This window comes from Chlorocebus sabaeus, chromosome X, assembly GCF_047675955.1.
Source record: "Chlorocebus sabaeus isolate Y175 chromosome X, mChlSab1.0.hap1, whole genome shotgun sequence".
Classification (NCBI taxonomy): domain Eukaryota; kingdom Metazoa; phylum Chordata; class Mammalia; order Primates; family Cercopithecidae; genus Chlorocebus; species Chlorocebus sabaeus.
The window spans coordinates 128,159,340-128,447,697 of record NC_132933.1 but is presented as its reverse complement, the minus strand read 5'-3'; the positions used below and the strand labels follow the sequence as shown (position 1 = coordinate 128,447,697).

Below are 288,358 nucleotides of genomic sequence, written 5' to 3'. Positions count from 1 at the left end.
GGTGGGTTGTGCTTGATGATCCAGAAAGTTTCCCTAAATGAAGAAGCAAGGACGCAGCCAGCAAAACTCCAGGAGCTTCCAGTATTCTCTGAAACCCAGTGGGGTTGGGGAAGAGATTACCTTCATCTCCATCCTCCAGCCCACATCCTAGGCAGCATATTAGCATTCTTTATTTTATTTTATTTTATTTTATTTTATTTTATTTTATTTTATTTTTGAGACAGAGTCTTACTCTGTTGCCCAGGCTGGAGTGCAGTGGCACAATCTGGGCTCACTGCAACCTCCGCCTCCCGGGTTCAAGCGATTCTTGTGCCTCAGCCTCCCAAGTAGCTGGGATTACAGGTGTGCGCCACCATGCCCGGCTAACTTTTTGTATTTTTAGTAGAGACAGGGTTTTGCCATGTTGGCCAGGCTGGTCTCGAACTCCTGGCTTCAGGTGATCTGCCCACCTCGGCCTCCCAAAGTGTTGAGATTACAGGCGTGAGCCACTGTGCCCGGCCAGCATTCTTGTATATTAGGGCAGACATGAATGTGATTTTAGCAGTAGTGTATAGGAGTCTATAGAAGCTGGAAAGAAAGAAATAACTTTTAGTCTTCAAGAGAAAAATCATCTGTGCCAGCCTCCGAAGTCACATTGTCTGAGGACTTTCTGCAATGATGGCCATGTTCTGTGTCTGTGTTGTCCCCTGTGGTAATCAGCAACTATTGAACACTTGAAATGTGGCTAGTGGGGCTGAGGAACTGAATTTTTAATTTAATTTAATTTAATTTTGATAAATGTAAACTTAAATAGCCACATGTGGTTAGTGGCTACCAAATTGGACAACACAGAAAAGTATGCAAAATATATCTTAATTTGGGAAGAGGACTAGAGGATTTATATAGGTTTACATTTTACTAATATGCATGATATTGGGCCTGTGTACACACAATGTGATCGTATAGTATCTGAGATTTAGACAACCTGCTGGTCATTGTCTGTGATGGTGGTGGATGAGGAGGAAGAAGAGGAAGTCTGGGCCTGTAGTCAAAGCAGGTGATTAAAGGACCAAGGACAGGGCAGGAGGAAATTGATGAAGAATATGATCAATCACTATACGGGTACATATAGGGCATGTTCTGTCCTAGGGAGAAGCTACAAGTGGTATGAAAAGTTGGATCCACTCCCAAAGGGCTTACTATGTCTGAGATGAGACAAGATATAGTTACATGAAGTACATGGTAAACAAGATACGCCATAATGTCACAGTTATGCCAAATGCCATAATTTCAAAGTTATGCCAAATGTCATAATGTCAGTTATGCCAAACACCATTATATCAAAGTTATGCCAAACAAATAAATACAATGTGTCTCCAAGAAGGGAGAGATGCGCCTTGGCCAAGACATCAGAACCAGACTGCCTGGATTGCTGGCTCTGCCACTTACTGGTTGCATGACCTTGGGCAAGTCACTTGCTATCTATATGCTCAGTTTCCTCATCATAAAATGAAATGATAAATGTGCCAATATTATAGGGTTGCCATGAGCCTTAAATGACATATGTGAGAGTGCTTAGAACAGTGCCTGGAATACGTAAGTGCTACTTAAATATTAGCTGTCATTGAAGGGGAGAAGGAAACGGTAGAGTAGGAAAAAGGGCATTAGCTTTCATGACCTACATCCACTCAGGCACTTTCTTTAAATATAACTTAAACTCCTTGTGATCAACTTGATACTGAGTAGAACTGTTATTTATGGTGTAATTAGCTACTTTCAAGTTCACTTATGTAGCAGAAGTCAGGAAAAAGTAAGGAAAATAGGTTCTTAGGTAAATGTCCCCAGAGGTAGACCTTGAGATGAGGATTCACATGCAAGTGATTTATTAAGGACATGCTCCCAGGGGAGGCAGGGAGGGAATGGAGGACAGGACAGAGAAGGGGAGGAAGCTAAGCAAATGGATGATCTTAAGTGAAGTCCCTGCCCCAGACTGATCCCACAGCGGAGCTCTTGAGGGTAAGTTACACCCCAGGAGTGTGTCATAAATCCAAACAAAGCAGCTGGACTTTGAGATGCTCACGCCTGCTGGTCATTAGCTAAATTCCACCCCAGGGAGCCTAAACCTCCAGGCACAATGAATAAAGCAGTGTCAGAAGTCCACGCGGGCAGGAAAAGCATACAGAATTTTGGGGAAGGTCACTCAGAAATAGGAAAAGGATGGCGCCACTTGAATGAAGCAGCTGCTATTGTCCACTGAATATTATGGGTTTTGCTGAAGAAGGCTGGGCAAAGAACTTATTGGGGCAAATTGATGCTGCTAATTGGTGACCACCCGAGCTTCCAAACAGTGGATCTCAAACTTCAGGCTGTGTAAGATCCCCTGGAAGTTGTTTAAAATGTAGATTCCTGGACTTCATCTCCAGAAATTGTAATTTAGTGGGTGGGACTCAGGAAACTTCATTTTCAACATGCTCCCTGGGTAATTCGGATGTGGGGATCCTTGGACCATGCCCTGAGAATCACTGCCTTAGGGGACTGGCAGGAAGGTGATGAGGTTGAGTGGTCAGGCTGGCTTACAGGCAGGGTTCCCACTGTGCGTAGTGTTATCAGCAGTGCACTGGTGAACAGACATGGAAAAGTGTGGAAACTGCTTCATGACTACCTTCCTGGGGAGGCACAAAACAAGATGGCTCATCTCAGGTAGGATGCAGAAGAACAATTTCCCTGGAGTGGCCATTGTGTGAGCCCTGAGGGAAAGGGGAGCAAGGGATGTAATCTAAAGAACTACAATCAGGGAGTGTCTTCAGCTGATTCCCCTAGAAAGCCTGAGACTAGGATCTGAGTTCAAGTAGTTTACTAGGAAGAGATCCCAGGAAGCACCAGTAGGGAAGTGGGGAATGGAGGGACAGGGCAGAGAAGGCAGCCACTCAGTACAGGATATGTTACTGGGCTGAGCACGGTGGCTCACGCCTGTAATCCCAGCACTTTGGGAAGCTGAGGTGGGTGGATCACGAGGTCAGGAGTTTGAGACCAGCCTGACCAACATGGTGAAACCCTGTCTGTACTAAAAAATACAAAACTTAGCCGAGCATGGTGGCGTGCGCCTGTAGTACCAGCTACTCAGAAGGCTGAGGCAGGAGAATTGCTTGAACCAGGGAGGCGGAGGTTGCAGTGAGCAGAGATTGCGCCACTGCACTCCAGCCTGGGTGACGGAACGAGACTCCGTCTCAAAAAAAAAAAAAAAAAAAAAAAAAGGGTATGTTACCAGTGTCAGCAGCTGACCACTGTGGGCAACTGGGGTTTGATCCTGCTGGGCACATCTGAGAGACCCCAGCTTCTCAGACCATGCACATCTGAGAGACCCCAGCTTCTCAGACCATGCACATCTGAGAAGCTGGGGCGTTTTGCCATTGCTGCTTCCTGAAACTTCTGGCATACCCTGGGTATTTGCTGAGCACCCCTCTGCAGCTGGAGAAAGCCCCAGGCAGAGTTGCAGATGCTTGCAATAGAAAGCTGTCAGCATGTACAAGGCTGGTGAGTGCTGAGCGGATACTGGCAGGACTCCTATAGCGTCTGCCAGGGGGAGTGGAAATTGTTCATTTCACAAACAAGGATGATTTCTCACATGAAATTGCCTGCTGCCTACAGGGCTTATGTTAGGTGGATCTGCTTGTCTACAATGGTCCTCAGTCCCTCAGCTTCACGTTCTGATGCTTTCAGTTTGGCCAGATTTCTGGGAAAATCCCAGCCAAAGGATTGTAAGAGGTCCAGGTCCTCTAGTTCATGAGATTCTGAAGATGTCTGCTGTTGGTGGCCCAGGAATTAGCTTCTACCCACCCTGGCCTTGCACATTTTCTGTTCACTGCGTTGCTAGCTATTGGAGCCACGTCTGATCTCTAAAAATCCATGCCTGCCACCATTGTACCAGGCCGAGCCCAAGAAGAGAACTGCAAGACAGTCAGCATTTGTAGAGTTTCTTCTTGAGCTGTCTTTCCTATCCATTTCTTTCTAGTTTCATCACCAGCCTTGATCATTTGTCACTGTCCCTTTTGTTTACCTGTCATTACCTTACAGTGCTGATGAAGCCATGAGGAGAACTGATGTACCAGTGCTAATGATCATCAATGAGGTGATGGTGGAGGTGACAGGAAACAGGAGAAAATGACAAGGACAATTTGACATAGCCAAGACAGGGATCCCCAGGCATGTCCCCAGAGTTTGGGAAAGAACATGTCAAAACATTTACCAAAAAAATATGGTCATGAGCTCATGGCTGGAGAGTCCAAAAACCAGAGAAAATGACTGCTGAAGAACTGTTCATAATATATAACCACAGAGGAAGCTGGAGAGGAGAGGAATGGGGTGGATCTAAAGAAGCCGTCAAGGCTTCAGCTCTTCAATAGCTTTGATTTTGAAGGGATATGTACAAAAACAGAAACCAGACATCAGTAAAGGATCAACACATATCATGTCAAAAATTTATTAGACTGGAAATCAAAAGATTAGAATGGCCCAGATTTTCAGAAAGTCTAATGTCAGCAATACAAAAATCATTTATGCTATATTTAGACCAGAAATAAAATAAGGAAAAAATAGGTCTGCTTGGGGTGAGTGAAGTGATACAAGCAAAAGACCAGGAGAAAGAATTGTACAACCCCTAGTTTGTTTCCCCCTTTTTCTTATTGTTTATTAAAGAGAATGCTCTTTAAACTGGAAATGGTGAGAGACTCTTGGTTAAAGTAGAGAGAGAGGCAGAAATAGAAAAGAGTGTGAGTGTTTTGAACAAGTTCAAGTAAGGCAATCTGTAGGTGGAAGGGGCTGTCATTGGGGGTAGTGCATTCAGTTTTGTATGTCAAGTTTTCAAAGAATCATTGTCTCTTATAAAAAAAGGACAAGATACCTGGGAAATGAGGGCTCTGAAAGTCATGGCAAATGCAAGCTATAGGTGCTGGGTAGGTATAGTCTGGCAAGGGGGAGACATGGAGGAAGGACATCAAGCTAGCACAAAAGATGCAAAGGGATGACATTTGGAAAAGGTCTGGACCAGGCTGTGGTAGGGTAGAGAGTAGAACTAAGCCCAGTGGGTTGACATTCCATTGACAGTCCAATGCAGTATGAAACTTCTGAATGCTTAGAAGCAATTAGCATTAAACAACTGCTTTCAGGTAGTGGTGTCTCTACAACAGTAAAGTTTAAACTGAGAGTAACTGAATCTGTCAAGGCTGTTGTAGACAGAATTTTTGTACAGGATAGGAGGCTAGGATCTCAAGCATTCATTCTTTTTTTTTGAGATGGAGTCTCACTGTCGCCCAGGCTGGAGTACAGTGGCGTAATCTTGGCTCACTGCAACCTCTGCCTCCCAGGTTCAGGTAATTATCCTGCCTCAGCTGCCCGAGTAGCTGGGATTACAGGTGCCTATGACCATGCCTGGCTAATTTTTGTATTTTTAGTAGAGACGGGGTTTCCCCATGGTCATGGGGTTTCCCCCTGACCATGTTGCCCAGGTTGGTCTTGAACTCCTGGCCTTAAGTGATCTGCCCACCTTGGCCTTCCAAAGTGCTGGGATTATGGGTATGAGCCTCCACGCCTGGCCCCAAGCATTAGTTCTTAATCTTCTTTAGGCCACGGACTCTTTTGATAATCTGATAAAAATGATAGATTCTGTATGTATTAAAATGCCGGTATGTGCCAACACACTACTCTTTATGTTCAATTTCAGGGAGTTCATTTTTCCTAAAGCAGGATTATGGTCCCCAGCCAGCTTAAGCCCACCTCTAAAGGAATTCTTCTATCTCTAAAATGCAGTGATTCTAAGTCCTTTCTGTAGGACTTAAGTAAGTCCTTTCTAAGTCCTTTTTCATGATTCTTTCCTCGGTGACCCTTTGTAAACTTTTTGTTTTTTTTGAGACAGAGTTTCGCTCTTGTTGCCCAGGCTGGAGTGCAATGGCGCGATCTCGGCTCACTGCAACCTCTGCTTCCCAGGTTCAACCAGTTCTCCTTCCTCAGCCTCCCGAGTAGCTGGGATTACAGGCATGTGCTACCACGCCCAGCTAATTTTGTATTTTTAGTAGAGATGGGGGTTTCTCTATGTTGGTCAGGCTGGTCTCAAACTCGTGACCGCAGGTGATCTGCCCACCTTGGCCTCCTGAAGTGCTGGGATTACAAGCGTGAGCCACTGTGCCCGGCCTGTAAACATTTTTATGTCTTGATACAAAAAAAGGGGGATGCTGAGTGTGCTATTTTATGAAACTAGCTGAATGTTCAGGCCGACCAAACATTCCATCTCCTAATGTATGACTTCCACATTATGGCAGCACTTAAAAATTTTAAACCATCTCTCAGCACCTGTGCGTTTGACACCCACCACACACTATCTAATGCCAAGTCGCAAAGGTTCAGCTTTGTAAATGAAAGGACTGATTCAACTTTGTAAATCAAAGGACTGATGATTCCCAGTTATTTGCCTCTTGTTTCCAGCTGTGGTCTGTTTAGCAGGTCGAAGCAATGTTGTAATACACAGAAGCACCACAAGATGACACCCTTGGGAAAGTCTTGCTTTGCAGGTTGGTTTCCCAGCTCTGGTCTGTTCTAAACATAGCCTTACAAAATGCTTGTGGAAGAGGGAGGAGAATCTATTACCAGGGAGGAAAAACACCAATGACAAAACAGCCCTGGCACTTTCCTGAGTTTTGGGATACAGAGTCAAGTCTTGATTACTTTCTTCTGCTTCTTAATTATCAGCTTTTGCAGGCAGACACATGGATTTATGTAACACATAAGCATATCTTTCATACACATCTATTTTCTGCCGATGCTGATGCTCTATGTGATTCAGAAGCTGCTCATAACTTGGGAGAAGAGCCCTTTCTTCTTTTGTATTGTAAGCTTGCACATCCACTTTTTTTATTGCCTCTGTCCCCTACTTCACTGTCAGTAAGAATATTGGGTGTGCATGGAAACATCACAAAATGCCTTTATGGAAAGAGGAAAGTGAGGTTAGACCAGCTTTTTCTGCTATAAATATCAGGCCAACTGGAAAAAAGATCAAAGCGAAAGGTGAGGGCAGAGTGGGCTAGGATGGAAAGCGGGATTACCCACTGAAATGGACATGTCTGTTCAATCTTCTTGCTTCCTCCGAATTTTTCTTAAAAAAGCAATTTAAAAAACCCCATGTTCATGCTACATTAAGCCTCATGTTTCCATTTCTCATTTTACTGCCTGGGTAGCACTTGCTATCACTTGGTAAGCTTACTTAAGAGAGGGAACAATGTCGATTAGAATGGTTATCTGTGTTGAGTAAGAGCCCTCCGTTGGTTTGTGGTCTTTGGCAGGCAGCTAGTGAAAATAATAAGCTCTGAACAGATGCCATGTTTCTTTGGGGAATGGTTTTGGCTAGTCTTCTTTTCATTTTTGTACCTGCAAGTGGAAAATCACTGCTTTAATGAGCTATGTTATCCAGTGGTAAAAATGTTTGAAATTACCCAATAGAGGAAAGCAGTCTTTTGAAAGATTTGTGAGAAGAGGTAATACAAAACCCCAACAAATTCCACTGGGAAATTCTTTTCTTACATTTTATTTCAAGGATAGTTCTGCTAGAAACCTGTATTTCTGAGCAAAGGGCTGTGAAACTGAATTCCAAACTAGTTACAACTGCGGGGAACAAGGCATATAGTCATTTAGAGAGCATCTTTCCTGGCCTGGCTCTGTGCTGGGCATTACTGGCAATGCAGAGATTAAAACGACACTGTTTCTCTCCTCTGGGAGCTTCCAGCCTAGTGGGAAAGACAAACATACAGAGACCCCATGTTATGCCTGGAATTATAGTTGAGTGCCAAGAGCAAAATAAAATCAAAGTACAGCTCTGCTTGGCTGGGCCTGGCTGCAGCAATTCAAAATCTACTAAAATGCAGACTGTTCGCAAAGTCAAATTATCTTTTGTCCTTGAAATCTAAGTAGCCGGCTGGATGTGGGTTATTTTTTTCCTTCTTTTTAATATTTTTCTGTTCTTTGTTGAATTTGTAAAATAAGCATTTTTAGTTTGTTGGGATTTTTTTTTTTTTGCCCTCTTTATAAAAGCAAGTTGAGTCTGAAGAGGAAAATGTACACTTTTTTTGGGTAATAGTCATAATAATGTTACAAAAGCAAACATTTCCTTAGTGGTTACTATGGTGCCAGGTACTGTTTAAGTGCTTTTATATATCAACTTATTTTAGTCCTCACAACCACCCTATGAGAGAGGTGCTGTTATTACATCATTTTATAGAGGAAGATATCGAGGCAAGGTAACTTGCCCAAGGTTACGCAAAGAGTTAAGTGTCTGAGCAGGCTGGCTCCAGAGTCCAAGCTTCGTAATTTACATTTGGAAGGAAGAGTTTTTTCCCCTAAATTAATTTCCCAGGTAACTGAAGCTTGTCGTCTGTCTTGGGATTGGGCTGGGAGAGAAATGATTTTTGAGAGCAGGATTGGGTTGGCAGGGAGATGCTGGGATTGGAAAGACAGACCCAAATATGGTTCAGGCACTCAGAGAAGCCTCCAAGTGTTGACCAAAGAGTTTCCAGCCGGTTGGCCTAGACTGGCCTAAAGGGCACGGGGAAATAGAGTCCTTCTCTAGAAAAGGACTCCCTGTAAGGGAGTGTGGAAAAGTGGTTGTAGCGGTGGGAAGGCGGGCAGAGGATCCTGGAGAAAGAGATTAGGGGTTAGGGGTGAGGTTAGGGATAGGAGTTAGGGTTAGGGTTGGGGATTAAGGTTAGGCATTGGAGTTACTTGTTAGGGTTGGGTTTTGGGGGTTAGGGTTAGGGAGTAGGGATTGGAGTTATGTGATAGAATTTGGGGTTAGTGTTGGGGTGGAGTTTGGTGTTTGGGTTAGGGTTAAGGGTTTGAGCAACCATTAGGGCTAGGATTTAGGGTGAGTTTTAGGAGTTTAGATTGGGGTTAGCATTAGGATTTCAAGTTTGGTGTAGGGTTAGAGGATAGGGATTAGGGTTAGGAGTTATGATTAATGTTTGGGTCAGGGCACGCAGTCAACATACAGCTCTTTTGAGTGGCTGAAAGTGCTGGTCACTTGGCTAGGGTTTGGCAGAAGATATTAGAATCTGGGAGAGTGATTTTCAAGAGTAAAGCAAGAGTCAAACCTACAAGGAGCTCTGAGTTACAGCCCAAATCAGATCCCCCGAAAAGAAAGACAACAGGACCAAATAAGACTCCTTATGACAGGAGCTGGGCTTGGACTTGGGGGAGGAGCTATGACGAGGCAGTGCCTGGGCGCAAGGGAAAAGTTCAGGAATCATAACTGGGACACAGCCACAGTCACGTGACCTGCTACTATAGCCACCTTACAGGATGGGCCCTGGGAACTGAGGGCAGAGTTGAGCTGCAGGGTGAGGTCTAGTGTATGTTTATGTAATTTAATTTTTAATAATGACTGTGTTTAACAACTGGCTTGCAAAATTCCTGGTGATTTAACAGTCAGCTCTTGCAAGTTGGTGCAAGTCTGTTATAGCACACCACTGGTCTGAAACCCATAGCTAATCCTTTCCATGCCTACCACAGCTGTGTGTCTACATCATTGAGGCTTCTAGTTACACATGAATACCCAGGAGGGAATTGGTTTATCAGGTGTTACCCACTGAAAAGGGAAACTTTAGAAGCATCCCAGTCACAACATTCGAATTATGGGCTTTGTAGAAACAGCTGTCCTACAGTTTAGTTAAAAAAAAAAAAAAAAGTGAAAGAAATTCCCTTGGTATTGGTATGCATGTAGAGGCATGGTCCTTTTGGCTGTGTGAGGATGATGCTGTGGAAGAAGTGTTGCATCTCATCATGGTGAAAGATGCATGCTGAAACCCCCTTCAAGGTGCACACACACACACACACACACACACACACCATTAGATACTTATTGTCAGGTGCTGCTTATGCTTGTATGTCCTTATGTATCAGTCAGCTACTGCGACAATTATGATGTATGAAAACCACCCCAAAACACATTCATTATGTTAAAACAGCAATCATTTATTCTTGCTCATGCATCTGTGGATTGGCTTATCTAGGCTAGCCCTGACTGGGCTTGGTTCTAAGGAGCAGGATGGGCCTAGGTATACTCTAAGTGCCTCTCATCCTCTTTGCACTAGTAGGATGTGTAGGCCATGCTCTGCTCACAAAAATGGCACAGACGTAAGTGAACAAGCCCAACTGCAAAGTACATTTCAAGCCTCTGCCAACATCCCACTGGCCAAAGGATGTCACATGGCCAAGCCCAATATCATCAATGAGATGGGGAAATACACTCTGCTTCTAGTGAGAGGAATTATAAAGCCACAAGACAAAGGGTATGATGTGGGGAAGGGCAAAGAATTGAGGACAACAATGCAATCTGCTATGCCACATGTTTACCAAACTGAATCACACAGGAATCAGCTTTTGACCCTGAACTCATGGTTTAAACTTCCGAACAAGTTCTGGACTATATAGGCAAAGAACAGACAGAATTGCTACTCTGGTATATAATACCACAGAAGACACAGCTTCTCCGATCTAGTATTTGAAGTAAACTTTTCCCAGGTCTTTTAGGCTGTACAATACCTGGGAATGTGTTCCTCACTTCTCCATCATTACTCAGTTATTCACTTGTCTGGCCATTTTTTTTTTCTGCCCATTTTCTCTGCCATGCTTAGACACACACCTGCCATCCGTCTTTCTTCATCCATTATGGCTGCCACCACCTCCATCCCAAAGGGTGAAGGGAGAAAGCTGGAACTTCTAGGTACTGCAGTGTCGTGGTATAGTGGGCACATACAGGCTAAGCAGGCAGCCTGATGTGGGTTTGAAATTCCTACTTTTCACTAACAAGCCATGTGAATTTGGGGAGGCTTCTCTGACATTCAGCTCCCCGACTCACAAAGTGGAGATAATTGCACATATTTCATAAGATGTTGTCTGGTTAAAATAATAGAGGTTATTCACAATTAGCATGATGCCTACCACGCAGAAGGGACCTGATACATATTTTTGGTTGGAAGACAATATCACCAAATATAAGTCTATCTTGGATGGAATTTAGAATCTAGATCATAACCTTAAAACCTGTGGAGATGCATTAGACTGTAAGCTATTTTCTTGGGAAAATTTCCACTGTCTTCCAGGAAGGTATGAGGTATCAACCAGTGTCGAGATGACCTTCATAGAGAAGTAAGCTCAGCGCTTAGGAAAAAAAAAAAAAAAAAAAAAAAAGATGACTTTGAACTGCCCTGTGGAAAACTCAGAACTGGTTCCTCTGCACCTGGAGGCCATCCAAGGGTCATTCTATTCCTAACCTGGTTCTCAGACTTTGCATCATTTCTCCTGCCGATAGCTGGTTTTGTGATTCTGCCCACAACACATACACACACACACACACACACACACACACCCCTCTTCTGCAGATGTCTACCTCTCAAGGCCCAGGCAAGGAATTCTGGGGGTGATGACCTTTAAAGCTTAATGTGAATCTTCATTGCCAAACCCAGAACGAACCCACCTTCCGCTGCCTTTAGGGGTAATTGTGCCTTATTAAAATATATTGACAGTTGATCTGAAGCCAAGGGAGTGTGCCTGTTTGAAATAACCCTTGTCTCTCTACCTCACACACAATTCAACTCAATGAACACTTATAGGAAGTCGTCAAAGACAGAATTAAAGATCCAAAGAGAAACGTAGGGGTGAGAAAGATTGGAGTATTAAAAGGTCATTGGGCTTTTCAGAGTTGAATTCACTGGCTGGTGGTAAAAAGCTGTAGTGAAGAATATTCTCCAAGTCCTTCCACCTTGACATTTCTAACTGACCCTACCTCCATCCCACTCATCCATTTAAAAAATATAGAAGGGTTGTAATTTTGTACCTGGTAAGTTTTTCTCCTTCTATTCCTCCTTCAGCAAATTTATGATATACAGAATTTGAAGGTTGCTGGCAGGGGGATGGGAAAATTTGTATAAGAAGGCCAAGGGCCTTCTGGAAGGAAAGGCACTGTCAGCACCAAGCCTTCTCACTGAGATCCAGTATGAAATCTGTTGATGTGGACCTGGACGACAGAAGCAAACACAGGGGTTAGAAAATGGCACCAAGGACCCTGCAATGCAGTTGCTATGGGGTTGGGGGAGATTGGAGCAGTGGTCTGGCTGCAGTTTGAATCAGAACTGGTATTCCTAGGCCTGGAGTGTAGGGCACCAATGAACTTGTCCCAGTGCAGTCCTCCTGGGGACAGGCTTAGCCTGGCCATGTAGATGGGTCCAAAGAGTCCTAGCCACTGGATTTGTTGTTTCACACACCACATGGCTTCTTAGTCTACATCCCTTCTTCTTTTTCTTTTCTCTCTCTCTCTTTTTTTTTTTTTTGAGATGGAGTCTCGCTCTGTCATCCAGGCTGGAGTGCAGTGGCACCACCTCGGCTCACTGCAACCTCTGCCCCCCAGGTTCAAACGATTCTCGTGCCTCAGCCTCCCAAGTAGCTGGGATTATAGGCGTCTACCACCAAACCTGGCTAATTTCTTGTATTTTTAATAGAGGCAGGGTTTCACCATGTTGGCCAGGTTGATCTCAAACTCCTGACCTCAAGTGATCCGCCCACCTCGGCCTCCCAAAGTGCTGAGATTACAGGTGTGAGTCACCACAACTGGCTACATCCCTTCTTTGGCAGCTCTAGGTGGGGACAAGTGGTCCCATCAGCTGCAATGTTCCCCTGGCCTGGTGGTCTGCAGCCAGCTGGTGATGATTGTGGTGTTATCCAATGTCAAGAGGGTGCTATGAGTTCTGATTCTCACAAAGAGAAGTGGGAATTTTCAGGCTAGGATGCTAAAAATCCCAAGGGGCTCTCAGCACGTAAGAGGACATCGAGAGAGGGAATAAATGGATTTCTACTAGTCTGGGCAGGTAAGGGCCTAAGCATTGCATTCTGGACAACACTGGGGAGCAGCCTTCACTTGAACTGGAAATCAAAGTCTGACATCCCAGTTGTACAGTAATATGGGACAAGAAAAAAAATCAATATGGAAAACGTTGATATGCTCTCAAATGCTAATGGAGTACATGCTTATGGCAGAGGTCTCTGGATTTGACGTGCACCTTCATGTTATATTTTTTGAAGTACAGAGATTTTTGTTTTTTTTTTTTCTTATTGTAGTAAGAAACACATAACACAAAACTTACCATCTTAATTTTTTTTAATTCTTTTTTTTATTTTATGTTAAGTTCTGGGATACATGTACAGGAGGTACAGGTTTGTTATATAGGTAAATGTGTGCCATGGTTGATTGCTGCACCTATCAACCCATCACGTAGGTATTAAGCCCAGCATACACTAGCTATTTTACCTGATACTCTCCCTCCCCCTGTCCCCTCCCTATAGACCCGAGTGTGTGATGTTCCCCTCCCTGTGTCCATGTATTCTCATTGTTCAGCTCCCACTTATAAGTGAGAACATGCGATGTTTGGTTTTCTGTTCCTGCATTTGTTTGCTGAGGATAATGGTTTCCAGCTCCATCCATATCCCTGCCAAGGACATGGTCTCGTTCCTTTTTATGGCTGCATAGTATTCCATGGTGTATATGTGCCACATTTTCTTTATCCAGTCTATCATTGATGGGCATTTAGTTTGAGTCCATGTCTTTGCTATTGTGAATAGTGCTGCAGTGAGCATACATGTGCATGTATCTTTATAATAGAATGATTTATATTCCTTTGGCTATATACCCAGTAATGGAATTGCTGGGTCAGATGGTATTTCTGGTTCTAGGTCTTTGAGGAATTGCCACACTGTCTTTCACAATGGTTGAACTAATTTATATTCCCACCAGCACTGTAAAAACGTTCCTATTTCTCCACAGCCTTGCCAGAATCTGTTGTTTCTTGACTTTTTAATAAGTGCCATTCTGACTGGCATGAGATACCATCTTAATTTTTAAGTGTACAGTTTAGCAGTATTGAATATATTCACATTGTTGTGAAACAGATCTCTAGAACTTTCTAATCTTGCAAAACTGAAACACTATACAAATTAGACAATTCTCCTCTCCCACTTCCTCCCAGTGCCTGGCAACCATCATTCTACTTTGTTTCTATGAATTTGACTACTTGTAGATACTCCGTGTAAATAAAATCATACATTATTTGTCTTTTTGTGAAGGACTTATTTCACTATCTTCAAGGCTCATCTATGTCGTACCATTTGACAGGATGTCCTTCCTTTTTAAGGCAGAATAATATCTATTGTATGTAGATACCACATTCATCCATCGATGGACAGTTAGGCTGTTTCCACCTCTTGGCTATTGTGAAAAGTGTTTCTTTGAACAAGGATGTGCAAACATCTCTTTGAGACCCAGCTTTCTATTCTTTTGGGTATATACCTAGAAGTGGGATTGGTGGGTCATATGGTAGTTCTATTTTTAAGTTTTTGAGGAACTGCCATACTGTTTGCCATAGTGGTCATACCATTTTGCAATCCTATCAACAGTGCACAAGGATTCCTATTTCTCCATATTCTCACCAACACTTATTTTCTGTTTTTGTTTTTTGATAGTGGCCATCCTAATGGGTAAGAGGTGATATCTCATTGTGGTTTTGATTTGCATTTCTCTGATGATTCATGACGTTGAGCATCTTTTCATATAGCTTGTTGGCCATTTGTATATGATCTTTGGAGAAATGTCTATTCGAGTCTTTTGTGCACTTTTTAGTCAGGTTATTTGATTTTTTGTTGTTGTCGAGTTGTAGTTCTGTATGTGTTCTGGATATTAACCCTTATTAGATATATGATTTGAAGTACTTTCATTTCATGGATTGCTTTTTCATTCTGTTGATCATTTCCCTTTATGTGCAGAAGTTATGTTTGATGTAGTCCCATTTGTCTATTTTTCTTTTGCTGTCTGTGCTTTTAGTGTCATATCCAAGAAATCTTTGCCAAATTCAATGTCACGGAGATTTTCCCCTGTTTTCTTGTAGGAATTTTATAGTTTTTGGTGTTAAGTTTGGGTCTTTAATCCATTTTTAGTTAATTTTTGTATGGTGTAACATAAATGTTCAGCTTTGTTCTTCTGTATGTGGATATTCAGTTTTTCCAACCCTATTTGTTAAGAGACTGCCATTTCTTAATTGAGTGGTTTGGCACTCTTGCCAAAGATCATTTGACCATATATGAATGCATTTATTACTGGGCTCTCTATTCTATTCCATTGGTCTATAGGTCTGTCTTTATGTTAGTACCACACTGTTTTGATTAGTGTAGCTTTGTAATGTTCTGAAATTAGGAAGTATGAGTCATCCATATTTGTTCTTTTTCAAAATTGTTTTGGCTATTCAGAGTTCTTTGAGCTTCCATGTGAATTTTAGGATTTTTTTTTCTATTTCTGCAAAAAAATTATTGGGATTTTGATTTTGATAGGGTTTGCATTGAATCTGTAGATCACTTTGTGTAGTATTGGCATCTTAACAATATTAAGTTTTCCAATACGTGAACATGGGATGTCTTTCCATTTATTCATGTCTTCTTTAATTTCTTTCATCAATGTTTTGTAGTTTTCAGTGTATATGTCTTTCCTTGGTTGCGTTTGTTCCCAAATATTTTATTGTTTTGGTGTTATTGTAAATAGAATTGTTTTTTAAATTTCCCTTTCAGATTCTTCATTGTTAGTATGAGAAACACAACCAATTTTTGTGAGTTGATTTTGTATCCTGCAAATTTGCTGAATTCATTATTTCTAACAGGCTTTTTGTGTGTAGAATCATTGGAGTTTTGGAGTACAGAATTTTTTTAAAGGTAATCTTTTTTTTTTTTTTTTTTTTGAGATGGAGTCTCGCTCTCTCACCAGGCTGGAGTGCAGTGGTGTGATCTTGGCTCACTGCAACCTCTGCCTCTCAGGTTCAAGCGATTCTCCTGCCTCACCCTCCCGGGTAGCTGGGACCACAGGCATGTGCCACCACGCCCAGCTAATTTTTGTATTTTTAGTAGAGACAGCGTTTCATCATGTTGGCCAGGATGGTCTCAATCTCCTGACCTCATGATCCGCCCGCCTTGGCCTCCCAAAGTGCTGGGATTACAGGCGTGAGCCACCGTACCCAGCCTTTAAAGGCTATCTTAATGTAAGAATAAAATATTAATGTATGACTGGAATTATGAGTCTCTAGATAGTTCTTGTAAAGGGAAGTTGAAACTTCACTAGAGAGAAAGCTTTTTGCAAATTCCAGTAACCCTGAAATTCATGGCACCATCTATATTCCCCTTTCAGATAAAAAAAAAAAGAGTGGATTAATTGTATAACAGTTACCATTGTCCATTATATAATGGAGGGAAGTGGGCTGACTTTGTTAGTTAAGTCTGTTATCATATTCATGCATGTGACATTTTTGTTTTCAATGACATTTCTATTCCCTTACCCTTCTAGGGAGATTTCTGATAACCATAAATAGTTTTCACCATGCCGGTGAAGGATATAAAACACTGCCTCTGTTTTATATCCTCCCCAGGGCTTCTGGAGATTTCTGATTACAGTAAGTGGATCATACGTGGTGTTTCAGTATCATAATTACAAGAGTAAGGGATGGTGGTACTAGTAAAGGAAAAGGTACAACTTTGAGGATCCTCTTATAGGTCAGCATTTGCTAATGAGGCTGTTAGACCATGGAAGAAACATCCAAAATATCGTCGCAAAGTAGGAATTTCTGTTTCAACAGATTCCTTGCCTATGAACATTCTTCTGCTTGGTGATTGCTGACATTAGTGGAGGTAAATGCCCATGTAGAAGAATCAAAAGCATTCTTATTTTGCTACAGTTTGAAAGAGGTACTTTTACTTTGGAAAAAAATCTGAGATACTGATTCTCAACCATTTGGGAATTGTGGCAACATTACTGGGTTAATTTAATTTTGTTTTTTGAGAAAGGATCTTGCTCTGTTGCTCAGGCTGGAGTGCAGTGGCACAATCACTGCTCACTGCAGCCTCAAACTCCTGAGCTCAAGCAATCCTCCCACCTCAGCCTCCTCAGTAGCTGGGACTACAGGTGCACACCCCCATGACTGCCTAATTTTTTGAATTTTTTTTTAGAGATGGGGTCTCACTATATTGACCAGGCTGGTCTGCAACTCTTGACTTCAAGTGATCCTCCTGCCTCACCTCCTAAGTAGTTGGGATTACAGGCATGAACCATCGCACCTGGCTTGGGTTAATCTTAAACATATGATCTTCTGAATCCAGCTGAGTTCTTAGTTGCCAACATTAGAATCCACTCCCACTAGTTTAAGGAGTTTATTAAAAATACTAGGTAGCTTTCAGAGCCTCAGGAGGGCCAGAGAGCCAGGCTTAGAAGCTACACAGCCAGGCACAGCACAGTTAGAGAAATAGGCAAAGCTCCTAACTACTTCATGTTCAGGTCCAGAGGAACTTCCATGCTTCAGTACTTATGGCTCTAGATACACTACCCAGCTCTGAGTCCCTGGCACTCAGCGCCATTTATCAACTTTATTTATTTATTTATTTATTTATTTATTTATTTATTTAAGACAGAATCTCACTCTGTCGCCCAGGCTGGAGTGTAGTGGTGCGATCTGGGCTCACTGCAATCTCCGCGTTCTGTCCGGGTTCAAGTGATTCTCCTGCCTCAGCCTCCCGAGTAGATGGGACTACAGGCATATACCATCGCGCCCGGCTGATTTTTGTATTTTTAGTAGAGGTGGGGTTTCACCATGTTGGCCAGGCTGGTCTTAACCTCCTGACCTCAAGTGATCAACTCACCTGGGCCTCCCAAAGTCCTGGGATTACAGGCGTGAGCCACTGCACCCAGCCTACTATTTATCAATATTAAAAAAATAAATTTGTATTTGAAACTTTACAATAGTTTTTGATATATAATGAGCTAAGAAATGTTCTTATAATTGAGTCAGTTTGAATCAGGGCTTTCTGTTACTTACAGCCAAAATTATCCTAACTGGCGGGCATTCTGGCTCCTATCAGTCTCCCTGGCAGGAGCCAGAGTTGAACTCCACCCTAAAAACTCCCTCATGGAAGTTTTGAGGGCAAAGAGGGGTAACAAGGAGCTCCCCAGAGGGACTGTGCCTGAGAGCTGATGAGATTCATCTTATAGGTTAGTGCCAGACATCCCTAACTGGTTTGAGCTTGGAGCTGGTTTTGACCACTCCCAGACAGAGGCTGCCCTGATGGGCTGCTCTCTGAGGAAAATAGACTCAAGACTGGAACCCAAGCTGCCCAAGGAAAGAGCAAAGGATTACAAATCACCTTGAGCCATTCCAAAGACAAATTAGGGGGATCCCTTCCAGAGAGGACACAGCTACACAACCTATTCATTTTCTCTCTATTTCTTCAGGTAGTCACAGAAACAATCACTTACATAATTTAAAACATAAGTACCACGTTCATCTGTTCATCTTACTATGGAAACATGAAATCTAACACCACTTCCCACCTTGGAAAGAGAAAAAGAATTATACTCCAAACTTCAGACTTCCAAATCAGATATCCGTGCCCTATAGTGTGTCCGTGGAAATTGACTTTGGGTTAAGAGTAGTCTGGTTATCCATCCGTGATGTTTGCAGAGGTTTCACAAATGGATATGCATCCCTTATCAAGGACTTGCTGGCCAGTCAAATAATAGACCTTTGCAGGGGAGTCCCTGGTACCTGGCAACAAACTACTCCAATAAGTGATGACATTTTCTGCTGACATTTGACCAAACAACCCTTGTTTCCACTGGGATCAGAGATGATTGCCTTTCATTTGCTTCCCCAAAGTACAGGGAATGAATTAAATTTGAGTGGTGGTCATTGAGATGCACTGTGTAGATATCCCTCCAAGAATGAACTTCTCATTCAGCTGTAAAGAGCGCAGTTAGTTGTTAGCCCCTTCAGCCAACAACTGGGCATGGTGCGTGGTGCTGGTGGGGGGCACTAGGGCACGGATATTTCTGCCCAACACAAAACAACTCTCATGGGTTGGCCAAGACTTTGCCAGAGCTACATGGTGCTCCGAAGCTTTCTGTGTCCACTTATGCTTTCCATGCTTTGCATGCACGTTCATTTTGCAGATGTCAGAGCTGCATCAGGGTCTGAAGATTTTTCCTGCCCAGTCTGGCTTCTTTCCCTTTTATTTTTCACTCTCCCCGCTCCCCAAATCAATCGCTCACACTCCTAACTCTGACTCATCCTCTGTTTTCTCAAGATCCTCACTGACATAATTAATATTATCCATTTTCTGCTCATTTCCAGAAAAAAGATGAAATTGTTTTTTCCCTTCCCCTCACATCATGATAGAAAACTAGATTTTTTTTTTTTTTTTTTTTTTTAGATGAAGTCTCACTGTGATGCCCAGGCTGGAGTGCAATGGTGTGATCTCGGCTCACTGCAACCTCCGCCTCCCAGGTTCAAGTGATTCTCCTGCCTCAGCTTCCTGAGTAGCTGGGATTACAGGCGCCCGCCACCATGCCTGGCTGATTTTTGTATTTTTAGTAGAGAGGGGTTTCACCATATTGTCCAGGCTGGTCTCGAACTCCTGACCTGGAGTGATCTGCCCACCTCGGCCTCCCAAAGTGCTGGCGTTACAGGCATGAGCCACCACACCCGGCTGGAAAACTAAATTTTTTTATTCCTTAAAGCCTCACTATTCCTTTATGTTACTTCTTTTCTCTGTATCTCAAGTTCTATAAAGTGGTGCCCAAATGCCCACCTTGGGTTTTGCTGTGAAATATTATGTGATACTGCTTTGACAAGGTCCAACACAAAAACGAGTTGTTGCTCAGGAAGCAGGTGTGTTCAATCAGTTAAGATGGCCCAGCTGGGCCATTGTCCACCCTTAGAGTCACAGAATTTTACAGAGATCTGAGCATCTTTCTTAGTGGTTTTTATTAGGTAGGTGCAAAAGTCACTGCGGTTTTTGCCATTACTTTCGATGGCAAAAAGCGCAGTGACTTTTGCACCTACCTAATACTTTCTATGGGTCTCAGAGCCCATAATGAAAGCCACTGACCCTCTTCAGTCAAGCTTCAGTACAGTCACCTTCAGAGCATCATCCATGGACCCTAGGTGAGCACTCTGCATTTTGAAGAAGAGAAACAGAGACGTAAAAAGATGAGATGACCTCGCTGGGCATGGTGGCTCACACCTGTAATCCCAGCACGTTGGGAGGTCAAGGCAGGCGGATCACCTGAGGTTGGGAGTTCGAGACCAGCTTGACCCACATGGAGAAACTCTGTCTCTACTAAAAATACGAAATTAGCCCAGTGTGGTGGTACATGCCTGTAATCCCAGCTACTCAGGAGGCTGAGGCAGCCAGAGGTTGTGGTGAGCTGAGATCGTGCCATTGTACTCCAGCATGGGCAACAAGAGCAAAACTCCATCTCAAAAAAAAAAAAAAAAAAAAAAAAGAAGAGAGAGATGACTTGTGTGAGGTCTTCCCTGTGTAAAGGGGTGGGACGGGGAGGCAGTGAGTCTGCTCCGGTCTGTCCAGCAGGGTTAAATTTAAATGAACTTGCACAGCTCTGGGACTTTGGGCACAACCTCTCTGGCTTCAGTAGCCTCGCCTCTAAAATCTCTGAGAATTTGAGCTTGACCATAATAATATTAAACTACACTTTTCTGAGTGTTAAGTGCTTCATGTGCATGATCTCACAACCACAGTATGAAGCAGATACTTTCACTAGTTTTATTTTATTGATGAGGAAACTGAGCCTAATGGGGTTCAGAAACTTGCCAAAGCAGGTAAAAATCAGAGCTTCCATTTGAGAGGAGCACTAGGTAATTCCAGGGCACTTGCTCTTAAACCCTGCCTCTCCATCTTTACAGAAAATTCCAGCTTTAATACTTTATCATTCTGTGATTCAACCTTGATACTTTAGTGGAAATTGAGTGCCCTGTTTGTTCCTGTAAGACCTATAATTGCCCACTGAACTGCACTCTTTCTGGTCTTGGCCCAGTGTGGTGTAATGGCACTTGTCCCCATTTAACAGGGAAAAGTGTGAAGATTAATGAGGTGATGATTGGTAAATGTTTTAAATCTGTTTAACAAAAGCTTGGTCTTGTGGGCTTCCATATGGGAAAAGAATGATTTTTAGTAGGAGTGAGAAACTGATGAGCACTCAATAGCAAGAAGCATTTTGTTTTTAGATGTCAGTCTCCTAAACCAAGAGCTATCATTTTGTTTAATGATTTCCAACCTGAATAAGTAATATAACAAGTGAGCCTCAAAATCAGTCAACCAAAAGGCAAACATTTTTGTAACCAGGAGAGAGGGGAGCTTTACAACCTTTAAGCAATATAATCGAAGAGCACTCCCTGCTATTTTACCAACCGCCAGCATAAAATATGTGGGTTTTAATCATTATATGCATGATAGTTCAAACAGCCAGCTGATCAATCTAGTTTATTCCCAGGAAAAAAAAATAAGCTTAGAACCATGTGGTGTGTTTATTTTATTTATATGTTTCCAAATCAACTGCAAGGGATTAAGAATTCAAACACTGTAAACATCGCAGTCAAGTAACACCCTCTTCTAAAAATGATGTGCTAAGCCCACTGGAAGATACAAACAGGGCCTGTGGAAGAGAAGTCAAGTGCAGGGGTTTGGCCTCCAGCAGTTCTCATGCTCGGAGGAGCCAACAATGCACTCCTTGGGCTAGACCCTGGTCTGTTGACACCAACCCCGTTCCTCCCTGGAGCATCCATTGCTTAGACGTTTTGACACTCCCCATTCCCCCATCTCCACCGGGTCTCTCCTGCTTTCTCTCTCAGGGCACCTTGAACTTTCCCACAGAACATAAATAAAGTGCACATTACCCAGATAGATTTTGGTGTTAGAAATCTGTGCTGCAGGAGTCTGCATGGCTTTTTGAAATGATCTGAGAAAGTTCCAAACACGTTCCCAGTGGCACTTCTTATCAACACTGCACTTTATGGCATCAGGAAAGCCTTTAGCATGACTGGGAAGTTTGTAAAGTCTGTCTTCCCAAGACCATAGGTATAGGATGTCATGGCAAAAAAAGTGGGATTTTCAGTCAGACAGGTCTCAGCTCAAATCCTAGTCCCATTATTTATTATTTATTTACTGGTCATGTGGTTTTAGGCTATTGCAGTGGCCATGAAAGTGGGCCACTCAGACCTCCTGCTTTGGAAGCACAATTGACTGACGGTCTAGCTCTTGCCTCTCCAGACCCTGACCATCCAGATCATTGCATTTGAACCCAGGCCGTGCTCCCTGGCCAATAACTAAGCACAGTCACTTGCACAGGCTATTTCTGGGAGATGTGGGATTCTTCCAACAGGCCACTTTGGCTCAAGACCTGGCTGAGGCTTTCCTAGGGCTGACTGCGACCCCAGACACTTCCTTCATTTCTGCTTCCTTCCTTCTCTCCTCCACAGGGATCAGACTGGCATCTGACATCAGATGGTATCACCATCTGAAAATCCTCCTTCTTCATTCCCCTGCTCTTTTTCCTTGAGCTTCACAGATGTTTCCCCCACCGACATCTCTCACACACCTAATCCCGTCTTGGCCTCTGCTTCCCAGAGGACCTGATGAATTAACACAGCTACTCACCTAGCCTTTCTATGACTCAGTTTCCTAATCTGTTATACAGAGAGACTATAACCTACCTTGTCTTGTGATTATGTGACCTAAATACAGATGGAGGAGAGTGGCATCATCATTCCATATACTACCTGCTAGTTGAGATTATTTCGTTATTCTTTGGATCAAAAAGAAATACAACAGAAGTTATCTTTTCCTACCCTGCTCCAGTGAGACATCTTGACCCCCTCCTTGAGTTATGCACCCCCTACTTTGAAGGCCACTAGTTTGCTTGCATTCAGTCCCCATATCTCCACCTATCCTTCAAGAGCCTCTCTGCCCTGCACCCACCTCCCTGTACCTGCCCAATCTCTCCAAGGCACTCTGCTGCAGTCAGCCCAGCCTCTTACTTCCCCTAGCCCCTTGTTCCTGGTCCTAATGTATGTCCTCCTGCCTCCTGTCATCCATGTTTTGTTCGTCCTTCCTTCCCCAACGGCCTTCTCCAAACCTTTTCAGCCTAGCATGATCTCACTCTACTCCAAATGCCTGGAACACATCTAGCCCTCACCAAGCTTAAAAATCAAAAACAAAGAAACCTCACCACCTACTTATTTGTCTCTACAGCTGAGCTGTAAAAGTTGCCCACAGGCCAAAGCTACTTGAGTGCAAAGAAGACAGAGAGCTAATTGGAGATGACATGGTTTTTATTAGGTGGCACCAGGTTCTACATCCCAAGACCAGCCCACGGGCCTGAGGAGCCTCCTGGATTCTTAGCACAGACAGTGCTCTTTGACTCTCTCAGCATCTGTCTTCTCCTGGTGACTGGCTGGGGAGTGAAAACCTTAATTAGTCTATTGCACAGAGGCAGTAAGGAAGGAAGCCATGGGGAATCGCTCTAACTTCTAGCTGAGAGTACAAAACTGTGCCACGCTTAGGGTGAGTTAACTCACATTTTGCATGTATTACAGTTTCTGTTCTGACTTCCCAGGCTGAGTAAACACGTTCATAATAACACACTTTTTTTTAAAAAAAGAAGCCCAATTAATTTTTAAAAATTAGACCTCCCAAAGTATGAAATTAACCCACTTTTTAACAGCTTTATTAAGATATACTTCACATACCACATCACTTACCTATTTAAAGTGTACAGTGATTTTTAGTATATTCACAGAGTTACCAACCTAATCCTGTGATGGTCAGTTTGAGGTGTCAACATGGGCTACAGTCCCCAGTTATTCAACTAAACACGAATTCCAGTGCTTCTGTAATGGTATTTTGTAGATGTGATTAAAGTCCATAATCAGTTGACTTGTAGTTAATGGAGATTATTTGAGTAATCTGGGCAGGCCTGACTCAATCAGGTGAAAGGTCTTAAAAGCAGAGCTGAGGTTTCCTAGAAGAAGAACTTCTGCCTGCAGACTGCAGCTTCAGCTCTTGCTAGAGAATTCCTCCCTGCCCTTTCTGACAGGCTGCCCCATGAATTTCAAACTTGCCTCACCAGCCTTCACAACTGTATAAGACCACTCCTTGCAACAAATCCTTTTATATTTCCTATTGGTTATATTTCTGTGCTTGAACCCTGACTGATACAAACTCACTTTAAAAATATTGTAAAAACAAAGCTCCATTTTCTATAGAAGTCTGTTTTTCTTTCTTAGGGTTTCTTGCAATCTTCTCTCCCTTTTCGCTATGTGTTCTTAGAGGAATTTCTACTTCCCTTCTTCTTCTAGAGACTTAAGTCCTGGATTCCATCTTGATTATAGACAGGTGAAATAAAAAAATTTCACTACCACCAGAACAATTTGTTGGGAGTTTATTTGTAATTTTTCCTATTGTAATTTTCACTAGAATGTAAATAACACAAGGGTTAGGATCTTAGTTTTTTTTTCTGCTTACTGAGATACACCCAGGGCCCAGAACTATGCTTGACATATAGTAGATATTTGCTACAGTTTGAATGTTTGTCCCCTCCCAAACTCATGTTAAAATTTAATCACCATGATGACCGTGTAAGAAGTGGGGCCTTCAAGAGGTGATTAGGCCATGAGGGCTCTGCCCTCATTAGTGGATTAATGCCGTTATCTTGAAAGTGGGTTTGTTATTGTGGGAGTGAGTTCATTATAAAAGGATAAGTTCAACCCCCTTTTCTCTCCCTCTCACTTTCTGCCATGGGATGACACAGCAAGAAGGCCATTGCAACATGCTAGTTCCTTGATCTTGGACTTTCCAACCTCCAGAACTGTGAGAAATACATTTCTTTTCATTATAAATTACCCAGTCTATGGTATTCTGTTATAGCAGCACAAAACAGAAGAAGACAGAATATTGGTAACAGAGAAGTGAGGTGTTGCTATAACAAGTACCTGAAATTGTGAAAGCAGCTTTGGAACTAGGTAATGGGTAGAGGCTAAAAGAATCTAGAGGAGCCTGGTGTGGTGGTACGCTGTCTGTGGCCCCTGCTACTTGGGAGACTGGGTGGGGAGGATCACTTGAGCACAGGAGTTCAAGGATACGATGCACAATAATCACACCTGTGAATAGCCACTGCACTCCAGCCTAGGTAGCATAGTAAGACCCCACTAACAAATTTAAATAAATAGATAAATAAAAATAATTTGGAGGAGCAGGCTAGAAAATGCCTGTATTGCTATGAATGGAATGTTAAGGGCAATTCTAATGAGGGCTTAGAAGAAGACAAGAGCTGTAGGGAAAGTCTGAAATTTCTTTTCTTTCTTTTCTTGTTTTTTTTTTTTTTTAAAGCTTCAGAATTATGCTCCAAATATGAAATTTCTTGAGAGATTACTTAAATGGTTGTGATTAGAATGTTAGTGGAAATATGGATGTAAGGCCATTCTGATGAGGTCTCAGATGGTAAGGAGGAACAAGATACTGGAAACTAGAGTAAAGGTCATCCTTGTTATAAAGTGCCAAATAACTTGGAAAAATTGTGTCAACACCTAAGGGCTTTATGGAAGGCAGAATTTAAGAAGAATGAGCTAAGATATCTGGCAGAAGAAATTTCTAAGCAAAATATTGAAGGAACTGCACGTCTTTTTTAAACTGCGTTTAGTACAATGAGAGAAGAGGGAAATAATTTAAAGATGGAATTTATAATTAAAAGGAAAGCAGAACATTTGGAAGATTTGCAGCCTGGACATATAAAGAACAAAGAGTGTGCAAGAGTACAGCCAAGCAACCCTCTGATTAGGGATTAGCATGGATCCAAGGAAGCTAGGTGCTATTCATCAAGACACAGGTGAAAACCTGAATCCATTTTGGAGATTTTTGGGGCTGCCCCTCCCATCACAGGCCCAGGGTTCTAGGAGGGCAGAGTGGTCCCTGCATTCCAGTGTAGTGCTACTTAGCTATCCCAGCTGTGGCTCAAGTGGTCCCAGGTTTAGCTCATACTGCCACTCCAGAAGGAGCAAGCAATAAGCTTTAGTGGCATTCACATGGTGCTGATTCTGAGGTGCGCAGAGTTTCAGAGCCATTGAGGCATGGCTACCTCCATCTAGATTTCAAAGGATGTATCAGACAGCCTGGGGGCCCAGCCAGAGACTTATCATAGGGGCAGAGCCATGGCAGGGAACCCCCTCTAGGACAATGTCTAGTGGAGCTGCAGGGTCAGAGCCACTGCAGAGTTCCCACTAGACCTAGTGAAACCCCTGAGATCCCAGAATGTAGAGCCACCAACATGCAACAGCAACCATCCTGGAAGAACGGCAGGCATGAGACTTCAACCCATGAGAGCTGCTGCTTGGGAGGAGCCCATCAAAGCCATACGGGCAAAGCTGCCTGAGGCCTTGGGGGCTCAACCCCAATCCCAGTGTGTCTAGAAGGCAGCAGATGGAGTCAAAGATTATTCTGGAGTATTAAGATTTAACGGGCCAGGTGCAGTGGCTCATGCCTATAATCCCAACATTTTGGGAGAGACTGAGGCGGGAGGATTGCTTGAGGCCAGGAGTTCCAGACCAGCCTGGGCAACATAGCAAGACTCCACCTCTACAATATAAAAAGATTAGCCAGGTAAGGTGGTCCATGCCTGGTAGTCCTAGCTGCTTGAGAGGCTGAGGTGGGAGGATTGCTTGAGCCTAAGAGGTCAAGCTGCAGTGAGCTATGATTGCACCGCTGCTCTTCAGCTTGGGTAACAGAACAAGACTGACTTTTTTTTTTTTTTGAGACGGAGTTTCGCTCTTGTCACCCAGGCTAGTGTGCAATGGCGCGATGATCTCGGCTCACTGCAACCTCTGCCTCCTGGGTTCAAGCGATTCTTCTGCCTTAGCCTCCCGAGTAGCTGGGATTACAGGTGCCCACCACCATGCCTGGCTAATTTTTGTATTTTTAGTAGAGACGGGGTTTCACCACGTTGGCCAAGCTGGTCTCAAACTCCTGACCTCAAGTGACCCGCCTGCCTCGGCCTCCCAAAGTGCTGGGATTATAGGAGTGAGCCACCAAAGACTGACTCTTTAAAAAATGATTTAATGTTGTTCATCCTGTTGGCTTTTGAACTTTTGTCCTGTTACCCCTTTCTTTTTGTCTATTTCTTTTCTCTCTTTTGGAATGAGAATGTCTATCCTATGCCTGTATCACCATAGTACTTTGGAAGTAGATAACTTGTTTTGATTTCATAGGCTCAGAGCTGGAGGGAAATTTGCCTCAGGATGCATTGTGCCTTGAATCAGTTTGAATGTTTGTCTCCTCTCAAACTCATGTTGAAATTTACTTGCTATTGTAACAGTATTAAGAAGTGAGACTAAGAGGTGATTAGGCCATGACAGCTCCATCCTCATGAATGGATTAATGCTATTATCTGGGGAGTAGGTTTGTTATTTGAGGAGTGGGTTCCTTATAAAAGGACAAGTTTGGCTCCCTTTCTTTTCTTTTGCCCTCTTGTCTTCTGCTATGGGATGATGCAGCAAAAAGTCCCTCACCAGATGCCAGATCCTCAACCTTGGCCTTCCCAGACTCAAGAACTGTGAGAAACAAAATTCTGTTTATTATAAATTATCCAGTCTATGGTATTTTACTATAGCAGCAAAAAATGGACTAAGACAATATTAAATATTTGTTGAATGATTGAATACCTGCAGTAGCGTTGTAAACTAAAAGGAGGAGAGAGTCTCCTTTTATTTCCCCCATAAAAGCCTAACAGTGCTAGGAGTACAGAAGGTGCTTATGGTAGATCATAGAAAATGGCCACAAATTCTTCCCTTGTCACAGGAGCTGGGGTCTACTTCTCCATCGCTTAAATTTGAGCTTGGCTATGTGAATTGCTTTGGTCAATAGGACATGAGCAAATGTGATACCAGAAGAAGCTTAAAAAGTGCTTGGATATTGGAGCTTGGACTTGGAACTTGAAGACCACCAGGTGAACAAGCCTGAGGTAGCCTAAACTGGAGGGTTAAAAGCTACATGGGGAAGAACCAAGGCATCCCATCCAACCGTCTGCCAAACATCAGACATATGCGTGAGGTCATTCTAGATCATCCAACCACCTGCCAACTTGCAAGCTGAATAGAGACACATCAGCCAGCACAGACCAGAAGAACTGCCTAAACAACCCACTGAATCATTAGCGAAAGAAAATGTTTCTGGTTTCAAGCCACTCAGTTGAGGTCATCTGTTGTAAAATGATAGCTAATTGATACAGTGCTCAATGAATTCCTAAGTTCAGATAAAGAAAAATATGTCATTTCAGTTCTCAATTGTTGTGTGTCTGCTATATGCTAGGCTCTGTGCTTGGCACCAAAAATATGACAATTAAAAGATCTGGTTCCACAAACCTCCTTAGACATGATACAAAAAGCATAAGCAACAAAGAAAAAAATATAAATTGGATTTCATCAAAATTAAAAACTTTTGTGCTTCAAAGGACACCATCAAGAAAGTAAATGACAACTCACTCACAGAGTGGGAGAAAATATTTACAAATCATATAAGGAACTTGTATCCAGAATATGTAAAGAACTCTTATAACTCAGTAATAAGATATAAATAACCCAATTAAAAAATGGGCAAAAGGTCTGAATAGACATTTCTCCAAAGAAGATATGCAAATGAGCAATAAGCACATGAAAAACTGCTCAACATCCTTAGTTATCAGGGAAGTACAAATCAAAACAGCAAGAGGGCTATAATATTGCTTGAGTTATAATATTGTATACTAGAAATATGCTGAGAGTAGATTTTAGGTACTTTTAACACACACTAACTATAACTATGAGAGATGATGGATAAGTTAATTTACCTGACTGTAGAAATCACTTCACTATGTATATACGTATCAAAACATCATGTTGTACATCTTAAATGTGGACAGTAAAAAGAACACATGAATAAAAAAGAGAAAAAAGAAAAATTATTCTAAAAAATACCCATAATGAGATAACACTTTATACCTACTAGGATGACTATAATAAAAAAGACAGACAATAACAAGTATTGGTGAGGATGTAGAGAAATTGAAATCCTTACACACTGCTGAGAGAACTGTAAAATGGTGTGGCTGATTTGGAAAACAGTCTGGCAGTTCTTCAAAGGGTTAAACATAATTACTGTGTAACCTAGCAAATTCCTAGGTATGAATCCAAGAGAAATGAAAACATATATCCACACAAAACTTTGCACACGAATGCTCATACTGGCATTATTTTTAATAACCCCAAAGTGAAAACAATCCAAATGTTTGTCAACTGACGAATGGATAAGCAAAATGTGGTATATCCATACAATAGTATATTATTTGACAATAAAAAGGAATGAAGTACTGAGACATGCTACAACATGGACGACCTTGGAAACATGCTAAGTGAAAGACACCAAACACACACATAAAAACCGTACATTGTATGATTCCCTTTATGTGAAATGTTCAGAATAGGCAACTGTAAATAGACAAAAAGTAGATTACTGGTCACCAGGGGCTGGGAGGGTTTGTGGGTATGGGGAGCAACTGCTAATGGGCACGGGGTTTCTCCTTGGAATGATGAAACTGTTCTAAAATGGGATTGTGGTGATAGTCGCACAACTCTGTGAATATACTAAAAATTGAATTTAAATGGGTGAACTGTATGGTATGTGAATTATATCTCAATAAAACTGGTTTTTATGAAGTTCAGCAACTTATCCAAGGGCAAATGATTATTAGTAAATAGCTGGAGTAGGACTTGAATCCAGGTCCCATCTGCACACTTTGTGTCTGTTGGACTTTCTATCTCAAATATGCCTAATATATTTCTTTATTTCAAAAAACAGTGTACATAGAAAAATGCATAGTAATATGTAATACACATATAACAATATTCCATCTTTTTTTCTTTTTAACCAACAGAGTCTTGCTCTGTCACCCAGACTGGAGTGCAATGGTATGATCATAGCTCAATGCAGCCTTGAACTCATGGGCTCAAGCAGTCCTCCTGCCTCAGCCTTCAGAGTAGTTGGGGCTACAGGTGTGGACAACCATGCCTGACTAATTTTACATTTTTTTTGTAAAGATGGGTCTCATTATGTTGCCCACTCCTGGAGCTTCAAGCAGTCCTCCCATCTTGGCCTTCCAAAGTACTGGGATTACAGCTGTGAACCACCATGCTTAGTCTGGTTTTTTAACTTTAAAATAGATTGTGAGCCATTTTCCATGTCATGACATAATCTTTTAAATGTAATTTTTTTAACTTTAATTTTAGGTTCAGGGAAACGTGTGCAGGTTTGTTATATAGGTAAATCGTGTGTCCTGGGGGCTTGGTGTACAGATTGCTCATCACCCAGGTAATAAGCATAGTACCTGATAGGTAGTTTTTTTATCCTTGCCCTCCTCTCACTCTCCACCCTCAAGTAGGCCTCAGTGTCTTTTGTTCCCTTCTTTGTGTCTATATGGACTCAATGTTTAACTCCCACTTATGTGAGAACATGGGGTTTTTGGTTTTCTGTTCTTGTGTTAGTTTGCTTAGGATGGTGGCCTCCAGTTTCATCCATGTTGCTGCAAAGGACATGATCTTGTTCTTTTTTATGGCTACGTCATATTCCATAGTGTACATGTACCACATTTTCTCTATCCAGTCTACCATTGGCATTTAGGTTGATTCCATGTCTTTGCTGTTGTGAATAGTGCTGCAATGAACACACGTGTGCATGTGTCTTTATGGTAGAATTCTTTATATTCCTTTGGATATGTACCGAGTATTGAGATTGCTGGGTCAAATGGTAATTCTACATTAAGTTCTTTGAGAAATTACCAAACTGCTTTCCACCCTGGCTGAAGTAATTTACATTCCCATCAGGAGTGTATACACATTCCCTTTTCTCTGCAACCTTGCCAACATCTGTTATTTTTTGACTTTTTAATAATAGCCATTCTGACTGGTATGAGATGGTATCTCATTGTGGTCTTGATTTGCATTTCTCTAATGATTAGTGATGTTGAGCATTTTTTCCTATGCTTATTGGCTGCATGCATGTCTTCTTTTGAAAAGTGTCTGTTCATGTCCCTTGCCTACTTTTTAATGAGGTTGTTTGTTTTTATCTTATAAATTTGTTTAAGTTCCTTGTAGATGCTGGATATTAGACCTTTGTCAGATGCGTAGTTTACAATATTTTCTCCCATTCTGTAGGTTGTCTGTTTACTCTGTTGATAGTTTCTTTTGCTGTGCAGAAGCTCTTTAGTTTAATTAGGTCCCATTTGTCAATTTTTGTTTTTGGTGCAATTGCTTTTGGCATCTTTGTCATGAAACTTTTGCCAGGGCCTGTGTCCAGAATGGTATTTCTTAGGTTTTCTCTAAGTGTTTCTATAGTTTTAGGTTTTACACTTAAGTGTTTAATCCATCTTGAGTTGATTTTTGTATATGTTGAAAGGTAAGTGTATCAGTCCATTTTCAAACTGCTGATAAAGACATACTCAAGACTGGGCAATTTACAAAAGAAAGAGGTTTAATTGGACTTACAAGGAGGAGCAAGTCACGTCTTACATGGATGGCAGCAGGCAAAAAGATAGAGCTTGTGCAGGGAGACTCCTGTTTTTCAAAACCGTCAGACCTTGTGAGACTTATTCACTATCACGAGAACAGCATGGGAAAGACCTGCCCCCATGATTCAATTACCTCCCACTGGATCCCTCCTACAACACGTGGGAATTCAAGATGAGATTTGGGTGGGGACACAGCCAAACCATTTCAGTAGGACCCAGTTTCAATCTTCTGCATATGGCTAGCCAGTTATTCTAGCACAATTTATTGAATAGGGAATTCTTTCCCCATTGCTTGTTTTTGTTGATTTTGTGGAAGATCAGATGTTTGTAGCTGCACAGCATTATTTCTGCACTCTCTATTTTGTTCCATTGGTCTATGTGTCTGAAAAGTACCATGCTTTGGTTACTGCAGCCTTGCAGTATAGCTTGAAGTCAGGTAATGGGATGCCTATAGCTTTGTTCTTTTTGCTTAGGATTGCCTTGACTATTAGGGCTCTTTTTTGGTTTCATATGAATTTAAAACTTTTTTTTTTTAATTCTGTGAAGAATGTCATTGGTAGTTTGACAGTAATAGCATTGAATCTGTAAATTACTTTGGCTGGTATGGTCGTTTTAACAATATTGATTATTTTTATCCATGAGCATGGAATGTTTTCTTATTTGAGTCACCTCTGATCTTATTCAGCAGTGTTTTGTAGTTCTCCTTGTAGAGGTCTTTCACCTCCCTGGTTAGCTGTACTCCTAGGTATTTTATTATTTTTGTGGCTATTGTGAATGAGATTGCGTTCTTGATTTGGCTCTCGGCTTGGATGTTGCTGGTACATAGAAATGCTACTGATTTTTGTACATTGATTTTGTATCCTGAAACTTTGCTGAAGTTGTTTATCAGATAAAGGAGCTTGTGGGGAGAGACTATGGGTTTTCGAGGTGTAGAATCATGTCATCTGCAGACAGGGATAATTTGACTTCCTCTCTTCCTATTTAGATGCCTTTTATTTCTTTCTCTTGCCTGATTGCTCTGGCCAGGACTTCTAATACTATGTTGAATAAGAATGGTGAGAGAGAGCATCCTTGTCTTAGGCCAGTTTTCAAGGGGAATGGTTCCAGCTTTTGCCCATTTACTATGATGTTGACTGGGGGTTTGTCATAGGTGGCTCTATTTTGAGGTATGTTTATTGAGAATTTTTAACATGAAGAGGTGTTGAATTTTATCTAAAGCCTTTTCTGCATCTATGAGATGATCATGTAGTTTTTGTTTTTGGTGCTGTTTACATGGTGAATCACATTTATACAGTGTAGAATTCTAATAGCTACACAGTATTCCATTGTATGGCAGAACCTTAATTTATTTAGCCAGGTACTTTTTATTTGGATGGTTTCTAACATGGGGGTATCAATCTCACTCCTATAAACAAGCTTGTGAGTAAATTTTTGACAGCATCTATGACCTTTTTTCAATGGTCAATGTAGGGTTTCTCTTCCTTTTTAACTTTTTACTAATGCAGAACATGTATAGACAAAAGTGCACGTATCATAAGTGTAGAAGTAGATACATTTTCACAAACTGAACCCACCTGTGTAACCAGCACCCAGCTGAAGAAACAACATGACCAGAACTTCAGAAGAAGCCCCCTTTGCACACCCTGTCCACTGGGTCTTTTTTCTTTTTCAACTGAATATCATTGTATCAATTGCTATCAATAGAATATCATTTCAACTGGTTATCAATTTAATACATCAAATTGGCAAATCCAATATACCACTTTGGAGTAGGGCCAGTAAGGACGTCACAGAGTGCCACTGCATGTGCACTGGTGTCTATCTGCTCTCTGTGCCTTGACCCTCCTACTTAATATAACTTCCCTGGTCAGTCTGATTGGCCTGACCAGGCATGTGTTGCCCTTTCCCCAGCCCCACACACCTACCTGCCTAAGCAGCTGTGAGCAAGGGCCAGGTATTCTAAACTAATAGATCTCAAACTTGGCTATATGTTGGAATTGCTGGGAACCTTGAAATGTAATGATGCCTGGGGCCCACCCCCAGAGATTCTGATTTAATTGGCCAGGAGTATGGCTTGGGCATGGAGATTTAAAACAAACAAACAAACAAACAAACACCCAATTGATTCCAATCTGCAGTCAAGGCTGAGAACTACTGCTGTCAACTTTTTGGCATTTGTGGGTGTGCTGCTCTGTGTCAACATTAGCTAAGGATTAACTGCCACGTCTCATTGACTCCATAATATGTTTGTAACTTGCACCAACTTTTTTTTTGTTTGTTTCGCTTTCTTTAAAGGGTTTGTGCAACACTGTTTTGACAACATCCCACTCTCTTCATAGATTGAACTGACAGTCTCTAAGATGGTTGTAGATATACTGGGTCATTTAACCAGAACGGGAATTAAGATGTTTTAAAACAATAGTGAGTTACAAAAGTCACTCCTTAAGCATATTTAATGAGCTTTCTACCTCTCCTGCAGATGATGTGCTTTGATGAAATAGTGTGCTTGCTGAAAGAAATGATGGTTTCAGATGTGTAAATTACACAAGAGAGGTTTACAAGGCCATCATGCCTGACCCATCTGAATTGTTTCCTGCAGAGGACACAAGCCTTTGGAAGGACACTTCATGGGCAGGGAGGACTTTCCTAAACAGGGACCTAGACAGCATACTTGAAAGGTGATTAAAGAAGGTTTCTTTTGTAAGTTACCTTCAAGAAGGAAAAGGAAATGCCTGGCTTATGAGCCCAAATAAATGGGCTAACCAGAAATCAGACACTTGAAGCACAAAAGGAAAAGAAAGGAGATTAAGCAAGGCAAGAAGAGATGAGTCTGGGGTAAATTGGCACTTCTGGGGTGTACAAGGAGTGTGGCTGACACCCAGTAGAGGGAATGATCAGCTAGCTTACCTGGTAAGGCTGTTGGTGAGTTTCAGTGTGCTGAGGCACAGGAAACACGGGCAAATGTCATCTGTGTTAGACAGACTGGGTAATAAACAACGAAGGCAAAGGCATAGATATGGAAACACCTTCTGAGTCTCGCGAAGTTGTCAAACTATTCCCAATTTCACTCTCCTAAGTGTTCACATGAGAATGCTGATGTGTGGGCTGGAGTTCCCAGGAACGTCATCTTTTCCTGAGGCATGCTCAGTGGATCCTGGCCAGGAGGTCTGCTCCACAGAGCTTGGAGCAGATGATACACTTTCCCACGTGATTGCAAAGCAGTGGTGGCTTCTGTCTCATATTTATACAACCAACAGGAATAACCTATTTTAGAGAAAACAGGCAAAGAAGTGAGCTGAGGGTAGTAATTTTGTAACCTGCTCTGTAATTTAGTCTGGTACTCTTTGCCGAAAGAGAAAATAGTTCCTGTGTTAACAGACAGTGGAGGATGAGAGAAGGAAGGATCAAATAATTTGGGCCCTGGTCCTAGAATTTCCAATGTGGTGGGAACGGAGGGAAAATGTTGACTTCCCCCCTCCCATTTTAATATCATAGAAAACCAATGGTTATTCATGGAGATGACAGGCACACAGATTAAGATATAGATTAGATTGATGGATAGAGAGAGAGAGAGTGAAGTGGAGAGGAGAGAGATAGAGAAAGAGAAAGAGAGAGAGAGAGAGATTGAGAGAGAGAGATTGTGGCAGGGTGAGCAGCACAATAATAGGATGAGAGGAAACAAGACTATCCATCAAGAGCATAGACTCTGAAGCCAGACGGCTGCCTAGGATTGAGTTGCAGCCTGCACTGACTAGTAGGTGACCTTGGGCGGATTATGTAACCTCTCTATGTCCCAGTGTTCCCATCTATAAAATGGGTTAGTAAGAGTATGTACTTTGTGGGGCCTGGCAAAGAGTAAGCTGAAAAAGGTTAGCTTTTATTTTGTTCTTATTAGTATAACTTCCCAGGATATTACAAGAAAACAGATGAGAATTCTCTATCCCAGCCTGAGAGAATCACCCCTCAGTCCGGGGGAGGTGGTGGCCTGAAACGAGTCTTACCTGATGAACGGGAATTAGCAAGTGAGGAGGGAGATGACATTTACATTCTAGGCAGGGAAGAGGGGTTTGTGGGTGAGAAACAGAGTGCTCGTAAAGAAGAAGGCTTTCAAGTTATTTGGGGGAGAGAAAGAGAGAGAGAGAGATAATTTTTTGAATTCCAATTATTTCCATGTTTCAAAAATAAACACATATGGAAGTCACGATGTTTTTTTCAGTCCACAGAAAATGAAATACAAGGAGATTCAAGAACATTTTGTCTCCCCAGGGATCTATAGACCACAGTTTGGAAATCACTGTTAGTGTGTGCTGTATCTTAGACCCAGGTCCTGCGTCCCTTTAACAGCACCATTTAGAAGGAGAGTCACTGAAGGTTTTCAAACAGAGGAACCATGATGGAAATGACTCTTCCAGCTCTATTTCGATCTCTTTCCAGTGTGTCTTTATGTATAGTAGAGAAATGGAAAAACTACATTTCCCAGACTCCCTTGCAGCTGTGTAATTTAAGTTCCACCAATCAGATGTGGTCATGTTAGACAAATGTTAGAACTCATTTAAGTGGGGGAAAGAGGCATGGTAGGTGGTCTCTGTTTTGCAGATATGGGTTGCAACAGGTCCGGGGTGATTCTGAAACCAAGGATTCCAGCAGTGGTTTCCTGATCCCCAGATTACATCTGAGGGCAGCCATCCTGGAGACAGCTGCTGAGAGGGCAACTTCCTGATTTGCCCACACAACTCCTTCCCAAGAGTGGTGGCTTGCCGGCAGCAAACCCAGCTGTCACATGTCTGGTGTCTGCAGTATTCTGGACCCAGATCCTGTTAACAGCGCTATCCAGTTCAGGGGCCAGCCTCACTGTCCGCCTCCTTTTCCCCTGCCTGCCGCCCTCCATTAGAGTCCTGTAATCCCAGCTACTCGGAAGGCTGAGGCACTAAAACCTGGGAGTCGGAGGTTTCAGTGAGCTGAGACCGTGCCACTACACTCCAGCCTGGGTGACAGAGACAGACTCCATCTCAGGAAAAAAAAAAAAAAAAAAAAGTGAACTGTAGCCTTGGACTTGAGGTGGGTGGCCTATGACAGGCCAGGGGTGGAAGGAGTTTCCTCTAGTCCTAGACAGAGTCCCCATGTGCAATGTGTGGGCTGTGTCCTGTACACAGGCACCTGGCAGACGGAATGAGTGGGAGCTGAAATCCAGCCCACATTCCCCTTGTGAAGCTGTGGGCCCCAGCGTGGGGCTGCATGCTCCTGGAGGAGGGGTTGCCTTTAAAAATCCACATTAAGGAGTCGTAGGTGCAGCCCTAGTTCCAGGTGATCAGACAGAGGGGAGAGGCCCCAGTGCTGCCCGTGTCAATGCCTTCTGACACCCAGAAGGGTGTGCCCTTCCCCACCCTCCAGCCACCGAAGGATGCAGAGCTGTTGGCCCAGCCCTCTCACCGCTCTGCAGTTTGATCTTTTATTACAAAACCGCACAGAAGGGGCAAGGTGGCATTGGATTTGTTATTGCTTCCTCTGCCAAGTGTTTTAATGCCATAAACTGCATGTTATAAACTCTACAATCATTCTTTGGACTTGGCAAATTGCTTAGGAAAAAATAGTTCATCTCAAGAGAGGATGTGGGGAGAGGAGAGGAGGAGGAAAAGAGGAGGAGACAAAGTCCTTTTGGAACACAAACCACCAGTTTCCCTTCAAGAGTGACTAACTGCATTTGATCTTTGTTCCTTGCCCAGGGAACATGTTCAACAAGTATAAAACTGGATCAAGTTGTTTATAGAAATGCTTTGAAGGCTCCAGGCCCTTCTGCTGTAATAGCAGCCTAGGCCATGTTTTCTACTGTCCTAAACCACATATACTAAGAACAGATAACAGGTCAAACCAGAAGAAGCTGCTTGGGCACCGAGGCCTTTGTTCTGCTGTTAACCAGGCACAACCTCCAGGAAGAGGGGCACAGAGAAGAAGCCTGTGTTGGCAACAGCCTGGGCACAGGCCTGTGCATTTTGGGGCAAGAAAAACAAGCATGCACACAAGAGAATATGGCAGGTAGAAAGTTAGCTTTAAGGAATTTTGACCATAAATGTAAATCACCAAAACCACTTAAAGAAAAGTGTCAAAGCAAAGTAAAACACCATGCTGGAGTTTGTTTCTTCCAGCAGTTTGTTTCTTTGTTTCTTGTAGCAGATGCTTTGGTACCCCACTCATAATCCTCAGTATCTACCATTTTTATGCATATGGGCCCAACTTTTTTTTTCTTTTTCTTTTTCTTTTTTCTTCTTTTTTTTTGAGATGGAGTCTCACTCTGTCACCCAGTCTGGAGTACAGTGGTGCAATCTCGGCTTACCACAACCTCCGCCTCCCAGGTTCAAGCGATTCTGCTGCCTCAGCCTCCCAAGTAGCTGGGATTACAGGCGCCTGCCACCACACGGGCTAATTTTTGTATTTTCAGTAGAGCTGGGGTTTCACCATGTTAGCCAGGTTGGTCTCGAACTCCTGACCTCAGGTGATCCACCTGCCTTGGCCTCCCAAAGTGCTTGGATTACAGGTGTGAGCCACTGTGCCCAGCCATGGGTCCAACTTCTAACAGTCAGCAACAACTACTCTTTGCCCTGAGACTGTCTCTGAACACCAGAGCAACTCTCAAACAGTGCTCTTGCTTTTCAGGTGGGGTTCTACCTTGTCACCCAGAGTATCAGCAGGATTAAGTTCCAGTTGCCCACAATGGTAATTCACTTGATGACACACCATTAATGGCTTCTTCCTTTCCTTCTTTGTTTCACTTCCCCACTGCCCTACTGGTATTTCCTGAAATCTCCTTCCAAGTAAACTACGGATGCTCCTTGACTTATGGAGGGGTTACATCCTGATAAACCTATTGCAAGTTGAAAATACTGTAAGTCAAAAGCACATTGAATACACCTAACCTCCCAAACATCATGGCTTTGCATAGTATACCTTAAACATGCTCAGAACACTTACATTAGCCCACAGTTGGGCAGAATCATCATGAAGCCTATTTTATAACAGTGTTGAATAATTCATGTAATTTATTGAATACTGTACCAAAAGTGAAAAATAGAATGGTTTTGCAGCATTGTAAAGCTGAGAAATCCAAAGTTGAACCATCTTAAGTCAATGACTTATGTAGATGATTTTGCATTGGAATCCTTATGTCAGCACCTATCTTTGGGAGAACGTGATAGAGTTTGGAAGTGTGTCCCCGCCCAAATCTCGTGTTGAAATGTAATCCCCAATGTTGGAGGTGGGGCCTGGTGGGAGGTGTTTGGGTCATGGTTGTAGATCCCTCATGGGTTGGTGCTGTCTTCACCAGAGTGAATGAGTTCTCACCAGATCTGGTCATTTAAAAGTGGGTGACACTTCCCTCCACCTTCCCCCCCCACCTTGCCCCCTTTTTCACCATGTGACATGCCTGCTACCTCTTTGCCTTCTGCCATGATTGTGAACTTCCTGAGGCTGCACCAGAAGCCAAGCATACACCAGCACCATGCTTCCTATATGGCCTGCAGAACTGTGAGCCAGTTAAACCTCTTTTCTTTATAGCAGGTATTTCTTTATAGCAATGCAAGAACAGCTTAACCCAGAACTCAAACTAAAACATCCTCCACCCTTCATCCGTTTTATTAAAATTTGCCTTTTCCCTTATATGACAGGTATCATTTTCCTCTAAATTGTTCACTCTAAAAGTTGACACAAAGTTGGCGTAGCTCCTCCATCCAAACAATGAGTTTGATATAAGGCATATCTAAGTTTTAAAAAATCCTAGTGATTCTAAGGAACTTTTCCAATTCTTTGGTAGATTGGAATTTATTGTATGAGATATTTGTCCTGTTATCTGAATTATAACTGGGTCTCAGCATTGTATTATCTGTTACGTTATATGAGTAGGGCCATATTTTAAATATTTTAGGGGAATTTAGAACTCAAACTATTTCTCTTGTGACCCTTTTATAAAGCAAGCCCACATTTATGAATTCTTTTTTTTCCTTCAAATGAACTATATCCACCTTGATATTTCATTGTTAAGTCTTAAATTTGAGTTGAGCACTGTGGCTTGTGTCTGTAACCCCAGCTTTTCAGGAGGCTGGGGCCGGAGGATTGCTTGAGGCCAGGAGTTCAAGACCAGCCTGAGGAACATAATGAGACCACATCTCTAAAAATAAAGTAATAATAATAAAATCTAAGTGTAATTTTGTATCTGTGAACCAACCTCTTCATAGCCCTACTGCCCTCTCTTCCTAGCCTCTAATAACCATAGTTCTGCTCTCTATTTCTATGAGCTCAACTTAAACATTTTAAAATTGTTTTTCATGTTAGAGATGGGGTCTCACTATGTTGCCTGGGAGGGAGTGCAGTGTCTATTCACAAGTGTGATCATAGTGTACTGCAGCCTTAAACTCCTGGGCTCAGATGGTCTTCCTGCCTCAGTCTCCTGAGTAGCTGGGATTACAGGCAGGTACCACCACAGTAGGCTCAACTTTTTAAGCTTCAATATATGAGTGAGAACATGCGGTATTTGTTTTTCTGTTTCTGACATTTCATTTAACCTAATTTCTTCCAGGCTCATCCATTGCTGCAATGACAGGATTTCATTCTTTTTTACGGCTGAGTAATATACTGTTATGTGTATATGCCACATTTTCTTTATGCATTCATTCACTGCTGAGCATTTAGGTTGTTTCCACATCTTGAGTATTGTGAATAGTGCTGCAGTGAACCCGGGAGTGCAGATAGCTCTTTGATATACTGATTTCAGTTCCTTTGAATACTCTTAAAATGCTATTTCTCATTTGCCATTTAGCCTATTGCCAAGGACCTAACACAAAACCATCTGAAACACAGTATTGATGGCATACAGCCTACAGGAAATCATTTTTGTTCCCAAACATCAGGACTACCACAATATTTCTTTTTCTGTCATTAATTTGTTGAGGAATGCTGGATAGATCACTCTGACTCTGCAGTCTTCAGTTTTTCCAGGGTATTGAACAATAAATTAATATTTGAAGTTGTATAAAGCAAAGAAGGAATAGGACTATATCCATTTCTTAGAAGCAAAATGTTGGAACTTATTTCAGTATAAAAGCAATGCATGCATAGAGAAAAGTAGAAGAATTAAGAAAAGCAAAAGAAAGAGCAGAAAAGCACCTATATTTCTACTGCATAAAAAACTTAGCATTACATTTTAGTTAATTTTCTTCCAATCTTCATGATGTGTACAGGTTTTGCGTTTTCATTATCATCATGACATAAAAACGTTCTATGTTATTATCTCTTGTTGGATGTCATCATCTTAATAGAAGTATGAAATGCCAATAAATAGATGTGCCATAGTCTACATATTGAGTTTCCTATGTTCAGACACTTTCCCCTATTGGTTGCTATTATAAGTCATACCCAACAGAATTTAGTTTGCGTTATAGAATGTTTCCCCATTGTTATTTCCCAACAATTGTTAATCCTCATTCATGATGGGTAGATCCCACACTCCATAGATAATGGGTTTCTATTCCTGTCTTCCACACATATGGGAGTATTGTGTGCTTGCTCTGTGCCAGACACCTTGCGAGGGTCAAAGATGAATAAGATGCAGCACCTATCTGTAAGGAGCTTGCAATCTGGAAAGGGAACACAGACCTGTAATCCACAAACAACAGCAACCTAGTAAGAGAGCTCTGCACAGGGTATTATGAAAGCACAGAGGAGCAAATCTCTGACTCTAGCTAAGGAAGGGTCTTAGAAGCATAGGAGTAGGAATTTTCCAGACAGATGGCACAGATAAAAGAAATAAGAAAATAAATCAGGATAATGTGACAGCAGTGGGAAGAAGGTGACCACAGTAGACAGGGTGGCTAGGGAAGGCCTCTCTGGAGAGGTGACATTTGAACTAAGACCTGAATGACAAGAAGTTTCCAGCCATTTAAGGACCTAGTGCAAGAATGTTTATGGCAGAGGAACAGCAAGCACCAAGGAGACTTGAGTAATCTTGGCTCGTTCAAGAAAGACCATGGTGAGAATGATATGAGTGAAAGGGCCAGTAGTAGAGCTGACCTCAGGGAATGGGAGAAGAAGGTAAAGTGGGTGGAAGGAAAGGATTGCAGGGCAGGTTTGAGAGCTCAGCTGACATTAAAGCACATCAATCAGGAGTGGCACCAGTTTATAATGTATAAGCTTCCCTGACTTTTTCAACTGCTTATTAGTCATAGGAATAGAGAAGCCAAATAGTTGGATTGATATATGGCTGGATATATCAAGTGTACCAAAGCAGAACAAGTGTAACAAAAAGACAATGGGGCAAATAAGTGGAATATATTGGGGTGGAGAGTGTAGTGTTGTACTCTAAGTTCTAGGCTGAATAAGAAAAGAGTAGAAGGTATTGCAGCACTATACACAATAGCAAAGACTTGGACCAAACCCAAATGCCTATCAATGATAGACTGGACAAAGAAAATGTGGCACATATACACCATGGAATACTATGCAGTCATAAAAAAGAATGAGTTCATGTTCTTTGCAGGGACATGGATGAAGCTGGAAGCCATCATTCTCAGCAAACTAACACAGGAGCAGAAAACCAAACACTGCATGTTCTCACTCGTAAGTGGGAGTTAAACAATGAGAACATGTTGTTAAGGGATTGTTAAGGAATCAGAGAGACTGATGGGGTTCAGGAGGATATTTATTATTTAGGTGCACTGGCCCAGTCAGATTAACATCCAAAGGACTGAGCCCTGAACAAAGAGTTAAGTTACCTTGTACGCATTTTGTGGGGCAGGGGGAGATCTGTGCAGGGGGAAGCATATTATAGAAGTGAGAAACAAAGACAGTTATTCAATTAATTGAGACATGCATTACATCATTTCTTACTTTTCAAGGAAAAACATGTTTTGCGACTTGAGTTTATCTGTCTAGTGACCTTGCAGCTGCACAGCTAGAGAAACAGCGTCTTCACAATGCCTGGGAAAGGAGGAGAGATAAGGCTCAATAGGCACAGAAAAACAGGCAGTTAATTTTTAAAGGACTCCAGCTCTTTCTGTTTCTCAGGGGGAATTGGGTTTTCTTACATACAACTGAGTTTCTGCTCACACATTCTTTAATTTATTTTAATTCCTGTTCCAACATGGACACAGGGAGGGGAACTTCACACACCAGGGCCTGTCAGGGGGTTGGGGGCAAAGGGAGGGAGAGCATTAGGAGAAAGACCTAATGCATGTGGGGCTTAAAACCTAGATGACGGGTTGATGGGTGCAGCAAACCACCATGCCACATGTATACCTATGTAACAAACCTGCACGTTCTGCACATGTATCCCAGAACTTATAGTAAAAGAAGAAAGAAAGAAAGAAAAAAAGAGTAGAAGGTGAAAAGATTGAGAAGAGTTGGGTGTGACAAACGGCAGAAAACTGAGGACTGTGGGATTGGAGGCCTTAGAGCAGATGTCATAGAAACAAGGTAGAGGGAAAGCTATAAGGACAAAGGGTCGGACCCTGAAAGTAGAATACTGGGGTTTAAAAAAGCAGAGTGCCAACAGCTTTGGGTGATGTCAAGGTCCATGGCTAAGGTGAAATCGAGGTGATGGTTAAAGAGGAAATCAGAGGCCGGGCACGGTGGCTCACGCCTGTAATCCCAACACTTTGGGAGGCCGAGGAGGGTAGATCACCTGAGGTCAGGAGTTTAGGACCAGCCTGGCCAACATGGTGAAACCCTGTCTCTACTAAAAATACAAAAATTAGCCAGGCATGGTGGGCGCCTGTAATCCCAGGTACTCGGGAGGCTGAGGCAGTAGAATTGCTTGAACCTGGGAGACGGAGGTTGCAGTGAGCTGATATAGCACCACTGCACTCCAGCCTGGGCAATAGAGTGAGATTCTGTCTAAAAAAAAAAAAAAAAAAAAAAAAAAGAGGAAATCAGGGATGGGTAGTGGAAGATAGATAGGGTGTTAGGACTTCATCAAATTAAAACCTTTTGTGCTTCAAAGGACAACATCAACAAAGCAGAAAGACAACTCACAGAATGAGAGAAAATATTTGCAAGTTATTTATCTGATAAGGGATGTGTATCCAGAATATATAAACAACTCTTACAACTCAATAATAAAAAGATAAACAACCCAATTAAAAATGGGCAAGGAATTTGCATTGACATTTCTTAACAGGAGATGAACAGAGGGCCAATACACACATGAAAAGATGCTCAGCATGCTAGCCATCAAGAAAACGCAAATAAAAGCCACAGTGAGATACCACTTCGCACCCACTAGAATGGTTATAATCAAAAGACAGATAAACAATTGTTGGTGAGGATGTCGGGGAATTGGAACCCTCCTTCCCTGGTGAGGGGAATGTAAAATGGCACAGCTGCTTTGGAAAATAGTTTGGCAGTTCCTCAAGATGTTAAACAGAGGTACTATATGACCCAGGAATTCACTCCTAGCAATATACTCAAGAAAAATGAAAGCGTATGTTAACACAAAAAGTTGGACACAGATGTTCATAGAAACATTGCTTAATAGTCAGAAGAAGAAACAACCCAAATGTCCATCAACTAATGAATGAATAAACAAAATATGGTATATCCATACACTGCTAGAACATGAATGTTTCTTGAAAACATCATGCTAAGTGAATTGAGAGTCACGAAAGACTACATATTATATATGATTCTATTTCTATGAAATGTCCAGAATATGCAAATCTATAGAGTCAGAAGTTAGATTAGTGGTTGTTGAAAGTAGATGAGGGATTGGGGGAAATGGGGAGTGGCCAGCATTTTCTTAATGAAATAGAATACAATAGAATAGAATGGAGTAGAAAAAAAATATCTTGACATCTCAACTTAGGTGCCATTTCCTCAGGAAGTCTTCCCTGATAGGTCAAATACCCCTGTTGGCACCTCTCCTTTGTAGCACTAAGCATGGTTGAAATTTTGAATTTATTTGCATGATGGTTGAATGAATGTTAGGATCCCAGAATGTGAATATAAATCCATTGCACCTCCAGCACCTAGCATAGTGCTGGACACATAGCAAGTGATTTGTAAATATCTGTTGAAGGAAGTTGGTAAGTCAGGTGCCAAAGTTCAAGATGAAAAGAACAAAGTAACCTAGAGGGAAAGGAATAAAATGCAAGCATGTAGGTGAGGTCTCTAAAAATAAAGGTCTCTAAGACAGTGTTTTTCAGACTGGGGGCCACAAAACATTAGTGAGTTGTGAAAGTGATTTACTAAATTGTGTGTGTTCTGCTTCTTCTTTTTTTTTTTTTATTTCTTTTTTATTTTTTTGACAGAGTCTTACTCTGTTGCCCAGGCTGAAGTGCAGTGGCAATCTCTGCCTCCTGGGTTCAAACCATTCTCCTGCCTCAGCCTCCTGAGTAGCTGGGATTACAGGCGCATGGCCTGGCTAATTTTTATATTTTTGGTAGAGATGGGGTTTCACTATGTTGGCCAGGCTAGTCTTGAACTCCTGACCTCAAGTGATCCACCCAGCTCAGCCTCCCAAAGTGCTGGGATTACAGGCATGAGCCATGGCGCCCCCCTACCCCCTGCAAAAAAAAAGCAAGGGTCTCTCTGTTGCCCAGGCTGGAGTGCAGTGGTGTGATCATAGCTCACTGCAGCCTTGTACTCCTCCTGGGCTCAAGGAATCCTCCTACCTCATCCTTATCCTACCTTATCCTCCTGAGTAGCCAAGACCATAGGCATGTGCCGCCACACCTGGCTAATTTTTTTTTTGTAGAGACGGAGTCTCCCTATGTTGCCCAGCCTAGTTCTGAACTCTTGGCCTCAAGCAATCCTCCCACCTCTGCTTCCCAAAGCCCTGGGATTCCAGGCGTGAGCCACCATGCCCAGCATTGGCTTGCATTTTTAAAATAAATAGAATGGAATCGAGTAGAAAATATCAGTGTATTGCACATAGCAAGAGAAAAATTTTCATCATTTTTGTTTAAATTATATACATATATGTATATGTGTATTATGTCTTGATTTTACTGTGGGTTTCAATAAAAAAATTGAGACACTCCTGTACCATATCGAACATTTATGACTGTACTGTAATTCTTTTCTGAAGCATTGATCATTCTATTGGATTGAGAATGACAGACTGTGAATATAAGACTTTTGATAGTTTGTACTAGCATAACATTTCTTTTTCTTTTTTTCTTTTCTTTTTTGGGAAAAAAAAAAAAAAAGGCCGTCACCTGGGCTGGAGTGCAGTGGTGTGATCTTGGCTCGCTGCAACCTCCACCTCCCAGGTGCAAGCGATTCTCCTGCCTCAGCCTCCAGAGTAGCTGGGATTACAGGCATGTGCCACCACGCCTAGCTAATTTTTGTATTTTTAGTGGAGACAGGGTTTTGCCATGTTGTCCATGCTGGTCTCGAACATTTGAGCTCAGGTGATCCGCCCACCTCGGCCTCCCAAAATGCTGGGATTACAGGCATGAGCCACCACACCTGGCCAGCATAGCATTTCTAAGAAATCATTTAAGTACAAATGAAACATTAATTTAACTTCTTGGGCGTAAATTAAACATTAATTGAACTTCTTAAGTACAAATAAAGGTTAATTTCATTTCTTAAGAACAAATTAAAAAATGCTTGCAGTCTCTATTAAAATACTTTTCAGCTTTTAAAATGTATCAACAATTATGATTACTTCTAATCATTTATGATTAAGAAACCCGGGAAGCCAATGTTTGTGTGGCAAAATACATGCCTTTAATTTATTTTACTGTGAGTTACTTCAAAACAGTTTAATTCTGAGATTTCTTCCAGTGTGTGCAGCACAGCGTATGTTTTTAACAATTCTTTTATTTGGCAAGTATGTGTGGTGGGAAACACAGGGGCTCTGGAGCCAGTAAGCTCTATAAGGAATCCTGACTCTATAGCCTAGCAGCTGTCTGACAGTTGGTAAATTTGTGTATTGGGGTCTCGGCTTACTTGTCTAGAAAGTGGAGAAAATAATATCAGGTGGAACCTTATGAAATTGCCATGTGTAGAGTCAAAAGTGGTCAAATATCAGCAATTTCATATGGTTGAACCTAATAATTACTTTACAGGATGGTTGTGAGGATCAAACAAGATAGTATTTGTTTAACATCTGGCATAATGCTTATTAAATGTTAGTGTCCCCTTTGATAAAGTTGAAAAATATTCGTGTCAATGTTTAATTTTCTCTTTTAAACTGGCAGCATATACGTTGGTCCATTGCACATTACTTCCTTTATATCTTGTCTTGTTCCAGAAAGGATCTAAGGGGACTCTTTTGTGCACAATTGGTGCTAAATAAATATCTGAATACTGGTGAGTTATGCTTCTATTTAATTTTGGCTCCTTGTTTATTTATGAGCCATAATTTGCTAATCGTACTAGAATGTGATCAAACACTGGAGAGTCCAATTTGGACTCATCTTTTCCAAAAGAGTTTGTAACAATGTCTTCTTTTATGCTTCTAAAACAAATTATTCTTTCCTACAAGCCAGCCTATGCAGTGGTACCTGGTAAATATTTAACACTAGGCTGTCTGGAAGGGGGCTGAGTAGCGGGTGGAGTTGATTTGTACCATTTGCCAGTTTCTGTGGTATGAATACCTCTCATTACTGCTGATTTCAGATTACCAACTTGTCTTTGCCAAATGCAAAGTCGGGAAGGTATGTGTGCAATCAGCTCTTTTGGGCCAGTACCAGCCAGCTCCAGGACACCTCTGGCCCCAAGATACATGAAACCCCCATCTGAGAACAGTGCTCTATAGAATGGAATTGAGAGCGTAGGTAGGGTAGTTGATTTGTATTTATGTTGCTAATCAAGAATTTTTAAGAACAATTATGGAACAGTTTTGAAAAACACAGCTAAACAATACCTGGAAAATTGAACAAAAACAATAATTACAATGTTTATCGCTATCTTAGTTCTGTACGACATCTTCTTCTCATTAAATTGCTTTTCTTGATGAGACAACCTGCAGGGCTTTGCTCTTCTTTTTTTTCCTTTGGCGGCCTATTATTTTAATAACTTAAATACTAAGTAAGTATTTCCAAGAAAAAAAGTACTATGTAATTTTAGTTATTGACCCCATGTGCTTACTGACTCAGATATTGAGAAACTTCTTTTTGGTGGGACTGTAGAATCAAAGATGGATTTTTTTTTAATCCAAAGGAATATGAATCACAAATAGGAGAATTTCTGAGGATATGGATCGTTTTATCACTTATGTGTTTTGAGATTTTAAAAAATGATTCAAGGCCGGGTGCAGTGGTTCACGCCTATAATCCCAGCACTCTGGGAGGCTGAGGTGGGAGGATCTCTTGAGCCCAGGAGTTTGAGACCAGCCTGGGCAACATGGTGAAAGCCTGTCTCTACAAAACATACAAAAAATCAACTGGGCGTGGCATGCTTGCAGTCCCAGCTACCTGGGAGGCTGATGTGGGAGGATCACCTGAACCCTGGAGGTTGAGGCTGCAGTGAGCCGTGATCTCACCACTGTACTCCAGCCTGGGTGACACAGTGAGATCCTGTCTCAGAAAAAAAAAAAAAAAATCTGCAAATGCTTTTTTTTTTTTTTTAACTCTAAATCAGAGATTCTAAATGGGATGCAGTATTGTCTAGGGTGGAGGACATTTTAGAAATTAATGGTGGCATTTTTTTTTTTGGTTGTCACAATGATTGGGGGAGTCTATTGACATTTAAAGGGTGGGGAAGAGTGATTCTAGAACTGGAAATAGTCCCATGTTCCAAATGACCTTCACATTTCCTGCTGAACCTTCATGTAAGTGAAAATAAGCACCTAATTTTCCAACAACTCGAGTACTATACCAACTGAAGGATGCTTGCATTTAGTTTTGACTAGAACTTTCCAATGTTCCATGGTTTCACCATGTTGGGAAGTCACAGCAACATGGGCAGAAGCGCTTTTGTGATTTGAGTTGCCACTAAAGCACACTTGTGTCAGTCTGCATCACGAGCTGCCACTCACAGATTAGTATGAGCATCTGACTACTTTTTAATGTCTTCTAGTGTTGCCATGCCTGAGGGTTTACATTTTAAGGTGCATGTTATTTTATTATACATTACTTTGCTTTTACTTCTCCTTTCTACTAGTACGTTATGTTGGTCTTTTATAAGTACGTGTAAGAGTATGTAGTATCACCTATGAATTTCATCTCAGGTTAGTACAGGGGGGCTTTAAAATGGATCATTAGGGCCGGGCGCGGTGATTCACGCCTGTAATCCCAACACCTTTGGGAGGCCCAGGCAGGTGGATCATCTGAGGTCAGGAGTTTGAGACCAGCCTGGCCAAGGTGACGAAACCCTGTCTCTACTAAAAGTACAAAAAAATTAGCCAGGCATGGTGGTGTGTGCCTGTAATCCCAGCTACTCAGGAGGCTGAGGCAGGAGAATTGCTTGAACTCGGGAGGTGGAGGTTGCAGTGAGCTGAGATCACGCTACTACACTGCAGCCTGGGCGACAGAGCAGGACTCAGTCTCAAAAAAAAAAAAAAAAAAAAGAATCATTAGGTGTGAGACCACTGTTTCAAATAACTAATTCTTAGTATAGTATGACATTACCTTTTCTGTTTCCAAGGCACCCAACATCTCTGCCTACCATCTGACATCAGAGCAGTGTATCATATTCCCTTGGCTTCAAGACTGTAAAAAGATTGTTCAGCTCTGTCCTAGTCCCTACCATTTGTGGTCTAAAGTAACAATTTTGTCTATTTTCATGGTTATGATGTGTACAGCTTCATCATTTGTTGTTCAGAACATTTGGTGCCCTCTTGGAAAAGCACATAATCAAAAAGTCCAGTGCATTGAATCTTCAAGGCAGTTTTTAAATTAAGTGAACCTAAATTTCCTTGAGTTTAGAATTTTTCCCTGAGGAATTTGGAAGTAAGCATTGACAAACACATCGATTTAGCCTTATGCGATACACATTGGCAATAAACAAACACCCTGGTAAGAAAATAAGCAGTTAGTGTTATGTGCACAATAGCAAAAAATAAATACATACTTTGAGCTGGATTAAAATATGAACCTAGAGATCATGTTGTCAACGAAGTGAAAGAGAAAAAAATGCATTGCCAGTGAATAAACCTGTAATAAATATGCAGGGCTGACCTTGGCTGGATTGCAAAGGAGCTGGTATTTGTTTTCAGCACTTCCATCTTCCTTCTTGGGTGCCCTGTTCTACCCCTAGGAATCCCCATAATCACAAGCCTAGGGCCTTCACTCAACACAGAATTAGCAAACATTTTAAAGCTACTTCTGTATGCCAGGCATCGTGATAGGCATTATCAAATTCTTTTCTGATCTAAACGCATCTTCCTGTCAGAAGGAAAGGGGTCTGATAAACTTTTTTCTCCCTTTGTAACTCTCGAATCTTTTGAAAGTATTTGGTTGGCGCAATTACTTTTGTATTCAAATACTTTTGCACCAACCTAATATATGGGGTATTTTAGAGAACAGGATAGCGGTTATCTTAGACAAGAGGGAGTTGCTGGAAAGGGGCATGAGGGCTTCTGGGGTGCTGGTAACATTGTGTTTCTTTTTTTTCTGTGGCATAAAAACACATGATATAAAATTTACCATCCTAACCATTTTTAAGTGGACAATTCAGTAGTGTTAAGCATATTCACAATGTTGTGAAGCAGATCTCCAGAATTTTTTATCTTCAAAAATTGAAACTTTATACCCATTAGACAACAACTCCCCTTTGCCCCCTCCTCCAACTCCTGGCAATCACCCTTCTAATTTCTGTCTCTATGAATTTGACTACTCTAGGTACCTCACATAAGTGGAATCACATACTATTCATCCGTTTGTGTCTGGCCTCTTTCACTTAGCCTAAACAAGGTTCCTCCATGTAGTAGCATATGACAAGATTTCCTTTCTAATGTTGACCGACCTTCCTTCCTTCCTTCCTTCCTTCCTTCCTTCCTTCCTTCCTTCCTTCCTTCTTGAGATGGAGTCTCGCTCTGTTGCCCAGGCTGGAGTGCAGTGGCGCAATCTTGGCTTACTGCAACCTCCGCCTTCCGAGGTTCAAGCGATTCTCCTGCCTCAGTCTCCTGAGTAGCTGAGATTACAGGTGTGCACCACCACGCCAGGCTAATTTTTGTATTTTTAGTAGAGATGGGGTTTCGCCATGTTTCCCAGGCTGATCTTGAACTCCTGACCTCAAATGATCTGTCCACCTCGGTCTCCCAAAGTGGTGGGATTACAGGCGTGAGCTACCACGCCTGGCCTCTAATGTTGTATTTCTCGATCTGGGTGCTGGCTACCCAGGATGTCTACTTTGGGAAAATTCATCCAGCTGTGCATGTTTTATTTGGACACATTTCTGTATGCATGTTATACTTTTAAAAGCATTTACTTAAAGTAGATGGAGATAAATCTTTTAAATCACTTCTAGTAAGGTATTTGATACAGTTTGGACGTTGTCCCCTCCAAATCTCATGTTGAAATATAATCCCTAGTGTTGGAGGTGGGACCTGGTGGGAGGTGATTGGATCATGGGGACAGTTTCCTCATGGCTTGGTGTGATAATCGCATTAGTAAGTTCTTGAGAGATCTGGTCATTTAATAGTGTATGACACCTCCTCCAACTCTCCCTCTTGCTCTGGCTCTCACTGTGGGACTTGTCTGCTCCCCTTTGCCTTCCTCCATGAGTAAAAGCTCCCTGAGGCCTCCCCAGAAGCCAAGCAGATGCTGGCACCATGCTTGTATAGCCTGCAGAACCGTAAGCCCTCTTTTCTTTATAAAATACCCAGTCTCAGGTATTTCTTTATAGCAACACCAGAACGGCCTAACACAGTATTAGTAACTTAGCGTGTTAATGTTTTCCAGTGGCATTTTGGAAGTACCAGTTAGAGAAGGCAGTGCTTAACATGCAGCATTTACTGAGGGAAGAACTTCAAAAGACTCGGTCTCAGACAGGCCCTCCTCAAATCTCACCCGAGCTGTGGCTCTGAGCCCCTCTATACAGAAGTCGTGCTGCTCATCTCAATCCCAAATCACACACACAAAAAATACCCTCAAATAAAAGCAGAAGGTGAAGAAAAAACTGTCCTTAAAGAGGAGAACGAAATTGAGAAGAGAGCCTACTAAAATAAAATTTTAGGAGAAAGAACTGTATTAGTACGTTTTCACACTGCTAATAAAGACGTGCCAGAGACTGGGAAATTTATAAAGAAAAAGATGTTTAATGGACTCACAGTTCCACATGGCTGGGGAGGCCTCGCAATCATGGCAAAAAATGAAAGGCATGTCTCATATGGTGGCAGGTAAGAGAGATAACTTGTGCAGTGAAACTCCCCCTTTTAAAACCATCAAACTCCCCCTTATAAAACCATCACGACATGTGGGAATTATGGGAGCTACGATTCAAGATGAGATTTGGGTGGGGACACAGTCAAACCATATCAAGAACAAAACAAAGTTAAAAGAAGGGAATCATGTGGGGTTGCCAGATCTAGCAAAAAACAAAAAGCAAAACCATCAATCAATCCAGGATACCTAGTGAAATTTGAATGTTACACAATCAGCAAATACTTTTTTTAGTATAAGTATGTTCCATATAGTACATGAGGCATACTTGTACTAAAAAATTTTGTTGTTTGTCTGAAATTCAAATTTCACTGGATGTCCTGCATTTCATCTGTTAATCCTAGATACAAGGGAAGAAAGAGGAGGATGAAATCATAGGCAATATCAAAAGTATCTTTTCAATACAGAGAACCACCCCAAAGCAAGATTCTTTGAAAAGTACATAGCCTTGAATAACAGTCCCTGCCTTAAAGGAGGGAAAGAGCTTCCCATGAGGAATCAGTTGTATTTTGCAATTGACAAAAAAGTTAGGAGACTTTTCCTTGAATGTCTTGGTAGGGGCCCAGAGTTTAAACCAAATCCTGTCAGATTAACTGTTCCCTAGAGAGCTGGGTGGCAGAAGCTGCCTAGGATAATGCTGTGTGTAGTGTAGGAAAGAAGGACAAAGGACTTCCGAAAGGCCTTGGAATGACTTACCTTGTTGTCAGTTTTCATCTGAAGAAATCCTTGATGTGTATAAATAGGGGTTGCCATGAAAAGAACCACATCAGTACTGGTGGGGAAAACAAATTACTAAATACTCCACCCTTCCCATTCATCAAAGCAAAAGTGTCCAAGATTCACTCAAGGTGAATGAGGGCAATTGCCCTGGCAGAATCAGGCTTGCCACATAATTTCTTCTTCCCTTTTGATGCCCTGCAGTTAATTCTGAGTCAGTAGAAGGCATACGTAGACCAGATCAATGAAAAGTCTGATGCTCGTTGCTTAAAACAGTTTTAATTGCAAGTATATAATGAGGAGTAAATAATAAGATGATTCCAAATTGATGTTTTGCAAAGCCTATTTTAATGGTTTATTTTAAAATCAGAAGCATAGTTGCATATAGTTAAAGGCAAATGTCCTTTGAACAGTTTGCTCCTAGAAACAGGTAAACTAGATATCTTATGATCTTTTTACACCTTTAATTGCTTAGCAAGCTTTTCTTTCAAAGAGGGTTTCAAGTAAACTTTGGCCTAGCTCAGGTTGAACTATCACGAAATCTTGAAACAGTGGAAGACTAAATTTATTATATAGAAGCTGTATCTGTAACTGTTGTCAGCCAGATACGTAGACTCGTGGTTGATATTTTTTTATGGCCTTATGAAACTGTCAACAACCCTGACCTGTATGTTCCTGGGCAATTCACTCAACTGTCTAGGCTGCTGCTTTCTCATCTACTAAACAAAAAGGTAGACCAGCTGATTACTGAGTTCCCTCCATGCTCTGAAACGTCATGACTAGATTACACTATAGGAATGTCCATCTCTTAGGGTCAGAGGACTCAGAGCAACCTATCCAAAGCTTTCCTTAGAAGTGATGTTTTTCTTTTAATAAATAAAAGTACGAAGAATGTAGAAAAATGGGCCAGGCATGGTGGCTCACGCCTGTAATCCCAGCACTTTGGGAGGCTGAGGTGGCGGATCGTCTGAGGTTAGGAGTTCAAGACCAGCCTGGCCAACATGGTGAAACCCTGTCTCTATTAAAAATACAAAAATTAGCCAGGCCTGGTAGTGCACACCTGTAGTCCCAGATACTCGGGAGGCTAAGGAAGGAGAATCACTTGAACCCAGGAGGTGGAGGTTGCAGCGAGCTGAGATTGTACCACTGCACTCCAACCTGGGCTACAGGGTGAGACTCCGTCTCCAAAAAAAAAAGAAAAAGAAAAATGTTTTCAATTCCTTCTTGCCCCCTTGGAAATCTTTTATGGGTCAAATAATCAGGACTTAGGAAAAAATAAAATGCTCACAAAGCAATAATCCCTAGACGGGAGCAAGGGTTAAATAATTGAGAGTTGGTTACTGCAGGGAAAGTACATACCATGAGAGAAAAACACGTTTGTCTTTGCTTCCACAAATATCTAGATCATGCCTGTTAGGAGCAAGATTCGTTCCTAGTTAGTACATTCAGTGCTGCCAGAAGTAGCATTTTCTGTTTGATTTCTGTAACTATTAGAAAAACATGAGATCACAGCTGTAACGCAAGATGAGGGCATTCCTAGGGCTTGGTGTTTCTACCGACCCCAACTCTGAGGTGGATGCACAGTGGTCCATAGGTAGCATTTTGAGGATCAGGGTACCACAGTCTTAAGAGTATTCATGCCAACTAAATCAGGTATTTAAAATGCAAATTATTTGTATTATGAAACCCTTTTTGCCAAAGAAGTTGTTGTGCGTGTTCTGAACATTGTCCTATAAATTATAAACGCATCTAAAAATGTTCAACCACAGCTTCTTGCTAAAATTCTTCCACCTGAGACAACTTGTGACTATCCTCTCAGTCAGTTTCTTGAGAAAGTGACAGTTTGGATAGCAGACTTGGGAGAGTAGACCAGGAGGTCACTTCAGCTGCTTGGCTGAACCTCACTCCCTTCCTGTGGCTCTGCCTTCCTCATCAATGGGACAGAAATCTGGAAGAATATTCCAAGCATATTGAGGACTATGTATATGTGAACACTGTGGAGTATATGTACACACTTGAGGGAAGACTAATGAAAATAAATTTACAAGAGAATCTAGGAGCGAGTTATAATAGTGGTCAGTACTGTTATGTATATGAGTGTGTCTGGTGTGTGATATTTTGTAGGTAAGTTCAGAACTTGTTCCCACAAACTTTGCAAAATATCCTCTGGGGCATGGGAGGCTGGAGCCCAGGAGGCTGAATAATGTCTCCTTCTCCTCTGTCTTTGTCTGTTTTCTGCTGCTATGGCAAAATATCTGAGACTGGGTAATTTACAAAGGACAGAAATTGATTTTTCACAGTTCTGGAGCTAAGAAGTTGAAGATCAAGGTGCCAGAATCTGGTGTCTTGTGAGGACCTTCTTGCTGTGTCCATACATAGTGAAAGGTACAAGGCCCCCCCGCCAAAAAAAAAAAAAAAAAAAGGACTAAGGCTATGTCCTCACATGGCAGAAGAGCAGAAGAGAGCAAACCCACTCTGGAAAACCCTTTATATAATGACATTAATCCATTCATGAGGACGGAGCCCTCATAATCTAAATACCTCCCAAAAGGCCACACCTCCCAATGCTGTAGCATTGTGGATTAAATTTCCAACATATGAGTTTTGGGGGACACATTCAGACCATAGCACCCTACCCCCCAAAGATGTCTACCTCCTATCCCTGGAAGCTGTGAATGTGTTACCTTAACATGACAAAAGGGATATTGCAAATATGATTAAATTAAAGATCTTGAGATACAGAGATTACCCTGGATTATCTGGATGGGTGGGTCCAATGTAATCACAAAGGTTCTTATAAGAGTGAGATAAGGAGAGTCAGAGAAGGAGATGAGACAATGGAAGCAGAGGTTGGAGTGATACAGGGCCAGGAGCCAAGGAACACAGGCAACCTCAAAAAGCCAGAAAGGCAAATAAGTCAGTTCTCACCTAGAGCTTCCAGAAGGAATTCAGCCTTGCCTACTCCTTGATTTTAGGACTTCTGACCTTTAAAACTGTAAGATAATAAATTTGTGTTGCTTTATGCCACTAAGTTTGTGGTAATTTGACACAGCAGCAATTGAAAACTAATATAGGAGGACTCCACAGGATGTTTTCAATTCAAGAAGCCTAGCTTGGTGACAGCATTGGGAGTAATGACTGGGGGTATTGTTCAGAGAGTCAGCGATCAGCTGGACACTATGCTAGGAACTGAGACCTCAGTGGTGGACAAACTGGCATGGGTCCTGCCAATATGGAACTTACAGCTGTAAGAGGAACACTGGCAGCAAACCAAAACTTGCTATTAATCAACTTCAAGTGTGCAATGTGTTATGGAGGAGTGCCGCCTGCCTGGTGTCATGGGAGTGATTAAAAGGAGACTGAGTCCATTGGGAGGGTCAGGAAAGGTTTTCCTGAGGATATGGTGTTTAAGGCAGACTCTAAGGATGAATAGGGGTTAGCTATTTCAGGTCAATGGGAGTGGAAAGAGCATTTTAGACAGAAGAAAGAGCATAGCCAAAAGCTGTAGGCAGGCAAAACACTGAATTTTAAGGAATTAAAATATATCCAGTATTGCCGAAGCAGACAAAATAAGAACTAGAGTTGTACAAGAGGAGATGGGGAGATGCTAGGGTCTGTACCAGGCAGGGCCTTATAGGCCATTGAAGGAGAGTGGCATGACTATATGTACATTTTTAAAGATCACATAGGCTGCAGTGGATGAAAGAATAGGGTGGGAGGCAAGAGAAAATGTAGGGAGGCCAGTTATAAGAACATTGCCATAACCTGATGAAAAGTAATGGTAGCCCTGGCCAGGATAGTGGTAGTTGGGATGGAAGAAAGCAGAGGATTCAAGAGATACACAGGACACAGAATTCCAAAACTTGTTGCCCGAGGGGATGTAAGAGGTGATAGAGAGGGAGGTGTTAAGAGTGATTCCCGGGTTCTTATCTTAAGCAACCTGTTCAATTAAGCCACCATTTTCTAAGGAAGGGAGCGATGCTGGAAGATAAGGATTTTGACAAGAACAGAAGAGTACAATTTTGGACGTGTATAGCTTGAGGAGATCACTAAGGCACTCAAGAGGAAATGCTAGTAGGCATTTGAATATGTAGGGGCAGGAGATTTAAATTTGGGAGTCAGGATTGACATGGTAAGTGAAGCCACAGGGATGATGGAAATTGCCTAGAAGAGAGAGGCAAGTAAGAAAAGGGTGAGGACAGAGCTCTAAGAAACTCTAAGATGAAACAGAGAAGCAGAAGTCACAAAGAGAGACCCAGCAGTGTCCAGAGAGCAGGAGGAAAACAAGGAGGGCACGGAGTCACTGAATTCAAAGAAAGAGTTTTCCAACAAGGAGGAAGTGACCACAAGATCAAGAAAAACAGGACTAAAAAGTATCCCTTGGTCATGAAGATCATTAGTGACCTTAGCATGAATTTGGTATGGTGGGGAAGTAGGGAGCAGAACCAGGAATTGTCACCTCCTTGGAGTGTTTCTGGCAGGAAAAGCTGTATGGTAGTGAGAAATCCAATGCTGTTAGGGGTGGGGCCGAAATATGATTGCACTTCGAGTTACAGCTAGAAAAGTTCCCCTTCCCCCACCAATAGCACTCACATATACCTTGCCCTCCCAGAAAGACAAATGTAGGTGGTAGAAAGGACTCCAGGCCCCCTGGGTTTTAACCACATGCATTAGTCTGTTCAGGCTGCCACTCACCTACTGGGTAACTTATAAACAACAGAAGTTCATGTCTTGTCGTTCTAGAGGCTGGGAATTCCAAGGTCAAGGCATTGACAGATTCAGTATCTGGTGAGGGCCTGCTTTCTCAGCGATGGTGCCTTCTCACTGAATCCTCACAAGGTGGAAGGGGCAAGCTAGCTCTCTGGGGCCCCTTTTATAAGGGCACCGACCCCATTTATGATGACCTAATCACCTCCCAAAGGCCCCTCCTCCTAACACCTTCACCTTTGGGTTTAGGGTTTTTGCATATGAATTTTGAGGGGCATAAACATTCAGATCATAGCACCACACCTCCGTGGATGCTTTGGCCAGAATCATCCTATCAGTTGTTCTTCTTAGCTCTTGAGTCCTTGCTTGCTGCCACCTCTGTCTCAGGTCTTGGTTATTCTGCAACTTGAACCGTGAACTCACTCTCTCCTTCACTTTCTTCCTTTCACTCTCCTAATGTTGGAGAGCTTTTATGTCTCCAGGGAGTCTAAGTTAATCAAAATCTTATTGCAACTGCTTCTCATCCAGTGAGTATGCAGCAGTTCTTCACTGGCAACATGGCCAGTCCTGTGAGCAGACAAAGGACAATAGGATCTTAGTTAGGCAGGTGAGCCATGAATAAGTATAAGGGAACGTTACAGGTGAGTCTTCTATCTAGGAGAAGCTGGAAAGCCTATTGGAAAAGGCAACAGATGCCCCAGATTGAAGGTTTAAATAAGGGGAAGATAAAATGTATCTTTACTTTTTTATTGACTATTGAAATTCAGCTTATACCCAAACCCAATTCAGATGGAGTTCCTTGACCATAACTATGAGGTATATATAAGAATCCAACCTTCTCCACCCTATGAGACAACATCGCATAAGAATGAGATATTTCTTGGGTTATGATGCCAAATAAAACGTATCCAAGATCAAAGTGACTTTCTCACTGAAACCAGGGCAACAACAGGAATGCTGAGAAGAAAAAAAAAAATGCAGTGAAAGAACGAAGCCATTTTGAGGGAAAGGAATACAAGAAGAAAAGGGTTATACCAGGATTTTTACAAGGAAAAATAGAATACAGCTCTGACTCATGCAGTAAACTTGCTTTGTAAGCTGGTGAAAAAATAATTGAGGTAGAGAGGAATATCAGAGTTCTGAACTTGGTTTTGAATAATACTTTGAACACAAACATAGCTTTTATGTATAAATTTGGAAGTAGTTCTTTTCCCCCTCTCTTCATTACTTCCTTTGTCCTTCAGCTTTGGAAATTATTCACTACAGTTAAAATAAATGATTTCCTCTTATTTTCCTGTGAAAGTACTTGTCCTAACCCTTCCCTCAGGATCTATTGAATAAATTAGTACTTGAGGAACAATAGCTGCGGGTTGGCATCAATAAATAATTTAGTATTGTAGTCAGAACTCTTCTCATAGACTCATGATCTCCTTTTTAGAGATCAGCTGAAGTCAAGTCCTCTCACTTTACATCTGAGGAGCAGGGTGTTGAAAGATAAAGCAATTTTCCCAAACCCATAGAGCTAGTTAGTGGCAGATCTAGGACTGGAACTTCAGGTGTCTGCCTACACTATGCTGTCATGCTCAGATGTATGGAAACAGCAGCAGCCCCCATAATTGAAAACTGGTGGATGCCAGGAGGGTAATGTTTTCAGTCCTTACAACAGACCTATAAAGGAGGCTTCATTATTCTAATATCCCATTTTTCGGATGAGAAAACCAAAGCTCAGAGAGGTTAGATTACTCTCCTAAGATCACACAGTCAGTAAATAGCAGAACTGCCTAATCTTGCGAGATGACCCAGTAGGGCTTACCAGTATCTAGAACTGACAGAAGACAGGTGATGCCCTGCCTAGTAGCAGGAGGAATGCCCAAAGGCCCACCCAACCAAAATGATCGGCCCAATTTCTTTGCTATGGTGGTGAAAGATTGCTCTTCAAGTCACTGGTAGAAAAGACCAGAGTATTGAGAGAATGGGACACTGAAGAGTTATGGGAAGGGAAACAGAAGAAAAGAGAACTCTTCAGGTGCAGTAGGATGGTACTGGTCAGGTGGAGGCAGCATGAAGGGAAGTGGTCTCTGGAGAAAGAAGTGCTAAAACAGAAGCAGACATTGCCCAGCTCAGAATTGTCTCCAGAATGAGCCTGGATCTTTGAGCCCCTAATTGGGCTTTGGTGTTTATGGAAGTTGATAGCATGCATTTATAGAACATGATCAGTACGTTCTAACTGTACTATTTGGGAAAGGAGTCCACAGTTCCATAAAATTGAATTAATAATAATCCTGGGCTCAGGATACATAGGTACATGCTTGGCCCTGTTTTTAAATGAATACATACATACATAAATATGTGCAGCCATGATCCCAACACCCAGTCCAAGAGTTAGCACATTTGATGAAGCTGTCTGACAATAACAAGTTTGGAAGAAGAGGATATGGATTAACAAAAGCTCTTATTTACCCACGGAAGTAGGAGTAGGTTTAATCAGTTTGCATTATCTTAATAGAGTTAGACACTCTCATACCTTTTGATCTGACCATTCCACTTCTAGGTCTACAAACTTGTCCCAAAATAATGTTCACAGCAGCACTGTTTACTGTTTATAGTAGCAAAAGATAGATAGATAGATAGATAGATAGATAGATAGATAGATAGATAGATAGACAAGAAAGGAAGGAAGGAGGAAAGGAAAGAAGAAGGAAGGAAGGAAGGAAGGAAGGAAGGGAGGGAGGGAGGGAGGAAGGAAGGGAGGGAGGGAGGCAGGAAGGGAAAGGGGGAGGAGAGGGGAGGGGAGGGGAGGAAGCAACCAAATGGAAAAAGAAACTAGAAACAACCTAAATGCCTCGATGGCTACACATGTAACAGAAAATGAATCTTTGCAATCTAATACTTAGTGCAAAAGCTGGTTCCAGAAGTCTTCTTCTAGCACAGTACTCTTCTTAGGAAATTTTAAACCACTGAAATGAAATCATATAAGCATACATATGTGTATGATAAAATTATTTTTCATAAAAGCCAGAGAATGACCAAATTCAGGGCAGTATACTCAGCAGCCCAGAGGTGCTAGGGAATTGCTTTCCCTCCCCAGGAGCAACCCTTAGCCACTGACCGATGGGAATTGGTGTATGACTATCCCAGGTCCCTTGCCTCTCGGCTGAGATAAGTCTGAGATATGTGTCTATGTTGTCTCTATGACATCCCCAGTGGAATGAAGCTCCAGCTACCAATCATAACTTGCATGATTACATGCAAGCCTTGATTGGCTGGCTCCCCTACTCCCCTGGAGGTACTTTCTGGCATCATCTCTCAAATAAACAATTTGCACATGATCTGCTTTGGGGGAAAAAAAAAACTAGTCTTAGATCTCAGATCATAATGGGGACACTGTCAGCTTGACACATGGAACTTTATAAATATTAATGGAAGAGCCAGTTTAAAGCCTTTAACATAGATGCTCACCTAGGTGCTTTCACCAATAATTCAGTATTATATGTCATCCAAATGTTAGCTGGGGTCCCTCATGCTCTGAGGGACCAAGGTGAAAGTGTCCCATCCTGCCCTCATTCACTCATCTGCCTTTCCCCCACCCAACCCTCAAATCAACAGTGTGTTCTCTTAGACACCTCTGCTACCTGGCTCTTTGTTTCACATAGCTGCTGGGCTCTTCTTAGAGCACCCTCCCCACTCATTTTCCTCCAGTCTTTACTTCTCCCCTCTCCCTTCCAGGATCACGCTAGGCTCCAAATTCTTCTCTCCACAACTCCAATCCCAAACTTATGTATCCAAATCCATCAAGATACTCTTTGAGAAAAAGAAATTATAGGACTAGGCTGGGCATGGTAGCTCATGCCTGTAATCCCAGCATTTTGGGAGGCCGAGGCAGGTGGGTTGCTTGAGTTCAGGAGTTTGAGACCAGCCTGGGCAACATGGTGAAACCCTATCTCTACAAAAAATACCAAAATTAACTGGGCATGGTGGCACACATCTGTAGTCTCAGCTACTTGGGAGGCTGAGGTGGGTAGATGGCTTGAGCTCGGGAGTTTGAGGCTGCAGTGAGCCATGGTTGCACCACTGCACTCCAGCCTGGGCGCCACAGTGAGACCCTGTCTCAAAAAAAGAAAAAAATTACAGGACTAGCTAGCAAAATTTTCTTGCTGCTACATCTAAAACTATAGACAAATACAGGAATCTTTCTTTCTTGAACGGGAAAAGTCTAGATCTTCAACAGCACCCACTCAAAAACTAAGTTATGGTTATATAAAAAGGAGAGCAAGGCTACATCACTCATCACCAGTCATGTGTTTGTTAACTTGGCCTCAAGGACTAAGGAGGTGTAGTTTTATTTTTTCAGTGAAGCTTATCTGTGTGAAGCAATTTCATTGTTCGAGAACACATCTCCTCCCATTCTTTTTTGTCATCACTTTCTCTGCTTGTATAGATCTTCAAATCCTGGCTGAGAAAAAAGCCTTGGTGTTTTAGTCTGTTTAGTGTTGCTATTAAGGAATACCTGAGGTTGGGTGATTTATGAAGGAAACAGGTTTATTTGGCTCTGCAGGCTGTGCAAGAAGCATGGTGCCAGCATCTGCTCCTGGTGAGAGCCTCAGGCTGCTTCCACTTATGGCAGAAGGGGAAGGGGAGCCAGGGTATGCAGAAATCACATGGTGAGAGAGGAAGCAATAGAGAGGGGAGGGAGGTGCCAGAGTCTTTTTCACAACCAGCTCTGGCGGGATTTCATAAAGTGAGAACTCACTCACCCTCCCACACCCCTGACCCAGAGAGGACATTAATCTATTCATGAAGGATCCACCCTGATATGGTTTGGCTCTATGTCCCCACCCAAATCTTATCTTGTAGCTCCCATAATTCTCATGTGTTGTGGGAGGGACCCGGTGGAAGATAACTGAATCATGAAGTTGGGGCTTTCCTGTGCTGTTCTCGTGATAGTGAATAAGTCTCAAGAGATCTGATGGTTTTAAAAACGGGAGTTTCCCTGCATAGCTCTCTCTTTTTGCCTGCCACCAACCACGTAAGATGTGACTTGCTCCTCCTTACCTTCTGCCATGATTGCGAGGCCTCTCCAGCCATGTGGAACTGTAAGTCCTTTAAATCCCTTTCTTTTGTAAATTTCCCAGTCTCAGGTATGTCTTTATTAGCAGCATGAAAATGGACTAATACACACCCCTACAACCCAAACATGTCCCACCAGATCTCATCTCCAACATCGTGGATCAAATTTCAACATGAGATTTGGAGGGGACAAGCATTCAAACTATAGCACTTGGCAACTGAATAATGCCCTGAACAAGAATCCAGTATTGAATTTATTGACTCTACCATACTTCAATGGCTGACCTTAGGCAGGTTACTTAACTTTTTAGAGCCTCAGTTTTCTTCATCTGTAAATGATATGAGGATTAAAAGAGGTAACTGCACCTAACACGGCCCTGGCACAAAGAAATCCAGAAGCTTTATGCTAGTTACCGTCCCAAATAAATAGAAGTATAAAGGACACTCTGCAATATACCTAGCACAGCACTGTCCAGTAGAAATCTAATATGAGCCACAAATGTGAGCCACTGATGTAATTTTACATTTTCTAAAAGGCACACTTTTAAAGGGGTAAAAAGAAATAGATAAAATCAATTTTAACAATATATTATATTTAATCAATATATCCAAAAGGTTATTGTATTAGTTCATTCTCACACTGCTGATAAAGACCCGAGACTGGGTAATTTATAAAGAAAAGCAGTTTAATGGACTCACAGTCCCACAAGGCTGGGGCAGTCTCACAATCATGGCAGAAGGTGAAAGGCACATCTTACATGGCAGCAAAGAGAAAAATGAGAGTCAAGTGAAAGGGGAAACCACTTATAAAATCATCAGGTCTCATGAGACTTATTTATTACTACAAGAATAGTATGGGAGAAACCGACTCCATGATTCAATTGTCTGCCATGGGGTCCCTCCCACAACATGTGGGAATTAAGGGAGCTACATTTTTTTTTGTTTGTTTTGAGACGAAGTCTCACTCTGTCACCCAGGCTGGAGTATAGTGTCGTGATCTCGGCTCACTGCAATCTCCACCTCTTAGGTTCAAGTGATTCTCCTGCCTCAGCCTCCTGAGTAGCTGGGATTACAGGCACACACCACTATGCCTGGCCTTTTCCTTTTTTTTTTTTTTTGTATTTTTAGTAGAGACAGGGTTTCATGTTGGTCAGGCTGGTCTCAAACTCCTGACCTTGTGATCCACCCGCTTTGGCCTCCCAAAGTGCTGGGATTACAGGCGTGAGCCACCGCGTCCAGCCGGGAGCTACAATTTAAGATAAGATTTGGGTAGGGACACAGTCTAACCATATCAGTTATCATTTCAACATGTAATCGTTATACAAATTAGTAATGTAGCCAGACACAATGGCTCATGCTTGTAATCCCAGCTACTAGGGAGGCTGATGCTGGAGAATAGCTTGAGTCCAGGAGTCTGAGGCAGGCCTGGGTAACATAGCAAGACCCTCATCTCTAAAAAATTATTGATGAGATAGTTTACATCCTTTTTCATACCAACTCTTTGAAATCCGGTGTGAATTTTATACATATGACATGTCTCAATTTGGACTAGCCACATTTCAACCCCATGTAGCTAGTGGTACTCCACTGGGCAGTGCAGTCCTAGCGCTTCTCATGAGGATGAATCTCTATAGATTTAGAAATCTGCCCTATTCTATTCTATGGCACACTTCAAATTGTGGGAAGCATTCAACCCCAGTTCTGTTCCTTTAATATCACTAGTACTATAGTCATTTTATGCATCAGATGATACAAGGTACAAATAATTCTTGAATAGGGATCCCTAAATTCCTTGGGAGGAATGGCTGTTTTTCTTTATCTTTCTTTCTTTCTTTCTTTTTTTTTTTTTTTTGAGGCGGAGTCTTGGTCTGTTGCTTAGGCTGGAGTGCAGTGGTGCGATCTCGGCTCACTACAACCTCCGCCTCCTGGGTTCAAGCGATTCTCCTGCCTCAGTCTCCTGAGTAGCTGGGATTACAGGCAGGTGACACTGCGCCTGGCTAGTTTTTGTATTTTTAGTAGAAACGGGTTTTCACCATGTTGGCCAGTCTGGCCTGGCCTCAAGTGATCCTCTCGCCTTGACCTCCCAAAGTGCTGGGATTATAGACGTGAGCCACCGCACCTGGCCTGTTTTTCTTTTTCTCAAAACTTTAAAACCTCCAGAAAAATGAGATCAAGTGGAGGGGTGGCCAAGGCGAAAGCAGCTGGGGCTGACAATAAGACCCTGGTGGCCTAGGGAAGAGGCCCTCCTGGTAGCTACACAACTCTTCCTGATGGAAATCATAGCAACTTGGAAGCTGGTGGTAGTTGTGATGGTTGGGGGTGGAGGTAAGGGCTGTACCTGGGCAAATGACTTGGATGAAAGAAGGCTTTACTAAATGCTGATGTAAGAAATGCCAAGTTTTCTAGACAACAGGTGGCACCTTAGATGTCAGAGTCCGCTGCAAATAATGGTTCATGCTCTGTTAATTATGGGACTAAGTAAATATTAATAGAAACAGATAAGATCATGTTTTGGATTAAAAACAGAAGAGCAGTGGATTCTGACAAGTATCTGTATAACGAACCTTCATCTTTGTGGGGTGAAGGAGAACTGAATAAAGTCATTCATGTTACCTATCCTTGGTTCATATTTTTAGAACACATTCCCACCCAGGGATTCTAAGGATTTTCTCAGTGTCAAATCAAACCATGATATCACTCAAGGCATTCATTAGTGGTGGTTGTGTTGTTGGCATTTTGCTGTATTTCCTTCTATACCTTTCAATAAAAAAGGTTTAGGTGATCTCTTCATAGCTAAGCTCAGTTTATTTATTTATTTATTTATTTATTTATTTATTTATTTAGAGACAGGGTCTCACTCTGTCACCCAGACTGGGGTGCAGTGGTGTGATCTTGTCTCACTGCAGCCTGGATCTCCTGAGCTCAATCCATCCTCCTACCTCAGCTTCCCAAGTAGCTGGGACTACAGGCGTAAGTCACCAGGGCTGGCTGATTTTTTTGTTTTTGTTTTTTGTAGGGATGGGGTTTTGTCATGTTGCCTAGGCTGGTCACGAACTCCTGGGCTAAAGTCATCTGCCTGCCTCCGCCTTCGGAAGTGCTGGGATTACAGGCATAAGCCACTGAGCCCTGCCTGAAGCTTAGATTTAATACATAATTTGGTATCTTGCTTTTTCCTTCTTATTATAATGTTTGTATTTTCCATGTTCTCATATAGACTTCATGCAAAGAACCTTTAAAGACACTATAGTGGTTCATTGCGTGTGTGCCATGATTTATTTAACCATCCTGTTATTGTTTCCCTTCTGGGTATTATAGGATTTGATTTTGTTCATAACCCTTGAGCACAATAAACATTATCTTTCTCTATTTTAAAAAGTCAAATTAAATCTGAATTTGCATTCCCACATTCAGAGCTGGCAAGATGCCCAACAGCAGCCTTTACTGGGGGGCTTGTCCCCATGTGTATGTACAGCATACCTGAAGAATGCTTGGCATGAAAGTTAGGATACTTTTTTATTTTTTATTTTGAGATGGGGTCTTGCTCTGTCTCCTAGGCTGGAGTACAGTGGCGAGATCACAGCTCACTGCAGCCTCAACCTCTCAGGCTCAGATGATCCTCCCCACTTGGCATCCTCAGTAGTAGGCAGGCACCACTATGCTCAGCTAATTTTTGTATTTTTCGTAGAGATGGAGTTTTGCCATGTTGCCTAGGCTGGTCTTGAGCTCCTGGGCTTAAGTGATCCACTTGCCTTGGCCTCCCAAAGTGCTGGGATTATAGACGTGAGCCACTGCTCCCAGCTGTATGATAGTTTTGACTCTAGTAATATCAATCTGCTTAAGGTGACCTAAACCATAAAAATGTACTGGCCCATGTAACTGGAAGTTCAGAGAAGGCTTCAGGTTGGATTGATTTAGTGCCCTGACAACGTCATTGAGGACCCAGTTTCTTCCCATTTCTGCTCTGCTTTCTGCAAAGTCAGCTTCACTCTGGCCACAAAATGGTTGTCTACTGCACTCCAGGTACTACGTGCTTCCTTGAGTGCACCCAGAGATGGGAATGAGGTAGGAAGAGAGAAGGAGAAAAGTGAGAGGTTGAGAGAGGTGCTTCTAGAAGCTTCCTCAGAATAGCAGCAAGTTTCTTTCACAGAAGTTCCCAGGAAATGTCTCCTTCTATATCATTGGCCTAAATTGGGTCAAGTATCTATCCTTGAACCAGGAGCCAAGGCCAGCAATCACAATTAAGCTCATTAGTTTGTAGATTGACCCACATATATCATGACTACAACCGAGGTGGGCTATTTTCTTCCCAAGGCACAAATGAACCGTGTGGGGAAGTGAACAGAAGTGGGAGTAGTTACCAATAGAAGAAGGAATGGATTTATAGAGGTAACCAAAATGTCTCCTATATCTTCCAACTTCTGTTTTCAGTTCTAGAAACCAAAACACCCATTGCGCATAAGCAGCTAATGGTATCATCAAGGCATAGCAGCCCAAAGCCCAGAGCCAAAGACTCCACTCTTTTTTAGGCTGGGGAAGATAAGCGACTCCTTTGTTCTGCACCTCCAAGAGCAGCAAATTCAAAACATAAATTTAATTTCTCAATAAATTATCCTGTCACATCATCCCTGTACTTAAAATCTTTTCTGGCCAGGTGCAGTGGCTCATGCCTGTAATCCCAGTACTTTAGGAGGCCGAGGCAGATGGATCACCTGAGATCAAGAGTTCAAGACCAGCCTGACCAACATGGTGAAACCCCATCTCTACTAAAAATACACACACACACACACACACACACACACACACACACACACACACAATTAGCCAGGCACAGTGGCATGCGCCTTTAATCCCAGCTATTTGGGAGGCTGAGGCAGGAGCATCGCTTGAACCTGGGAGGTGGAGGTTGCGGTGAACTGAGATCACACCACTGCACTCCAGCCTGGGCGACAGAGCGATACTCCGTCTCAAACAAACAAAGAAACAAACAAACAATTCTTTTCTGACCTCTTTTGGAGGAATATAAAGGCTGAAACCCCTTAATTAGAAACAAAAGGACCAGGATAAACAGGCTTCAAGAGGGTTTGGGCCATCCAAAAGAGTTTGCTGAAAAAAGCCTACCCCATAAGTATATACAGCTATTATGTATCCATAAGAATTAAAAATAAGAATTAAAAAATTAAAAAATCTAGAATCTAGACACGGGAGAAAAGAGCTACTCCCTCAAATCATACACACATTTGATTAAAGATGTACATTTAGGAAAGCTTTATTAAGTAACCCTTGATCCACTAGTTCACTTATTTTCACCATCTCACTTCCCACTCTTAAAATCGAAAGGTGCCTGGCAAATCTTGGAATCAACCAAGACGTCCTTCAGTAGGTGAATGAATAATAAACTGTGATAAATCCAACATGGTGATATATTATTTAACCCTAAATCAAATGAACTATCAAGCCATGAAAAGACACTGAGAAACTTTAAATGCATATGGCCATGTGAAAGAAGCCAGTCTGAAAAAGCCACATCCTGTAGGATTCCAACTATATGACATCTGGAAAAGTCAAAATTAGAGACAGTGAAAAGATGTGGTTTCCAGGGGTCAGAAGAAAGGGAGGGTTGAATAGGCAGAGCACAGAGGAGTTTTAGGACAGCGAAACTATTCTGTGTGATACTATAGTGGTGGATACTTGTCATTATACATTTGTCGAAACCCACAAAAGGTACAACAGTAAGAGTGAATCCTAATGTAAACTATGGACTTTGGATGATAATGATGTGTTAATATGGGTCCCTTGATTGTAATAAATGTACCAGTCTGGTAGGGGATGTTGACAGTGGAAGAGGATGTGTGTCTCAGGGGGATATGTGGGAATTCCCTGTGTTTTCCATTGAATTTGGTGTGAACCTAAAAATTCTTTAAAAATAAAGTCTATTTTGTTTTAAAAAGGCAGGCTGGTATTATGAAAGAACATCGAATTGAGAGTTAGGAGACCTGGATTCGAATCCAGACTGCCATTTACAAGTTGTATAAACTTAAATTATTTTAACCTTTCTCTGTCTTAGGTCACTCACCTGTAAAATGAGGATAATATTCATCCATCATGTTCACTGTGAAGAGACAACATAAGTGCTTTCACAGAGCACACAATAGGTGCTCATAAAAATTGTTAACTGAGAATCAAGAGAGAAGGAGGAAGAAAATACAAGGAGAGCGGGATACTATACCCCTGTCAAATGGTGACAGAGGTATTTTGTAACAAGATCCACTAGTTAGGGAGACATATCTTTTTTTCTCATCTATTCCACTCTACTTTGGATTTTGGCTGTATCATATTATGATTTAATAAAGTGTCCATTATTAAATTACTCAGAAAACTACCCTTGCCTAGTTCTAGTGTTCTATAGCAGCTGTTGAGAAGGAATACGATTTGGGATAGGTTTGGTTGTTATTTTTGTTGATTTTTATGTATTTAATACATGTTTGTTGTGAACCTGAACAGTGACTGTTAGTTATGCTGGGCACTGGGGATGAAGCAGTGAGTACACAAGACTTGGTCCCAGCCCTGCCAAGGTTTAAGTCTAGTGTAGAAGACAGGCATTGATCAAACTATATCAAAGTGGAGAGTTACAGTGGGAAGTAGAGAGAATCGAGAAAACATATGGCAAGGAGAAGGAATTGACTTTATGGTCAGGGAAGGCCTCCCTTTATGTTTAAGTGATGATTACACTGAGATCTGAGGCATTAGCTGGAGAGAATAGGGAGTTAGGTTAGAGAGGGTTAGGGGAGGACAGTGATTTTCACACTTGAGGTGCATCAGAATTACCCGCAGGTGGCCGGGCGCGGTGCCTCATGCCTGTAATCCTAGCATTTTGGGAGGCGGAGGTGGGCAGATTGCCTGAGTTCAGGAGTTCGAGACCAGCCTGGGCAACATGGCGAAACCCCGTCTCTACTAAAAATACAAAAAATTAGCTAGGCGTCGTGGTGTGCACCTGTAATCCCAGCTACTCAGGAGGCTGAGGCACGAGAATTGCTTGAACCCAGGAGACAGAGGTTTCAATGAGCCAAGATCATGCCACTGCACTCCAGCCTGGGTGACAGAGTGAGAGTCTGTCTCAAAGAGAAAAAAAAAATTACCTGGAGGGCTTGCGTATTAGTTAACTGTTGCTGCATAACAAATTATCCAGAAACTTAGCAGTTGGAAACCACAAACACTTATTACAACAAACTGAGGATTTCTGGGGGTCAGGAGCCCAGGAGCTGCTTAGTTGAGTGGTTCTGACTCAGGGTCTCTCTCAAGATTACAATGAGGTGTCGATCAAGGTGTTGGCTAGAGCTTTGTCATCTCAAGGCTCCACAGGGGGAGGATCCTAGGAAAGAGAGAGAGACAGAGACAGAGAGAGAGAGAGATGGGGGGAGGGAGAGAGGTAGGGAGGCAGGGAGCATTAGTACAATACATTTGCTATAATTCATGAACCAATAGTCTATACTTCATTCAGAATGCCTTAGTTTTACCTAATATCCCTTTGTCTATTTATTTTAGAATATTTTATTCCTTTTAGCTAGAATGATTGCCTATATTTACCTTATTTTCAAAATTTCTTTTTTTTTTTTTTTTTTTTTTTGAGATGGAGTGTCACTCTGTCGCCCAGGCTAGAGTGCAATAGCGCGATCTCGGCTCACTGCAACCTCTGCCTCCAGGGTTCAAGCGATTCTACTGCCTCAGCCTCCCAAGTACCTGGGATTACAGGCACCCACCATCATGCCCGGCTAATTTTATTTTATCTTTAGTAGAGACGGGGTTTCACCATGTTGGCCAAGCTGGTCTCGAACTCCTGACCTTAGGTGATCCACCTGCCTCAGCATCCCAAAGTGTTGGGATTACAGGCATGAGCCACCGCGTCTGACCTATTTTTAAAATTTCTAGTTATATTTTTAAATGACAAATAATAATTGTACATATTCATGAGGTTACACAGTGATCAGATCAGGGTAATTAGCATATTCATCATCTCAGACATTTACCATTTCCTTGTGTTGGGAACTTCAATATTCTCCTTCTAACTATTTGAAACTATATAATACATTGTTTTAACTATAGTCACCCTACAGTGCTATAGAACACTAGAACTTATTCCTCCTGTATAGCTATAATTTTGTATCCTTTAACAAATCTCTCCCTATTCTAATATCCTTTAAAAATGTTTTAAATGACACATAATAATTGTACATATTTATGGGGTATATAGTGACATTTTGATACATACAATGTAGAGTGGTCAAATCAGGATGATTAGCATATCCATCACCACAAACATTTATCATTACTAATATCCTTTATTTCTGTTCCAGAATCCCAACCAGGATAGTACATTATATTTAGTTGTCATATCTCCTTAGGCTCTTTTTGGCTGTGACAGTTTCTCAGGCTTTCCTTGTTTTGAATGCCCTTGATAGTTTTGAGGAGTACTGATCAGGTATTTTGTAGGACCCCAGTCTCTGAAATGAGATCTCATCACTTCTGGCCACACTCTTCTTTGTTAGAAGCATGAGCTAAGTCTAACCCACATTCAAGTGGAGAGGAATTAAGCTCCATCTCTTGAGGAGTATCAAATAATTTGTGGCCATATCTTTAAGACCCTCATTGCTTGCTAAAACGCAGATCTGCTTCAGTAGGGCTGCAGTGCCGTCCAAGAGTTTGCATTTCTTTTTTTTTTTTTTTTTTCTTGTTTTTTCGTTTTTCTTTTTTTGAGATGGAGTTTCGCTCTTGCTGCACAGTCTGGAGTGCAATGGTGCAATCTCGGCTCACTGCAACCTCCACCTCCCGGGTTCAAGCGATTCTCCTGCCTCAGCCTCCCGAGTAGCTGGGATTACAGGCATGTGTCACCACGCCTGGCTAATTTTGTATTTTTAGTAAAGATGGGGTTGCTCCATCTTGGTCAGGCTGGTCTCGAACTCCCGACCTCAGGCGATCCACCTGCCTCGGTCTCCCAAAGTGCTGGGATTACAGGTAAGAGCTACTGCGCCTGGCCTGATCTGATCTTTTCCTTTTTTTAATTTTTTATTTTTGAGACGGAGTCTTGCTTTGTGGCCCAGGATGGAGTGCAATGGTACAATCTCGGCTCACTGCAACCACTGCCTCCAGGGTTTAAGCAATTCTCTTACCTCAGCCTCCCAAGTAGCTGGGATTACAGGTGTGCACCACCACGCCCGGCTAACTTTTGTATTTTTGGTAGAGACGTGTTTTCACCATGTTAGCCAGGCTGGTCTCGATCTTCTGACCTCGTGATCCGCCCGCCTTGGACTCCCAAAGTGCTGGGATTACAGGTGGGAGCCACCATGCCCAGCCTCTTTTTTTTTTTTTTTTTTTTTTTTTTGGAGACTGGATCTCACTTTGTCACCCAGGCTGGTTTGCAGTGGTGCAATCTTGACTCACTGCAGCCTCCACTTCCTGAGCTCAAGCTATCCTCCCATCTCAGCCCTCCAAGCAGCTAGGACTATAGGAGCACACCACCATGCCCTGCTAATATTTTTGTATTTTTAGTAGAGACGGTGTTTTGCCATGTTGCCCAGGCTGGTCTCCAACTCCTGAGCTCAAGCCACCTGCCCACCTCTGCCTCCCAAAGTGCTAGGATTAGACGGGGGTGAACCACTGCACCCGCCCCAAGAGTTTGCATTTCTAACAAGTTCTCAGGTGATGCTGCTGCCGCAGGTCCAGGGATTTCACTTTTGAGAGCCACTGGGAGTGGGGTCTGCACAAGACCTTGGTGTGTACAAGGAGTTGAAAAAAGTTCATCAAGATCTATTTATCAACACACTGGTGTCACTTCTGGCCTCTGCAAGTTATCATGAAAGTATTAGGTAAAAATACATGCATTGCTGTACACAAGAGGTACAGTACCTTGTATTTATATTACATATGGTTTATTTCATTTGACTGTCACAAATGCCAGGGAGATTAATCAGGTATCTTAATCTGACATTAAAATATCCACAACGCAGACAGGCTAGGTGGCCTTAGCCTCGTCTGAGCACATTTTACATTATATCGGGCTCTTTCATATTGTTCCCAACTTCTAGGACTTTGTCACCTTTTGGAGAAGCAGAAATAAAATTAGGCACATGAAAGTTTAAATAATCAAATCAACAGAATGGATTTTAAGTAGCATTTTGTGCAGTGGAAAAGGAAGAAGTGAAACAAGCGATTTGCAAGCTCAGGAAGATCAGCGCTGTGTTGCTTAGGCTGAGAAAATCTCCCTCTCAACAAGTATCCAGCTTCTTCCTGCTCACTGACGACTGCCACCAATTACCGCTCCACTTCCAGGTAGCCCCTGAGAAGCACTTTAGGAACCACAGGCCACTGGTCTTCTCTTTGTCTGCCCATGCACACCAACTGGATTACTTAGCTCTTCTGGTAAAGCTCCTGGTTAAAGAAGTTGTTAGTATATCTTTTTTAATGCTTTGACTTAATTTGAATGGAAAAGACATGGTAGTCTACATACGACTACCAAGATGACCGAGATGTTCTTGAAAATCCAGAAGTCTAGAAGACCACTGGATGTCTTTTTTTTTTTTTTTTTTTTTTTTGAGACAGAATCTTGCTCTGTCACCCAGGCTGGAGTGCAGTGGCACAATCTCGGCTCACTGCAAGCTCCGCCTCCCTGGTTCACACCATTCTCCTGCCTCAGCCTCCCGAGTAGCTGGGGCTACAGGGGCCCGCCACCACGCCTGGCTAATTTTTCATACTTTTAGTAGAGCTGGGGTTTCACCATGTTAGCCAGGATGGTCTCAATTTCCTGACCTCATGATCCGCCCGCCTTGGCCTCCCAAAGTGTTGGGATTACAGGGTGTGAGCCTCTGCGCCCGGCTGATGTCTTTTACTGTGTATGTTACTTTTCTTTGCATTTAGAGTAGAGATGCAACTATTTTATTAAGCAAAGAATTGGTTGCATAAACATCCACTGAGGGCACAAAAGCTAAATAGCTACCCACCAATAATCTCATACAGTGAGAAAACTAATCCAATCAGAGACCCGAGGAGTGGTTTCCAGTCACATTTGTACCTTTCCTTAAAGAACATTCTTCCTGTCCTTTTAGTTACATATGTTTATATTTACACATTGCAAAAAACAAAACAAAACAAAACAAGGTTTGGTGGAAATGGCTAAAGTAAGCGGTAGTTTATTCACTCATAATAGGAAGTAACAATTTCATATACTGAGCCCGGAGTGAACTTGAGTTCACTTTTTTTTTTTTTTTTTTGAGAGTGGGGTTTGGGTATGTTGCCTAGGCAGATCTTGAACTTCTGGGCTCACGTGATCCTCCCACCTCTACCTGCAGGGTCGTTGGGACTATAGGTGCATGCCACCATGCCAGGCTCTCAAGTTCACTTGAGATAAACAATACCCAACACTGTGTAAGCATAGACTCCTGTCCAAAAGTGGTGGTGAAGCGTGAAGGGAGCTGTCCTATGGTGGTGGTGTAGAGAAGGCGTATGAAAAAAGTGTCAGTGACCTTACATTTGATCCTTTCCAATGGTAGTAGTGGGGGGAGGTATGAAACAGAGTCAGTGACCTTGCAGTTATCCTGTCCACTGGCACTGGGGAGGTAGGGGAATGTTAGTGACTCTTGACCTCACAATGGATCCCGTCCAACGGTGGTGGTGGGGGGGACATGAAATGCAATTAGTGACTTAATCTTGTGAGGGAAGGAGGGGCAAGGAGCCACGACAAAGAGAATCAGCGACCTAACAATCCAGTCCAAAGGTGTTCCAAAGGTGTTCTCTTGGGAGTGAGGCAGGGAGGTGGGGGTGGGGCTGGGCCATGAAACAGAGTCAGTCTAGTTAGGCCGTAAAATCTAAGTGTCAAGAGGTAGTGAACTGCAAGTCCTCCTCCCTGAAAAGGCGCCTGCGGTTGAGAAGGGTCTTGAGCAGCTCGGAGGATCGGATTCCGGTCTCCCGGCCTCTTCCCAGTCCGCGGGCACCTCGGCTACCTTTCGGCAGTGGAGAACTCAGCCAGGGGCGGAGCCGAGAGCGGCTGCACTTGCCGGGGTGGGCTGAATTCCACGAGCCAGAGAGCTAGGGCTCTGGCGCCGCGCCCGGACAAAAAAAAGAAACGTCACAGAGGCGGCGGCGGCCAATCAGTGGAGGGCGCGCGCGGCCGCGTGCCCCTCGCGCGCCGCGTACGTGCAGCAACCGACTCCGCCCAGCGAGGCGGAGCCTAGGGAAGCCGCGGGCGGCCGTCCGCGGTCCGGGAGCTGTTGCTGCTGCTGCGGCGGCTGCACCGGCGGCACCGAGGCCGAGATCGAGGTCGGGGTGCGCGCTTAGCAAACGTGCCTTATCCGTGCGGCTTGGCTGCGCCAGCCCTTGCGGCCACCCGGGCGTCTAGGCGGGTCTGTGCGCCGCCTCGGCGAGGATGCGGCTGTTCCGGTGGCTGCTGAAGCAGCCGGTGCCCAAGCAGATCGAGCGCTACTCGCGCTTCTCGCCGTCGCCGCTCTCCATCAAGCAGTTCTTGGACTTCGGTGAGTACGGGGCCAAGGGTTCCCATGGGCCCGGGGCCGCCGCCATTCAGGCTGCCACCCCAGATCTCCGCAGCTTCGGGGTAAAGTCCGTGGGAACCGCAGGCGGGGCTAGGGGATATCCGGGGGGCTCTCCTGAGGCTCGGATTTCGGGGCGTGGAGGGGCAGGGCCTGGCCCCCTCGCACCCAGCCTGGGACTTACCCAGAGACACAGAAACGGCGTCTCATTGCAGGACCCTCATCGCAGGCGAGACTCCCCAAACCTGCCATCGTTAGCTTCACATCTACTTGACACAAACCTCACAGCCCTTAAAACTTCAGAACGAGACGTGGGTGGCTTTTTAATGTTTTTATTTTTAGATTTTTTTTTTTTTTTTTTGGTTGGTTAAGAACTGTTTAGAAATACCTTGAGGTTGAATAAATTATGCAACGGCATTTTGTCCCTTTTCTGCTCTAAGGTGTTGCTGTGTGGCTGGAGTGGCAGGACTCGAACTGTTGTCTTCATCAGGTTATGTTAAAGCAGTTAGAGGCCTGCACTGCAGACGCCTTAGATGCTTGGGAAGAGCGGACGCCTGGGTTCGTAGCATCAGAGCAGAGTCTAATACAACTCTGGCTTTAGTGCCAGCACCTTTCGTTTCTCTTCTCCATTGGTGTCCCACCCACATTTCCCCGTCCGGTGGGCTGGTGGGCGGCTTTCACGGATTGAGGTGGGACCAAAGAAGATCCGGGTTCCCAGCCTGCCTCAGGCCTAGCTGAGATGGGAATAGATTCCACCACCTTCTGTTAACTGGATCATGTTTCCCCAGAAAACGAAGGAGCTGGTTGTGAAACACCTAAAAGTAAAACGCATGCATTGAGGTATCAGAATGGAACTCAGCATCCCTGAAGGAAAATAAATCCAGCAGCAAAGATGTTCTAAGCTCTCGAGGGGGAAATTGTGGGGTGTCTGTTAATTTAATGAATTTTGTGTAAATGTCAAGGGTGTCAGTGATAGTGTCAGTTGGGCATAAAAACTAAAGTGCCAAGGAGGTAGAACATTTGAGGAAGACCTGATATGCAAAAAGTGATGTCCATACTTTTTTTTTTTTTTTTTTGAAAAGCTAGGATAGGAAGAGAGGAATAGGCTAAAGTTGAGACCAAATTAAAATTTTAGAAACCAATTTGCCAGAGAATGATGATGAAAGTCAAAGTTCAATGAGACATTGATCTTTGTGTCTTAAAACGTCACTCCCAAAAGCTGTTGGTAGTTTTACTTACCGTCTTGAGAACTACAGAGGTTTGAGGCAGTTTCTGACTTTGGAGTTTAGAAAGTGTTGCTGTTGCTATAAATATAGGCACGTTTTCCATCTTTTAGGTTTAGGGAAGATTCTGAAGGTATCAGCCTTTCATTAGTGTAAACTGAGACAGGATAATTCACAATAAAAGGAACAAAAGGAATCCAGAAACGCCCAGTTCTTTCCACCTTCAAAGTTTAAGTGATAGCTCCAATAGCCAGCCAAAATTTTGGTTAGTTGATTTCCATAGCAACTAGTGTCTACCCGTGTTAATAGGTATTTTGGCAAGGATGTTATGTGAGTAGGAAAACCACAGTGGAGGATATTGTTATCATGGAAAACCTGTGGGGCCAGTATCTGGAAACAAATGTCCTAATTCTGGCTCTGCCACTGGCTCAGAATGTGCCCTTGACTAAGTGACCAAGCCTCACTTGGGGTTCATTTTCCTCATTAATAAAATGAGTAGATTGTATCAGGCGATCTTGAAAAGCGCAGCTCACCACTCTACGATTGTGATTTCAAAGGAGAAGGCATGAACTTTCTAAAAGAAAACTACCAAATCTTTTGATAGGTATTTCCTATAAAAGTCTTCTGATCTATTTTGGGAGGGGTGGAGGGATTCACTAAGGTCATGAGAGAAGCATAATAACTTAAGGGTTTCCTTCAAGTGCTAGATATAGTTATAGTGGAATTTGCTAGAAGTGACAAGACTAGTTTGTAACACCCAGAGATGAATCAGGTGCTAATCAGCCTATCTTTAATGACAGGACAACTAAAAGAAGGGAGTTGTTGCAAAAAGTCCATCTCTACTTCTACTTTTCTCTTAGTTCTGTCTCTTCATAGCAGTTCTATTTTGGCAAGTGATGTGGGAGTTGGAGAATTCAGAATGGGTGTGGGATATTTTTAAGGTGAGGAGAGAGGAGGAGTGAAGAGGCTTCATGCCCCTGTATGATTAGAGAAAACTGCAGGAGAGGGCCAGCTCAGACACTTAAAGCACCAGGTAGCGGGCCGTGGATAAGTGAATGAAGCCAACGAGTGGAGGACTGTGACAAATCCCTGGTATATGGCTAGCTCCAAAGGGGCAGCTGATTGGCACCAATTCAGTATATTTCAAGAGAACTTTGGCATAAACAAAATAGATGGATGGATCAAGTTGGCCCACAGGCTACTAGTTTATGAACTTTATGCCTTTCTTCATGGGTACTTTACAAATGGGACATACATTTTGACTAGAGTAACTAGACAGGGACCAGAGAAAGGAGATACATAGGATATACACAATTTGTTACAACCTTGGTAAATAGGCTTTCTTATGGGAATGTACCACACATCAGTAAGTGAGATTATTTCCTGTGTTCAAAAGTGGAGGCTAAAACTGGTTGTTACTTCAGAAGCAGTGATTTTATTTTAAAGCAGGGGTTCCTGAGCCTCAGCACTCTTGCCATTTCAGGCCAGGTAATTTTGGCAGGAACTGTCTTGTGCACTGTGGGAAGTTGAGCTACATCCCAGGCCTCTACCCACTAGATGCCATGAGCATCTCCCACTCCAAGTCGTGACAACCAAACATGTCTCCAGTCATTGCCAAATGTCCCCTGGGGGAGCAAAATGTCCCCTGGACTTCTGTTGAATCACTGTTTGGAAGGGTTTACTTGAGTGGTTTTCAGGCCAGGGCCTCATACTCTGAATTTTTGTTGTAAATGGTCTGGGGGTGCTAGGGGTGGAGAGCAGAACATTGGTATTTTTAGGAGATCCCCCTGTCATTCTAAAGCATATCCAGGGTTAAGCATCATTAATCAGATGATCTGTCTGATCTACTGGCCCCCTTTCATCTATGTGCAGTATTTTTCTCTATGCTTTTTAAAATAATGAAAGTTTCTTGAACTCCATCTTGACTTGAAATATAGCCTGCCACACAGTTAGCAAATATAGCAAGAATAACAAGTGTTCTAAATGGATTTTTAATGTATAATGGCAATAGTACATTCCAAATGGTGGCATTTTTAAAAATGAGATTTTTATTTTGGGCCTAAGATTACAGTCACATGGTTCCAAATTCAGAAGGTGCAAAAGGACACAGAAAAGCCTACTTCCCACTTGTGCCCACTGGCCTCCCCTTTTTTGCATAAATGACAGTTTATATCTTTGTCTGTACCTTGTTTTTTGATCTTAATACCTTAGAAACAGACCTTTGTATATCTGTACCTGCAGAACTTTGTTTTTCCTTTTTATGTCTTCTGAGAATTTGGTTATATGAATGTACTAGAATTTATTAGCCAACTTTCCCTATTGATGGCTATAATTAATAGGTTGTTTCTAGTCTTTGCTATGGCAACCTGCCCTCCAGTGAATTATTATATGCATTGTCATTTCATGCATGTCCGGGTGTATATATAGGACAGATTCCTAAATGTGAGATTGCTACATCAGCAGGTATGTGCATTTGTAATTTTGACGAACATTGTCAATTGCTTTCCATAAAGGTTGTCTGTTTTCCCCCTCGCTAGAAGTTTCTGAGAGTACCTATCTTCCTATGCCTTCACCACATTATTGTCAAACTTTTGATTGGTAAAAAAAATGGTATATCTAGATAGAATTTTTTTCTCCTTGATTAAAGATGTCTTTATTTTAGTTTTTTATTATGGAGTTTTTTTTTAAAAAAAACTTAGGCGGGTGCCTGTAATTCCAGTGCTTTGAGAGGCCAAGACAGACGATGGCTTGAGATCGGGAGTTTGAGGTCAGCCCTGGGCAACATAGCGAGATCCTGTCTCTTAAAAAAAAAATTAGCCAGGAGTGGTGGTGTCACACACCTGGGGTCTTAGCTACTCAGGAGGCTGAGACAGGAGGATGGCTTGAGCCCAGATTGAAGCTGCAGTGAACTGTGTTTGTGCCACTGCACTCCAGCCTGGGGGATGCACATGTATAGGTAAATACATACATAAATTTTATTGTGTATAATTAAGGTATACAACATGATGTTATGGGATACATATAGTTAAAAGGTTACTACAGTGAAACAAATGAACATATCTATCATCTCACTTAGTCACCCTTTTTTATTTTTGTGGCAAGGTCAGCTAAAATCTACTCATTTAGCATGAATCCCATATACAGTACAATTTTATTATCTATTATATATTCTTCATGTTGTGCAATAGATCTCTAGACCTTAAACATTTACAGAAGTAGAGAGAATAGAATGATGAACTCCTGGGTTTGTTTTATTGATATCCATGTGCTGTTTGTCTGTAGATGTTGTATGTGTGGTCTGTTAGATTTTCTTATCAATGTCATGGTTGTTTCAAAAAGATAAATTTTTGTTTTCAAGAAGATAAATTTTTTTCTTTTTCTATGCTAAGACTAATTTATGTTTTGAATTATCTGTTTTTTAAAGATTTGATAGAACTTCATATGAAAGTGTTTAAACCTGTATGTTTTGGGGAATTTTGCTCTCTGACAGCTTTCTCTATTCTGTGTTATTGATCTCTGTAGATTTTCTGTCTTTTCTAGAGTCCATTTTGATATATTTTTCTTGAAAATTATCCTACTTGGTCAGGCTCGGTGGCTCACGCCTGTAATCCCAGCACTTTGGGAGGCCAAGGCAGGTGGATCACATGAGGTCGGGAGTTTGAGACCAGCCTGGCCAACATGGTGAAACCCCATCTCTACTAAAAATACAAAAATTAGCTGGGCATAGTGGTGGACACCTGTAATCCCAGCTACTGGGGAGGCTGAGGCAGGAGAATTGCTTGAACCCAGGAGGCGGAGGTTGTAGTGAGCCAAGATCATGCCCTTGCACTCCAACCTGGGTGACAAGAGTGAAACTGCATCTCAAAAAAAAAAAAAAAAAAAAAAAAAAAAGAAAATAAAGAAAATTATCCTACTCATTGAGGTTTTTAAGTCAGTTTGGATAGCTGAGATAGTTGTCATTGAACAGTCTTAATTTTCCCTGTGACATTTGTCCCCCCTTCTTCTTAAGTTAGTTGTTTTTTATTTGGTTGGATTTATTAGTTTTATGACTTTTGTTATCTAGTTTATTGTCTGATTTAACTTTAATAATTCCCTCTGATCTCAGGTTTATTTTGCTCTTTTAAAAATTAGGTGCTTTCTGTTCTCACTCACAAGTGGGAGTTGAACAATGAGAACACATTGACACAGGGAGGGGAACATCACACACCAGGGCCTGTCAGGAGGTTGGCAGGTAGAGGAGGGATAGCGTTAGGAGAAATACCTAATGTAGATGACAAGTTGATGGGTGCAGCAAACCACCATGGCATGTGTATACCTATGTAACAAACCTGTACGTTCTGCACATGTACCCCAGAACTTAAAGTATAAGAAAATAAAATTAAATGCTTTCTTCTTTGTTTTGTTTATTTCAGTGTTTAAGGTTAGTTATTCCTCTGAGCACTGCTTTAGCAGCTGATGTGTGTGTATTTGGTCCTTTTTCTCTTAGCTCTTCTGCATCTTCAGGTTTTTATTTTCCTATGAATGAAGAGTTGTTTGAGGGAGTTTAAAAATTTCCAGTGAAGATGCATTCTGTATTTTAATTTTATTTATGTCTAGTTTTGTTGCATTGTGATTACAGAATGTTGTCTGAATTATTCTCTAATTTATTGATGTTAACTTTGAAGCTCATTATATGGTTGTTTTCTGTGAGTGTTCTTTGGGCAGCAAAAAGAAGGTTATACTCTCTTCTCAGGTTGCAGAGTGTGATATATCAGCTCTGTAATATGATGTAATTTAGGTTTTGTGTAACTTTACTTTTTTTAGCCACCTGATTTGTCATGGGTCAAACACAAGAGAAGTTAAAGCCTCCTAATAATGATTCTCTTTCTCCATATAGCTCCTATAGTTTTTGCTTTATGACTATCAGTGTTATGTTTGATGCTTATTAACTCATGTCCTCGTGAGATATGTCCATTAGCATTAGAGTGCTGCCCTTTTACTAGTTGAAGGCTTTTTGGCCTGGATTCATCCTTATTTGACATTGAGATCTAGTTCCCTATTTTCTTGTTTATATTTCCTGGGATGGCATTGCCATCCTTTTATTTTCAGTTTTTCTGAATTACTTTGCTCTAAATATGTCTCTAAATGTAGTGTAAAGTTGGGTTTTGCTTTGTGAATGAATCTTTTTCATGCGGTAAGTTTAACCTATTTATACTTACTGATATGACAGATCTGTCATCTGTAATGGTCAGCATTTGTAATGTTCTGTTGCTTTCTGTTTTTAATACCTCAGTTTTCCTATGTTATATATTTGCTTTGTTTTGCCATATTTATTTTAATAAATAGCTAGGCTTGAATTTTTGGTTCTAGTGGTTATCTTTATAGTTATTACTTTATTTCTATAGACCTTTGTCCCATATGGGCCACCACCTGTCAGCTATGAGACCTTTGAGCACTTGAAATGTGGTCGAAAAACGGAATTGACTCAATTTAAATTTAAAACGGATACTTGATTCAGTTAATTTTTACATCTGTGTGGAATATTTTGGATATGTAAACCCACTTTATCACCTGTAAATTGTATGAAATCTCTTTATAGGTCAATTATTTTTGATAGAAATTTAGCCTCTGAATTGAGATGTGCTTTCAGTATAAAATACACACTGGATTTCAAAGACTTAATGTAAAAATCGTAAAATATCAGTACATCTTATATTGATTGCATGTTGAAATGGTAATATTTTAGATATGTTGGGTTACATGGAATATTATCAAAAACTTTATTTCTTTTTTATGTTGTGGCTACTAGGACATTTTAAATTATATATATGGCTCACATGTTTCTTTTGTTTGTTTGTTTGAGACGGAGTTTACTCTTGTTGCCCAGGCTGGAGGGCAATGGTGCAATCTTGGCTCACCACAACCTCCGCCTCCCAGGTTCAAGCAATTCTCCTGCCTCAGCCTTCTAAGTAGCTAGGATTACAGGCATGCGCCTCCATGCCCAGCTAATTTTGTATTTTTAGTAGAGACAGGGTTTCTCCATGTTGGTCAGGCTGGTCTTGAACTCTCGACCTCAGGTGATCCGCCCGCCTCAGCCTCCCAAAGTGCTAGGATTACAGGCGTGAGCCACCACGCCCGGCCTGGCTCACATATTTCTATTGGACAGTGTGGCTTCAGATAAATATATGTTAATTCCTTATTGGGAGCAGTGAAAACATCACATTTTAATGTTCAGAATAAACATTTATTGAATTTATTTTATTTATTTTATTTATTTATTTATTTATTTATTTACTTACTTACTTATTTGAGACAGGGTCTTGCTGTGTCGCCCAGGTTGGAGTAGTGGCATGGTCTTGGCTCACTGTAACCTCTGCCTCTCAGGTTTAGGTAATTCTCCTGCCTCAGCCTCCCGAGTAGCTGGGATTACAGGCGTCTGCCGTCACACCTGGCTAATTTTTGTATTTTTAGTAGAGATGGTATTTTTCCATGTTGCCCAGGCTGGTCTCGAACTCCTGACCTCGGGTGATCCACCCGCCTCTGCCTCCCAAAGTGCTGGGATTACAGACATGAGTCACTGTCCCTGGCCTGAATTTATTTCCTTAAATATAACTTTCACATGTCTTGTTCCATATTTTTTTTCTGTAAACCTCTCTGGAATTTTGGATCAATTTATTGTTTTTCACTGGCAGTTAATATTATGGTGGCTCCTTGTTATATTTGCCCAAATTTGAGTTCTCTTTCCCTTAAGCAGTTGTGATAAATTAAAAATTCTCTTAATTATATAAGAAAAGGAGAAGTTGGACTATTATGGCATAAAGATAGAACCTTCTGAATGTTGAATGAGTTGGTAGGAAATGATTCACATTTTCTTTTGGACTTGCTTTTCATCTTCCAGTCTCGCCCTGTCGGCTTCTGGTTCCCGTGTTAACCACTTTTGTCTCCTCCCTGCAGACTGACCTCCCATTTGTTTGATTTTCTAGTTACTTTTGCACAGCCACACTTGCATTAAAGAGATTTTGCTCCTGCCTCCTTTTCTTAGATTTTATCCTCATTGTCTCTTTCCGAAGGACAGGCACTTACCTCTTCTTTGTAACCTCTCACAGCTTCCTCAGCTCAGCTTGCTTTGCAGAGTGGGTGCTACATGAATGGCAACTACTGATGGCATGCCTGACTCCACATTGAGGTTATTAAACATTATGTCACTTTCATTTAGTCAGTTATATAAGGTTATTTATTTATTTTATTTATTTATTTTGAGATGGAGTCTCACTGTGTTGCCCAGGCTGGAGTGCAGTGGTGCCATCTCGGCTCACTGCAACCTCCGCCTACTGGGTTCAAGCAGTTCTCGTGCCTCAGCCTCCTGAGTACCTGGGACTACAGGCATGTGCTACCACACCCGGCTAATTTTTGTATTTTTAGTAGAGACGGGGTTTCACTGTCTTGGCCAGGCTGGTCTCGAACTCCTGACTTCAGGTGATCCACCTGCCTCTGCCTTCCAAAGTGTTGGGATTACAGACGTGAGCCACTGTGCCCAGCCAAGTTTAAACTTCCATAGTGTCCCCACATGTAAATATAGCATCTCTCAAATAAAACCATCAGAAAGCAGATTGTCTGACAGCCCTGCCATCTTTTTACAAAACTTCATATTTTGATTTCTGTCATAATCACACTGGCTCTGTGAACCTCAGAGCCTTTAGCTCTTAGAAGGTAGCGGCCAGTTTCCCCATTCTTACTATTCTTAAAGTTTAAGGGCCCAGCCATCTTCTTTTCCTTTAGAAAGTATTTTAAGATACTTTGGAGATACTTTGGAGGTCCTTTGCAAAGTCTTGTCTTTTTAAGTCATTTTGTTCCTCGAAGTCTGATCACCACTGGGGACAACAGTGATTGCGTTCTTGGAGAAAATGAAAAGGTTTTTTAAAAAATTATGTTAGGAAAAGGGAAAAACAATCTTGTTCTGCTTCTGAGTGTGTTTATTTTGTACCTTTACATATGTAAATGACAGATTTTTTTTTTTTTTCCCTGTAAGCAGTAGTTTTTCTACTACAAGGTGTCACCAGGAATTAGACCAACCTGTTTGGAGAAAGGAACCAACTATTCCAAAGTAAAGGGGAAGAGAAAAATTTAGTTGAGGGTAAAGATATCTAACTTGGCTTATTGCATCTTGACCAGCTTTTAAATTTAAATAAAGAATTGGTCCAGGCACTGCGGCTAATTCCTGTAATCCCAGCATTTTGGGAGGCTGAGGCAGGAGGATCACTTGAGTCCAGGAGTTTGAGACCAGCCCGGGCAACACAGTGAGACCCCTGTCTCTACAAAAAAAATTAGCCAGGCATAGTGGTGCACCCCTGTGGTCCCGGCTACATGGGAAGCTGAGGTGGGAGGATCCCTTGAGCCTGGGAAGTTGAGGCTGCAGTGAGCTGTGATCGTGTCACTGCACTCCAGCCTGGATGATAGAGCAAGACCATGTCTCAAAAAAAGAAGGAGGGAGGGAAGTAGAAACGGAAGGAAAGAAGGGAGGAAAGGAAGGAAAGAAGGAGGAAGTGAGAGCTTTTTGGGCCTTTAAGATCTGATAAGGCTGCATTTTAACATGACGTGGTTTATCTGGCTCTGGGGCAGCTCTCAGGCACGAAAGTCATAGCTCTGGCCTCACTGTCTTTGTAGCACTTACGTTTTGTGTGCTTTTGAAAGTGGAGACAGCTGCAGTTACTGACCTATTGATAGTTGGGTGGTTTCCTCCCATTAAGCTTTTGGAAAATTGATCAGACTGTTGGCAAGATTTGGGAAACCTTTGTTTTGTTACTGGATGGAATCTGAAAATATCACTGCTTTTTCTTTTCCTTTATATATATATATTCCATTATTTTACTTCCATGGTGATCTGATTTTAGAGTTGGGCAAATCCTTTTATTTTAGGAATACCCTGGTCTAAGAATGTCAACCTATAGCCTGAGGGCTGGCCACCTGTTTTCTTTTTCTAATGAATAGACTGTTTTTTAAAAAGAGTACAGTCTGTCCTCCGTATCTGTGGGTTCCATATCCATGGATTCAATCAACCTTAGATAGAAAATATTCAGAAAAAAACTTCCACAAAATTCCAAAAAGCAAAATTTGAATTTGCCTCCTATTGAATACTATGTTGAATCCATGTAAATGAAATGATGTGTAGGCCTTGTAACTAGTCTAGAGATAATTTAAAGTATATGGAAGGATGTGCATAGGTCATATGCAAATACTCTAGGCCATTTTATGTAAGGGACTTGAGTATCCATGGATTTTGATATCCAAGGGTATCCTGGAACCAATCCCCCAGAAATACTGAAAGGCAGTTTTAGGTTTACAGCAAAATTGAGCAGAAGTACAGAGTGCCCACAGAACCCCTCCCCACCCCCAAACACAGTCTCTGCCACCATCAGTATCCTGCACCAGTGTGGGACATTTGTTATAATTGATGAACCAACATGGACCCATCATTATCACCTAAAGTCCATAGTTTACATTAGGGCTCATTCTTTGTGTTGCACACTGTGGATTTTGACAACTCCTGTTTTTGTAAATAAAGTTTTACTGGAACACAGCCATACTCATTCATCACATATTGTTAGTGACTTTTGTCCATCTACAACAGCAGAATTGAGTATTGACAGAGACTATATGGCCCACAAAGCCAAAAATGTTTACTATCTGGTCCTGTACAGAAAGTTTGTTGATCCCTGTTCTAAGACAAATCATTTCCCTCTTTAAAGAACTGAGCAGTGATTGGTCTTAATGTCCATTTAAGTGGTAAAGCTCTGTTTCTCCTGTATGCTATTAACAATAAACTTTGGCTATCTGGAGTGTGACTTTTGGGGTAGTGAAGACTTTTCCAGGTAATCGGGTGGTTTACCTATAGGATATCTGTCTCAGAGTGGAATTACCATATGAAAGCCTCTGACATTTTATAGCTTTAATTTATCCAGGGCTGTCAGCAAAGTTTAACTGAATCAGTTTCTCCATAACCCTGCCAAAATGAGGTTTTATGATTTTAATTGCATCATAGGTAACACAGGAATGAAAAGTGCTTTTTCCTTTGCTTGGGTTTTTTTTGGTCTGCTTTTTGTTCTGTGTAAAGTGCTATTGGCCATTTTGTAACCAGAATCTGGAGATTTTATCATTTGCATAAATTCCTGTGTGTATTTGGCATAGCAAGCTATTGTGCTGTGTAAGTATCGTTTCCTTTGGCAAAGTAATTATCAAAGTATAAAATTGAAGACATTTGGAAAGAATTGCTGTATTACCTGTAATTTTGTGATAGCCCTTCCCGCCTTTGCCCATATATTTACATGTGTTAACACTGTATGTTGGTTTCCTTTTTATCTAGTGCACAGTCTGTGTTTTCATATGGTCAGTATCACCTATATCATTTACAGTGCTTTTATCATGGTCAGATTTGTCACCCTTAGCAGAGTTTGTAAGTAGTTATTAAATCTCTCTGGAATCCATTGCCATTTTCTGATGAGCCTTTGTAGCTAACTCGTTTTCACCCTGTTCTACTGTTAAGTTGCCCAACAATTATTAAGACCTCAAGTTTTTCTCTTGAAACTTGGCTGTTTCTCTTTTATGTTGGCTGTTTCTCTTTGATCATATGCTAAGCTCTCAGAGTAGTTTGTATTTGTGGGTTCTAGTCAACACGGCAACTTTTCTGATTTTAACTAAATATCACATTTTAACTTTGTAATGTATGTTGAAATTTGGTGAGGGCAGTTGCTTATTTATTACTTTACACTTTAAATAATTTTTGCTTTTCTTGTGTACTAATTCTTCTTGATAAATTAGTCATTGTGCACCTTGAATAGCATATCATCAAAAGTGTGCTAAGGGAACTGTGGGTGGGTTACGTGGTGTTCTAGGGTTTCCATCTTTGTCATGTACTTGGCATTGAAACTGGCATTGAGGCCAGACTTGGTGGCTCACGCCTGTAATCCCAGCACTTTGGGAGGCCAAGGTGGGCGAATCACTTGAGGTCAGGAGTTCGAGACCAGCCTGGCCAACATGGTGAAACCCCATCTCTACTAAAAAAGTACAATACAAAACAAAAAATCAGCTGGGAGTGGTGGCTCACATCTGTAATCCCAGCTACTCGGGAGGCTGAGTCAGGAGAATTGTTTGAACCTGGGAGGTGGAGGTTGCAGTCAGCCGAGATCTTGCCACTGTACTCCAGCCTGGGTGACAGAACAAGACTCTGTATCCAACAAACAAACAAACAAACAAAGGAAAAACTAGCATTGAAGTATCTTCAGTTAGCCTGTTTCGCTTTTATGGCAGGGAGGCTAGTTTACCACTATACTTGCCTTCATGGGAGAGCTGGGTTTGATTGTGACCCATGGTGGATGTCCTTCATATCCCTCAAGGAGAACCCCGTTCTTGGTCATTGTCTCATCTTAACTCTGAGATTATACCTTTTGTCATAATGAATGGCACAAAAATTATAGTAAACTATTACATTTGCACAGGTCAGCGTTTCTATTCCCACTAATTGAATACTTAGGGTTCTAACTCAGTGGTATGTTATTTCCCTAAGGGTCACCTAAACAGTTGTGATTTTATTTTCATTCTTGGACTTGATCTATGATTCTACTTAACCATTTGAGTTGTACCAGTGTTGCTTTCTCTCTTACCAGGGCATGGAGGTCAGTATATAATAGTCTCACTGTTGGGAAGAAATTATCATCTCTCTAACATTTTCCCACACCATGAAGTTAAATATTTCACCATGTGTTGCTGGCCAGAAAACAGTAGGGCCTTTTGAAATTTGTAACTTACATATATTTTCTCACAATTGTTACATTTTCATAGACCAGAGAACACTCAGGCTTCTATCTGAACCTTTTCTTGGATCTGTTCTAGTAGGGTATAATGTTTCCTTAAGCTTGCTAGCAGATATTTCTTAATACCTGCCTGTGGATTTTGTATAACTTTGGTTAATTTCTCCTCCTGATTCTGCAGTTAAATAGAAAACAAAGTAGTTGTTGCTATATTACTATTCCTGCATTGGTCATGTAATGTGCTCTTGTGAGCACTTTATTTGTAATAGACTCTTCTGGGAGGAAGCTGCTTGTCTCAGGGAGTCTCCTGTTCTCTAGAAATTGCCCTTCATGGCCAGGGTACTGCTTCTTTTGTTAGAGCTCCTTACATATTCTCTACCCTGTTATCTCTGGCCTACACACTCCTATTCCTGTTTCTTTGACCTGAGCTTGACTTCAGGGAAGCTATTGGAGAAGGAAATTAAAATGGACTCTTGGCCGGGTGCAGTGACTCACGCCTATAATAATCCCAACGCTTTGGGAGGCCGAGGCAGGCAGATCACATGAGATCAGGAGTTTGAGACCAGCCTGGCAAACATGGTGAAACCCCATCTCTAATAAAATACAAAAAAAATTAGCCAGGCATGGTGGCACTTGCCTGTAATTCTAGCTACTTAGGAGGCTGAGGCAGGAGAATTGCTTGAACCCGGGAGGCAGAGGTTGCAGTGAACCAAGATTGCGCCACTGCAGTCCAGCCTGGGCGATGGAGTGAGACTCCGTCTCAAAAAAAAAAAAAGACTTTATATGGCACCTGAAAAAGATTCAGTAGATTCTACTAGCACTTACTGAGTACTTACCAACTAAAATAGGATATCATCTCATTCTCCCAACAGCCATGCCCATTTTACCAATTAGGAAACTGAAGTTCTGAGCAGGTAAGAAAATGACTCACACATATAATAGATAGTAGAGCCACGTGTCTGCCTGCCTGATCGTCTTACCACCTCTTTATAGCAGAGAAAGTAGGTGAGGGATTGGGCGCAGTGTGTGAGCAAAAACAAACTGGAGGAAAGGACCGTGGAGTTCATTGTCACCGCCTCCCAAGCATTACCACATCCTGAAGCACAGCCGTTTCTTTCTCGAGTTTGTTTAGTTTTTATCTTCCCCATTTAAGATCATCTAAAAGTGAAAGGGAAAAAAGAGATCTGACACTGAAAAGTCTCTTACAGAGTACAAAGATGTTTGTGGTCAGTTTCCTATGAGGCTGAAATACAACTCAAAGGTGAAAATAAAGACAACAGTACATGGGTAAATAAAAAATTGGGGATGCTTAATAGCCATTGTCTGGGCTTGAGGAGTTCTTTGATTTGTTTACCCTCACTGAATTTTCTGTGATTAGATGCTAGTCCATGGTTCTTAGGCCTGGCTGCTCATGAGAATCATCTGGGGAGCTCCTAAAATGAGTGACACCTGCTCCCTACATAAACCAATTAAATCAATCGCTGCGGGTAGGAGTCTAGGTGCTGGTGCTTTTGGGTTACCCAGGCGATTGTGTAATAATATTCTTCCAGAGTTAAAACCACAGTGTTAGATCTGGTGAAATTTTTGCCCAAGAGCTATGAACTACTTTAGGGGATAGAGTCTGTAAGTGAGATGCCAAAGGTTAACACTGAAGTCATTCTGGAGTCCATCAGCATTAGTTGAAAGTTCTGGATTTGGAATGAAATGGAAACTAAGAAGCATTGGGAAATTGCCAAGGCATAGTCATTGCCTTTGAGGAGCTCATAGATAAATGAGAAGCTGGGACAGATACATAAATTTATATATGCTAGCCAGAAGGATGAATCATATGATTTTGTGGTATCTTTTCTGCTGTCCCTACCTCTCCCTTAAATGTTTTTGAAATAAGGGTGGTTTCTGGGAACAGGTAAGGTGTTAACCCAATTATCCTTTATCCGAAATGTTGTTGGAGGCTTCCTAGATAGAGATCACGAAAAGAAGAACAAAATGTAAATGTGCATACCCTTTTTCTTTTTCTTTTTTTTTTTTTTTTTTTGGACAGAGTCTCCCTGTGTTGACCAGGCTGGAGTGCAGTGGCGTGATCTTGGCTCACTGTAAGCTCTGCCTCCCGGGTTCATGCCATTCTCCTGTCTCAGCCTCCCGAGTAGCTGGGACTACAGGTGCCTGCCACCTCACCTGGCTAATTTTTTGTATTTTTAGTAGAGACGGGGTTTCACCATGGTCTCGATCTCCTGACCTCGTGATCTGCCCACCTCAGCCTCCCAAAGTGCTGAGATTACAGGCATGAGCCACCGTGCCTGGCGCCTTTTTCTTGACTTCCACCTTTTTTCCTTGGCTGTTTACTCCTAGCATTGCTCTCCAGAGTTGTCTTAGAATTTACATTAGTAGGCAAGGTTAGTGTATGATAAATAACTGTATAGAGAGACAAACAAAAATCTTAGCCTCTTAGACTAATTCTTTGGGAACTTGAGCTTAGAGATTGATGTGGTTTGGCTCTGTGTCACTACCCAAATCTCATGTTGAATTATGATCTTCAGTGTTGGTGGTGGGGCCTGGTAGGAGGAGATTGGATCATGGGGGCAGATTTACCCCCTTGCTGTTCTCGTGATAACGAGTGAGTTCTCATGAGATCTGGTTGTTTAAAAGTGTGTAGCACTTCACCCTTCGCTCTCTCTATCCTGCCACCATGTGAAGATGTGCTTGCTTCCCCTTCGCCTCTGCCATGATTGTAAGTTTCCTCAGGCCACCCCAGCCATGTGGAACTGTGAGTCAATTAAACCTCTTTCCTTCATAAATTACCCAGTCTCAGGTAGTTCTTTCTAGCCACATGAGAACAAACTAATATGGAGATTATCCGTAATTTTCCCAATTTTACACATGAGAAAGTAGAAGCCCCACATAAGGAAGAGACTGTCCCAATCATCGGCTAGTTGTTGGTATAACATCTTGGCCACCTCTTCCAAAGGGAACGAGAAATTATTCTTTTTATGAGGCCAAGGGAACTTACATTTGTGTGCCACTCTCTGCTAAACACAATAGTAGTTAGCTGTAATTCTCACCGCGTCCACATAAAGTAAGTGTTTCCATTTTTTGGATGAAGAGTGTAAAGCTTAGATAGTTTAAGTCTCTTACCTAAGCAAAGTTAGGGGCAAAGCCATGGTTAAAATTCAGGTAGAGTGAGGTAGGTTGGTTTGTTTTTTGGAGACAGAGTGTTCCTCTGTCGCCCAGGCTGGAGTATGTGGTGTGATCTTGGCTTACTGCAACCTCCTCCTCCAGGTTCGAGTGATTCTCCTGCCTTAGTCTCCCAAGTATCTGGGATAACAGGCACCTGTCACCACGCCTGGCTAATTTTTTTGTATTTTTAGTAGAGATGGGGTTTCACCATGTTGTCTAGGCTGGTCTTGAACTCCTGACCTCAAGTAATCCACCCACCTTGGCCTGTCAAAGTGCTGGGATTACAAGCAAGATTGAGCCTTTAAACCTATGCTCTTTTCAGTTTAACATAGTATACCATTGTCCCCAATGCAATTATTTATAGCAAATATAGTCTGTATTAGCAATGCTGAGGTTTTGTCTAAATTTATTCTGTTACACAATCAGGAAATGGTATAATCTAATGCTTATCTAATTTTATTATTTCAGAACTATCAGATTGATACCTACTCCACTTACTTACAATGAAATAATTATACTTCTGAAAACCACTACTTGTTGGTCTGCATTATCATCTCTGGGAATATGAGAAGCAGTATATGCAGACTTGTACTCCAGTCTTAATTTCTGGTGCCTACCAGCAGCGTGAGCCTGGGCAAATCACTTAATCCCACTACACTTCAGTGTCCTTATCTACAAAATAGAAATGCTAGTGGCTAATCATAGGGTGGTTGCATTGATGACACTGAGAACGTATGGCATAGTGCATAGCACATGATAGGTGCTTGGTAGATGTTGGTTATGAATTTACTGTGAGAAGTTAGTGACAGCATTTCCTGGATGAAGTCAGCTTTCTGCTAAGAATAAAAGCTGGGTAGGGAGCTCTTAACCTTGAATGTTAATTATCTTCAAGTTTGTTGGCTGAAGGTCTCAGCTGTATAAAACTGATCATTTTCCAAGAAACATAGCACTTTCAGCTCTTTTGTGCTTTGAGTATGACTTGCTTTGGATTCCCTTTGATCACTGTGATGGCTAACTAAACGATTTGCCTTAGTTAACCTCAAATATGAGTACAGTGTGACCATTAGCTATTCCTGCTTCCATGACAACAAGGCATCCTGTAACTCACCAGTTTACCATTAGGACTAGATTCTAAGCTCCCTTCTGGAATTAGGTTGGTATGGGTGCATGGTGGCTTTGGCCGCATAGTGCTTGCTACTCACATGCTCTAGCTGGTCACAGCTTTATTTGTGACATCTGTTCTGAACACATCATGTCTCTTCTTTTCCACTCTCTGGCCTGACACACCATATTGACTGTTACTGCCACTGTATTATTGTCTTCCTACCTCCCTTTTGGCTCTTCTTATGATCTTAAGGATTGAATACCCTTAACCAAATATATAGAATGAATTGACCTGTAAGAGGGATTTACCATTACCTGCAAATGTTATCTTGAACCCCTGAATTTTATTTGCTATGTTAACTTTGTAACTGAACTTATTGGGTGTTTTAATTTTCAGTTGTGATCAGAGGTTTTGTGTGTGTGTGTTTGTATGTGACACAGGCTCTCACTCTGTCACCTAGGCTGGAGTGCAGTGGTGCAATCTTGGCTCCCTGCAGCTTCGACCTCCCGGGCTCAAGTGATCCTTGCATCTCAGCCTCTGAGTACCCAGGACTACAGGTGCACACCACCACATCTGGCTAATTTGTGTATTTTTTGTAGAAATGGGGTTTCACCATATGCACCAGGCTGGTCTCGAACTCTTGAGTTCAAGTGATCCTCCCACCCCGGCCTCCCTTTGGGTTTACAGGTGTGAGCCACCACACCCAACCAGGAAATTTTTGTTGTTGTTGTTGAGACGAAGTCTCACTCTGTCGCCCAGGCTGGAGTGCAGTGGCATGATCTTGGCTCACTGTAACCTCCACCTCCCAGGTTCAAGCGATTCTCATGCCTCAGCCTCCCAAGTAGCTGGGAATACAGGCACGTGCCACCACACCTGGCTAATTTTTTTTGTATTTTTAGTAGAGATGGGGTTTCGCCATGTTGCCCAAGCTGGTCTCGAACACCTGAGCTCAAGTGATCCTCCCACCTTGGCTTGCCACTGGGATTACAGGTGTGAGCCACTGTGCCCAGCCAGGAAATATTTATTGAATACCTACAATGTACCAGGTATTGTACTAATGGACTCTTCAATCTTTTGAGGAATCATGATACAGGACGTAGAACTCATGGAACTCAGTGACCGAGGCAGTGGCAGAGGGCATTGCCCAAGCGGAGGGCACAACTTCTGGGCCCACAGAGAAATCCATTCACAGCTTGCTTTGGCTTTGTTATACAGAGCAGCAGTTTTCTCACTAGTCTGTGTAGATATATATTTCAAAAGAGCAGACAAATAGGATTTCTAAAGAGAGAGGATCAAGAGACTACTACCTGGATTAAGAACTCTGTCCCAATCACCTTGGTACCCCCTTTTCCTATCAGAAGAACAAAAATCATTACATGAAGGATACCATGGGTATCAGACCCCATTAGGAAGCTCTGCATATAGTAGCATGTTTTGTATGAGATTTTTGTATTTTTTTTTTAAGAATAGAATGATTCTAGTTATAGGAAGATTTTTATTAGTTAGTTTGCCGTATTTGCTTTATTTTTCCCTATTCCCCCCCCTTCTCTCTCTCTCTCTCCCTCTCACATACACATGCTTTATGCTTTTTTGCTGAAGCATCTGAGAATAAATTGCAGACATCATGCCTCTTTACCCCTAGATACTTAAGCATGTATGTCCTCAGCTTAAGGGCATTCTCCTAATAACCATGATACAGTTATTACCCTTGGGGAATTCATCATTGATATAAAAATAAAATGGACCATCTAAATTTCCCTTAATGGCTCATGCCTGTAATCCCAGCACTTTGAGAGGCTCAGGCTGGTGGATCACCTGAGGTCAGGAGTTCAAGACCAGCCTGGCCAACATGGTGAAAACCTGTGTCTACTAAAAATACAAAAATTAGCCGGGCGTGGTGGCGCACATCTGTTATCCCAGCTATTCAGGAGGCTGAAGTAGAAGAATCTCTGGAACTTGGGAGGCGCAGGTTGCAGTGAGCGGGGATCATGCCACTGCACTCCAGCTTGGGCGACAGAGCAAGACACTATCTCAAAAAAGTAAAACTAAAAAAATAATAAATTTCTCGTAATGGCTGCCGGTTCCTGTATTGGACAACTCTCGGGTCTAGAACACTCTCAGAAGGCACTGCAGCAGAGGCGGCTGCTGAGTATAGTGCTGCAGAGCCCATGGTGGGGGGGAGGAGACTCCCACCTCAGCAATGCAGTAGACCAGTAGCGGGCAGGAGTGACAGGAAGGCTGGCTGGGTGCAAACAGGAGAATGAACTAAAAGTCTGTAGACAGAAGGGCCACCCTTTGTTCTGACCTTTAGAACATTAACAGCAGGCAGTTATCCCTGTCGGCAAGGTAAAGGACAAAAGGGGGTTCTTCTCTAAAGACATTGATGGAACTATTTTCAGGAGAATCAGGGAAGCTGGTGTGGTGTTAGTGCCCGCTGAAAAGCCCCGTGTAATCAGGAATTTGGGGAGCTCATTCCACCAAGAGCCCCACAGGGCTCCCAGTCTTTAGCCTGCTTCCCTCCCAAACCTGACTGAACAACCAAAGATCACCACATGTCTAAGGGAAGCCTACAGCGAGAAAGAGACAAACAAAGACAGAAAAATGGACATTAACCCCCAGAAGAGACAAAACCTGACTGTCCATAAAAGAGTGCTTTAAAATATAATTTAGCAATAAATCATCTACAACCCCCCATTAACATCCTAGAGAAGATCACATTTTCCAAAGATGGCCATGAGGATACTTTTCTACAGTGTGACCTTGGCACCCCTCTGTCAGGAGCGGGAGTCGAAATTTCCTTCTGGAGTCTGGGCAGGCCCTGGCTACTTAGCCTAATTGATTGTGTTAGACATAGGCCAGCCATGTGACTTCTGAGCCTGGGTCATAAAAGGCCATGCGGCTGCTGTCTTTTCACTGAAGTGATGGAAGGATCCATCTAGCCCGAGGCTGCCGTGATGTGAGGGAGCCCAGGAAGAGGCCACCCCAAGCTGCTCAGATGTGCAATCCTAGTTGCGAAGTCACCTGGCCCAAGCATCAGACTTAGGAGTGAAGGGGCCCTCGGATGCTTCCAGACCCAAGATCTAGTCAACCCGCAGCCTTCGAGTTTTCCCAGCTGAGACCCAGATAAGCCATCCCTTCTGCGTTCTGTCTAAATTCCTGACTCACAGCATCTATGAGTGTCATAATATGGACACTGGGCTGAAAGAAGTCATGTAATATCTGGATGTTTGGAGGCACTGAGTTTGATAGACAATAAAGTGTGTGTGAAGTCCCCAGTCTTTGGCTCTTTGTCTCTGAAGTTCTGACTTACTCTTTTTTTATTTTTTTGAAATGGGGTTTCACTGTGTCACCTAGGCTGGAGTGCAGTGGCACAATCACAGCTCACTGCAGCCTCGACCTCCCAGCTCAAGCGATCCTCCTGCCTCAGTCTCCCAAGTAGCTGGAACTATAGTCACGCACCACCATACCCAGTTAATTTTTTACTTTTTGTAGAGACTGGGTCTCCCTATGTTGCCTGGGCTGGTCTTGAACTCTTGTACTCAAACAGTCCTCTTACCTCAGCCTCCCAAAGTGCTGGGATTACAGGCATAACTGACTCACTGTGATTAATAATAATAACCAAACCATGGTCTGGCCTAGAGTGGAGGCAGCCCCAAGTTTGGCAGATTCCAAATCTGTAACCTATTTTGATCTCTTCTTAGATTCAGGAATACATTTTCTTGAACAAAGGAAAACTCTTAAGCTCTTAAGGCAGTGAGAAACTGCTCATGAAGCAAAACAAACATTTTAAAAGTAGAAACTAAGTTTTTAAAAAAGTGATTCTTTGAAGGACATTCACAATCATTTGGTAGGTCTCCATTCACATGTCAAGTTGTTTCTTCTGAAGGACTATTCAATTAATCATTGTTTAACCCTAGTAAATCCAAAACTTAATGACTTATTCTTAAATTCAGTGTTTTCAACAGATTGAAATCTTGTAACTACAACTGGAGAAAAGAAGTTGAAGAGCTCACCTCCACACATTGACATAAACATGGGAAGAACAGACACTGCAAACTACTAGACAGGGGAGGGAAGTGGGCGCGGGTTGAAAAACCACCTGTTGGGTACTGTGCACACTACCTGGGTGCAACATCCCCGTGGAACAAGCCTGTGCATGCACCCCTTGTATCTAAAATAAAAGTTGAAAATTTTTTTAAAAAGAGCTCACCTTAAAATAATATGTTCTCAGTTATATTTTACAAATTTTAACATGGTTAATGGGAAAAATACATTGCCAACTCAGACATTTAGTTGGTGATATTAATGAAAAGCATTTATTTGATGATATTAATAAAAATTATCAGAATGAGCTGGATCATTCTGTTGGGTTTTTTTGGTGCCTTGCGAGTAATTTTTCCATGTATTGCTTTTTATCTCATTATTGCCACTCCCAAACCACCCCCCAGCCCCCACCAACTACTAAAGCTGAACAATGGACAAAGAAAGCCTTCAAGTAATCCAGACGGAGGAGACTCTACATTTTAGGAGGCATGGTCTCTGTTGATTAAAGACAGCGTAAAATATGTCCTTAGCCTCTGCTTTAATTAAAAGGTACTTATTGTCAATCGCTTGAACCTAGGAGGCGGAGGTGGTAGTGAGGTGAGATCCTGCCATTGCACTCCAGCCTGGGCAATAAGAGCGAAACTCCATCTCAAAAAATAAATAAATAAGTAAATAACATAAAAAAGAAAAAGTTTCTTATTATCAGGTGACTTGATTAAATGAAGAAATAATTATTTTTTCTGCCGCCTGTAAATTACTTGAAAAGCGGATTAAAGCCAAGCCAGCGTTATCAACCACTACGGAAACCAGGTGTAAAGAAATATGTCTGTGAGCTCCTGCTCTCAGGCGGCTAGCTAAACGCTCCTGGCTACCTCCTGGTCCAACCATCGGGAAGGCTCCCTGCATTAAATTGAAAGTCATTTGTATTTCTCTGTCTACTCATCCTAGGTCTTGATGAATGTGAAGCTGTATGGGACCTTTCTAGACAAAGCAAATCATACCTTTTGCAAATATAGTAATTGTCTCCAGCTTCCCAATAAAAGGACAAAGTATAAAAAACAAACAGAGGCCAGATGCAGTGGCTCACGCCTGTAATCCTAGAACTGTGGGAAGCTGAGGCAGGTGGATCACCTGAGGTCAGGAGTTTGAGACCAACCTGGCCAACATGGTGAAACCCCGTCTCTACTAAAAATACAAAAATGAGCCGGGTGTGGTGGTGCATGCCTGTAATCCCAGCTACTCGGGAGGCTGAGGCAGAAGAATCGCTTGAACCCAGGAGGTGGAGGTTGCAGTGAGCTGAGATTGCGCCACTGCAGTCCAGTCTGGGCAACAGAGTGAGACTCTGTCTCAAAAACAAACAAACAAACAAACAAAGCAACCAGAAACAGAAGAGAATGAAAGGATCGTCAAACTTAGGAGAAAAACAGAAGAAATGCACATGAGTGTATTTGAGTCTGATGACCTATTTGCATCCACTAAGTGAGAATTTTCCAAGCCCCCTCACCTGCTCCCTTTTTCGTCTTTGAACTGATACCAGGGAAAAACTTAATTGGTAAATTTGAATAAGATGAAGTATATTGAGAAATGCAGAATAAAAATAGAAAGTCAAAATTAAGTAATGTGGAGAAGCCAAGTAAGTAGGGAAAAAATGAAGTCAAATAATTGGAAAGCAGAACTGGAAAATACACAATATACCAGAACCCTCTGACGAGGACATTCATTTAAAACCAAAGTGTTTTTCTTGCTAAGTTCATTATTTAAAAAAAAAGATGGTTGTTAGAACCTTTTGATTTAAACTGAGTATCTGGCATTAATACATAGGAAAGATACTTTCCATGTATATGAAGAAAACACAGAAAGATTATAAAAATGAGGCATTTCATACTTATTTTTAGGCTAACTAATTAACTAAAAAAGACTTATCCTCCTATTTAAGCTGATATATAATTAAGGTATTTGAGTACACATAATTTGTCCCTAAACTTCATGTAGAATGTAAGAGACAAAACCTGAGATTTTTCAACTACTCTTTTTAAAAAACACAAACTTCTGGACCAGGTGCGGTGGCTCACGCCTGTAATCCCAGTACTTTGGGAGGCCGAGGTGGGCAGGTCACTTGAGGTCAGGAGTTGGAGACCAGCCTGTGCAACATGGTGAAACCTGGTCTCTACTAAAAATACAAAAATTAGCTGGGCGTGGTGATGGGCGCCTGTAATCCCAGCTACTCGGGAGGCTGAGGCAGGAGAGAATCATTTGAACCTGGGAGGCTGAGGTTGCAGTGAGCCAAGATCGCACCACTGCACTTCAGCCTGGGCAATAGAGCGATACTCTGTCTCAAAAAAAAACAACAACAACAACAACAAACAAAGAAAAAACAAACTTCTGAAAGCATGATCTATTCTTTGAATAAATAATTGAGAAGCTACCATAGGCGAGGCACTATAATATGTGCTATGAGGGATACAGAGACAGATAAAAGTTTCTTTCCACATGAGTTTTATAACAGGCTGATAATCCAAGGAAGCTTGAAGAAAATGCTTCCTGAAATTTGGTTCTCTTAGACCATGCCTAGTAGTTGAGTTTTAATTATTGCAGAATCATCAGATGAGCCCAGGGAATGGGTTCTCAGGGCTGACCAAGCAGTAACTGACAATTCGATTGTGTATCCCATGGCCTCAGACTATTCTGTTTGAGTATCATCAGCATCATTAGTGATTTCTATTTAATTAGCCTCTTTTCTAAGTTTTAAGACTATGTGACTGTTAAATATTGTGGTTTATTAAATTTTTATTTATAAAGATGGGGGTCTTGCTATATTGCCCAGGCTGGTCTCAAACTCCTGGCCTCAAGTGATCTGCCCATCTCAGCCTCCCAAGTAGCTAGGATTACATGTGTGAGCCACTGCCTCTGGTTTAAATGTTAAGCACATTTTAACCCTCACCAAATCTCTGTGAAGTAGATACTGTTCTTATTTTATAGGTGGTTACAATGAAGTTTAGAAGTGTAAAGAAACTTGGCTAGGCGCGGTGGCTCAAGCCTGTAATCCCAGCACTTTGGGAGGCCGAGACGGGCGGATCACAAGGTCAGGAGATCGAGACCATCCTGGCTAACACAGTGAAACCCCGTCTCTACTAAAAATACAAAAAACTAGCCGGGCGAGGTGGCGGGCACCTGTAGTCCCAGCTACTCGGGAGGCTGAGGCAGGAGAATGGCATAAACCTGGGAGGCGGAGCTTGCAGTGAGCCGAGATCCGACCACTGCACTCCAGCCTGGGTGACAGAGCGAGACTCTGTCCGTCTCCAAAAAAAAAAAAAAGAAACTTGCCCCTGCTCATGAAGCTTGTGAATGCTCTAGTCAAGATTCACACCCCAATCAAACTTCAGCACCTGACCTTTGTCATCACCAGCCCACAGGACCATAGGCTTTTCTCTGAATCCTGAACTCCAAAAAACTGAAAATTGAATTTCTTTTTCATATATTTGCTGCCAGAACTCATTTTCTAGCAAAACCAGACCTGAACTGACTTGATTACATAGTCTTTATCATACTTACTGGAGATGTTCATGTATTTCACTGCAGCTATGTTGTGGCTCTCTAATACTCTGTATTGTACAATGTATGGTATAGACTCCTTTTTACCTTCCTAAAATTGGAAAACCTTTAAATTCTGAAACCATCTGGATCTGCAACTTTCAGAGAAGAGATGAGAACCTGACTGTGGCCACCTCACGCCTGCCAGCCAGCTCTCACTGCTTACGACATGCTTGTATCCTGTGGCTCCTAACAGGCTGCCAACTTGGAAATTTAAACATGTATATTTTCATTACCCCCAAAAACTCATAATTGTGAAAAAATTATTAGTTCATACTGATACTCCCAGTTTCAGTTTAACACCAGAATTATTCTACTTCTTCCCTATTCCAGAACTTCCTTTTTCCTGTTAAAGAAAAAAAAAAAAAATGGCTAGGCGCAGTGGCTCATGCCTGTAATCCCAACAGTTTGGGAGGCCAAGGTGGGCAGATGACCTGAGGTCAGGAGTTCAAGACCAACCTGGCCAACATGGTGAAACCCTGTCTCTACTAAAAATACAAAAATTAGCTGGGCGTGGTGGTAGATGCCTCTAATCCCAGCTATTCCAGAGGCTGAGGAAGGGAGAATTGCTTAAACCCGGGAGGCGGAGCTTGCAGTGAGCCAAGATCGCACCATCGCACTCCAGCCTGGGTGACAGAGTGAGACCCTGTCTCCAAAAAAAAAAAAAAAGGAAAGAAAAAGAAAAGAAAAAAAAATTATCTGATACTTGTTAAAGATGGTAGGGAAGGCTTTATTCAAGAGGGACCCCTACAGTGAGAGTTTTGCAGTAGTGGGGAGAGATCAGGCTGAACTCCTAGTGCAACAAGGACAAGTGGAAGTTTATAGCCAAGGAGCAGGGTGTGGGTCAATGGGTGGAAAGTTACTAAGAGGAAAAGTCCAGGTTGGAGGGGATTCTTGTTGAAGGCAGGCCAGGGTGATAAGATATCGAGGGTAGGGGGATCAGACACCAAGGGTAGGGGATTTTCACTGAAATGACTCAGCAGGATTTTTGCTAAGACTGGACTAAGCAGGTCAAGATAGAACCCAGAGTCGAGGCCTAGTCAAAAAGAAGACTCAGAGCCAGATGCACTGGCTCACGCCTGTAATCCCAGCACTTTGGGAGGCTGAGATGGGAGGATCGCTTGAGCCCAGGAGTTCAAGACCGGCCTGGGCAACATGGCAAAACCCCCTCTTTACTAAAAATACAAAAATTAGCCAGGTGTCCCAGCTACCTGGGAGGCTGACGTGGGGGAATCACTTGAGCCCAGGAGGTTGAGGCTGTAGTAAACCGTGATTGTGCCACTGCACTGCAGCCTGGGTGACAGAGTGAGACCCTGTCTCCAAAAACAAACAAACAAATAAGCAAACCCAGGAGAACCTGGTTCAAGTTTGGTCAAAGGAGAGAGCCTTTGTCATCCCACAGTGAGAACATCAATGTTTCTTTTGTGATTTAAAGAGAATTTCCTTTCTGTTTAACCAGGATGCAAAGTATTTCTCCCGGCATGTGAAAAGCTAGACTTATATTTTAACTTAGATGATAGGGAATTCATTTTGTAATGAGATTCACTGTGATAAATAGCAGCATTTTTAATGCATTTAAAGTTAAAGTTATATTCATACAGAACCTTTTAGGAATAATATACGGATGCTCCTTGACTTACAGTGGGGTTACATCCTGATGAATACATCATAAGTCAAAAATATTGTAACTGAAAAATGCACTTGGCCAGGCATGGTGGCTCATGCCTGTAATGCCAGCACTTTGGGAGGCCAAGATGGGTGGATCACTTGAGGTCAGGAGTTCGAGAACAGCCTGGCCAACATGATGAAACCCTATCTCTACTGAAAACACAAAAACTAGCCGAGCATTGTGATGGGCGCCTGTAATCCCAGCTACTTGGGAGGCTGAGGCACGAGAATCGCTTGAACCCAGTGGGTGGAGGTTGCAGTGAGTGGAGATCGTGCCACTGCACTCCAACCTGGGTGACAGAGTGAGACTCTGTCTCAAAACAAAAAAGCACTTAATAATTAGATAAACCCATCATAAAGTCAGAAGATTAAACAATCAAAAAATCATAAATTGAACTGTTTTAAGTTGGGGACTGTCTCTATATTATTTGAAGCAAAATGACCAGAGCTGGTTGGGCGTGGTTGCTCACGCCTGTAATCCCAGCACTTTGGGAGGCCGAGGTGGGTGGATCACGAGGCCAGGAGATCGAGACCATCCTGGCTAACATGGTGAAACCCCGTCTCTACTAAAAATACAAAAAATTAGCCAGGCGTGGTGGTGGGCGCCTGTAGTCCCAGCTATTTGGGAGGCTGAGGCAGGAGAATTGCTTGAACCCAGGAGGCAGAGGTTACAGTGAGTCGAGATCGTGCCATTGCACTCCAGCCTGGGCGACAGAACAACACTCCGTCTAAAAAAAAAAAAAAAGACCAGAGTCATTTTAAATGTTAATTGCCTAAGGCCAAATGAATGTGTATAGAATAGATGTTGGAAGGTCATTGCGGGGGCATTTCACCCCTTCCCCTCTTACTTGAAGTGGGTATTTGGGGATTAAGGTACTTATCACAGTGAAAGTACAAAGGAGAAAAGTGAATCATCAATTAGTTAAAAGATTTACCAAAGGCCTTCCATATACTCACTTAGGATGAGGGAAATGAGGGATGGATTATTTCAGACTTTCATCTTTTATTGTAACTTTTTTGAGAATGGAGAAGTGGGTCAGGGATGAGTAGGGAAGAAAGGTTCTGCAGATGACTTTCTAGACTAGGTTCTTTTTTTCAAGTTTTATTTGGTAGGGAGAGCAAATGAATAAACCAGAATGTGACTGGAAGTGTTAGAAAATTGGATTTACTTCTGAATCTCTGACTTGCTGCCTTCATGACCTACAGAAGAATAAGGAGAGTTTGGAAGAGAAAATTGTTAAATGAGCTCTGCTCATCTCTCTCTGGGCCTGGCCACGATGTTGCCCATTTCTGTGCAGCTTCCAGGGAATATGGAACAGCAAAGAGGCCTAGGCAAGGGAGATGGGATGGACTCCTCAATACACGGAGACCAGGAGGACCAGTGTTTGTCCAACACTTGCTCCGTGTCAGCCTCCATGCACGGTATCACATTTAGTCCTTACACAAACTAGTTTTATCCCCGTTTTACAGATTAAGGCAGCTGAGACTCAGAAGTGAAGAAGCTTACCAAAGTTTTCACAACCTGCAAATGGAGGAGTTGGGGCTGGAGGACATTTGTGTCTCCAAAGCTCATGCCTTTTCTCTCAGGCCCTCCACCACCAGCCACCATGGAGTTTCCAGCAGGGCTGGGGGTTGCAGGCCAGGCTGATGCTAGAACTCTTCTTGCCACATGACAGCAGAGGAAGGAGCTCAGGTTTCCTCTTTTAAGTGGCCAGGTATGTTTCCTCTCATGGCATCTTGTTTATGTAAATTTTATGCACAACCAGTTCAGGGAAGCCTCCAGAAGGCACTGACCTCCTTCCTTATGGTCAACCCACATCTTACCCTCTCCGATGTGGCACGGTAGATCCCTCTGCCTCTGAGTACACCCAGGAGATAGTTTCTCTGGCATGTTTCTCTGGCACATGCCAGCCCTGTGTCTCAGTCAGAGCCTCTCCTCTGGAATCACAGGGTCTCTGGGGTCTGTGGCTACTTCCCAGAGGGGCAGAGCTACGGTCCCTGAAGAAACACTGTAGGAAAATCTTAGGAAACAGTTGGCACACACAGTAGGTGAATATTTGTGAAATGAATGGATCCGTTGCCTCCTGGAAAGCCCTATGAACGGGAGCGGATTTACATGTTCTGTTACTTTTGTACTTGGCAGTTTTCCCACGGTATTTATTTGAAAACAAGTTCAGATTATATCCCAGGTCACTTTTATATTGCCGCTGGTAACGCTAGGAACGTTTTTGTGTTAAGAAAGAAAAAAAACAAACAAAACTGCTTTCAAGGTTGCCTCTTGTAATGAATGTTCTTTTTCTCTGCTAATTAAATTATTTTCTTCAACTTGCTATTTCAAAGGATAAAAATTCAACTAGAGACTGCAGGATTATTTAATTTTCTCTTTCCAACCAGTGGTAACCGTGCTACGATGGGAGCACTTTATTTCTCCATCTGTTAGACTATAAAATCATGGAACATTTTTCATGTCTTAATAGGGAGAGATAATGCATGTGAGAAAACTTCATATATGTTTCTACGAAAGGAACTTCCTGTGCGGCTGGCTAACACAATGAGAGAAGTTAATCTTCTGCCGGATAATTTACTTAACCGCCCTTCAGTGGGATTGGTTCAGAGTTGGTAAGTAAACAACGTGGCTTAAAATGGATCTTCCCACAATGCTGTGAACATTTGGCAGCGGGACCGTTCTCTGTAAAAGCGCACATACTGCCCATCTGGGGAATGAGTCATTTGGGATAGCTGGATTTTCCATGCAATTAAAAGTTTTGTTTTTTCTTTATGTGCTGTTTGTTTTAAAGTTATTTTAATGAAAATGCTTGTAAATTATACTAGACACTTTCTTGAGTTTTTCTTGTGTGTGGTGGGATTACACTTTTTTCTGACAGGGCATCTGCTGCTTTTATCAAGTCTTAACCTTACTCCTTTTGTTTTCCTTGTAAAGACATTCCTTGAAGTCAGTGCTTCTTGTAGAACAAATTAAGTCATTTAAAGGGGAACCTCAGATTGGAAAAATATCAGTTCCCTGCTGTGCTTCATTTGCTCCATGAAAAGTAGGGAAAATTTTCACAGAGTATAACGTAAACTTAAATCAGTTATAGCTCTGATGCTTGAAGCATCTGTCATTTAACTGAACACGTTGAATTTGTGACGCAAAGTTACCCGCTAGGTAAGCAGGGTGAGATCAATGAATGGTAGGATGTAAGAGCAAGTGGTGTGTTTTTAGAAAGGGATTTGCATATACAGTGTTTGAGAAACATTTGCAGGTCTACTCTGTGTTTTAAAAGCAAGGTAGAGGCCGGGTGCGGTGGCTCAAGCCTGTAATCCCAGCACTTTGGGAGGCCGAGGTGGGCAGATCACTTGAGGTCAGGAGTTTGAGACCAGCCTGGCCAACATGGTGAAACCTCATCTCTACTAAAAATACAAAAATTAGCCAGGCATGGTGGCGGGCGCCTGTAATCCCAGCTACTCAGGAGGCTGAGGCAAGAGAATCACTTGAACCTGGGAGGTGGAGATTGCAGTGAGATAAGATCACGCCACTGTACTCTCCAGCCTGGGCAACAGAGTAAAACTCCATCTCAAAAATAATAAATAAATAAATAAATGCAAGTAGAAGTCACTGTGAAGAAAGTTGGAGGAGTTGGGGAGGTCAGATGCCATCAGTCCTCTCAAGCAAGCACAGTGCTGTGGGAGCAGAGAGAAGCGGACAGAAATGCAAGCTGTGGTTCCGCACTGCCCCTTGGTGGGTGGGTGGAACTGACAGGTTGCAGGTGACAGGGAGAGCATTTTAGAAGGGAATGGTGTGGACAGATGTAAGGAGAATGGAACTACTAATTAGCTCGCATCTAGAGGGTTAGTGGAGGCCAGGCTACTGAAAGAGAATGGACATTCAATAGTCATTCCTCCATAGTATTAATTATAATAAATTCATAGGGTTAAAATGAATTGTCTGAGCCACACTATATTAGGTGGTCTCAGAGGTACAGTGTCAAGTCTCTTTTCCAGACAAGCAGCAGCTTCTCACTGTGTGACGTGCAGTCTTTGGAATGCAGGAGAAATGAAAGAGACTGTGACTGTGGCTTTGATGTCATATAGTTCCTTGCATCCTGCTCTGGTTCCATAGCTTGTTTCAGAAAGAGCAGCAAGTTCTTGTTTGCACGAGACTTCTTTATTGCTTCAAGGCCATCATTAGAGATTTTCCAGTAGAAGGTATAAAATCCCAATTAGAGGTCACTGTGGTGGGGATTCTAGGTAGGCAGGATCAAGTCCCCTGATCCTGGTGGTGGTGACAGGTAAACATTTACTATTGCTTATGTACAGGCTGGGTCAGGGGCTTCAAAGTGAATTGCTGGGCTCTTTCGTGGTGTTTTCCAACATCAACAACCAATTCTGAGTCTCTGGACAGCAACTGGGTTCAGCAGTTCAGTTCAATCCTGACATTACCTACTTGGAGTCAGGGCACACTCCACAGCTTTACAGCTCAGCCCTACAAGAATCTCCCCTACTGCAGACACCAGTCACAAGTCCTGGGCCACCTGTGCCTCTGACTGAGTGGCTGGACATTGACTTTCCACACCCCTTCTCTCAGATTTGATAATTTGCTAGAACGGCTCACAGAGCTCAGGAAGATACTTTACCTATGTTTATAGGTTTATTAGAAAGGGTACAATTCGGGAACAGCCACATGGGAGAGATGCATAGGGCAAGGTATGGGAGGCCGCATGGAGCTTCCATGCCCGCTCTGGGCACACCACCCTCCCACTACCCCCATATGTTCACCAACTTGGAAACTCTGATGGTCGTTCAAGGGTTTTGATAGAGCTCAATCTCCAGCCCTCTCCCCTTCCCGGAAGTTGAGAATAGAGCTGAAAGTTAGTCCTCGAATCACTTGGCCTTTCTGGTGACCAGCCCCATCCTGAGGCTATCTAGAGATCCCATCCTAAGTCACCACATTAGCATGAACTCAGGTGTGGTCAAAGGGGGCTCTTTATGGATAGCAGAAGACACTCCTGTCTCTCAGAAAGTTCCAAGGGTTTTGGGAGCTCTGTGCCAGGAAGCAGGGACAAAGACCAAATGTACTTAAATGTATTATATGATACCGGCAAAGTATAGGCTCGAACAAATTGCTATGTCAACTCCGTTGTTTGGTTTTTGTCTTTTAATTCTTCCTTTTCCACATCCATTCCAAACAAATACATGCCATTTCTTCTTTCTTGTTTCTTAAACATTCTATTTTGAAATACTTTCCTACTTAACAGAAGGGTTGCAAAACTGGTAGAAAGAATTCCCATATACTGTCACGTAGATTCACTAATTGTTAACATTTGACCACGTTCTACCATTGTCATTCATATTCTCTCTTTCTGTCTCACTCTCTGCATACACACACACACACGTGTGCGCACACACATATATATATCTGTGTCTCTATATGGCACACAGACCCATATATGGTACACATACATGATGTCTACATCATGCCCCTCTGCCGTGAATACTTTAGCATGTATTTCATTGGAACAGGTCTTAGAAAACCACAATGTGGTCATCAAATTCGGGAAATTTAACATTGATACAGTAATGTCTTCTAATATGTAGAACTTGTTCTCGCTTTACTAATTGTTGTGATACTACCTACATCTTTTTTTTTTTTTTTTTTTTTTTTTTTTTTGCAATTTCTCCTCCTGATTTAGGAATCCACTTCAGGATCGTGCATTGTGTTTCACTGCCATTTTTTCCTTTTAAAAATGAATATTATGCATAATGGGCTGTGAACCCCACCACTGTCCCCTTGGTCACAGTATGTCCTCCTTACTCTCTTGACTGTCAGGCTGGGAACCTCAGAATAATCTTTGGCTCCCTTCTGTTTAAGACTTTCTTCAACTATCCCCTTTGGAAAGGACAGGATGCCTACCTAGCTTGCTTGCGTGTGGCAGGGCAGAGGGCATCACTGGGGCTGGCTGGCTTTGACCTCTTGGTGTTTTGACCCAGTGATTTTAACAATATCTAATCCATAGCCTTATGTGCCCAGAGACATTTATTTATTTATTTTTATTTTTTTGAGATGGAGTCTTGCTCAGTTTCCCAGACTGGAGTGCAGTGGCACAACCTCAGCTCACCGCAACCTCTGCCTCCTGGGTTCAAGCGATTCTCCTGCCTCAGCCTCCCGAGTAGCTGGGACTACAGACAGGCATGTGCCACCATGCCCAGCTAATTTTTTGTATTTTTAGTAGAGATGGAGTTTCGCCATGTTGGCCAGGCTGGTCTTGAACTCCTGGCCTCAAGTGATCCATCCGCCTCAGCCTCCCAAAGTGCTGGGATTACAGGCATGAGCTAACACGCCTGGTTTCCAGAGACTTTTAAAAAATATGTCCAGTGATGAACATTCATTAGTATCAAATGCATTGTCCAAAGTTCACATGAGGCTGATGAATCAAGTGGCATTCTCATTGGAGTATTTATATGTGTAACAGTCATTTTTAGTTATTGGAATGTCCTCATCCTCTATCCAAAGGTGTAGATAATAGGATTAGTGGCAGTTAATGGTTAGAAATAATTAGAATAAAGGGATAATTCTTTCAGAACATGTTAAAACCCCAAATAGAGATCACATATCTCTAATTGGAATATCTGAATCTCCACCAGATCCAACAGATCCTGGCTTGATATAGCTACTGCACTAATGGGCCTCTCTGGATGTCATTTTTCTATGTTCTCCAGATCTTAATGTTGGACAGACTGTTTCTTATACTGGCCCTTATTGAGATATGGAGCTATTCTTAATCCAGAAGCTGTTTCTGAGGGTTTAATTGGCATTCTTCCTCCCCCATTAAGTATTGATGAAATTAATTTAACTTCTTCACGTCTAGTTTCTAAGTTCTTGGCAGGCACTTCAGCGTCACACATGTGCTTCTTAAAATGTGTATGTACATTTTTGGTATATAACTTATATAGACTTGATATATAAGTTAGGATGTGTCTGTCTGTAAGTAGAGAAAATGAAACTGAACCTGGCTCATGTCACTAGAAGGTCCAGCCGTAGGGTAAGCTTTTGGTGTTGGTTTGATTCAGAGATTCACGAAGCTTTCGAGGCCCTGCTTTCGATGGCGTTGGCTTCGTTTTCAGACTGGATTCCCTCCTGGTGGCAGAATAGCTGCAGCAGTTCCAGGCTTCCAATCCACACAGCACACTGTACCAAAGCAGAGCAGGTTGGTTTCCCTGCCAGAGTCCTCCAGCGAGTCTTTTCTGTCATTTTACTAGCCTGAATTGAGACAGTATGTCCCTTCCTGAGCCATTCCCTGTGTTCAGGAGAATGCACACAGTGATAGACTTAGACCTAAACTATTGGGCTAATGAATAATTAGTGACAAGAGAAATAGGATTGCCCAGAGAAAAATGGGACCACGCAGGATCTTTGGAGGCACCGGCTTCCCTGATACACTTGAGCCACGTCGGGGATGGGGATGGGATGGAGACCTGAGTGAAAATTTGGAGTGTTCTTAGGAAGAGGGAGAGGAGGGGTGGATGCTGGGCAGGCGACTAACACAGTAACTCTTCTTTTTCTTTTTTTTTTTCCTTTTAGGTATATGCAGAGTTTTCTTGAACTTTTAGAATATGAAAATAAGAGCCCTGAGGATCCACAGGTCTTGGATAAGTAAGTATGGTACCACTTACCTGAAAGTAAAAATACCTAGATAAGAAAGATTTTGGTAAATGTAATTCAAGTCATTAAGACTCAAGGAGTATGATGTGGACAAAAGCATTCATTTTCTTAATGAGTAATGACTCAACATTGAGGTTTTTTTTAATTCGAGTTAAGAATGTAACACAATACAAAAGTAATAATGACACTTTCAGTTTTGCTTTTCTGATCTAATTCTTAATACCTTTACCCAAGGTGAACTGGGCACTCACTATGAATACTGCAGTAAATGTTCCATCTAGTGGTAATTTTAAGAATGCAGTGGCCTTTGTATATACATGAATTTATCTACTCAATCCTTTACAATTAAAAAAAAATTAAACAGGATATTACATTTGAGCTCAAAAACTGTAGTGGTGTGGTTTTGGAGAGGCATAAAAGAGTACGTTTTTTTATATAGCAACCTGAATTCTATTGTATTGCTCCCATTATGCACAGACTGGCAAATTATGCCGATGAGATATTTCTGTTTCTCATTTTTATTTATCCCAGCAACACTAACTCTAGCTGTGACTGTGTTTTCCCCTCCAAGAGAAATTAAATATCCCTTTCACATTAATTTCTTCCTGTTTCATGTATATGTGAGTGGATGCATATGGTAGGCCTGTTGTACTGAGGAATTTCTAAGTATAAACTAGTCCACATAGTTGTGAGACTGAACACCTGACTTGATAGATGCTCCATAAGAAGAACTAGGAAAATACCATGTTATACAAGCAACCTTAGGAGGTATTTAACCCAGTCCTCTCAATCCACAGATAAGGAAACTGAGGTCAGAGATGTGAAGTGACTTGCCCAAGATTGTGACCATTCATAGCAAAGCTGGACCTATAAGTTATGTTTTCGTTTGAGCCATGAGTAGCTAGTTCTAGTCTACTTGTAAACTAAAATTCAAAGGAAAAACAAAAGCCCTTACCTATTTTATACTTTGTTGGGTGTTTTGTCTAATGAATCTGTGAAATGTGGAAGGCGGGGAAGCATTGGGTTAGAGCCCCAGATGTAGCGTTTTCCTTGATACAAGCCACTGCTGTCATTTAAGCGATCAGTATTAAATGAATTCAATCCAGGAGCTTTGTTTTCTCAAAAGTCGTTAGCTGGTAATCGTTTGGTGGAAATCCGAAAACCCAGGGCTGACCACTCTAGCTCCAGATTTTAGAACAGATTGTAGAAATATAGTTGGTCCTTTGTATTGGCAGGTTCCACATCCTTGGATTCAACCAGCCACAGATCGAAAAGATATTCAGGAAAAAAAAAAAAAAGCTATAAAAAATAACAATGCAACAATAAGAAATAATACAGATTTTTAAAATACAGTTTGACAACTGTTTAAATCGCATTTAGATTGTATCAGGTATTATAACTAGTCTAGAAATGATTTAAAGTATCATAGAGGATTTGAGTAGGCTGTATACACTGTTTTAGACAAGGGACTTGAGCATCTGAGGATCTGGGTATCTTCAGGGATCCTGGAACCAGTCCCCTACGGATACTGAGAGACGACTATACATATTAAATTTCTGCTGTATTTTTCCCGGAGTCCCGTCTCAGTTTCTGGAACAGGTTATCAGATGCGATTTATGGCCATGAGCCTGCTTTGCAAACTGTCAGTGCTTAATCGAGTGTGTGCTTGACCATCGCAATAATAGCTGAGCTCTCACTCCGTGAGTTTTGTAACTTGCCTAGGTTCATGTGGCTAGTTACGATAGTTGGCATTTGAGAAGTATGATGTTCTTGGTGAAGGAAGGGGTGAAAGGTGAGCGAGTACCATGGTAGCAGCCTTTTCTGTTTACCAAGAGGTTGTATGGGATCACCAGCAGGGAAATCATTTTAGTAAAGCAAAAGTAGCGTAGAGGACAAGTATGTTGATCATTTATGATAGAGCTTAGAAGAGCCCGGAAGATTAGAGGAGAATTGTGAGCATTGAGCCATTGAGGTAAGTCTCCCCACTTCAGATAAGTTGAGGCACTTCTCTACTATAATGAATCGTTTCACTTTAGTAATATTTAACTTACAAATACATTGCAATGACTATTACATAAAGGACAAATTGTCCATTATAAAATTTTTTGTGAATAATGATGGCCTAATTTCAGAGTTTTACATCTTTATTGTCATTGTATGTATGTATTTGTTACAGAAATATTTCATCATTGAGAAAAATAAGACTGTTCAGATAAGTAAAAAAAAAAAGCCGCCCCAAATTTCTACTACCAGGGGACAACTATTACTATTTTCCTTTCTTCCATGCTTTTCCCTAGGCATGCATATATTTATATGTGTAAAATATTTTTACAAACATAACAAATGTCAACATTGTAGATCTACGCCATTATTAATACTGTCATAATATTCATGTTAATAGTCCATCTTCAGATAGTTCATGCGATTTGATCATCTATCACTGGATTTTAGACTGGTTTGTAGTTTTCGTGCTACTATAAACAATGCTTTAAAGAACAACTTTTAAATACATGTGTTGACCGGGCACGGTGGCTCACGCCTGTAATCCCAGCACTTTGGGAGGCCAAGGCGGTCAGATCACCTGAGGCCAGGAGTTTGAGACCAGCCTGGGCAACATGGTGAAACCCTGTCTCTACTAAAAATATGAAAATTAGCCAGGCATGATGGCAGGCACCTGTAATCCCAGGTACTCAGGAGGCTGCAGGAGAATTGCCCGAACCCGGGAGGCAGAGGTTGCAGTGCGCCAAGATTATGCCACTGCACTCTAGCCTGGGCAACAGAGCGAGACTCTGTCTCATAAATAAATAAATAAACATACAAACAGCTGTTCACCTTGTCCAGTTATTTTCCTAGGATCAATTCCTGGAAGTGGAATTATTTTCTTTGGGCTTTTGCTGTATGTTGTTAATTGTCCTGAGAAGTGCCTCAGTTAAGCCCCAAACTCTAACTGATGCTGATACATGGAGAATAATAAGTATCACATTGTTTTAATTTGCTTTTCTTATTTGTAAGGGTGAAGTTATTGGCATTTGTGCTTCTTTGGTAAATTTTGCATTGATAGCAGATCCTTTGCCTAGTTTTCTGATGGGGTGCTAGTTTTTTCCTTTTCTTAAGGTTTTTTTTTTTTTTTTTTCACTTAATTTATTAATGTGTGTCCCCATAGGATTGCTAAAATTCTACATAATCATATCATTTGTTTCTTCATATTATTTGTTTCTACCTTTGGTATTAAGCTTAGAACAACCCTCCTTATCCCAAGATTATATACTTATTCACCTGATTTTTCTGTTATCATTTCTGTGATTTCACCCTTTTACATTTTTAATCCAGTATTTGGTTTAAGTCTTGAAATTAGGATGTGACTTAAATTGTTAGCCCACTGTTCCAGTTAACTTGATTATTAGTTTGATTGTTTACCTACTGATTTGCAATGTCACTTTCTCATTATGCTCAATTTTTATATATACATACTCACTCACTCGTGGGCCTAGTTCTAAACTTTTTGTTTAGTTCCATCGACTGACTTGTCTTCTACCATTCTTAATGTATTTTCCCCATACATATTTACAGTAATATGCCAGATACTTGAATAGTTGAATTGCCTGTGTTCTATCTGCATTTCATCACTATATTTTATTGCTGTAAGATATTTATTTCCAAATTTTACTCTTAAATTGTGTGTATGAGACACTTCGGGAGGCTAAGGCGGGCGGATCATGAGGTCAGGAGTTCAAGACCAGTCTGGCCAATATGGTAAAATCCCGTCTCTACTAAAAATATGAAAATTAGCCATGCATGGTGGTGTCCACCTGTAGTCTCAGCTACTCGGGAGGCTGAGGTAGAAGAATTGCTTGAACCCGGGAGGCGGAGGTTGCAGTGAACCGAGATCGCACCACTGTACTCCAGCCTGGGCGACAGAGTGAGACTCCGTCAAACAAACAAACAAAACCCAAAAAACAGTGTGGCGTTATTTCTTTGTTCATGGAAGCTATTGCTTTGAGATTCCATTAATCAGTCCTTGGAGATTTTGGGGGATTGTCCTCATGTTCTCAGAAGAAATACTGATATGTTCTGCATTCTTTATTCAACTTTTATAGAACCTGTATTTATATGTAATCACTTATCCAAAAAGTCAGTGGATTCCTAAAAGGGTATTTGAGCATTTTTTTTCTGTACTAGAACCTTTTACTTTTTGCACCTCTGAAAGAAGGGTTTCTGTAGAAATAAGGTTGCAAGCAAAAACTTGGCTCATACTTTTAGTTTCTTGTGAGTGGTTCCTTGTTGTATGTAGTAAGAATAATGTCTTTACTTGTAAAAATACCAGCAGACAACTAGTCTGGGTACAGAGCTGGGAAGTCTGCATCAGCCCATGAGATACTAAGACTGACCACGTTTTGTTTCCCTCTCACACAGCTTTCTACAAGTTCTGATTAAAGTCAGAAATAGACACAATGATGTGGTTCCTACAATGGCGCAAGGAGTGATTGAATACAAGGAGAAGTTTGGGTTTGATCCTTTCATTAGCACTAACATCCAATATTTTCTGGATCGGTTTTATACCAACCGCATCTCGTTCCGCATGCTTATTAATCAGCACAGTAAGTTGGGGTTTGTTGGTCCAGTTTTGAAAAGGTAACCGTAGTGATTTCTCCCAAATGTTTTCCTGTTGTTAATTTACTGACCTGCATTTTTGGTTGTAGAAATTTCATTTCTAGTTTAGTTTTTCGTAAGTGAATCCTAGCCATTAAAAAGCTATTAATTTGTATTCTTGGTTAAAATAAATTTTTGAAAGGCTTTTATGAGGCTTACATTAGAGACAGGACCACTGCGTACCTTTTAAGTCTCTGCCGATACAGTCCTGATGGGGATGGGGGACCGCCTTTAATGGCAGCCGGGCCTTCATCTCTGAATACTTTTATGTATCTCAGATTGTATTCTTTTCTTTATCCCGGATGTTATGTGTTTTCCTGTTTAGTTTTAAAAACATTAACACTGGGAATATTGAATTGGATGTTGGTGATAGGAGCCATCAGTTCTTTATTTCACAGTGATCAGTGAAGTCAGATTAAGCCAGACTGTCAGCCCATAATCCCATACTGAGAGTTTTAGTCTGCTCTTTAGGGTACTAAGCAGATATGAAAAAAACAACTAAAATTCCCTACACACAAAAAACTTTTTGGCTTATCTTCAGCACTGTCTCTTTGGCTGATTTTATAATCCTTAAGGAAAAGCATCCACATGTCTAGAGCGTAATTCACCCTGTTTGCTGCATTACAAAGTGGACAAAGTGTCTTTATTTTACTAATTTGATTTATTTGGATAAGTGAATGTTGCACAACTATTAAATGTGGCTTTATATTAAATGTATATCCTCAAAATGGAAATGTGTGACAATTTACAGGAATAAAAGAGCCTAAATACTATTCAACTAAATACTTAGATAATCCAATTGCTTTCTGATCTAAATACACGTGTACACATATATACGTGCATGTTTTTAGGTCATTAGTTAAGCCTACACACCTCTGTTTTTCTTCACCTTAATCAGTTGGAACTTTATTAATTGGCCTGATGCCTGTATTTATCATTTTTCATAGTTTAAAATCTCCCCTATTTTATTTAGGCATCCTTCTTTTGTTAGTCACAATTTTTGCTTCGTTTAAAAATAACACCTATAAATATTTGGATGCAGATTGCTTTTTTCTTTGGGGCTTATTTTGGCTTTTATTCAGAAACAAAATTTTGCAAATCTTGTATATTGTGAAATTATCTGAGTGTATTTTTAAAAATACTTGAACAAGTATTGTTTGTGTACACAATATTGAAACATAATCTTCTTGGGGGAGGCATCTGAAATGCTGCCAGCAAAGACATTTTACAGGCTTGTCCAAATGGTATAGACTACGTGTTCTAAATATTTAATGAAAGTAGGAATAAGTGTCTGGAGTAGTACTAAGAAGGTGGGTATACTTGACTAAGGATGAAAGTAAGTTTCTTCATCCATGTCACATTGGGAGAGGAAGAACGGGTTGGGCACCTGGCACATGTCACTACTTTAGAACCTGCTGACTGCAGCTGACAGACCTTAAAGCACATCCTCCTCCTTCATTGACCACTAAGAGTTGCTCACCCATCAATTGTGTGTATTCCATTGCTCTAAGTTGCTGTGGATGCTAAAATGATTTTTACAAGTAAGAGATCCTTTCTAAACATAAGCCCCTGTATTTCCCTGCGTGACCATCCCAGCCTGCTGTGTTTTAATCCCCTCCCTTTCCTTTTGTGTTCGTCTAGCACTTCTGTTTGGGGGTGACACTAATCCTGTTCATCCTAAACACATAGGAAGTATTGATCCCACCTGTAATGTGGCGGATGTGGTGAAAGGTAAGGAGACCGTTGTAATGGTATCGATTACATTACAAATCAGATCGTGGTTTATTTGAGGCAACTTGTCTATAGGGTTATTTTGCAGTGCAGTCTGCTGATTCATCAGGTCACTCTGGGCCCAAGCCACTTGATCCAGATGAAATGTTCTTTCTAGGCAGTTCAGGAAAGATGCATAATTGGTAATGCTCAAAATGTGAGTTTCTACTTTATTGATTAGAGTTTCATTTGTAGTTCTGTCTCAAACAGTAAACCTTTAAGTAAGATTCTGATTGCCACTGTTATCTGAAAATTTCAGAGAATCCAAATTCTTGTCATAAAATTAGGTTGAATTCACGTGTCTATAAAATTTAAACATCTTTCTGTTGTTCACATCTGGCTTTAGAATTTATGTGGCATGTAAGCTTCATGGGTTCATTGGACATTAGGCTAGACATTGTTCCAGTATCCTCTGGGAAGAACCAAGCCCTATATCCGTAAGTCCCTGGTACCCAGGCACTTTGAATTTGAACAGCAGTTTCTTCATTATTTATTCATTTAAGATCAATGCTGTCTCCAAGAAACCTTCCTGGTTGTGAGCGATCCACCAGGTACCTCTTCAGTTTTCTTCAGTGTTATGGTTACTTTGTGCAACCTCATATCCCCAAATTGTCCCTTTCTGCAGATTATATCTCCTATGTTAGCCTTTATCTCACTTCTCTAAACACTCACCTCACAAGTTTCATGGGCGCAGTTCTCTCTGATCTTCATCAAGGATCTTCGTTGCTCTTCAGCAGCCATGGCAAAGGAAAACCTCTGCAATTTGTTTACCGTGGGCATTCCTAAACCCAGGGAGGAGGACCAGACCTCTTGGTTTTAGCTTAGCCTAGGATTGTCAAGCTGCGCTGGCCTCTGTTGAGTCACAACACATTTACTCACGTTATTTCAGTGATAAGGTGAATCAGCCCAGCCTCAGCTCTCTAGGAATCCTATTGGTTGCTCTCTCACAAGATAACTTTGTGGTTCATCAGAACCTCCAAAGGCCTCCAGGGGCAAGGAGGAAAGGGTCAGTCTTATCATAGCTTATATGTTCATTAGGCCCTAGCTCAGTGCCTTTTATGAAACAGAAAACTTGGTTCAGACAGTTGATTACCCCTTTGAGAAAAAGGCATAATTTAGAAAGCAAAAGTGCATTGTGATATATGGTATGTGTGCCTTTTCTCTTGAACTGTAACCAATTTGAGGTCAGGGTTTGTGTCTTACATTTGTTTTATAACTTGCATAGAACCAAGTGTAGTGCTTGTGTAGGTGATTAATAAATATTCCTTGGTTTGATAAATTTTAAATCTTTTGAAAATGTACTTTTAAAAACAGCTTTATTGAAATATAATCTCATACGATAAACTTCACCCATTTAAAATGCTCAATTCAGTGGTTTTTAGTGTATTCACAGAGTTGTGCAACCATCACCACAATCCAATTGTAGAACATTTTCTTTTTTTTTTCTTTCTTGTGTTTTTTTGAGATGGAGTCTCTGTCGCCCAGGCTGGAGTGCAGTGGCGTGATCTTGGCTCACTGCAAGCTCCACCCTTCGGGTTCAAGCGATTCTCCTGCTTCAGCCTCCTGAGTAGCTGGGATTACAGGCGCACGCCACCACGCCTGGCTAATTTTTGTATTTTTAGTAGAGATGGGGTTTCACCATGTTGGCCGGGATGGTCTCGAATTCCTGACCTCGTGATCCACCCGCCTTGGCCTCCCAAAGTGCTGGGATTACAGGCGTGAGCTACCACTCCAGGCCTGTAGAACATTTTCATCACCCCAGAAAGAAACCCTGGACCTGTTAGCAGTCACTGCCTTCTACCCTTCTGTCTAGCCCTAGACAACCACTAATCTACTTTCTGACTCTGTATAGATTTTCCCATTATAGACATTTCATATAAACAAAGCGATATAATATATGGTCTTTGGTAACTGGCTTCTTTCATTCAGCATAACATTTTCAAGGGTCATTGACATCGTAGTATCTTTCAATACTTTATTCCTTTTTATGGCTGAAAAATATTCCATTGTATGAATATAACACATTTTATTTTTCTCTTCATGTTAGCTGGGTGATCTTAGACTCGGTTAAGTAACCTCTTTGGGGCTCACATTCTTCATCTGTAAAATGATGCTCTTGGTAATTCACCTATATTGTAGCATTAAATGAATTCATATTTATAGAACTCCTAAAGCAATGCTAGTACACAGTAAAGGCTGTAGACAGGTTTACTAGCAGCAGATAGTCCTTGGGTGTCAGACACGTCATTTGGCTTCCCATTTACGCCATTGATTCTACAATAGGTTGGTGCCTTTATTTTGTTTCTGGCATAAATTATAAAATATTTTTAAAAGTCATTTCAGGCTTTTATAAGACAGTTGGAAAGTTGAACACTGGATATTTTACATTAAAAATATGTTAACTTTTTAAGTGTGATATTGGTATTTGGTGGTGTTTTTATAAAGGAGTACTAGCTTTGAGAGAGGTATTTAAAAATATTTACACATGATATGAAATGATGTGAGATTTGCTTAAAAGTTATACACAGGGAGGGGAGTGAAAAGGACTAGGCATTTGTTGAAAATTCTTGAGGCTGTTGATGGGCACATGGGGTTCATTATACTATGCTCTGTACTTGGGTATGTGTTTGGAATTCTTCACGGTAAACGTATTAGTTTGTTCTCATGTTGCTATAAAGAACTACCTGAGACTGGGTAATTTATAAAGAAAAGAGGTTTGATTGACTCACAGTTCTGCCGGCTGTACAGGAGGCATGGCTGGGGAGGCCTCAGGAAACTTACAATCATGGCAGAAGGGTGGAGGGGAAGTAAGCACGTCTTCACTTGGTGGCAGGAGAGAGCAAGCAAAGGGGAAAGTGCTACACACTTTTAAACAACCAGATCTCGTGGGAACTTACTATCATGAGAACAGCAAGAGGGAACTCTGCCCCCCATGATCCAATCACCTCCCACCACGCCCTACCACCAGCACTCAGGATCACTATTCAACATGAGATTTGGGTGAGGGTGCAGAGCCAAACCATATCAATGAAGTTTTAAAAAAACTTGTTTTCATCACCTTATTGTTTCTCCACAAATAAAGTCTTTCACTAATTTTTAGGGAGCTTTTAACCGAGAACAAATACAACCAAATAAGTAACAGGGAGTTTTATGAAACTGTTACCACTTTATAGAACAGAGATTAAGTGGTGCTAAAGTGAGTCAGAGGTATCGTAAGAGAATGTGAGGAGGAATCGACTGTGACTTGACTTTTAACGTGGAAAGAATCTATCGTTTTATGGCACTTACTCTCTGTGTTTCTCTTCTCTCATATTTAGTACATATTACCCGGCCTTGTCATTATTTCTACTTTTTTTTTTTCTTTGAGACAGAGTCTCGCTGTGTTGCCCAGGCTGGAGTGCAATGGCGCGATCTTGGCTCACTGCAACCTCTGCCTCCCGAGTTCAAGCAATTCTCCTGCCTTAGCCTCCCAAGTAGCTGGAATGCGCAGCTAATTTTTGTATTTTTGTAGAGATGAGGTTTCACCATGGTCTTGAACTCCTGACCTCAGGTGATCCTCCCACCTCAGCCTCCCAAAGTGCTGGGATTACAGGCATGAGCCACTGTGCCTGGCCTATTTGTCTCTCTCTAACTAGGGTGTCAATTTCTAAAGGTCTGGAATTATTCTTATATGCTTTTGCATCACTCCTCTTAGGGTCAGAAGTTTTGTACCAAAAAGCACCTGAAGATTATATGAAGAATAGTTCAATATGTATTTGAAAGAAAATACACTGGAAGTTTATGCCAACGTCTACCTCATAGCCTCCTGTTTGCTTTGTCCCTTTTAGTCACAGTTTTGACCCTGAGCCACAGTCCCCTCCTTTTTCTTCCTTCTTCCTGTACCCACAGCTTTATCTTCAGTCTTTCTCCTGCCCTTATTAACTATATTATACCCATTATTGTACTGTGAACAGAGTTTACTGCTGCTTCTTATTTAATCATTCCTGCCGCTCACTGGCATAATTAAAGCTTGGAGTTCCTAGTGAAGCCCTATACAATAACAGTCACTTCTTGTGCCCTTCTGTGACTCAAAATCCCCCTTCCCCCAACACACACACACACACACACACACACACACACGCATGGACATGTACACACATACAAATCCCACCCCACACTTATGGGGTAAGCAGGAAGGGCTGGCATGCTCCACATTCCCCACACCTCTCTCAAACCATGTTTTTTCATCTCTCAACAGCATCTTCCCTTAAGGAAAAAAAACAGTGGAGTTGGTTTCAGATTCTGAAAGTGTATAACCCTCTAAAGCAGCAGCCACACAATCAACTTTCTGACATCCTTCATTCCCTTCATAAATGATGGATACCATACCCACAGCACACTAAATACTCTTGGCTTGTATGCATTTTCTGGAATGCTTTTGTACTTCTGCTTCCACCTGGTGAGGTGCATGCTTACTAAGGGTAACTTATTTGTACCCAAGCCATTGGTGTAAGTTATACTCACTGTTGTGACTGTATAATTTATTTAAATGTTATGTAAACTGAAGAAATATACATACATAAAAGAGACTTATTTCTGTTAAAACCAAGTTGAATGCTTTGGAAGGACTCTTAAAAATGTTATGAAATTACTGTGAGTAAGAAAACGATTAGATTACGTGGCAACACAGAGTAAAAATCTTACCTGGAATTCATTCCCAGGTTGCCTCACAAGTATATTTAAGTTTATTATACTTTAAAGAAATAGGAATTAGAATTCATAGATGTAAGTGATGTTCTTCATCCAAGAAAGACAAACTGGAACCCCAGACTGATCCACATTCAAAGGAAAGGCCTTATATGAATATATTGACAGAGAAATAAATTGTATGTTCAAATGTGCATTTTAAGTTAATGTTTATGATAGTAATCAAATTTTATGGTTTCCCACTTTACCCAACATTTCTGTTAATCATCCAACTCCTTTTCCCAGTTGGGACAGTTAAGAAGACTATTGCCATATGACCAAAATAATAAAAGTGCTCATCAAAGAAAGTTCAGAAAATGTGGGAAAAGAGAGAAGAGAATAAAAATTACCCATTTTAATAATTTAGTGAGAACATTATTTTATACATTTGAACTCATATCAGATTTATAGATAGGTGTGCAGCTGCAAATATTGTGTCTAATCTTTGTCTCCGTGAAATCCATAGTATTTGTGTATTTCTCTATCTCCAGCACTAATGCCCATCACACACACCCTTCCTGGCTGAATTCACTACCCCATGGTAGAAGCCTCTATCCTGCTGTCTGCATCAATATTGTTGGAGTTCTTCCTGTGTTTAATCTGTGATACTCATTATCTGTATTTTCAAATGGTCTTTCCAGCCAAGTGTGCATAACCTTTATTCCGCAGTGGGGAATTGGCCTTATATCAGTTACTTTTTCTACCCTGGCAAATGGGCTAGGCAACCTAGAAGGAAACCTGCAGGCCTCTTTTTTCCTTGTAGACCAAAGCACATGTCTCCAGTGAACTGTCTGCTTCATTTCCTATGGACCCTCCTCTTAATTTTTTGAGCATCAAATACTTATGCAGAAGCTATTTCTAGCTCCAAGTAAGACTGAGAGAGAATAAAGAAGGCACAGAGCACCAAAGGTTGAAAGGCCTGAAATTTCTTCTGTGTCTTCTAGCTAAAAGGCACTGGAGTCTCCTCCCCAAATGCCCCAGGAGCAACCATCAGAAAGTCTCAAGAGGCCCAGGCCTCACCAGCTCTTCTTACCAATCCCTGCCAAGTGTTGCCAAGGAAAGGAAGAAATGGATGTCAGCCTCTTTTGACTCTTAGTGAAGTCTTACTATTGCCTTCCTCTTTTTAGAGTAGTTGGTATTTTCACCCTGGCTTTTTACCTTCTTCCATTATCCTCTGAGATTTCTTAGTTAATCTTCTAACTCAGAATCTCTATAGCTAATCTTTTATTTCCTTCCTTTTGTTTTAAGCAGTTGGATGTTGCAAGAGTAAGGGCTCTGGGTTTTAATGACAGCCCTACTAATGATTTTCTTAGCTGTGAAGATCCTACATGGTTTAAGCATAGTCGGATGTCCAGCCTAAATGACCCTGTGTGGGCATGTGTGTGTGAGCCTCTTTGTGTGCACACATGTGTGTTTTATAGGTTTAATACATGTTGGTCAGGTGCAGTGGCTCACACCTGTAATCCCAGCACTTTGGGAGGCTGGGGGGGGTGGATCACCTGAAGTCAGGAGTTCGAGACCAGCCTGGCCAACATGGTGAAACCCCATCTCTACTAAAAATACAAAAGTTAGATGGGCATGGTGGCAGACACCTGTAATCCCAGCTACTCAGGAGGCTGAGGCAGGAGAATCGCTTGAACCCGGGAGATGGAGGTTGCAGTGAGCCGAGATCACACCATTACACTCCAGCCTGGGCAACAAGAGTGAAACTCCATCTCAAACAAACAGACAAACAAACAACAACAAAGTAGTGTTAAGCCCACTCCCATCCTTAGATCTCTTGAGACAGATTACAGAAAACTATGTAGAAGAGTAGAGACAACATTTTTATTTTTGACTAGACAGTTGTATCAACGTATAAAAATGGGGTGCATCTTGCGTAGCATTAATTGAATGTGCAGAACACTGAAGCATGCCTCCTTGCTGCTTATTTAGCACATTAATATCTACTTTTACACATCTGCAAATTATAGACTCCAGGTAGTGAATGCTAGAATTAGTGTTGTAAAGCAGGTCCTATTATCCTTTGGGAGGTGCCTTCCATTGTGACCCTTTTCCCTCCTTTCTTTGTAAGAAACTAGGAAATAAAATGGAAAATCCTGCTGTAAGATCATTTTAAAGGTATATACTTAAATACTTGGTATAAAAATCAATTCTCGCAGTGATGCTAAGTTGCCTGTGTTGTTCCTACATGCTATTATTGCTTAATATAATAGCACACAAATGGTATCCTCAGAGCGCGTGACATTATTCTGGTTCAGAAATAATGTCTTGTGCTCTCACTTTGGGCTCTTCAGGTTACAAGTAACAGAGACCCACTCATGCTAGCTCAAGAAAGATTTATCAAAAGAACCTGGTAGGTCCCATGATAATCCAAGGACAGGAAGCACTTTACAGTTGGAGCTATAGAAATTGGAATTATCAGCCTGGCCAACGTGGTGAAATCCCGTCTCTGCTAAAAATACCAAAATTAGCCAGGTATGGTGGCATGTGCCTGTAATCCCAGCAACTCTGGAGGCTGAGGCAGGAGAATTGCTTCAACACGGGAGGCGGAGGCTGCAGTGACCTGAGATTGCACCACTGCACTCCAGCCTGGGTGACAGAGTGAGACTCTATCAGAAAAAAAAAAAAAAAAGAAATTGGAATTAGGAAACAGAAAACAAGGTTGTTTTCTGTGTATCTTTGCAACTGGAGTTGCCAAGTCATGGCCTCTCCGCCTTTCTCCATGCCTGCTCCATTTACCTGTTTTTGTCTGTATACTGGATGACTCAGTGGCATCTTGTTGGGCACTCTAGTCCTTCACAGATCTCATGATAATTCTCAGTGTACCCTTTTGGCTTCTGCCCTGCCTGATCACCCCAACTGCCTTGATTCTAAATTCCCAAAAGATGCATTTAATTAACTCAGCTTATCTCTTTTTGCCCACGATCTTGATTCTAAATTCCCAAAAGATGAATTTAATTAACTCAGCTTATCTTTTTTTTTTTCCCTATGATCACAAGTTTTAGGATTCTGATCAGTCTGGAGATTGGTTGCCCTTACATTGGATGTTCTGCTCCCATTTGCGCAGTCTGCTGTGGTTTGGAACGTGAGATGTGGGGGCCTACTCCTTTAAAAAATCCCCGTTGGATCCCACTCAGGATGGGTTTGGGATAGGAAGGATGATGATAGACATGCCTTATTAGAATTTCTCTGAGACTTGAAAGTGTTCCTAAAAGGCAGCATATCAATTCCAGAAGGTGCAGTGCAGGTCACTGTTGTCTTTGTGGGCTTCCACCGTGGTGTACTGTGGCCAGGGCCAGAAAGTGCAGAAGGTGAATGTAGCCCATCAGCCTTACCTTCATCTTCAGATACTTGCAAAATAGATCTCGGATTCAGGTATGACTCTATGAGCAAGTGAATATGCTCATAGAGGGCCGTATCATTGGTTTTGACGAGTCTGTGAACCTCATATCAGATGATGCAGAAGAGATTCATTGTGAAACAAAGCCAAGAAAACCCCTGGGTCAGATCGTGCTAAAGGAGATCATATTCTGCCACAAAATGTCTCTAACCAGAAATGATCAAGGAAGTGAGAAACTGTTGAGAAATTGTTTTTTTAGGTGTCCTTTGTTGGGAGTATAGTTCTAAAATGTCTGTTCAGATTGTTTCCCTTATCCATATATATTATTACCAGATGACAATAAATGCTGTGGGATTGTTTTTATTAAAAATATAAATAAAACAATTAAAAACAGCCTATCAGCACTTTTCTAATGTTTTCTGGTCATTTACATTTACCTTTTTCTGACAGTGGCTTCTTAAACTTCAGCTTTATGATTTTCTGTATTCTATTAGACTCAAAGTTAGGGATCTTGGCATCTTCATTTTGATTTTCTCAACAGTCACTCAAATTCATCCTAGTCCAGCCTCTCATATTTGTTGTCTCAAGTGATTGCATGTATTCAAGATAGAGGCTAATTAATATTTGATAACAGAGTTCTGTGGTGAATTTTGAATAGGAAAATCTGATAAAGCAACCTCCATTATCTATTTAATTTTCCTGTGTGCTATTTATTAAAACGGATTCATGGCTAGTTTGGTTCTGTTGGGCTGATTTCTGTGTGAACCTTCACCCTGTTCTCAGCCTTTTAAAATTTTAGTCTTGGCCGGGCGTGGTGGTCACGCCTGTAATCTCAGCACTTTGGGAGGCCGAGGCAGGTGGATCACGAGGTCAGGAGACCAAGACCATCCTGGCTAACAAGGTGAAACCCTGTCTCTACTAAAAATACAAAAAATTAGCCAGGCATGGTGGCGGGCACCTGTAGTCCCAGCTACTTGGGAGGCTGAGGCAGGAGAATGATGTGAACCTGGGAGGTGGAGCTTGCAGTGAGCCGAGATCACGCCACTGTACTCCAGCCTGGGCAACAGAACAGAACCAGACTCTGTCTCAAAAAAAAAAAAAATTTTGTCTCATGTATTTACAGTTTAGTTATTTTAACCTGGGGAAGTATGTATGAGCCACACCTACAGTTTTGTTAATTATTTTATAATTAGTACCTTAAAACCCTTGAAAACAGATTCCTAAAATAAGGCATATCATTTATATTCAGAGGCAATAATAATTTTCTAATATTTTCTTCTAAAGATTGATGGTAAATATTGGCTCCAGTATATTGCACATAAAATAATTTGGCAGTTATCTTTTTTGAAATTTTGATTTCTAAATTTAAAAAATAGAAAAGTTTGATTAGAAAGCTTATTGTAAGTAGAATTTGCATTTTACTCTAAGTGTAAATTACAAGCCATTAGTTGAATTTTGGTTTTGATGGTGATTTCTTAAAGCTTTTTCATTTTTATGTTAAATTATTTTACTTAAACAGAAATATCCTGTTTGAGTATATAAGTGCTGTCACCCCAGTACCTCATAAGCATTCATGTCCTAGGAGAGATGAGTGGCAGAATTAGTGTGACTCAGACTTGACTTTCCAGGGAAGTGGTCTAGCTTCTCTTCCAAATTAGCTGCTAAGTTTTAAGAATGTGGACTCTCAGGCTTCAACATAGAGCTACTGCCTCAGAATTTCCAGGGGTTCCTTTCATAATCTGTACTCTTTCTTTCAAACCTGGTAACGAATCCCACACACAGCTAGATTGGGGAATGACTCTAGGCCTCTAATTCCCAGTCTCACCAAAAGGAACACCTCCTGTCAATGTAATTTACTGCATGTTGAGAACTTAATCATGGGCCAGAGGATCATTCCATTTAACAAATGCTCACTAAGTGTGTATTGTGTCCCAGGCATTGCAACATGCATTGTGTCCAAGGAATTTACAAAGATGCATAGTATATAGATAATATCATTAATGCCCTTTTGGCTAGCTGGTGTGTGTGAGTCTACATTGTGATGACTTGAGTTCTTCAAGGATCATCATGCAATTCTTAATTATAGCATTGATACACTATATTTTGTAGTGATGCTTTAAAAATTCTTAATCACACGTGGTTTTAGGAGCTGTACTGGGTCTTTGTGTTTTGAGTTGGCTGCTTCTGTCCGGGCTTGGTCTTTCACATGTTAAATTTGTGTAGCACGTTTTCTTAACAACGCTGTCATAATCATGCTACTGGGCAAGCGAATTCCATGAGAAATTAGGACATTTAGTGGGTGTAGATTATTTTTGTTTGGTAGTGAATGGAAGAGCACTGTTTAAACATCTTTATTACATACCTGGAGGAGTTGTTTTGTGGAGATGTGCTGGCTTTGTGTATGGATAATGAATGATCGTTTTTAGGTTTCAGTGTTTGTGATCTTGGAAATTCCTGTTCAACTTTGTGCTTTCACGTCACTAGGTGGAGATGTAGCATTGTTTGGTGGCATAGGCTAAGCCAGAGGAGTGAGTCTTGATTTCTCTTCTTTTGACAAAAGTACTTTAGAGATATTTGATAAGGTTTATTATAGCCTAGGAAAACACTTGTAAATTTAGTATAATTCAAAATTTTTAACTTTCTTTCTTTTTCAGGGTTGAAATTCAATCCTACTTAAGTGTCTATTTTCATACTGACCAACTCTTTGAAACATTTTTTTTCTCTTCTTACTGCTGTTTCCTTTTTGCTGTCCCTCATTATTTCACCTTGTCTGAGTTATTTTAATATCTCTATCTTTGGTTCTTTATAGGGATTTAATTCTAAAAGTTTAGTGAAAGAATCAGAATTCTTACTCTGAGGTCAAATAATAGATAAAAATTTAATTTGGTAGCAATATGAAGTCAATGAACCAAAATTTATAGTCTGAACATACCCTAATCTTATCTTTGTATTATTGTAGGTTAATAATGTCAATTTTTAACATTAACATTCTGTAGGGCTTACTTTTCCCCCTTTCCTTCCTTCCTTCTTTTTCTCACTTCTTGAATATTAAACAAGCACAATATCTACTTTTGCACAGTATTGATGTGGGGAATATAAAGGAAATAAGAGCCTGTCTCCAAAGAGCTGATAATCCTGTTGAGAACATTCCAAATGCACCCACGAAGCAGCAATTTTCTACTCCTAGGTATATACCCAAGAGAAATGAAGGCATATGTTCACACAAATGTTTGGACATGAAGGTTCATAGCAGCACTATTCATAATAGCCAAAAAGTGGAAACAACCCAGATGTCTACCAGCTGATGAATGGATAAAGAAAATATGGTATACTTGCACAATGGAATATAATATAGCAATAAAAAGAAATGAGGTTCTGATACATGCTATGATGTAGATGATGCTTGAAAACATGCTGGTGGAAGAAGCCAGTCACAGAAGACCGCATATTATTCCGTTTATGTAAAAAGTCCAGAATAGCAAATCTATAGAGACAAAGTAGATCCATGGTTGCCTAGGGCTGGGTGGAGGGGAGTAACTGCCAGCGGGTTTGGAACTTCTTTTGGTAGTGATGAAAATGTAAACTTGATTATAGTGATTAATGCACAGCTCTGACTATATACTAAAAACCACTGAGTTGTATGTACTTTTTTTTTTTTTTTGAGATGGAGTCTCACTCTGTTACCCAGGCTGGAATGCAGTGGCGTGATCTTGGCTCACTGCAACCTCTGCCTCCCGGGTCCAAGTAGTTCTCCTGCCTCAACCTCCTGAGTAGCTAGGACTACAGGCACCCGCCACCATGCCTGGCTAATTTTTGTATTTTTAGTAGAGAAGGGGTGTCACCATGTTGACCAGGCTGGTCTTGAACTCCTGACCTCAAGTGATCCCCCTGCCTCGGCCTCCCAAAGTGCTGGGATTACAGGTGTGAGCCACTGCGCCCGGCCTTGTGTACACTTTACTTTCAGTGAGTGAATTGTATGGTATAAGAATTATCTCCGATAAAGATTTTTTAAAAGTAAACTTTACTTTCAATGAGTGAATTGTATGGTATAATAATTATCTCCAATAAAGATTTTTTAAAAGTAAATTACCAAAAGGTTTAAAATTTATCAAACCAAGGTTTTTAAAAAATTTTTAATTTATTTTTATTTATTTTTTTTTATTTTGAGATGGAGTCTCACTCTGACCCCCAGGCTGGAGTGCGGTGGCATGATCTCGGCTCACTGCAACCTCTACCTCCTGGGTTCAAGCAATTCTCCTGCCTCAGCCTCCCAACTAGCCTCCCAACTAGCTGGGATTACAGACACTCACCACCATGCATGGCTAATTTTTGTATTTTTAGTAGAGACGGGGTTTCACCATGTTGGCCTGGCTGGTCTTGAACTCCCGGCCTCAAGTGATCAGCCCACCTCGGCCTCCCAAAGTCCTGGGTTTACAGGCGTGAGCCACTGCACGTGGCTCAAGGACTGTTTGTTGACCATCTACATAGGCACTATACGAAGTTCTATGCAAGTTATAAAACAAGTGTTAAGACACAAACACTGACCTCAGATTGTTTACAGTTCGAGGGAAAAGGCATACATGCAGTATCCAATGTCTTGTAATGCACCTTTGCTTTCTAAATTTGCTCCCCATCTTTGAATCTCCTGAGTTCTGTCTTCCAGCTATTTCTGTAATGGCTCTGATCTTCTTACCATATGTCTTTTATTTTATCCTTTAAAAAGTGAACTGTTGCTCCTCAGACTTTGATAAATATCAGCCCCAGCCTGTTACCTTTAACTAATTGAAAGGACCTTTTAAAGTGATAGTGGCATCTCCAGTAATTTAAATTGTGTGGCTCATGGAAATCCATTCATTCAGCAAATACTTACTGAGGTTTCACTTACAAATAACTCTGGCAAATCACAAGACTGTTGGCATTATTATTTTTAAGATCATGACAAATATTATTTTGCTACAATTTAGTCAGGTTGCATGGTGCTTGGAAAGTATAGTCTTGAGTTCCTAAATTTTCATGAAAAATATCTTCTGGTAATAGTTATAAGTTAAACAATACGTGTTTGGTATAGAGCTAGCTGAATTGCCAATATTCTAGTATGTTGCCATTGTTATGGTCATTAAAACTTTAAGAAAAGAAAGCCAGGCATGGTGGCTCATGCCTGTAATCCCAGCACTTTTGGGAGGCCAAAGTGGGTGGATCACCTGAGGTCAGGAGTTCGAGACCAGCCTGGCCAACATAGTGAAACCTCATCTCTACTAAAAATACAAAAATTAGCCGGACGTGGTGCCATCCGCCTGTAATCCCAGCTACTCGGGAGGCTGAGGCAGGAGAATCGCTTGAGCCTGGGACACGGAGGTTGCAGTGAGGCGATATGGCACCACTGCTTTCCAGCCTGGGCAACAGAGTGAGACTGTCTCAAAAAACAAACAAACAAAAAAATCCTTTAAGAAAAGAGAGATTAGCTGGGCATGGTGGCATGTGCCTGTAAGGCCAGCTACTTGGGAGGCTGAGGTGGGAGGACTGCTTGAGCCCAGTAGTTCGAGCCTGCAGTGAGCTATGATCACACCACTGTACTCTAGCCTAGGCGACAGAGTGAGACGCTGTCTTGGAAAAAATAGAAAAGAGAACTTTTGTTTTAGTCATGGTAATTCTATTAAAGCCACAAAAGGATATTTTGTAAAAGGTTGTAGTTGATTAATTCTACATCCATCTGTTTAGACAGTTTCTTTATCTTATATACCTATAGATATATACATGCACATGCATGCACACACACACACACATACATGCTTGTGCCTATATGTTATTAGTGCAGCAGCTAAACTTTTTCCTTTTCTTGTAGATGCATATGAAACAGCCAAGATGCTGTGTGAACAGTATTACCTGGTAGCTCCAGAGCTGGAAGTTGAAGAATTCAATGGTAAAAGAAAACTAATTTTAACCTTACATTCAAAAAAGCTGACTAAGAAGCTCTTTATACCTAAGCCATATTTCAGTGAGATCCAAAATTTTTTCATTTTCTTATATATTTTGTAAACTTTCTGTGCCTTTGGTCAATCAGATATATTATTGTAAGGAGTGTTTATACAGGAATGTGTAATGTGTTAGACCCCAGAATTCTTGGAACAGAAGTAATCAAGGTAGAGTATGTACAAAGGTATAAATAGGCTCTTCTCAAAGTAACAAATGCAAACAGTCAATAAACATATGGAAAAGTGTTTAACTTCACTAATCAAGGAAGTACAAACAAAAACACAGACAAATGCCTTTTTTTTTTTTTTTTTTTTTTTTGAGAAGGAGTCTCACTCTGCTGCCCAGGCTGGAGTACAGTGGTGTGATCTCAGCTCACTGCAGCCTCTGCCTTCCAGGTTCAAGTGATTCTCCTGCCTCAGGCCCCTGAGTAGCTGGGATTACAGGTGCCTGCCACCATGCCTGGCTAATTTTTGTATTTTTAGTAGAGACGAGGTTTCACCATGTTGGCCAGGCTGGTCTTGAGCTCCTGACCTCAGGTGATCCACCCGCCTCGGCCTCCCAAAGTGCTGGGATTACGGTCGTGAGCCACCGCGCCCGGCCAGAAATGCCATTTTTGTCTTTCAAAATGACAGTGATTAAAACATTTTAATGCTTTGAATTTGTGCCCACAAAAATACTTTCTCACCAGCACATATATTTCTTGTATAAGCTTAAAGTGGTATACCCTTTCTAAAAAATGCCAACAATGTTCTTTCTGTTTGGCCCAGTAAATAAGTTAATAATGGTCATATTCTTTGGTCCAGTAAATTAAACTTCCGAACATTTATTATAAGAAAATAGAGGCTGGACACGGTGGTTCATGCCTGTAATCCCAGTACTTTGGGAGGCCAAAGTGGGTGGATCTCTTGAGTCCAGGAGTTTAAGACCAGCCCAAGTGACATGGCGAAACCCCATCTCTACAAAAAATACAAAAATTAGCCAGGCGTGGTAGCACATGCTTGTATTCTCAGCTGCTTGGGAGGCTGAGGCAGGAGAATCACTTGAACCCGGGAGGCGGAGGTTGCAGTGAGCTGAGATAGTGCCATAGCACTCCACCCTCGGCAATAGAGTGAAACCCCATCTCAAAAAACAAACAAAAATATATGAAAATAGAGATGCACAGATTTATGTACAAGATTGATGATCACAGTAGTTTTCTTATAAAGTTAGAAAACAACCCAAGTTTTCCACAATAGAGCATTGTTTAACTGAATTGTGGTACACCTATAATTTAGAATACTATGCAGCCCTTAAAAATGATGCTTTAAACGAATAATGTATGGGAAAAATTGAGATGTTTTTTAAAAATACAGGCTATAAAAGTTTATAATAGTGGAAGTTCATTCGAAAATATTTTGAAGGATTTATACTACCAAAATACAAATAGCAGCTCTCTGGGTAATGGGGTTACAGATGATTTTTATGTTCATCATATGATTGCATATTTATTTACATATTCCTTTTATTTTTTATTTGTAAATTATGGAAGAGACATGCTCATCACAAAAATACAAATACAGAAATGTGAGTGAAAAGGGAAATCCCCCACTACTTTCTCAGTCCCATACAGAGTTTTGGTTTTTGCATAAAGCATGTATAGCTTTAACCCTATTTATAACGTGTTTTTCACTTCACCTTGAAGACCTTTGCAAGTATTAATCTCATTTAGAGATTATCCATAGTGTAGCTTACCATAATTTATTTAACTATTTTCCTATGGGTATACATTTAGGATTTCCGGTTTTCCTATATTCCATATAATGAGCTATGAAAGAGTGTGAGAGGTGGGGAGGGTGGAAAAATTTGTGAACATATGAAAGGTTGGATTCCTAGATGTGGAATGACAGGGTGTGAGCATTTACAATTAAAGATAAACCAGGCCAGGCATGGTGGCTCACACCTGTAATCCCAGCACTTTGGGTGGCTGAGGCAGGAGAATCTCTTGAGCCCAGGAGTTCGAGACCAGCCTGGGCAAGATAGCAAAACCTTGTCTCTACACAAAATAGAAAAATTAGCTGGGCATAGTGGCATGTGTCTGTAATCCCAGCTACTCAGGAGGCTGAAGTGGGAGGATCGTTTGAGCCCAGGAGGTAAGAGGCTGCAGTGAGCTGAGATCACATGACTGCATTCCAGCCTGGGTGACAGAGCAAGACCCTGTCTCAAAAAAAAAAAAAAAAAAAAAAGATAAACCAAATTCCCCCTCAGAAGTACATTAAAAATGTATTTCTCTTATAATGAGATTAAACTGTGAAAGGAGTTCAGGCTGCTGTTGAAGGACATGGCCCCTCCATTTGACTAGAAGGCATGAAGTCAAAGCTGCTTTCAAGGTCTCTTGAGTTCTCTGAGAAGAGTCATATCCCCATTGAATAAATACACTACCAGGACCAAGGGGGCTTGTCTGGAGTGTTCCTGATGAGAACCATCTTAATATTCTCTCTCTCTCTTCATACGGACTAGGCCGGAGCTGACCTCACATCCACGGGTAGTAACAAATTGCTCTTTTGCGTGAGTGGCAGCCTCCCTCATTCTAAAGGCCAAAGCAGCAGGCCTATTCTTGCTGATTCCCAAGTGCCAGCCATGTCAGCACATTCCGTCCCCACTGAGGCTGTCATGCTGGGCAGCTCTCCCACCAGGAGAGGAGCTTTCCGACTCTTTTTGGCATTGTTTCACAAATTACAGAAGCCCCCTTTCAATCATGTTCTGAAGCCCCTTGTCCTATCACTAAGATAAATGAATGCTGGTGTTTCTAGGTAGTCTCTAGCTTTATGTTGCTTTGGGTAGTGTAGTGATTATTTTTATGTATAATTTCTTAATGCTAGAGCTCTCTGTGAACATGATTAAGGAATGTGCTTTTGCCTTAACAAGTTCTATGTTGGAGATGCAGGTTGGAGGTTGATCCTGAACACCTTAAGTGGATGCTTTTTTATTTTGGAAGGAGAACTGTCTGGAAATAAAATTCCTTATATCTAATGGTATTTCTTAAATGCTGTTTCAACTAATGGCATTTGGAGCAATGATTGTACAAAATAGAGACTTTATTATTTCTGGAGTCTTGAACATGACAAACCTAGGCCATTTTTTTAATTGACTTTTAAAAATGTGCCCTTAGATGGAAAATTCATATTCTACTTATTTATAAGTCAGCAAACATCTATTAAGCATCTACTACTTAACAGCTAGCCTCGAGACCCAGAACTAGGAAAGAGTCATGGACAAAAACATCTGACATGGTTTTAAAAGGAAGGAAAGAAATCTAAACTATAATGTTCCCAAAGAAAAGTGCAAGTAATTGAGCAAGCCTTTAGATGGCTCCTAGAGAATGTTGTTTAAACTGAAAAAACAAAACAAAACAAAACAAAAAAAAACCCCACTATATAAAAGGCGTTTGCCTTTTCTTGAGATTTGGGGTGAAAATGTTGAATTCATAAGGCTGTTTATGTAACTAATGATGCCATTTGGTACAAGATAAACTGAGCACCCAGCTTGTTCCTCGAGCCCCATTAAAATGACAATAAAGGAGCCAGGCGCAATGGCTCACGCCTGCAATCCCAGCACTTTGGGAGGCCGAGGTGGGCGAACACCTGAGGTCAGGAGTTCGAGACCAGCCTGTCCAACATGGGGAAACCCCGTCTCTACTAAAAATACAAAAATTAACCAGGAGTGGCAGCGCACACCTGTAATCCCAGCCACTCAGGAGGCTGAGACAGGATAATCGCTTGAACCCGGGAGGTGGAGGTTGCAGTGAGCCGAGATGGCGCCACTGCACTCCAGCCTGGGCAACAGAGCAAGACTCTGTCTCAAAAAATAAATACATAAAAATAAAAATAATTGCTCTTTGAAGAGTTCAGGATTAGAATCAAAAGCTCTTGGTTCAGGTGTCCAGTTTCGGTGCCACTTCTGGGACTATGGGCAAGTCACACAGACTTCCCAAAGCCTGTTTCCATGCCGCTAAACACCACCACCCTGCTAGGAGCCAGGAAATGTCAGGAGGAGTCAATTGAATAATGTATGTGAAAGCTCTTTGTAGACTGCTAAGAATCAAGCAAATGTGAACTCTAATTTATATTATTGTTAATTACTTTATTAGAGGAAGTAGCTGGTCGAAATGACAGCATTCTACCTGAGAGAGTTCATGTAGTTTCAATCTCTTAAGTGATTTTGGGTCATGAGGAGGAGGAAGGACTATATTTTTGAGCACATCTACTCTGTATCCCACACTCTTCTTAGTGCTTGACTCGGGTTTTGGTGTTTCTCAGATTTTCTTCAGACGATCCATGGTGCAAGGGGAAAAAATCGTAGGTCTCTAGGGGTTTATCTGCTAGCTGCTTGAGAAAAAGTTACGTGAACCTTACATTCTATGCTATAAGATGTCTTGTTTGTCATAATTTAACAAAATTGAACACTGCCATTTAGTCCAGTTCACCAGCCCTTTGTTTATTTTCCCTGTTGCTCCACATTCCCCGTGGAATTCCCCCTGGGGTCAGTGGCAGAAGGTAGCCCCCAATTTGAAAAACACCCAGTGATATCTGTCTGGCCTTCTGTAATACTCAGGATGTTATGGCATAGGTGATAATATTCCAATTCTGCTCAACAAAGTTTCAAAGAGATTGAGTGATTTATCCAAGGTCACATAGCTGGTAAGTGAAGGAACGGGGTTTCACCCCAGGTTTGTTTGATTCCAAAGCATATGCTTTTGCTCAGCCCTGCCTTTAGAGGTGGAAACCCAAGTTAGCCTTTTATAGAGCTCTATTTTACACACTTGGAAAATAGAGTGCAAACATCATTCTTGAGTTTCTCCTAGTTTGGGTCCTTATTGATTGATGGTTTTGTCTCTGTTTTCAGCCAAAGCGCCAGACAAACCTATTCAGGTGGTTTATGTGCCCTCACATCTGTTTCATATGCTATTTGAGTTGTTCAAGGTAAGTGGAATTTTAAAAACATGGAAAGAAGTCTTCATTTTAAATTACTTTGATTCAGAGCATAATGGATTCATTAGATTAGCATAAGAAAAAGGTTTTGCATAACCATTTTAAAAATTCTATTTCTGATATCCTGTGGGTTTTATAATTTGTACACTGTGAGATGAAAAATTGCTGTGTACAGTATAGTTTTCATGAATATTAGTACATATCGATTTTGAAGCTTAATTGCACTTTAGTGATTTTATGTAAAATCCATACTGTTTTTTTCTTTAGTTATGAGATTAGAGATGCTTTTTAGTTTCCAAACCTGGCAAAGGCTTTATTGGTGGTAGCCTGATCAAAATAAAAATATGTTTATACATATTTATGCTTCTGAAAATTAACCACACTGGTACATTAGTGGTTGTTCCAATCCTGAGAGATCCTGCAACCCTTTTATAAAATATTTGAATCAATTCAGAAGATCCAAGAGAGGCAGAGAAAGATGTAGATGAGCTGGACCAAAAGAACCAGCCCCCACCACCCCACCAAATTCTTTAGACTCTGCAACTTAAGCTGTTGCTTTTGTTAATCAGTAGCTAATGACATTTACAGTAGCAGTATTACAGGCACAAGGCATTTGAGCTAAAATTTCATTTCTTCCAATGCGTGAAACACTAAATTGAACACCTGAAAAATCAGTTATGCTGATTTGCTTCCAAAAATTAGAGTGTTACTGATGTAATGCTTTAAGGTTGAAATGGGCATTCAATTGTGAACTTTCTCTTCAGCAGCTGTGGCTTTTTCAGAATTTCTTTTTAACCAATATTTCTTCTACTTTGATTAATTTTTGTGGGAAGCATGCATCCTTTCAGTTTTTCTGCCTCCTTTAGAGAAAAGGTGCTCTATAAATGCAGACTGATAAATAGGATTTAAAGTACACAAATGAGCCTCTGCATAGCCTCATTACATGCGATAAAAACATTCCTCTGGATTGAGTTGAATAATTTAAATACCGTAAAGCAAAAAAAAAAAAAAAAAAAAAAAAAAAAAGAGAAGAAGAAGAAGAAGGAGAGAAAAATAAATATTTAGCATGTTGGATGAGGCTAAAACTAGGTGAAAAACAAAGTGTCAGGAAATTTTTCCTTGATTTGAGCACGTTTAGCTAAGCTCTTTAGAGGGAAAGTGCCATAAAAATCCAACTAATATTTGCCCCAAAAAAGGGTTGTTGGGTATAGGTCATCTTGCACTTCTTTCTCTTTAAAAATTGTGGTTTGTGATTCGGCAGTATGATTAACAAAAAGATCTTATTATTTTAGAACTCAATGAGAGCGACAGTCGAACTCTATGAAGACAGAAAAGAGGGCTACCCCGCTGTTAAAACCCTTGTTACTTTGGGTAAAGAAGACTTATCCATTAAGGTAACTGTTTTATGTGCATGTATACTTTAATTATCAGTTGTGATTTAATAGTATCTAGACATTGAAAAATCAGAGGGAAGAAAATTGACATTTATTGAGTGTCCTATTTGTAAGTTCTATGCTAGATCCTTGGCTTAAGTTACCTTATTTAAACTTCATTAGAACCATGTTATTCATGGAGTTGAACAAGACCTCAACACCAAGCCTGTTGGATCCTACTGTACCATTCGGCCACCTTTGCTTTACACTGTTCACAAAGGAACCACGTGTCACTGGGGATTCAAACTCCTTGTACATTTTAGAGTAATCTGCTATGTACTTTATTTAATGAACCCATTGCCTCCTACTAAGTATAGATCAACTTCTTTGTTTTGATTGTTAACATTTTGTACATTGCAGATCAGTGACCTAGGCGGTGGTGTCCCACTTCGAAAAATAGATCGTCTTTTTAACTACATGTATTCGACTGCTCCTAGACCCAGCCTGGAGCCTACCAGAGCTGCCCCTTTGGTAAGCATCTCAAACTGCTGCTGAAGGAAAGATCGTAAACACGGGGAGGGGCTCAGAGGGAGCTGCCTCTCTCCCCAGGTTGTCACATTAGTGTAGTTGATTTAGAATGTTGCGGTTTGGAGGAGGGGGAATTTTTTGCCTTGGCTACTTTCTTTGTACTTCTATTTCCTCTCTGATTTATCTCTAAGAAACACTCCGAGCTGAGTGCCTCACTCCCAAATACAGAGAAAAAGTACCTCATCGTGGTAAGACTGCTACTGGAGCACCATTTTCCACTTTGTGCTACCCTTGGAAGGGGTAGAAGTTACCAGTGGGTGAGCAAAGGGACAGTACTGAATGCATAGCTGCCGCTTGGTCCTGCACACTCTGGCGTGCATACCACAGAGGCGCGAATCACCTAGTGCCTTGGAATCTCCACTGTCAAATTTGTTTATATAATTAAAATGTTAAATTATGGAAACATTAAATTTTTATATTAAATAACATTAGCATGAAACACATAGGTGGTGTATGCGTTTTCAGAGCCCTTTCTGTCTCACTCTGGAAATAACCTTCAGCCCTATTAAGGCAGTGAGAAAAGCCTCTGGTTACCATGGTAGCATTTAGATCCTGGTAGGGCCACACTTGCTTCCCCTGCTGAGTGTTTCTAATTGACAAACAACAATTGAACCCTTTGTCATTAAACACAGCAACATATCTATCAGTCTGCAAAATGGTTCAGGGTATAAATTAAGTTTCATTTTAAAGTCCTACCTGACTGATAAGCACATAAGATTATATTTTATTTGTATGAATAAAATCAAACACTTTGCATCCTTTATTTGAGACAGAGTTTGTTAACTCAGCATGTTGGAAACAGGAAATCATTTATATAGGATTCGAGAAAATTCATGAAAGATCACGTTTGAGAGGCATTGCCTCGACTAGGCTCTGGCATGCACTTAAATACACATCAAAAGGAAAAAAGGCAGCACAAACAAATCTAGCACCTTCCCCAGTTGTTTAAAAGAAATATAGATTGTCTCTTTCAGGTCTTAAAATAGCATCTTGAGGAACTGGGGACTTGTAAGAGACCTTTAAAAATTAAGCACGCACACTCCCATTGTATAGATGAGGAAATGAGGAAATGACCTTGCCCAAAGTCATTGAACTAATTAACTGCAGAGCTGGTGCTGGCCATGTCTGTGTTCTTTCCAGTGTACTATGTGGCCTTTCCTTTTGAAGAAATGCTTCTGCTAGTGGCTCTCCCAGTTAAGAAACTGGCCTGTAATCCTAGCACTTTGGGAGGCCCAGGTGGGTGGATCACTTGAGGTCAGGAGTTCGAGACCAGCCTGGCCAACATGGTGAAACCCAGTCTCTACTAAAAAGACATGAAAATAGTCAGGAGCAGTGGCGCACACTTGTAATCCCAGCTACTCAAGAGGCTGAGGCACAAGAATTGCTTGAACCTGGGAGGTGGAGGTTGCAGTGAGCCAAGATTATGCCACTGCACTCCAGCCTGGGCGACAGAGCGAGACTCTGCCTCAAAAAAAAAGAAAAAGAAACTCTCCTCAGCTTTAAAGTGGGCACATGGATATGTACTACTAGAAAACATAATTTCCTCATTGAGCAACTTGCACTTTTACACCTCTGTGCCTTTACACATGCATTTCTGTTGTGAGAATATCCACCCAGCGAACTCCTGCTGACGCTTTGACCCTCTGGGAAACCTTTCCCGAACCTCAGCCAATCCGAGGTCCAGACCCCTCCTCTGCACTCTGGGAGTCTGGGCTTACACTCACATCTGCATTGGCCTCGGAGCTCTCGCCTGTTCTGTGTTGGACCTGAGGGCAGGCTCTGGGCCTTGCTTGAGCATAGAAGGCAGATTTCCTCACATCTCTTCCTAGAGTGAGCTAGTTTCTTTGCTGTGGTTACCTGAGTCACTACTATAGATATCTCATCTTCACTACTGGCCATATTCAGCAAGTCCTAAAGCCCTCAAATAATGGAGTATGTTCTTTTACCCTCTGCCCTTTCAGTTAGACGCTACCCTGAGAGAAGGTATCAAGGAGAGATGTTAGAAAAGGGCAGAAATCCATGTAACTTCATAAAATTGCTGCTCCCAGTAGCTAGAGTACCAGCTTCGATTTATTTAGTTTTACTGTGGTAAGCACTGTGCCAAGATTTGATACTTGTTATATTATTTAATCCTTATAGCAGCTCTGAGGTCAGTTTTTTTTTTAATCATATATTCAGATGAAAAATCGGTCTCAAAGAGGTTGAGCAAACTGCTCAGAGTCACACAGAAAGTGGATTTCAACTTGGGTCTATCTGAGTCTAAGGTCCATGTGACTCTATGCACATGATCCCCTGCCCTCCTTCCTTAACCTTGTTCATAGATTTAACCAGAAGTGAGGAAGCTTGGTGTTAAAATATCTCCTTCCACACCCTGCCCCACTGCCACCGCAAACGATATTACATTTAGTTTCGATTCGTATTGTTCTTGTCCATACCTGAGACCTTTTTTTTTCTCCCTGAACACCTGTTATTGACAGTCAGAGTTCCATGACATAGAGATATAGGAGGGTACTGAAAATTTTTTTAATCTCTAAAAATATCTGAGCTATAATATACCAAAATATTCTCACATTCCCGGAACCTTAGAAGTTGCCTCTCAGATAATTGTTTTCCTTTCCGTGTTCTCATCTTGTTACTTGTAGATTTGCACTCAGCACTGCGCTATTGATTTTCACTTCTAAGAGCAGGGAAATCTGATCATGGGACATTGAAATGATGTGGTTTAGTTTTGTCATCAGGTCACATTCCTCTTGATTTGGAATGTGCTTTTTTTTTTTTTTTTTTCTTTTGTGGAGATGGAGTCTCGCTCTGTCACCCAGGCTGGAGTGCAGTGGCGCCATCTCAGCTCGCTGCAACCTCCACCTCCCAGGTTCAAGCGATTCTCCTGCCTCAGCCTCCTGAGTAGCTGGGACTACAGTCTCCCACCACCTCGCCCAGCTAATTTTTGTAGTAGAGATGGGGTTTCGCCATGTTGGCCAGGCTGGTCACGAATTCCTGACCTCAAGTGATCTACCTGCCTCAGCCTTCCAAAGTGCTGGGATTACAGGTGTGAGCCACCGTGCCCAGCCTTGGAATGTGCTTTTTAAAAATGACAAAACTTTGCTTTTAAATGTTAAAAAAGTATTAGTCAAAAAATAGAATATTTTTATTATTATCCAAACATATAAGACATGTTTTTGCAGGGTGAAAATAAAGAGGTTGTTTGCCATAGAAGAGGATATACATCATTGTAAAGGTTGAGTCAGTAATTTCTTTGATTTAAATCTGAATCAAGAATTTATTTTAACCTTCTCTGAATGGTCATCATATAAAATGTATTAGCATTTGTGCATGTCTCACTGTATTAATTTTCTTTTCTCAATAGGCTGGATTTGGTTATGGTTTGCCAATTTCCCGTCTGTATGCTAGATATTTTCAAGGAGATCTGAAACTGTATTCCATGGAAGGAGTGGGTACTGATGCTGTCATTTATTTGAAGGTACTGCATTTTATTTGTTAGTATGAGGCATCTTTGCTTTTTAAAGCTTTAAGTTCTAATCGCTGATTGAGAATAGCGATCGTCTCTTAGATTCATCTCAGATTTACTTCACTTACCCATGAAAACCATGTTATGCCTCACCCTTGATTCTATGCTCAGGTATAGCAAAATATGAAACGTGGAGGTATAGAAATTAAAATACTGATTTTGGCCAGGCACGGTGGCACATGCCTGTAATCCCAGCACTTTGGGAGGCTGAGGTGGGCAGATCACCTGAGGTCAGTAGTTCGAGACCAGCCTGGCCAACATGGTGAAACCCCATGTCTACTAAAAATACAAAAAATTAGCTGGTGTGGTGGTGCACGCGTCTAGTCCAAGCTTCTCAGGAGGCTGAGGCAGGAGAGTCACTTGAACCTGCGAGGCAGAGGTTGCAGTGAGCTAAGATGGTGCCGCTGTACTCTAGCCTGGGCGATAGAATGAGACTCCGTCTCAAAAGAGAAAAAAAAAATTAAAATGCTGATTTTTAAAACCGTAATTTTAAATTGTGACTTAAAAAACTGCATGCCTGTTGAAAGATCTGATCTAAAAGGAGGTCGATTTTCATAAACCGAAGTATTTTGGTCTTTGGTTTTAAAAACTCACTGGCTTTCCCAAAGTTACAAGAATTCAGTAATCATAATATGGTTAGATAAAAGGTTCATTTCATAACAAACTTCTCTGTAACACTGTCTTTCTTATTCATTGGTGGTAATTGGACTTTTATTTCTAAACTCTAGAATATTTGTAACATTTTTTTGAATAGGTAATATAGACACATAATAAAAATTTAAAAGCTGCAAAAGGAAAAATTAGTCTCTCCTCCCACTGGCCCTAAACCACCAGTTCTCTTCAGCAGAGATCACCACAGGTCTTAGCGTCTTATGGTTCCTCCTAGAGTTGATTCTACGTTTATAAATATGGGAAAAATAGAATTTTTCCCACATAAATGAAATTTCAGCACCTTCTTATTTCTTTTACTTTCCAATCTGTCTTGGAGATCTTTCCAGAACAGTTTATGTAGAACTGGCTCATCCTTTTAAACAGTGGCATAACATGCTACTGCGGGTCAAGCATCCCTAACCCAAGAATCTGCCATCCAAAATGCTTGAAAATCTGGAACTTTTTGAGCGCCAATGTGATGCTTGCTCAAAGGTCAAGCTTAAAGGAAATGCTTATTGGAGCACTCCAGATTTCAGATTTTCAGATTAGGGATGCTTAACAGGTAAGCACAATGCAAATATTCCAAAATCAGAAAAAATCAGAACTACTTCTGGTCCCAAGCATTTCTTTCTTTCTTTCCTTCCTTCTTTCCTTCTTTCCTTCCTTCTTTTCTTTTCTTATCTTTTCTTTTTTCTTTTCTTTTCTTTTCTCTTCTTCTCTTTTATTTTCTTCTCTTTTCTCTTTTCTCTCTTTTCTTTTCTTTCCTCTTCTCTTTTCTCTTCTCTCCTCTTCCCTCCCCTCCCCTCCCCTCCCCTCCCCTCTCCTCTCCTCTCTTTTCTTGACGGAGTCTCGCTCTGTCACCCAGGCTGGAGTGCAGTACCGCCATCTCGGCTCACTGCAACCTCCGCCTCCTGGGTTCAAGCTGTGCTCCTGCCTCAGCCTCCTGAGTAGCTGGGATTACAGGTGCACGCCACCACACCCGGCTAATTTTTTTGTATTTTTAGTAGAGACAGGGTTTCACCATGTTGGCCAGGCTGGTTTCTAACTCCTAACCTCAGGTGATCCACCTGCTTCAGCCTCCCAAAGTGCTGGGATTACAGGTGTGAGCCACTGTGTTGGGCCTGTTCCCAGGCATTTCAAAGGGATACTCAACCTGTGTATGTGACACCAGAATTTAACCAGTTATTGGGAGTATTTATCTTAGATGCCCATGCCTCTAAGTAATGTGATATTTAATATCACTTGATGGTGTGTGTTTATAAACCTGGGATGCATGAGACTTTATTTCTTCCTGGGCCTTTTGTGAGACCAATCACCAGGTATAGTAAAAATAGTTGATCAAAGCAGTATGAGCTGAATTAAAATATGTTTTGTTCTGGTCATGTGTATTTCAGTTCTGATTTTGAATGAGCAAATGTTTTCATTCCTTTAAAAAAGGTTTAATGTTTTCCTGGCCAGTCTAAGTAAACTACTAAGGTGTATTTTTAATATCATTTTGAAAATATGTATTAAGGTTTCTGATGTTTTACATAATAAAATTTGGGTTACTATTTCACTTGAGAAAATGACACTGTGGACCTTTGATGTATATTTTTGTTTCTCCAATAGGCTCTTTCAAGTGAGTCATTTGAGAGACTTCCAGTTTTTAATAAGTCTGCATGGCGCCATTACAAGACCACGCCTGAAGCCGACGATTGGAGCAATCCCAGCAGTGAACCCAGGGATGCTTCAAAATACAAAGCGAAACAGTAATATACCGCTTTGATTTCCATTACAAAGTATCTGATTTGTCTGAGTAAAGGTGTCCCACTCACTGTTCCAGGAATTCTTGCACTGTAGAGGTATTCACAACAACAAGCAGGGATTTGGCCTGCCATGAATTTTATTTAAAAAGCAATTAAATTTGCAGTTTGTCATCATAAACGTTATAGATTGAAAATGAAAAATAAGTTAAAATGATCAGTCAAGATAAAAGGTGATCAGTTCATGCAATGGAATAATATTCGGCCTTAAAAAGGAAGGACATTCTGATAGGTGCTACAACGTGGGTGAATCTTGAAGTCATTATGCTAAGTGAAGTAAGCCAGACATAAAAGGACAAATACTCTGATTCCACTTATGTGGGGTACCTAGAGTAGTCAGATGCAGAGACACAAAGTTGAAGGGAGGCTGCCAGGTGCTAGCGAGGAAGAGGGAATGGGGAGCCATTGTTTCATGGGTACAGAGTTTCAGGTGGAAAGATGAAAAGCTTCCGGAGATGGATGCTGGTGATGCTTGCACGACAGCGTGAATGTACTCAATGCCACTGAACTGTACGTGTAGCAATGGTTAAGATGGTAAGTTCTGGGCTGGGTGCGGTGGCTCACGCCTGTAATCCCAACACTTTGGGAGGCTGAGGCTGGATGATCTCTTGAAGCCAGGAGTTCGAGACCAGCCTAGGCAACATAGTGAGACCCCGTCTCAGCAAAAAATTTAAAAAGGTAAAATTAGCCAGGTGTGGTGGTGTGTGTCTGTAGTCCTAGCTACTCAGGAGGCTGAGGCGGGAGGATCACTTGAGCCCAGGACTTCCAGGCTGTAGTGAGCTATGATTTGCACCACTGCACACCTGCCTCGGGGACAGAACAAGACCGTGTCTCAAACAAGAAAAGGATGGTAAGTTCTATGTTATGTGTAGCTTATCACAATAAAAAATTTAAACATTATAAAGGAAAAGTTATCAATCACAGAAGAAGTTTCACTGTTTTATGGTAATAAGGAAAATAATCTGTAGTTTTCTTCTGACTACCTACCCTTAAGCTTCAACTCTACTAGCAACAGTAGGGTTCTGCTTCATTTAACTTAAAATAATCCTGTATTAACAAAAAAGCAGTATATGTGCATTATAAAAAAATAAGAAAACGTTGTCTGGGCGCAGTGGCTCATGCCAGTAATCCCAGCACTTTGAGAGGCTGAGGTGGATGGATCACTTGAAGTCAGGAGTTCAAGACCAGCCTGGCCAATATGGGGAAACTCGGTCTCTACTAAAAATACAAAAATTAGCTGGGTGTGGTGGCATGTGCCTGTAATTCCAACGACTTGGGAGGCTGAAGCAGGAGAATTGCTTGAACCCAGGAGATGGAGGTTGCAGTGAGCCAAGATAGTACTACTGCACTCCAGCCTGGGTAATAGAGCTAGACTCCATCTCAAAAAAAAAGAAAGAAAAGAAAAAATAGAAGATATAAGTAAGCCAAAAAAGAGAGACCTCTGTGTTCCCAAAACCCAGAGATTGCCACTGCTATAGCTTCTGTATGTTCTTCCAGACATTTTGCCATTTGTGTATATATGTATTGGTTTGCAAATGAGATTACACTATTCATACTGTTTTACAACCTGCTTTTGTTTCATTTAACCATCCCATCTTTCCATGCCAATAATCATTCACCTGATTTGTCTAAACCGAGATCTATTCCAGGACCAGATAACACATCTGGGTAGTCTCAAGTTGTTGTTATTGTCTTTTAATTAAAAAAAGTTTTGTGGGTACATAGTAGGTGTATATATTTCTGGGGTACGTGAGATGTTGTGATACAGGCATGCAACGTGAAATAAGCACGTCATGGAGAATGGGGCGTCCATCCCCTCAAGCATTTATCCTTTGAGTTACAAACAATCCAATTACATTCTCTAAGTTATTTCAAAATATACAATTAAGTTATTGTTGACTGTAGTCACCCTATTATGCTATCAAATAGTAGGTCTTTTTCATTCTTTCTATTTTTTTGTACCCATTGACCATCCCCACTTCTCCTCAACCCTCCCACTACCCTTCCCAACCTCTGGTAACCATTCTTCTACTCACTGTGTCCATGACTTCAATTACTTTGAATTTTAGATTCCACAAATAAGTGAGAACATGTGAAGTTTATGTTTTTGCGCCTGGCTCATTTTACTTAGCATAATGACTTCTAGTTCTATCCATGTTGTTGCGAATGACTGGATTTCATTCTTTTTTATGGCTAAATAGTACTCCATTGTATGTGTGTCTGTGTATATATGTGTATACACACACATATATATATACACACATACACATCACATTTTCTTTATCCATTCATCTGTTGATGGATACTTAGGTTGCATTTCGTTATTGAGAGACCATGCCAGTTGTCCTGAAAAAGTATCCTACCTTGATTTGTTTAATTTCTTCTTTGAAATGTCATTTAGCTTATTCCCCATTCCCTGTATTTTCTATAAATTGGGAGTTCATTACAAGCTAATGGCGGCTGGGTGTGGTGGCTCATGCCTGTAATCCTAGCACTTTGGGGGACCGAGGTGGGCAGATCACTTGAGGTCAGGAGTTCGAGACCAGCCTGGACAACATGGCAAAACCCTGTCTCTACTAAAAATACAAAATTAGCCAGGCGTGGTGGTGCACGCCTGTAATCCCAGCTACTCAGGTGGCTGAGGAATGAGAATCACTTGAAGCCAGGAGGCAGAGGTTGCAGTGAGCTGAGAATGTGCCACTGCACCCCAGCCTGGGTGACAGAGTGAGACTCTGTCAAAAAAAAAAAAAAAGAAAGAAGAAAGAAAGAAAAAGAAAGAGAAAGAAAAGAGAAAGAAAGAAAGAAGAAAGAAAGAAAGAAAGAAAGAAAGAAAGAAAGAAAGAAAGAAAGAAAGAAAGAAAGAGAAAGAAGGAAGGAAGGAAGGAAGGAAGGAAGGAAGGAAGGAAGGAAGGGAGAGAAGGAAAGAAAGAAAGAGCTAAGGAAGGAAGGAAGGAAGGAAGGAAGGAAGGAAGGAAGGAAGGAAGGGAAGGAAAGAAAGAAAGAGCTAATGGGGCCGGGCGCGGTGGCTCAAGCCTGTAATCCCAGCACTTTGGGAGGCCGAGACGGGCGGATCACGAGGTCAGGAGATCGAGACCATCCTGGCTGATACGGTGAAACCTCGTCTCTACTGAAAAATACAAAAAACTAGCCGGGCGAGGTGGCGGGCGCCTGTAGTCCCAGCTACTCGGGAGGCTGAGGCAGGAGAATGGCATGAACCCGGGAGGCGGAGCTTGCAGTGAGCTGAGATCCGGCCACTGCGCTCCAGCCTGGGTGGCAGAGCAAAACTCCGTCTCGGAAAAAAAAAAAAAAAAAAAAAAGAAAGAGCTAATGGAACATTTTTTGCTAGAATATCCATAAGCACTGTTGCAGAATTACACTATGAGACCCATGACATCTCATGACCCACCATTAGTGATGTTATGATTGAGCATAGTTTAGGTGATGGCTGTCTGATCCCTCTGAGTTATAGTTATTTTTCCCCTTTTCACTAGAAAATAATCTGTGTGGTGTTATTTTGGCACTATGCAAATGTATACTTACCCATCAGCTGTAACCTAATGGCTTTTACCCCAATTGATCATTTCGGCCTGTGTTAAAATTAATACAGTAATTTTATTTGGGTTTATAAAAGGATGTTTAAAAAAATGATTCCTTTGTCAGTTATTCTCCTATAAAGTAAAGCTCTTCCTCATCAAATAAGGCCATTTAGGTATTTTGAAGTACAGTTCCTCTGATAAGTGTTTAACTCCTTCCTTTTACATTTAAAGGGACAATTAAATTCCCTTCAAGTTACCAATTTTCCAGGTAAGAGAAATATGTTAAAAGCTACCTTAAATGGTAACAAATGAGTTTATGGCTTTGTCTTTTTTAGTATTATTATAGATTTTGTTACTTTGATATGTTTTAATTGGCACTTATTTTATTGAAGCATAACATGTAGTAATAGTAAAGTGCACACATCTTAAGTTTACAACTTTTTTTTTTTACATCTATATTTCCTCTACCCCCAAAGACTCCTTTCTAGTCTAACACTTCTCCCTCCCTCCTCCACCATATAATTACTTTTCTAACTCTGTCACCATAGGTTCTCTTCTTGAACTTAAAAGGAACACATAGTCTATACCCTTTTGTGTCTGGCTTTATGTGAGATTCATCCATGTTATTGTATGTAACAGTCATTTTCCTTTTTGATGCTTGAATTGACATACCTTTGGCCAATGAGAGCTATTTCCAGCTGGATCCTTTGTGTTCTATTGCCTTGAAAGCGTTTCTTGCCCGAGATGATATCTTAGGTTCATCTTATACCTTCTGTGCCCGTGTCCTGGAATCAACTATTCTCCCCCAAGGAGTCTTGTTTCTTTTTTTTTTTTTTTTTTTTTTTTGAGACAGAGTCACACTCTGTCACCCAGGTTGGAGTGCAGTGGCTCAATCTCAGCTCACTGCAGCCTCCGCCTCCTGGGTTCAAGCGATTCTTGTGTCTCAGCCTCCCAAGTAGCAGGGACTACAGGCATGAGCCACCACGTCTGGCCACTTTTTTGTTGTTGTTGTATTTTTAGTAGAGATGGGGTTTCACCATGTTGGCCAGACTGGTCTCGAACTCCTGACCTCAGGTGATCTGCCTGCCTCAGCCTCCCAAAGTGTTGAGATTACAGGCATAAGCCACGGCGACCAGCCCTATTTCTTTTTAATCAGTATTAGAGATGCTAATCTGAGAATTGAGAATGCTTGTTATACCTTTTCTAGGCCCTTTTCCTGGACAGAGCTATAAAATATAGCTATATTTAAAATATATTTTAAATCATAAGTTCATATTGATATTTTATTCTATTTTAACACTGTAATGTTTCTCCCCAATATATTTTAATTGTATATATTTCTTATTACTCTGAAAACCTTGATTTTTTTAACAACTTTAGCATAATGCAACAGAAAGATATTTGTATACAAATACAGTTTATATAGCTTTGCAATATTGTACCATTTAGTAGCATTGGTCTTCTCTGACAAGTGTTATAAATGATATCCATATGGATGTTTATTTTTTTCTATGGAAGTGTCATGGTGGACTGCTATACAATATTGCTGGACTGGCCACTCATCTCAAATGATGAAGCTTAGAGAAGTTTGGTTTGTGGACACAAACATACATACTCTCACTATTCCCAGCCAAGTTTAAGCTAAATCAGCTTGAAATACCTGGATCATACCAATTTCTGTTGATTCCATTTTCAATCTGTATGTAAGTCAAATAGAATGTTGAGCATCACTGTGACCGGTTGATTCAAACGGTTCAAACTATTGCTCTGATATGTGGAGTAATTTGAGTAGTGCAGAAGCCATCTTTAGAAAAATGTTTGGTTGTAAAAAGGTGGCTTTAATTGAATATTATTTTAAAGGCAATTTTAAAACTAAGTAGTTCAGGTTGTATGCTAATTAAGTATTAGTCTTAACTTCTCATATGTTATTAGATGAACAAATTTAAGCAGAAAGCAATTCTTAAAATTTTAAAATGCTTAGCCTGACAATTAAAATTGTTAAACTGTACAAATAATCAGTAGAGATTTGGGGAAAGAATTTAGTAAGTATGGTAAATTCACTAGGTATTTATACATGGGAGATTCTAAGAAAATTTGTTTTCAAAACAGTTTCTAAGTAAGAGTTTTATTGAGATTAATTCACACAACATAAATTTCACCCTTTACAAATATATAATTCCGGCCAGGCACAGTGGCTCACGCCTGTAATCCCAGCACTTTGGGAGGCCATGGCGGGGGGATCACTTGAGGTCAGAAGTTCAAGACCAGCCTGGACAACATGGCAAAACCCCGTCTCTATTAAAAATACAAAAATTAGCCGGGCGGTGGTGGTGGGCGCCTGTAATCCCAGCTGCTTGGGAGGCTGAGGCACGAGAATTGCTTGAACCCAGGAGGCAGAGGTGGCCATAAGCCAAGATCTTGTCACTGCACTCCAGCCTGGGCGACAGAGCGAGACTCCGTCTCAATAATAAATAAATAAATAAAAGTGTACAATTCCATATTTTTTAGTATATTCACAGAGTTGTGCAGCCCTTCCCACTATCTAACTTTAGCATATTTTCATCACCCCAAAAAGAAACCTCATACTTTTTAGCAGTCACTCTATATCTAACCAGAGTTTTCACTGACAGTAAAGAACCGTTTTAAAGTATATGTAAGTAATTAAATGGTCATTCTGTTTCTGTAGTAATTGTAGAAAATAATTCTGAGATACGGCAAGGGTTTTTGAATTATCACTATAATGAAATGCTCTAAGTCCTGGTCAAAACAGAGGAGGTTGTACTCACAAACTCACTATGGATATTCTCATTGTTTTCTTTGTAGGGACAAGATCAAGACTAATAGAACTTTCTAGAGGACTGAATGCTCTGGTCCTCTCTGTGAAGAAAGATTGCCTTCTGCAAGTCAACCAGAGAGAACTGCTTTCTCCCACCTGCTCTGAGCGTGGCATCATAGTTATTCCTAGTGCTTGAATGTGTATTTTCTCTGTGCCACCTGGACTTTCCCAAGGAGCTTTTCCTGTAGCTACTCCAGATCTTCCACTAAAATAGTAACTTTTTTATGACATCTTGTTGTGGTGTGATTGATGCCTGTCACCAAAGAGCACCGAGCCTCCTTACAGCTCTCGTGCCCTCGTACACTCCATCTTGTTTTCATAGCATCTGATGTCTTCAGTCCTTCCAGGATTCTGTGCGCCTTTCCCATTCCAGATACAGCAGATCGTACTGTTGCTCCTTGTGACCAAATATCATATTTGTCCCAAACCTACAGCTAGGGCCCTGGGACCCTGGAAGCGGAAGACATCAGCTGGCCACGCCCTGATGATTTAGTCCCAGAGCCCTCCGTCTCTCCCATACCTCCCTCCGCCACTCTATGATTTAGGCTTTTGCCTTCTTCCATCTGATCGGATTCTCATTGTGAGGTTGTGGCGACTTTCATGTTAGATCTTCTTCACTGATGCCTTCGTTTTATTTTAAAATTCATTTGTATATTTCTGTTGATTAAAGCATTCCAAATGTTATCTTCGAATTTTTCACCCAACTGCTTGGTTTCAAAGATCTTAAGTGAAAAACTGCCTCCTGGTCAATACCACATTTGCACAGAGTGTGAAGTGGAGTTTTTATGCTTCTGTCAAACTTCTATCCATCTAATACAGTACCTGTGTCATATTTTATTCCTTTGTAGTCTTCTAAGGAATTGGAAGTTTCTGTGTGATGCACTTTACTAGCTGTAAAATAGACTATCGGACGGAAAAGGCCTCTCTAGTTTATTTTTGAAAAATGCTCCAGGTCTTGATAATTTTCATTTTCATTCATCTTAGTTTTAGAATTGTCAGCTCAGTCTGATTTTCACAATCCTTTTTGCTAAAAGTTGGAAGTGGGAATTAGCAGACGATTTGGGATAAGGAAAGAGGAATGATGTTATATTTACCCTTAGGAATAGAAGTGATCGAAGAATCCGGATTGATACCAGCATCCTATATACAGCTCCACAGGATGTGCTTCTCTTCATGATAATTTTCCATATATATCATCTATTTTGACTTCCGCCCTGTTTTAATGTCCGTATAAATGTTTCAGTCCAATTTGTAAGTGTTGAGTCCACTGATGTAGAAGTTCTGACTTGTAAACCATTCATCCTGCTTTAGTCATATGATAGCACCAATGCAGTTAGCCCCACTGCCGCCACCGTGGGGGATTTCTCCCCGAGACGAGGTGTGCTTTGCCCAGCTGCATGTGGCTGGATTGCGTTCCTATTTCTCTTCATTCCACTGGATCTGCTTTTCTTTTATTTTGTTATATTACCTGAGCTCAGGGTAGTTCCATTCATCTTTAGAAAGAGCTCATCTCTTCCATCCTTAGAAGGATCTCATCAGAGAACTCATATATAATCAATCAGGTAAAAGAAATACTGATGTACTTCCGAGAGACTGGTGAGAGGTGGGCCGTAGGAAGCCCATAGGTCTGAGGACCGAGTCAGTGTCTTGGGAATGGGACTGTTCCATATGATTATTTTTGTGTGGCGTAAAAGATGTAAAAAAAAAAAAAAAAAAAAAAAAAATGGTCGTTTACATGCAAAGACCCTAGCTTCCTTTTTTTTTTGAGACAGTTTCACTCTGTCCCCTAGGCTGGAGTGCAGTGGCACCATCTCGGCATACTACAACCTCTGCCTCCCAGGTTCAAGCAATTCTTGTGCCTCAGCCTCCCAAATAGCTGGGATTACAGGCATGCACCACTACGCCCAGCTAGTTTTTGTATTTTTTTTGTAGAGACGGGGTTTCACCATGTTGACCAGGCTGGTCTCGAACTCCTGACCTCAAGTGACCCGCCCCCCTCAGCCTCCCATAGTGCTGGGATTACAGGTGCGAGCCACCGCGCCCAGCTGACCCTAGCTTCCTTATAAACATGAGGTAATATCTTCCTTGGCCTCAATTTCCAGTGATACTCCTTTATGCTTCCAAGTGTGATACACTGTAGGAGAGAGGAAGCAGCAGTTTAGGGTGTGCTGCCTACTGCCTGGCTCTGACAGCGTTTCTCTTGTTTGAGGAAGGCCCATCGATTACCACATCCTCACAAGCAGTACCATGTAAGGGGCCGCATATGGAAAATATGGTGTAGAAAAATCTCATCACGTTCTTTACAAGTGTTTTTCAAAAGTAAAGATTGATTTCAGTGTCTTCATGACTTAATCGGTAGTTCTTTACTAGCACACTTTTTGGCTTCCTCACATCCATCTGACCCCAGTACAACCTTGCTTCTCCTGTCTTTGTTTTCTTCATTAAGAATTTATCTTTAATCCTAAAGCAACTGCAAGAAGAGTTTCAGGAACATCTGTGTTCTAGCTTACTAGCCTCTTTACCCAAGTATTCATTTATCCTTTTTGTCAACTGTACATGATTCTCTTAATTTAGGCAGAGAATCTGGCTGTTTACTGGGTTTGCCTATAAGCATATGGTCAGATTTCCCCACATAGGTTGTAACACAAATACACATGGACGCTTTTTCAGCTAAATTCTTTCCCATTCCTGTGTATTGCTCTCTCATTTATTTGATTTTAAGTGGGGACTGTGTCTCTTTAAAATAGTGCCTGACACATAGTAGGTGCTTAATAAACAATATTAATAAATAATATTAAAATAGTGAATAATATTCATAAATAGTAGGTGAATCAAAGATAGAAAACTGTCAGACATCTTCCTTGGGTGGTAGGGCAACATCTTTCTAAGTTCTTAAACCATCCTTGTCTCTAAATTAAAAATACGGAAGTTGGCCGGGCGCGGTCGCTCACGCCTGTAATCCCAGTACTTTGGGAGGCTGAGGTGGGCGGATCACGAGGTCAGGAGATCCAGACCATCCTGGCTAACACGGTGAAACCCCGTCTCTACTAAAAAATACAAAAAACTAGCCGGGCGAGGTGGCAGGCGCCTGTAGTCCCAGCTACACGGGAGGCTGAGGCAGGAGAACGGCGTGAACCCTGGAGGCGGAGCTTGCAGTGAGCCGAGATCTGGCCACTGCACTCCAGCCTGGGTGACAGAGCAAGACTCCGTCTCAAAAAAAAAAAAAAAAAAAAAAAAAAGTATGGAAGTTCAGGTCAGGAGCTGTGAAAGTGCTGAATTTCCTTTTTATAGTGCTAAGAGATGACTTTAAAATGTGGAGAAATGAAAGGAAGTGGAGGGATAGATCCACAGTAGCCATCTCGTCCTTTTTAAGTCTCTCAGTATCTGATTTTGGCTCCTGAGTACAGAATTCTTTCCATCCAAACAGTGTGACATAGTTTTACAGCCTTGCGAATAGATTCCAAAGACCTTTTGCATACAGCATGCCAGTTGATCCTTACGATGCCATGGGGTGAAGTATATCTCGGTTTTTCGTATGAATCCCAAAGCAGTTAAGTTTGCCAAGGTGGCATGGTAAGTCAATGGAAGGGCCAAAGCGAGCAGTTGGGTGCTCGAAACAATACACCAGGTGATTTGTATTACCTCTTTTGAGGAATTTCTTCAGTATACTATTCCTCAAAGGGTAAGCTCTAAACCCCAAATTATCTGTAGAGCAAGTTAATTCCGTTCAGGAGAGGGTTTCTTTTGTGTGTTTCCATTTTGGCATAGTTAGAGGAGATAATCAGATGGATTTGGCAGCTTTTACCAAAAAAGGCAACTTAAAGTGGATTGCTGTAGGTAATTACTAGAGTTATTTAGACTTAATTCAGTGTCTGAATGAATTCAGTGCTCACTGCCAGCCCTTTCATACAAAGACTCCACATTTGAGAGCTGATGTTTTTATTTTTTGCAGACTGGATTACAGCTTTGGTTGGGTTTTCTTGCATATTTACAAATGTATTCCTGTTGCTGTTACTTACGAACAATAACTTGGCCAGCTATCAGATTCTGGATCACATCCTTTTCCTTGAATTCTCTGGAGACATGGTGTTATTGCTACTTTATTGTTGTCCATATCTGGTGGTGCTGAGAGGTCTGAGTCCTGATGGATTTTTCTTCCCCTTTTGTAGATGACCTGATTGTTTGCCCTGGAAACTTGAATTCTTTGTTTATCCTTGAAATTTAGTAACTTCATTGGAGTATATCTCAGGATTGACTGTTGTCTGTTGCCTTTTTCTGGAATGCAGTGAGCATTAGATATGGTCATTTCAGGCCTCACTGCTTTTTGTATCAGTTTAGTCTGTTCTCTTCTTGAAAACTTCATTTTTATATTGGCTCTCTGTTATCTGTCCTTCACAGTTATCTTTCCTTAGATGCCACTCATCTCATCTTTCTTCACGCTGTATGATTTTTTTCAAGTCTTATCCTCCATTTCACTGACTGACTCAGTTTTCTGTACTGTTGATTCTAGGGCTTGTTCCTTGTAATGTGGCTTCCGCTTCTGTTACAGTTTTATTTAATTTTATTTATTTTATTTTATTTTATTTGCGACAGCGTCTCACTCTGTGCCCAGGCTAGAGTGCAGTGGTGCGATCTCTGCTCACTGCAACCTCCACCTCCCGAGTTCAAGCGTTTCTCCTGCCTCAGCCTCCTAAGTAACTGGGACTACAGGCTTATGCCACCATGCCTGGTTAATTTTTGTATTTTAGTAGAGACAGGGTTTCACCATGTTGCCCAGGCTGATCTCAAACTCCGGACCTCAAGTGATCCGCTGGTCTCAGCCTCCCAAAGTTCTTGGATTATAGGTGTGAGCCACCTTGCCCAGCCTAGTTTCATTTTCTATCTCCTTCTTTCCTTAGCTCATTATGTTGTCCTCTTTGATTTCTTATTTCTTCCAGGACTGAACAATTCTGTCTACAGTTTTCATGGTTTATGAGCTCATTCTTTTTCTAGAGTGTATTTATCTATCCTTTGCATCTTTCATTCCTTTTCTTGTATTGTTTTGCTTTTATCTTGATACACAAGTATCATGATGACCCCTTCTGCTTCTTATTTGTCTTTGCATGGTACCAGTTTTACCTGTCCAAGAAGAATGTGGGTAAATCCTCCTTGACTTCTCCTTTGAGCGAGACATGTTTGAAGGATAACCTTAGCACCTGAACCCTAAGGCTAGCTCTTGATGGCTTGTAGTGGTGGAGGGTGTTTTTGGTTTTCATTCTGTTTGGATTTGGGGGAATAAGGAGTGACACGAAGCCTCCTTGGAACGTGTTGTCTGTGAGTGCCTTCCATAGACACTGTTGAATCCTCTGCCCTGGGGGTGGCCAAGTCCCATTGGGAGACAGATCCTCTTTGCATTTCCCCATTCCCACTAGTGGTCATCCTAGCAGGAACTTGGTGGGTTTGTACTTCTGCTCTCCTGGATTGCATGTAGCACATATTTGTGAGATCAGTTCCAGAGTTGGTTTCTCTCCTCTGGTCCTGCTTCTCACCGCTCTTCCTCTTTTGGATACCAGAGGGGATGAACACACATGGTTCATCTGAGATCTCAACCTCCCCTCCTCATTTTTCTGGAAACATGCACGCACAGAGTGTTCTCAGCTGCTCCCGACTGTTGCCAGTCCTGTTTTGCCAAGTTAACAAATGATCAGTAGAGTCTTGGGAATCCTCTCATTAACTGCCCAGCAATTGTGGCCACTGGGGACTGGGAGAAATGCCTGGCAAGTGCAAGAACCCTTCTTCAGTTCATCCCCAACTTGGTTGTATCTGTCAGACATTGCCCTGGAGTCCGTGGTATGGAGTTGTGACTTTCACTAGTTTCATTATAGATAGCTTGTTGTTCAACTTTTGGATGTGTGGGTCAGAGGGCAAGAGCACTTATATAAACATGCATTTATTCTGCCATCTTTTCAGCAGTCCAGATGCTTAAACATTGACTTTGAAGCTAATGTCCTTCATAATCTACATTTGAGCAAACAGAAGGAAGCAATATTGCCAGCAAGAAAGGACGATTAACAACTTAATACGAGATTTTCGTTTACTGTTCTGTGTGGAAAGATAACTTTTAAGTCAGGTTCCTGTCTCATTGATTAGAGATATCAGTACGTTCTGGTTTGAAAATAGAGGACATTTGACATTTTAATGAACTTAAGTTATCAGCCATTGACAATTATTAGTTAGCTGATTAAATATGTTAAAATACTCCAAACTAGCACATCACCAGAGTTACCAAGAGACGCCTAACCTCTTCTTTATGAACAGGTTGTTGGTGGAGCTGTGCCACTGAGGAGGGTTAACACCTCTGAGACCTTAACTGTGCCACAGGTTTTCTTACCTGTCTTTTCAATCAACCCATTTTAAAATTTGGTTCATCAAGAAAGAGAAAGGTGTTAAGTCTTCATCTGGATTCCTTTTGGTTTTTCATGAATATATATTCCCATGGCTTGGAGACCTGGAGCCCACCACCAAAGCACACCGAGTTAATGTTTTGAAAGTGCGTTTGTAGGTAGATCCTGGGGCTGGGGTTTTATTTGGCGTGTTTGTAGAATTGAAGCCTCCTTGCGTCGGTGGTCAGCACATTGCAGCAGACATCCAGCAGCAAACTTGCATCACCTTCAGAGCTCTGGCATAATGGTCAAGGAGCACTAGTGACGACCTTGCTGTATGCACCAAGCTCCACCCTGGGCAGCACCTTTCCCTAGTGCCTGTCCTGGTGTGAAATGGAGACTCGAAGACCAGTACCTGCATGTAAAAGAGGCTAACGAAGGGAGGGTGGCAGAGAGAGGAGTCGTGAAGGAAAGCTACCTTTAGTCCTCCATTGCAATACTGTCCGGTGTCTCCAGTGTGCCAGAAACTGTGCTGAATGCTGGGCACGTGGCAGGGGGCAAAGCAGACAGAAATCCCTGCCTCATGAACCCACTTTCTATTAGGGGAGACAGACTAGAAACACAATAAGGACGTTGAATAGTACAATTGAGAGATGAGTGCTATGGAGAACAATCCAGCCTTCAGAAAGGGAGATGCAGGAGGTAGCACCGGATCTTCTCAATGTTGTTTTCATCATGGACAGGTGCGTTCCTTCGAAGATGAAGTGTTAGTGATTCCTGAGGTTTTCTCACCTTCATATCGATTGATCTGAATTTGGAGGGTCTGTTTTCTGTGCCTGGCTCTGCACTCAGCTCTGCAGGGGACCCTGTCAAAGTCCCCACACTGTAGCTTTGGGTAGACAGAGCAGATGGGAGCCCATTTCAGTTCATTGTCTTGCTGACCAACGGGGAACTGTGGTCAGGTGAGAGGAGGCAGCTTTTACAATCAGACTTCATTGAATAGTGTGGGCTGCTGTTTCCTTGTAACAAAACCCCGTAATGACGGCAGTTTCCAGATGTGTCTTTTTAGGACTTCAGAACTCGTTATTTGAATAGAAGTTGAAAGCATCTGGATGATGATGCTGTAGCTAAAACAGCTGCTTGTCAGAAGAGACCCTATTTAACACTTGTAAACTTGTTTTAGAGGTGGAGGAAAGGATGATTCGGGAAAGCCTCCCTCTCAAATCCACAGGTATCAGCTGTGTTCATCCCCCAAAAGGAAAATAAAATGACAACAATATTTTGGTCACAGAATTCCCGAGAAACCTCTGTTTCTACCTTTCTGTTTCTAAGATAGGAACATGAATTCCCCATGATCTGGATGATAGGGTTAGGGCGGCCAGGACACTGTTACTCCGTATGTGACACAGGTGGCCCCTCGTGACAGTTCCTCCATGCCTTAGAACGTGTTGTCTGTCTGGTCGTCCCTGGGGGTAGAGCTGAGTGGCCCAGCAGTGGCAGATTTAACGACTGGAGAAGAAGATGGGATGTGTTTTTATCCCTATAGGTAGAGCCAATTTGTCACCCTTTAAACAAACTTATTTGCGTATAAACTAAAGCACCTTAGGGCATCGTTACTCAAAGCGTCTAAGCAAATGTCTGATACAGTTACGAGCCTGCATTAAAAGAAAAGCAGCCCCTTACCTTGTCTTAATATCCTTACGGTGTTTTAATAAGTTCATAATGCATCCTGTATGTGCATTTTTTGGCATAAAACACCAAAAGGTGGAGAATTGACTTCACTTCTCTCCATCCTTTCCCCTTAAGTGTTGGCGGCGCTGCAGGGGCAGCGTGCCTCCTATTGGAAGTGGTGACTTCCTCTTTGATAGAGGTTTGCCTGTCTCTTGAAAATGAGAAGAAGCAGAGATCTCTGGAGTCCCATGGTCCAGTTTGGACTATTGGGAATATTTTTTGTGGGATGTTAAAAACAATATTAGAGACATGAGATAGTAAATTTGTGGTAATACCGGATCCAGGAAGCTTACAGTGAAGAGTATGAACTTAAACTGAAAAGTATTTCTCTGTTCTATAAATCTCTCAGTGACATTTGGATTAATCAAGCATAATTAAATGTAGTTAGATTTTTGTCAGATTGTAGTTCAAAATAATATTCATCTATGGAGAGGGTAATATATTCTGTAGAAATTTTATTAAGCACTTTAGTTAAGCAAACACTAAGGAGAACAAAATCAACCTCAGGAAGGTTAATTACTAAAAAAACCACAAAGTATAGTAGATTATGTAAATCATTTTAATTTTGAATACCATGGTTTGAGCTTTAATTTACATAGAGAGGTATTTTGGATTTGTTTTTCACATTATATTTTCTAGTACAGGATTGCAATTGCATTCTTGAAAAGTTCTACTCATTTTAGGATTCCATTAAGTTTGCTTAACTTTTTTCATGTTATAATTTCCAAAAACAAAGAATTACAATTGTTTTCTAGCTAATTATTTTCATATTTCACTAACTTTGTGTGTATTGTCAGACCATATTTTTATTTCTACACAAATAATGATTTTAAGAGAAGTATCAGGAGAGAGAATGTATGTGAAAGCATCCCACCCACGCCTGGCCTTGCAATAAGTGTTCATTTAAAAGAAAAACATTTACAAAGATAAAACATAAGAGTTTAGACTATAGCGATAAATATTTTTTATTTTAGTAATTTCTTTAAAGGGAAAAGTAAAGAGATCAAAATGATTTTATATGTATTTTTTTTGTACTCAGAGAATTACATTTTCACTATCCCCGCCTGTCTCAGGGAATAGCCTTTGATAAGAATCCCATGGAAATATCTGGAACTCTATTACAGTGTGTTCAGATTTGTTAGTTCATACGTAAATTTCAGAGCTAGAGCTTCAAAACTAGAGTATTGTAATCTCAGGAACATAAGATTATCCAAGAAGCCTGAACCTTGCTCTTTTCATGATACATGACATCCAAATTTCCTTTGTCTGGGAGATAAGCACAGATCCCTTTTATCACACTTCTCTGGGATTTTCACAGAAAAACCCTGCAATTTGATTTTGTTTGATAATTTTGCTTTTTGGCTTTTCAGTGAGGATTCTATTTCCCATTGGAATTGACTCCTTTGGGGATAATAAGCTTTCACTTAAAAGAACATTCCATTAGATAATTCTAACATCAGTGAACCTAAAAGTGGCTTCTTAATTTGAATTCTCTGGATAACTTTTGCAAATGGGTCAAAATAGCGCAAGTATCAACAATCACATATGTACTGAGTAATATTTGCCCTCCAGTTAGCAAACTCAAGAAATGTCTAACTCTGGCACATAGCACTGGTTTTAACTACTCTTTAGTTCATCTTTGCTTTCCAAATTGGTTGAAAATGGCAAGCTTAGAATGGAATGCATATTAATAACAGAACCACTTAATGTTTTAAAATATTCTTACCTTGAGATTCCTTTTGAGAGAAAGAAAAGAATCTTCACATCCAATTCTAGTTGTTTTGGCTTTTCACATATGCTAGACGTGAAAAAGGCAGTTACAAAAGTGAAATCCGATTGCAGTCAGTGGTGTCCGCCGTTGAGCCGTGCTAAATGTCGTGTCACAAAAGGAGTTTGTGAAAACAGGATGAGTAGAAAATGTTAGTGTTGTTTCTATCGTGGCACCGCTTTCTTATATTCCATTTGCTTTTTGTCCTCTGAACTTTTACAACCATGGGAAACCTCAGTCCATATTTTTAAAAGCACTATATACTTACAGGAAGAACCGACTTATGCCTTCATTGAACAAAAGTTGAAGTTAATATCCCAAATGTTTAATGAGCAAGTTTTAGAATATTTACAGCTAAAGTCTGTCACTTTAGGGATTTGACAAAACTTGAGACTGCCTGCTGCTGAAGAGGGACCAGGCAGAATCTTCTGAGCCTTGTAACCAGCATTAAAAAAATATAAGGGGCTTGATGAGATCCTAGATCTGCTCCTTTTCTCCTAGGTGCCTTGGGTAACTCCTGGGGAAAGCATCACTTTAAGTCCTTTGGTGTCTTGCTTTTCAAGCAAGCTGTGTGATTTTGACCAATGAGTTGAGCTGATGTGTGATTTTGACCAATGAATTGTGCATCTATTTAAAAAGTACCAAGTGTATCTTGACTCTTGAATGAACAGTCAAGGCAAAGTTTACTTAGGAAATATAAAGTATGGAGTGTTTTAAAAAATTCAAATTGGCTTTATTCACTGTTGGAGGAATTGAATTCTATTGCCTCCTTCATTTCCTTTATGTTCATTGTTACAATTGTGATGTTCTCTTCTCATTGTGACGCTCAGTTCTCATGTAGAACTGAGTGCTACACTCTGATTAGAAACTGGAGTTGTGCTTGAGTCAGTCCTGGAAAACAGGACCCATTTTTAAGAAGAGCAGAACATACCACTTTGGCATTCTGGCTGACCCTAATCTCTGCAGTTCCTTGGAGTTAAATCATTTGCGGTCATAATTGCTGCTTATGGTTTAGTATACACACCATCTGCTGCTCTAAGTTCACATCCTCTCAAAAGTACGCAAGTGCTTGAAATTTAAATATTTCCCAGATCTAGAACAACTTGTGACTACCTAAGAAATGCTTGAACCAAATAAGAAACAGCACTGTGGAATAAAATATGCCATTGTGAACATACCTGATGCTGCAATGAAATGTAAAGTTCCTTACTTTGCTGATTTTTCATCCTAACTCCTTGACTCATAAAAGCGGTGTCTAAACTGGGAACAGCTGCTAATAGGGTAAAAGTATTATATGTGAAATAAAAGTTCATTACGATATTTGTACTCATAAGTCAAAATCTGACCTGGCTCGCTTTGTGCCTCTGTCAGTCTACTTACAGTGATAAATGTACACACAAGTCCAGTGTTCCCAAGCAGCTTTGTTTATAGAAAGAAGCTTGGTCCCTGAGTTCTATGCTGTTCTGTGGCCTGATTGGTACATGCCATCATGAATGAAAGATGACTTTGGTTTGAGATAATTTGTCACTCCACATTCCACAGAGAAAAGTGTTTCGTTTTGATGGTTGGAAAAACATGACCAGAGAAGTGTGTGACTCAGATAATGTTCCCCGAAAGTTGCAGAGCAGTCTGTGGTGTCTGTCATAGCCAAACTAGTCCTGGAGCATATGGACAATTCTGTACCCCAATAATCAGAACAATAAAATGGTAGTTGTGATTCACTGTGTGTCACTGTGGTGTTTTGTGAACCCTGGTCTATTTTTCATCACTCCTACCTATAAAATTCTCTCTCTTGGTTTCTGAAATTCAGTACATTAATGGCACCATGCACCTTTGCAAATTGCTGGGAATAGACAAAGATGCTTACTTAAAGTCTTATGATTGAGCGAGGGAAAATAGGTTATTTGGAGTCTCTAGCAGGGAACATGGAACTCACCTTTTTGGGGGAGCATCCTATGGGTGAAATATAGTAGCTGTTAATAGTAAACTGTTAGAATTGGTACTTTTCAAAATATGGTCCATGGATAGAAGAAAGAGGGCCATACACTGTACTGTCTAAGTCAGGACACTTTTGAGAATGAAAAAGAGCACTATTAACAATTATTTCTGTAAACTGTGTAAGCAGGTGTATCCTGGCACTGTCCTGGGCAAACTGAGATGGCCTGGCCATGGCCCACCCACACCAGAACGACCTGAAATGCTGGCTTACGCAGATTCCTGGGCCCTACCTCAGCTCTTCTACTGATTGATTCTCTAGGGGGTAGGGGGTAGGCCCAGGAATCTGTATTGACAAATGCTCCGGGGGAATTGTTTTAAAACCTAACTTTGCAAACTGCTGCCACACTGCATCTTCAGAAGACAACTTGAGTTTTTCAATGAAAGTGCTATTGGTTCCATAGTCTTTTATAATGAATTGGGCAGCACCAACACCAGAACCCGGTGCCTCCAAAGACATTTGGCTGCAGTTAAGTGCTTCCCCAATAATTAACAGATGTAGTCCTCATGCTCTTTAGCGGTGTGTAATTCTTTTACTAAACATTTCATGGTGAAGAGGTGCCTTTTCATTTTTTAATCGGAGAGCCATGTAACTGCTATCTTCCATGTTTAACGCTAAAAAACAAAAGTTCTCAAAAATTTGAGGCAAATGCCTTGGGTTTGAGTGGTCCTTGGGGAGTGTTCATATCAGGAAATCATGTTTGTCTTTGTTCAGCTACCAATTATCTCTGTTAACTGCACCTTAGTTTCCTCATCTACAAAATTAGGGAGTTTCTGGGTAGAGCGGCACATGCCTGTAATCCCAACATTTTGGGAGGTCAAGGCGAGAAGATCACTTGAGCCCAGGAGTTTGAGACCAGCCTGGGCAACATAGCGAAACCCCGTTTCTAGAAAAAAATACAAATGTAGCTAGGTGTAGTGGTGCACACCTGTAGGCCCAGCTACTCAGGAAGTTGAAACAGGAGGATCGCTTGAGCCTGGAAGGTCGAGGCTACAGTGAGCCATGATCGCATCACTGCACTCCAGCCTGGGCGACAGAGACCCTGTCTCAAAAATGAATGAATGCATGAATGAATAAAATTAGGGAATTAGACTACGTGGATTCCAGACTCCAGGTTTGATGTTTTGTGGCATTCTTTAAAAACCTAAAATGAGAAGCAATTACTAATCTACTTTCATGTTGTTTTTATGTATCTATGTATATGGAATACAAAAGCAGTGACTCTTGAAATTGACAGTGGTTTTACTCAGAATTTTAGTATTATCCATCTGTATTTTATCAAAGGTCAGCTACTGCATCGATGACTTGGGAATCTTATTTTCGTAGCAGCCACTCCTGCCCTCGTTTGAAATCCATAAAGTATGTGCAGTTTAGGCTCACAAAGAGACTCTTTAACTCAAGTTTGCACAGTTTCATGTAGCTGCCGCAGAGCATCACACTTTAGTGTATAGTTTTACTTCTTTGTCCTTCATTTCAAAATCCTTTCCAATTGACTTGATAATGCATGCTTACAAGTGATTACCTGCTGATATTTTCAGATATTCGCTTCATAATAACATACTTATACTTTGATCACATGAATAAATCATAAGGCAAAGGGGTTGCCTCTGAGAAGGGTTTCTGTAGACCACCATCCACCACTAGGACTCTCTGCAGTGCTAGAAGTGTGCTATATCTGTGCTGTCCAATATGGCCACCACTAGCCACCTCAACAGTGAAAATGTGGCTAGTGCAGCTGAGGAACTGAATTTTACATTTTATTTAATTTTCTGAATTTAAATAGCCACATATGGCTAGTGGCAACCATATTGGACAGCCATTTCATCTGTTGAATTATTTAAAATTAATGTTGAGCACCCGTTTTCACCAGTCACCAGGCTGGGTCCTTTGCAGCAGTTGTGTCATTTTTTAAACGTTGGTGTTAAAATGAATCCTTTGTCAATGAATCCTTTGCCCTCTGCCCACTGATGACACTTTCATCAACATAATCATCTCTCTCTCTCCTTGGTTAAAAAAGATAAAATGATATTTAGACCATTTCCTACTGTGGCCACATGGCAGATCAGTTCTCGTCTTTGCTGCACAAGCCATTGATCATCTACCTCTTTGAATCCATTTGCTTTCGGGCTTATTTTGTTCCCTGAGCTGACTTATTACCATAGCCCAGAGGGTCTCAATCTGGCTGCACTTCAGATCCATTAGAGGGGTTCTGGGGAGTCTTTTTTATGAGCTCCCTGGGAGATTCTAACATGCAACAGGGTTGAAAACCACCGATAAAGTTCAAACTATAGACCAGTCATCGGGAATAGCTAGAATGCTGGCTGCACCAAGTCATGTCTCCTTGGCACAGAGCAGGCCTACGAGCTTTGTGACTTTCTTGATAATCTGCCTAATGGCAATCGGGAAATACTTAAAAAGGAGAAAAGGCTTTGTCAGTTTGGATTTGGGCCAACTAAGCAGCCTTGCCGTTTCCTTCTCTGCAAGAAACTCTAAGTTAGGCTAATGCTACTCTTACGTTCTCTGGCATTCTTGTCTAAACAGTATTTGCAAGTCCTCAAACAAAATAAACATGTTAATGATTTCAGCAACAGTGATGGATGCAGAAGCTTTCAAAAGTTCCTTAGTGACAGCTTAATATAATAGTGTAATTATTTCTAAAGTTAGAGATAATTATTGTCACCTTAGCACAATAATTGGAATGGAGCTTCCTATATGAAAATCGCTCTTGTAGGGCTTCAACTGGTCATGAAATAACAGTGTATAAGGGCAAATAAATGCCCCATTATTCAGGTGAGGGACGCCCATCAGGCACTCTGCAATCAAAGAATGTAGGTGAGACAGAATGACCATCTCATCCGTCAAGCAGCCCTGTCCAATTAGGAGCATTTAAACTATTCCATGCAAGGCCGTCACAAAACAGAACCTTACTGCCATTCATGGGCCTAGCTAAGGGATATCATTGTCAGTTTCCTCTTTTCAGCATACTCAGAGAATAGTTTCAAATGAATAGAACATCTTTTAAAAATCTGCTTTTCCTATTTTCCCTCACTCTCAGAGTTGGTAATCTTTGTACTCAGTGACAGAGCACATCACCCCCAAAGAGATGAGTAAAATCATGTAAATTAGTAAGTAAAATAATTGTAAGATTCTGTTGGTAGAATCAGAAGTTTCAGTGGCCAGAAACATGGAGTTTTCCTTAAGAGCTCAGTAAAGTCAAAGATAGGGCCAGTCAGGAGACTGAGAGCCAGACTAGTAAACTGAAATTGGGGGCAAGGGACAGGGGTTGTGTCCCCTCTAGTCTTTGTATCCGCAGCACCTAGTGGCCCACTCAAATGTTTGTTGAGTACTTCGGATGGGAATGTGTGCCAGACCTTAAGTTAAAATGTGGATCAAGGGTCACAACTTTCAAAGGAAAATAAGTTACTCTAGAAAGGAGCATGGAGTAGCTTGACACTGTTGTGGCTGAAAGTGATTCTAGCTTAAACTGGCTGTGATCAGCATCCAAAGAACCAGAAAAAAAAATAGAGGGCGAATAGGCAGGAAACAGATTGTGCCTGACAGCCAGAATCTGTATCCCTGGGTTTGTTTTAGTGGGAACATATCCAATGGTCAAAGACTGATTAGTTACCATTTTCACTTCTTGTTATGGCCAAGTATGGATTGGAGGATATGTACAAGGAAATGGGGGGGTGGGGTCCTTTAACTTCCTTCCTTACTGGTCATGGCTCCATGTTCATGAGTTGAGGTTTCAACAGTTCCTCTCCTCATGGACCAGGGAGCATGTTCCTTTGGGTCAGATATCCCCATTATATCTATTCCATGCTTCGTGTGTGTGTGTGTGTGTGTGTGTGTGTGTGTATGTTTTAGACAGAGTCTTGTTCTGTCTCTCAGGCTGCAGTGCAGTGGCACGATCTCGGCTCACTGAAACCTCCACCTTCCAGGTTCAAGCGATTCTCCTGCCTCAGCCTCCTGAGTAGCTGGGACTACAGGCGCATGCCACCATGCCTAATTTTTGTGTTTTTAGTAGAGGCGGGGTTTCCCCATGTTGGCCAGGTTGGTCTCGAGCTCTTGACCTCAAATGATTCACCCACCTCGGCCTCTCAAAGTGCTGGGATTACAGGCATGAGCCACCACACCTGGCCCATGCTTCTCTTGTGGACATCAAAACTCAAACATTTTAGCAAGGTCATCACTGGTAGCTGTTAAATAGGAACTTTGTTAAATAAGAATGGTAAAAAGAAGAAATTATCTCTATCTGCATGAGAGTTACTGCCCCTCAACTCTGTCAGTACTTGGGAAAAGATTCAAGGGTTTGTGACCACTGTCCTCAGTCACCTTGAGTTAGACAAAATAATGGTTCCCCAAAAATGTCCATATCCTAATCCTCAGAACCTAGGAATATGTTGTATTACATACGAAGAAGGAATTGAAATTGCTGATGAAATTGCTGATGATCTGAAAATAGGGAAATGCTCCTGGGGTTATCTGGATAGGCCCAATGTGATGACAAGGGCTCTTGTAAGTGGAGGAGGCAGAAGAAGAGTCAGTGTCAGAGTGATGTGACATGAGAAAGACTGGACTGGCTACTGCTGGCTTTGAAGATGTTAGGGGGCCATGAACCAAGAAATGCAGGTAACCTCTAGAAGCTGGAAAGGGCAAGAAAATAGATTCTCCCCTAGAGCCTCCAGACAGGAACAGCTGCCACTTGCCAACACCTTAATTTTAGCCCAATAAGACTCATTTTGGACTTCTGACCTTCAGAACTGTCATTTAATAAATTTGTGTTGTCTTAAGCTGCTGTGTTTGTTGTAATTTGTTACAGCAGTAGGAAATGAATACACACCTCTTCCACTTCTCTCATCTATCATTAATCCCTGGGTACCAGATATAGAAACAAATAGAAAAAGAATGAGTGACTCAGGGGTATTAAGGTGGATCTGTGATCAGGCTGGTAAATGGCATTTTGTCAACATATTCCCAGTGGAACATGACCACCAAACAGATTAAAAAGACTAGTTATCTTCTCAAGCTATGTAATGGGTCATGTCCTGCTATGCACAAGGCAGACGATGACAAGTTTTCTTTGGACTTGACCATTTTAGAGTGACAGGGTTATTTGCAAGTATAGTCCGTTGAAAAGGTCCTTGTGGAAAGGGTAAAGTACTGCAAGTTTTTCAAGTAGAGAATCATCAATTCTTTTTTAATGGAAGGTTACAGATCAAATATTTTACTTGTATCTAATCCCTCCATCAGAACTCTTTATGAATAGAGTACAGGAACCTTGCAGCTTAATTATTTCTCCTCCACTCAAGAAAGATTATAAAGTTAAGGAGAATAGAAATTGTTTATAGGTGAAGCCAGGGGTGGTGACTCGTGCCTGTAAATCCTAGCACTTTGGGAGGCCGAGATAGGCAGATCACTTGAGGTCAAAAGTTCGAGACCGGCCTGGCCAACGTGATAAAACCCCATCTCTACTAAAAATACAAATACAAATAATAATAATAATAATAATAATTAGCCAGGAGTGGTGGCGAGTGCTTGTAATCCTAGCTACTCAGGAGGCTGAGGCAGGAGAATCACTTGAACCTGGAAGGTGGAGGTTGCAGTGAGCTGAGATCCTGCCACTGCACTCCAGCCTGGGTGACAGAGCGAGACTCCGTGTCAAAAAATAAAAATAAAAATAAAAATTGTTTCTAGGAACAGTACATGCCAACCCTGCTCTGTACATTTCTCCAAGTTTCTCACATTTTGGTCAACTGCAGCTGAAATGTAGCCAATATGGTATCTTTTCTAGAATACAAATAATAGTAGTGTCAAAAACTAACATAAGGGTTCTATTAACTATAGATATTTGGGCTGTTAATGAAATCTTCAGATTTTACTGTTGATTGGTTTTTACTTGATGGTTTCTTAAAGAAGTTGACCACCAAGTATACTTTGATGCTTATGTACTGTCACACTCTGTCTCAAAAGCATCTCTGCGGGAGTCCTTTTAATCTAATTGTTCCTGCTGAATACCTGGAGAAGTCGTCATTCAACTCCAGTAACCAATGAAGACTCCAAGAGGACTGTGTGTGTGATGTGTGTGGGAACATTTTTGATAGTGTACCTTTTCCCCCAGAAATTATGTTCATTAACAAAGGCTAATTCTCTTGGGGGCAAATATCAAGGTTCTTAAATATGGGTTTTATTACACCTTGTAACTGATTGTTTTCCCCTTGAGAACACATCTGAGGCATCATGAAAATCAAGAAGAAACTTGTAACTGTTGCTTGAAATACAACCTGTCAAGAATGCGTTTGATCTATGTGGCGAAACCAAATAATATGGTGTATGAATAATAGGTATTCCATTTTTAAATTCATTCCCTTGCTAACCACCAGACTGGCTTTATTTATTCTGGACCCGAGGCTAAAATGTCAGAACTGTGGTCATCTCAAAAAGCTCAACCTCTGCAGATGGAGTTAATGGAATCTCCTTAATTTGGCAAGTGGAGGGCACCAGCACGGTTCTCAGAATATTGACATCTGCCTTCGCTGTTGACATTTGGGATCCAGATTTAGTGCTTCCACCCCCATCTATCTGTGTCTAGCTGATCAAAGAAGCTTTTTTCACCCCAAAGATGGAAAAGTGGTTGAAATGGCCACTTTCCAAAGTTTAGGTACACTTGGGAAGCATTCTGTCAAGTTACAAGATAAGAAAAGCGGATGGAACTCAAGAGCCTTTTATCTTGATGCTAGAAGTGCGGAGGCTGAAGGCATGAAACCAGCCACTAATGCCATCAGCTGTGGAGGCCCCAGGGGACTGGAAGACCACCTCTCTGGTGAGAGTTCAGTACTTTCTCATGGTCGTTCAGTGACAGCATCACAGCTGGGAGAAGCTTGGGGCGATGCAGGCTGCCTCATACATTCAGAGACCTTTACAGGCAAAGGAGACCTTAGAAATAATTTCCTTGAGGCCAAAGAAGTGAAAAGGTTAGGCCAAAGTCACAAAGTCAGTTGGTAGTGGAGCCTACAATTCAGGGTTCTGACTGGGTTCACCATGTGAACTTCCCTCCACGTGGCGCTGTTCCTAACTAGCTTTCAAGTCAAACGTGGGGCCTTTGGCAACTCCAAGGCTTTGCCTTGCTCTGTACGGTACAGAGTCACATCCTTCTGAAGTGCTGGGGCCACAGCTGGGCAGAGCCAGCCAGTGGGCCAGGACAGCTGCTACGATGCCTGTATTTTTCCCCATTGAGCTAGAGTTCATAAATAGGAACACACAGCAGCACACTTTTAAGAAACATGACAGTGACACACCAAAGTGCAATTCTGCATCCCTTTATTTATAAACGAGTTGAGAATGGTGTGGTCCATTTGAGAGCCAGAATGGGATAGGAGCAGGGAGGGCAGGGGGCGCGCGGAGTTGGGGGAGGCTGATTCCAGTAGTTCGCGTTGTTCAGCACCAGAGCAAATGCTTGAGCATAAAGTCGTGCTTTAACCCAGACGGGTCTTATCTTATATGTACAGCATAGTCTTAAGTATGTATGCTCTACTTATGGCTTTGTCCCTGGACTCATCGCAGTGACACAACAGAAGAAAACTAGAAAGAAGTCTAGAGAGGAGAAGTTGCAAATGCCTCATGAGCTATTTCTTTTTTAAAAATCTGATGGCCAAGACTAGTGCTGAACGGATGCCTACGAAACAGGCACATCTCTGCTAGAGACGGGCTCATCTGCTTCAGCTGAGCCAGTGACACCGTCTCGCATTTCTCCCTGGGGTATGACTAGATGCTAAAATAAGTACTGAAGACGGAGAGAAAATAAATCCGTGCTCTTCCTGTCCCTCCCCCAGGGGGTGAAATCACAGTATCTAGTAGCCTAAGAGCAAAACTCAAATCCCTAAGCTGTGTCCCTTCCACTCAGACCAGGTTAGAAGCCAGGCCAATGTCTCGTGCCCTGCTCCTCTTGAGCCTGGCGTTCCTTTGCCTTGGTAAGGTCCCGACACACAGGAGCATGCTTGCCAGAAGCAAGTCATTCAGTGTGACTTACGGCACAGCAATTCCACCCTTGTTTCTTACCTGGTGGAGGGGTGACCAGTTCATTTTAGGGTCCCCATAAGCAGCTAATGTAGAAGTGCTGAAATGAAACAACCAGAGAGGCAGGGACCCCACATCCTGCGTGGGCATTTGCTAACCTTGGTTGTGCGTAAAAGGAACCCTTCCCTCTTCACCTGTCAGGGGGTGAGTTAACACTTGAAAGGGAGCGGAAAATCGGCCGGACGCGGTGGCTCACGCCCGTAATCCCAGCACTTTGGGAGGCCGAGGCGGGCGAATCACCTGAGGTCAGGAGTTTGAGACCAGCCTGGCCAACATGGTGAAAACCAGTCTCTACTAAACATACAAAATTAGCTGGGCGTCATGGCAGGCGCTTGTAACGTGGCAGGTGCCTGTAATTCCAGCTACTTGGGAGGCTGAGGCAGAACCCCTTGAACCTGGGAGGTGGAGGTTGTAGTGAGCCGAGATTGCACCATTGCACTCCAGCCTGAGCAACAAGAGCAAAACTCTGTCTCAAAAAAAAAAAAAAAAAAGAGAAGAAAGAAGAAGAAAGAAAGGAAGAAAGAGAAAGAAAGAAGAAAGAGAAAGAAAAAAAGAAAGAGGAAGAAAGAAAGAAAAAGAAAGAAGAAAGAAAGAAAGAAAGAAAGAAAGAAAGAAAGAAAGAAAGAAGAAAGCCAGCAGAAAATCACTACCCTCCTGCTCCCCTACAGCTTCAGTCCCACTTTCTCCCCTCTTCATAAGCTGCCCTCTTCTGCAGTCCTAAGTTGCTATCCTCTAGCCCTCCTCAGTCTGAAGCTTCCTCACTAGGGCAAAAAGAATCTCTTTCCTTGCTTTGTGTCATTCCTGCTTACCCCTCCAAGCTTGGGGCATATTTCTCATTCCAGCCTTAACTCACTCTTGGCCATTACAGTTGACCAGCTGGCCTTAACAAAGTGCAATCCAGTCTCCGCCTGGGAGCAGGGAGGTGGTTTGGGGGTAGGGGCTGGGAGAGACTGAGAGATGGCCAAAAAGTATCAAAAGTTGGGTTGCAGAATCCTCCCCATTCCTTCTCAGTAGATTTGCAGCCTCAAGAGGGTGGGGTGGGGGGGCTCACCGCAGGTTAGGAGGGTGAGATTTAGAACCCATTTATGTGTGGTTTAGGCTCATCCCTGGAACGAGCAATGGTTGTTTCCCATAATTGGCAGCAATGGTGACATTATCTGATGAGTCACGTAAGTGGCACCTGTCAGTATGGCGTGTAAGGCCTGCAAATGTATAGTCAGCCTGATACACTATTTGCTCCAGAGTGTAGGATTCAGGTAAAAGTGGATCTATCTGCCCTGGGCCATGGAGTAGGGGCACAAAAGGCCTTCCCAAGAGAGGCTCACTTATAAAGTGAGGTCCTGAAATGGTTTTATGAGAGCAGATTTTCTTTATCCTCCTTTCCTCCCTCCAGGAACTTCTTTCCTCCTTTTCCCTTATTCCCACCACCTTCCCTTGCCTGGTTGGCCTCATCCTTGACTGGTACAAGTGCCAACTAACTCAAATGGTAGGCAGACTTGCATGGTTTGACCTGAGTGCGTGATGGAAGATGGAGACCAAATGGACACAATGGAAGAACGGGGCCCTTGTCCCTCTCAGACGAGCAATATTCTGGGTGGCCCTTGACTGCAAAAAGAAGTTTTCTTCTTCACATGCCGTGTTCCTGCCAGCTCTCTGTCTCACATGAGTGCTTCCCAGAGTCCTGGAGAAGGAAAGTGCCAAGAACAAAGAGGTTCCAAGCCAGCTCAGCCTCATAGTTTTGCTTCCCAGTGGACAGCACTCATCTCCAGGTGAATAGGGAGGTAGTTCAACCCCAACACAAAGGGGAAACACATGCCGCCTTCCTTCATTGGTTGCCCCCTTGTCACCTAGAAGGCTGGTTCCCAAGGCCTCTGAAAAGGGGTATTTCTATCACAAGAGATTCTGGGCTCTGCCTACAAGTCGCTGGTTTGGGCCTCTATTCAGTCAGACCCCAGCTCTGTCTCTGACTTTACTGGCATACCCATACAACAACCCAAAGAGTTTGGTTCTAGACCTTAACTCTCCCTGCTCATTTCACACAGGTGACTAAGGAGCAGGAATTTCAGACAACTCAGCAGGAACACTTAGAGTCCTCATCCCACTTGGCAAACCTAGGGCCAGAGATAATGGTGATACTACCTAGACCACTCAGATGCTGAGATCATAACTGAGCCCACAGTTCTCTGTAAAAAGTCTTCCGAGTTCTTCTTCACCCAAAAATGTTATAGGAGGTCACAAGAACAACATACTAATTTCCTGGTTGGGATAAAACGTTTCCACAGGAATCTGGAATGAGCTTGACAAAGTGCCCAAGTCACAAGAGAACAGATGGTTCTTGAGACCAAGGATTTCAGAGGAGTATTACGGTGGAGCGCAGGAGTGGGGTCTATTATAAAATGCCACCACTATATACTCATATTGCACATGGGATACACCCGGGGATGGCATATTGGAGCATATATAGAACAGATACGTGCAGGTAGCACCCCCTATCGGTATACTATGTTTGATACCTCAGACTGTTACTTGAGGTCTATGAAACCGTTAACTGATCAGAAATGGGAAAAGCCATTCCATAATAGCATCCTTTAAGGAGAAGCTTCAGGAGACATTTCTTGTCTGCTAAACCTGGAGCCAAAGCAAAGCAGCTCCTCTTTTTTATATATTAGGAAGTTTTTCTTTGTTGCAGTTCCCACAGATTAAGGTAATTTCTGCAAAACAATGAAGTCAAACCAGTGATGAGAAAGTACAACCAGGAGCACATCAGGCCTTACGTGGAGTTCTTGACAAAACTGTCCTTTGAATAAAAAGTTAAGGTTCACACTAGATGACCTTTTATAACCAGCCTAAAGCAAGGCTTTGTCTATGAGCCACGTTCATGGAACTGGAAGGAGTTGATGCGTTCCAACATCAGGTCTCAGTGGCTGGACTGAGAAGGTTGGAATTTGTCTTTAACTCGACTATTTCAGAAGCACTTTGCCACCTCTATTGGAAACAATTTTATTCTGGCAGAGCTGGGGTGGTGGGAGGCAACGTGCAGGACCCTTATGGACGCAGAAGTAGCAGGTTGAGGGAACAGCTGCTTCCACAGGTGGTTTACTTGGTGGGGGTGGTGGAAGGACAAAAGCAGAAGTCACCCCATCAGTGCAAGTCTCTCTAGGGAACTCTGCATCCTTCCTTAGCAAGGTTAGAGTGATTCTAGATGACGCTAAGGTTTGTGTAGGTTGTCCGGCTGGAAATCTCTGCACCTCGCCCAACTCTTGAGCTGTATGGAAAGTGAGAGAGAACTGGTCCCAAGACCTTCCCTTAGCAGAGTTCAGGGTCTCTCTGCTGAGCTGCAGCTCCTGTGACTATTACCCTTCAAACATCACCCAGGCAACCCTGTGACCCTCGCCCTCCTCCCCATCCTGCGTGGTGCGGCTCTTGCCTGCCAGCAGCCCCTACTTCTCATCCTCATCCCCCTCACTCATGCTGCTGATGGAGGCCGAGGCTGCTTTGGGTGAGGAAGGGGGTGAGGTTTTGAGTGGAAGCCATGAGAAGGTGGGCGATGGGGAGCGGGAAGGGGACCGGCTCCGGGTTGGGCTGCTCACAGGGCTCTGCTTCGGAGACAAGGCCTGCAGCATCCGGCTGCTTCTCTCTTGGAACATCTGCTTCTAAAGAGAAATTGGAGAGAAGGCATCTGTTAACTTCGCCATCTGAGACAGCAGCAAAACAAAAAGGTAAGGCAGGCAGGAGAGCCACTACCCCAAAACTCCTGAGCCCACAAACCTACACTCGTACCACATCCCATGTTGTCCAAGACTATGTATAGTAAGGAACTGAGTGATACTCAGGGGCAGTGACAGAAGAGTACAGTGATCGCTGGTTCTTTTTTAATTGAGACAGAGTTTCGCTCTGTCACCCAGGCCGGAGTGCAGTGGCCTGATCTTGGCTCACTGCAACCTCAGCCTTCCAGGTTCAAGCAATTCTCCTGCCTCAGCCTCCCAAGTAGCTGGGATTACAGGCGCTTGCCACCATGCCCGGCTAATTTTGTATTTTTAGTAGAAACGGGGTTTCACCATGTTGGTCAGGCTGGTCTTGAACTCCTGACCTCAGGTGATCCACCCACCTCGGCCTCCTAAAGTGCTGGGATTACAGGCATGAGCCACCATGCCCGGCTACTGCTGGTTCTTAACACTCTTTCCTTCTTCCCTTCTTTTCTTCTATCCACAAAATTTAACTGAGTGTCTCTGATTAGCCAGGCAAGCAGCCATGATCTGCGGACTGGAGGGTGACAGAAAACAAAACCCCTGACCTCATACCTTCACAGATATGAGGAGGAATCACACAATAAACAAAATACGGTATGTCAGACAGATCTGTGGTCTGTGAGAAAAAGAGGGTGAGAGGATAGCAAGTGGGGCTGGGGGCAGAGCGGCTGCGATTGCAAAAAGGGTGCTCAGGGAAGGCCCCACTGAGAAAACGCTTCTTGAGTGAAGAACCTGGAAGAGATGAGGGGAGGGACCAGGTGAATGGAAATCAGAGGGCAGCGCACTCCAGACAGAGCACCCCAAGAAAGGAGCATGGAACGCACACCCAGGAAGTGCAGGCAGGGCACTGCAGCTGCCTCGAGGACTGACGGGTGGGGAGGCGCTGAGGGAGGGGAGGAGCTGAGGGAGGGGGTTAGGAAGAGGTTGCCAGAGAAGGCACAGAGGGCTATGCCACGGAGGGCCTTGGCAGCCATTGTGAGAACTCTGCCTTTCAGTCTGAAGGGACCCATGCAACAGGTCCCAGGAAAGGAGGAGGCCATCGTGGCAGTGTGGAGACAGCTGGTGGGGAAGGGAGAGTGGGAGGCACTGCAGGAGATCAGGCCAGAGACATATCAGGCGGCAGTTTCACGTACAGTCTCTGAGAAGAGAAACCTCTGGAGAGTTCTGAGCAAAGGATTAACAATCTGCTGCTTGTTTTCAAAGGACCATTCCGACTGCTGTGTTAGGAACAGATGGCAGTGAGGCGGGGGCAGGAGCAGGGAGCCCAGTTATGAGCCCATTGCAATAAGAATCCAAGGCTGGGCATGGTGGCTTATGCCTGTAATCCCAGCAGTTTTGAAGGTCAAATCGGGCAGATGATTTGAGGTCAGGAGTTTGAGACTAGCCTGGCCAACATGGTGAAACCCTGTCTCTACTAGAAATACAAAAAAATTAGCTGGGTATGGTGGTGGGCACCTGTAATCTCAGCTACTCGGGAGGCTAAGGCAGGAGAATCACTTGAACACAGAAGGTGGAGGTTGCAGTGAGCCGAGATGGCGCCACTGCACTCCGGCCTGGGCAACAGAGTGAGACTCTGTCTCAAGAGAAAAAAAAAAAATTCCAAGATGGTGATGGAGCCTGGCCTGGCCCAGGATGACGGCAGTGTGGTGAAAAATGGCAGAATTCCTAGTATATTTTCCCCCATATTTTTACTGGGGTATAATAAACTCACCCTTTTTAGTGTACAATTCTGTGAGGTTTTGTTTGTTTGTTTGTTTGTTGAGACGGAGTCTCACTCTGTCGCCCAGGCTGGAGTGCAGTGATGCAATCTCAGCTCACTGCAAGCTCTGCCTCCCAGGTTCACGCCCTTTCTCCTGCCTCAGCCTCCCGAGTAGCTGGGACTACAGGCGCCCGCCACCCTGCCCGGCTAATTTTTTGTATTTTTAGTAGAGGAGAGGTTTCAACGTATTAGCCAGGATGGTCTCGATCTCCTGACCTCGTGATCCACCCGCTTCAGCCTCCCAAAGTGCTGGGATTACAGGCATGAGCCACCATGCCCGGCCAGTTCTGTGAGTTTTGACAAATGCATACAGTTGAGTGACCACCACTGCAATCAAGGCATAGGAGGGTCCCATCAGTTCCCAAATTCCCTTGTGACCCTTTGGAGTCTCCCCTCCCCCAGCCACTGGCAACAGATCTGTTTTTTGTCCCTACAGTTGTGCCTTTTCTAGAATGTCATCAAAATGGAATCCTACAGTATGTGGTCTGGCTATGTTTTCACGGTAGAGCCAACGGGACTCACTGACAGATGGGACATGGGGTGTGGGAGGAACGGGAATCAAGTGACTCCAGTCTCGGGCCCGAGAAATTGGAAAGCAGTGATGCCATTTCCCAGTTTGGGGAAGACTGTGGGGTGGGAGGAGATTTTGGTGGTTAAGATCAGTTTACCAGTTTGGGACCTCATGTGGTGGTTGCTGGGTGCTTTCAGAATTGAGCCCTTCCCTGATGCTCCCACCGGGCCCCCAGTGCTGCCAGCCTACCGTGCCTGCTGCCTGCTGCTCAGCCCCCCAGACGCTGCATCCCACCAACTCCTGAGCATCCTGCCTGTGCTGCCTGGGGTCTTTCAATTGCTCACATTTGAGCCTTAGCCCCGAGCCACTCAGTTCAATCTTTTGATACGAAACTGGCCCTGAAAGCCAATTCTCCTATTTACCATCTTAGACGTGTCCTTTGGATTATTCATTTTACATACCATTACAGAGATCTTCTGGGGACCAGGTGCTACACAGGAGGAAGGGGAGGAAGAAGAGGGTAGAAGAGGTAGTCATGTCTCACCTGGGTCTTTGATAATGACCAGGAAGAGGTGGGTGGAGATGGAGAGTGGGTCCATGGGAGCTGGTAGAGGATGGCCTTTCCAAGCAGAGCACACTAAGTAAGGAGTACTAAGTCTAAATTGCTTGGTGTGGTCAGAATCCCAAATGCCCATGGGGTGGTAATGGTCTGGACCTAGAGCACCACAAGGAGACTGGATTTCCTACTCAAGAACCCCCAGAAAGATTTTAATCAAGGGCGGAGTCTGATTAGATCTGTGTTTTGGAAATACCTTTGGGTGCCAGCATAAAAGCAAAGAAGGAAACCATAAAGAAAAACATTGACATTTAACTACACAAAATTTTTAAATTTCTGTACCAAAAGAAAAAAAAAAAAAAACCACCATGATAAAAGGCAAATGAAAAAATTGTGGAATTTTTTGCAACGTTTACCTACAAGTGATAGATCTCGGTATATAGACAGAGCTTATAAATCAAAAAGAAGGTGAAAAGCTAGTAGAAAAATGAGCATATGGCCTGTATAGGCAAGTCACAAGAGAAATTTGTAAATGAGCTAGAAAAACTGTTCATCATCACTAGTAGTCGAACAAATGCAAATGGCTGAAATGAGATGCATTTTATATATCAGATTGCTAAAGTTTTAAAAATTTGCTACAGCTAGTGAGGGCTCAGGAAAAGGGCTACCCTCATGTTACTGCTGGTAAGAGGATAAAATAGCAATGCCTTTCTGAGGGGTAATTTGGCAATAGATGCAAAAATTTCTATTTTCTGAGGAGATAGAGATGTAAGTAAATCTTTATTGTGTATAATGGATATTCAATGCAATGTATAACACACAACACTGCAAATTCTCTAACCAGGTTAGAGAAACCTGTACAACTCCAAGATGATATAATAAGCAGATGAGGAGAATCAGATTCTTAAATAATATTTCATCATGTGAGAAAATGCTCATGAGCAACTGCAAAGCCAAAATGATTTTAGAACACTATGTTCTGCATGATCTCAAGTTTGTAGAAGGAATGTACGTATATGGAGATAGGAAACAGATGGGAGTGATAACCCGAAATGTTAACAGAGACTGCTCTGGATGATGAGACTGCGAGTGATTTTCAGCCCCTTCTTTACTTTCTAATAGTTATATAATGAATATATATTACTTTTATCATCATAAAAAAGCATCACAGTAGGAAGAAAGAACTCAGGTAACCCAAGCAAGGAGATTAGGCAGAAGGGCAGGTGTTACACTAATGACATTGGTAAGGAACTATTAACGCCACAGGCACATCACCAATAGCACTGCCTGCCCCCAACATTCATTTTTCCTTTCTAAACTCTAGCCCCTTACTTTTTAGAGTCCCAAGTTTCCTCTAGCAGATATAATAACATATGACGGCTGATTGCTCAGGTCTTTTCCAGATTTAAAATTCCACACGTCTGCTAATATACCAATTATTTACCTTCCATTAAGGCATTGATAATTCTGCCAAAAGACATCAAACCCACCTCAAAGTCAAACAGAAAAAAAAGGTGCAGTACAACAGCACTCCCTTAGATTAAACCCATTTATGAGACAAAATCAAATGCCATAAGGATTGAGTGGCCTATTATTAACAGCAACATTTAAAAACATTTTTGAACTTGTAGCAGGCACTTTAAAATATGTGTTTTTATTACTGTAATCTTTAAGTATATTTTCTGTGGCAGCCATTAGGCCTCCTGCTGTTAATGGATTGTCAGCATTTCCATCAGAAGTTCACTTTCTAAGAAATCTACGACTTGTCTACTGTAGTTTGAATCAAGCTCATAGCTGAGAATATTCTGCCTGAGGGGATGAAAGAACTTGAATCTTCAATGATAAACAACGGTGGCGCACTTCATAAAATGCAATATCCATGCAAAATAACTCCCCGCCTCAATTTGCCAGCTCTCTGATCTGTTTCTGGTGCATTTTGAAGGGTGGTTCCCCTGCAAAGGAGCTGAATTCAATACAGTCAGGAGACAGTTTGTAATGAGCTTCCTGGGAAGAAAAGCACTTTACAAATATAACAAATAAGGAAGAGCATGCATGACATTTTCCAAGAGTAAAGGTATTTAAATTCAGTCTCTCGCTGTATTAAGAGGTTTCCATTTATAAAGTTTTCCCCCAAGAAAATAATCCCATTTGTAGTCCTGTCCATATGAAAGTAATTTGCTATTTCTCTCCTACAAAGTTTTCCCTTTTAAGAAGTACTTAACATCAGTCAGGTGTGGTGCCTCATGCCTGTAATCCCAGCACTTTAGGAGGCCGAGGCGGGCGGATCATGAGTTCAAGAGTTCGAGAGCAACCTGGCCAACATGGTGAAACCCCGTCTCTACTAAAAATACAAAAATTACCTGGGCGTGGTGGCGGGTGTCTGTAATCCTAGCTACTTGGGAGGCTGAGGCAGGAGGATCGCTTGAACCCAGGAGGCGGAGGTTGCAGTGAGGCGAGATCATGCCATTGCACTCCAGCCTGGGCAACAGAGCGAGACTCCGTCTCAAAAAACAAAAACAAACAAACAAAAAACCAGAAGTACTTAACATCTAGTGGGGCAATAAATGTCTTGACAAATGCCTTTAAAGGTTTCAGTATTTCAGATATATTCTGGTATATCTGCCAAAAAGAAATGAAAAAGTTCCTAGTACGATCTGGTTTGGTTTGGGCCTTGGGTAAGCAAGATGAAACTCAAGGAGAGAAAAGGGCCCATGCTTCAGTTCTGGCCAAATCAATAACAACAACTAACCCTTACACGGTGCCCGACATGGGTGCCAGGCACTGCTCTAAGGGCGTTGAAGTGTGAGCCAGGCTGGCTGTGGTGGCTCATGCCTATAATCCCAACACTTTGGGAGGCTGAGGTGGGAGGACCGCTTGAGTCCAGGAGTTTGAGATCAGCCTGGGCAACATAGTGAGACCCCCATCTCTACAAACAATTTTGAAAAACTTAGCTGGGCGTGGTGGTATGCACCTGTAGTCCCAGGCACTCAGGTTGAGCGGGGAGAGGGTTTAGGTGGGAAGATCGCTTGAGCCTGGGAGTTCAAGGTTGCAGTGACCCATGATTGTACCACTACACTCTAGCCTGGGCAACAAAGCAAGACCCTGTCTCAAAAAATAACATTTTTAAAACTGAAGTATGAACCTATGTAATCCTCGCAACAGCCCTATGTGGCAGCTATGTTTACTTTCCCCATTCACTGATGCTATGACTAAGTCCCAGAGAGGCAAATGAACTTGCCTTAAGCCACCTACTCAGAAAGTGACCCCTTGCTCATGACCACCTCTCTTGTAATTAGCCAGTTGCAGAGTAAGAAACTTTTCATGTTTATTCACATTTTACTTGTACCTTTGTTTAAGGATAAAAATTTTAGGCCGGGCTCAGTGGCTCATGCCTGTAATCCCAGCCCTTCGGAAGGCCGAGGTGGGTGGATCACTTGAGGTCAGGTCAGAGTTTGAGACCAGCCTGGCCAACATGGTGAAACCTTATCTCTACTAAAAATACAAAAATTAACCAGGCATGTGGCGTATGCCTGTAGTCCCAGCTACTCAGGAGGCTGAGGCAGAAGAATCACTTGAACCCAGGAGGTGAAAGTTGCAGTGAGCCAAGATTGCACCATTGCAGTACAGCCTGGGTGACAGAGCAAGACTGTCTTAAAAACAACAACAATAATCTTTTTTTTTAAAAAAAAGAAGACACAAATTTTAAAACTGTCAAAGTCTCAGGTGGGAAATCTAATTCAGATCCACAAACTGTATTTTGTAGCTCTTTTCTCAAAATCAAACATCTTCAAAATTAGCAATGCCTAAAATTAGGATGATTATTTAAAAAAACAAACAAACAGAAAATAGCAAGTGTTGGTGAGGATGTGGAGAAATTAGAACCCTGTGCATTGCTAGTGGAAATGTAAAACTGTGCGGCCACTATGGAAAACAGTAAGGCGGCTCCTCAAAAAAATTAAACATAGAATTACCATGCGGTCCAGCAATTCTATTTCTCAGTATATACCCAAAAGAATTGAAAGCAGAATTTGAACACCAGTGTTCATAACAACCCAAACGTCCATCAATGGAATAATGGATAACAAAGATGTGATGTACACATAAAATGGAATATCATTCAGCCTTCAAAAGAAAGAAAATTCTGATACATGCTACGACATGGATGAACCCTGAAGACATCATGCTAAGTGAAATATGCCAGCCACAGAAGGACAAATACTGTATGATTCCACTCATATGAGGTACATAGAGTGGTCAAATTTATAGAGGCAGAAAGTAGAAGGCTGGCCGCCAGGGGCTGGGGGCAGAAGGGGATAGGGAGTTCTTGTTTAATGGTTACAGTTTTTGTTTGGGATGATGACGAAGTCCTGGAGATGGATGGTGGTGATGCTTGCAGGACAATGTGAACGCAACCATTTAATCCCACTAAACTGTGCACTTAAAATGGTTAAAATGGGCCAGGCACAGTGGCTCACGCTTGTAATCCCAGCTCTTTGGGAGGTTGAGGCAGGCGGATCACCTAAGGTCAGGAGTTCAAGACTAGCCTGGCCAACATGGCAAAACTCCATCTCTACTAAAAATAAAAATAGTAGCCGGGCATGGTGGTGGCACATGCCTGTAATTCCAGCTACTTGGGAGGCTGAGACAGGAGAATCAGTTGAACCTAGGAGGTGGACGTTGCAGTGAGCCGAGATCACGCCATTGCGCTCCAGCCTGGTAGACAAGAGCGAGGCTCAGTCTCAGAAAAAAAAAAAAAAAAAAAAGAAAGAAAGAAAGAAAAAGGAAAAAAAAAAAAAGGTTAAAATGGTACATTTTATGTTTATGAATATATTTGTCACAAATTTGTTCTTTGAGACAGAGTTTCACTCTTGGGCCCCAGGCTGGAGTGCAATGGTGCAATCTCGACTCATTGCAACCTCCACCTCCCGGGTTCAAGCAATTCTCCTGCCTCAGCCTCCCAAGTAGCTGGGACTACAACCGCGTAGCACAATGCCTGGCTAATTTTTGTATTTTTAGTAAAGATGGGGTTTCACCATGTTGGCCAGACTGGTCTTGAACTCCTGACCTGCTTCAGCCTCCCAAAGTACTGGGATTACAGGCGTGAACTACTGTGCCCGGCCGCCAGCTGACATCTTGACTGAAACTTCATGAAAGACCGAGTCAGAACCATCCATCTGGGCTGCTTCCTGATTCCTGACCCTCAGAGACTGTGAGATAAATGTTTGTCGTTTTAAGCCACCAAGTTTTGAGGTAATTTGTTGCCACCAAAAGCGAACTAATGTAGCCATAGACAGCACACTTTCTGCTTGCTGAGAAAGCCTAGAGGTAGCAGTAGAGGGCTGAGAGTGCCTATCATAAATCTATATGGCCTGGTCTCAAGTACAATTCTGGCACCCGGCATTGTCACAGGCCTTAGGGGGATGTTGGTAGACCTCAGTTTCTCTACAGTTTCTCTACAGGAAAATGAAGCAAAATGACTGCATCATGTGGACATTCCTATGGTGAAGGATACAGACATGACCAGGAGAAAGAGGCTAGCCCCAGGCTCCACCCTAGTGCCTACCAACTCCTGTGAGACCATGGGAATGTTTCATAGTATAATTTTTCAGGCCTTTGTCTATATCTATATATTTATCTATAAAATGGCTATAATACTACCTTCTTGTGTGGTTAAAATGGGTGAGGGGAGGCCAAGGTGGGTGAATCACTTGAGGTCAGGAGTTTGAGACCAGCCTGGCCAACATGGTGAAACCCCGTTTCTACTAAAAATACAAAAATTAGCCGGGCATGGTAGCACATGCCTGTAGTCCCAGCTACTTGGGAGGCTGAGGCAGGAGAATCGCTTGAGCCTAGGAGGCAGAGGTTGCAGTGAGCCGAGATCACGCCATTGCACTCCACCTGGGGTGACAGAGTGAGTAAGACTCTATCCCAAAAATAAATAAATAAAAACAAATGAATAAATAAAATGGGTAGAATGAATGTGCAAGGACATCGAAAAAAGAATTCAACCTGCTATACAACTTTCAGACAATAGCATCATCATCATCTTCTTCTTGTTTACTATGATCATCATCATCATCACCACTTCCTACTCAGAGATAGCACGCAAGGGTTTCAATTTTAGATTGCCATCCTTAATGTCAAATATGAGGTCACTTAGGGAGACTTAAAGACTATGGCCAGGCATGGTGGCTCATGCCTGTAACCCCAGCGCCTTGGTAGGCCAAGGCAAGAGGGTCTCTTGAGCCCAGGAGTTCGAGGTTACAGTGAGTCATGATCACACCACTGCACTCCAGTCTGGGCAACAGAGTAAGACTGTATCTCTACAAAAAATTTAAAAATTAGCTGGGCATGGTGGCACACACCCATAGTCCCAGCTATCTGGGAGGCTGAGGTGGGAGGATTGCTTGAGCCCAGGAGTTTGAGGTTACAGTGAGTCATGATCATGCCACTGCACTCCAGCCTGGGCAACAGAGTGAGACCCAGCTTAAAAAAAGACTATACCACAAGGAGCAAATTAAAATATTCCCTGGGGCCAGATGGGCTGCATAAATGTGTGAGTCAGGTTAGGGAAGGGGGAAGGAGCAGCGGAGCAAGGTGTGACTATGGCAAACAAGAGCTCATGCCTTCCCTAAAATAAATTTTAAAACATTGTTAAGGGCAAAGCACACTACGTCTGCATACTGAATTTGATCCACCAAACACCAACTTGTAATAAAGTCCTGTACCTAGCACCATGAGCAAGAAAAGGCTAAGGCTATCTATCTATTTATCATCTATCTATCTGTCTACACACACACACACACACACACACACACACACGTATATGGGGTTGGGGATTTAGGTCTTACCATACAAATCCTTTGCAGATGCTGGAAGTTTCCGTGAATAGGTCTTCCTCATACATCCATTCATTCATACATTCATTTAACCCAGAAACATTTATGGAATATCCACTATAAGCTACATACTATGCTGCATACCAGTCTCATTGCACCAGAATTTGTATCTTAAATCCTTCTATTTTGTGCCTTTCCAAGTTTGGGTTGTTTGTAACAGTACTGTATTTGCCGGTAATACAGATCCTCTATTTTAAGAAATGAGTTCCAGTCCCAAATTCACAAATAAAGAATTATAATAATAGCATATTCATGAAAAGCAAATTACTTATCTTGGCGTTTAACATCCTTGTAACTATTCCTGTATTTTTAATGTCAACAGAAAAAAAGCAATGTCTTAGTCTGGCTGATATGGTAAATTAATGGTAATAACAGTTTTGACACTAATAGCAAGTTTTAAAAAGAAAAACCTCCAGTCTCTAAACTGGGTTTCATTTCTTAAAAATCACCTTGGCTTGCTGTCATCAGACTCCCAAGAACAATTCCAGCTACTATTTCACCTTCACTGGGAGCCTGAAATGACTAAGGTCTATAGTTATTATGAAATTTTATATATATATATACACACACACACACACATATATATACACACACATACACACACATATACACACATATACACATATATACAAAAATACACATATATACACACATATACACATATATACACATATATACAAACACATATATACACACATACATGTACACATATATTCACACACAGATATACACACACATAGATATACACACACAGATATACACACATATACACACATATACACACATATACACATATATACAAACACATATATACACACATACATGTACACATATATTCACACACAGATACACACACATAGATATATACACACAGATATACACACATACACACACATATATACACACATACACATATACATACACACACATACATATATACACATACATTTACATACATGTACCACACATATATACACACACATACACACACACACACACACACACACATATATTTTTTGAGACAGAGTCTCGCTCTGTCACCCAGGCTGGAGTGCAGTGGCATGATCTGGGCTCATTGCAACCTCTGCCTCCTGGGCTCAAGCAACTCTCCTGCCTCAGCCTCCTGAGTAGCTGGGACTACAAGTATGCGCCACCACACCTGGCTACTTTTTTTTGTATTTTTAGTAGGGACCGGGTTTCACCATGTTGGCCAGGCTGGCCTCAAACTCCTGGCCTCAGGTGATCCGTCCGCCTCGGCCTCCCAAAGTGGGAAATTATATTTTTTCCTTGACTTTACTCACTCCAAGTGGAGAAAACATCCACCCCCTTGAGTTATTATACCAGCTCTTATCAGCAGAGACAGGTTTCTGAATCCCTGTAGACGAATGAACACCTACATGGTTTCATTAAAAACTTCTAGCTGCTTCTTCAGAGCCTGGAAATTAGTTGTGAAAATGTGAACTATTAAAATACGCACTAGATTAAATAGGAAATTTCAGACCATATGTCATAGACACCAGAGAACAGGGTCTGTACTTTGTCTGTTTTTATGTTCTTCTTTATGCATAGTGCCGTGCATAGACAAGAACATTAAGAAATGTACCAGGAATTAAATTATCTGAGCTGAAATTTTTAACAGGCCTGCGGAAAATGAAAAGGAGCCCAGCCCTTGGCTCTTCAACCTTTGCCAGCTCTTTCTAGGAGTCTTCAAAGGCTCATGCAATCCTTGTAAACCTTTCACCCCTCTCAGACTCAGCCGATAGGACACGGTTGGCCTATAACACCCACCTCTATAATCACTTAGAGGCTGCCAGGTATTAAGCAAAGCATCTCTCCCAACTTCCCAAACATTGTTCTTTTTCTGTTACTAATTGAGTGTTTTACTTTTAGATAATCCTATAATGAATTAGCTCAAACAAGCAGAAGTAGCACTGACAACCTGCCAATAAAATAATTAAGTCAAAGTGGATTTTGGTAGAGACTTCTCATGTTATAATAGGAAACCCAGGCTACTTAAAATCAGAGAAATCAAATGGAATTATGTCTTTTTGTTGTAGGAGGAAATTTCATTTTTAGTATCTCTTTCATACAACCCTCATCAACCCTTTAGTGTCTCTAAAGTAAACTTTTGGTATCTCTTTTACAGACCCCTCATCAACTCTCCTGACAATACTGGTATTTACTTGGGAAGGGCACGCACAATAGAAATACCAATAAAGTACCAGTGGAGGTTTCCAGAATTTTCTTTTCCCTTTCCACAGTTGTCATTCAGAGTCATTCAGATTTTAGGCAAGGAGACCCTCTACATTTCCTCTCAGTTTTAAGATTCAGATCATGGCCCCAGTCACGAAAGACTGCTGTGCCTTATCCCAACACTTGCATGTCATGAAAAACCAGGGGAAAATCAGGGCACGATGGACACAGATGCAGGGCTAACTCCTACTTCTTCTCTCTCTCTCTTCCAACCAGTAAAAGAGGAGGGCTCCTGACAACAAAAACTGACTGACATAGTACATTTCTTTGGATTCTCCTCCCCAAAACGTAATTGCCAGTAGTTGATCCAAGAGCCCATCATTCATGTCTTGTAACACAAGCTCCATGCTGCCACTAGCCCACTTCATCTGTACTCCCAAACTTTCATCATCTCCAATGGGGAGACTGAGATGAGTGACAGCATCAACCCCCGAAGTAATAGACACTCAAAGATCACCAAATGGCTTCCAAGCTCTGGATAAGAACTAGAAACTGAGACCAGACTTGGCTTTGTGTGCTACTGGGTGCCATATTGACGAGTAAAGCAGAAACTCAGGAAGGAAGTCACATGGACTTGAAGTCGTTCAGGCTGATGCCTAAAGTAGAGGGCACGCAGTGGATCTGAGATAAGGGGCACCCTTGAGTGGCTCCATAAAAAGGAGGATAAACTCAAAACACTCATCATTGTGGGGTAAAGTGAAATAATTACATACCCATGCTCCATCAGGTCCAAACAGTTCTAGGAAGTTGCCAATGAATTCTCTTGACTTCTCTTCCCACTTTTGAATTAGATCATGGCTCTTTTCTTCCACTCTGTTCACGAATTCCTTTGATCTTTCCTCCACATTCTTGACTTTTTCCTTCATTTTGTCCACCTGGTTCTGGAAACGGTACCTCTTCTCCTGGTGAAAGTTTACAGGAAAAAAAAAAAAAAAAAAAACAGATTTATCCAAGAGGACATGAGAGAGATCAATCATTCACATTAAAGGTCACATTGTATTTCAATTTGTATTTGTTCCTAACCTGAAGAGTCACGAATGTTGCCATTTCCCAAGGGCTAGGTTGATGGAAAGGCACATCTCTTCTAAGAAAAGTCATCTGCCATTAATCCATTTGGATATGTAAAGGGAAGTACAAGTGGTTTTAATATCGTCTTTCTTTTAAACGTCTCTGAGTTGGATTCACTTATATAAGAGAATAAGGCCGGGCGCGGTGGCTCAAGCCTGTAATCCCAGCACTTTGGGAGGCCGAGATGGGCGGATCACAAGGTCAGGAGATCGAGACCATCCTGGCTAACACGGTGAAACCCCGTCTCTACTAAAAAAAATACAAAAAATTAGCCGGGCGAGGTGGCGGGCGCCTGTAGTCCCAGCTACTCGGGAGGCTGAGGCAAGAGAATGGCGTAAACCCGGGAGGCGGAGCTTGCAGTGAGCTGACATTCGGCCACTGCACTCCAGCCCGGGTGACAGAGCAAGACTCCGTCTCAAAAAAAAAAAAAAAAAAAAAAAAGAGAATAAAAAACACACAGCTGTCTTTTGTTGTGGGTAGATATTGGGCAAATAACCCCATTCAATTTGCTGGGACTTAGACAGAAGTATGAATTGTGTACACAATGACTATTCAGAAGCTGCCTGAGTTCTCTGTTTTACTGGGATATGGTTAAAACAATATTGCTTGAAATAAGTGGGCCATTGACTAGGCCTTAGAACCTATGTGTTATACTAAAATTTCCACTGTAATGATATTTTCCACTACGCTAATTTAACTGTATTGATTTCCTTGGTGGTGATGAAAGCTTTTGTACTGATAGTTTCTCTAGACTCAGATTTTGTTCTTCTTATAGTCTTTCTGCAGCAGTGTCTACTTATGTGCTTGGAAACCATTGTATGCTGGGCAAGTCACATGTCACCTCTAAACCTCAGTTTCCTCATCTGTAAATTGGGGATAATAATCATCCCTACCTTAGGGTTGCTGTGACAATGCATGCAAAGTACTTGGTACAAAGGCCAGCATTTAGTAAATGCTCAGTGTGTGTTGGCTGTTTCATTAGTACTAAGTGGCAGAGGCATTTGTCTGTGTTACCTGATGAGAGCAGTATTAAAACCATGAAAATAACACGAGGCTCTTCCCCCATGAAATCATGATGTTTCTCCTAAAGGGGTAAGGCTTATCGTTTTTCTTTACTTTGTGGGACTGAAGTTCATTTTGTGTTTCAGAATTTTTTATTTATTTATTTTTTTGAGATGGAGTCTCACTCTGTTGCCCAGGCTGGAGTGCAATGTCACAATCTCAGCTCACTGCAACCACTGCCTCCCAGGTTCAAGCAATTCTCTTGCCTCAGCCTCCTGAGTAGCTGGAATAACAGGTACGCACCACCACACCCGGCTAATTTTTTGTGTTTTTAGTAGGGACGGGGTTTCACCATGTTGGCCAGGCTGGTCTTGAACTCCTGACCTGAAGTGATCCACTTGCCTCAGCCTCCCAAAGTGCTGGGATTACAGGCATGAGCCACCGTGCCTGGCCTGTGTTTCAGAATTTTTTGAAACACCTGGAATATTGCAAAACTGGGTCAAGAGTCCTTGATTTCGACCTTCCAAACCTTCCTGCAGCCTCAGGGTAGGATGTGAGCTATGTGTGTTGCCACTGAGAGATATATATACACACATATATATGCTATGGGAGGTGACTCTGTCTTCCATTACTTACCATGTGACCTTAGGTGAGTTGTTCGACCTCTCTGGGCCTCTGTTTCCTCATCTCTGTGTTGGGCATAGTCATCCTACCCACCTTTGTAGTCTCGTCATGAGAATTAAATGATATAACCCAAGTAAAACACTTAGATGAGCATATGATGAGCTCTTGGCAAGTGTTAGCTGTTGGCTTTATATCACTCTTTTCCACAGTTCATTCTGCACTGGAAATAGTTACTATATATGGCTCTCAGGGCAGCACAGAATAGCTGAATGAGCACTGGGCTGGGAGTCATGAGATTGGGAAGTTGCTGCTGCCTCTACCTCTCCCTGACCTGAAGGACCTTGGAGAGGCTCCCTTTTTGGGCTCAGCATTCCTCATCTCTAAATTGAGGGACTTGGACTGGGTGACTGACTGGCATCAGGTCCCTGTCACCTCTGAGGTTCCGTGATTTGTCTACACGCCCATGCAACACATTAGATTTCATCTCTGAACTGCAGCCAGGTTTGTCGTCACAGGAAGGCAGCGAGTGCATCCGAACTGCCTGCACGGTTCCTTGAGCTAAATGGCTTATCTAAACGCCGTTTAAAGAGAGTGAGCAATAACTTTTGGAAACGGCTTGACATGCTTGGATGGTTGACCGAATTCAATTTGAAAGAACAGACAGTTTAATTTATTGAAATAACCAGGGCTTTATTCTCTATCAGATACTAAATAATCACTTTGACTGAATTATGTTCAGCCACTTGTTCTGGTGCCACTCAAACCTGACATTTTCCGACATTTCCTGACGTTTTGTTGCCCGGCTTATATGAAGTCACAGAGCCTAGACTCTCAACACTCCCTGCCTTGTGAGGACAATTCATGATCACCAATTCACAATTAATGAGCCCCTCCTATTTTGAAGGTACCAATGATCAATCATGTGAGCCATGGGATAATTATAGCTGCATGTAATTTTAAGTATCTTGCTTTGAAGATGAATCATCCTTTGAAAATGCAGCGTCTATTTTGGGGGGTTAGAATTCTGTATGTATGGAGGGTTCTTATTTTAATCAAAGATATCGGCACCTCAGAGCCCAGGCGAATACAGTTGTTCAGAATCACTAACATCATCTCCAGCAACTGGGCTACGCTCTTTGCTTTTTAACAGCTTGTTTTGCTTGTTTTAAAGATTATTTTTTTTTATTATTATTATATAAAAAATGACATCCTGAGGGAATCTAAGTCACTGTTAATGTTCTTTGTCTACTATAAAGACACATGCACATGTATGCTTGTTGCAGCACTATTCACAATAGCAAAGACTTGGAACCAACCCAAATGCCCATCATCAATGATAGACTGCATAAAGAAAATGTGGCACATATACACCATGGAATACTATGCATCCATAAAAAAAGGATGAGTTCATGTCCTTTGCAGGGACATGGATGAAGCTGGAAACCATCATTCTCAGCAAACTAACACAGGAACAGAAAACCAAACACCACATGTTCTCACTCACAAGTGGGAGCTGAACAATGAGAACACATGGACACAGGGAGGGGAACATCACACAGTGGGGCCTGTCAGGGGGTGGGGGGCTAGGGGAGGGATAGCATTAGGAGAAATACCTAATGCAGATGACAGGTTGATGGGTGCAGCAAACTACCATGGCACATGTATACCCATGTAACAAACCTGCATGTTCTGCACGTATATGCCAGAACTTAAATATTGTTTTAACAGTTGCTCTATTATTAAACTAACAGCAGCCCTGTGGGAACAATATGGTAGAACTACAAAAGGAAGCCAAAGACTTTAAGCTTTATTTAAGCAGCTGTAATTTATTTGGACAATGAAAAATGGCCATTAAGGTTTCTAATGAGCATCTGTAAGGCCTTAATCAAATGAAAATTTTAAAACGTTAGAATAAAAAAGTTTCTCTGGGTTTAGCTTTTCATTGCCTCTGCCCTCCTCCCTTTCCTTTCAGCAGAAGATAACTCTTACTTTTACAAGGGGCAGATCTCCCAGAAATCCTTCAATCAAGTCTAAAAGCTCTAAAGAGAGAGTTTGGGGTAAAAAGAGGGAAGCAAGGAAGCACTTTTATAAAATGTGAAGCTCACTACCCGTGTCCTTTGGTTAATTTATGTTACCCCTGTGGACACTGGTTTTGTCACCTGTAAAATGGGGATAATAATACATCATGGGTTATTGTGTGGGTTAAATGAGAAAATAAATACAAAGCATTAAGGACACTGCACAGGCATGGTGGCAAATAAATGCCTGTAATCCTAGCTACTCAGGAGGCTGAGGCAGGAGGATCACTTGAGCCCAGGAGTTCAAGACCAGTCTGGACAATGTAGTGAGACTCTGTATCAAAAAAAAAAAAACAAGTTAAATCAAACTTAAAATATTATACATAGTGAGACTGCATCTCTACCAAAAAAAAAAAAAAGAGAGAGAGAACACAGAACACTGCAAAGCACTTAGTAAGTGCTCAACAAACAGCAGCAGTGGTGGTGGTGGTGTGGCATGGTTTTCTTCAGACGGTTTGAGGTGGCATGCTTACATTTATAAAGCTGACATTCAGTTCCTTGGCTGTATACCCTCTCTGGAGGTTACGTCGGGCATAAACATCATAGTCACGAACAATTCTGGTAATGATGTCCGATGTTGAGATGCCTTCTGTTCTCTGTGTTGGAACGAACATCCCTGTTCAAGCATAAAAGAGCGGATAGAGGAAAAATTAAGATCACCTCAGTTGACCCATCTCCTTTAATGGTCCCCCTTTACAGGACAAAGTTGGAGCTCCTGGGTATGCCAATGAAGACTTTATCTCTGGCCCCAAGTGACTCTTCCAGCCTCAGTTCCGTGGAATTCCTCCCTACCTTAAATGCTACATGTTCATCATCCCAGACCTGTTTCCAGGATGTACCATCTACTTGTCTGGCCCCTGCTGTTTAGCCATGCTGAGCCTTTCATTTCTACCCTGGACACCCCTTCCCTGCTCATATTAACTGCAAAGCTCTTCCTCATCCTGCAAAGTCCAGCTTCAAGGTTATGCCTCTGGGAAGTCTTTTCTGACATCACCAGGCAGAATCCACAACATTCAGAACCTAACTTATCTTTCATTAACAAAAATATTGGGCCAGGCATGGTGGCTCATGCCTATAATCCCAGTACTTTGGAAGGCCAAGGCAGGCAGACCATTTGAGTCCAGGAGTTCAAGACTAGCCTGGGCAACATGGCAAAACCCTGTCTTTACAAAAAATACAAAAGTTAGCTGGGTGTGGTGGTGCACGCCTGTGGTCCCAGCTACTTGGGAGACTGAAGTGAGAGGATCACTTGAGTCCAAGGTCAAGGCTGCTGTGAGCAGTGACTGCGCCACTGCACTCTAGCCTGACTCCATCTCAAAACATAATTTAAATATTTGTCTCCACGTAGAAAATGCACATTTTGAAAGCACTGATAGTGCTTTTATTGTCTTTGCACCCCCAGCACCCAGCTCAGCCCCTGTGTCTAGCACGTGGAAGGTGTTCAATAAATGCAAATTGAGTGAGAAAGTAAATGAAGACTAAAAACTGAGTCAATGAATTAGATCACAGCAACTCTGCTTCATCCCCAAGGAAGTCTTCTCATGTTATACTGAAGGAAAAGAAGAAAAATTGTACTATTTGTGTCGTCTCTGATCTGAAGGCATGCCTGTAGGGATGGTTAGATGATTTATCTTCCTAAGAACAGTCTACTGTACATGGTAGTTTCACCACTCAAAGGCCCTTTCATCTAGAATATGTGGGGCTGAGTGAAAATAAACAAGCACAGAGGATGCCAAGTTCTAATAGAACTTCCTTAAAGTCTTCAAAGATAAATGTGGGTATATCAACAAATATAGGGCTATAAAGAGGTCACAAATATTAACAAAGACAAGAATCAGGTTTATGCTCACACTTCTGTTGTGAACTGAAATGACATGTTGTTGGCAACTGAGATCTTTCTACTCCATATCATTACAGCCACTCAGTCAGAGGCATCAGGCATGGGACAGTATGATGGACAAAGCCTGGGGACAACGGTACTGGGTTCTTGTTTGTAGACGTGGGCAAGTCACTCAAACCCTCTGAAGGCAAGTTACTTAACTGTAGCCTCCTCAGCTGAGAAAAAGGTGATTGGACATGATGACCTGGAACGCATCTGTGCCATTTCTTTCTCTCTCACTCCCCACATCCAATCGAGTTTCCCAATCTACTTCTTAAATGTTTCCCTAATTCACCCACTTTCCTCCATCCTAAACCAATTCAACACCATCTTGGCCAAAGATCACAGCAAGAGCCTCAAAACCAGTCTCCAGCGATGCCATTTTTGTCTGCCTCAACCCATAAAGCAAGTTCTACAGAGCGTTCTTACTAAATGCAAGTCAGAGGTCTGCTCGAAACCCTCCACTGGGCTTTGTGCTGTTCTCTGGATTCAGAGTCAAATCCTTAACTTGGCTGTGCAGCAGCTTGCATGGTCTATTCCCTGTGCTTCTCTCCAATTTTATCTCAGACCCTCTCCCCTTCACTCCCTAAACCAAGGCCCCAGTGCTATACAACTGCAGCGGGGGCACTGCTGTTGTATTCTGTGGAGTTGGGCAGTAGGCTGACCCTGCCTCAGCCCAGCCATGCTGGATTTCTTCAGTGTCCTGAAAGGGTTGGCTCCCCTCCCCTCACTCTGCCACAGACACAATCTCTACCTGGTTAACTCTTGGGCATCCACTGGGCTTCAGCTTTAGTGTCACTTCCTCAAGCAAATATCTCAACCCTCAGACTAGGTCTTCTGGTGTGTTGTTCCTTCCCATGGACCACTCCCCTTCCCTCCAAATACAGCAAGATCTTTATAAAATAACTTGTTCAACAACTGTCTTGTTGACTATAAACTACACTAGGGAAGGCATCACGCCTTTCTCATCCTCTTCTACATTCTCAGCACTGGGTGACAAACAGGCACTATAGGAATATTTGTTGAATGAATGACCAGATGAATATTGATCTCTAAGTGCCCTTCCAAATCCAGTTCTCTCTGAATGTTTCCATCTTGCAGCCCCAGTGACGGTGTCTCTTTGGAGCTTTCTTTTGATGTCATTTGCACGTTTATAGTATCACTAGCAGAGTGGCTCTGCTGATGTTAGAGACAAAACAGCCAGTTTCTTATGTTCCATGGTCAGAGGACAGTTGGGGTTTGCCACTAGGCCAAACACTTCTTTTATCACCTTCTAGGAGGGAAGAATCTAACACGGAAAACCAAATGGAAGGCAGAAGATGTAAACATCTACACACACGAACATAAATAGCACCCAAATTGACCCAGCTGTGCAGGAGGCTCTGGTGGGTGGGGGAACCCTGAGATGACATCCCCACCTTTGTGGGATGTCCCCACCTTTGTGGGATGTCCCCATCTTTCAGCAGGCAGCTATTTTACCTACACCCCTCCTGCTGAAATAATAAGACAATTCTCTAGTGACTAATGGATTCTAGCAAGTCATGTAAGACATTGATGCCATGAGCTTACCCTTTCTTTGAAGCCAGAAGGTGAAGTCTTTATGTTTGAGTAACCAAAAGTAGATTTGGCTTAGGGAGAGATTTGCTTTGGCTGGTTGGGAGGTAGGTCTCTGAAAGAAGCCAAGCCCTCTGTTGACATAATGAGATACCCGGCTTCCTTCAAATCCTAATTATTGCTCTGCTAAAAATATTCAGTAATGAGCACGATCAGAGAACCTTTTTTATCATGCTTTTCAGAATTGCAGCATTTGGCTATGGAGCTATTTTAAGAAGCAGCAAAGCACATGTTAATGAAGGAAACTTTCAACAGTAGTAGGCAATATTAGAATGGTGATGAGTAATGTGGACCTTACAGTCTATTTAATTTAAGCTCCATCTTTTTATCCAGCTTTGCTAGAGGATTTTGACACATAGTTCTGATAAGCAGAGCAGAGTGTTGTAAAGCTTAAGTCATGTCCTTGGTATCTCTGGTTTCATTTAAAGAGACTTTTGACTTTCAAAATAAGCCATGATTTTGAGTATGAAAGCCAAATATGGATGCTGAGGCCCTTTCTGAGCATCTTTCTCCCATGATTAATTCTGGCCTTCTCTACCTGGGTCCCAAATAGATCGTTACTGTGATTCTCCCTCCTGCTAAGGAATCAGCAGAGCAGATTTGATGGAGCACAAGGAAGGGTCCTTGCACATAGGAAAAGTCACACTGAGTCTTAGCCTGTGCTACTAGGGCAAGTAAAATACTACCTGACTATTCAATTTGGAAAGGGCATTGTGGTGGATTAAAGATGGCCCAATTCCCTTCCCCTGGAATCTGGGTTGGCCTCAGTGACTTGCTTATACCAAATGAATGTGGCAAAAGTAACTCTGTGTGACTTCCAAGACTAAGTCAGAAGAAGCCTTGTGGCTTCTGTCAAGATTGCTTTCTCTCTAGATACTGCCTCTCAGCTGCCATGCTGTGAGAAGCCCAAGCAACATGAAGAGGCCACCTGTACGCCCCAGTGACAACTGCAACTGAGTTCTGTGATCATAGCCAGCATCTAAGGCCAGCGACGTAAGTGTACCACCTGGGAGCCCCAGCCCAGTCAAGCCTTCGGATGACCACAGCCCCCACCAACATCTGACAACTGTTTGAGAGACCCCGAGCAAGAACTACCCAGTTAAGCCTCTGCTAAAATCCTGCCCCACAAAATCATGAGTGAAATCAAGAGGCTCTTTTAAGTCACTAACTTTGGGAGTCACTTTCTTATGCAACAATAAGGATGCTGGATTGCTAGAGTTAGAAAAATGTTGGACCTGTTCCTACACCTAAACAACTGGAACTTGACATTTTATTCCCCAAATCAGGAAAGCAACATATTCTTAGCTCACTGACGGCCACTCACCCAGAAAGAAAACCGCCACCAAATGCTTATTCTTATACTCTATAAGGTAGCCAAGGAACTACTGCCCCCAGGAAACACTGATTCAAGAAACACTGGGGATAACTCAGCTGGATGAGAATGCCTGGTCCAGATCTTTGCTACTCTAAGTGAGGCCTATGGACCTACAGCATCTAACAACCTGAGAGCTCACTAGAAATGGGAATCTCTGGCCCCACCAGACCTACTGAATCTGAATCTGAATTTTCACAAAATTCCACAGATGATCTGAGGCATATCTAAGTTTCATAAGCACTGGTCTATAACAAATCCTTATGGCAATTTTAGGAAAGGAGCAGCTGGCTCACAGCTCAGATCTTACAACTTTAAAGAGTATTAATCAGGCCAGGCATGGTGGCTCACACCTATAATCCCAGCACTTTGGGAGGCCGAGGTGGGAGGATCACTTGAGCCCAGGAGTTTGAGACCAGTCTGGGCAACATAGGGAGACTCTACAAAAAATTTTAAAATTATCTGGGTATGGTGGTGTGTGACTGTAGTCCCAGCTACTTGAGAGGCTGAGGTGGGAGGATCGCCTGAGTCCAGGAGGTTGAGGTTGCAGTAAGCTATGATCACACCACTGTACTCCAGCCTGGGTGACAGAGTGAGACCTTGTCTCATAAGTTAAGTAAAGTAAGTAAATAAATAAATATTAATCAAGCCATGCTATAACCCATCTTGATGTAACTGAGGCATCTGCCAGTTTCTTCTCCAGTTCCAGAGCAGACTTCCAAGTCCGAAGTGTATGAGGTTTCCTTCCTTGGAACTCCTCACAAACAAGATTGAGACTTGAGAATGTCAGACCTCCCATTATCCAATGTTCTTGACTTCTGAAGAAGTCCTTCCTAAGAGGATGGTACAGTCCCCACCACCAGCCCTGCAGGGGATGACATGGAGCTTTCCAGGCTGGCCCCCAAGGAGTGTGAACCAACAAAAATGCCAGCAGGGAGAATACATACATTCTATGTAACAATCATTTTTCAAACTAGTATCCAATGTTGTTTTCATTTCTAGGGATCATGTCTGTCCTGAGGCCCTGTTCTCATGGACACGGAGACCTCGATGACTTCAGGGGGAGGCAGATGAAGCTGAGAGTACAGGAGACCGTGTTCAGCCTTCAACTTCTAAAACAGTCTCTTTTTAAGGCTCATTTAAAAAGAAGAGTTAAGAAAGGCAAGAATTTCACTAGGAAGAGCCAGGCTTTGAGGAGTATAAAAAGGGTGTTCTAAATCCCAGAAGTGTCTTTCGAACTATTAAGAACCAGAGGCTGAGTAGACTCAGGGTACAGAATGTTTGACTATAAGCCCTGGAATGTATGCTAACCCTGGGAAGGCATTAAATTAATTAAGGGGCAGTTTTCTGCTCTCCAGGAAGAAGAAAAGGACCTCTGGGAGTTGAGGGGAGGAGTGCAGAGAGGGATGGGGAGGCAGACAGCAGAAGTGAGGGAACAGAAGTGCGGTCTGTCCCTTGCTCTGACTCAGGTTCAAATCCCAGGGGCAGGGGCAGGGGCAGGGAAGAGACCCCTTTAGAAGGCTCAGTGCAGGGCCACTGGCACCTTGTCAGGAATTTTGGAAGGAAATACTTTTACAGAGGCCAACATGGCGGGCAGGTCAGACAGGGCGTGACGTGGCTTACTCACATTGCCTGGTTTCCCTGGCCCTCTAGTAGATTATGGAGGACATTTTTTAAGTTTCCTGGGGACTCTCTAGAGGAACATGGAAGGAAGTCCAAGATTTAAGATCAGCATGACTGCTGGGCAGCACACCTATACCCCAGGGAAGGGAATCCTGCGACAGAGGCTGTGGCCGGCACAGGCCAAAGCGGGGAGGTGACAGAGTCTCAGAGGTTGCCACAGGGGTCTGGTAGGTGGGGCTGATGGCTGAGCAGGTCTTGAGACCTCACAACTAAAGATCCCCAACCCATGCCAGGCCAGAGTGTTCCAGAAACTTAGATCACCTCAGGAGAAAAAGGCAAAAAGTTTACTCTACACAGTCTAAGTACAAACCTAGAAGAGTCTGAATGATTTCACATGTCAAGTGTTTTTTTTTCCTGTCAGCTGTGGAAATGGGGTTTCCTAGTTAAGTTTAGTTATGGAAACCACTTATGGCCCCCCAGTTGCTTCTTCCCACACAAAAGACCTGATCACAGATTCCCCTGCCTCAGAACAGTATTTGGTTCCATGTAACATCATATGGAAGCAAGCCTCAACCAGCTTGTCCTGCCAGTCTCCATCTCTGCCTCTCACCTCCACACACCCTACACTACATTAACATGTTTATTTTCTCCAGATACGCTGTGCTTCATACAGTTCCACCTTCGAACACGCTTCCCTGGCCTGCTGTACATACTCTGCCACAGGTTGGTTATATTTTGGGTAATTATTTATGTCTTTCTCTGCTCTCTCTCAAGGGTGAGGTCTATGTCTTATTCATTTTCTCTCATACAATTCCTGGCTTATAGATGCACTCAGGGGATTCATATATTAAACAATGACAGCTAAAACCATCCAAAGATGGAACAGGCTGCCTCAGAAGGCAGGGAGCTCCCCATCATGGGAAATGTAAAAGCATCAGTTCTGCCAGGAGCTGGCAAAGATGCCAAGAAGGAGATAGGAGTCTGGGTCAGTGACCCTTAGGAGCCCACCCTACCTCAAGAATCTGAAGGTCCATGAGTACCAGGAAAAGGCTATAGTGGCAGCGGGCTGAGTGGGAAATGGTGGGAGCAAGCTGAGTGGAGTCCCATTGGTCCCCAGGAGTGGGGAAGATGGCTCTGATGGCACATGTCAACAATGGCTCTAGTATAATGCAGGGAGCATTAGACTTCTTGAAATCCCTATGCGTATGGTAACTCACTATAGTATCTGCACCTGCCAGATAATGGTTTAATGTATGTAGGAAGGTATGCATGGGTGTACCTACAGTGCCTATAGATGGGATGCATGGTAGATAGTAAAATAGCAGAAAATAAGCCAAGCCATTAAAACATGTACCCATTTTCTTTGCCTCTACATGTGGTACCTGATAATATTACTAACATGTGACAGGATGACACTAGAAATATGGCAGGACTAACTTTGGACACAAGGAGTCCAGGTTATTAACTAGCCAGTTATCTATCTTCTTCTGGAAGGAAATTTCTTGGGAGTATCCAGTAATTTCATTGTGAAGACTTAATTATGAATGGGGAAAATGGCTGCCCTTTAAGTAATGGGGTCCTGCATTTTTCGTCTGATGAGCCCGGAAATTAAGCCTCAGACCTAAAGTTGAGCACTTTGGTGCTCAGGTTCATTCCTATATAAATACCTAAATGGTATCTGTGCCATAACTGAGCCTTAGCACATGTTAACAGTGGCTTGTAGAAGCTGTTTGGGGGACATCTAAAGTTGTAACTCCCTGTTTGTATACACTGCAGATGTCCCAGGGCAGATGTCTCTTATTACACCTGATTATTGTGATGTGTTTGACAGGTGAGCAGAGGGGAATGCCTCACCTGCTTCCTTTATGTGCTTGTAAACATCATCAGAGCCAGCAGAGGAATACGGAATGTCATCATGAGCCACAAAATCAATCTGTTGAAGAGAGAGAAGAGTGATGTCACCACTGGGATGGATGTGCATGTCTGCAGATTTGAAGGGGGGAATGGTGACTTCAGAATGCCTTTTCAAAATAAGGCAGTTGTATGTTATATTTATAGTGGAGACCTGAATCCTTGGCTGAAATGTATTTCCAACTATTTTCATTTCTATGAGATAATGGGAACTAGAAGAATAAATGTTTTGGTTTCTCTCCTTTGCTGGTCCCTCTTTCTTGTCCTACCCCAGAGAGTAGGTTTTCTTGGCCTTCTGTCCTTCTGCATCTAAAGTTTATCCTTGAGAGAACCCATTCATTCTTTGAATTTTTATCATCCCTCCTATGATGAGGAACCCAAATCTTCATTTCCTCTCCCATTGATGGCAATGGGCACTCACACTTAGGTCACATTTTATACTGTGAAAAGGAATTTGTCTCTTTCCTCATTCGATCCTCATAACCACCTTGTGAGGTGGGCATGCCACATGTTACTGCTTCAGTTGGGACATAAGGTGCTGGAACTAGAAAATTTGTTAGATTTATCCGAGGCTTAAAGACTGGAGTGGGCTGCCGGGGCACCAGGCCAGGTGGTCTTAACTCCCACTGCAGCCCTCTCTTTTACCACCTCTTGTTGTCACTTTAAATCATCCTGTCCTGAATTTACTTCACCTTTCTGAAAATGAGTGACCCCTTCCAAAGGCACTTTTATTTTATTCATTTTGGGTCTTGGGGAGACCCAAGCCTTGGAATAAGCCTCTTTTCTCTACTTATTTCACTCACCCTAGGTTCCGCTGGGATGTGTGTGTGTGTGTGTGTGTGCACACATGCATATGTAAGTGTGTACCCATCATTTTCTCTCCATTGAGACTACACCAAATCCAGGACCTGGTCACCCAGATTACTGACACCAACTTGTATCTGGCCTTTCTCACTGTACGCCTCCTCCTCTCCAAGCCATCCTGCTGTCACATGGGGTATCCTCCTTAAACAGGTTTTTTTTGGTTTTTATTTATTTATTTATTTTCTCGCCATCCTCACGCCTGCTCATCTTTATTCCTGTTTCCTGCAACATCAAGTAAACACTCCTTGCCTAGATTTTAAAACCCTTTATAACAAGTCCTTTAAAATGGGGTTTCACTCTACCTTGAGAGGTAATTTAGAGTAGTAGTAGTTAAATACTTGAGAGGTAGTTTAGAGTAGTATGATTCCCTGCCCCACTACTTGCTAGCTATATAACTCATAAGTTGGGGGAAAGGATTCAATCAGGATTTCTCAAGCTCAGTACTAGTGACATTCGGGACTGGAGAATTCTCTGGTGTCAGGAGTTGTCTTGTGCATTGGCACATGCTTAGCAGCATCCCTAATTTTACCCACTAGATGCCGGTAGCACCCCTCTAGCTGTGACAACCCCAAATGTCTCAAGACATTGCCAAATGTTCCTCAGGGCAAACTCGCCCCAGTTGAGAATCACTGGATTAAATGATATAATTATGTTAAAATGCTGAAAAATAATTAGTACGGAGTATATCCTCAATCAATGTTTATTATTATTATTAATTCTATTCTTAGCGCTCAAACTTAGTTCCTTTTCCTCTCCAATGTATAATAACAACTTCTCAGGGTAGCTGTGAGATTGAATTCAATTCATATAATGACAAAGCCCTTAGCACAGTGCCGGGCACATGGTAAATACTCAATAAATTACAGCCATCATTATCATTATAAGTATCCCCCATAATGCCTAGCACATGTTGAATATACAATAGATGCTTAGTAAAAATGTGGTAGTGATTACTGGAAGTAAATCATATTGTAGTTTTTCCTTTTTCTTTTTATTCTCACTGGGAAATTGTCTCTTCAGCTATTACTCATGCACATTTATCAGTGTTCTCTATTCTCTTCTGCATCGTGGCTTTAAAAATAGAAAAGAAAATTCTTAGAACAGCTTAATCTTATTTTTTTTTTGTACTGCTTATAAAAGGAAAGAATAGCTCCTAATGTGGGGCTGGTAGGGAGATACAAAGCACATAATTTGATGCAGATCAAAAGAATCTCTCATGTTTCCAACTAATAAAAATCTTATGTCAGTAGGATTCTCAGGGTCACAAAATCATAGATATAAAGTTCTTTCTTTAAAGGCTGACCTGTGACCTTCTGGATAAGATGTGTGTTCATTTGTTCCATGAAAAAGAATGCCTATGAATCAATAAGCATCAATAATGACGGTGGTGATAGTGGTGACAATGACAGTTTTGGAGCTCTTGCTATGGGCCAGCCAGTGTTCTAACTGCTTAACTAAGATTGTCTCTTAGATCTTCAAAACACGCCCACAAGGAAGATACCAACATCATCCCATTTTACAGTTGAGGTAAGCGAGTACAGTGTGGTTAGATATCTTGTTTAAGGTCTCACAACTAGGAAGAGATAGAGGCAGGATTTGGACCTGGGTGGTTTAGCTCCAGGGCCCATACTCAAAGAAGTGAGAGGATACCAGCCCTCGGGCTTGGGCGGAAAAGAAAGGTGCCACATCAAGCAGTTCCACATGACAGTTCCTGAAATTACCTCTTTTAGAAATTGAGAGAGACTTTGGGCTTTCTGTAGTCTTAGCTGCAGAACCAGACTCCCTAATCTTGCTACTTAGAGAATGTGGGAGAACGACAAGTACCTTGTGTTTTTCCAGAAACTCTGGCGTGAGTGTCCAGGGAGCATCTCTGATTACTTCGTCTACGTAGCGACAGTGTCTGAGAGCTTCATATCTCTCGGCTTCATTCATCACAGTGAAACCTTTGAATTTGTGGGTGAGATCATCACTGCAAACTGAAACAGGCAAATGCATTAAATGCCATTACTCAGCCCAGGACCTGCTCACAGCCACCCTGGTTCAGACAAGGCTTCTTCAGCAGGACAAAAGAAGCACAGCTTTGCTAGGTGCTTGTCATAATTGAACTCAGTTTTTTAAGGGAACAAAGGATTTGGAGAGCAAAGTAAGCTGAAATCCACTGACAATTCAGAATTTCATTTTAGTGCTAATTACATCTGCATTCTCCATGGAGGCTTCTATTAAAATTATTCTCTACACTACCTAATGTGACTTTCATGTCTTTTTATTTTCCTATCCCACTCCTCAGTGAAAATTACCATTCAGAAATAAAATGACCAAATGAACAGACAGAAGTGAGAGAAGGAGAGGAACCAAGAGGCCTGATTTATAGGAGGTTTGAATGGTTTGAACAATCGGTTCCAATTATTTTACTAGATCATTGTATTTTGCAACCCAAGTATGAGACAGACAGACAGACAGACACACACACACACACACACACACACACACACACACAAATACATGTACTTCTGTTTCTGGATTGAGGGCCAGTCACTACACATCAGGCCACTCAATCAAGAGGAGAAAGTCATAAAATCAAAGGTTTGATCTAGTAGAGTTCATCCTTTCCACATCTCTTATCCTTTCTAGATCTCAGGTTCCTGAACCCTCAAATGGGGATATCTTCCACTATCAGCCTTAGAAAACATTTTTTGAGAACTTACAAAAAAAGTGCTTTTAAACAAACTGAACAATAAATACTATTCACTATCCTATCTTTTGGCTGGCCAAGGCAGCTTTCCTAAGATCTCCTATGTGTCAGGAAGCAATACCATTGTGGGTACAGTCCCTGTTTACCAAGATCCCAGTGAGAGCCTTGCAGTGGCCAGTCAGAACTACCTTGACTGATCTTTGCAATGCATTTTTTTTTCTTTAAAGTATTATGTACTTACAATAAATTCACTAATTTTTTTTTTTTTTTTTTGAGACAGAGTCTTGTTCTGTCACCCAGGCTGGAGTGCAGTGGCGTGATCTTGGCTCACTGCAACCTCCACTACCCAGGTTCAAGTGATTCTCCTGCTTCAGGCCCCTGAGCAGCTGGTGTGTGCCACAACACCCAGCTAATTTTTGTATTTTAGTAGAGACGGGGTTTCACCATGTTGGCCAGGCTGGTCTCGAACTCCTGACTGCAAGTGATCCACTGGCCTCAGCCTCCCAAAGTGTTGGGATTACAGGCATGAGGCACTGTCACCAGCCAATAAATTCACTAACATTAAGTGCACAATATGTGTTTAATTTAAAAAAATGAATTGATGCATAATAATTAACATATTTATGGTGTAGACTGTGATGTTTCCATGCATGTATACATTGTATAATAATCTAATCAGGATATTTAGCATATCCATCACCTCATACCTTTATCATTTCTTTGTGGTAAGAACATTCGAAATTCTGTCTTATAGGTGTTTTGAAATATACAATATTGTTAACCATAGTCACCCTAATGTGCAATAGAACACCGGAACTTATTCCGCCTAACTGTAACTTGGTACTCGTTGATGAACTTCTCCCTGTCCCCTGTCACCTACCTTCCCCAGCCTCTGGTAACCACTGTTCTACTCTCTATTTCCATGAGATCAACTTCTTTAGATTCCATATATAAGTGGTATTGGTATATAAACACAATGGAATACTATTTAGCTATGAAAAAGAATGAAATCCTGTCATTTATGGCAACATGGATGGATCTGGAGGATATTTCATTAAGTGAAATAAGCCAGACACAGGAAGACAGATACTGCCTAATCTCACAAGATGTGTTTTAAAAACAAAAATATGATCATTTTCTTGGAACAGAATGATGGCCCATAGCCAGAATCAAATCTGGCCACAGAGTAAGCATAGCCAACGGCCACACTCAGCATCCTTGGAAAGCCTTCTGTTGTAGTCCCTTCACATAATCCACACCCAAGCCATCAGGAAAACTGCAGGCTCTGCCTTCAAAGCACTCCCGGAAGCCATGTTTTTCTCAGCACCTCCACTGCTCCCATCCCCGCCCCTTCATCATCTCTCCCAGGGATGACTGCAGTAGCCTCTTAACTGATCTCCTGATTCCGGCCTTGCCCACTCCCAACAACTTATTCTCATTGACCAGAATGAGCCTGTTGAAGCTTGTCAGTCTGCGTCATTCCCAAACTCAGAACCCTTCCCATCTCACTCAGAGTAAAACCGAAGTCCTCCAGTGGCCGACAAGACCCATGCCTCTGCCCACTCCTTGCCTCCCTGACCAACCTCCTAGTGTCTCCCAGCTTCCTGGCCTTGCAGTTTCTTGAATACTTCTCCTCAGGTCAGGGCCTTACACTATTCCCCAAAACTGGAATAATTGTGCTCCAAATACTCATAGAGCTCACCTCCTCCTCTCCCTCAAGTCTTTTCCCCTATCTTCTTCTTTTTTTTTTTTTTTGACAGAGCTTTGCTCTTGTTGCCCAGGCTGGAGTGCAATGGCACGATCTTGGCTCACTGCAACCTCCGCCTCCCGGGTTCAAGCGATTCTCCTGCCTCAGTCTCCCAAGTATCCCCACCCTCTTCTGAATTGTGATCCTCTGCTGCGTTACTTCTCCCCATGACACTTGTCTCATGTAGCTGTCTTATTTAGTTTTATTGTTGGTGTTCCCCTATAAATTCCCCGAGGGCAGGGACTTTTGTTTCATTTTCTGATGTACCATACCTGGCCCCTAGTAGGCTTTTAACGATATTTCTTGAATGAATTAACAAAGCCTGATACATATAGATACACAACAAATCAACAAATATTTATTATTATTTACAATAATAGATGTATATTTATCTACAGGTTTCTCTCTCTCTCTCTCTCTCCTTCTTTTTTTTTTTTTTTTTTTTTTTTGGACACAGAGTCTCCCTCTGTAGCCCAGGCTGGAGTGCAATGGCGCGATCTCAGCTCACTACAACTTTTACCTTCTGGGTTCAAGCAATTCTTCTGCCTCAGCCTCCCGAGTAGCTGGGATTACAGGCGCCTGCCACCACACTTGGCTAATTTTTGTATTTTTAGTAGAGACAGGGTTTCGCCATGTTGGCCAGGTTGGTCTTGAAGTCCTGACTTCAAGTGATCCACCTGCCTCAACCTCCCAAAATGCTGGGATTACAGGCGTGAGCCACCACGTCTGGCCTACAGGGACATTTCAACAACATACATGCAAATGAGAGACTAATGAGTTTCTATATATATATATATATACACACACACACACATATGCCTCTATATCTCCTATACATACTTCCTGAGATGTTTTCTATTGTAGCAGTTTATATTACCAAAACAACATCAACCATAAGTCTGGCTTGAAAACTGCTGAGTATCAGAATCACCCAAGGAACTTGTTAAATACATATAAAGAAACCCAGCCCACTCCCTGAGATTTTGATTCAGTGCGTCTGTAGTGGGGCCCAGATAGCTCTGTCTTTGACAAGCTTCAGAGATGATTCTGATGAATACAACATTTGAAAACCCTGAAGCATATTATAAATAACTTAAGTCAAGAGCTCTACCTGTCTTTGAATCACCCATCATGCCCAGAGGTGGGGGTAGGGGGAAAGGTGGGCAGGAGGTGGCAGGTAGTAGGGCCATAATAACTACGTATTGATTTACTGACTATATTAGCTTTTGACCCCATAAACAGGAATTCTTTATGGGCCATGCAATATGATTTTAAAACTAATCTAAGACTCTTTGAATGTTCTTTTAGGACTTTATTAAAATACTACCCCAAGAATCATATTGAGCAGAAATGGATTTCAGACTCCATTTTCTATTTTAAACAGCACAAAACTAGGCCGTGCCACATCCTCCCCCTTTCTGAATCTGCACCTGAGCAATTTGGTATAACTTCTACATGACCGAGATAATGGCCTACTGATAGAGCACAAAGAAAACAAACATCCTGTTTATGCCAATACGGGGTCCTATTTTCCTATCCCAGGAGTGACCTCAAGAAGCAGCTGAACATGCTGACCAGTTATTGTCTAAACATTAATTACGCCCAAAGCAGCACTGTTGTTCTTGAGTCTTGGCAAATGCACTCTGACAACCAGATGGAGAGCTCTGGGCAGTGGTATTCCATGGATGAATTCATTGAGCTATCTGGGAACTCATGCTGCAGCTAACCTATGCTGGCACCTCACTGTGCTCCCACAGGAGAGAAAATACAACATAGGGGTTGAACTTGGGAGCCCAACAGACTCAGGTTCTAATCCCAGCTCTGCTATTACCGAGAAAGTTACTCAAACTCTCTCAGCCTCGGTTGTCTGATCTTTAAAACATGGTGAAGTTTTGAGAATTAAATTTGATCATCTTTATGAGCAGAGAGTAATGCTGAATAATGTTAGCCATTTATGAATAGTAGTAGGAAAATAGGATCATTCATGGATCTATTACTTCAGATTTTGTGTTCTGTCTTTTCCCTGCCCCCTACTCCAAGAAGGTATGAGGGCCCCGTGGCACAGACTCCTTTGTAGGTGCTGTGAACTCAAGTTGCTGGTAGATAGCCTGACTTCCTGGCTGCTGTTTTCCTGAAGCCAGAGCAACTTGGGGGGTATTCTGGAAAGAAGAAGACAATGAGAGACAAGATCTCTCCAAATTGCAGGGAAAGGGCCAAAAGTCTATGGATCCCACAAGCAGCAGGTGCCAGTGGCAGGACCTCAGGAGATAGGAGAATGTGAGGCCCTAGGCATGGGAGTTCCACCTGGGAACAGACTGCAGGAACCTGACCTGTGATAGGTGCAACGAATCTGCTCCCTTCTAGTAATTATGTGGGCTCAGACAGTGAGGGCAGTGCAAAAATGGCCCTGGGTTGAAGACTGGAGGCCCCACTCCTGTTTCTGTAAACATTGTGGACACTTGTTTGACTCTGCGGAGGTGAAGAGAGCCCAGCAAAGTCTGAGACTAGGCCAGGCACAGTGGCTCACGTCTGTAATCCCAGCACTTTGGGAGACCGAGGTGGGTGGATCATTTGAGGTCAGGAATTCGAGACCAGCCAGGTCAACATGGTGAAACCCCATCTCTACTAAAAACACAAAAATTAGCCGGGTGGTAGTGGTGTGTGCCTGTAATTCCAGCTACTCAGGAGGCTGAGGCAGGAGAATTGCTTGAGCCTGGGAGGCGGAGGTTGCAGTGAACCGAGATCACATCACTGCACTTCAGTCTGGGTGAGAGAGTGAGACTCTGTCTCAAAAAAAAAAAAAAAAAAAAAGACCGAGACTGAATTTCCTACCAGTCAGGCAAAATGGACTCATAAAGAATATTTAGTTTCAATTAAAATATAATAAGATAAATCCAAGTTGGTGGAGTAATCTTTATGTCTTCTATAGTAGTAGTAGTATGTTTACTGTTGTTATTTTTATTGCCCTCCTGCGAAGCAGAGGTGGCTATTTGGTGACTCTATAAAAATTTTTTTAGAGAAAAAAACACTCTAGTATAAATTTTAATTCTTTGGCCTGTTTTTAAATGACACAAACTTGCAAATTAAAGTGGAGGAAAAAAGAGCTTTACAAGTGAAGAGTCTCAATTCACTAAAACAATGCCAACAAGATAAGCTTGCATAGAAGAATTTTCAAATTGTTACTGGCTACATGCTTAAAAAATTAGAAGTGCAGGTATTGGGCTGGGTGCGGTGGCTCATGCCTGTAATCCCAGCACTTTGGGAGGCTGAGGTGGGCAGATCACTTGAAGTAAGTAGTTCGAGACCATCCTGGCCAACATGGTGAAACGCTGTCTCTACTAAAAACAGAAAAATTAACCAGGTGTGGTGGTGCATGCTTGTAATCCCAGTTACTGGGGTGGCTGAGGTGGGAGGATTGCTTGAACCCAGGAGGTAGAGGTTGCAGTGAACCAAGATCATGTTACTGCACTCTAGCCTGGGCAACAGAGTGAGACTCCATCTCAAAAAAAAAAAAAAAAGTGCAGATGTTATAATCATAGTGCAAAACCATGACAATTGTGGTGTCTTTTACTGCCTAAGGTTGAGATATGGACTATAGTACCTCCAGTTATCACAGTTTCTGGTCCTTTAATAAATGATTTCTGACAAATACCTAGTATTTCTACCAAATGCCTGTCCCTATACTTGCCCTGACCAAAGTGGTTTCATGAGTGAAGTCTTCACTCCACCCAGAGGAACTCCTATACCTAACCTACCTGCATATGTAAAGGGGACCCTAGTTAATATGGCAGATCCATTTAACTCACTGTAAGCATTTTACATGTTGACCACATATACAGTTATCAAGAACCAGCCTTTCAACCAACAACACAGGACATCTATTCTTGAAGAGCTCCCTAACTTTCCTCAGTATAGAATTGTCTGCCATTAAGTTGGTTGGTTTGTCATACTCCAGAAAGATAGTCTAAGATAAAAGTCTCCTTAAACTAGGATACATATACCCTCATGGACACACAAAGACTTTTCTTTTCTTTTCTTTTTTTGAGATGGAGTCTCACTCTGTTGCCCAGGCTGGAGTGCAGTGGTGTGATCTCAGCTCACTGCAACCTCCACCTCCCAGGTTCAAGCAATTCTCCTGCCTCAGCCTCCCAAGTAGCTGGGATTACAGGCATGTGCCACCACACCTGGCTAATTTTTGTATTTCTAGTAGAGACGGGGTTTCACCACGTTGGTCAGGCTGGTCTCGAACTCCTGACCTCATGATCTGCCCATTCGGCCTCCCAAAATGCTGGATTACAGGTGGGAGCCACCTCACCCAGCCACAAAGACTTTTCAAAAGGTACCCATGAACAGGTAGTTTTAAATCAATCAATGTCCAGATTCAACTTCCAATGGTTCACTTTCCTAATATTAACTAGGTCAAGAAAGTCTCTGGGTCCAAAGCCATGCTTACTCCACTTTACAAAAGAAAGGCACCACCCAAACCTTAATGTGTTGCATTGGAAGGGGTGGAGGGCAATTTAGCCTTCAGGGCAAACCAAATGGAAATCTCAGTTAGTGACCATTCAAAGCACCATGAACCTATGAAAGCTTCCTGTCTTTCCCTGTCTTACACACATTTCTGTTACAGGTGAAGCCTAGTGTTAGAAACTCAATATGGTAGAGTGGAGAATAATGCAAATTTTTGCCTAACAACTTTGCCTTTTCTTCTCCCAGCTATTGTCAAAGAACACATGGATCTTTAGGGATGAGGCCCAAGAACTCAAAGCAAAAGGAGCATTGGAAAGAAATATTGAATGCTTAAAAAAAAATGGCTTTTTCATGTAGTTAAGGGTAAGCATTTTTTCAGCTATTCTTAACACTTGTATTGAATCCTAAAAATGGCTTTTCTCTTGTAGTTAAGAGTAAGCATTTTTTTCCAGCTATTTACTTTAAAATCACTTCAATAAACCAAAGCTATATAGGCGGGTACTGCTGCTTCTTAGAAATGTGACTAGAATATTTTCTAGAATTATCAAATTTTTTGAGATACATTGGAATAGATACGTGGGTAAAACATTCACATAATTTTTTATAGACTTCATATGCATTATTTAAAAAGGAAGTTGACAGGCATGGTGGCTCATGCCTGTAATTCCAGCACTTTGGGAGGCTGAGGCGGGCGGATCACCGAGGTCGGGAGTTCGAGACCAGCCTGACCAACATGGAGAAATCCTGTCTCTACTAAAAAAATACAAAATTAGCCGGGCATGGTGGTACCTGCTTGTAATCCCAGCTACTTGGGAGGCTGAGGCAGGAGAATTGCTTGAGCTGAGGAAGCGGAGGTTGCTGTGAGCTGAGATCGCGCCATTGCACTCCAGCCTGGGCAACAAGAGTGAAACTCTGTCTCAAAAAATAAATAAATAAATAAATAAAAATAAAAATAAAAATAAAAAATAAAAAGGAAGTTAAAAACCTGTGTTATCAACTTACATCATAAAATATTTATTCTATTTACAAGTCATCCTAATTCATCTCATTCTCTATGTTTATTTTCTACCTCTTTATAACAAAAAATCAAATTATTATCTGCCTCCAGATCAATTACTTTTAAATAATATATGCCCCCTTTCTATCTTTAAATATATAGGAAAAGTTTAGTCATAGTATCTACTAAAGATAACTATTTCTGTTTTTCATATTTATTTGATGATTTCCAAAAGGCAAACACTACAATTTGATACACACACACTCACACACACACACGTGCCAATATTTAGAGAAGGAATAACATGCCTTTTAAAAATCATATGCTTCTTCCTATAAATATCACATAATTTTATCTGTAAATTACATTGCATTGCTACAAATTAAGTGAATTGATTTACTGTCTTGTCTTGTTTATAACTTATTATATTAGATCTACATTATTTTAATCTTGACTGATTTTATTTTACACAATCCATTCTATCATTTATTTCCCAGTGTTTTTTTATAAAGCTTCTTGAAATACATTAATACTTTTGAACTGAAAATACATTAATACATTTGAACTGAAAATACATTAATGCATTTGAATTGAAAAGACATTTTCTTGGTTTGTAGGTTTTTAGTAGGTTTGACAATGAGGACTGGTTTTGCCAATTCTGTTGGATGGTGTTTTCTGCAAAGTTAGTAATCTAAAACTGTAGCCCTGAGATTTTGTTTTTTAAAAAAGGTTGTAAGCAAACGATAAAAACATTTTATCAAAAATTACTTGATTGGCAATGGCATAATTAAATTACTAATATTACCATTTCCCCAACCCTTTCTGGCTATATCTAGTTGAATAAGTTGCTTTCAAGTAAAACAATAAGGGATATAATTAAGAGTCATTTAATAAGTCTTGATATAGCCTTTTGTTAGAATTCCCAGAAAGAGAAAAAGCAAATGATTCTAATAGCTTGGCAACAAATCCTTTTGCAGGTCAGGTCATTTCTAATCCATTGCTTGCAACAAATTTGAAGGAGGATCTTAACAAATTGTTACTCGATAGACCATTAAAATTACTTTTGATGGCAATAATAGTAATAAATTGTGTTGTTATTTTTGGTAAATAACTCAGAAGTTCAAAGAATTGAGTGGCATCACTGTAACAAACTCCTTCCATTCTATCTACACATTTGCATGGACAACATATTTCAGCACTTATAACTATAACAAGTAAAATTGGGAAAAAATTGATGTTAATTTTAGCAGTAAGTTATATTCATCCATAAGTACATCTACAGGTACATACTATTCATCTCATTAAGAGATACATTGCTGTCCAAATTTATGTTTAGGTTATTAATTATTTATCAAAGTATATATAATGTGGTGCTTTGGTTAGTTATGCTCTAATTTATATACATATTTTTGTTTCAGAGAAGTATGATACAGTGATCGCTAAAAGATTTGCAAACATTAAAACATATCCCATTAGGAAAAATTATGGGAAAGAAGCAGAATAAAAATATAAGTTTGAGGAGAAAAAATGAAATGTATAAATATTTAAAAGTTAAAAAATAACTTGTTATATGTTTTGTAAATTTACGATGATGTTTCAAAGCATTACAGTATTTGGATGCCAATAGATGCATTAAAGTGATTGGGTAACAATTTTGTTTTTTATTTATGTATTTATTTATTTATTGGAGACAGAGTCTTGCTGTGTCACCCAGGCTGGAGTCCAGTGGTGCAATCTCAGCTCATGGCAACCTCCGCTTCCTGGGTTCAAGCATTTCTCCTGCCTCAGCCTCCCGAGTAGCTGGAACTACAGGTGCACGCCACCATGCCCGGCTAGTATTTTTGTATTTTTAGTAGAGATGGGGTTTCATCATGTTGGCCAGGCTGGTCTGGTCTCGAACTGTTGACCTCAAGTGATCCACCCATCTTGGCCTCCCAAAGTGCTGGGATGACAGGCATGAGCCATTGTGCCTGGCCCACAATTTTGTTTTAAAATGTCGATACTGAATTTCTGGTTTCCAGTCTGGTATGTAAGGAGCTTAAAAGTGGCCACTCGGTCCTGACAACAAGTAAAAACCGAACGAACTGACAAATCTACAACTCTTCTTAGATCCATCAGAGAACTGAGGTCACAGGGCAAACCAGTATTCCCAAAATTGGAGAGAGTAACAGGCAGATAGAGAGAATATTAGCTTACTAAAGCAGAAACCCACAAGCAGAGCTACCTCCCCAGGAACCAGTGCTGGAATAGGAAAATTTAAACTGACAAATCGCTGGCACCTCAATGTGGACAAGTCTAAGAGTTCAAGAAGCCATGGGGACAAATACTTTTGTGACTTTTACCTCCAGGAGCTCAAGCAGGGCCTCAGAGTGACAGAGCAAGACCCTCTCTCTTAAAAAATACATAAAAATAAAAATAAAAGTGTATACAGAAAGGAAAAAGATCTAGAAAAACCAACTTGATATTGAAGGAGAAGAAAATGTCAGAAAACTGACACTATCTGACTTCAAAACTTACTATAAAGCTACAATAATCAAGACAGTGTGGTACTGGCAAAAAGAACAGACAAATACATCAATGGAACAGACAGAAAGCCCAGAAATAGACCCAGACAAATATATAGAGAACCAATCTTTGACAAAGGAGCAAAGGCAAGCAAACATAGACCTTTCAACAAATGGTGCTGGAACAAATGGACATTCACATGCAAAAAAAAAAAAAAAAGAAAGAAAAAATTAACCTAGACATAAGCTTACATCCTTCACAAAAATCAAATGTAAATGCCAAACTATATGTAAATGTAAAATACCAAACTATAAAACTCTACAGAAGAAAACCCAGATTGGTTTCTTCTGGGTATGGTGATGACTTTTTAGATACAACACCAAAGGCATGAACCATGACAGAAACAATTGATAAGGTGGACTTCATTAAAATTAAAAACTCCTGTTCTGCAAGAGACTATGTTAGGAGAATGAGGAAACAAGGCATAGACTGGGGGCTGGGCGCGGTGGCTCACACCTGTAGTCCCAGCACTTTGGGAGGTTGAGGTGGGCGGATCACTTGAGATCAGGAGTTCAAGACTGGCCTGGCCAACATGGTGAAACTCCGTCTCTATTAAAAATACAAAAATTAGCCAGGTGTGGTGGCACATGTCTGTAATGCCAGCTACTTGGGAGGCTGAGGCACAAGAATCGCTTGAACCTGGGAGGCAGAGGTTGCAGTAAGCCAAGGTCATGCCACTGCACTTCAGCCCAGGCAACAGAGTGAAACTCTGTCTTGAAAAAAAAAAAAAGACATAGACTGGGAGAAATTATTTTAAAATGATACAACTGATAAAGGACTGTTACCCAAAATATACAAAGAACTCTAAAACTCAACAATAAGAAAACAAACAGCTGGATTTTTAAAAATGTGCTAAAGACCTTAACAGGTACCTCTCCAAAGAAGATCTACAGATGGCCAGGAAGCACATGAAAAATGTTCAATATCATATGTCACTAGGAAATTGAAAATTAAAACAACCCACTATACACCTATTGGAATGGTAAAAATTGAAAACATCGATACCACCAAATGCTGGCAAGGACATGAAGCAATAGGAGCTCTCATTTATTGCTAGTAGGAATGTAAAATGGTACAGCCACTTCAATCTGCAGTCGAATGCTCTACCTCTGGGCTATACCCGCTCCTGGTACAGCCATTTTGGAAAACAGTTTGGCAGTTTCTTACAAAACTAAACATATTCCTACCATGCAATCTAGCAATCACACTCCTTGGTATTTATCCGAATGAACTGAAAATGTATGTCCATACAAAAACCTGCACACGGATGCTTATAGCAACTTTATTTATATTTTCCAAAATGTGGAAGCCACTAAGATGTCCTTCGGCAGATGAATGGATACACTGTGGTACATCCAGACAATGGAACATTATTCAGCACCAAAAAGAAATGAGCTAGCAAGCCATGAAAAGACATTGAGGAACATTAATTGAATATTATGAAGTAAAATAAGCCCATCTGAAAAAGCTACATGCTGTATAATGTGAATTATATGATGTTCTACAAAAAGTAAACTATACTAAAAAGAACAGTGGTTGTCAGGGGTTACAGGGAGGAAGAGATGAATAGGTAGAGCATAGAGGAATTTTAGGGCAGTAAAAATATTATCTGTATGGTACTATCATTGTGGATACCTGTCATTATACAATGTATAGCTATGAGTTTGGACAATGTAAAATTTTATCCAAACCCATAGAAGGTATAACGTTAAGAGTGAACCCTAATGTAAACTATGGACTTTAGGTGATAACGATGTGTCAATGTAGGTTAATGGATTGTAACAAATCCATCAGGCTGGGGCAGGATATTCATAGCAGGGGAGGTTGTGCCTGTGCAGGAAAGGAGTATACAGGAATTCTATGTACTTTCCATTCAATTTTGCCGTGAACTTAAAATTTCTCTAAAAAATAAAGTTTATGAATTTGTAAAAAGGTTAATACTTACAATATTCCAGAAATTACATCTTTTATAACTACTTAAAGAAGCAGATACCTAAATTTTATTTACTTATTTTGTGTATTTATTTATTTGAGATGGTGTCTCGCTCTGTCACTCAGGCTGGAGTGCAGTGGTGTGATCTCGGCTCCCTGAAACCTCCACCTCCCAGGTTCAGCGATTCTCCTGCCTCAGCCTCCTGAGTAGCTGGGATTACAGGTGCCTGCCACCATACCCAGCTAATTTTTGTATTTTTAGTAGAGACGGGGTTTCGTCATGTTGACCAGGCTGGTTTAGAACTCCTGACCTCTTGTGATCTGCCTGCCTCGGCCTCAAAAAGTGCCGGGATTACAGGCGGGAGCCACCACACCCAGCCTGATATCTAAATTTTAGACGTCTACTTTAAGCTGTATAAGAAGGTATACAGTTTTTTCAAAATTCCTTTAGAGATTGTGGGGAACAAAATTTCATGAGTCCTAGTCTAAGACAGTGGTCCTCAACAAGGATTTCATCATCCTCTAGGAAGCATTTTGGAAATCTGTGGGCCATCTTCAGTTGTCATAATGGTTGGAGGCAGCTACCAGCATTTAGTGGGCAGGGGCCAATGAAGCTAGACATCTTGCAATGCATGTGGCAGCTCCACATGAGAATTTTCCCACATCCTGCAAGATTTCTGAAAGTCCCTGCATAATATTTAAAATTATTTGAGCTTGAGTGTGCTAGCTCATGCCTGTAGTCCCAGCATTTTGGGAGGCCTAGGCCAGAGGATCACTTGAGCCCAAGAGTTTGAGGCTGCAGTGAGCTGTCATCACTCCACTGCACTTCAGCCTGGGAGACAGAGCAAGACGCTATCTCTAAAAAAAAATGATTAAATAAAAAACTTAGAAAAATAGAATTATTTGAGTCTAGAATCTGCCTTTGTTTTGCATACAATCACAAAGTATTTCTGCAACAGTTATGATAGACACAGAATTTTAGAGGAAGGCAATTACTATGTACATCAAGGAAGATTGCACTTTGTTTTGTTTATAATTTTACCAAAAGGCATTCACCATTTGCGAAATCACACCCTGACAGCAATGCCACTCTTGGGATTTGAGCTCTTATACCATGCCCCCATAGCAGTGTGCCTATACACAGGAGGTTAGAGATTCCATTTAACAGACTTGGGATCAAATATTAAATTAATGGAGACATATGAAATATAGGATGTCACTGAATTTTTTTTTTTTTTGAGACAGAATCTCACTCTGTGGTCCAGGCTGGAGTGCAGTGGCACAATCTCGGCTCACTGCAACCTCCACCTCCCGGGTTCGAGCGATCCTCCTGCCTCAGCCTCCTGAGTAGCTGGGGCTACAGGTGTGCACCACCATGCCAGGCTAATTTTTTGTTGGATTTTTAGTAGAGACGGGGTTTCACCACATTGGCCAGGCTGGTCTCAAACTCCTGACCTCAGAAAATTCACCCACCTCAGCCTCCCAAAGTGCTGGGATTACAGGTGCAAGCCACTGCGCCCAGCCAGAATGTCACTGAATTTTATTAACAGAGTGGTTAGAAGATATTTCATAGTATTACCATTCAATTATTTTATGTGAGATAATAAGAACAAGAAATCTACAAAGAAAAGAACACACTGAAATTATTTATTATTGTTTGTGTTGCCCATGGTTGGTGTTTTTCTTGTTTGTTTGTTTTAGAGACGAAGTCTCACTGTGTTGTGCAGGCTGGAGTGCAATAGCTATGTACAGGTACGATCATAGCTCACTATACCCTTGAACTCCTGGGCCCAGGTGATCCTCTTGCCTCAGTCTCCTGGGTAGCCGGCACTACAGACATGCACCACCATGCCCAGCTTTCACTCTTACTCTGTCACTGTTCCCAGAAGTCTACGTACTATTTCTTTATAGCTTCATGTTGTATTGTTTTATTTTCTTTCTGTACTCCAGTCCCTGTCACTTACCAAAGGATACAGTCTTGTGGTCATCCTAGTAGTTCAATATGCCCTTGGCTTCTACAACCCATGTAATAGCCATTGAGGGAATATCTGAATTTCTTTGTAAACCTGCTATAGAGGACATTGTTCTTTGGATTACTCAATGCCCCTTACACAGTGACCCTCTGAAACAGTTATCTCAGAACTCAGGCAGGAAAAACTAGTTCTTCCTGATGGCACAATTCAGCTTCTAGATTTTGAGAGTGATAGAATGACTGTGTAGCTCCCTTTGCTATAGCTGCTAAAAAGTCCAGGATTTCTTACTGAAATTTTTCTCCTTTTATTCTGCTTCATTTCCTGGCTTCTGCCCATATTAATTTCTCTGAGTATTGAATCATCTGTGCTTTTAGGGAAAGCCTCCTTAAGATACACAAATCAAAAAACTAACACGTCACCATGTCTTCTCTGCTTGCCCCACACTGTCGTCTTGCCTAGTGAGAACCTGCACAAGGAAGACCGGATGTTCTGGCTTTTGAGTGCTTTTATTTCATTCAGGTCTCTGCACAAATGTCACCTCCTCAGAGAGGTCTTCCCTGACCTTTATACCTAAAACATCCCTCCTTCCTCCACCCAGTCACTCTTTTCTCTTATCCTATATTTCTTCATAGTACCACTACTACATATTTACCTGTTTAGTGGGCAATGACTGCCTTTCCCTCAGACTCCAAGTTCTCTGAGGACATAGTCTATTTTGTTCAGGGCCACAACCCCAGTGTATAGAAAAATGCCTGGCACATAGTAAGAGTTCAATAAAGAGTTGTTAGATGAAGGGGCCGGGAGCGGTGGCTCATGCCTGTAATCCTAGCATTTTGGGAGGCTAAGGCAGGTGGATTACCTAAGGCCAGGAGTTTGAGACCAGCCTGGCCAACATGATGAAACACCATCTCTACTAAAAATACAAAAAATTAGCCAGGCATGGTGGCGTGTGCCTGTAATCCAGCACTTTGGGAGGCCGAGGCAGGTGGATCATGAGGTCAGGAGTTCAAGACCAGCCTGACCAACATGGTGAAACCCCGTCTCTACTAAAAATACAAAAATTAGCCAGTCATGGTGGCACGTGCCTATAATCCCAGCTACTTGGGAAGCTGAGGCAGGAGAATCACTTGAACCCGGAAGGCAGAGGTTGCAGTGAGCCGAGATCGTGCCATTGCACTCCAGCCTGGGTGACAGAGCAAGACTCCATCTCAAAAAAAAAAAAAAAAAAAAGTTGTTGAATGAAGAAATCATTCAGTGAATCAGTTAAATCACTGTTGCCTAACGACCTAGAGAGCTACTGATATTGACCGACTGCCTTCTCCAATTTACAAGAACATACTGAAAGCTACACATTTCCTTTGATCTTACCTTGGTTGTGATAACACAGGGCCACAGCTAGTGTTCCTGTTAACTGTGACGCACACCTAACCACCTCCAAATTTAGGCCGCCCAAATGACCAAAGCCCAAACACTGCAGAGGTCTCTCCAGGGCCCCAGTAGCCTAGAACCAGACTCCAGGTGGTAGTGCGCTCTCAAGAAATGGTTTTCAGGCTAAAGGGAGGTAAGCAAGGGTTGGGTTCTCTGCCTGTTTTCGGTTCCCTCTGCATGACTTGCCCAATAACCGTTGCCTTTCACCATTTCTTCCTTCTGGAAAAACTCCATTCAATGGTCCTGTGGTCACCATCCTTGGCAAAATCTGCAGAAGAGTTCCTCTTAAATGTCCAACAAGTGGTTTTTGGCTGGGCATGGTGGCTCACGCCTGTAATGCCAGCACTTTGGGAGGCTGAGGCAGGTGGATCACCTGAGGTCAGGAGTTCAAGACCAGCCTGGACAATATGATGAAACCCCATCTCTACTAAAAATATTTTTAAAAAATTAGCTGGGTTTGGTGGCGCGTGCCTGTAATCCCAGCTACTCAGGAAGCTGAGGTGGGAGAATTGCTTGAACCCAGGAGGTGGAGGTTGCGGTGAGTCAAGATTGCGCCACTGCACTCCAGTCTGGGTGACAGAGTGAGATTCCGCCTCAAACAAACAAACAAACAACAAGTGGTTTTTAATTGCAGAAGGTAACAAAATGCTTTAAAAAACAGTTATGTAGTCTCTTACCAGTACTTTTTTTCTCCCAGTAGAGGTGTAAGATGTGATGGTGCCTAGTTTATATGCCACAAAAACTGATTACTCTGAATGAATATGCTCCTTCCAGAAGCTACACAAGTGAGATACAGGTCTTCCGAGTCAGGTTCTGTCCGTTTTAGCCAAATTGAAATAGTTAGGCCTCCTGGAGGAGGAAAATTTCAATCCACATCTAATGATCCTTTTCTTTCCATGGACTCAGTGAGTAAATTGGTCCCTTCGTTGTGAACCAAGATTACCTCAGTATATAAATCTCCATGTCTTTAACACACTGCCACAAATTCAACTAAGTGGGGCTGTTACAAGCCACTAGTGTTAGCACAACATTGTCCTAAGTGCTGTAGGTCACACGAAAGAAATAGATAATGACCTTGTTTGTTCTTCATCATCCTAACTCCCTTCAGTTCTTTGAGATTTGAAATCAGAATAATATTGCTTCTCTTATCCCTCTAGAAAATTTTAGAAACATAATTTGGATCAAGCCTTAAACACTAGGAGAAAGGCACTAATGGAAAACATGAAGCATTTACCCTTAGTAGTACTATCAGCCCATCTCTCTCCGAGGATCAGGGTTATACAATCCCATGATGTAACTTCCCCTATGGTTTTTCAAACATCATTTTAAATTTCAGGCATTGAACAAGAGAGCCAGTATGGGCTGAATTGGAAGCATTAACAATGTGAGATTTTACTGATGGAACTGAAAGGGGCTCTTTTCAGAAAACATATTATAAAAGAGTTTTCTAGACAAAAAGAAAATGCACTTCTTACCTCCTACCAACAAGTAGCTGTTGGGAAACAGTGTTTTTGCTTGCATAAGGGCCCTTGCGTGACCCGAGTGGAAGAGGTCAAATATTCCATCGGCGTATACTCTGACAGGCCTGTCAGCTGTGGGAGAAAGAAAACACTGTTAACAGAACTGCAGAATGAGGAATCTCAGCTACCTTCCATCAGTCATAAGAAACTTTCTGGATAAGACACAATCTCTACATACCATCAGTTTCACATCAGTGCATGAAACTAATTTTAAAGAGGTTCTTCTGAAGACATCAAAGCAGAGCAAAAATATAACAAAATTAAGATCAAACCAGGGAACACACATTTTTAGCCAACAGAAAAGACAAACACAGAGCACTGGGGAGTTGTCTTGACCCGGACTGGAGTCTAGGTGACTGAGCCAGCAGAGTCAGCCCAGCTGAGACACATAGGCAGGAGTAACTGAGGAGCTCAATGGAAACAGCAAATGGCTTAATCCTTGAGTCTGGCAATCCTGAATGAAGACCCCAAGTCCCTGTTCCCAAAGGCAATGATGTACTGGAATCTGCTCACATGGTTCACCTTACACCTTTCTTCCCAACTCCAAGTCACGTTGGTAGCCTGAAATCAGCCATGGTAGAATGCTTCCACAACAGAAATTGGCAAATGCTACAAATCAGGGCTTATTTCCTGCTGGAGGACCAGCTGTTAAACCTTTACCAGCATACCACTGCAAGGCCACTCCCTAACCTCTTTGGTATAATAAGAGATGAGGGACATACGCCTCAAAGGGAGGAAAGTCAGGATGTAATGTTGCATGTAGAAGTGGTGCTCAGGGCCGAAGATGAGCAACAAACACTATAGTCCTTCCTAGGGAGAAAGGCCAAAAGTAAAGAGGTCTCACAGACAGTGGCATACAGTGCTTTAAAAAGTGCTGTTCCAAGAGGAAGAGGGACACACTTCAGTACAGCACCCCTGGGAACCAGGAGACTGGGATAACACTATTGCTCAGCCAGGCCAAAGACCCATCCCCTTCAAGTCAGAGAGAGAAATTGAGTATAGACTTCCATCAATTTGGTAGACAAAGCAAGTCACAAAATTATTCTTTTTAGCTGGTTGGAGGAAGGACGTTGCAGCTCTATTATATCCCCATCCTGATAGTCTGGAAGATGCCTGCTACATTTATATAGAAAATTCCGTATATTTTGCCAACCTTGACACCTTTCTAGACTCTCAACAAAGGAACTAGAATGTGAAAATCCAAGAAGGGGATTCAAAAATGGATGACAGGAGAAAGAAGTAGTTTCTCATATCAAAGTGCATTTTAAGCACCCTTGTCACCTCTTCTCTATGGCTACAAACAACATAGAGATATTTTATTCTTGCAGTGAGAAGGAAAGAGACATATGTGGCCACAATAGTGTTGTTGTTGTTGTTGTTGTTGTTGTTGTTGTTTTTCTTTCTTTTCTTTTCTTTTTTTTTTTTTTTTTGAGACAGAGTCTTGCTCTGTCGCCCAGGCTGGAGTGCAATGGCGTGATCTTGGCTCACTGCAACCTCCACCTCCCGGGTTCAAGCAATTCTCTTGCCTCAGCCTCCTGAGTAGCTGGGATTACAGGCACTCAGCACCACATCCGGCTAATTTTTGTATTTTTAGTAGAGACGGGGTTTCACCATGGTGGCCAGGCTGGTCTCAAACTCCTGACCTTGTGATCCGCCCACCTTAGCCTCCCAAAGTGCTGGGATTACAGGTGTGAGCTAATAATGTTCTTTAAAAAGAAATACAAGGACTATCAGTTAAATATGGTGAATTGAACACACAGATTATCTCTACTTTCTCCCAGAAACACCACAACAATTACTAAGAGTTAAAAGTTAAAGAGTTAAAAGTTAAAAGTTAAAGTTAAAAGTTAAGTTAAAAAGATAGAATCCTCCCGAGGACAGAGAAAACAAGAAAGGCAATGTCAATGGATGAGAGACTTCAACAACATTATGGAAAGTTGATTGTCAAGTGTTGAGTGTCTACAGGGAATAAGAATCAGGGGTGAAGAAGGTAGAGAAAGGGACCACTAGTTTTCTTTATAAGCTAAGAGTACTACTGACTTTTAAAAATAGTCGGGCGTGGTGGCTCAAGCCTGTAATCCTCCCGCTTTGGGAGGCTGAGGCAGGCAGATCACCTGAGGTCAGGAGTTCCAGACCAGCCTGGCCAACATGGTGAAACCCTGTTTCTACTAAAAATACAAAAATTAGCCAGATGTGGTGGTAGGCACCTGCAATCCTTGCTACTTGGGAGGCTGAGGCAGTAGAATCACTTGAACTTGGGAGGCAGAGGTTGCAATGAGCTGAGATTGCGCCACTGTACTCCAACCTGGGTGGCAGAGATAGACCTTGTCTCAAATAAAATATATATATAGTATGTATTACATTGATGTTATAAAAATAAATTTTCTAAAAAGACAGAAATCAATGCCAACTTCTGTTGAATGATCTTTAAGACTTAGATTTAAAATTGTGATTATCTCTTGAGGCAATGCAACCTCATTAATTTGGAACATAAAGAAATGTTACATTAATAGATTCAGATGGTACAATGTTTCTAATAAATTAAATTTCTCTAATAAAAAAAGTTGAGAGACTTTATGTCAGATAGGGAATTGCAATTATTTCCAATTATACACAATTTTGAACAAACAGAATTGCCTTCATAGGATTATACTGTATTCTAAATAAGGCACAGTAAATAGAAAATGCTTTGAAATAACAAACTGTCTAATGAGGGAGCCTTGCTTTGAATGTTCTTATTCAATTTGAATTCAATTGAGGAAAATTTGTTTTAAGATATAAACCCCAGGGGAAAGCAGATGGCAGTTTTGTAAAACTTTTTGTTATTGATTCAGAGGTGATCAAGAGAAATGAATTCAGGAAGCAGGGAGGAAAGAAAAGTAAAGAAAGAAGATGCAATTACTGAGAAAAAAAGGCCATTTAGTAAATCTGAAGAGTATTTACAAAGTTGATTTTGCAATAAGCTCACTTTTTAAAATTGTGGTGTGTCAGCAATTTCCAGACTGTGGGAAACTCTCCAGGACTCCCCTCCCCTGCCAAAAAAGGACCCTGATCTTTCATCTCTTCAACAAATAAACTTCAAGGCAAAAAAGAGAGAGACAGAAAGAAAAAGAGAAACGAAAGGGGGAAATGCAGATTGAAAGAGATTTAAAAAACACATCATCCTACCGTAAAGTATGGACATTATTTGGATTGGGTTCAAACAAGCTATATATAAATGATGACATAAGATAATTAGAAATTGGAACACTGGATATTTGGTGATATCAAAGAATTATTGTTAATTTTTTCAGGTAAGATGATGATACAGTGATTATGTTTAATAAAACCAGAGTTCTTATTTTTCAGACATATATACAGAATGCTAGGAAGTCTGGGATTTTGTTTCAAATCGTCCAAGAGGACAGAGTAGACGGAGGTGTGCATGGTGCAAGACTGGCCATGGGTTAGTGGTTGTTAGGTATGAGTGACAGGCACAGGAAGGTTCATTATACTGTTCTTCTACTGTGTGTGTTTGAAATACTCTATAATAAAGCTTTAAAAAAAACAGAGTATGGCTTTTTAGTTTGTATATTGATCTGTTTTAATCTTTTGTTTGAGATTCTGGATATGCTTTTAGGCATCTGGTGACTCTCCAGAGCATCTATGTGAGATACCACTGACCTGTGAAGCTGGAGGTTTGGCAATGACCAGAAGTCAATTGAAAACAAAAAAAGATGTCAGAGTACAACTATCCGTGGCATGGTGGAGAGACATTAAGGTGGCTCCGAATGATCTCTGCCTCCTGGTGCTCATGCCTTTGTGTAATTCCCTCCCCTTGAAGTGTGTGTGGGACCTGTGCCTTGCTTCTAACCAGTAGAATATGGGAAAGGTGGCCGGGCGCGGTGGCTCACGCCTGTAATCTCAGCACTTTGTGAGGCCGAGACGGGCGGATCACGAGGTCAGGAGATCGAGACCATCCTGGCTAACACGGTGAAACCCCGTCTCTACTAAAAAATACAAAAAACTAGCCGGGCGAGGTGGCAGGCATCTGTGGTCCCAGCTACTCGGGAGGCTGAGGCAGGAGAATGGCGTGAACCCGGGAGGCGGAGCTTGCAGTGAGCTGAGATCCGGCCACTGCACTCCAGCCTGGGCGACACAGCGAGACTCTGTCTCAAAAAAAAAAAAAAGAGAGAGAGAGAGAGAGAGAAAAGAAAAGAAAAGAAAAGAAAAGAAAAGAAAAGAAAAGAAAAGAAAAGAAAAGAAAAAAAGAGTCCATCTTGCTAACAGACTCACTCTCTTTCTGCACTGGTGGCTTTGAAGAAGCAAGCTGCCATGTTGTGAAAGGGCCTATGGAGAGGGCCACATGGCAAGGACCTGCAGGTGGCCTCTAGGAGCTGAGGGTGGCCTCTGGTCGACAACTGGTAAGAAGCTGAGCCCTTGATCTTACAGTCACAAGGAAATAAATTCTAGTAACAACCTGAGTGAGCCTGGAAGCAGATCTAACACCAGTCAACCTCCAGATGAGAACTGAGCCTGGGGTGACACCTTAAATGCAGCCTGTGAGACTCATGACGTTTGCTCTTCAAAAGACATTTTTACAAAAATGAAAAGGTGAGTCATGGACTGGGAGAAAATATTTGTGAAATATAGGACTTGTATCTAGAATATATGAAGAACTCTCAAAACTCAGTAAGATGAACAACCCACCACTCAGTTAAATAAAGCAAAAATATTGAACAGACATTTCACCAAAGAAAATAAATACAAGGATGGCAAATAAACACAAGAGAAGATCCTCAATAACATTAGTCATTAGGGAAATACAAATGAAAACCACAATGAGATAACATTTCATACACACTAGAATGGTTAAAAAATGTTTTTTAATTGACCATACCAAGTGATGGTGAGAATGCAGAGCAACTGGAACGCGAATACACTGCAGATAGGAATTTAAAGTGGTACAATCGCTTTGGAAAGCGGTTTGGCAGTTGGTTAAAAAGTTAAACACACATCTGCCGTACAGCCAAACAGGAGGCAATCACCAACCACGTTACGTTTAAATTCACACTATTGTGGGGTATGTTAGGCGTTTCTTGGTATTTGCTTCAGATTCAAGCAACAATAAAAGGGTGATTGATCATCTTTGATTATGGCTATTAACAAGGCTTGGATTGTGGCTATTTTAAGGCATTTAAACCGTACCTTAGAAATACATACAATTCACAAAACATATGTATTTCATTTAATCTTTGCATCAACCCTATGAGGTAGTCAGGTGAAAGTAGACTTATCATTTCATGGAGGGGCAAATGGAGGCTCAGCGAAGTTAAGCAGCTTACCGAATGTCATACAACCAATTTACCATGATATTTGGGTGCAAATCAAACTCACCACTCTTTCTTCTACCTTGTTGACACCTGCTAGAAAACTACATGCTGATATGAATTCTTGTCTTTAAAACAAAACAGAAACTATTATTAAACACCCAGTAATTATGGCAACTAGTACTGTTTTTTATACAACTGATGTGCGAAAAAGGTGGCACAAGTTAAGCTTTTAAAATCTTACAGTTACATACTTATTGTATATACTATTTAGTTTTATATAAACTTTGCAATTACCTTCTGCTTATCACTAGCCAGTGATACTAGCTAATGATACTATTTTCTGTAAATGATTGTGATTGATGTTTGCTTTTTAAAATACGTTAAAGTTTTAGAACAGAGAGTATATATAAAGAAAAAGTATTAAGTAAATTATATCACAGATGGTACATGAATAACGCAGATTCATTAAGGCGGCTCTTGAAAAATGTAGTCAGGGAAATTCTACACACTGTGGAAACAGATAATACAAACTTCCTTTTTGAAAAGGAAAATAGAAAATCAGAACCGAGATTCCCTTTAAAAAAAGTCAGTTTAAGGCCAGGCACAGTGGCTCATGCCTGTAATCCCAGCACTTTGGGAAGCTAAGGTGGGTAGATGGTTCAAGCCCAGGAGTTTGAGACCAGCCTGGGCAACATAGCGAAACCCCATCTCTACAAAACATACAAAAAATAGCCAGGCATGGTGGCACATGCCTGTGGTCCAAGCTACTTGGGAGGTTGAAGTGGGAGGATCAATCGCTTGAGCCTGGGAGGTTAAGACTGCAGTGAGCTGTGATCACACCACTGCATTCCAGCCTGGGTGACAGAGCGAGACCCTGTCTCAAAAAAAAAAAAAAAAAAAAAAAAAAAAGCAAAGAAAAGAAAAGAAAGGAAAAGGCAGTTTTAATGAAAAGGAGCCTGTGAAACAATCTCCCAGACTTTTCCTTTATGTCAAGACAGAGGATTGATTCTCCATGCATCGGAATACATACAGCACCGTGTATGCGCATAGCTCCACAGCTGGACTAGCTAAGACCAAAGGTGCCAATTCTGATTGCTTTTTCACTTTATTCTGCTCTTTCTCTTGAAGTTTCATCACCCTTGTGACTTCACAAACAAGGTCAAAAAGCTAAGAGGTATGGGCAGAGTTTGTCATTACCTCTTCTAGAATTTGTACCCCAGCCCCTGTTTGGGCAGTTCTAAATTTGTAAAACACATTTTAGGCGATTATATTATGTCACAAAATATGGCTAGTGTAGGAGATGGTAAGAGAGTCCAGTTATAGCTATAATCTAGGCCAGGCACAGTGGCTCCTGCCTGTAATCCCAGTACTTTGGGAGGCTGAGATGGGCAGATCACTTGAGGCCAGGAGTTCAAGACCAGCCTGGTCAACGTGGTGAAAGCAGCTCCACTAAAAATACAAAAGAAAAAAAAAACACCAAAAAACTTAATCTTGAAGAGCATTATCAAATACCAAATTCTGCTATGTTTTGTCTTTTTTGAGGGCACGCTCAAGACAGTGCCACAAACAGGTAAATTGCTTACGACTCTTGAAACCAAACCCTTCTTGAAACTCTTGAAAGCAAACCCTTCTTGACCAAACCCTTCTTGAAATTCTTGACCAAACCCTTCAAAAAAGTAACGTTTTTCTTGTTTTCTTAAATGGTAATCAAACAGCAAGATTCTTAAAAATTCTCTGAGCTTTTCTGCTAACAGTACAATGCTCCAACAATTACGATATTGGATAATCTCCCTGCCACTCCTTCTAACTACTGCCAACAGTTGCTCTTATGCAGTGGTACTCAAAGTGTGGTCCCAGGACTAGCAGCAGCAGCAGCATCACCTGGGAACACACCACCACGCCAGGCTAATTTTTGTATTTTTAGTAGACATAGGGTTTCACCATGTTGGCCAGGCTGGTCTTGAACTCCTGACCTCAAGTGATCTGCTCGCGTCGGCCTCCCAAAGTGCTGGGATTACAGGCATGAGCCACTGCACCCGGCCTGATATTTGAAGTTCTAAATAAAGAAATTTCCAACAGAAGTACCCTGGCTAGGTACTCATCAACATCACGGATTTTCTTATATAATTTCCCAGGGTTATCACCTAAGGTTAGGGGGCAGAATTTCTCTTCTAAAGATCAGGAGTTCATCTTTGTTCCATCTCACTCTCCCTCTAATGACCTGTATTCCACAGAATCCACCACACGGTTATTTCAAAATACACCACCATCTTATTACTGCTTAAACTGCTTGGCAGTAGGCAACGCACAGGTGCCCAATTTCACCCAGTTAGCTTGATACCAGCTCAAAATACCAGAACAAACTCTCTCTGCTTCTATTTCCAGAGGAAGAACTACTTCTCTTGTCCCAAACTTTCTTTCTTTCTTTTTTTTTTTTTTTTGAGATGGAGTTTCATTCTTGTTGCCCAGGCTAGAGTACAGCTGCTCGATCTCAGCTCACTGCAACCACTGCCTCCCAGATTCAAGCAATTCTCCTGCCTCAGCCTCCCAAGTAGCTGGGACTACAGACATGCACCACCACACCTGGCTAATTTTATATTTTTAGTAGAAACAGGGTTTCATCATGTTGGCCAAGGTGGTCTCAAACTCCTGACTTCAGGTGATCCGCTTGCCTCCAAATTTTCATTCTTCACTCACAAAATATTTATTGAGCACACAGTATGCAACAAGTGTTTCTCTAGATACTGATAAAACAGTAGTGAGCATGGCATAGTCCTGCCACTACAGAAGATCACAACTACTGTCTGTCTGAGCATGTTTTCACTTAGCTCCATGGCCTGCCGTGGACCATGATTCATAAGAGAGTTTGTTGCGGTAGGCAAAGCAGGGGTTTGAGGCGAAATGGACTTGGGGGTCAAATCCCAGCTCTACCCAGTCAGCTAGGACATCTGACAAGTTACTTTTCAGTTCTGTAAGTCTCCTTTGCCTCCTCTTCAGAAAGGATACAATAATAGTTATCTCATATGGTCTTTGCAAATAATACACAGCATCACATTGAGCAGATATATACAGATATATAGTAAGTTCTACTTCCCTTTCCTTTCCCTAGAAAGGTAGAGACCCTTTCAGTTTGGGCCTGATGCTCATCCTTTAACTTTAGGTCAAGTCTGTTTTCTTCATGACCACCTGGACTTTTTTTTTTTTTTTTTTTTTGAAACGGAGTCTTGCACTGTTGCCTAGGCTGGAGTGCAGTGGTGCAATCTCGGCTCACTGCAACCTCTGCCTCCCGGGTTCAAGCGCTTCTCCTGCCTCAGACTCCTGAGTAGCTGGGATTACAGGCATGTGCCACCATGCCTGGCTAATTTTTTGTATTTTTAGTAGAGACGAGGTTTCACCATGTTGGCCAGGCTGGTCTCTAACTCCTGACCTCAGGTGATCTGCCCACCTCGGCCTCCCAAAGTACTAGAGTTACAGGCATGAGCTACCATGCCCGGCTGGCCACCTGGACTTTTCTTTGGCATCCCTTGGATATATTGCTTGGTTGGTATTTCTGTGTGTGGTCTCCAGACCACTAACTTTAGAATCACCCTGACTGTCTGTTTAAAATGCAGATGCCTTGCCTGGGCCCATCCCAGATTTGGGAAGAAGGGAATGAAACAGGAAATCTACTTGTTTAACAAGCTTACCAGGTGATTCTTTGTACACTGAAGCCTGGGAACAACAGCTTTGGCTGCTCTGTACTACCTCCCCAACCTTGTTTTGCCTTTTTCAAAAGCAACTCACACAAAAGCTTTCTAATTCTGCCTACTCTGCTTCTCACTTCACTCTATTGAAGGCTATTCTTATAGGAAGCACAGTGTCATGGTTGAGAGGTCAAGCTCTAAGACAAATAGGTTTGAGACCAAATCCCAACTTTACCACTTACCAATGGTTCTCCCAGTGTGATCCCTGGAGCAGTAGCATCACCTGGAAACTTGTTAGAGATGTAACTTCTTGGGCCCCACCCTAGTTGGACCGAATCAGAAACTCTAGGAGTGGAGCCCACCCATTTGGGTTTTTTTTTTTTTTTTTTTTGAGACGGAGTCTCGCTCTGTCGCCCAGGCTGGAGTGCAGTGGCACGATCCTGGCTCACTGAAAGCTCCGCCTCCTGGGTTCACACCATTTTCCTGCCTCAGCCTCCCGAGTAGCTGGGACTACAGGCGCCCGCCACCGCGCCCGGCTCATTTTTGTATTTTTAGTAGAGACGGGGTTTCACCGTGGTCTTGATCTCCTGACCTTGTGATCCGCCCGCCTCGGCCTCCCAAAGTGCTGGGATTACAGGCGTGAGCCACCGCGCCCGGCCCCATTTGGGTTTTAAGAAGCCCTCCAGCAGATTCTAATGCAGGCTCCAGTGTGAACCACTGCCATTTACTAGTGAATGACCTTGTGCAGATTCACAACTTCTCTAAGCCTTCATTTCCTCCTCCGTGAAATACTAAAACTACTAATCACACAGAGTTGTGATAGTGAAATGACATGATACATATAAAGACCTTAGTACATTGTAAGTACTTAATAAATATCCATTATTATTATTAGGCAAACTGTTCTTCATTCCATGGATTCTTTCAAGTTGGGGTTTTTTTTTTTGTTTTTTTTGTTTGTTTGCTTTTTTGTTTTTTTTGCAGCGGCAACTAGAAACCATTGAGTTATGCCATGTTCTTTTTATTTTATTTTATTATTATTTTTTGAGACAGAGCCTCACTCTGTCACCCAGGCTGGAGCGCAATGGTGCGATCTCAGCTCACTGCAACCTCCACCTTCTTGGTTCAAGTGATTCTCTCACCTCTGCCTCCCAAGCAGCTGGGATTACAGGTGCCTGCCATCACGCCTGGCTAATTTTTGTATTTTTAGTAGAGATGGGGTTTCACCATGTTGGCCAGGCTGGTCTGGAACTCCTGACCTCAAGTGATCTGCCTGCCTCAGCCTCCCAAAGTGCTGGGATTACAGGCGTGAGCCACCGCACCCGGCCGAGTTATGCCATGTTAAATGGCTTAAAGTTTACCTGTTCAACTAGTCTTGTTTGTCACCCCATCCCAACCAACTAAAACAACACTCACTTACTCCTACACAGCTCTCTATTTCTGGGTCTTCACTATTCCCCTTCTACCTGCCTGCAATACCTTTGCATCTTCTGCCTACAGAGTCCAAATCTTACTTCTCTTAAAAGGTCTGTTCTGCTTCCTCCCGGAAGTCTTGCCTGATCACTTAGGCCAAATGAATCTGCCATTCTCTAAGAATCAATTATCATCTGTGTTGCAGGTTTTAACGCCTAAGCACCTGCATACATGCTATTAATGTTTTTTATTTCACATCTAGTTGTCTTGTCTCCTGAAAAACAGATGGTACCTTATAATTCTTTCCAAATCTCTTCCCTATCCATCCTCTGGCACAATGCTAAAGGGATGAATGAATGAACAAATTTCTATAGCACACCCCACTCTTTTTAAGGCACACTTGAAATGTTTTTTAAAAAATTCATACTTTAAAGAATGGTAATAATTATAGTAGCTTAGGTTTGTATATGCCTTCATGGTTTTAAAAATGCTTTGGAACTTTCAACGAATCTAGTTATCACAGAAACCTTGTGAGGTAGGTATTGTTGTCCCTGTTTTGAGGAAACAGATTGAGATCTTTCTAGTGACTTGTCCAAGGCTGTAGAACTAACAAGTGATAAAGCCGGGGCTCAAACTCCCTGTATTCTGATGCATCTTTTTCTTGGCTCCTTTGGTTGGTCTGGTTTATCACTGCTAGTGTTTACCCTTCTTTACCCTTGCACTGTGTTATAATCTCTAAGTTCAACTCTCTGCTTGAAAGCAAGTGCTGCTCCTTAATGATGGGCCTTTCTGATACTTTTTTTTTTTTCCTTTTGAGATGGAGTCTTGCTCTGTCGCCCAGGCTGGAGTGCAGTGGCACAATCTTGGCTCACTGCAATCGCCACCTCCCGGGTTCAAGCGGTCCTCCCACCTCAGCCTCCCAAAGTGAGTAGCTGGTACTACAGGCGTGCGCCACCACACCTGGCTAATTTTTGTATTTTTAGTAGAGATGGGGTTTCACCATGTTGGCCAGGCTGGTCTCGAACTCCTGACCTCAAGGTGATCCACCCACCTCAGTCACCCAAAGTGCTGGGATCACAGGCATGAGCCACCGCTCCCGGCCCCTTTCTGATACTATAAATGTCAAGACAGGACCCATTTGAGAAAAAAAAGGTACAGCCTCACCTGGTGTTCCTAAGCGGGCCTGAGCAATGGTCAGTTTTTCATGGGGTGCTCGACACTGGCAGTTGGTTTCATCAGCAAATGGGGCAGGTGCGGTCAGGGTCTAGAAGGGAGAAAAAGAAAGGGAATACAGTCTGACGAACTTTCCTTTGGCACTAACTTGCTCTGAAGTTTTATTCCTGTTGGCTACACAGGTGTGATTAAGAAGTCAAATATATCCGCTGAGTCTTTCAGAGCAATACTGTACTGTTAGACATAAAAATAGGGCATCATCACTGAAACCTTTTTGTATGTTTTTTACGGATGCTTCAGAAATAACAAAAGCTCTTCAGTGTCTATAGTATGCCAGGTACTAGATGAGATACTCTGCTGTTATCTCTTTTAGGTTTCACAGCCCCCTGTGATGAATAGATACTTCTATCCTTCTAGAGCATAGGATAATACTATCCCTATTTCACAAAAAGGAAACTGAGGCTCATTAGGGTTAAGAAATATGCCAAGTCATGCCCTTGGAAAGTCACAATGCCCAGCTTCGAACATTTCACAACCAACGAGGGCAGTCTTCAAACATTTAGACTCACCCACACCCAGGAGACTCGGCTGGAAAGAATGCCATACTCAGAAGCGTGGTGCGACATCTCCTATATTTCACACACACCAGCTTGGCCAATGACAGACTCTGATGTCTCTTTCAATGCAAAGGCCAAAGCTGTTATCTGAGCCTTGGGAAGGCTTAAAAGCTCAGTAATTCGGGCAGGCTGCAGATGACTGCTACTGTGGTAGCTTCAACAGTGACCAGCGGCTAGAGGCCCCGCCCCAGGCAGCTCGGACTGGGGCTCTGGGGAACGCTGTGAGAAAGATGTAGTCACTTGGAAGCCTGCCCAGAAAGTGGCCCTGCATTTTTTAGCCAGCCTCTTAAAATGAAAACCTCACTCTCTCCAGACAAAGCAAGCGGTGTTTTTGTAAACAAGGCAAATGCAATCCAGAATTGTCCATTCGTAGTCTTTGAACTGTGCTGTGATCGCAGTCACCACTACATCATCTTTGTAATTTTTAAAGCTAAAGTGGATTAGTCACAGTAAACATTATTCACAGCGCTGCATCAATGGTTTCTTAGAGATGGAGACAGGTTAAGATGTGTTCCTTAACCTGGGGACACTAGACTGAAGAATGATCTATACATTTGGACAGGGGCTGTGACTCACTTCTGCCATTTATTTATCCATTTGCTCACTCATTCAAATATGTGACAGGCACTATCTTGGAATCTGGGGATAGAAGTAGGGATAAGACCAATAATCCCTGCCCTTGGGGAGCCCCCATTCTCTGCACTGACGAGAACTGATCCCTCCCCTATCCCCATCCCCTCTCCCCATTGCAGTCCCTTCCACCCTAGAAGCTCAATGTTGTCTGGAGGCCTGCCAGTTATCTGAGATTTTCTTAGCCCTCACTTTCTCCTTCAGGGCTCTGGAAGCAAACCAAGACTTGGGACAAGGATTCAGGAAACTTGGGTTCACTATTGGTTCTTTTTCAGATACATTATGGTGACCTCATAGGCTATGGTAGACCACAGTGGCATTTGTAATGTGGCAAAGGGGTGCAGTGAAAAGAACAAAAACTCTGTAGCCACAAACCCAGGGTTCAGATCCCCTCTCCAGCACTTACTGGCCATGTATTTTAATTTGGTTCTTCTGGTTGAAGGGAACTGACACTCACTAACATTAGCTCAAAGGATGGAGGATTTCTTTTAAGACTACCCTGGAACTAAAACTGGAAAAGGAGGAAAGGGCAGAACGTGACCCCAGAGAGAGTGCTCTGCACCAGCCTGGCTCTGCACATGATCCTTTCTGTCCCACCCCCATTGACTCCATTTCCTTCCACTACATTAAAGCCACTGCTGGCTTTCCACTGCCTCACAGCTTCAGCTCTAATAGGCCGGCCCATCATGGCCTCCTCAGCCTCTCTTCACAACACTCATTTAACAACTTTCCATTGTGCCTTTCAGCCCTAGCCTCCTACCAACTTATTGCCTCTTTCCATGTTTCCTAATTCAAATTCCTAAGGGAGAATCTGATTGGCCAAATTCATCTTTTCAAATCAGGCCTTAACCAGGATTGGCTGGCATTGGGTCAGGCGCCCACCCTGGGGCCCAACAGATGTGGTGAGGAAAGTCATGAGTGGCCCACCGCTACCACTTCAGAAGGAGCTACACTTGAGGCAGGAAATATTTTTGACTTTGTGTGCTTAAAAGCAAGTTCCTTAACTTATTTGAACCTCAGTTTCACCTGTAAAATGGGCTATTCATCTTGCAAGGCTGTTGTGAAAAGCAGAGATAATATGTGTAACATGCCTGGTACTTAATAAACTGTAGCTATTTTTACTGCTATTATTATTCACTATTATATATAATATGATATAATAATAGATAATACAGTTACCCATAGAAACAAGCAAACTGACTCGTTTTTATTTACTTTATTTATTTTTTTGAGACGGAGTCTCACTCTGTCTCCCAGGTTGGAGTGCAGTGGTGTGATGTCACCTCACTGCCACATCCCTCTCCTGGGTTTGAGTGATTCTCCTGCCTCAGCCTCCCAAGTAGCTGGGACTACAGGTATGCACTACCACACCCGGCCGCAAACTGACTTATGAATGGACTTTTAGCACACAACTCAACTGGGTAAATGGACTGGCAAGTGGGATTAGCTCATATTAATGATTCATTACCTGTTAATATATGTGCACAATGAACCTTTTTCACATGACCTAAAATAAATTACTATTTGGAGATCTTGTATGTGCTAGTCACAAAGTTTATTAAAGAGGAGATAGTGTTGCCATTTTCCAAGAACGGTGTGTTCTTGAGGGTATGAAATCTGTTAATAAAAACAGGGATAGGGAAAGTTGTAAAGCAACAATAGTTACTCAAAGGGGAAGAAAAGGTTTTTATGCACTGTGCATTTCGTTCTTAATTATTATGGCCTAGAAGTAGGAAAGAAGGAGAAACAAAGAGATGGAAGGCAGAGAGAATGCCTTGTGTGAATGTGTTTGTGTTTGCATGTGTGCAGAGGTGACTATCTTTAACAGCAGTTGATATGAAGAAGAGCTATTTCTTGTTATGTATAAAGCAATGTGCTCAGAATGGGGAGAATGCAAAAATAAATGAGCCACAGCCTTGCTCTCCAGAACATTGCTTTCTAAAGCACAGCAGGATACTTCTAGAGTTGATCAAGCTCTGCATTCAGGAAGACTTTGGTTAAGGCCCAGCTACTACCAACCAGCCCTGTGACCTGAGACAAAATTTTGTCAGTCCAAACACCCCAGATTACAATTTAAAAAAACAAAACAAACAAACAAAAAAACTATTTCTCTGAGCCAGAATAAATCACTTGCTTTATAAAAAATTCTATGCTCCTTAGGTTCTGCCTCTTCCATATACTAGAGCCACATCAACTTCAGGACAATGTGAGTAAGATAGAGGCTTCTGGGAGGGGCAGGGACTGAGCTAACTTCACCATTTGCCAAAGCTGAAATGCTTCCAGGGATCCTCTGGTGTAGACCCTACATAAAACTGAGGCCTGATAACATAAAGTAATAGCTAAATCTTTGCGTACCTACTTAGTGCCACGTATCCATTGATATACTAAGCACTTTAAATGTATTTGCTCATTTAATTTGTACAACACCTCTGTGAGGTAGATATTATCATCACTGAACCAGTTTTCAAGGTGACACCAAGTGACAGCAAGAAGCAACAGCAGTGGTAGATCCCTCAAACTCAGTTACCTTTTTGGCTCCCTGTGAGCTGAGGAAACCCTCAGGATTTTTAGACTATAAGGATGGAGAAACCTCAAAAAGGAGATACATGATTTCCTGATAGAGAAGGGGGTACTCAAATAATTAACTGAAGAAATAAAAACATGTAACCATATTTTTGCCCAGACTTAGTGAAGCGGGTCAAATGACTTACTTGTAGTTATTTGCAAGCCTCAGGTTAGATTATAAATCAGCCAGATCACATTTTGTAGTGTGTATTAGCACATGATATATGTTTAATATGATGCTAGCTGTTTGGAGGGTAGAGAAATGGAGGAGAGAGATAAGAAAGGAACAGAATTGGCTTTGCAGCAGCAATCTTCTAAAATGAAGAATGACCCTTTTAGAATGGGAGAAGGTATTAGTTTGAAAAGGCATGTTCAGTTTTCAATAATTTCATATTTGGGGAAACCACTACTCTTTTGAGCATGAAAATAATAGAAACTAAGCTTCTGAACTGGTGAAGATCATCAGAAGACAAGACTATGCCCCTCTAGAGAGCCATATTCCAAATTTGGGGTTTGGTTGGCACATGAGATTTTTATGTTTAGCAGAAGACAGCAAGGATCATAAAGGGTTAAGAAGCCCTGGCCCAGTGCCCTGAACCTCACATATGCAAGGGCCTTGCCAGACCACAGACTTGGAGCTAGATTGCAATAAAACTTCTTTCTACCTAATTGAAGATTTCAGAATACTCAGTCATTACAAGGTGAATATGTTACTTATTTGTCACACAAGTTCTGGTTATATAAACTATGACACAGAATCATACCAAAGCCACATTTCATCAGGCTTTTAAAGAAGACATTATATGTTGGGCATTTCATGTATAGAATCCCTTCAGTTGGACATTGTCAAATATTTACTTAAAACAAAAGCTATAAGGTACTGGACAATGGACAATGCAAATATTACTTAAGTGAAAAAAAAATGGTTGCTAGAATCTGCATTTATGCAATGTACATCACTGACTGACAACTGGACCAATCAGACAACAAGCTAATCAACCAATCAGAACTTAGCACAGTACTGCTGATGGTGATAGGCCAACCGCAGAGTTGCTTGTTTAAGTGAAGCTATTCTTAACTCCAGTGGGGCAATCCTGTCAGACAGACCTGAGTTCAAATCCTACCTCCATTATTTAATATCCCTTTCCCTATTTTTACATTTGATTTTTAGCAAATCGCTGGTTCTTAACCTCTCAAGCCTTAGTATCCTTGTCTATGAAAGGAGGATAAGCTGTTGTGAGGATTAACTAAAAGAATATGTGGATAATAAATATCTTCCCTTTTGCCTCTCCAGAATCCACTCTCTTTCTACCCTTCTCTATGCTTTTCCTCTACTCTTTTCTGTATGGCTTCCCCAATGACTGCACCAATGGGATCTCTGCCTCCTGCTTCCAGTTGGATTGGGAAGTGTGCGAAACAGTGGAGGGCAGGACAAGAGTGAGTTCAGGGTATTTGTCTCCCTGGCTTCCTCTCTGCTAGGAAGCAGTGTGTTGGTTCTGTCCTTTTACCAAAATTCACAGCTTCTGTGAGGGGGCCCTCTTTATAGAGCTGTCTGTGTGAGATTCTGGTAACCACACTCACCCCTTACCCCTACCAGTCTGGGGGATGGCAACTCCCCATTGTTTCTAGGCCAAGGATACTATACTATTCCTTGAGGTTTCCTTAAACCCTGCCCATACCTTTATAACTACTACCTTTATTAAACTCTCTTTAAATTTCACCTTTAGAGTGAGCCATCTGTGTCTTGACAGAGCCTTGGTTAATACAGTGTCTATAACAGTTTGTCAGGCTCCAACATTAGCTAGAAAATGCTGATGAAGTATGTTAGACGCACAGAAATCAATTGAAAAGTGAATTACCCAGAGTAACTAAAGTTAAAACCATCTCAAGAATGTCTCTAGTAGAAAAGAATTTTACAAAGACAGAACATTTTATGCCAAAAAAAAAAAAGATAAGAACAGGACTTCAGAAAGAATCTACTTCTTCCAGGTAGGCCTTTTGCTATGAAACTCATCAGCTTTAGAACCACAAATTCAGAATTACAAAAAGACGTCACAAAATCTCATCCAGCAGCCTCATACTGTTAGGTTTATATTTACTTGTTTCTGAACATATTTTTAAAGCCTTATTTATTATGGAATCAGAATATTTTGTCTTTTGAAGCTAGAGAGGACACAAAAAAATAGATAATATAGTTGACCATGGGCCCAACACACACGAATCACTGGATTCTTAGACTGTGTCATTGATTATATAGACTCTTAAATCAGGCAGCTGGTGCAAAGTCGTCACCAATAAATGTCACTGGAGAGAAGAAAAAAGAGGCCCAGTATGTGGTTCAGCACCAAGAAATATCCATTTTTTTCATTTAGTTATGTATGGTATGCACATGTTATAAGTAACAGGCACTATTGAAAACAACAAGACAGATACGTATGTACTGACAGAGAATGATATCTAAGACATTTTGTTGAACGCAAAAAGCAAGTCACAAAACAATATGTATAATATGTATGTATACATGCTATCTGGTATGATGTCATTTATAGTAAAAAGAGAGAGAAGGGGGAAGAGAGAGAAAAAGAAGAAAAGAGAGAGGTAATTGTGTAGAAATAGCTTAGGGCTGGGTGCAGTGGCTCACGTCTGTAATCCCAGCACTTTGGGAGGCTGAGGTGGGTGGATCGCCTGAGGTCAGGAGTTCAAGACCAGCCTGGCCAACATGGTGAAACCCCATTTCTACTAAAAACACAAAAATTAGCTGAGTCTGATGGTACATGCCTGTAATCCCAGCTACTCGGAAGGCTGAAGCAGGATAATTGCTTGAACCTGGGAGGCGGAAGTTGCAGTGAGCTGAGATCATGCCACTGCACTCCAGCCTGGGCGACAAGAGTGAAACTGTCTCAAAAAAAAAAAAAAAAAAGAAAAGAAAAAGAAATAGTTTAGAACTGTGCTAATATGGTAGCCATTAGTCACATGTGGCTATTTAAATTCAAATTATAATTAATTAAAATTAAATAAAATTAAAAGCAGTTTGTCATTCACATTAGCCACATTTCAGGTGCTCAATAACCCATATGACTACTGGGTACTGGGTACAATATTGGGCAGTGCAGATATAGAACATTTCTATCATCACAGAAAGTTCTACTGGACAGCACTGGACTTGAATGATACACATTGAATTGTTAATTGGGGTTACCTCTTGGGAAGAAGATAATATTTTGGGAGAAGAGATGAAGGGATTTCATTGTTTATTCCATATATGTCTGTCATTCTGTTTTATTTTTAAAATGAGAATGCATTCATGCAATGTTCATAATGCAAAAATGAATTTAAAGAAATATCTCCTCTTCTTTAAATTCAGAGAGGCAGAAAATTTAATCAAGGTTCAGGTGTCCCAAATGGGGCAGAGGTGGGGGAGAGAGGCCTATATTAAGAAAAGAAGAGTATTTTGAAAAATAAAAACTATTACCCAAAAATTAACTGTTAAATGATATGATTTGCAGGTATATGGAATATTTAAAACTCATCTGAGCTTTTAAAAATGTTTAAATTACTGTCGTGGTATCTACCCATCATTCATTTTTCTAACATCAGACAAACACTTTTTGAGTCCTTGCGGTGTGCCAGGCACTGTTCTAGCTTCTGAGGATACATCAGGGAACAAAACAAAACAAAAAATTTTGCCCTCATAATACTTAAAGATAATAAACAAGCAAAAAAAAGAACATAAAACATGTAGTATTTTAGTTGAAGGGTGATTACGTGTTATAGAAAAAAATAAGGCAAGGAAAGGGAATAGGGAGTGTTGGGGGTATCACTGTAAATAGGATAGTCAGAGAAGTTGATGTATGTGTAAATATATAAAGGATCAAGTGAGCCATGTGGAGAAAGAGCATTCCTGGCAGAGAAAACAGCAAGGGCAAAGGCCATGAGGCAGGAACATGCCTGGCTTCTTCCAGGAAAAACTAGAAGGCCAGTATGCTTGGAGGAAGCGAGCAAAAAAGAAAAGATGTAGCTGGAGGTGAGGCAGGAAGAAAGGAGATGAGAGGCACCCAGTCGTGTGAGCCTTTTAGGACACTGTAAAGACTGGCTTTCACTCTAGGGAGATGGGAGCCATCAGAACGTTTTGTTTTGTTTCGTTTTTGAGACGGAGTCTCACTCTGTCGCCCAGGGTGGAGTGCAGTGGTGCGATCTCGGCTCACTACGACCTCTGCCTCCTGGGTTCAAGCGGTTCTCCTGCCTCAGTCTCCCAACTAGCTGGGACTACAGGCATGCGCCACCCCACCCAGCTAATTTTTGTATTTTTAGTAGAGACAGGGTTTCACCATGCTGGTCTTGAACTCCTAACCTCAGGTGATCCACCTGCTTCAGCCTCCCAAAGTGCTGGGCATCAGAGCGTTTTGAACAAGGCATGATAATGATCTGGCTTAGCTTTAATAAGACCGTCTGGCTAATGTGTTGAGAATAAACTGTAAGAGGTCAAAGGTAGAAACAAGAAAACCACTGAAGTGTCTGGTGTAATAATCAGGCAAAAGAAAACAGAGGCAGGGGTCAGGGTGATCGCAGTGGAGGTGGTAAGAAGTGGCCAGATTCTGGGTAGATTTTGGATATATAAAACTTGAAATAGATTGGATGTAGGGTGTGAAAGAATGAGAGGAGTCAGGATAATTCCAAAGCTGCTGGCCTGAAGAACTGGAAAGATGGCATTGCCATTCCCTAGGAGGGGTAAAACACTGGAAGAGTAGATCTAGGGGTGGGAGGGACAACAAGGAATTAACAATTTCATTCTCACAGATTTGGTTTGACATACCTATTAGATTTCCAAGAGGAGATGTCAGGTAGACAGTTGGATGTATAAGTCTGGTGTTTGGGAGAAAGGACTAACTAGAGATGCAGGTTTAGAAACTGACAGAGTATGTGATATATAAACCCATTAGACTAGATTCACTCATTCACCTAAGGGCATGGAGGCAGGTAGAAGAGAGGTCCAGGTCATCAGATGAGGAAACATTGTATATTTAAGCTCAGTCTCTCCCTGCTGTTAGGGAAGCTCTAAGAAAGCAAGGACTTGATTTGTCTACTCATTGCTGTATCCCTATTCACCAGGCAGTACCTGGCATATAGAAGGTCCTTAAGAATATTTGTTGAATGGGGGAATTTAAAGTCACAGGAGAGAGAATGATAATTGATAAAGACAAATACAGACTTTAAACTCAATAATAAAATAAATATATTGTCAATCTTTCATAGCTTTTTCTTATCATCATCATAATATATATCATAGAAAATTTGGGAAAGTTAAGAGAGGAAAATAAAAGTTACCAATAATTCTTTCTACTTCCCAGAGACAACCATAGTTAGCTTTCTATATTTCATTTCAGGCTTTCTGGTATGGCATATATACATATTAACAAGTTTGGAATCTTGCTGGATAGACAGTTTTTTTCACCCAATATATCATGATTATTTTATCATGTCATTTAAATAGTTTTCAACCTCACTAATTTTGATAGCTGTAAAACATTTCACTGAAAAAGAACCGTAATTTAAATACTTCTCTATCATTGAATATTAAATTATTTATATTTCACTAATATAAATAACATTCTAAACATAATTCTGAACCTCTGATTATTTCCTTATGATAGATGCCTAGAAACTGAATTACTTAGATCAGGGGTATGAACATTTTAAAGATAAATATTTGAAGAACATTTCAACATGTATTGGTAAATTACCTCCTACAAAAGCTGTATCATTTATACTCACATTACAATGTATGAAAGCACCTATCTTGCTGCCATCTCACTGGCATTGAGTATTACCTTTGTCAGTTTTATAGACCAAAAAATGGTAGCATGCTGTTTCAATTTGCATTATTTTGATTACAAAAAGATTGAACATTTTTCAAATGTTTATTAGCCATTTGTATTTTCTTCAGAGAATAATCTGTCCTTTGCCCATTTTTCTATTGTTGAGAATACGTACTTTGAAGTTGGTTAAAAGCAAAACAATAGCACAGTTTAAAAATTATCTTAAATGTCTTTTAAAGACACATTTTCCAGGCTGGGCTCAGTAGCTCACGCTTGTAATCCTAGCTCGTTGGGAGGCAGAGGCAGGCAGATCGCCTGAGTTCAGGAGTTCGAGAGCAGCCTGGGGACCATGGCGAAACCCTCTCTCTACAAAAAATTAGCCGGGCCTGTATGGTGGCGCACGCCTATAGTCCCAGCTACTCTGGAGGCTGATGTGGGAGGACTGCTTGGTCCCAGGAGGTCAAGGCTGCAATAATCTGTGATTGCATGCCACTGCACTCCAGCCTGGGTGACAGAGTGAGATCTTGTCTCAAAAAAAAAACAACAACACGCATTTTCCAACTTTATTTGGAGTTCCCACATAATAACTTCATTTTGTAAACCAGTAAACCAGTGCCTGAATGCTCACATCTTGGTCAGCCTAGTACATACTGCCTTTCTGGTGATCAGAGATCAGAATTTTTATTATGCCCTGGAGATACAGGCTTCCTTAAAACACTGACCACTCATAAACCATAACTCCATCTCATGCGGCCACTTTCCAACCTCACAGCAGTGAGTGAACATCAAATAACTAGAAGACTCATAGTACTATAAGTAAAACCACATTTCATTGATTCTAAAATGCACATTTCTCCTCACATTTTAACATCTCTGAGAGTAGGAGGGATCTTACAATAGATATTATCTTAAAATCAGTGTCGGCCATTTTTTCCACATTGTAACACCTTTGAAATGGAAGTGCAACTTACCATGAATAACCTCTTAGACTCATGAAATACATAGATGCTATTAACAATAGAAAACAATCTTTACCGAGAGATAAAAATTCCACATTCTAAATAATTTTTTCTTAGGCAATTGAACTTAAGGAATTTATAGTGAACATCAGTAACAATGTTATATCATATTCATATCCCAACTCCTTCCCCAAAGGACTTGAGGTGACTTAAAAAATAAAATTTGAAAGTTTAAAATAATAGTTGCAAGATCTGGGGTGAGGAGGAGAAATACGTTTTTTTGTTTGTTTATTTTTGTTTTTCTTTCTTCCTTTTTTTTTTTTTTTTGAGACAGAGTCTCACTCTGTCACCCAGGCTGGAGTGCAGTGGCTGGATCTCAGCTCACTGCAGCCTCCACCTCCCAGGTTCACGCCATTCTCCTGCCTCAGCCTCCCGAGTAGCTGGGACCCCGGCGCCCGCCACCACGCCCGGCTAATTTTTTGTATTTTTGCTAGAGATGGGGTTTCACTGTGTCAGCCAGGATGGTCTCGATCTCCTGACCTCGTGATCTGCCTGCTTCGGCCTCCCAAAGTGCTGGGATTACAGGTGTGAACCACAGTGCCCAGCCAAAATATGTTTGTTTTTTAAAGGTCAGGGGTGAAATGAGCCCAAAGAAATGCATATCATAGTCCTCTATATTTCAAAAAGGTAAGACTACAAAAATGGCTTTAAGCTCCCAGCAGTCACAGCAAAAAGGAAAACAAAGTTAATATTGTCCTTAAGCACCAAGCAAAATAGCTATTGAGGAAAAAGCATAGCATTTTCCTGATGCTGAGTTCTGAGAGAAATTCCTCCCGTGGTGCCACCTTAAAGGGCATGCTACGTGGTGCTGTAGTGACATCGGTACTGACACATTCAACAACAGCCCCCTAGTAGAGAAAGTCCTGGTTTTTTTGTTTGTATTTGAGATGGAGTCTTGCACTGTTGCCCAGGCTGGAGTGCAGTGGCACGATCTCAGCTCACTGCAAGCTCCGCATCCTGGGTTCACGCTATTCTCCTGCCTCAGCCTCCCGAGTAGCTGGGACTACAGCGCCCACCACCACACCCGGCTAATTTTTTGTACTTTTAGTAGAGATGGGGTTTCACCATGTTAGCCAGGATGGTCTCGATCTCCTGACCTCGTGATCCACCTGCCTCGGCCTCCCAAAGTGCTGGGATTACAGGCATGAGCCACCGCGCCTGGCCAGAAAGTCCTGTTTTTTTTTTTATATTTGTCTCCATAGTACTTTCCAAGCAAGGCAGAACCCCAGCACCAAAAAGTAGTTCAGGAAAGCATTTTCTTCAAGGGGCCAAACGAACGTGCACCCTGAAAATACAGTTTTTTCTCCCTGATGGTTGGATCCAAGGGTAAGATTTAGAATGCCTAGACCAATGTTTTCTAATGTGGGATGGGCAAGACAATCCATTAGACAGCAACACTTGTGTTTATACTTCAGATCCTTGAATAACGCTATCTTGTTCAATGTCCTTTCGTTATAACGTGGATGAGGAAAAAAAAAATTTGGTTCCGGGTCAGAGCCACTGTCTGTGAAGCATTTTCACATTCTCCCCATATCTGTGTAGGTTTTCTCGGGGTACTCTGGTTTCCTCCCACATCCCAAAGATGTACACATCAGGTTAATTAATGTCTTTAAATTGTCCCAGTGTGGGCTGGGCGCAGGGGCTCACGCCTGTAACTCCAGCACTACGGGAGGCCGAGGCGGGCGGATCACCTGAGGTCAGGAGTTTGAGGCCAGCCTGGCCAACATGGTGAAACCCCGTCTTTACTAAAAATACAAAAATTAGCTGGGCACAGTGGCACATGCCTGTAATCCCAGCTACTCAGGAGGCTGAGGCAGGAGAATTGCCTGAACCCGGGAGGGGGAGGTTGCAGTGAGCCAAGATTGCACCACTGCACTCCAGCCTCGGTGACAGAGCAATACTCTGTCTAAAAAAAAAAAAAAAAAAAAAAAAAAAAAAAAAAAAATTGTCACAGTGTTATGAGTGTGGTGTGTGTGTGAGTGTGCCCTGCGATGGGATGGTGTCCTGTCCAGGTCTGGTTCCCACCAGGTGCCCTGCAGTGCCAGGACAGGTCCCAGTCACCCACTACCCTGAACTGGAATAAGTTGGTAAATAATTATCTTGTTTTTATTAGTCTTTCTTAAATGTATACACAGCTCACATGTATTTCAATGTTGAATGATACTAGGAGTGTTTTGGTCTTTATTTAGAAGTGTGGTGGTGTTGAAGTGGCTTCTTTCTCAGTACAGTTATTGATTTGTGGTGACATGCCTGAATCAGCCAAGTCTGTTCCTGCTCCAAAGAAGGGTGCCAAGAAGGCGGTGTGACCAAGAGCCAGAAGAAGGATGGCAAGAATCACAAGCATAGCCACAAGGAAAGCTACTCTATTTACATTTACAAGGTACTGAAGCAGGTCCATCTCAATTCTGGTATCTCATCGAACGCCATGGGCATCATGAACTCATTTGTCAATATCTTCAAGTGCATCATTCTTGATGCATTACAAGTACTCGACAATCACCTCCAGGGAGATCCATACAGCTTGTGCCTGCTGCCTAGGGAGATGGCCAAGCACACTGTGTCTGACAACACCAAGGCCCTCACCAAGTACACCAGCTCCAAATGAACAACTTCTACTTTCAAAAACCAAAGGCTCTTTTCAGAGCCACTTAAGCCAGGTACAGAAAGACAAATATTGCATGTTCTCACTCATAAGTGGGAGCTAAACAAGTTGATCATATGGAGGTAGAGAGTGGAATGATAGATACCACTATCATTGAGATAGTGGCTGGGAAGGGTGTGTCGGTGAGCGGGGTTGGGATGAAGAGAGGTTGGTTACTGGGTACAAACATACAGTTAGATAGAAGGAATAAGTTCTAACATTTGATAGCTGAGTAGGATGATTATAGTTAACAACAATGTATTACATATTTCAAAATAGCTTGAAAAGTGACCGGGCATGGTGGCTCACGCCTGTAATCCCAGCACTTTGGGAGGCCAAGGTGGGTGGATCACCTGAGGTCAGGAGTTCGAGACGAGCCTGATCAACATGGTGAAACCCTGTCTCTACTAAAAATACAAAAATTAACTGGACATGGTGGTGCATGCCTATAATCCCAGCTACTCAGGAGGCTGAGGCAAGAGAATCGCTTGAACCTGGGAGGCTGCAAGAGAATCGCTTGAACCTGGGAGGTTGCACTGAGCCAAGATCGCACCACTGCACTCCAGTCTGGGCAACAGGGCAAGACTGTCTCAAAAAAAAAAAAAAAAGCTAGAAGATTTGAAATGTTCTCAATACATAGAAATGATAAATACTCAAGGTGATGGACACCCTAAATACCCTGGCTTGATCATTACACATTCTATGCATGTAACAAAATTTCACATGTACCCCATAAGTATGTAGAAATATAATGTAATCAGGCCGGGTGCAGTGGCTCACGTCTGTAATCCCAGCACTTTGGGAGACCAAGGTGGGCAGGCCACTTGAGGTCAGGAGTTCGAGACCAGCCCGGCCAATATGGTGAACCCCGTCTCTACTAAAGAATACAAAAATTAGCTGGGCATGGTTGCATGCACCTGTAGTCCCAGCTACTCCGGAGACTGAAGTGAGAGAATCGCTTGAACCCAGGAGATGGAGGTTGCAGTGAGCCGAGATCACACCATTGCACTCCAGCCTGGACAACGGAGCAAGGCTCCGTCTCAATATATATATCAATAAAAAATTTTAAAAAGAAGTTTGGTGATGTTTTTGTGGCCAGAGATATGCCATAGGAACTTAACTCTTGTTTACATAAATTAGCCTGTGATAAAACTGGTTTCATTCTATATCATTCTGCTTAAAGTCACAGTTCCCAAGAACCACTTGATAATGTTATGTGAGGACTTACTGTATTTATTTTTCATGTCAAAAAATTAGAAAAAAAGTTTTACAAAAACCAAGAAAAATATCCATTTTTGTTTGCTTGTTTTGAGACAGGATCTCACTCTGTCACCCAAGTTGGAGCACGGTGGCACAATCACCACTCACCATGCCCTCCAACTCCTAAGCACGAGGGATCCTCTTGCGTCAGCCTCCTATGACTACAGGCACATATCACCACGCTCATCTAATTAAAAAAACCATTTGTAGAGATAATGTCTTACTATGTTGCCCAGGATGGTCTGGAACTCCTAGGCTCAAGTGATCCTTCCACCTCAGCGTCCCAAAGTGTTGGAATTACAGGCATGAGCCATGATGCCTGGCCTTCTAATTCTAATATACGGGCTTACACTGGCGCCCCATCTCTGTCAACATCAAATACATGAGGTATCCTAAAGGGAACGTGAAAGTTGGGTACCCTGCATCACCTGACATTTTTTCATTTGCTTTCAGCTTATTGCAATATACCGCAGTTCACCTGAGCCTAGATAAAGGTATTTGTGGATTATATTATCTAGTTTTAACTAAACCAATGCACATAAATCAGCAGGTGGCTTAAAATATTTCCTGCAGGCCGTGCGCGGTGGCTCACGCCTGTAATCCCAGCACTTTGAGAGGCTGAGGCAGGTGGATCACGAGGTCAGGAGTTCGAGACCAGCCTGACCAACGTGGTGAAACCCCATCTCTACTAAAAATACAAAAATTAGCCGGGCGTGGTGGTGCACGCCTGTAGTCCCAGCTACTTGGGAGGCTGAGGCAAGAGAATCACTTGAACCCGGGAGGCAGAGGTTGCACTGAGCCAGGATCACGCCACTGCACTCTAGGCTGGCGACAGAGTGAGACTCCATCTCAAAAACAAACAAACAACAACAACAAGAAAAACATTTCCTGCAATGAAATAGGAAAGCAAAGATAATGCAAGCACAAGTGAACAACAAGAAAATGGCAGAGCTGACCCTTCTACTCCCTGCATAAGTTCAGCAGCCACCATATTATCAGGTACGAACAACGACAACCCAATCTGATCTGACAAGAAGATAGTTGAATTGAAAATTATCTCACAGAAGACCATTAGAAATATCTGCTACCATAACATTAAATATCACCTTGGATATTAGCTAATGATGGTATGAAGTTATTGTAATTAACATATTTTAAAATGAAGCACCCAGAACATGAAGACAAACCTCTATGATTTTTTCATGTTTAATGTTTCAATGTTGCGAGTCATGTGATACTCAATCCAGTATGTCACAAAATACTGTTACATGTAATGATAAATGTTTAGAAGCCTTTTTGAGTTTCCATAATTCAACAGAGAAAAAAACAAAAGTCTCATACCATTGCAAAATCATCTGTTCTTCATGCTACAGTAAAACTAGCTGCTCTAATGTGTAGGAAAAAAAACTGATGTCAAACTAAAATGCATTCCTTTGTCAGCAAATATATTTAGAAGACATATAGAAAACATTGTTGAAGATTGAAAGAAACAAGCATTAGAACAAATTATGCAGTGTGGGAGGTTTGTAATACACTTGGATAGAAGTACAGATATTTCTAACATGTCTCAGCTTGAGGTATTTGCTAGATTCTATTTCAATAATAAAACCTTTTTTTTCTGAGTCACTAAAGGAAAGATGTTCCAAAGATGATATTTTCTGCAAAGTGGATGATTTCTTTAACAAAAACAATATTTTACAAGAAAACTGTGTAACTACCAGTAAGGTGATTGCTTTACCCTTGGACCTCTGATCTCCCCCCTATTTGAGAAGTACTCTCTGTCTTCTTTTCCTGTCTCTTTGTCTATTGGATCTCTAAATGTTGATCCTCAGGGTTCCATCCTGGAAGATTGTGGGGTAAAGTAGATTAATTTATCCGGATTTCCTATAGCAATAGGCAGATAAAGGGAGGATTCTAAAAGCTTTAATTACACCTCTTCTATTTTTCACCCTCCCAAACCCTGCTGCAAAGGCTCTGGGTCAGCTATTTTCTAGAATTCACCCTGTAGCAGAATTATTCTGAGGTACTCTTGCTACCTAACCAATTCCATCCATTTCCTCAGCCCACAGCCTGTCTGACTGTGAGGCCAGGCATAGTACACAATTGGGGGCCATGGATTTTAATTTTAATTCACGGATTACCTGACTAGGGCTGGAGTGGTCCTAGGCATAAGGTGTTTTGTTCAAGGGCTCACCTAGGCTCTCTGTGGGGCTGGATATACTGGCCCCTGGAAGGCCTGAGCACTTTGAAGCTCTGTTAAAGTAGCCAAGAGCTATAATTGTAAGAAGGATCTGGTGCCATTCCTTAGAGTTTATTAGATCACCAGAATTATTTGGAAATGGGAAATACGTTGTAGAGTTTCCCTTTCTTCATTATTGTGAATAATAACATTTTTAAACTTTGTACTAAAGAATAATAGACATACAGAAAAGTACACATATCGGCTGGGCATGGTGACTCATGCCTGTAATTCCAGCACTTTGGGAGGCCGAGGCAGGTGGATCACCTGAGGTCAGGAGTTCAAGACCAGCCTGGCCAACATGGTGAAACCTGGTCTATACTAAAAATATGAAAATTAGCTGGGTGTGGTTGCACACGCCTGTAATCCCAGCTACTCAGGAGGCTGAGGCAGGAGAATCGCTTGAAACTGGGAGGCGGAGGTTGCAGTCAGCCGAGATCGCACCACTGCACTCCAGCCTGGGTGACAGAGCGAGACTCCGTCTCCAAAAAAAAAAAAAAAAGAAAAAGAAAAAGAAAAGAAAAGTACACATATCCTAAGTGCAGCTCAATGGACTTTCACAAGCTAAGTATACACAGCCACACATCAAGTAACCTAACACTTCCAGTGTCTATCCATGCTCCTGCCACTACACTGATTTCTAACATCAAAGATGAGCTTTGCCTTTTTTATTTTATATTTTATAGAAATGAAATCATGTGGTACATATTATTTTGTATCTGGCTTCTTTCATTCAATGTGACATTTGTGAGATTCATCCATATTCCTGCAGGTGGTTGTAGATTCTTCAATCTCACTGCTATCCAGCATTAAATTGTGTGAGTGTACCACAATTTTTTTATCCATTCTGCTTCTGCTGGGCATTTGGGTCATTTCCAGTTTGGGGTTATTACTAATAACACTGCTAAGAACATCCTAATACTAGCTTTTTTGGTGGCCATATGTGCAAATTTCTTAGGAATGGAACTGCTGGGTCAAAATATTCACATTGAATTTCTAGTTTTACTACAAAGAACATAGATATCTGATTTATTTCTACTCCTGTTCCCAAATACAGAAGATATGACTGGGAGGGCTAAATAAAGCATCTCTCAAAGTGCATCTAGGCACATCTTGCTTCCGAATCACCTGGAAGCTTGAGCAGGCAATTCTCTGCTCACTGAAGTTTGAGAACTATGTGTCATGGAAATAGGGGCTTTAGAAGTCAGATAAACCTAATTTTAACTCCCAGCTGAATCAGTTAATATTTGATCTTTGGGGCTGGGCACAGTGGCTCACACCCGTAATCACAGCACTTTGGGAGGCCGAAGCGGGAGGGTCACTTGAGGTCAGGAGTTCTAGACCATCCTGGCCAACATGGTAAAACCTCGTCTCTACTAAAAAAAAAATACAAAAATCAGTCAGGCGTGGTGGTGTGCACCTATAATCCCAGCTACTGGGGAGGCTGAGGCAGAAGAATCGCTTGAACCTGGGAGGCAGAGGTTGCAGTGAGCTGAGATCATGCCACTGCACCCAGCCTGGGTGACAGAGCAAGACTCCATCTAAAAATAAAAAAAATTAAAAAAAAAATTATACACACACACACACACACACACACGTATTTGGATCTTTGGGAAATTACTTGATTCTTTATTTCCTTACTTATAACATGAGGAATAGTAATGCTCATTTCATGGTTCTGCAGCCTGATTAAATGAGATAATACATATAGAGCATTCAACACAGTGCCCAATACAGTGTGCACTATGAATGGTTGTTCAATTCCCTGACTTGCCCATGGAGAAAAAGGAGTGAGACCACTAGCCTCGAATCCCATATAGAACAATTACCTTATAACTAAACAATTTGGAGGTACAATAGAAGTTATTATTATGTGACTGTGCCTACAGTCAATATTAGGCACACTAGAGATGAAACACAGAAGCCTGCATGTACCAGGAATAGGCTTTCAACATCATTTGGTTGGCAATAGGCTGTACACATCATTCATGATGTTTCTATTAACCTATTATCGTTGTTGTTATTTTTCTTAAATGACAGTTTAAATAACCCTCAGCGTCCTTTTACACTGATGTCAGGTTCAGCATGCATGAATTATCGAGTAGAAAACAAAAACACCAAGTCAAAGACTTTGGCGGGAGGGAGGAGATTATATGAAAATGAATTCTGCTCAAAAGGCTAGCCCTGTGTGGCCCTGCACATTATTACACAGGCGCACACTACCAGGGCTCACTGCTTTATTTTCTAATCACTGTGTTTTCAAGTTTGACTTCAAGATCGTTGAGTGCTAAACTGTCTCTTTATCCCCAAGCAAGGTCAGCTTCCCAGCCTCCCATACAACCCGGTTCATGCTGGGATAAAGAGGAAGGTAGGAATGTTAAAACAATAATGCTATGGTCTGAGGCCAGCAACGGGTAATCAGATCCTAGCAAGGTAGAGGCTGTTACCTGGGAGATTATTGGAAGAAAATAGGCCTAGCTTGCAATGACTTAGTTTGTTTCTACCTTCCTTGCTTTTTTCCTTTTCATTCTTCCCCCCAGTGATCTGATGGAGTAACTCTTTTCCTGCATTTATTTCCCTTAGGGTCACTAAGATGCTTTGTGTGGGGCACCAGCTAAAGATGCAAGAGTTTTGGTACTACGGCCTAACCCATTGCTGGACTTGAACCCTAAGTAGCAAACTTAGATGGATAGCATTGGTTAAGAAAGCCCCCTATATCAAGCCTGTAATCCCAGCAGTTTGGGAGGCCGAGATGGGCGGATCACGAGGTCAGGAGATCGAGACCATCCTGGCTAACACGGTGAAACCCCGTCTCTACTTAAAAAAATACAAAAAAACTAGCTGGGCAAGGTGGCGGGTGCCTGTAGTCCTAGCTATTCAGGAGGCTGAGGCAGGAGAATGGCGTAAACCTGGAAGGTGGAGCTTGCAGTGAGCCGAGATCTGGCCACTGCACTCCAGCCTGGGCGACAGAGCAAGACTCTGTCTCAAAAAAAAAAAAAAAAAAAAAAAAAGCCCCTATAGTTCAAGCCCATACTGCCATGCCATGCCTCAAAGAAGGTCCAATGTTTCAAACTTCTGTAGTATGAAATAGATAAATTAGGGGGCTACTGTTCACATTAAGAAGATATTCAACACAGGTTTCTCTAAACAATGAATAGAACATTCCATATATTATTTGGAATACATTCAACCTTTCTGAGGAAGCATCTGAAGAATAAAACAGAAGACAGCTGAAGTGGTTTGTACAACATCAATGTAAAATTTCAAAGTGCTTATGAACATTTGTTATTCATATTTAGTCAGTGTGTCTTACCATAAGATCATGCAACCTATTTTTACCCCAAATGGATAAAAGCAACAGGGGATAAGGAATGGGGTAGCCCAGACTTTTGATAGGAGCATGAGCTCAAACAGAACATACTGCAGTAGACCAAGTCCCAAGGCAATGAAAGCTAGAATCACAGTCTAAGGATCTATCCAATCCATTGTGGGGGACAGAATGGAATCCAGAGAGGAAAGTGATTTGCTTAAGTGCACACAATTATTCAATGGCAAAACTGACACTGGAACAAGACTATGGGCTCCAGCAAGTCGAGACCAAGCTTCAGCATATTTGTCTTGCCAGTCCCCTGTCCTTTCACTGTGGGCTAGTTTAGCTCTCCCTGGCCAGATCTAGATTTGGCTTGATGGGCATTGGTGTGGAGCCCCAGAGGCCACAAGGAAGCAGATCCATTTGCCCTCATCAGGAACCATCCCAGCCTTTCCACTTCTCCCTACCCACAGCCTGGAGGCCTCAGGAGAGGACATATCCTGGGGCTGGACTCAACTACCCAGGATATCCCAGAATTATACTTCTGCACTAGCCAGAAATAAGCCACCATGATTTTGCTTCCACCTTCACAGATGAAAAACAAAGGCTATCAGATGGAGAGGCCTTCAACTTTCAGTACCCTTCCTCTTATAACTTATTCTTACCCAAACCATCCTTGCCAGCTTCCTCACCACCACAGTGGGAGAGGTGTCTTTTTTTCTCCCTGAAGCCAATCCTTCCACTTGTGCACTGGAGTCCAACCTGTCCAGCCTAAGAGACATTCCCTTCATCAGTTGTCCCCATCACCGTCACCCTTTCCCTCTCCCACTGGCTCTTTCCCATTTATATTTAGGCACAAGTTGCTATCATCTTAAAAGAATGAGCCAACCAAAAGATTCGACATCTTGGGTGGATGAAAGGAATGAAAAATAAAAGGAAAAAAAGATGAAGGGAGGGAAGATGAAAGTTACAAAAGAAGAAAGGGGAAAACCTAGTCTCTAGTAAACCTAAGCCCTGATTTGTCCACCTCTGGGTACTACACATTCTATCTGCTTCCTCGCTCAGTCAAGCTTCCACTTCTCTACCACCTAGAGGCTCCTCAATCTAATGCCATCTAGCCTCCGCTCCCACCACTTCACTGAAACATCATCATTGATCTCTTCTTTCTAAATCCAAAGGAAATTTTTCCTTCTTATCTCATTTGATCTCTCTACTGCATTTGGTTCTATTGGACATTCCTTCCATGAAACTTACACTGCCCTTGGTCCCTTGATCTCCCAGCTATTTGAGAAATACTCCTCTGTCTTCTTTTCATGATCCTTCTTCTATTGTCCCTTTAAGTAGTCTTCCTCAGGGTTCCAACCTGGGAAGATTCTGGGATGAAGTAGATTAGCTTAACCAGATTTCATGTAGAGACAGATGAATAGAAGGAAGAGTCTAATAGCTTTAATTACAGCTCCTCTATTTTCCCCCTCTAAGAACCTGATACGATGGCTCAGGGTCAGTTACTTTCTAGAATTAGCCCTGTAGTGGGATTATCCTGAGGCACTCTTCCTAGGTAACCATTTCCATTCACTTCCTTCTCAGTCCAGAAACTAACTCAATTTCACTGTCATCCATTTCACTGCCTCAATTTCACATCTCCTCCATGCTATTTCCCAGATCTATATCTCCAGCTCAGAACTCTCTCCTGAATTCCCCAACCAAACATGAACTAGACATCTCCAAGTGGAAGTCTCCATGGAACCTCAGACATAATTCTCACAAACTCTACTTCCCTGGTGCACCCATCTCAGTGATGACACTCACTAGCTGGAGCCAGAAAACCAACTGTGCCTTCCTTGATCTTTTTTTTTTTTTTTTTTTTTTTTTTTGGAGATGGAGTCTCGCTCTGTCGCCCCGGCTGGAGTGCAGTGGCACGATCTCAGCTCACTGCAACCTCTGCCTCCCGGGTTCAAGCGATTCTCCTGCCTCAGCCTCCCGAGTAGCTGGGATTACAGGAGCACACTACCACGCCCAGCTAATTTTTGTATTTTTAGTAGAGACGGGTTTTTGCCATGTTGGCCAAGCTGGTCTCGAACTCCTGACCTCAAGTGATCTGCCTGCCTCACCTCCCAAAATGTTGGGATTACAGGCATGAGCCACTGCGCCTGGTCCCTTGATCTTTCATTGAACCTGCCCCATGCTCAGACTTAGTTATCAAATCCTGGGGCATTTGCCTCCTTAGTGTTTCCCATATGTATCTAGTTCTCTCCTTTCCCACTGTCCTTCTATAACTTCAAACTTATTAACTCTCATCTAGATTACTGCAATAGTCTCTTAACTGAAATAGAATAAGAAAGGATAGCATAGAAAGTATAAGAGTGCAAAACATGAAGTAAGGAAAAGTGATATTCGGTTTTAGTTATGACTACATATATGTATATGTGAACTGTGCAATGTGAAAACTATTTATCACTGTAGGTCCTCAGAACTGATCCTAACAGGGCTGGGTAAGTGTCTAAGCTCCCTGTAAAGCCACATGTAGCCATTGAGCACTTGAAATTAGCTAGTCCAAATTGAGATGTGTTGCAAATACAATATACACATTGGATTTCAGACTTAGTATGAAGAACATAATGTAAGATCTCACTAATAATTTTTATATTGCATGCTGACATGATAATATTTTGGATACAAAATTAATTTCACCTTTTTTTAACTTTTAAAACTGTGGCCACTTGAAAATTTTCAATTACACATGTGGCTTATGCTGTATTTCTACTGGGCAGAGCTGTTTTAGTGTTCTAGGCCAGTATGTGCCACCCACAATGGGGGCTTAAGATCCACTCAAAAATAGATTGATCCTTTCCATGTCCCAAAATATGTTTTGGGGTCAGCAAGTGAAACCTTTTATTCAAATGCAGGGACTTGTCTTAACTTTGGGATTGGGTTAACAGAGTCCTCCCTGCCGGGAAGTACTTTTGCTCAATGGATAAAATACAGCTTTTAAGAAAGTCTAATATGTTAAAGTCAAACTTACAAAAAAGCTCTCTTAAGGGATTTCAGCATCCTGGCATGCGTCCACAAACCAAACTACTACCTTCTATTAAATGGAAATGCCCCTTTAGGGGCAAGGGCTTTGGATTCACTTCTTTTATTTCTCTCCACAGCACCTGGTACATTGCTGTGTCTGGAAGTGGTTAACTACCCGGCTGACTGTGGATCCCATGGGTAAGGGAGATGGTAGGGGTTGGTAAGGATTGGTAGGAGACTCAGTTTTCTCTCAGTTATCTTCCAAAGCTCTGCATTGCTAAATACTTTAAATCTTCCTCACTGCCTGATTGAGGAGATATACATGCACTCTTCTGATTTCTATATGCTAAATCATCAAAATAAAACACAGAAACTACCTATCATATTTGATTTAGATTTATTTCTTCCATAAGGGTTTAGCATTAGGCAAATGGGGGTTGGAGGGGTAGTGAGAGAACAAACCTAAAACAATCAAAGAAACTAATTGATTGATTCCATGCTAAATACACCTGACTAGTATCAATTTGCAAGACATGGATGTTGCATTTGGATAGAGACCAGCAGGAAGATATCTAATAATAACCTTAGGCAGAATTCCAGTTGACCACAGTAAATGCCCAAGGAAGCTCGTGTTTATTTATTTTCACCAATATTGTGCATTAAGAGTGTTTCACTTTAAAATGTATGCTGTTCTGGGTGGCTAAATAGATGGCAATATTAGCAAAGGAAGCCATTGATGTCTCTGGAAATCTGATCATATTTCTGAACACTAGCAGATGAGCATGCTACCTCCAAACTGACATAATGAACCTTCTGCAAGACAGCAGTCTCTTGGCACTGCTCCGCTTTGAAGTAAAACCCGAAATGAACTCCTCCTGCTAACGTGGCATATTGAACCAGCCTTTTTTATTTCCAAGGCCTTCTCAGTTGATCCATAGTATATCCATCTTCATGGAAGTGACTATTGCAGGCTAGAATTACAATTCCTTCTGACAACAGAATGCACCTCTAGAAGAACTTGACCAAGGTCATTAACCAAATCCTCAAGCAGACAACTTTCAGGGTGCCTGGGCCTTGTTAGAAAGGGCTTCTAGGACACCTGATGAGCCCAGAGGATCTTTCTAGGCATAATCTGAGGGCTGGGAAGATATGAGGACACAGTCCTTGCTCAGAGGAGTCCTTGTATCTCAGGAGTTAGTTTCCAAGAAGGGCTATTACATCATATCACCCAAGGTCACTCAGTTTCTCATCTTGACAGTCAAGCTTATGAGTCACCTTGCATCGTGTTTAATCAGGAAAATAGTAAAGAACTGAAAACAAGTCAAGAATCAAGAGTAAACATTGTAACTATGTAAAGAGTTCTCAGAAGCATCTCAAATAAGAGCACCATGGTAAAATGGTAAGGGTAGTAAGATTATATTCGTAAAATACAGGCTCTATCATAAAACCTAGGTAATGTTTTTGTTATTTCTTTTCTAATTTCTTTATCAGAGTTATTGCATTCTATTTAATCGTCTCCTTTCTTATATGTTCCTCTAATGAAGAATAAGGCAGGTAGAGAAACTACAAGTATTCCTGTCAGAAAAACTTCCCCCTGAAATATAATTCAATCATATCCACAATATTATTATCAATTTGTTACTTACAGGGATCTAAAATATAGACTGCTTTAAAGTCCTGTTTATTCAGTCACGTATGCCAGCTCCCCACTTCATTTCAGCAACTGGGAGAAGGAGTCTGACCTCTGAAGGAGAATCCAAGTGTGGAGCTTCAATCCTAAACAGGCCCCCTGCAAACATTTCATACACTTTCCGTAGTTAAGCAACTCAGTAGCCACACTCTGATGATGGCTGTGGTGTCAGTGACCCACATGCAATTTGGAGCTATATGCCTGGGTGCTGGGAGAAATGCAGAATTTATACAATTTGAAATATGAAGACACTAGCAAAGCTACAAGATCAACAGAAACTACTAAAAACCAGAAAGAAACGTTAGTTTCATGTTTTCACTTGCTGCTCACTCTCTTCATCAACAAACTTTTTTATTAAGTAGTTAGCATGTGCCTTCATTATTAAAGTAAGATCATTAGCAAAGTAAAGTTAGGCTATGAAGTATAAATCTAAATTTAGAATATAATCCTACAGTGATCAAAGTTAGCTTATAAGAGAAGGGACTTTAAAAATTTTAGTAGTGTTTTATAAATTGGTTGCAAGCCCCTACTTAAACAGTCAAATTTCAGTAGCCCGTGATAATGATGAACAACATGGAAAATTTTGTATCATAAGTAAATCAAAGCAGGTGCTTCAACAGTTCAACTTCTGTACATCCCTATCATACCTATGCATGTGTATGATACACACACACACACGCACACAAACACACAAAACCAGAACTGCCAAAAAGATGGGAAGGGAATGTATCTCACGAGTATGTTATAGAAGAAAGATCTTCCACTTTTCAGGTGTAGAGCTCTGGGTTCAAATCCTAGCTCTCCCCCCTTCAAAGCAGTGTGACCCTTGGGCAAGTCACTTACTCTCTCTGAACCTCAGTTTCCTTATTTCTACAATGGGTGGGAGGTGAGGCTGTAGAGCACATTGCCAGCTTAGCATGGTTCTTGTGAGTTACCACCTGGAATAAGCTGTCACAAGTGAAAGTGGAAAGTAACTTGGCCAGGCGCAGTGGCTCACACCTGTAATCCTAATACTTTGGGAGGCCAAGGTGGGTGGATCACCTGAGGGCAGGAGTTCGAGACCAGCCTGGCCAACATGGCAAAACCCCGTCTATACCAAAACTACAAAAAAATTAGCCAGGCATGATGGTGCCCACCTGTAATCCCAGCTACTCAGGAGGCTGAGGCAGGAGAATCGCTTGAACCTGGGAGGTGGAGGTTGTGGTGAGCCAAGATCGGGCCACTGTACTCTAGCCTGGAGGGCAGAGTGAGACTCCATCTTAAAAAAAAAAAAAAAAAAAAAAAAAAAAGGAACTTGAACTTTCTTCTTTCCCTTAATTTTCTCTGCCCATCTCCCTCAGGCAGAAGCAACCAAGAAGCAGCATAGCTAAGAGGTAAAAATGGAAGGAAAAGTAGTAGACAAAAGAGACTGAAATGATGCACAAACTGGAGCTGGATGCTGCCTTTCTCTCCTCTGCCCTTTACCTCTGTCAGGAAGGTATGTGATGCAAATTTGAAGATTGCGGTTACTTTAAAAAATACATTTTTGGGTGAGCATGGGCACACACACACACACACACACACACACACACATATATATATAGTGCTGTGGCACAAGCCTGTAATCCCAGGTACTTGGGAGGCTGAGGCAGGAGGATCACTTGAGTCCAGGAGTTCAAGTTTGAGGCCAGCCTGGACAACAGAGTGAGTCTCTCTCTCTCTGTATTTATGTGTATATATGTATATGTGCATATGATGATCTTGTAATATGCTTTCAGTGGTCATTTTTCTTTATGCTAAACCCATGAGTTGTTTAGTGACTCAAAGGAATCCCTTAGTAACAAACTTATTGAGATGGTTTGTGTCTCATGAGAACATAGACACTACATTGTGTATGTCATTCAGTAAGTAGCTAAAGTGTTAGGGCACAGTTACTATTAAACTGTCCTAAGAGAAAATATTTTTAAAAATAGAAGCATAGGGGAAAAAAAGGCCACAGGGCTCTAATATAACTTCCTCTGTATTTGTGCTTTTTAGGAAGTTGTTCTAAGCCTCCTTTGAACCCTTATTAACTCGTATTAAGAAATAACCGTTTTATGATGGGTTGGCCTTCTCAACTGTGAGCCCTAATTTTGCAGGTTCAGAGAAAATGCTACATCACAAAATCCTTTTTTAAAAAACTCTTCCCAGGGTCAAACTCCACAGCCAATCAAAATATTCCACCTTTTAACTTGACAGAAATCGCTAAAGGAAAGGATAGCTTTAGTGTGTCTTTTGGATTGGGGGGCTCAAAGAGAGGTCTCCCCAAGTTCCACAAGACTTCGGACCACAGAAAACCCACCACCCATGCGGGTGTTTGATTCCTTGAGGACACATGCTGCGGTGGTTGGGAACGAAGTTTCACATCTACCTAAAAGATCATGACCAGTGGTAGAGAAACGACCAAATTTGGGAGAGCAGTTACGGTGCAGTTACGGAGGCGGAAGGACGCTCTCAGTACCCCGTTTCCACACTTTCATTCTTAAAGGCATGCAGCCCCTTTCTAAATAAATGTAGTGTCCCCAGGTTTCCACTACTTGAAGAGAAACCCTCACAGCACACTCTGGAAATGTTTTACAATTCATTTTAAATGCGTATTATTTCTAAGTAAATCATTGAGGGACTCCTATGTATTTATTTATTTATTTTGAACATTTTCAAACGGATGGGGAAGTTTTGCTTCCATGTCGTTTCCATTTTTTTCCCCCAAATTGGCATTAGGCACCAAAATCAGTTGAGGAACGAATCATTCCTTAGCTAGAATTTAAAACTTAACAAGGGACTCGTCCCGAGCTTGGTGAAGATAATACCATTTTAAAATTGCACTGTAGGATTTTTTTACCTTCAGATAAGAACACACCTAAAAGGAAAAAGGCCCTCCCCTCCTCCCGAAGCACAAAAACACAGCATATCCCAAGCAGCCCGTTTCCTACCCAGCCAATACAATAACGCTTTGTAAACTGAGAGCAGCGCCCGGTATAGAAGCTAAGTATAAACAGCTGAGAAGGATTAGGCGGTAGCGCTCTTCTCATTTACATGAAAATCCTCTAGGCATCGTTTTCCTCGCTGGCTGCGGGCGCATAAGGAACTCTTTTATGCCATAGCCACGCATACATTTCCATCCTTTGTCTTTACTTACCAGTCGAGGCTGTGGGCATGTGTGCTCTATTTCCTCCATGGTTTCTGAGGGAGGCTCATTGGAAAGGGATTTTGGGATACCTGTTTCTGACTCAGCATCAGTGGTAACTACTGGCATGGCCAGTGAATGCTCCCTCTAGCTCTACACCCTCAGAGAGTCTCCTCCCAGGCAGAGAATGTTTTCTTTGTCACGTATTTTTCTCCCCGCCACCCTCCACCCATCCCCCGCTTCTTCTCCCCTTCTTTCTGTCTTCCCTAGGGAAAGTAAAGAGGTTACCCCCCCACCCCGCCCCTTTCTCTCTCTCTCTGTCAGAAACCAAGAGGCAAGGCCTCAGTTTATCACTATAACAACCAGACGACACTGAAGCGGCTGGTGCGGGATACAGTAGCTCATTTGCATAGAGCGCGCTGGTTGGCTACTGTCATCATAGTACCACTCCGCCGGGGAGCGGCCGGGCCCCATTGGCTGGCCCGCCGTACCCACGGGCCCGAACTTACTGCTTTTGTTTCTTCTGTTTAATTCAGTTGCAAAGGTCTCCGTCCTCTCTGGGCACGGGACCCGGGCTGCGCCACCCAGATAACATAAAACCGCTTCCTGAGGGGCCTAGGGCGCCTTGAGAAACAACATAGCAGACCTCCACTAATAAAGGACCGTGTCCCTGGGATGAGCTAGTGCATGATGTGCCATAGTCAGGATATTTGCCAAATAGGAGTCACCCTGAAGACAAAGCCACTTTTGGGCCCAAATTCATTGTGCCAATTGCCAGTGGGGGGCCCCTCCGGGCATTCACTATGGGCACCTGAGTGTTCACCCCCTGGACTTCATGCAACGCGAACCCTGGCAGATCCCCTTGTGGCTTGGTGTAGCCCTGGAGCCCTCCCCTGGGGTTGCCCTAAGGGGAACTTTGAAGGAGGTAGATTGTCTTTAACAGTCTGTCTCCTACTCCTGGCTGCCCTTCCCAGTTGCTTCCTCTGTCAGCCACTCTTCCCCGTCCCCAGCTATTCAAAGTTTCCTCAAGAAGTCTTGCTGTTGTGTGCCTTTCAATACACTGTTCCATGCACTGCTCTATTATCTCTTGGCTCCTACGTACTTGTCGTGGATCCCATTTCCTAAGTATCCTGCCCTGAGCCAAATGCTCATGGCAATCAGAGATGGAATGTTAACGATCAGGTGCTTTAATGTCTACATTATCTAGGGACATTCACATTTTAAGAGGAGCATTCTGAAGACACACACCCAAAGAACTTACCAAGGTATTCATTGTGAATTGTCACTTTCAATATTAATAAAAAATCATGATGATCGCTGGCATTTATTAAGCACAAGCACGGTGCTAAGTACTTTACCTACTTCTTGTTTAATCTTTGTAAGAACCCAAAGAGGTAGATCCTATTGTTTTCCTCATTTTACAGGTATTCACATTCACAAAATTCTAAAATAATGCAGCTGGGATTTGAAGGATTTTTTTTTTCGAAGGGTGGGGGCTGGAGGTGGGGGCGGGTGCGTAGGGACCAGGGATGCAGCAGGTGTAGTAAGAAAAGGATCTAGGCAGGAGTCCTCTTAGGACAAGTCCCTGGGCTTCTACATCTTTCATTTTTATCTATAGCAGTGGTTTTCATCCAAGTGTGGTCTGGGACCAGCAGCACCAACATCAGCATCACCAGGGAACTTGTTAGAAATGCGAATTATTGGCCCCCTGTCAGACCCCAGACCTGATTCAGTAAGTCTGGGGTGGGGTCAGAATTTGCTTTTCTAGAGAGTTTCTGGGTGTTCTTAATGCTGCAGGTCTGGGAACTATACTTTGAGAATCAGTAGCCCAAAGGATGGGATACAAATACCCGGCTTGCTTCCATCACAGAAAGGAGATCAAAAGAGATATTATGTCATTGCACTTTTTGAATTGGAACGTGCTATGCTAATATAAGGGGACATTATTTTTATTACTCCTCAATAAGCAAAGAGGGCTAGCCCTAAAAGAAGAAGAAAATGGATTCTGTAGCAGAGAATTACAACTTGACAGTTTTAGATGCTGGCCCTTTAAGTCAGAATAACATCACTTAAGAGTATTATGACCTATACAGGACAGAACTCCAGTGATGTGAGAATTCCACTGACGCTTGGGTTATCTAAAAGGGGCCAGTTGCTTCCTACCCTATTTGCCCTCCTGGAAGCACAAAACACTTCCAGCAGCAGGTTTAGCTCTACCAGCTCATCACCTGGAAGAGTCAAGCCCTGTATTACATTTAGGAGACCTTTTCCTACATGTACTGGGTGACGTGCAAATGACATGTTTATTCTAAACTCAATATATGTATTTTTGCCTTTGAGCAGTGGCTCTCAAAGTGTGCTTCTCTGAGAAGTAGCGGCAGCAGCCCTGGTTACTTGTCAGAAATTCTGGATCCCCACCCCAGACCTACTGAATCAAAACCTCCTGGTTTGGGAGGCATTCTGACCTATGCTAAAGTTTATAAACCACTGCCTTAGAGTCACTGTTCACATTGGAAAGCACCTAACCACCACTGTATTCTGGGCCACTGAGCTACCCCTTGGTTCCTAATTGGTCACCTAATTCTCTCTCCAGAATGAGAGGTTCACCTGTTCACCTGCCCATTTCACAGAGTTCTGATGTCTAGCTGGGTCCTTGTGAACTCTTGTCCAAGAGTCTAGACCATTCCTTTAGACTCCCAATATTTTCTGTCTCCCTTCCTCACCTTCCTCTCCTCCTAATCCTCCTCTGTCCCACTGAACCAAGATACTGCCTCTGCCTAGGATATCTTCATTGTGTTACCCACATCAAATCCTTAGCTTTCAGTGCCACTTTGTGCTAGGTCCAAGTCACACCTGACAACTTACTCATCCCAAGTCCTTGAACTTTGCAATTTAGACTTCTAACTGCCCTGAGGGTAAGCTCTATAACTAATTCCATTCCCACTAGTCCTACTCCAGCCTAGTCCTGGCTTCTTCCTGCTCCTTTCTCCACAGTCCTGTGATTGAATCTCAGCATGTCTTGCAGTCTTAACGGCAGAAATAGACTCTGTCAGGCACCACTCTGAGAGGAGTCCTTATCAGATCCACCCACTTCGGAGACCAGTCCTGGTAGCTGCTGCAACCTGACTCAGAAATACTTCTTCGTAATACTTGAATGGGTTATTTTAACTTGGGGGCATTGTAATGCTATCAAGACAATTAGCTAAGAATGATCAGTTAATTCCACACTACAGAGCTAAATATTCCATAAGGGTTATGAAGGGGATGACTATGAAGGGATAGCAGGAGAGAGTTTATTGGGGTAATGGAATTATTATGTAGGTTTTTTTTTTTTTTTTTGAGACAGGATCTTACTCTGTTGCCCAGGCTGGAATGCAGTGGTGCAATCTCAGCTCACTGCAACCTCTGCCTCCCAGGCTCAAGTGATCCTCTCACTGAGCCTCCCAAGTATCTGGGACCACAGGTGTGTGCCACCACTTCTGTCTAATCTTTCTGTATTTTTGGTAGAGACAGGGTTTCACTGTGTCACCCAGGCTGATCTGGAACTTCTGGCCTCAAGCGATTCACCTGCCTCGGCCTCCCAAAGTGCTAGGATTACAGACGTGAGCCACCGTGGTCGGCCAAGAATCGTTATGTATCTTGATTATGGTAATGATTGCACAAAATCTATGCATGTGTTAACTTCATTAGAAATTCCATAGAGGATATTTGTCAGTATATGCTAACAGCATTTAGAATATTCATACCCTTTGACCTAGGGATTCCGCTTGGTAATTTATCCCAAAAGAAATAGAGAAGCACACAAATAATTATGTACAAAGATGCTTAATGCAGAATTATTTATAAAAGGCAAAAAAGATACAACTTACAGCAATAGTTGGAATTGTTAAAATAAGTCCATATAATATAGTATTGTACACTCACTAAGAGTCATGTTTTTGAAGACATTCTAATGTTATGGGCACATGTTAGCATTATAGTGTTAGAAAAGCAGGCTGCAAAATGTGATTCCAAAAACATGAGCCCAATTATGTGATACGTACATGCACAGAAAAAAGCATTGCAAGGAAATATATCAAGATGCTAAAAGTGAAATCTTTAAACTGTGGGGTTATGGAAGATTTTTGTTTTACTTTTAAAAAAAAATTTCTGCCTATGACAAATATTCAAGGCCAGGCGTGGTGGCTCACGCCTGTAATCCCAGCACTTTGGGAGGGCGAGGTGGGTGGATCATGAGGTCAAGAGATCAAGACCATCCTGGCCAACATGGTGAAACCCTGTCTCTATTAAAAATATAAAAATTAGCTGGGCGTGGTGGCGGGCGCCTGTAGTCCCAGCTACTCAGGAGGCTGAGGCAGGAGAATTGCTTGAACCTGGAAGGCAGAGGTTGCAGTGAGTGGAGATCACGCCATTGCACTCCAGCCGGGGCGACAGAGCGAGACACCATCTCAAAATATATATATATTCAAAAATGAACATATATATATATATGTATTTTTTTGAGACAGGGCCTCACTCTGTCGCTCAGACTGAAGTGCAGTGGCATAATCACAGCAGCCTCGACCTCACAGGCTCAGGTGATCCTCCCACCTCAGTCTTCCTGGTAGCTGGGACTACAGGATGTGCAACCACGCCTGGCTAATTTTTTGTAGAGACGGTGTTTCGCCATGTTGCCCAGGCTAGTCTTGAACTCCTGAGCTCAAGCGATCTGCCTGCCTTGGCCTCCCAAAGTGCTGAGATTACAGGCATGAGGCACTGCACCAACCCTATATTAGTCTTATAATTAGAAAAAAACAATGAACATTACTCTCCTCCCCAAAGACATCAAGAGCTGGGTATTAGGGTTGGGGTGAGACAGTCGTGGTTAGGTCATGAGCAAATAGAAAGATGCACAGACCTCAGTGAGAGGAAACAAGAAAGCTGAAACTGAGGAACAAAGCTGGAGCAAAGTCCTAAAGTCCTATCTCCAGTTGGCAGAGGTAGAGGAAATGTGTTGGAGGCAGGCTGTTCAGAAAAGTCCCAGAGAATGTTTAGGGACAGGGCTTCTGAGTCTCGTGACCTCAACAAGAAGGGTATGCCTTCTGTGAGAACTTGTCAGATCAGTGCTGTCCCTAACAAGGACTATCATGATTATTTCTACTGTTTATTGAGTACCTCTTATGTCTTTAGCACTATGCTAGGTATTAGGTTGGTGCAAAAGTAATTGCAGTTTTTACCATTAAAAGTAATGACAGGCCATGCACGGTGGCTCATGCCTATAATCTCAATATTTTGGGAGGCCGAGGCGGGCGGATCACCTGAGGTCAGGAGTTCAAGACCAGCTTGGCCAACATAACGAAATCCCTTCTCTAGTAAAAATACAAAAATTAGCCAGGCGTGTTGGTGGGCGCCTGTAATCCCAGCTACCAGGGAGGCTGAGGTGGGAGAATCACTTGAACCCAGGAGGCGGAGGTTGCAGTGAGCAGAGACCACACCGTTGCACTCCAGCCTGGGTGACAAGAGCAAAACTCCGTCTCAGAAAAAATAAATAAATAAATAAAAAAAAATGACAAAAACCGCAATTATTTTTGCACCAACCTAATGCTTATCATAGCCTACCTGTAGCCCCGACAACACCCAATCAGATAGATATAGTTACCCCACTTTGCAGATGAGGAAGCCAAGCCATAGAGACCTTAACTTCAGCTTGGAAGACACCTACAAATGACATCTACCTTCCTATAAGCAGTCCTCACATAAACATCATCAAATTGTTGAAAACATTATTTTTGGCCGGGCACAGTAGCTCATGCCTGTAATCTCAGCACTTTGGGAGGCTGAGGCGGGCAGATCATTTGAGGTCAGGAGTTCAAGACCAGCCTGGCCAACATGATGAAACCCCATCTCTATTAAAAATACAGAAAATTAGCCGGGCGTGGTGGCACATGCCTGTAATCCCAGCTACTAGGGAGACTGAGGCAGGAGAATCGCTTGAACCCAGGAGGCGGAGGTGTCAGTAAGCTGACATTACACCACTGCACTCCAGCCTGAACGACAGAGGAGACTCCATCTCAAAAACAGAAAAAAAAGAAAAAAAAAACATTATTTTCAAAGATATGCAAAGAAGAACTATCAGGTTGGTGCAAAAGTAAATGCAGTTCTTGCCATTGAAAATAATGACAAAACCACAATTACTTTGGCACCAACCTAATAAAATAATCTCTTTCAAGCAGACTGTCTGAACCCTGCCGAAATCCCCTCAGGCCTTACCATAATGACTATGATGTTACCATAGTCAACACCTGACCCACTGTCAACTGCCAGCACCTGCATCTCTCTGCCTCGGGGCTTTATCTGGCCTTTAGAAAGCCCTGCCCTCCCAAAACCACCACTGAGTCAGAACTAAAGGGCCAGAAAATTAACAGCCCATATCCCTAAGAGCTTTCAACCAATGACTGATAGAAGTCAAAGTATACATACCCTAGTTCCCTCAGCCCTCAAGTGAAATAACTCTGAATTGCATGTTCTATACTAACTCCCAGAGTCCTCCAGTGGGATTAAGTTCCACTTGCCACAGGGCACCCTTTATCGACTGCCTTCCTTTCCTTGTTTCACTTACCCATGCTCCTGTGAGTATTTCCTGGGATAGATCGTCTCCCAAATAAACTACTTGAACTTGAATTTTTCTTGCAGAGCCGGCTTCTGGGGCATCTCAAAAGGTCTCAAGATACCATTAAGGGGTGCCCACCATAAAGTTGTTTTTTGTTTTGTTTTGTTTGTTTGCTTTTGAGACAGGGCCTCACTCTGTCACCCAGGCTGGAGTGTAGAGTGTGATCATGTTGGCTTACTGCAACTTCTATCTCCCGGGTTCAAGCGATTCTCCTGCCTCAGCCTCCGGAGTAGCTGGGATTGCAGGCACATGCCACCACGCCCAGACAGTTTTTTTGTATTTTTAGTAGAGACGGGGTTTCACCATGTTACCATATTGGCCAGGCTGGTCTCAAACTCTTGACCTCAAATGATCTGCCCGCCTCAGCCTCCCAAAGTGCTGGGATTATAGGAATGAGCCACCATGGCCAGGCCTGACTCTACTATTTCTTCCATGTTTCTTTCTGTCCTTTTCTTTTCTTTTCTTTTCTTTTTTAGACAAAGTCTCACTCTGTCGCCCAGGCTGGAGTGCAGTGTGGTGCAATCTCGGCTCACTAAAATCTCTGCCTCCCGGGTTCAAGCAATTCTCCTGCCTCAGCCTCCCGAGTAGCTGGGATTACAGGCATGCGCCACTGCACCCGGCTAATTTTTTTGTATTATTAGTAGAGACGGGGGTTTCACCATATTGGCCAGGCTGGTCTCGAACTCCTGAACTTGTGATCCTCCTGCCTCAGCCTCCCAAAGTGCTGAGATTACAGGCATGAGCCACCACGTGCAGCCCACGTTTCCTTTTTTTATTCATTTTCTTCTCACTGCCTCAGATTTAACAAACAAGAAATTTATGGCTGGGTGGCGTGACTCACACCTGTAATCCTAGCACTTCCGGAGGCCGAGGCAGGTGGATAGCTAGAGCTATCCAGCTGTTCAGCTATCCAGGAGTTCGAGACTAGACTGGGTGACATGGCAAAACCTGGTCTCTACTAAAAATACAGAAACATGAGCCAGGCATGGTGGCATGTACCTGTAGTCCCAGCTGCTCTGAGGGCTGAGGCAGGTTTGCTTGAACCTGGTAGGCAGAGGTTGCAGTGAGCCGAGATTGCGCCAGTGCACTCCAACCTGGGCAACAGAGTAAGACCCTGTCTCAAAAAAAAAAAAAAAAAGAGAGAGAGAGAGAAAGAAAGAAATGTATCATGAAGAAGGAAGGGAGGAAGAGAGATGGAAAACACAGGGTAGAGATGACAGAAGAATTTCAGATTTCCCAGAAAGCGGTATTACCTCCTATGGAATTTTGCTACTTTTATGTCTCTGTTTTGAGCCACTTCCCCACCTTAATCCACATATGGCTTAAGGTCTGGGCCTAATAGTCTAGGAAAAGACTGTACCATACTAAGTAATGAAATCCATACATAAATCCTTTCCACCCATTCCAGGAAAATTATAGTAGTGAAAACATTTTTCAGTAGAAAGCGTTTCACCCCTCTCTTGGTGCTTTTACACATTGACTTATAATAGCACTCTGAGACTGACATGCTTTAATACTGAAAAATTTCAAATGAATGAACAAATTCAGAGCAGTTAAGTGATTTGACCACGGTCACATAGTAAGCAGAAGTGGTAGAAGTATCACTTGAATCCAAGTCTCTTGAATCAAAGTTCAACACTCTTTTCCACCAAACTACACTGCCTCATTGTGTGATACACAGTAGTTAGATTTGCTTTATTAACAAGCCTGCTGAGCTAACTGATGCAGCTCTCATCATCTAATATAACCTCTTAACCCCTTTTCTATTCAATTCGTGTACATGAAGCATTCTTCACTTTTATTCATTCAGTTCATTTCATATGTGTGCAACTGTGGATCTGGACTCATTTTAGATGCTTGAATTTACTAACGACAAGAAAAATAAACACAGTTGCGGCCAAGTGCAGTGGCTCACGCCTGTAATCCCAACAATTTGGGAGGCCAAGGTGGGCGGATCACCTGAGGTCAGGAGTTCAAAACCAGCCTCGTCAACATGGTGAAATCCTGTCTCCACTAAAAATACAAAAATTAGCCGGGTGTGGTGGCGGACACCTGTAATCCCAGGTGGCTACTCAGGAGGCTGAGGCAGGAGAATCACTTGAATCTGGGAGGCAGAGGTTGCAGTGAGCCAAGATTGTGCCATTGTACTCCAGCCTGGGTGACGGAGTGAGACCCTGTGTCAAAAACAAAACAAAACACAGTTGCATTGCCAGGCTTACCAGTGGGTCAAGAGCATAGCTGATACAGGCTTATGACCTATAAAGGCCATTAGTGGGAGGCCAAGACAGGTGGATCACCTGAGGCCAGGAGTTCCAGACAAGCCTGTCCAACATGGCGAAATCCCATCTCTACTAAAAATAAAAAAAAAAAAATAGCCGGACATGGTGGCAGGTGCCTGTAATCCCAGCTACTCGGGACGCTGAGGCAGGAGAATTGCTTGAACCCGGGAGGCGGAGGCTACAGTAAGCCAAGATCGCGTCATTGCCCTCCAGCCTGGGCAACAAGAGTGAAACTCCATCTCCAAAACAAAAAAGCCCATTGGGGAAAAAAAATAATGGTGAGACATGAAAATAGCCAGGGTTTCAAAATCTATTTTTGTGGAGGTTGGGAAGTAATCAAGAAGATAGGAAGAAAGTGTTTTGTTTTATTATTAAAATTTATTTTCTTCTTTTTCTAACTTCTATAATAACCAAAAAAGAATTGACCTTCACTCATCAACGTGACCAAAATTTGAATGTAAGCGCAGTTTTAAGGAGCTAGGGAGAAGGTGCACAGACCCAACATGACAAACCTATTGCATACATGAAAATACAGCTAACAAAAGGTCATTTTACGTCTTGCATATATATTTGTAACTGGTTGGAGAGATGAACAGTAAGGAGCTCCAATATTCTTTTTTTTTCTTTTTCTTTTTCTTTTTTTTTTTTTTTTTTGAGACAGAGTCTTGCTCTGTCTCCCAGGCTGGAGTGCAGTGGCATGATCTCGGCTCACTGCAACCTCTGCCTTCCGGTTTAAGCAGTTCTCCTGCCTCAGCCTCCCGCGTAGCTGGGATTACAGGCGTGTGGCACCACACCCAGCTAATTTTTGTATTTTTAGTAGAGACGGGTCTCGAACTCCTGACCTCAAGTGATCCCCCCACCTCAGCCTTCCAAAACTCTGGTATTACAGGCGTGAGCCACTGCGCCAGACCCAGCTCCAATATTCTTAGCACTCAAGGACACCAGTCATTGCACCTGTGTGTAAGAAGGTCTTAAAAGAGAGATTTTTTAAAATCAAAACAAGATGTATTTATTTAAATAATGATAAAATCAGTTGTATATATGATATATTTTGTTTTGCTGTAGCAAAACAAATATGATGGTGGGTTTTTTGCATAAATTAAAGTTGCCGTTAGCTGGAATAAATCATTCTTATTGACATTAGCAGCTGTGTAGTCAATAAAGAATGATTGTTGCTATTACTTGGTGGTATTTATAAACACTTTTATTTTCTAAGTGCTTTACAATCACTTATTGTCTAATTAATATCTAATCATCTGTTTACAAGTAATAATCACACATGTAGCGCAGTTTAATCAAAACTCCAAATACAGCCGCCATCATACTCAAGAGTGCCATGTAAATTTTGGTCCCTTCTTTATGGGGTTTGAGTCCAGACATGCAATTGAAACAGATAATACATCAGAAAAAAAGATGGATAAATATTCCCCACTTGTATTTGAGCATAATTTGGATTCACAACTTTTGCATGCCAAATATATTATCTGAATGTCAGTGGATGAGTAAGACCATAGGTAATTTTCAACACTTAAGGGCTCAGTTGCACACATATATAAACTTGTAATTTATTTAACCCACAAAATTGGATGATAGTTTATGATAAATGTATAAGGCCAGGCACTGACTTAACATTGAAACTCTTAGTCACAATCACTGTTTCAGTCATTTTAGTGAAAAAGAGCAAATGTAGCAAAGGTGGCTCAGAGACCTTCAAGGTTAATAATCTAACCAGGTTCAAGTCTACACCAAGCTATGCCCAGTATGAACACCTGCCAGTCTTAATTAGCCAACATAAGTGGATGTACTGCTGTCTCCCTTCAGTCTCCCCAAGTGTTATTCTATAAGCAACTATAGGAACCAGGAATGGATTTTTTTAAGCAGGTGAATGATGTGCGTATTAATCCAATTTTTTTCCTTCTAGGATGAATTTTCTTAAAGTAGAATTGCTGAATCAGAGTATTTATGTTTTTAAAGTTTTTGATACATGGTTTTTTGACACAGTTATCAAATTATTCTCCAGCATGGTTGACCATATGTACACTTCTTTGTATACCCCTAAAGAGTAGTCTTTCTTGATTACTGGTGTACCATAACCAGATTTCCTCCTTGCTGTCCTACCAGGCAGTTTCCCAGTACTACAGCAAGTACTGCAGGGTCCTGAGCATTGTGCCAGGGGGCCTTCTGCATATGATACATATGAGCTTGATTGACAAGTGAGTCATCAGGACCGTCTGATGCCAGGAGGGATACATTCATTCGCAAGTAAACTATGATTACAATCCTTGGACTTTATACTATTAGATTTTGAATGACATGGTGTCCAAAGTGAACCTGCACTCCAAAGTGCAGATTCTTGCAAAATCTGCACTCAGAGTCTTTGAATGCTCAAAGAGAGATTCAGTTTAATCTTCTGTGCTTCTGTGTGTTTTCTATGGCTACTGTAGCAATGTACCAGAAATTTGGTGGCTTAAAACAACACAAATATATTATCTTAAAGTTCTGGACCAGGGTCAGAAGTCTGAAATGGGTCTCAGTGGGCTAAAATCAATATACCTGCAGGACTGCATTTCTTCTGGAGGCTCTAGGGGAAATTGTTTCTTTGCCTTTTTTTTTTTTTTTTTTTTTTTTTTTTTTTTTTTTTAGCTTCTAGAAGCTGCATGCATTCCTTGGCTCCTGGCCTGCTTTCTTCTATCTTCAAAGACAGCAATTGCATCACTCCAGCCTCTGCTTCACTGGTCACATATTCTCTGAGTCTCCCTCCTTCCTTTTTCACTTCAAAAGACTCTTGTAATTACATTGACTTCCTTTGGATAATCCAGGATAATCTCTCCCATCTCAAGACCCTTAACTTAATCATGTCTATAAAGTCTCTTTTGCCATACAAGGTAACATATTCACAGGTTCTGGAAATTACAATGTAGACATCTTTGGGAGGCCCCTTATTCTTCCTATCACATCCTCCTTAGCATGAGCTGGACCTGGTATCTCATCTCCAGATATTCTGGAAATTAGGCTAACAAAATGTCATTCAATTGCAGAAAATTGCTAACACTGTCTGCAATTTTAATACTTAGTAATTTATGACATCCTTCTCTGTATCAGAAACAAGCATTATGTCCAGTTTGCAGATAACAACTGGGGCTTAGAGACATTAAATAATTTGCCCAAGGTCACAGAGCTGATCAGTGTCAGAACTGAGTTTCACATTTAGGACTGTGGGACCTCAAAGCCCCCACTCAATGCATGCTGCCTTGGTATCTCAACATTTTTTATGCTTTTCTCATTCTGCTCTCTTTGGATGCCTTCATGTTGAAAGCTTTTCATTTAGTTCGTTTGACATTTAATAATACAACCTAGCTAGATAAAAGCTTTTATTAAGGCCCTATAAATATCATATTTGACTCATTCAGTAAGTGCCAGTGCAGGATGTCATCACAAAACACACATTGAAGATAATGTCTCCACATTCTCTAATAAATCTTCCTAAAAGTGGCATCAGATGGGTTCTTCCTCTGCAATACAAGCAGAAGTGGCCTCACCAGGTTTTCTTCTCTGTGGGCAATGTGTAAATCTGTGAATAACAGGTGGTGCTGGTGAGAAATGATCTTTCCAAAAGCCCACAAGTATACAAATATCCTATTCTTGACAAAAGAGTGTCTAACACTTTAGGGGTGTCTTAGTCTGTTTTATGCTGCTATAACAGACTACCACAGAGTGGGTAATTTATAATGAACAGAAATGTATTTGGCTTATAGTTCTGGAAGCTGGGAAGTCCAAGAGCATGGTGCCAGCATCTGGTGAGGGCCTTTGTGTTCCATCATCCCATGGCAGAAAGCAGAAGGGCAAGAGAAGGCAAGAGTAAGAAAGCAAGAGGGAATTGAACTTGCTTTTATAACAAATCCACCCTTGTGGTAACCAAACCTCTCTTGTGTTAATGACTTTAATCCACTCATGAGGTCAGAGCCCTCATGACCTAATCACCTGTTATTAGACACTGTTGCACTGGGGATTAAGTTTCTAACACATAAACTTTGGGGGACACATTCAAACCATAGCAGGAAGTCTAAGTTAATCTCTTAATAAAGACTCTTATCCTCTTTGCTCTACTCTGGAATGTTCTCAACCTTGGTTGTGCATTAGAATCACCTTAGGGGCTTTCAAAAACACTGAGGGCTGATTCCTGCTCCCTAAAGATTCTGATCTAATTGTCCTTGGCTTTAGCATCAGGGCTTTTAAAAGTTTAGAACAAAAAAAAGTTCAGAACCACTGTGATGAAGGAGAGATGATGAGAGACTTTATTCATACATGGATTTGGCTCTCAAAAAGAAACTATTTGGCTCTCAAAAAGAAAAAAAGAATCTCTATTTTGTTTGCATCAAGAGTAAGAAATCCTATTTGTGTATGTGTCCCAGGAAGCTGGCTATGTAAAAACTTTCAATATCTCCAAAAGCAATCATTTTAAACACCTAGTCTACTAAAATGCCAGATGAGAGGCCATGTCAAATGACACTAAGGAGGCCAGGTGTGGTGGCTCAGGCCTGTAATCCCAGCACTTTGGGAGACTGAGGCGGGCAGATCACCTGAGGTCAGGAGTTCAAAACCAGCCTGGCAAACATGGTGAAACTTTGTCTCTACTAAAAATACAAAAATTAACTGGATGTGGTGGCATGCGCCTGGAATTCCAGCTACTTGGGAGGCTGAGGCAGGAGAATTGCTTGAACCCAGGAGGCTGAGGTTTCAGTGAGCCGAGATCTCACCATTGCACTCCATCCTGGTCAACAGGAGCAAAACTCCGTCTCGGAAAAAAAAAAAAAAAGGACACTAAGGGTGTCTGAGAGTAGCTATATGCGGTCAATGGTCTTTCACAGAAGTCCACCCTTGCTTTGAGAAGATATTCTCTTGAGTAAGCAAGTATGGTATAAGCATATCTTCAAAGAAAAATAATCCTTTATTTCTACAAAATGGTCTGGATAACCTCACTCCACCATTCAATTGCAGGAACTCAACAGGAACAAAACCATTAGCAGTGAACCATGGCAGTCTCTAGCACATATGGCATTACCATTGCTCAAAACATTTTTGGAATAAGTCTTTGGTCATCATTTGAAAGTGTGAAGATAACAATACTCATATGAATATAAAAGTTCTATTATCCTTTGTTTAAAAAGATAAAAATCGTCAAAAGGACTTAGGAGACTCCTGACAGCCAAAGATGAAAAGTTTAAGTATCAATAAGGATAAGAATTGCAATTGATTGAAACCTATCTAATGTTTTTCAATGCATGAGTTCATAATACTATCGGAAGAAACCCCCAAGCCTCATTTGTCTGCATTGAAAGATGCTAGAGAAAAGCATTTTGAAAACTGGGAAATAAGCCTTTATTTAAATTTTCCTATACAAACTGTCCCTCTAGGTCACCAAACAAGAGAAGTATCTTGTCTTAGAATGCGTAATGAAGAAGGTAAGATGGTAATGAATTATCTCCACTTTATAACCCCTAAGGAAAGATTGGGTTTAGGCACTCAGCATCAACTACTGCTAACATGACAGAAAGACAGGCAATACCAAACATTATGTACTCCTGATAGAAGTACATGTGCTACCTATGAAATAGTCTGCCAAGTAAATAGAACCTGGCTTTGATCACACCTCTTGATCTGAGGCCAATTTACAGGAAATACAGAAGGGATAAAGGAGTATGTTAACACCACAGGGATGCAATCAGCGAAATCTAGATTGTGGAAAACTCTGTAGAACAAACCTTGTTTCTTCAACCAAAAAATTGCAAGAAGCCTATGGATTAAATGAGATCTGAAAGACATATCAATCAATTGCAATATGTACACTGTATTATTTGAATCCTAATTCAAAACACTGTAAAAATGACAATGTTTATAAAACAATTAGAAATTTCAACAATTTCTGGATTCTATGAAGGAATTATTGTTAATTTATTTAGGTATAATAATGATACTGTAGCTACCTGAGGTCGCTCACACCTGTAATACTAGCACTTAAGGAGGGCAGGACCAGAGAATCTCTTGAGCCCAGGAGTTTGAGAACAGCCTGGGCAAATTGTGAGACTTCATCTCTACTAAAATTAAAAAAGCAAAACTAGTTGGGTGTGGTGGCATGCACCTGTAGTCCCAGCTACTTGGTAGGCTGAAATGGGAGGATTGTTTGAGCCCAAGAGGTTGAGGCTGCAGTAAGCTGTGATTGCGCCACTGCACTCCAGCCTGGGCAACAGAGTGAGACTGTCTCAAAAACAAACGAACAAAAACAAACAAACAAGCAAAAAAGAACAAAAACAAACAAAAAAACCCCCACCAGGTATTGTGTTTATGTTTTCAAAACTTTATTTTACAAATACATACTGAAATATTTGCAGATGAAGTATGTTGTTTGGATGTGGGGAGTGAATACAGCTCAAGATCAGTGGTTCTCAACTGGGTACAATTTTGCCGCAAGGAACATTGTCTGGAGACAGTTTTGGTAGTCACATCTTGGGGCTGGGGGTGCTTTAGACATCTAGTGGGTGAAGGCCATAAATGTTGCTAAACATCTTACAATGCACAGGACAATCGTCCACTGTAAGATAATGGCGCCCTGACGACCTTGAATGTGTCCATAGAAGCAAAGGCTTGACGTGCAGCTCATCTGAGTGTTGGAGAACGCCTTGTGAGCCTCCTGGAACAAGCTCTTCTGGAACAGAGAGTCCTGTGAGGAGTTGCTCCAGGGCCATTTGCCACTCACCTCCTTATCTCCCCTGAGAAACTATCATGAAGCAGTTTCTAATAGTCTCTTTGTTTGGGTTGGGATATGGGGCTTCCTGCCCTGCCCCTCCTAGTACAAAGTTACAGAACAGAAAAACAGTTGCAATCTACAGTGGGCTTCTCAGCAATGGGAGTCGAGGTTATCTGGCCCCTTTTGTTGTAGTGTCCTTTTTGGTATGTGGGATAAGCACAGTACGAAGCTGGCACCATTGGCTACTGTTTTCTTTGCTATGTAAGTAATAAACTGTCTTCATCTTAAAGTGATTAGTTATACTTTTACCAGTCAAGTCATTCAGACCTTGCCTTGTCTTGTGTGTGCTTGACACCCATGACAAACAATTTTCTAGCCCAAAATGTCATTATGCTGAGGTTGAGAAGCTCTAAATGAAGCAAGATTGGTCATGAGTTGATTACTGTTGAAGTAGGTGGCAAGTACATGAGCAGTACAAATGGTAATGTACTGTTAATATCTTGTCTAATTTTGTGTGCTTGAAGCTCTCCCTAATAAAAAATTATATTTTAAGAAGGATAAAAACTGGTCACCTTGCTTTTTTAGATGTATGACATTCTAAGTACATACACTGAGGCAATATGCACAAATGCACAAACTTTGCTGTCAGATTTCTAGCTCCACCAGTAAGTTACAAACTGTGTGTTCTTGAGCGAGTACTTGACCTCTTTAAGCCTCAGTTTCTTCCACAATAAAATAAAACTATTAATGCCCCCTGGGGGGTTTGTGGGGATTAAATATAAGTCAAGTGTTTGGCTGAATGCCTTAAATAAATACCTTTATTAGACCATCTTCCTTTGTTTTTTTGCCTGCTACTTTTCAATACAGAAATGTAAAGAGCCCTTCTGGTTATCTGTACAAGTAATTTTGATCTAGTCGATTTCTTTCCAAATAATTCCCTGGAAAAATGTAGATAGATGGCCTTGATCTGAAAGGTTTTATTCTAAGTGTTTAAAACAGTAAACTGACTGGGCACAGTGGTTCACGCCTGTAATCCCAGCACTTTGGGAGGCCGAGGCTTGGGGGGATGACTTGAGGTCAGGAGTTTGAGACCTGCCTGGCCAACATGGTGACACCCCATCTGTACTAAAAATACAAAAACTAGCCGCCACGTGGTGATGGGCACTTGTGATCCCAGCTACTCAGGAAGCTGAAACAGAAGAATCACTTGAACCCAGGAGGCGAAGGTTGTACTAAGCCAAGATCACTTCACTGCACTCCAGCCTGGGTGACAGAGCAAGATTCTGTCTCAAACAAACAAACAAACAAACCACACACAGCAAACCCTGGAGGGCTCCAGGGGATGGGGAATGAGAAGGAATGTATATGGTGAATTCAGTAGTTCTCAGCTACTGAATGGGGGTGATTTTGTCCCACAGGAGACATTTAACAATGTCTGGAGACATTTTTGATTGTCATGACTTGGGGAAGGGGAGTACTACCGGTATCTAGTGGTTAGAGACCAGGGATGCTATTAAACATCCTATGTCCTATGCACAGGACAGCCCCTACAACAAAGAATTATCTAGCCCAAAATATCAGTCATGCCAAGGTTGAGAAACCCTGGGCTAATGTAACCAAAATTTCTTGGTGAAGCTTTTCCTGGGTAATTAACTTTGCCTTTCTTTGTTCTTCTTACCCAACACATACAGGTTATTAAAGACATGCTCAGGAGAAATTCAAAATGTGATTACTGTAGCTCTGTGGCCCCAATTTGTTATTCATTTCTTTATGAGAAAAAAAATCCAAGTAGTGTTCTGATTTTATTGCCTTCAAGTTTCACTTACCAAACTCAAAGCATGCACTGATTACCTTCTTAATTAATAGACTGTGAAAGCGGGGCATCACTTTATTAACTCGTGGAAAGGATGTACCATCTCCTGACAGCTCTTTAGTCTTTGTTTCCAACTATTACCAATGGGGGAGGATTGAGATGAAGGGGATTCAGACACTGCTCCACAAACAGATTATATTTATCTTATTAAAATAGCCCATCTCTGGCCAGGTGCAGTGGCTCACGCCTGTAATTCCAGCACATTGGGAGGTCGAGGCGGACAGATCACTTGAGGTCAGGAGTTTGAGACCAGCCTGGCCAATATGGTGAAACCCCATCTCCGCTAAACATACAAAAATTACCTGGGCATGCTGGCGCACGCCTGTGGTCCCAACTACTCGGGAACCTGAAGCAGGACAATCGCTTGAACCTGGAAGGCAGAGGTTTCAGAGAGCCAAGATCGCACCACTGCACCCCAGCCTGGGCGACAGAGCAAGACTCTGTCTCAAAAAAAAAAAAAAAATTAAAATTAAGAATTACTGTTGAATTAGGTGAGGGCAAGACAACTATAAAAGCTAGGGGACAAAATTGCAAAACACCTAGGATTCCATGTTCAAAGTGTTTTGAAGATATCTTAAGTTTTCACACAATTTAGAATAAACTAAAAATGGAAGTAATAGGCAGTGCATATGTGTCTGCCTAATGAAAAAATACAACACAGAGCTCTAGTCAGTGGCCCAATCAAAGGTTTGGCAAATTAATAATATATTTATTTTAAATTTAAATAAAATGTTTGATGTATGCATTTATCATTTTTAAGTGAGTCCCCATTATACCCATTTTATTTTTCTTTTCTTTTCTTTTTTGAGACAGGTCTCAATCTGTCACCCAGGCTGGAGTGCAGTGGCGTGATCTCGGCTCACTGCAACCTCCACCTCCTGGGTTTAAGTGATTCTCTTGCCTCAGCCTCCCGAGTAGCTGGGATTACAGGCGCATGCCACCACGCCCGGCTAATTTTTATATTTTTAGTAGAAACAGGGTTTCATCATGTTGGCCAGGCTGGTCTCGAACTCCTGACTGTAGGTGATCCGCCCGCCTCGGCCTTCCAAAGTGCTGGGATTACAGTCGTGAGTCACTGCGACCAGCCCCATTTTATTTTTCAATTAACTGACCAACTGGTCCCCACTGTAGAGGGTAAGAAAACTTCTAGTGTACTTCCTGGTGATTATAACTCTCTCCTACCTTGTATAATGGAGAAAGCCCTACAGAGCTTTTTTATTAATTCTCCATTTTTTGTCTTGAATTCTTTATGTGAGACTTAAGAAAGTCCTTCATTTGCCACCCTAAAGGAAGATGTAATAATCACATGGAAGAAAATTTATGAGGCAGGTAGGTGCACAAGTCTTACCTATCTCTCTTCGAGGCTGGCCCAGCTCCTGCCCACCTCTGAGAAAGCTGAGGAGTTGTAGAAGGTTGAGTCGGCCATCTGTGGTATCTCTAGGTGGGTCTCACCTGGCCTTCAGACATCAAAAACCTCTAACAACCCTAAAAGTCTGGCAGGGTTGAGGTGGAGAGCCTTGTAAACAGTGATCACAACATCTGTGTTGTTGATGTTAATGATAATGTTGATCAGTTTAGAGGCTGGAGTTAAGTTGGAGTTGGTCCATCCAACATTGATCCATGTCTCACTCAAAATCTGGGTTGAAACCCACTCATTCTCCTGAACAGCCTAGAGATGACCTTAGATGGACAAACTCAGGAGTCCCTCTGGGCAAGGAGGATACAGAATAAACAGTGATTTAAATTCCTTTCACTCATTCAACAAACATTTACTAAGCATGTTGGAAGTCATGCATCCAAGATAAATGTGATCATCTCCACTCTCAAAGGATATATAGAACAAGAAGATATATGTAAAGATATATGTAGGACAAACTCTTAAAGATTGATTTTTTTGGTAAATATAATGGTACTATTAAAAATTATCATGTTAGTCTTTCAAAAGAAATTATCATTAAGTTATTCTGTACTTTTATTTATGACTTAAATCAATGGAGCTAAGAAAAAAGATTTGAAACAGGTATTATTTTTCTCTTTCTCCTGGGCCTTATTTACCAATTTTTAAATTTTCTTTTCTCTTTCCACGTGTGTGTGTGTGTGTGTGTGTGAGAGAGAGAGAGAGAGAGAGACAGAGACAGAGACAGAGACAGAGAGAGAAAGAATTTGTAGTTCATGGAAAGACAAAGAAAACTTTAAAATGTTCTAATACCTGGGGCAGGACTGAAATAAAAAGTATATTTCACTTTTTGAGGCCTTGTTGTGAGAATGGGGCAAAATTAATTTTATGCCAATTGCACCATTTTCTTTACCCCATAGTATTTGAGAGCTGGCTCCAAGTCATTGAGAATAAAGGACAAAAATAAGAGAGACTAACGAGACTTATTTTCTCCCCCATAGTTCCCAGCACTGGGAAGACTGGGGAAACCCCAGGTTTCACAAGAGACACTCACAAGTCTAGCCTCTCATTCCACATCTGCTTGCATGGTAATTGGGCCGTTTCAGGGAGCCAAGGAGGAGTTAGGGAAGGCATGGTCACCAAGACTTGCGTTAGAGGACCACATTGGGTAGGGATCTAGGGTCTGCCAGGAAGAGGTTAGTGCACTCTAGAGAGCCAGATTCACGTCGCTTCTCGACCTTTTGGCTAAGATCAAGTGGAGAACCAGATTCAGAATTAGCCTCTGCTCTACCTGTCAATGTTCAGAGTGAGAACTATCAGCAGAGCAGCCTATGGCAGTGATTATACATCCACTAAGTGAGTTAAGAGGACTCGAATCAGCCTACCCCATAGTTTCTGAAGGAGACGAAACTGCGTTGAATTAGCTTGAAGGCTGTGCACATACATACCTGTAATATTAGGGCTCATGTAGAGGAATTACAGGGAGATAGATAAGAGGAAAGAAGGCCTACTGATGTTTGGAACAAAAGGTAAAAATAAGGCCGGACGCAGCGGCTTACGCCTGTAATCCCAACACTTTGGGAGGCCGAGGCGGGCAGATCACTTGAGGTCAGGAGTTCAAGACCAGCCTTGCCAACATGGTAAAACCCCATCTCTACTAAACATACAAAAATTAGCCAGGCATGGTGGTGGGTGCCTGTAATCCCAGCTACTCAGGAGGCTGAGGCAGAGAATTGCTTGAATCTGGGAGATGGAGGTTGCGGTGAGCTGAGATCGCACCACTGCACTCCAGCCTGAGCAACATGGTGAGACTCTATTTCAAAAGAAAAAAAGGTAAAAATATAATATCTCCTTTCCCTTTAAGTGGTTTTTAAAAAATGTTCAGATATCTAAGCTTCATAAATTTGGAGAGTTTTAAGTTGTTCAATTCCTTCCAAATAAGGACTAAATATTTAATGAACATTTACATTGTTTCTATTAATTTTTCTTTCCTTACTATGGCTGAAAATTTTCCTTAAAGAAAACAAGGAAGGGACAAACCATATCCTTTGATGCTCACTGCTAAATTGAGGAATTGGATTTTATTTTTGCTAAAAAGACATGGCATTAATGTTTGCTATGACCAGTCCCAGCAAGCTGTAAGAAACCACCTCCACTAAGGATATTATGGAAATGCAAGTACCGTTCTCCTCTAACAACTCAACATTCTCTCTTCTCACCTATTTATTACCTAGAACCAGCATGGGACCTGGAACATGTGCCCCACATATTTGAAGACTGATGGAGCTAACTGATGACTGGTGCCTGGGAAGGCAGCATGTTTGCCACCCTGTTCTCACTTCTGAAGGAGCTGGAAGATTTCATTTCCAAAGCCTCTGGCCAGATCACACTCCCCCTCCCCCAAGCTGAATGCCTGGGAATCATCTCTTTCTCACAGACAGGAAGCCCTTATCTCACCATGAAGTCTTGGCAGCAAAGACTGGTAAAGAGGAAAGAACAAACTGGGAGGCAGTTTTCCATTTGATACATGTATTCACTGTAGAAAATCGGAGTCCACTTCAATGACTGGTCTCTTGAAAGAACTGTCTCTGTCAGTCAATCAACAGATATTTATTGAACCCTTACTACATACCAGGCACCACGCAGGGCCCACAGGAGTACCTTTCCCAGGGAATCACGTAATATAGTGGAAGAAGTGAGGGCTTTGGAATTAGATCTTGAACCAGTCAAAATTTCAGTGTGAAAGTGTTTTATGCTACCATTTTACTTTGTGATCCAAAGGCAAGGAGGAAGGTAAACCAGTAGTATAAAATGATTTCACATAGAATTTCGAAACAGCAGAAGGGTTGCTAGAAATAACAAGGCTAACCACATTATTTCCTACAAGGGCACCTTAGGGGATCCCTGTTTTAATGAATAAATAAAAATGATGTGTAATTATCATATCAATTGCTTGCATCTAAGTGAGTGCTTCTGGAGTTATTTGATGGTGCTTAAAAATCTTTGGTCTCTGAAGTGCATTTAACCATCTTCTTAACTCTTATCTATATTATTAATTTGCAGATCAAAGTTAACTTGGTGCTATGCAAATGAAGGGACTTCAAATGAATGAGATTTTACTGTAAAATTTAAAATCCATATTACTTGTAACAGAACTGCAATATATTTTGAGGACATGCCTCAACATATCTAAAAGAGGCATTATGGTTTAAAGCAGTGTTATTCAATAGAATTTTCTGCAATGATGGAATTTTCCATATCTGCGTTGTCCAAATACAATAGTCACGAGCCACATATAACTACTGAGCACTTAAAATGTGGCTGGTGTCAGTGGTTCATGCCTGTAATCCCAGCACTTTGGGAAGCCAAGGTGGGCAGATCACGTGAGGTCAGGAGTTCGAGACCAGCCTGGCCAACATGGCGAAACCCCATCTCTACTAAAACTACAAAAATTAGCTGGGCGTGGTGGTGGGTACCTGTAATCCCAGCTACTCGGGAGGCTGAGGCAGGAGAATCACTTAAACCCAGAAGCCGAGATCATGCCATTGCTCTCCAGCCTGGGTGACACAGTGAGACTCCATCTCAAAAAAAAGAGTGGCTAGTGTGACTGAGGAACTGAATTTTAAATTTTAATTAATTAATTAATTAATTTTTTGTTTTAAATTGAGACGGAGTCTGGCTCTGTTGCCCAGTCTGGAGTGCAGTGGTGCAATCTCGGCTCACTGCAAGCTCCACCTCCTGGGTTCATGCCATTCTCCTGCCTCAGCCTCCCGAGTAGCTGGGACTACAGGCATCCGCCACCATGCCTGGCTAATTTTTTTGTATTTTTAGTAGAGATGGGGTTTCACCGTGTTAGCCAGGATGGTCTCGATCTCCTGATCTTGTGATCCATCTGCCTCGACCTCCCAAAGTGCCAGGATTACAGGCGTGAGCCATCCCACCCAGCCAATTAATTAATTTTAAACAGCTGTGTATGGTTAGCGGCTACCTTGTTCAACAGTGTAGGTTTAAAGAAAAAGTGAAATTGGATGCTGGGAACCCAAATTCCAGCTCTATCCTTGCTATCTTGGACAATTAAGCTCTGTGAGCTTTAATTTTCTCACTTAAAATGGGAATATAGGCTAGGGCTCAGTGGCGCACACCTATAATCCCAGTGCGTTGGGAGGTTCAGGTGGAAGGATCGCTTGAGGCCAGAGTTCAAGACCAGCCTGAGAAACACAGCAAAACCCCCATCTCTACAAAATATTTAAAAATCATCCAGGTGTGGTGGTGCATGCCTGCAGTCTTAGCTCCTTGGGGGGCTGAGGCAAGAGGACCACTTGAGCCCAGTAGTTTGAAGTTACAGTGAGCTATGATTGCACCACTGAACTCCAGCCTGGGCAACAGAGTAAGACCTTGTCTCAAAAAAGAAAAGCAGGGGGGAGGAATATAAATAATATCTACATCACAGTATTTGGGGTAAGAGGAATTGAGGTAATGTTTGGGCATTCTCTTATTTCCAAATAAGTACCAACCAAGTACCAAAATTAAATATGTGGAAAATAAATACTCAACTCTCTTATTTAAAGGTAGTTTCCATCCCCAGAGAGCTATAAAAGATTATTAAGTTCATGATTATTTTCACCTTTCAGATTCAATATTCAGCAGCAATGCTTATAACTATTGGCTGTTAAGTAGCACCACCAGCAGTAACCAGAAATGGTCGTGTGACAGCTTGGGGGTATCAATGTATAGTACACAAAGGGCTGGTAGTCAGAAAGTTTAATTTACAGAAGTTGAGCCTGCCTGTGTGAGAAAAGTACAGTGAGAACCGAAAAGCATGAGAAAAATTTTAATGAAATCACTTCTTTATTATTGTTACCATTAATAATGTAATCCATTTTAATTGCCCAACGAGGTTAAATAAGCCTATTCAATTTAATAGAGAAATCAAGGCATAAATTAGCAGCATAGGCAAGTGGTCAGGAGCTTGAGTCCTTTTGTTGAATATAATTACATAAAATAAGGCATGGAAAGTACTTAGTCCAGGGCATGTCACCCTAAAATGTCAACTATTATAATGATGATAAGTGATACATTTGGGAGACCATGAAATTAGAGGCCTTTGTCTATTTTCAATTTGCAAAAGGTGTTGGAATACGGAATGATATTTGCACAGATTTAATTTACATGACTGGAACATAGAAGAATCATCTCAACTTTCCATATCTGCACCAGTCCAGAACTGAATCTAGTTGTTTTTTTTGAAACAGAGTCTCACTCTGTCACCCAGGCTGGAGTACAGTGGCGCGATCTTGGCTCACTGTAACCTCCACCTCCTGGGTTCAAGCAATTCTCCTGCCTCAGCCTCCCAAGTAGCTGGGATTACAGGCACCTTCCACCATGTCTGGCTAATGTTTTTTGTATTTTTAGTCGAGAGGGGGTTTCACCATGTTGGTCAGGCTGGTTTCGAACTCCTTACCTCAAGTGATTCGCCTGCCTCGGCCTCCCAAAGTGCTGAGATTACAGGTGTCAGCTACCATGGCTGGCCCGACTCTAGTTGTTTTGATACCACTTCAAATCTAATTTTGAAATGAGGCATGAATGAATGAATCAATCAATCAATGCCTCCTGATTCCCCCATTAACTCAATACAATCAGCTAGTAAAACTCATGAGTCTTCAATATACAGTACAAATTTCTCCAAATTTAAGATAACATGGAGGCAACTGGGGAAGGGACCAACTGGGCAAAATGATCAATCAGTCATGTAGCTCAAGTGTCTGCTGGGTATGAACATAGACTACTTTCTGAGGAATATGGTGCTTAAACCAGCCACCCATATCCATTCCAAGGGGCATGAGAAGCTTTTGACGGGATGCCGTGACAGGAGAGAGCAGGGCCAGTGTTCATTCTCAGGGTAGTGGAGTGAAACCAGCTTCACAGTTAAGCGAAGAAATTCCCTCTGCCTCGTTGTTGGGAAGTTGCCTCTGGCCCTCAATCTCTTCTTCACATCATCTGGGGTCCTTCTTAACACTTTGTCCCACTGCCTAAACTTTCTCTATCTAGAACTCATTCAGTTTAACAAGGCTCCCCTAGAAACACGTTCCCCGGGCACCCCCTCCCCAAGAGAAAAGACCATATAAAGAGGTCTCACTTACATGACAGTTGCATAACATTGAATTCAGAAATGGATAGTCTTCACTTGAGGTCAGGAGTTTGAGACAAGCCTGGCCAACATGGTGAAATCCCATCTCTACTAAAAGTACAAAAATTAGCTGGGCATGGTGGTGCACGCCTGTAGTCCCAGCTACTCAGGAGGCTGAGGCAGGAGAATCGCTTGAATCCGGGAGGCGGAGGTTGCAGTGAGCCGAGATCGCACCATTGCACTCCAGCCTGGGCAGCAAGAGCGTAACTCCATCTCAGAATAAAAGGAATGGATATTCTAATCAGGATTTTGTGATGTTTCTACTAGAAGAATTTCTCATTTGATAGGATAAAGAACATTTTGTTAAAACATTTCTGCAATACCCTCAGGCTCCCACAGCATATTGATCTGACCTTCTTTTTGGTAAGCAAATTTGTTTTTGTCATCTAAGTCTATCCAGGGAGCTGACATACTCTGCAAGGGGATAAATAAATATTAGTCACAATTTGTTTTTCTTTTTCTTTTTTTTTTTAAATCACCTTAAGATGGAGCAGATAATATTTCCATTTTTAGTGCGACTACTAATTAGCACAGATTCATTACACTCGCAGATACATAGGACTTTACTTTTTGAACTGACTTTGATATTCAATAAGGCAAAAATCAGTAAGAAAGTATTCACATTACCTTGCGCCACAACTGCGGAGCGCGATTGTCCTCTTCCATGATGCACTCCTGATGGCCTACCATGCCTGCTCCTGATCTTTTTATCTTCTGTAGAGGCCTCCTCCCTTTGGAGTTCTTTTGAGTCACAGGATGAAATTTTTGTTGCTCACTTGACCAAAGGTCAAGCAGGCTCTCTGTGCCCAGCGCTCAAAGATAAGCTCGGAGGAGCTCAGAGTGTCCCAGTTATTGAATAAGGAGAGATTTGAGTTGCCGGGGACTCTTGCTTTATTTACCACAAGCCTCCTCTTGTCCCCTCTGGGCTGTTGTTCATTGACAATTGCTGTGCTCTGAACTAGTGCTATGATGGCCTGTTGTGTGGGGACAGGCAGGTTGTGGTGAAAGCTGCAGTCGTGAAAAAGGCTATTGTTTAATCTACCCTGTCCCTCGCTGAAGCTATGGCAACAAATTCCGTTGGTGAATTAACTATGTCATTGTGCACTGGCTCAACTGATTATGCTCCTGGAATGACAAACATTTTCTCTCTCTTTTTCTCAAGACAAACAGTGACTGAGACCTTGAAGTGTTAATATACAACTCAGCACTTTCTTTAAATAGGAGAATAAAGATGGAGAAAATAAATCTCTCAAACATACTTTAATTGATTCTAATAAACATTTTATCCCTTCCAAGGAGCTATTCTCAGCACCATTGATAATGAATTTGTGCATCTTAACTATGTGGAGTCTTCGGAATTTGTGTTAAGGTAATTTTCTCTCAGATAACTCTGTGTTAAAAGAACTCTTTAAATATGCATGTGCTTCAGTCTTTCTGAGAACAAGGTTCTTTTTAAATCTAGCTGCACCAAAGGGCTATGGAAACTTTGGCTGCAGACTGTTACCTCAGTTCAGAGGGAAGGCAGCTGCTCCACCTAAACTCACCTTTGCCAAGTAAAGATATCTTTTGTCCCATCCTAGCAGGAAAACTCTTAGTAGCTTTCTCCTCAATTTCAATCTCCAGGACAGTAAAACGTGCTCTGATTGGTCGAAGGATGCTTTTCAGACTCCCCAATCCCTCTCCACCATTCATTCATCCTATATCTTCTCCATCTGGGTACCCTGCCAGTCGCTGGGGGAGCTCTGCAGGTGGCCACACTGTGTTTCCTAGCGTGGTAGTGCGTAGTGTTCTGACTTGCTAAGCTGGAATCACATTTCCCAGGATCCCCGTCCCTGAAGGCGTTGGGTTAGAGATGACCAAAAGAAGAATTTGCACAAGATATGGGAGGTGGGAGTGAAGCCGTTACTTTCCAAAGGTGGTTGTGTTACAAACAGAGGTAGAGGTGAAAGCGGATCCTGCTTGCCCTCACTCCCCCTCACTCTGTGTCCAGATTTTTTTTCTGAGTGCTGACCCTGTTGACAAACAGGAGCCCCAGGGCCACCACCGGACACTTGGCTGCAGACCCATAGAGGTAGGAACAGCTTCCCATAGGTCTCCCCAACCAGCTTCCCCTTCCACTTGCACAGCTGGATGTGCTGGGCTTCTCAGACTGATGGTGGGTGGCTCCTCCCATCTTCCAATTTCCTCCTGGACCTCCAATCACCCATCCCTCTCACAATGGGGCCAGGACTAATTCCTATGATAAATCGCTTCCTCTACAGCTCATCATGGTTTTGCTTCCCTGACTGAACTCAGATTAACAATACTTATTTTTTCCAAACAATACAAGTACCGTTAGGAGAGCATCCTCAGCATGGAGAGAGGTTAGAGGGCCATAGGGAGAAAACTGCATGGAACTTGAGTCGAAAAGTATCTGGGGAGCCTAAGGAAATAGACGTTATATTTGTATCAGATATCTCCCTACAGTTGCTGATAGTCCTCACCCTGCAAAGCCTCTCTTTAGATCCAAACAGTTAGCTCTTCCCTCTTCTTCCCTCTTGTGGCTTCCCCTCATCCTCATTCTGTTTATTTGTTTGTTCGTTTGTTTGGAGATGGAGTTTCACTCTGTCACCCAGGCTGGAGTACAGTGTCATGATCTGGTTCATTGCAACCTCCACCTCCAAAATTCAAGTGATTCTCCTGCCTCAGCCTCCCGAGTAGCTGGGATTACAGGCATGCACCACCATGCCCAGCTAATTTTTGTATTTTTAGTAGAGATGGAGTTTCACCATGTTGGCCAGGCTGGTTTAGAACTACTGACCTCAGGTGATCCACCTGCCTTGGCCTCCCAAAGTGCTGGGATTACAGGCATGAGCCACCAAGCCTGGCTGTCCTCATCCTCATCCTCATTCTTTTTTTGTTTGTTTGTTTGAGACAGAGTTTCACTCTTGTTGCCCAGGCTGGAGTGCAATGGTGTGATCTCGGCTCACTACAACCTCCACCTCCCAGGTTCAAGCGATTCTCCTGCCTCAGCCTCCTGAGTAGCTGGGATTACAGGCATGTGCCACCATTCCCGGTTAATTTTGTACTTTTAGTGGAGACAGGGTTTCACCATGTTGGTCAGGATGGTCTCGAACCCCCAGCCTTAGGTGATTCACCCTCCTCGGCCTCCCAAAGTGCTGGGATTGCAGGCATGAGCCACTGCACTGGGCCCTCATCCTTATTCTTATCTTGCACAGATGATTCCCCAAAAGAGGCTGGGATTGGCCATCAAAGGTAAGCCACGCTGCAGAGGTAAGTACCAGGTAGTGAACTAAAACAGAAACAAAACGAAATCATACCCAAGTCCTGGGCACATTATTTCCTCCAGATTTATTCACTGGATCTGTTGAAACGATGGCCCAACTTGATGCAGCACGGACAGGTCAACTCAAATAGAAAGTTTCCCTGATACTAACTGAAGCCTGGTTCAGCTGTCAGGAAAAATCATCCACCTCTGTTTGCACTTGTTTGCTCTTGTCAGTAATGGAAAAATTACTCTTGTGTCATTAAGGCCCAATGGTTTACAAGAGAGGCATATTTTGAAATTGCTTCTTGCTGTCATATCTTAGAATAACAGTGCATTTGACTATATTTCCAAGCTTCTTGTCTCACATTCCAAAGAAGGATCGCTACCAATCTACTCCCTCAGTTAATTCCTGCTTAGAGCAGGTAATTCTTTGTCATGAGCACGAGAAAGGTGAGAGGGTAGGTTTTGATTAATTATGACTGTAAAACAAAGATAATGAGGACAGAGTCACCAATACCACTACATACTCTATTCTCATCACAGACCTAGTTGGGTCAGTAAATTAAGCCATTTACCCTTGGATTATGGAGGTGTCTATTATCCAAACACTTATTGGTGGCTTTCTGGGGTCTTCTCTACTTTTGAGAGTCTCATGAACTAAAATGGTATCAGGGATTCGTATTGAAAGTTCTGTAGCACCGTAGAGTGACTACAGTTAAGAGAATTTTACTGAATCTTTACAAATAACTAGAAGAAAAACTTTTGCATGTTACCAACACAAAGAAATGATAAATGTTTAAGTGATGAATTTGCTAATTACCCTGATTTAATTATAACACATGGCACACATGTAATAAAATATCCCACTGTAGCACACAAATACGTACAATTATTATGTGTCAACTATAAATAATAATAATAAAAGATCATTTGCAGCAACATGGGTGGAACTGGAGGTCATTATCTTAAGTGAAACAAGCCAGGCAAAAAAAGACAAATGTTGTACGTTCTCACTTATATGTGGGAGCTAAAAAGTTTGATCACATAGAGGTGGAGAGTGGAAAGACAGATAACAGAGACTGGAAAGGGTGAGTGGTGGGAGAGGGAGGATGAAGAGAAGTAGGTTAAAGGGCACAAACATACAGTTAGATCGAAGGAGTAAATTCAATGTTTGATAACAGAATGGGGTGACTATAGTTAACAAAAGTGTATTGTCCTGAGGTGATGGGCACACTAAATACCCTGACTTGATCAATAGGCATTATACACATGTGACAAAATTTCACATGTACCCCATAAATTTCTACAAATAAAAAAATAATAATAATATTAAAAGGGAAAAAAGAAATAAAAAATGTATTTTACTCTCTCCTACCACAAGGGGTGCTCCAGAGCTCTGAGAATCGCCCAGGTCTGTATAGTTGGAAATGGGTTGGCAGCAGGTCTCAGCTACCTTGTATAGCACTTTATGTGAATTTAAAAAAAAAAAAAAAGGGCACTCCTCTGAGCTCTGAGCTAAAGCAGCTATGTGGTGAGCCCTGTGTAATCTCCCAGTCTGCAGGTAACCTTTGCAGCCCCTGAGCCTCAGAGAAAAGGCAGTTGTTGAGGAAGCAAACTGTGTCAGCCCCATCACAGGAGGTACACACCTGAATTTGGGGGACAAGTATCTTCTCTGGCCAGGGGGTATTCTATGCCAGGAGGGATGGTCAACTAGGCCTCAGCTCTAGAGCTGGTGAACCATCCTCCTTTTCCACTAATTCCCCAACAGCATTTTGTTTGCCTTTCTAGTACCTCACCTGTCGGTAGGGGGTGCCCTGAATCATGGCCTTGGGACCCATTTTAAGGGTCCTGCTTTGGCTCTTCTCCTCTGAGGAGTCCATGGGCCAAGGAGACAGGGTGCATGTATGGAGACCCCCATCCTCCTTCTAGAACACTCAAGTTCTCTGCCCAAATTCCTGAGTCTGCTTCCGGGGTCTGTTTGGCCTCTTCCTCATGACCACCTTCTCAGGAGTAACCTCACTGCAGAGTTGCACATCTCTAGGCACAAGGGGTGGTCAAGCAAGGGATTGCAGCAGGAGGATGTGAGCAGAACCTGGATGTCTAGGCTGGTTCCACCCTGCGGTGGGGAACAGAGAAGGGGCTCTGCTCACCACCACCTTTCCTGCAAAGAACTCCAAACCACTTGACCTCCTAGGTAATTAACAAGATATATTTGTCAAGTTAGGAAGATAGGATGTGTGTGTGTATGTGTATGTGTGTATATCTATCTATCTATCTATCTATCTATCTATCTATACACACACACACATATATGTACAGTCTGTTAGCAAGATTTCAAACTTTTAAATATTTAAACCTATAATACATGGGCCTCCATTTATACTCTTGCTCTGACCCCACAACTTTTAGAGGCAAACCCAGCTAGGGGTATTTGAAATCACTCTGGAAATGAATGACTTAGCATTTTCCAGTTATTTTAATTATACAGTTAATTATAGGTAGTTTGTCATTAAAAGTCTGATGATCTCTGAATATATGAACAATAAGATTTTCTACATCGAAGTAGCTGAGGGCTAGATTCTGGACTAAGGTGAAATAATCTGCTCTACCCCT

General features: G+C 41.9%; 2 protein-coding genes and 1 pseudogene across 5 annotated transcripts; 2 read left to right on the top strand and 1 right to left on the bottom strand.

Annotated features, from left to right (window-relative positions):
* Window positions 1–74,492: 74,492 nt before the first annotated feature.
* On the top strand, window positions 74,493–160,383 carry PDK3 (pyruvate dehydrogenase kinase 3). The gene is made up of 12 exons (XM_007991314.3): window positions 74,493–74,798; window positions 103,879–104,020; window positions 108,981–109,052; window positions 113,475–113,659; window positions 115,353–115,442; window positions 129,392–129,469; window positions 134,404–134,480; window positions 135,782–135,883; window positions 136,283–136,393; window positions 139,815–139,928; window positions 142,236–142,375; window positions 148,789–160,383. Exons 1-12 carry the CDS (start codon window positions 74,693–74,695, stop codon window positions 148,817–148,819), a joined length of 1,248 nt encoding a protein of 415 aa, XP_007989505.1. The 5' UTR covers window positions 74,493–74,692; the 3' UTR covers window positions 148,820–160,383.
* LOC119619995 (small nuclear ribonucleoprotein E-like) lies at window positions 121,179–124,272 on the top strand (annotated as a pseudogene).
* Window positions 160,384–167,961: 7,578 nt separating the features above from the next.
* Window positions 167,962–283,463, bottom strand: PCYT1B (phosphate cytidylyltransferase 1B, choline). 4 transcript variants are annotated; one of them, XM_007991321.3, is made up of 9 exons: window positions 257,361–257,722; window positions 229,393–229,492; window positions 217,776–217,892; window positions 200,321–200,472; window positions 197,576–197,654; window positions 189,707–189,849; window positions 185,175–185,363; window positions 172,325–172,387; window positions 167,962–171,999 (listed from the first exon to the last, which is right to left on the bottom strand). In XM_007991321.3, the coding sequence occupies exons 1-9, from the start codon at window positions 257,475–257,477 to the stop codon at window positions 171,943–171,945; spliced, it is 1,017 nt and encodes a 338-aa protein (XP_007989512.1). In that variant the 5' UTR covers window positions 257,478–257,722; the 3' UTR covers window positions 167,962–171,942. The 4 variants fall into 4 exon arrangements, with proteins under 4 accessions (XP_007989512.1, XP_007989510.1, XP_007989508.1 ...); XM_007991319.3 differs by lacking the exon at window positions 257,361–257,722 and adding an exon at window positions 283,105–283,463 and having other exon boundaries at window positions 167,962–172,387; XM_007991317.3 differs by having other exon boundaries at window positions 167,962–172,387; window positions 257,361–257,576.
* Window positions 283,464–288,358: the final 4,895 nt, after the last annotated feature.

Coding starts and splice junctions, on each gene's coding strand:
- PDK3 (XM_007991314.3), top strand. CDS start 74,693: ATGCGGCTGTTCCGGTGGCTGCTGAAGCAGCCGGTGCCCAAGCAGATC. Junction 109,053..113,474: donor GATCCACAGGTCTTGGATAA/GTAAGTATGGTA, acceptor CCTCTCACACAG/CTTTCTACAAGTTCTGATTA. Junction 129,470..134,403: donor GGAAGTTGAAGAATTCAATG/GTAAAAGAAAAC, acceptor CTCTGTTTTCAG/CCAAAGCGCCAGACAAACCT.
- PCYT1B (XM_007991317.3), bottom strand. CDS start 257,477: ATGCCAGTAGTTACCACTGATGCTGAGTCAGAAACAGGTATCCCAAAA. Junction 217,893..229,392: donor GGCCCGCTTAGGAACACCAG/GTGAGGCTGTAC, acceptor TTTCTCCCACAG/CTGACAGGCCTGTCAGAGTA. Junction 200,473..217,775: donor CAGCTACTTGTTGGTAGGAG/GTAAGAAGTGCA, acceptor TGCCTGTTTCAG/TTTGCAGTGATGATCTCACC.